At 33.7% G+C, this 288358-nt stretch overlaps 11 protein-coding genes, 4 long non-coding RNA genes and 2 pseudogenes across 23 annotated transcripts in view; 5 read left to right on the plus strand and 12 right to left on the minus strand.

Moving 5' to 3' along the window:
• rapgef1b (Rap guanine nucleotide exchange factor (GEF) 1b) overlaps positions 1–13433 on the minus strand; it is a 41000-nt gene extending 27567 nt beyond the window's left edge. The window contains 3 exon segments of the mRNA XM_051093512.1: positions 757–843; positions 845–900; positions 12783–13433. Of these exon segments, the coding sequence (XP_050949469.1) occupies positions 757–843; positions 845–900; positions 12783–12858 (219 nt within the window). The 5' untranslated portion in view covers positions 12859–13433.
• A 63742-nt stretch (positions 13434–77175) lies between these two features.
• Positions 77176–147538, plus strand: ntng2b (netrin g2b). 3 transcript variants are annotated; one of them, XM_051093383.1, is made up of 8 exons: positions 77176–77507; positions 79397–80082; positions 96470–97113; positions 119140–119312; positions 121988–122023; positions 128189–128251; positions 129199–129369; positions 130487–130750. In XM_051093383.1, exons 2-8 carry the CDS (start codon positions 79861–79863, stop codon positions 130663–130665), a joined length of 1488 nt encoding a protein of 495 aa, XP_050949340.1. In that variant the 5' UTR covers positions 77176–77507; positions 79397–79860; the 3' UTR covers positions 130666–130750. The 3 variants fall into 3 exon arrangements, with proteins under 3 accessions (XP_050949340.1, XP_050949339.1, XP_050949338.1); XM_051093382.1 differs by lacking the exons at positions 128189–128251; positions 129199–129369; positions 130487–130750 and adding exons at positions 137628–137795; positions 141233–141367; positions 146104–147538 and having other exon boundaries at positions 77181–77507; XM_051093381.1 differs by lacking the exons at positions 77176–77507; positions 79397–80082; positions 96470–97113; ... (3 more) ...; positions 129199–129369; positions 130487–130750 and adding exons at positions 133005–133985; positions 134084–134176; positions 134500–134574; ... (1 more) ...; positions 141233–141367; positions 146104–147538.
• Positions 81642–88783, minus strand: LOC127152621 (uncharacterized). Its single transcript, XR_007825115.1, has 4 exons — positions 88689–88783; positions 88506–88557; positions 82095–82186; positions 81642–82011 (listed from the first exon to the last, which is right to left on the minus strand). It is a non-coding gene; the product is annotated as an uncharacterized LOC127152621 (long non-coding RNA).
• LOC127152623 (uncharacterized) lies at positions 101109–122094 on the minus strand. 2 transcript variants are annotated; one of them, XR_007825118.1, is made up of 3 exons: positions 121966–122094; positions 109085–109191; positions 101109–101150 (listed from the first exon to the last, which is right to left on the minus strand). It is a non-coding gene; the product is annotated as an uncharacterized LOC127152623 (long non-coding RNA). The 2 variants fall into 2 exon arrangements; XR_007825117.1 differs by lacking the exons at positions 101109–101150; positions 121966–122094 and adding exons at positions 108489–108722; positions 113504–113648.
• Positions 124652–145608, minus strand: LOC127152622 (uncharacterized). The gene is made up of 3 exons (XR_007825116.1): positions 144280–145608; positions 142309–142405; positions 124652–124807 (listed from the first exon to the last, which is right to left on the minus strand). It is a non-coding gene; the product is annotated as an uncharacterized LOC127152622 (long non-coding RNA).
• Positions 147539–149897: 2359 nt separating the features above from the next.
• On the minus strand, positions 149898–155145 carry LOC127152198 (uncharacterized; annotated as a pseudogene).
• Positions 155146–157979: 2834 nt separating this feature from the next.
• setx (senataxin) lies at positions 157980–185188 on the minus strand. Of its 5 annotated transcripts, none has more exons than XM_051093204.1 (26): positions 184988–185188; positions 178774–178977; positions 178187–178394; positions 175895–176004; positions 175595–175814; positions 175035–175145; positions 174787–174961; positions 173736–173829; positions 170145–173621; positions 169190–169286; positions 168907–169074; positions 168601–168824; positions 166963–167115; positions 166696–166852; positions 166513–166614; positions 166319–166431; positions 166155–166226; positions 165920–166069; positions 165535–165642; positions 164490–164665; positions 164276–164368; positions 162622–162714; positions 162353–162505; positions 159594–159689; positions 159425–159512; positions 157980–159335 (listed from the first exon to the last, which is right to left on the minus strand). In XM_051093204.1, exons 2-26 carry the CDS (start codon positions 178966–178968, stop codon positions 158835–158837), a joined length of 7134 nt encoding a protein of 2377 aa, XP_050949161.1. In that variant the 5' UTR covers positions 178969–178977; positions 184988–185188; the 3' UTR covers positions 157980–158834. The 5 variants fall into 5 exon arrangements, with proteins under 5 accessions (XP_050949161.1, XP_050949158.1, XP_050949162.1 ...); XM_051093201.1 differs by having other exon boundaries at positions 184984–185188; XM_051093205.1 differs by lacking the exon at positions 184988–185188 and adding an exon at positions 182539–182619.
• A 2294-nt stretch (positions 185189–187482) lies between these two features.
• On the minus strand, positions 187483–197563 carry dolpp1 (dolichyldiphosphatase 1). Its single transcript, XM_051093893.1, has 8 exons — positions 197423–197563; positions 193854–193954; positions 193684–193768; positions 191310–191409; positions 190978–191076; positions 190765–190893; positions 190576–190665; positions 187483–189022 (listed from the first exon to the last, which is right to left on the minus strand). Exons 1-8 carry the CDS (start codon positions 197496–197498, stop codon positions 188986–188988), a joined length of 717 nt encoding a protein of 238 aa, XP_050949850.1. The 5' UTR covers positions 197499–197563; the 3' UTR covers positions 187483–188985.
• A 3347-nt stretch (positions 197564–200910) lies between these two features.
• Positions 200911–216811, minus strand: miga2 (mitoguardin 2). Its single transcript, XM_051093582.1, has 16 exons — positions 216730–216811; positions 215909–216149; positions 214228–214435; positions 213601–213716; positions 213381–213501; positions 211641–211771; positions 211448–211565; positions 211265–211371; positions 211044–211156; positions 208238–208310; positions 208063–208149; positions 207364–207462; positions 206121–206255; positions 205660–205713; positions 205455–205571; positions 200911–203921 (listed from the first exon to the last, which is right to left on the minus strand). Exons 2-16 carry the CDS (start codon positions 216002–216004, stop codon positions 203697–203699), a joined length of 1800 nt encoding a protein of 599 aa, XP_050949539.1. The 5' UTR covers positions 216005–216149; positions 216730–216811; the 3' UTR covers positions 200911–203696.
• A 1394-nt stretch (positions 216812–218205) lies between these two features.
• Positions 218206–227249, plus strand: st6galnac4 (ST6 (alpha-N-acetyl-neuraminyl-2,3-beta-galactosyl-1,3)-N-acetylgalactosaminide alpha-2,6-sialyltransferase 4). Its single transcript, XM_051093863.1, has 6 exons — positions 218206–218240; positions 218571–218642; positions 222623–222763; positions 222883–223292; positions 223378–223485; positions 224662–227249. Exons 2-6 carry the CDS (start codon positions 218631–218633, stop codon positions 224864–224866), a joined length of 876 nt encoding a protein of 291 aa, XP_050949820.1. The 5' UTR covers positions 218206–218240; positions 218571–218630; the 3' UTR covers positions 224867–227249.
• Positions 227250–229202: 1953 nt separating this feature from the next.
• Positions 229203–237285, plus strand: st6galnac6 (ST6 (alpha-N-acetyl-neuraminyl-2,3-beta-galactosyl-1,3)-N-acetylgalactosaminide alpha-2,6-sialyltransferase 6). The gene is made up of 6 exons (XM_051093600.1): positions 229203–229320; positions 229939–230000; positions 230426–230623; positions 232310–232719; positions 234048–234155; positions 234252–237285. The coding sequence occupies exons 2-6, from the start codon at positions 229977–229979 to the stop codon at positions 234436–234438; spliced, it is 927 nt and encodes a 308-aa protein (XP_050949557.1). The 5' UTR covers positions 229203–229320; positions 229939–229976; the 3' UTR covers positions 234439–237285.
• spout1 (SPOUT domain containing methyltransferase 1) lies at positions 237285–245611 on the minus strand. Its single transcript, XM_051093599.1, has 12 exons — positions 245534–245611; positions 245325–245364; positions 244693–244821; positions 243449–243608; positions 243270–243359; positions 243137–243186; positions 241665–241795; positions 241515–241587; positions 241241–241339; positions 241054–241156; positions 240189–240336; positions 237285–239043 (listed from the first exon to the last, which is right to left on the minus strand). The coding sequence occupies exons 1-12, from the start codon at positions 245588–245590 to the stop codon at positions 238969–238971; spliced, it is 1155 nt and encodes a 384-aa protein (XP_050949556.1). The 5' UTR covers positions 245591–245611; the 3' UTR covers positions 237285–238968.
• Positions 245612–245843: 232 nt separating this feature from the next.
• Positions 245844–250886, plus strand: nsa2 (NSA2 ribosome biogenesis homolog (S. cerevisiae)). Its single transcript, XM_051093279.1, has 6 exons — positions 245844–245992; positions 247802–247989; positions 248079–248229; positions 248736–248915; positions 250077–250269; positions 250356–250886. The coding sequence occupies exons 1-6, from the start codon at positions 245990–245992 to the stop codon at positions 250421–250423; spliced, it is 783 nt and encodes a 260-aa protein (XP_050949236.1). The 5' UTR covers positions 245844–245989; the 3' UTR covers positions 250424–250886.
• tor1 (torsin family 1) lies at positions 250416–260558 on the minus strand. Of its 2 annotated transcripts, none has more exons than XM_051093276.1 (5): positions 260219–260558; positions 256033–256298; positions 255720–255895; positions 252513–252640; positions 250416–252424 (listed from the first exon to the last, which is right to left on the minus strand). In XM_051093276.1, the coding sequence occupies exons 1-5, from the start codon at positions 260415–260417 to the stop codon at positions 252180–252182; spliced, it is 1014 nt and encodes a 337-aa protein (XP_050949233.1). In that variant the 5' UTR covers positions 260418–260558; the 3' UTR covers positions 250416–252179. The 2 variants fall into 2 exon arrangements, with proteins under 2 accessions (XP_050949233.1, XP_050949234.1); XM_051093277.1 differs by lacking the exon at positions 260219–260558 and adding an exon at positions 257488–257797.
• Positions 260559–261602: 1044 nt separating this feature from the next.
• On the minus strand, positions 261603–263235 carry LOC127151937 (uncharacterized). The gene is made up of 4 exons (XR_007825002.1): positions 263127–263235; positions 262913–262962; positions 262631–262752; positions 261603–262329 (listed from the first exon to the last, which is right to left on the minus strand). It is a non-coding gene; the product is annotated as an uncharacterized LOC127151937 (long non-coding RNA).
• A 58-nt stretch (positions 263236–263293) lies between these two features.
• On the minus strand, positions 263294–273000 carry LOC127151936 (torsin-1A-like; annotated as a pseudogene).
• Positions 273001–275260: 2260 nt separating this feature from the next.
• The window catches only part of scamp1 (secretory carrier membrane protein 1), a 33578-nt gene continuing 20480 nt past the window's right edge, over positions 275261–288358 (plus strand). The window contains exon 1 of the mRNA XM_051093275.1: positions 275261–275425. Coding sequence (XP_050949232.1) covers positions 275369–275425 — 57 coding nt within the window. The 5' untranslated portion in view covers positions 275261–275368. The remainder of the gene's footprint in view (positions 275426–288358) is intronic.

A 288358-nucleotide genomic window follows, 5' to 3' on the forward strand; every position in this document is an offset into this window, starting at 1 on the left:
CTTTAAGTGCAAAGTTAATGTTTACAGACAGAGCGGCACTACAGTTGCCGTAAAGTTTAGAGGGTACATAATTAATGTGCACTGATGTAGAGGAGTAGTAGGGTTAATGTAGAGTTCTGAGGGTGTAAAGTTAATGTTTACTGTGGTAGAGCACCAGGAGATTTCCTGTAGATGGAAAGTTGCAGTTATAAAGCAGCAATAGAGTTACCGTAGAGTTGACCTAGAGCGGCAGATTTAACACAGAACTGAAAGAAGACATTTAATGTTCACTAACATAGAGCGACCGTACAGTTGAGAGGGTTGTGTGTAGAGTTTGGGTAGTGTTCTGTGGATGGAAAGTTAAAGTTCACCGTGGTAGAGCAGCAGAATTGAAAGTAAAGAGATAATATTCATTGATATAGAGCAACTATAGAGTTACTGTACAGTTGAAAGTTGTACATAGAATTACTGTAGAAGCAGGAGGCTGGAAAGTTAATGTTTACTATGCTAGAGCAGCACTAGATTTACTGCATAGTTGAGAGAACAGAATTAAAATTAATTGATATAGAGCAACCATAGAGTTACTGTAGAGTTCAGATGGTTGTGTTTGGAGTAACTAGAGGTAAGAGGGTGGAAAGTTTATGTTTACTGTGGTAGAGCAGCAGTTACTATAGAGATTACTATAGAGATTGAAAGGTGAAAATTTAATATTTACTAATGTGGAGTTACAGTAGAGTAACTATAAAACTCATAGGCAGAAGATATGAATGGCTCTACCTTGTTGACAGGTTTCTCTGGAGTCGTCACCGTAGGCTCTGGCTGGAGCTGTTTGCTTTTCTTAGATGGAGTTCGTTTAATCTTCGGGGGAATGAAATTTCATCAATTTCATCGTGAAAGAGGAGAGGTGAGACTTCTGGGATTCTGGAAAACAACAAAAACAAAGGATAAGTTTACAAAACAAACAAACAAAAGAAAATAAAGCTTCTCATCAACAAAAAAAACCTTTTGTCTGTCACAGACAAAAAACTCCAGACAATTCAGTAAATTTGTTCTGGCTTCATCTCCGACAAGCTCACAGCAGTGTTTTGGTTATCAGAGAGATGACAGATGCGTTTAGCGGGATGATATGTCACTGAAAGTGGAGGGTGGGATATTTACAACCTGCAATCAATGTAAAAATCAGAGTCATTTTATATAATCACCACAATTATACTATACAAATAAACATACACAAGCCTCAATGGCGATAAACATCACCAAACAAATGTGCTCCCACAGGCAATTACATAAACTGGAATGCCCGTCTGTGGGGTTTTATCATAATTGGAATTTTATGGGCCATAATTATAGAGAGAAAGAGAAAAAGACACTGCACACATAAGCAGCTGCTGTATTTCTTAATTTATCTCCCTTTTCAAAGAAAGATCTGGTGTTAAAAAATACCCTCATATGCTCATTTCCCATTCACATTACCACAAACTAAGCTGCACAGCTCATTCAGAAATCGTTATGATTATGACATCACAACAATAAGGTCATTAACATAAGACTGCCCACATTTACATAACAATTACTTAGTATTTAGGAACTTCACTTCGGAGTGTTTATCCAATCACAATAAAGGTCGAAATCTTAAAGGTACAGGTACAGTTTTTTACGCAAGAAACCTTGACTAACATTCTAAAAAAACTAAAGAAGGCTGCATTTTAAAAAGTGCGTTTAAGAAGTGTGGAGAGCCAGTAATCAAACAAATGTACGCACATTTGACCTCTGACCCCTCTTGAAAAAAAAAAAAACCACTAGACACAGCAGTGCGTGTAATTTTGGGGGGGCAAAACTGCAGGAAGTCACATGTCATGTGTGTGTTTTGGTGTGTATATTGACAGCCATTGTTGCAGAAAAGGGCTCTGCCTTTCCGTTCAGAGCGTGCTCAGAACAATGCCTTCTGGGTAAAACGGAAAAGTCGTATTGTAACTAACTTGGGTGGAGCCATTATGCTCTAATACACACACATACAACTCTTAATAACCCTCACACACAAACCCTCATGCATGGTGGGTGTATTAAAGCCTGTCGGCTGAAAGAAAAAGCAGTGGAGCGTGGGTAATGTAGTATTTTAACTGTAACCACCACTAAAATCTATAAAACAGATCCATATTACACCAGCACTCACCAGTGAATCTCTACAACACAATAATGAGAGTGTAAGTGGGTGTGTCACACAAAGTTAATGTGGTTATGACTCAGACCAATTATAGGGCAATTTAATAGATGATTTTACATGCAGTGATGACTAACAATCAGTATTATTTTAGTATCACTGATACATTATACAGTTTTTTCTGGTTTCTGTTGTTCTTCTATTTTTTTTGGTTAGTTATAGAATTAATTTTTGTATTTTCTTGTATTTGTATTATACTTTGAGAGACACTTATGTTAATCAGGATTTTGAAAGACTTGATTTGCTTGTTTTTATTGTTAACTAAAAAATATCAAAAGTAAATAAATGCATTTATTAGTACTAATATTAGAGTTTTTGTATTATTATTATTTATTTATTTATTTTTGTATTTGTATTATATTTTAAAAGATGATGACCTTTGTTTTGTAAGATGGAACCAAGCTAACTTACCTTTTTTTGTAAACACATTTTTTAGTTTTTAAAATTTTTAGTTTCTGTTATTTAAAATGTAAGTTTTAGTAATTTTATTGCACGATTAATTTTATTTATTTATTTATTCTAGAAATATAAATAGCATTTTTTCATTATTTAGTATTTTGCTTAACCTAAACTAAATGAAAATAAGAATCGATAGAGTAATAGTAGGGACAGTATATACTGGCAAACTGGAAAATGCAGTAAATGGCATTTAGAATAAGCAGAAAAATCATTACACAAAACAAATTCACATGCATTTTTATACACGTTATTTTGGCAGCAAGCAATACATTTACATTTTTGCTAGGGCTGCACAATTAATCAGATTTCTAATCGTGATTACAATTACAGATGCCACATATGTAATTGTTCAAAGGTGCAATTACAAAAAAAATAAATAAAATAAATCCACTTACATTATTCTGCTTGCTTAAGATGTGTGTGTGTGTGTATTTGTTTGTGAGTGTGTGTGTGTTTTTCCTACAGGTTATCTTATGTTGTTTTTTTTTTTTTTTTCATTGTTTTAATTTTTTAATTTTTTACTTTTTTATATTTAAAGAAGAAACTATATATAAAAAGGTGGCATGCATTTGCTTCAAAAATGAAAAAATAAATAAATAAATAAAACAGCTTTTCAAAACATCATTCAATGTAAACTGATAATCATAATTAATAATCGCAATTACAATTTCAATGTAAAAATCAACCATTATGATTTTTGTCATAATCATGCAGCCCTAATTTTTGCATTTTGCATCAACAAGACATGCAAAACACATCACTCTTTAACATGACAACAAATCACTGTACATTAAGTTAAAAGCACAATTTTTGGGGTTTAGTGCATATATTATTATCATTCAACACAGCTATTACTGTTGCAATTTGTTCGTTAATTACAACAGCTAGAACTGCTACTGTCTCAGCAACTGATTAATTGTCATCCAAATTTTTAAATTTCCTTTTTTGTTGATGACACTTGCAGTTATCTTGAGAAAAATCATAATTATTTCATTGCATGTTCCTTTAAGGCAAATACTGACAGGGATAGAATGACATGAATAATAATAGTTTACATATGCAAAGCGTCTAGCTTAAAGTGCACAATTATTCCAGCTCTCAAAAATACCTTTGATTAGCTTTGGAAAGATGCAAAAATGCTGGCCTGCCAATTGAAATGCATTATGGGTAACCGTGATGCTGTGCTTCAAGTCTGAGTAAAAGACTCTGTTAATTAAATTCAACTTAATGCAGAACATTTCAGCAGTCAGGCTAATGTATTACTCTAAGTTCAACTATAGTTCCCTCCAATGCTCTCTCTCGCTCCGCCGGAGGGAGTGTTTTCCCCATCTTTAATGGAATGCTGATAATATAGATCGACGGAAAAACAGAAAGGGAGGCATCAGATATTAGCTACGTCCTTCAAACCATGTCCATTACAGACTAATGAACACACGTGTCTGAACACATGGGAAGCCACTAGAAAAATGAATTCAGGAATAGGAAGCCCCGCCCAAATCCTGCATCACTTCCTGTTCAGCGACCCTGCATTCTCTGACCTCCGGTTCAAGGTCCGCTTAAACATGTAAGCATGAAAGTATGCGCATACAATCGCTCCTAACTCATGTCACCTGTAGGTCACAGCCACCACCTTCCTGCTTTGGCTTCAGACCTACCCATCAACTTCCCGTCTGGCTCCAGTGAACGGGAGCACTTCCTGTGCTGCCCATCCTCTTTACAACAAAGAGTGCTAACCTCTGGAACACTGAATCATGGATAAAACACACACACACTCATAACTTACATCATACATGATGAATTGGAGTGCTAATTTTTGTTCAAACCAAAAAATACAATTTAGATTGTAAATAAATGTACACTATTTTTTCACGTCACAATCAAAATGACTAGATATGCACTAATATAGAACAGCGTTACTATTTTAAATAGTAGTCATTTAGAGCTAATAATTTCAATAAAGGCCTAAATATAAGTCTTTAATATTAATAATAGTATTTAAGTTTGTTTCCTTTGAAGCTTCACAAGCTATTTAAAGGCTGATACAGATTCAACATAAATAATAAAAAATACAAAGAACAAAAAAACAAAAAACAAAAAAAAAACCCACAACAATACGTAAAATTCAAAATAGAAAATAAATAATATATTTACATAACTCTATAAAAGATTCCTTAACTGTACTTAAAAAATAAAATAAAATAAAAAATAAATAATAAAACAAAATAAAAAAGTAAGTATATCTTATAAAACAAATGCCTCACAGGTCATCTCTTGAAGTATAATACAAATACAATAAAATTACAATTACCCTAATATTAGTACTAGTTAAAGAAATTTTGAACCTTTCATATTTTTCGTTAGTTAACAATAAAAAAAAAAATAATCTTTCTCTGTTTATTACACAAAACAAACCTTTCAAAGTCTGTCCTGATAAAATAAAATAAAATAAAATAAAATAAAATAAAATAAAATAAAATAAAATAAAAATAATTTATCTTATTTTCTCTTAAAGTAAAAAAAAAAATACTATGCTAACTAACCAAAAAAACAAAAACAAAAAAAAAAAAACAGGATGACCAATAAAAATATTTTTAGGTTAAATAATCAATCATTTAGTAACACTTTAAGGCCTAATTTAATTTGTTAAATTTAGTTGCTTCAGCTAACATGAACTAACAATGAGCAAAATACATATATATATTTTTTTCAGTATTTATTAGTTTGTTTATGTTAGTTAATTAAAAAAATGGGTCAGTTTTACAAAAGTCCTTTACAGTCTGTACTAACAAAAATGGTTGTTTCTTAAGGTATAATAAACATACAAAACTAATACTATGAGAACTAACCAAAACATAAATAAATAAATAAATAAATAAAAATACAAAAACGTATATAAGATAACTAATAAAACGAACAAACAAAAGATTACTTAATTAATATCAATATGGTCACAAATATATGAAGAGTTTATTTGGAAAAACAGATAAATGTTTAAAAATCATGTTTTTTTATGTTATCATATTTTATTGTGTTTTATTGTGACAGCTGTGTTTTTTAGTTATTTTTACTTAACCAAAACAACCCAGCTGCAGTTTGATTGAGATTAACTAAAATGCACAATGAAAAAACATGATGCGTTATCCATTTCTGCAAATTAACTCTTCATATTGTGAATATCATTATATTTAAAAATATATAATAGAGGGTATAATGCAGATAATTAGTTAAAAAGGTATAAAGATACTGACAGGTAAGAATCAGAATTACTTGCATATGAATATAAATAAGATCTTGTTGACATGCTATTGTGAGAGTGAGCGTTTCAAACGTAGGCATGAATCTACCCACACAATACGACAGGAAATGCTATCAAGCGAGTCATAAATGAGCTGTGAAGACGACAGGAGGAGAAGTAGGAGGAGGTGAAGTGGGTTACTGGAGCAGACGTGATGCACAGAGACTTACTCAAGTGAAAAAAACACGAGTGTGCCGCCAGCCGAAGGACAGCAGACAGCGCTGAGATGACTTATCTGAACATGCTTACTAACCGGATCTGGAAATGTAAGTGTGAGTGTGTGTGTACAGGATTTAGATTCAGGAAAGACAGTCTGTTTTCACATGACAAATGCAAGCACATTCCCTAAATTAATCATCATCCTATACACAGACACACAGCAGAGCTTCAAAGTGAATACACATCAACTAAAATTTTCATTTCCATTTCACAGAGTTGTTAAGCCGCAAAAATGTTTCTACGTTCAATTCAAGTCCACAAACGTGTTTAAACAATCAATTCATGAATCAATTTTAAATGAATCTTGCGGCATCAGGTAGCACATTTCTAGCAATAGCCAACAATACATAGTATGGGTCAAAATTATCAATTTTTGTTTTATGCCAAAAATCATTAGGATATTAATTTAAGATCCTGCTCCATTAAGATATTTTGTACATTTCCTACCGTAAATGTAAAAATAAAATATAATTCAAAAATATTAACAAAAACTAAAACCTTAAAAACTTCATTAATTGAAATAAAATGGTAACTGAAATGAAAGAAAAAAAACGTAGACTTCTTTTATTTTAGTTTCCTGACAGACAATTTCTATTATTTTAACTTTACTAAAATAACTAAATCCATATATGCGTTTTTAAATGTGAAAAAAATATATATATATACATGAAACAAAAAAACCCCAACAAAATAGAGAAATCTTTAACTAAAATTGAAATGAAACTGAAATGATAAAATAAAATAAAATGTAATTCAAAATATTAACTAAAACTAAAACCATAAAAATTTCATTACTTGAAATAACTGAAATAAAAGAAAAAACTTTTAAGATAGTTTCCTGACGGAAAATTTCTATTATTTTAACTTTACGAAAAGAAAAAAAAACAAAATAAATAAATAAATAATTAATAACTAAAAAATAATAATATCTAAAGAAAACCATATATGCATATTTAAATGTTTAAAAAAAATACATAAAACAAAACCCCCCGAACAAAATAGAGAAATCTTTAACTAAAATGAAACTGAAATGATAAAAATAAAATTTAATTCAAAATATTAACAAAAACTAAAACCATAAAAACTTCATTACTTGAAATAAACTGGTAACAATTTTGGTAAAAATTCTTTTTTTACCCTAAACATTCTGAATTTACTTCATCAATGAGTGTTTGAAAATTAAAATTATGGAAACCAAGATACATTTAATTCAGAATTAGTTGATGTTCAGAAAGTTCAAAAAGAAAAGCATTTATTTGTCACTTTTGATTAATGTCTTCACTGAATTGTATGTTTTTATTATTAAGTTTATTCTAAACTTGCATATTGATATTTATACATGCATGCATGCATGCAAAAATGACCTTTTAAAATTATTTTCATCTGTATTTATCTATATGGCTCAGCCATAATTAAACACACGGGCGTCACCCTCTGACCTAGAGTTCCACATTCTGCCCTTCTGCTTTACGCAATATCACACACACACACTGACTCTGTTGCCACGGTGACATAAGCAAAATGACACATGTGATTGACGTGTGTCAGCTGAAATTAGCTCCTGTCTACACTCTGTGCAAGTGTCACTAATGTCTAAGACTCAAAACAAACACAAAACAAACTCTTAAAGGGACCACATTATACACATTAGAATCTGAATTCTTCTTCCACAACTTAAAATTCTACTCAAAATCAAAAAGTCAAAATTTAGTTTTCTATAAACAATTTAATGCCAAGTTGATGTACAATAAATACACTGTATGTAATTGTAAGCTGATTCATGTTAATGTACTAAAACCATAAAATGTAATGTAACTAATTCCTATGAAACAATGTGCAATGACATCAAATAACATCTGTGTCTCCGTTCATATTTTTCCCATAATGCAACCACACTTGCATTGTTTGTCATGATGTTTTGGCAATATCCAATAAAACTCTGAAGCTGATGGGAACAAAATAATTAAGGTGCTTTTGCAAATTCCACTTCAGCCTTCAGGGTTCCTGAGAGCGTTTGTGTCTTCGAGACAGTCAAAGTGTCAGGTAGGCAGACAGACTGTACGTCAGGACTGATGGAGTTTTAATAGTTCGTGTTTGGTAAACACAGCATTACATAGCCTGAGAGCCAATAACGGCGCAGCACGGGAGAAATGCATGGGGATTATCATTTCCGAATGCAAAACACTCGTTATCCTTCACTCGCTATCACACACACACACACACACACACACACACACACACACACTCACGACCTTCTCCAGAGAGCCTCATCCTGTTCTCAAACACTGTTCCGGCTCTAAACTCTCTCTGTCTGGCCTTGGATGATAGCTAATACAATTTCCGGAAGTATTTTTCCCATTCATTTTCTCCAAGAGCATTGAAAAAAAATCATAAAAATCAACTGTGTTGAACCAAAGCAACAGAGAATTCAAAATAATACTGTGCAGGTCAAAGACGAGACGTCCCAAAACAACAAAAGCTATTTTATATGCATAAAAAGCACATTAAATGCAAGTCAAATATACTTTAATTACTGCCATTCAAACGATTAATCATGATTAATCACAGCCTAAATAAAAGTTTTTGTGTAATATATGTTTGAAGAAAAATGTTTATATATTAAATATATTTATAAATTTTATATATATATATATATATATATATATATATATATATATTATTATTATTATTAAATTATATATATATATATATATATATATATATATATTATTATTATTATTAAATATATATATATATATATATATATATATTATTTTTTTAAGAATAAAAATATACATAAATACTGTAAATATTTTCAAAATATATACTGTATGTGTTTGTCTTTATATATACTTAATAAATATACACAGTACACATACACATATTATATAAACTAATTTTTTTATTTTAGATGCAATTAATCACAATTATTCGTTTGAACAGCACTAACCTTAATGTTTCAAATAACTTTTGTGAAAATAAAATGTCAAAATATGGATTCAATAATTTAGTGTAACAGATATACAGATAAATTTATGTAAAAATAAACAACATACTTAATCTGAGCTGTACTTATTAAAATATGTAAAATAAAACATTATTTTATGTTTTAAATGATTAACAAAGGGTAAAACCTATTGATTTAAACGATAGTGGCAAAGATTTAAAATGAAATTTAAAATTAATTAATTTTAGTCTTTTAATGTCATCTAATGACTCTTGTTCTAAATATAAATACGGTATACAAGCTATTGTTAAACTCAATATTTTTTTCAGGGTAAATCAGGGTAAAAATCTATTTTAGTCATTTTTTCCTCAGAAAAAAAATTAAACTAATACAAAAATAGGACACATTCTAATATGAAAAAATGGGGGGAAAAAATAAAGCTGTATTAAACGTATACTGATGCTTTCATCTTTGACCTATTTACTTACTCAAAAAGCACTGTGAAATCTTAAACACAAGTTTCTGGTCTTCATTAGTAAACATTATTTCAAATAAACACACTCCGTAATATTTTGTCAAAATGCTCAACCTTAAACAACTTTCCTTTTCTGATGACATCACCAAGTCCACCTATTTTAACCCCTCCCCCTCAACCTGACTCAATTCTGCAATGCCACGCCCACTTTTCTTAATCCAGTCAAAGGATAAAACAAAGTTCTTAAATTTTTGCCTGTTCCACCCAGAATTACACTAGATTACAGCTATAAAAACCAGATTACAGATGAATCGTCTTTTTGAGGGAATGAATTAACTACTAAATGCTAAGTGTAATCATATCAGTCAGTGTCAGTCATCTACTCCCATATTCTATTGCTAAAAAAACATTTCATATTTAGTTTTCATCATGAAATGTCTAAAAACCTGCACACTGAAACTACAGGGTAAAACGGACATTTTTATCCTCTAAATCTTAAACAGGACACATTCTAATATGAAAAAATGGGGGGGAAATAAAGCTGTATTAAACTTACTATACTGATGCTTTCATCTTTGACCCATTTATTTACTCAAAAAGCATTGTGAAATCAAAACTCACTTTAACACAAGTTTCTGGTCTTATTGTGAACAATTCATTAATAAACATCATTTCAAATAAACACACTCCGCAATGTTTTATCAACATGCTCAACCTTAAACAACTTTCCTGTTCTGATGACATCACCAAGTCCACCTATTTTAGCCCCTCCCCCTCAACCTGACTCAATTCTGCAATGCCACGCCCACTTTTCTTAATCCAGTCAAAGGATAAAACAAAGTTCTTTTTTTCGAATCAGTCAGTGTCAGTCATCTACTCCCATTCTATTGCTAAAAAACATTTCATATTTAGTTTTCACTTCAAGCGGAGAGCTCTATTTCAGCATGAAATGTCTCAAATCCAGCACGCTAAAACCACAGGGTAAAACGATTATTTATCCTCTAAATCTTAAACAGGACACATTCTAATATGAAAAAAATGAGGGGAAAACTAAAGCTGTATTATTACATTTTATTGAATTAATGCTTTCATCTTAGACGTTGAGGGGGAGGGGCTAAAATAGGTGGACTTGGTGATGTCATCAGAACAGGAAAGTTGTTTAAGGTTGAGCATTTTGATCAAACATTGCTGAGTGTGTTTATTTGAAATAATGTTTATCATGAGATCAAAATGGGCTCATTTTAACACGTTTCTGGTCTTACTGTGAACAATTCATTAATAAACATCATTTCAAATAAACACACTCCGCAATGTTTTATCAACATGCTCAACCTTAAACGACTTTCCTTTTCTGATGACATCATCAAGTCCACCTATTTTAACCCCTCCCCCTCAACCACCTGACTCAATTCTGCAATGCCACGCCCCCTTTTCTTAATCCAGTCAAAGGATAAAACCAAGTTCTTAAATTTTTGCCTGTTTCACCCGGAATTACACTAGATTACAGCTATAAAAACCGGATTACGGATTAATCGTCTTTTATGAGGGAATGAATTAACTACTAAATGTTACTTGCAATCAAATCAGTCAACGTCAGTCATTTTCTTATTTTTTCCAAATATTCTACTTCTATATTCTAAAGCTAAGAAAAACATTGCATATTTGGTTAACTTCTAGTGGAGAGCTCTACTTCATCATAAAATGTTTAAAAACCAGCACACTGAAACTACAGGGTAAAACGATCATTTATATCTTCTAAATCAGACGGGATGCTTCGATAGCACAATATGAACCCAGATGTTTGGCTTGAGTTACATAGAACTCGATTGCAGACGGTTTAATATGATCTGAGGTTCTGCCATCAGCAGTTCTCAATGTCCTATTTTGGACTTACGGGCCTCAAATAGACGCTGGCACAGCAACGGCCAAACATTCAAGTGCATGTTTCAATGATAAGTTAAATACAATGTTTCTGATACAGGTATCAGAACTATTTGTCCTGGAAAACCAACATTTTTTTCTCTTTAGAGAAACTCTCCTAAATCCACTAAACACGCTAAATAACCCAAACACATCAGTCAAAATAAGCATCTCATTCATCTCCCGCAGAACCTGAAAGACTTTCTCTGCATGCCTGTTTCTGGACGCACATCTTTGGGTTGGATCCACCCAGAGTTGGACTGGATGAAATGAGCACTTAGACAAAAGCCACACAACTGGAACGGGAAAGAATGTCCCTGGAATTTCACATCAGAAGCTTCTGTATTCCCAGAAATACTCTCTTTGTTGGAGACAAACTTGCTTGCACATTTTTTATTAAAGAGGGCGACTGATGTATTAATGTAACATTAATAAAAATGATGATTAGTATATACATATAACAATCAATCTCTTACCACAATATATCAAAATATCAGAAAATAACAGTCTAATCGCATAACATGTGACCCAAAACCAGTCATATGGGTACATTTTTGAAAGCTAAATAAATAAGCTTTCTGTTAATGTATGGTTTGTTAGGATAGGATAATATTCGGTCTATTTGAAAATCTGGAATCTGAGGGTGCAAAAAATCAAAATACTGAGAAAATTGCCTTTAAAGTTGTCCAAGTTTTTAGCAATGCATGTTACTAATCAAAAATTAGGTTTTGATATATTTACAGTAGGAAATTTACAAACTATCTTCATGGACCATGATCTTTACTTAATATCCTAATGATTTTTGGCATAGAAGAAAAATTGATAATTTGACCCATACAATGTATTTGACTATTGCTACAAACATACACTTGCTACTGAAGACTGGTTTTGTGGTCCAGGCTCACAAATATATAAAGACAAATCCGGATCTTTATAAAGATAAAAACAAACATTCAACCTTCAAGACAAGGAAACAGACTCCAAAGGAGACACTGATCAATCAAAACCAATAGTAAATGGTACAGAAATATGACATTTGTATCCCTCAAAGTCCAAAGCACACCTAAACTAGTTAGCAAACTGCAATAACAACTAGTAAAATCTCAGAAGAGCAAGCAGCCAAATACAAAGTCCATCCTGCTTTAACATTATATATTACACCTGTTACATCATAAAACAAAGTCCAAATGCCTACACATGAACTCTACAATGACCCAAATGAATTCAAATCCTTCCTGTATGGAATTCCAACCACATCCGTTCTCACCTGTATCTGCTTCTCCGGAATAAAAATAGTCCGTCTCCTCTAGAAGAGGTTGGGTTCTTCGACTGCTGTTCCCCATGTAGACGTTTTGGCTACTGAACTTAACTAGTTTAGGCTTTTTCCAGTCAAACAGGGATCTTTGGAGGTGATATTGGACATTTTCGTCAAGCCCCAAGTCATCAGCCTGCTGTCCATCTACGTCCAGAAATAAGCATCCAGGATCAGAGACATCGCTCAGGGTTTGCGGTTAGTCACCATCAGTCGAATCCCATGACCCAGCCTGACTCAGACATCAAACCGAGTGGGATCTAAAAATAAACTCAAATAGAACTGGAGAGAACTTCCAGAGTCCGTCGTCTCAGCGTTCCATGTGTGCCGGATGATGTCGGAATGCCAAAACATCCCGATTCCAAATGAAGCGATGATGGTTTAGATCCGCAGATGAAAAACTGCCTGACATGTGAGAAATGATCGATAAAGCCTACGGCGTGGAAAAACAGCACACACGCGAGCGAAATTACACCGATCCAGAAAAACACAATGGAAATCCGGTCAATACATTTTAAACCTCCATTACAGGAGGGAAAAAACAGATAATACAGCTCGAGCGGAGCGCTTGAAATTCTCAATCTCAAGTCTATCTGTTCCGTACTTTATTCCCACAAAGCCCTGCACGTCCTGCTTCTCTCAAACACACACACACAGTGCAAGTACCATCTAATTACTGAAGCTCAGGATAGTAAGAGCATGTTTTTCATTCTAGTAATCTACTGCACTCATTTCTCTAAAACCCCAAATTACAGTTTTGGGATGAAAAACAAGTGGCCAGAGACGACTTAAAATAATTCTGTACTTATTCTGGCCAATCAGAGGCCAAAATGCCCCCCAGCAACCAATCAGAATGCAGCACACTCAAGCAAAACCCATTCGGGAATTAGGAACTCCAGCCAAATAAAGCCCATCAAGTTGTTAGATTCATTTAAAAGCCATTTTATTTTAGATCAGCATGAGTGAAGATTGAATCTTCATATTGTTTTAATTTGCTATAAAAACCCACAAGGCGTTGGGGAATGTGATATCACAAAAACGATTTTATTTCACTAGATTTGTGGCTAAATGTTCCCATGAATGCATTTGTAAGTGATGATGCAATTAAAAAAAAACTAATTGACATTCCCAAATGAACAACTTCATTAAATCTTGGCTTAGACCAATTCACAAGTCAGTTTAGGGATGGTTTGCAAAACCACTTGAAATATTCACTTCAAGACTTTATTTACACTATAATAATGATTTTTTAAAAATGCAAATAATTCAAAGATTAAGAAAATACAATTTCATTGTTCCTACTTCAGCGTTTCTCAAACCATTGTTACTTGTCATTTCTTTGTCATTGCTTGTGAAATTTTCTAGAATTTTCTGATTCAATATTGTTTTAAAATCCAATTCAAACCCCCCAAAAACATAGCAACAATCACTTAATTTTATACAATAACTTAAAACTAATAAATATGTATTGCGAAAAAAGTGTTGCAAATAAATGTAATTTTACATTGCAAAATGTAGCTTAATTTTATATTGGCAAAAAAATCATAAATGTGTATTGTAAAAAGCACTCTGCAAATAAATTGACTTAATTTTATATTGTCATCAAAAGTATCATAAATATATATATACACAATTTCTCGTCCTGCCAAGACATGCACTAGTCTTAATCTGTTGTGTCTGAATTTCTCAGTAGTATGTTATGTCTCAGTTTACTGCTAGATTGCGTTTAAGACACAAGCATGTACATGTGAGCATTCACACACACTTTTGTTGTCTGGGATTTACATTGCAATGCAACTATTCATAAATAAACACACACGCACATACACTCGTCTGAATGCATTACACATCTTCATGCACTGATAAATATTTTTGTTGTCAGGGATTTGCATTGCGATGCAACTACTTATAAATACATCCAAAAACGCCCACCGAATACATGACACATTATTACAGTAGAGCTATTTAGAGAATGTCACAATCTCTCAACCGCATGAAAACACACACAGACGATTCCTCAGAACTGCCCAGATAAAAAAAGGGCGCGTTGCAACCACCATGACATAATTTCTACTGAAAACTTATTGTTTCTCACTAAGAAAAGGAGTCATTTTTGTAATGATGTTGCAAACCTGAAATACTTCTTTATCATCTGTGGAACATAAAGGGAAAAATGCTGAAATTATGTTCTTTTTCAAACAATATAAATATAGAAATGAACAGAAAAAAAAAACAGTTTGGCATCTTGCAGTTTACATCTCACAACTCTGACCTTTTTTTATTACATCATAGAAACTTTAACAATTGCAAGAAAGTCAGAATTGCGATTTCTTCCCTTTTTTCTCACAATTCCAAGTTTATTTCTTGCAATTCTGACTTCTTTTCTCACAGTTCTGACTTTTTCTGACTGATTTTCCTAACAATTCAGACTTTTTTCCTCCCAACTGTGAGTTTATTTCTTGCAATTCTGACTTTTTTTCCCTTCGCAATTCAGTTTATTTCTCGCATTTCTGACTTTCACATAATTCTAAGTCTTTTCTTGCAATTCTAATTTTCATAACAATTTTTTTTTTTCAATTGTGAATTTATTTCTTGCAATTCTAGCTTTTTTTTCCTCGCAATTGGGAGTATATTTCTTGCAATTCCAAATTAATTTCTTGCAATTCCAAACTTCCTAACAATTTAGACTTTTTTACTTGCAATTCCGAGTTTATTTCTCACAATTCCGAGTTTATGTCTCACAATTCCAAATTCATTTCTTGCAATTCTAATTTTCCTAACAATTCTGAGTTTATTTCTCGCAATTCCAAATTTTTTTTTTTTCCTCGCAATTGTGATTTTTTTCCTTGCAATTCCAAGTTTATTTCTCACAATTCTGAATTCATTTCTTGCAATTCTAATTGTCTTAACAAATCAAACTTTTTTCTCGCAAATGAGAGTTTATTTCTGGGAATTCTGACTTTTTTCCCCCCCTCGCAGTTCCCAGTTTATTTCTCACAATTCCGAATTCATTTGTTGCAATTTTAATGTTCCTAACAATTCAGACTTCATTTCTCGCGATTCTGACTTTCCTTGCAATTCCGAGTTTATTACTCACAATTCCGAATTAATTTCTTGCAATTCTAATTTTCCTAACAAATCAAACTTTTTCTCGCAATTGCAAGTTTATTTCGTGCAATACTGACTTCTTTTCTCACAAAGGGGGAAAAAAAAACTACTTTCTTACAATTGTGAGTTTATCTCACAATTTTGACTTTACAATATTTTAAGATATAAACTCACAATTCTGAGAAAAATAGAACTGTGAGATACAAACTTGTAGTTTTGAGAAAAAAAATCTGAAAAGCGAGTTTATATCTTGCAATTCTGTCATAATAAAGAGCAACATCATCTTGATATCAAGCAGTTCTAACTTTATAACACACAGCTGTGAGTTTATATCATGCTACTCAGAGAAAAAAAAAGTCTTTTTAAAATTTGAAGTAGGCAGAAACGGGCTTCCATAAGAAAGCCATACAAGTTTGTATCAACATTATGCAGAGAAAATGACAAAATCGTCATTTTCACTGAACTGCTCCTTTAAGATCTTCCATCCCGGTAAGACATGAGCGCACTATCTCAAGATTTCTCACACTCATTTTTCTCCCCAAAGTTCATTTTCTCACTGTCGTAAGGAAGTTGAGGGAGGTCAAATCAGCTTCCTGGTTTTGTTGAGCCCCACAGAGAAAGAGCGAGGCAGACAGAGGGAGTTTAGTTCATAGCAGGTGACCGGTTTTAATATTTCTGCATGAATGACAGCGCCGTTATGACATCAGGTCAGCGTATCCACGGCGACAGAGAAACATGTTGATGCCGAGAATTACGTCAGCACGCTCACACAGCCGGTCGGTCTGCACACTCTGCTCTAGTTGATTCGGGCCAGCTTTAGATTTATCCAAAACCGTCTATCGATTCCCCTGACCAACAGACATACTAAAGACAAACAGGCGACCCGGTAACCAAACACACATAAACCTCCAAAACAAACAAAGCGGGTGCATTTGAGCGCACGGGTGAGCGCGCACATACCCGTAGACTTCCTACAGGTCGCTACAAGACAGGACACAACGTGGACCTGAACAAAACATGCAAGGAATGCACCTTCACAAAACCTCCCAGACTCGAATAAAACAGCCAAATCACGTCTGTATATTGTTAAAATTGGGCTCATTCTGAAATGAGAAGAGCCCTAACATGGTGTATAAGGCTCAAAAACATTCAGCCCCACTAATATGTGCCTTTCAGGTGTGTCACAAAGGAATGTTAAGGTGAGTAACGCCTCGGGATACACATTCCTTACTTTCCCACGCGGAGATCGCTTCCATTTTAATATGAAGAAGTTAATAGTTATGGACTGAAACCAAATCTTTAATGGACATTTTTCAAGAGTTTGATACAAATGAATACTTTCAATCAGCAGGGATGCATTAAATTGATTGAAAGTGACAGTAAAGACATTTATAATGTTACAAAAGATTTCTGAGAAATATGCGTCACTGTTTCCACAAAAACATGAAGCGGCACAATGATTTCAATAGCTATTTGAGCAGCAAATTATCATATTACAATGATTTCTGAAGAATCATGTGACACTGATGGGAGTAATGATGCTGAAAATTCAGCTTTGATCACAGGAATAAATTACATTTTAACAGATATTCACACAGAAAGCAGCTATTTTAAGTTGTAATATTGTTTGTCAAATATTATATTTTTCCTGTAATTTTAAGTAAATAAATGTAGCCTTGATGAGCAGATAAGACTTATTTCAGAAACGTTAAATAATCTTACTGACTCCAAACTTCTGAAATGTAGTGTAATAATAAGACAAAAATATATTTAAATTTTATATAGCTACTATAAATGTAGCTTCTTCAGGAACTTGGAGTAAGAGCAAAATATTTTAATTAAAAATATTATATATTTATAGAATTTTGCCTGTTTTTACATACATGGGTTAAAATACATTGCATGCGTCAAAATGATCGATTTTTCTTTTATGCCAAAAATCACTAGGATTTTAAGTAAATATCATGTTCCATGAAGATATTTTGTAAATTCCCCACTGTAAATATATAAAAAAAAATTGATTAGTAATATGCATTGCTAAGAACTTCATTTGGACAACTTTAAAGGTGAATTAGATTTTTTTGCACCCACAGATTCAAGATTTTCAAACAGTTGTATCTCAGCCAAATATTGTCCTATCATGACAAACCATACGTCAACGGAAAGCTTATTTATATGATGCATCAGTTTTCAGATTATGTATAAATCTCAATTTCAAGAAATTGACCCTTATAACTGGTTTTGTAATCCAGGGTCACAAATGCCTCTGCCTCCAATGTCAACCCAACTGACAACCAATTGCATTGTTCATTTTCAGTAACAGTTATTAACCAAAATGAGCTTTTTATTACAGCAATATCCACCGAACAACAACAAAACTTCCCCTTGCAGCCTCACCCTAAACCCTGACCCGATCCGGGCGGTCAGGACAGCTGTTTAGGGTGAGGTGATCAGGCGGATTGGGTTTCCTTCCCACCGCCGAAAGCAACCTCCTGTCGCTTTCCGTTACTAGACTCACCATAACCAGATAGACACATCTAAAGAGACAGACAACACACATACACAGTCTCCAGTCTGTGTTGTCATATTCCTAAACTTAACATGCAACATGACAGCATCTAACTATGCCTAATGAGAACGACAAATTCAGCATATTTTATCTCTTTCAGCACATGCAACACAGATTTTCTCTCATGCCAAAAATCATTAGGACTTTAAGATTATGCTCCAGGAAGATATTTTGTAAATTTCTTACCGTAAATATATCAAAACATAATTCTTGATTAGTAAAATGCATTGCCAAGAACTTCATTTCAACAAACTTAAGGCCGATTTTCTTAATAGTTTGATTTTGTCCGATTCCAGATTTTCAAATAGTTGCATCTCGGCCAAACATTATCCTATCCTAACAAACCATACATCATTTATTCAGCTTGATATATCAATCTCAATTGTACAAAATGACCTTTATTGGTTGTGTGGTCCAGGGTCACATATTTGCATTTGCATTTGAATACATGCACCTAAAACATACTACCCACTTAAACAACATTTATATAACACATGCTGCTTTTATGAACTCATTTTACTACATAAAAACATTTAGGACTATTTAAGTGAATTGCAAATATAGAAATGTTACTAAAATGTTGAAAAACACCACATAACTTATACTTTGCATGTACATTTTAACTAGCACAGTAAGATGCTATTCGTCAACTGCTTTTTAAAGAATACAACAAATATAAAATGCACATATACAATCTGTGCAACCTAATGTAACTCAGTAAACAAGACTGAAATGCATGCAAATGAAATAAAACTGAGTGCATTACTCTTGACTTCACTTATTCCTGTCTCTGTAAAAATCAAGTCTGTCTGAGCATGAGATTGACAACAGCAGCAGGCTGGTGAGTCTCTACTGCTGCCGTAGTGTTTGCATGTGAGCAAGCATTGATAAATGCGTTTTAATTGCACAGACAAGCGGACGCAACTGCCTCTGCTCGTTTGCATGCGTCTCCCCGTAGAAAAGCACCGGGATGATCCCGTTTAAATGTCCCGTGCGGCAGCGCCAGCTCTGGGTCCCCAGCGGACGCTAGCGCGTGCTAACGGACACTGATTTATTCCACCCCTATTCCTGGGTCGAAATAAACATTAGAGACCCGTGGCTTTGGTGCATAAATAAAAAGAGCATTAAATGCATTGATTAAAGAGCGAGAAGCTGTTAAAGTGAGACCTAACGGGGCCTAGAGACCCAACGGGCCGGTTCGCGCTTACCGTGCTTGCTTTCTATTTTCCCCGACATGATCGCTGCGCTGGCCGGAGCAAATCCTCAGTTTGGACAGTCACTGGAGGACAAAATGGGGGATTTGGACCACAGTAATCCCGAGCTGTGTTCTTCAGCCACACATTTTGACGTACTGGGTCCGTATGGCCGTAGATCCCTGGGTAAAAAGGGCAAGAATCCGTTCACATGCACACGCTGGCGACAGACAGAGAACGCTACTGCTGATGTGTGTGTCTGTGTGTCGAGTCCCGTCCCAAGGATCCATTGGGATGCGAACACAGCGCCGCTCTCTGACTGGAATCACGAGCTACAGGGATGAAAACAGGCTTGTTTGACAGGAATAATTCCGCTGAACACGTATTGTGCTATTATTTAATCTCTTCCGTGTCCTACAAAACGATTTTAGCGCCTTTGTTCTGTAAAACACAAAATGAGATGTTTGTCAGAATGTTCACGCTGCTCTTTTCCATATAGTGAAAGTGGATGCGGAGCTATCAAACTTTAAAAAGGACAAATGTGACCCTGGACCACAAAAAAAGGGTCAATTTTTCAAAATTAAGATTAACACATCATCTGAAAGCTGAATAAATAAGCTTTCCATTGATGTACGGTTTGTTATGATAGGAAAATATTCGGCCGAGATACAATTATTTGAATATCTGGAATCTGAAGGTGCAAAAAAATCTAAATACTGAGAAAATCGCCTTTAAAGTTGTCCAAATAAAGTTTTTACCAATGCATATTACTATATCAAAAATTAAGTTTTGATAGATTTACAGTAGGAAATTTACAAAATATTTTCATGAAACATGATCTTTACTTAATTTCCTAATGATTTTTGGCATAAAATAAAAATCAGTCATTTTGACCCATACTATGTATTTTTGGCTGTTGCTACAAATATACCCCAGTGACTTAAGACTGGTTTCGTGGTTCAGGATCACAAATAAAAGATAGAATAAAAACAGTCCATACGACTTTTGCGCTACACTACCAGTGCAAAGCTTAATGTTTTTAAAGAAGTCTGCCTTTATTTGATTTAAAATACAGCAGTAATATTGTGAAATATTTTAAATATTTAAAATAACTACTTTCTGTTTGAATATATTTTAAAATGTAATTTATTCCTGTGATCAAAGATGAATTTTCAGCATCATTACTTTAGTCTTCAATGTCACATGATTCTTCAGGAATCATTCTAATATGCTGATTTGCTGTTTAAGAAATATTATTATTATCAGTATTTAAAACAGCTGAGTGCATTTTTTCAGGATTCTTTGATGAAAAGATCCAAAGATCAGCGTTTATCTGAAATAAAACGTTATTCAAAAGCTTGGTGTCAGTATAAAGGAAAAAAATGATAGAAATTAATACTTTTATTTAGCAAGCATGCTTTAAATTGATCAGAAGCGATGATAAAGACATTTATAATGTTACAAAGGATTTCTGTTTCGGATAAATGCGGTTCTTCTGAATTTTCAATTCATCAACGAATGCTGAAAAAATTCTACTCGGCTAATAATAATAATAATAAATGTTGTTTGAGCAGCAAATTACAATATTAGAATGATTTCTGAAGGATCGTGTGACTGGAGTAATGATGCTAAAAATTCAGCTTTGAAATCACAGGAATAAATGACATTTTAAAATATATTCAAATAGAAAACAGGTATTTTAAATAGTAAAAATATTTATTTTTTTGCTGTACTTTGGATCAAATCAGTGCAGACTTGGTGACTTCTTTAAGAAACATTAAAAATCTTACTGTTCAAAAACCTTTGACTGGTAGTATACATGATATATGCTAATTTAATGATAATAAGATATACACATACAAACTAAAATCTGTATTTAAAATATGTAAATACCATTTACTGGCTTGTTTGTTTTTTCTTATGTTAAAAATACTTCAGAGCATGAAGTAAAATAACACAAAATTATTTTAAAAATACCTACAGTAAATTAAATTACTTCCAAGACATTAAAATAATAAAATATCACAGAATGTTAAGTGTAGAACACTTTCTAGTGCACTTAGAATAACTCAGTGTGGCGATCTGCTGCCATCCAGTGGCTAAATTATGAAATCACAATATTTTTCCAAATTATCGTTTTATAATCTGGTTTAAAATCTCTCTTTGTGATATACCGTGAATAGCTGTCCAGACTTTTTTAATTAAACCTCCTAAATATCAACCAATGAAATGCTACAAACTAAATAATTTTTAGTGTGGTCAGTGATGTGTCTCCTTGTCATATTATTAATAATAATAATAATAAATAGACCTATAGTAAATTAGAGAGGGTCACTTTGGTTAGCATAGGCGAAAACCATTTTACACAAAACTTGTATGTGTTTATTATCAGAAAAGACACTAATGAGGCGATTTTGTGGCGCTGCAATAACATCGTTGGCCGCTAGATGGGGCGCTCGAACTCAATATACTACTAATTATTAATTTATATAATTTTGCTCTGACTGAAAAAAAAAACAACAACAGAAAATGTTAACAAAATTCAAAGAAGAAGATAAAAAACACAACAAGATAAGATGTGTATTTTCTTTTATTCTTATATGTAAATATCAGTTTGAAGCCTTTTGTTGTTCTGTATAATGTTCAACTGCATTAAGTCAAATGCAATGCGGCGTCTGTCAGTATGTTTGTCCATGCGGGGAGTTTGATCAGTTCATGTCAATATCTCAGCTGGAGCGTTTGCTCGGGTCGGTGGGAGATCAGAGCAATGCGGCGGGGATCGTTTGATCCACCTGACTGTCAGCGTGAAGCGTAGAGCCGAGCTTACAAATATCAAAATGTATGAGAGTCATAAAGATACGGACAGATGAAAATACTTCAGATGGAGGAATGTTTTGTCTTTCGACCTCCAGCATGATGACATATTGACTGATGCACACACACGTCCTCAAAAACACAAGCGGAGAGAGTGGAAAAGGTCAAAGGTCATCTTCTAACCTGCTCAATATTTTATATAGAAATAGAATGATCCGTCATCTGTGACACAAATACATACGTACATGACACACACAGATAAGGTCAAGAGGAGACTCTCACTTCACACATCACTTTTACACACTCGATTTCAACACAGAGCAACCCAGAGAAATTATTACATATACAAGTAAATTATTTTCTCAATTCTTTCACACATTATACTGTAGAAACATATATATTTGTTTATTGAACAGTGAATAATGAACTGAAAACCAACTAATAAAACTTAAAAAAAAAAAAAATTGTATTTTGTGTGTATAATATAATATAATATAATAATAATAATAATAAAAACACTCCACTGCATTTTATAATCAGGTGAAAAAGTAAAAAATGAACTGAAAACCAACTAATAAAATTAAAAAATATATATATATATTTTGTGTGTGTAATATAATATAATATAATATAATAATATTGCAAAAAAAAAAAACACATTTTAAATATTATAAAATACATAATATTATTTATATAATTAAATAATTAATTTTATACATTATATAAAATACATAAATTATTATAAATATATAATTGTTTATATGTGTTTATTGTAAAATAAATGAACAGCATTTAGACGTACATTTTTGTAATCAGGGTGCAAAAATTGCAAATATTTTATAAATTAAATTGTTTATTTATAATGTTTGTTTACTGTTAAAAAATGAACAACGAACTGAAAAATCAGTACAAAAATAAAACTGCATTTAAACATGCACAATATTTTGAAATTAGGTTGCAAAAAATGGCAAATATTATATAAAGTAAGCAGAAAATCAATGTTGTTATGCCTCTTTTTCACTGACACTTTGTTGAAAATTAATAAATAAATAAATATTTTATCAATTTTTTTTCTTTTAGTTTTTAAGGTCTATAAGGTCCTTTCATCTATAGACTGGGACATTCTTGACCTCTCTGTATGCTTTTAGGGGAGCATCACTGATGTGTGTGTGTGTGTGTGAATGTTTCATTCATGTGCCAGTTTCATCTATATGAATAGACAGTAAAAATATGGCATTAAACTTGAATAAAATGAAACTAAAAGACGAAACTCCTGCAGAGGCAAAACAGACAGAATGGCAGGAGTGAAGCATGAAGAGATGACATTTAGAGGAAAACAAAAACGAGTACAGAGAAACCCCAGGGGTGCAGGACAGGCCAAGGGAGAAGAAAGTGTGTTTTTAAGGGTGTATTTGGGTTGAGGTTTGGCTGGAGGACGGGCAAATATCAAGGTGTTGGACCTGCTGTGCTGGATGACACATTTATGACACACAGACACACAAATATCTTTCAAGGAACATTTAAGGTCTTTATAAGAGCCATTAAAATCTGAAGAAAACATCAATATAACACACTGCTGACATTCATATGCTGATGACAGTAATGAGTTTTTATAAAACAAAGATTAGTTTGGAATGAAAACTATCGAGCTGCTCACTGCACAGTTTATGTATCAAACAGTAGTATGATACACTGTTGACACATGACATATTTAATGTAGCAAGTGGTTGTTTGTTGTAGCAAGTGGGTATTTTTAATTCTTACAATCGAAAATGAATGGCTCTTTTCATTTGATCTGATTGTTTTTGCTAGTGAATCGATTGAACGGTCGAAGTCATGAGTTTGTATCAATCGGAGCGGGTCCAGCATAAATGACTCACTCATTGATTCGGTTCATCCGTTCCGCTTTTCGTGTCTCTAGCCGTGTTTACACGACACTGTCAGTTGTTTAGCTCGCTAGTTTTATAAGATTAACTAAAATAAGTGAAAAAGTAGGATGTTTTTTAAATTGCTGAATTTTGCTTGAAAAGATGTGCTTGTTAAAAAAAAAATTAAACACTTATTTCATAGACATGTTCTTTCAACAGACCTAATTCAAGTACCTTTCAGGTACCTCTTCAGGAATATTGCTATTTTTAAGGGTTTTCCAGACCTTAAATTTAAAAAAGTAAAATGAAAGTACTTCAAGCACTTTAAGCACCTTGTACAAACTCTGTTAAAATGTCTTTAAATAGCCCAGTCAAATAATAATAGTAATAATAATAATAATAATAATAATAATAATAATAATAATAATAGTGTAGTTTTTGTTCCAAACATTTTGCACAAAATTAACGAATCAATTATGTTTAATAATTAAAAGTTAAAATATAATGTAAATAAAATATTATTTATTTAAAAATGTAAATAAATAATCGTTTGTCTTCTCTAAAAAAGCAAACAATAAACAATTAAAAATTTTGATTTTAATATTTATATAGTCTGGGATTACAGTAAGTTTTTCACCAAGGCTGCATTTATTTATTTAAAAAAAAAAACTGTAATATTCTGAAATATTACTACATATTAAAATTTAAAAAAGTTTTCTGTTTTAACATACTTTATTATATTATTTATTCCTGTGATGCAAAGCTGAATTTTCAGCCTCATTACTGCAGTTAATAAGCTGTTATTTTTTTTTTTTAGAAGTTTTTGAAACAGACAACATATAGATATAATATTTGGCACACACACACACATATATATATATATATATATATATATATATAATATACATTTGTTTGTTTTTAAAATTGCAATAAACAAAAATATTTCTATATTTTATGATCTAATTTCAACTGCACTTATCTTAATTGTTTAAATAATGGTTTTTATATTAAGGAAAAACATTTGGCCAGAAGATAAATTATTGAGTTTGTTTTATTGAGTTTCTATTTTGAATAAATTCTGTCCTTTGTAACTTTTTATTCATCAAAGAATATTGAAAAAGTACCACAGGGACCAAAAAAAAAATTATTGAGCAGCAGAACTGATTCCAATATTGATAATAAATCAGCTTCTTAGAATGAAAAATCATGGGACTTTGATTAATTAATAGTTTATTAATTAAAAAATAAAAATGCAAATAAACCACTTTGGACAAATATACAAAGACATTTAATATAGACATCTATAATATCTATAGAATATCTATTTAAATAATAGATAATACACTGTATAGCCTATAACAATAACATTTTATTTATTTTATTAGTAAAATAAGCAATGCAAATAGGCAACTAGGCAAATAGGGCAAAATAAATAAATGAACCAGTATTGTATTCCAAATCTAGCCATGGAGTCAAAGGACAAATGTCAGTGGGATTTTGCTGCATGTTGGTTCCAGTGAGTGAGCCAGGGATCGAGTCCAGCGAACGGACACATCAGAGACACAAACACCACCACACAGGGGACGAGGACAAGCCTGCACTTTGATCCACACGCCTTAATGAGGAGAGAGAGAGAGAGAGAGAGAGAGAGAGAGAGAGAGAGAGATTCCCTTTATGCTGGATACACCAGCGGCGTGAATGACACAAACACACGAGCTGATTGGCATTTATGTGATGTATGTAACACCAATTCAAGGTGAAATCCATTATCGTGTCATTCTAAAAGTGCTCCAAGAAATGTTTCGTCACTGAAAAAACTGCGCACACACACACAGTGGCCATTATCCCAGAAATATCACAGAGGAAATCTCATTTAAAGAAGAAAACAGCATCCGTTAAGCTCATCCTGCACAACAAACACAAAGACTGTAATTCATTTTAAAACTCCCTCAAGTCAACACAACTAATACAGAGCTAGTTATGAATATAATAATCTTCCATCAGGGGCAGAAACTGAATTGTCTTTAGCCTCGTGAGTGTGTGAAGTCTTGCATGTGTGCTGCTATTTTAAATCGATGCAGCTCGAACCCAATCAAAAGGAATATTTAATGGGCCAGCGCTCGTTTGTATGCATGTGCTGCTGTGAGGTGTGAGCTTCAAACCCCCTCGCTCTCGCTCTAGTGTACTGCTTGGGTTTTAGTGTACTGAATACTAGTGTACTACTTGCTGGATAGTACACAGACTTAAAATAATAACAAAATCATAATTATTCATTTAACAGTTAAATATTGCTGAATATTATTAATAATAATTTCCAAACTAACCAAAATATTAAGTAGATGGAACAATGAAACAATACATAAGCATTCACCAGCTTAATTTATGAAGTCATTTTTTTCTTCAAGCTAAAAATATGTATTTGGACAACTAAGGATAAGCTAAAAAAAAAAAAAGATTTTAAAAACAAAAATAAACTAAATAAGAAATACGATTATTAAAGATAAAAAATTACAATTTTTAATCACATTTGATGGGAATAAATTAATAACAGCTTAAGAAATATAAATGCAAATAAGACACTTTGGATAAATATATAAAGACATGGTTAAAAATAGTTAAATTATTATTATTCATTATTAATAATTATATTATAATTTTTTTAATTAATAGATTAATTAATAAATTAGTGAAAAAAAGCTTATTAATTAAAAACTAAAGATTTTAATAAACCACTTTAGACAAATATACAGAGACACGTTTAAAATATTTTATTATTATTATTATTTTTTAATTATTTTATTGTATTTGTTTTATTCTTTTATTATTCAATCTGCCTATATAAGACATATTTTATATACATAATTTAAAATAAGACAAATTTAAAATGGTTTAATTAGGACAAATATATGAAGACACGTTTAAAATAGTTAAATTATTATTTTTTTTATTTTATTATGTTATTGTATTTTTTTTATATAAATGGATTCATTAATAAATTAAGGAACAAAACAGCTTATTACTTAAAAAATAAAAATTCAAATAAACCACTTTGGACAAATATACAGAGACACATTTAAAATAGTTTTTTTTTTCTTTCGTTTTATTATTTTATTGTATTTGTTTTATTCTTTTATTATTTAATCTGCCTATATAAGACATATTTTATATACATAATATAAAGACCTATTTAAAATTGTTTAATTAGGACAAATATTTGAAGACACGTTTAGAATAGTTAAATTATTATTATTTTTTATTTTATTATTTTATTGTATTTTTTAATTAATGGATTCATTAATAAATTAATGAAATTCATTAATAAATTAATAAAAAAATTAATGACAGCTTATTAATTAAAAAATAAAAATGCAAATAAACCACCTAAACAAAGACACATTTAATTTTTTTTTTTTTTCATTTTATTATTTTATAGTATTTTTTAAATTACTGGATTCATTAATAAATGAATGAAAATTAATTAACAGCTTATTAATTAAAAAATAAAAATGCAAATAACCCACTTTGGACAAATATATTAAGACACACTTTAATTTTTTTAATTATTTTATTGTATTTGTTTTATTCATTCTTTTATTATTCAATCTGCCTACTTAAGACATATTTTACGTACATAATATAAAAACATTTAAAATGGTTTAATTATTTAATTAATAAATTGTGTAATTATTATTAACTTATTTTATTAATGTATTATTTTATACGCATATATGGCAGGTGGACGGAATAATAAAATAATGAATAAATATTAAATCATTAATTGCACTTAAAAATCATTTAAAATGAATATTTGAACAATTATAAGATTTTATCATTAGGAAATAAACACTTTTATTTTATAAAAAATAAATGCAATACATAGGAAAAAAAATCTCAATTTAAAAAGTTAGTGATTTATTAAGGAATTAAAAACAAACTATATAAAATCTGCATACCTGCAATATTCATACTGCATATCACAGAAATAGTATGGGTAGTACATTATTATGCTGATCCAAACATTCCCTCTGTCTCTGCTGTATGGAGTCTATATGGTTACTATCAGCAGTGCAGCACATTTACATATCAAACACACACACACACACATACTGTACTTCTCCAATCCTGCCTCCGGTGTGACGTACAGGACTGTTGACAGGAAACAGATTAGTACTTAATGCAGACTGATGTATCGCCTCCATCACGCTCAACACACACTCATATTCAGTGTGTGTGTGTGTGTCACTGCAGCGTAGCGTCTCTGATCTTTAGCATTTTTTTAATAACGCACTTTGTTTCTTTTTCCAAGATTAAATTTTCTTTTCCATCGGAATGCTGTCAGATCAGGTCAGAGGGTCATTTTTTACAGAGTGGCGTTCCTAAAGAAAAACCTCACATTATTTTACAAGGAAATGTGATTAAGACCAAATACAAGCCATATAATAACCCTCCAAGAGCGTGGTAAATTACAAAATCTGAGAGAAATAGAAAAAGCAACTTATTCCAGGTTAAACATCCACTGCAAAAATGGAAAGACTCTAACAGAGGGAGAGAGACAGCTGCGCGCATGAGGGTCAGATCTGCACTTTCTCACGACCTCCTGATCTGAGCTCCAGCGTGAACGGCTGATTAAGCAGTTATTGATTAGACTGGCTTGTTAGCATCAGCACACACACACAGCAGAGGCTCAAACGAATTAACCAGATGAATATTTCCACCGCAGACAGGACAGCAGTCGACACACGTCATGACGACCAACGATCAATAAACCTCACGCCACAAACGCCATCATATCACACTCCACTTCCTAAGGAGCTTGCTCAACATTTTTCCTTGATCTTTGACAGTAAAAGAACGGAAACATACTGGAACTCCAACAGAACTTAAAGCTGCTCTATGTAACTGTACTAATACATAAAAACATCATATGTTTCCAGATATTTAAGATGAAAAACCACGATACAGTCAGTTATTCTACTTTGAAATGTCAGTTTTTGTCGGTGACTCCGCCCACTGCCAGTTTATCCAATAGTATTTCGTTACCTCGGGTTGCCAGTTAGTGGAAAACACAGCATATTTCAGCCATGGAATTCGGTAAACCAACAGGGTCAGAGATCACAGATTTTACCCGACCTAAAAAGCCTAGCTATCTTGTGCTATCAGTCTGGCAACCTGCGTGAGCACTGTGTCTGAAGACGAGGGGGCGGCAGAAATAATGGGCGTGTACATGTCTTAATGAAGACACGCCCCTTCAAACAGAGCGTTTGAAGACTAGAGACTCAAAAACAGTGTAGAAAAGGGTTGTTTATTTCTAAATTATGACTGCTTTTGACCTAAAAGCTTGATTAAAGATACATGCTAAGTTCTGTTTCTGTGAAAAAACAATGCTACAGTCAGTTATTCTACTTTGAAATGTGCGTTCCGTGACGAAATGTCATTTTTGTTTGGTTTGTGACTCCGTCCACTGTCAGTTTATCCAATAGTATTTCGACACCTCGGGTTGCCAGTTAGTGGAAAACAGTATATTTCAGCAATGGAAGCCAGTGAACTAACTGAGTCAGAGATCATAGATTTTACCCAACATTAAAAAACCGTGCCATCTCGTATCGTCAATCTGGCAACCTGCGTAAGCACTTTGCCTGAGGATGAGGGGGCGGGAGAAACAACGCTCTACAGTATTTTGAAATTGGACTGCAGTACTCATTTCAACCACTAGCTCTCAACATTGCATACTCACCTTTAATTGTGAAGAAGTACATGTCTTAATAAAGACACGCCCCTTCAAACAGAGAGTTTGAAGACTAGATACTCAAAAACAGTGTAGAACAGGGTTGTTTATTTTTAAATAATGACTACTTTTGATGTAAAAACAGTATTTAAGATACATGCTAAGTTTACAATCTTGTTTCTCCGAAAGACAACACTACAGTGAATTATTCTACTTTGAAATGTGCGTTCCGTGTCAAAATGTCTGATTGGTCTGTGTGACTCCGCCACTGATCTATATATAATGACTGGATCGCTCATTGCGTTCTAAACTGCCGTTAGGCAGTGAAGCCACCGGAAGTGTTCGATCCGCCATCTTACTATTCCCTACCGACAAAGAGCACCATTGACTCACAGCTAAACCGCTGACCTAAAATCACCCGATTTTAAGCGTATCAGTCACTAGTTACAGACTAATTTTTATAATATGTGTATGTAAATTAATTTTTACTTAAAATGTTATCTGCGATGTTTATCGTCTTTTCGGGCAGGATAACCGATGTTTTGAAATCGTTCAGGTGGGTTTGTCAGCTGCGCACTTACCGACACAGTTAACTGATCCAACACAAAATATATTTCTTTATGTAAGGAATTATGTAGGACATATTGAACATGAACTGACCTGATTTTGCCCAATTTCGTCAATGAAAATAGTCTGAAACAAAGCTGAGCCGCATCTCGATTCAAACACAGCTGTGTTTTGTTTATGAATGAACGTGCATTTTAAACGAAGCTGAGTCATTGATTCAGTGATAAAATTAGTGACTTATTACCGCCATCTGCTGACAGTTAGTTTAATTTTTAGTTTCATTTTCATTTTATCTTTTATTTTATTTAAATCACTTGATATTTCTATATTCAGAATGTTATATTTGACATTTTTGTATTATTAACGTTTATTAACATTTATCTCAACATGAATAGTATGTATGCTGAATTAACAAACGTTTAAATCATTACCTGCTTCAAAATGATGTTAACGAAATAATTGTTGAAACATGCATTTAGCCTGTACGAATAAAAACACTATAACAAAACAGCATAAACAGTGATTTAGTGTGAGGCATATTATATATATACACAGCATAAATGTTTATTCAGATTTCAGAATGAGCATTTTGTCATTTGTAAACATGGTGAACGTCCGATGTTTGTCATGTTCATGATGTTTGCTACTGTAATGTATATTTTTAATAAGCAGAGGGAATTCCGGACATTAAACAAATGAACGTTTACATGCGTATGACGTTTGCATTGTGAGAATGTACAGTGAGACGTCGGATATGAAAACGCTGACTTGTTAGGTGATGTTTTCTCATTAAAATCGTATAATTTCCTATTCATTCAATAGAATGTTTGCGAGTACTAGGGAATAGCAATATGGCGGCGCGGTGGCTTCACTTCTATGACGTCATGAGCTATCCAGTTCTCTATTATAGATCAGTGGACTGCGCCCACTTCTAATTTATCCAATAGTTTTCGACACCTCGGGTTGCCAGTTAGTGGAAAACACAGCATATTTCAGCCATGGACGCTGGTGAACCAACTGGGTCAGAGATCACAGATTTTACCCAACATTAAAAAACCTTGCCATCTCGTGTGGTCAATCTGGCAACCTGCGTAAGCACTTTGTCTGAGGATGAGGGGGCGGGAGAAACAACGCTCTACAGTATTTTGAAATTGGACTGCAGTACTCATTTCAACCACTAGCTCTCAATATTGCATACTCACCTTTAATTGTGAAGAAGCTATCAGAGATAGCAGATTCTACCCGACCTAAAAAGCCTTTCAGTCTAAGGCAAAAGGGATATTAACATGCGTATAAATCAACTCATCAACTTACCTTTTTACTGTCAACTGCTTTCCTGTTGCATGTCCTCAATCTGGCAACCTGTGTGAGCATTGCATCTGAGGAGGAAGGAGAGGGAGAAGCAACGCTTTCCAGTATTTTGAATTTTGACTGCAGTGCCCATTTCAACCACTAGCTGTCAATATTACATACTGCACCTTTAATTGTGCTTAATCTTTTGACATATAACTGGTCAATGTACATTCACATTTTTACAGTTCTACATGTAAAATGATTCTTTAATATGCAAAGATGTTACCCAATCACAACAATGGGCGTGTACATGTCTTAAAGGAGACACGCCCCTCAAACAGAGTTTAAAAATCAGAGACTCCAAAACAGTGTAAGGGTTGTTTATTTCTAAATTATGAGCGCTTTTGACATAAAAACAAAAATCTTACCAACATTATCAAATTAGGGTTAATATACAGTGTTTTGCTTTACATTAAAATGCATAATTATTTCAAATAAAACTACATGTCTAGGGGTAGTAAACGTTTGTGAGAGAGCGAGATCCTGATCTGTAAAATGCTATTTTCCAATTCTGGCGTTCTGGCATCAATATTTTATTGCTAATGTTTCTTTAATAACCAGGAAAACAAACACACACCACAGTACTGCCCTTGGATTTTCACAATAAACGTCCCATGAAAACTGCATGTGTCTCAAACCCTACAGAGCTGCTGACCTACACTGCGATTGGGCATCACAGGTGTTTTCAAACCATCAAGTGTTCCAACGTGACAGTGATGACTAACACTCCTGACAACTCATTAGGTTTTGAGACACAGACAAGCACACAAAAGGATATTAAGCATCAAATCTGTCTTAAAATTAGTCTTAATCTTTCATCAACTTACTCCACCTCAGAAAGGATTATATAGACACACACACCCACACACACCTACACTTGAATTTATATTTCACAATAGAATTTAAGAATTTTTTGAATGCAAACCCAGTTGACAATTACTAAAATTTGTGGCTTTATCAGGCCTTCAGGAGTTCACCTTTTTTGCATCATTAGTGATCTAAAGTAAAACCGTTTCTTAACCGGACTGGTTCTAGATCGGTGAGAATGTGGATCCAGCCGGTTCTAGATCGGTGCGTGTCTGGACGAGCAGATGGCCGTGTGTCTGGACGGTGAGCGTTGAACAGCGCTCTACTGACACGTCCCTCAAAACATTTCCAAAAAACACTCACGCAGCATTCCTGGCAACATCCAGAGCCGACACCATCTGTCTCCACATGCACTGAATAAATGTTATTGAGGGACACATGAATCACAGAGCCATGAATAACGTATCAGCAGATGACATCATCATCATCATCACAGCTCTTTCTGCTCCATTGTTTTTCCCCAACAGCAACATGATCACAGAGACCACACGAAGAAGCTGAAGTCTCCTGCGTTTCATCCCAATAATCTCAAATGTGTCTCTTCTAGAGTTTCAGAAGAGATCCAAACAATTTCTGTCCGATACAAGAATTCCAAGAAAAAAGTCAGAATTATGAGATGTAAAATGAAAATTCGGACAAAAAAGTCAAAACTGCACAATGTAGTTAAAAAAAAAAGTAGTTTAAAAAAACAAAAAACAAAAAAAAAGTCAAAATTGGACATTTATTGCAATTCTGAAGAAAAAGTAAAGAATATCTATTGTGGGAAAAAAATTTGAATTATGAGATAAGAAATCACAATTACCTTTTTATTTTATGTTTTTTTAATCTCTAGCGAAACAAAACAACTGCAAGATTCAGAATTCCAAGAAAAAAGTCAAAATTGTAACTTGTTAATAACTTGCAATTTTGAGGGACAGAGTTTGAGTTTCCCAGAGTTTGAGCAACTACCTTTTTCGCAACTACCTATCACTAGACGTAAATTTGCAAAATTAAAATTTGCAAAAGTAAACCTTGTTTTTAGTTAAAAACTTGCAATTCTGAGAAAAAAAAAAAGAATATCTAGATGTAAACTCACAGTTATGATTTTTTTGTGAGAACAAATTCTGAATTGTCAGATAAGTCGCAAACCTTTTTATTTACATTTTAAATCTCGAAACAAAACAACAACTGCAAGATTCTCAGAATTCCAAAAAAAGTCAAAATTGTAACTTGTTTATAACTTGCAATTTTGAGGAACAGAGTTTGAGTTTCCTTTGAGAAATATTAAATAAGAGTTACTTTTTTTAATACAAACACAATAAACAACAACAAAAAAATTATGTACAGTCTCAATTACGAGTTTATTGTGATAGAAAAGTATGAATTGTGAGATAAAAACTCACAATCGTAAGAAAAAGGTCAGAATTGTGAGATAAAAAGCCGCAACCTTTTTTCAGGGATCTCAATATGAACTATAATGTTTCTCATAACTCTTTTTCAAAAACAAATTTTCTCTGTGAATTACACATTGAGAGAGAGTTTTAGACGTGGAAGACCCAAATCCAGTTTCAGAAGAGATTTTAGACAATTTCTGTCTGATACAAGATATTTTTTAAACTGTGATGAAAACTCACAATTGCAAAAAAAAAAAAAGTAAAGTAAAAAACTACAAGATAAAAACTTGTCAAAAAATGTCAAAATCGCACACTTGCAATTGCAGAAAAAAATCTGAATTGTCAAAAATTCTAAAAAAGTCACAAACCTTTTTATTTTTTATGTTTTAAATCTCTACCGGAAACCTAAAGTTTCCTTTGAGAAAAAAATGAACTGAGAACACATTTTTATTACAAACATAATGAAAACAAAACAAAAAATACGTACACGAGTTGTGAGATAAAAAGTTGCAACTACCTTTTTTCAGAGATCTCAATATGAACTATAATGTTTCTCATAAATCTTTTTCAAAAACAAATACATGATATATATACAGCTTTTGGGTATCCAAACATTTTCTCTGTGAATTACACATTGAGAGACAGTATTAGATGTTGAGGACACAAATCCATAACACAAACACATTACATACTACATAAACTAATTAACAAAATTAAAAATACAAGCTTCAGGCACACATCTGTCTTTCTCTCACTTAACAAAATATTAATCTGGATAAATAAAAAACAAAACAGATCTCCTCCTGGGACAGTCACTGCTCTCTTCCTCTCTCATGAAAATATTACTCCATCTCTGAAAAATGGAGTTCACAGGCCAGATGTTCGAATCTGCATCTAAGCGATAATATATTTAACTTATGTTAGAGGCAGAACAGAGGATAATAACTAATGGGCCAAAGAAAACTGATTCATATATGCATGAACATCATATGCTAGAAAATAAAATACTAAAATAACAGTTACATTTAACCTAGCTATAAATATGTTGCACAAAACAATACACACATAACATATATGCATGTTGTATTGCATTGTAATGTTGATTTACATACTGTCAGTGCTTGCACTGTTAAGAGAGGAACTGTACTCTGGAAAGAAAATCTTATTTTAATTCCTAGAGAGTAAGAGATAAGTTTTATGTTTATGATGGAGACCCGGAGAAACCCCGGTCAGGGTCAGTCTGATCCTCCAGTACACACATTTACACCTCTGTCATGTTCTTATACTAACATGACTTCTTCATTCACACTCTGTCACCATAGCAATACTAGAATCCACCTATTTGTTCAGCTGTCAGTCATGTGAACTCATCTTTAACTAGCACAAACAAGTGGATTCCAGTGCTGTCACGGTGACACAGAATCTGAATCCGATTCCAATCTGATCCTGTCACCATGGCGATATTAGAATCCACCTGTTTGTCGAGCTGTCAGTCATGTGACATGATCTTTAACTGGTACAAACAGGTGGGTTATAGTGCTGTCACGGTGACACAGAATCCAAATCTGATTCCAATCTGACTCTGTCACCATGGCGACACAGTCAGAATCCAAATCCGATTCCAATCTGATTCTGTCACCATGGCGACACAGTCAGAATCCAAATCCAATTCCAATCTGATCCTGTCGCCATGTCAACATTAGAAACCACCTGTTTGTCCAGCTGTGCTGTCACAGTGACACAGAATCCAAATCTGATTCCAATCTCATTCTGTCACCATGGCGACACAGTCAAAATCCGATTGCAATCTGATTCTGTCACCATGGCGACACAGTCAGAATCCAAATCCAATACCAATCTGATTCTGTCACCATAGTGACAGTAACAACCACCTGTTTGTCGAGCTGTCAGTCACGTGACATGATCTTTAACTGGTAAAAACAGGTGGGGTCTAGTGTTGCCATGGTGACACAGTCAGAATCCGAATCCAATACCAATCTGATTCTATCACCATAGTGACACTAGAAACCACCTGTTTGTCGAGCTGTCAGTCATGTGACCTCTTCTTTAACTGGCATAAACAGGTGGGGTCTAGTGTTGCCATGGTGACACAGTCAGAATCCGAATCTGATTCCAATCTGATTCTGTCACCATGGCAACACACAAGAACACACCTGTTTGTTGAGCTGTCAGCAATGTGACATTGCCTTCAACTGGCACAAACACATGGGTTCTAGTGTTTCCACAGTGACAGTCAGAATCTGAATCTGATTCCAATCTAATTCTGTCACCATGGCGACACTAAAACCTGCTTGTTTGTCGAGCCGTCAGTCATGTGACATAACCTTTAACTGGCACATGCAGGTGGGTTCAACTGTTGCCATGGTGACAAAAGTCAGAATCCGAATCCGATTCCAATCTGATTCTGTCACCATGGCGACACTAGAAACCACCTGTTTGTTGAGCTGTCAGTCATGTGACTATTTTAATTGACACAAATCGTTAATATTTTGAATCAGACTTTATTATGTTGTGTTCCTGTTATTTTAATTATGTTTTAGTAATTTTTTTATTATTTACTTATTTATTTATTTTTTTAATTAGTATTTAGAAACAGAATAACTAGAACTACATGAAAGTGAGAAATGGGAATCTCTCTCTCTCTCTCTATATATATAGGGGGTGAAAATGTATGAAAACACAAATACAGTTTTATCAGGTTACCAGTTAGGTTAAGTGCAATGCACAAGTATGCACACTTTGGCTTTGTGACCAAAATGTAGCATGCATATGAATTCAAATATAATATATGCAACATGCTCCATCTTTCAATGCACCATGGAGTCCTTGGCCTAAAAACTGTAGGTGACCCCTGCTTTAGCCCGTATATATAATGCATTATGAACGTATTCTCAATGCATTATTAAAATCTTTAGGAGTATGACTAGCTGTTATCTGACAGGACTGATGGCGAAGTGTGCATTCTGAAGATGAACTGAATTATGCAGAACAAAAGAGTGATGGAACAAGCGTTTCATCGATACCGATGCTCATCTGAATTCTGCAGCTGTTCAGCCGAGGATAAAAGACTGAATATTTTTGTACTTCGTGACAAAACTTTAACAAAACGCTAAACAGAGAGAACGCAAGATCCAGCACCCAAGAGACTCAAGAGAAGTGTTGTGTGTGTGTGTGTGTGTGTGTGTGCACGCGGAGGGTGTTTGGGGTTGGCGGGGGTGTTAGATTAAAAATCTGTTCAAAGGATGAGAAAGAAAGGGGTGAAACAATGACAGAGAGAAAGGGGAAGTGTTTGTGCGTTAATATTTAATCTCAACGGGCGTCACTCCATAATGTCAATGTGTAAATGCACTTGTTTGATCGCTAATATCGTTCCTCATTAATTATGTGAACACATACCAACATTTCCTTGCTTCTGAGCTTCTGCGCAATGTTGTCTTGTGCATTTACTCTGAATATATTAATATATGTTTATGTAAATATAGTAGACATAGGAAGGTCTCATGTGAGTTCATACTGAATGACCTACAAAGATGTGTGTGGGGGTTTAGTTCACAATAATTAGGGAACAAAGTGAGCTAAATCTGACAAAAACTTCCTTTGGGGACATGCAAGGACGTCCTCAGTTGAAGAAAAACAACTCAAAAATAAAGTAAATCATTTTAAGTAAAAAAGTTCACTGTCATTCAAGACTTTTCTATGTGTTTTGTCACTTTTCATTTGTTTGTATAAGAAAAAAATGATTAATCAGCCTCTCAGTATAATATTTTTTTAATATAATTTTATATAATGTACTCTACTGCTGACATTTTTTTTATAAGAAATTAATACTTTTATTCAGCAAGGATGCATTAAACTGATAAAAAAAATACAGTGAAGACATTTATTATGGTTTTCTACAAAAATATTATTATTAATAATAATAATAATAATGTCTAACTGTAAGATATTATATTCCTGTTATTTCAATTATGTTTTTAGAATTTTTAAAATTTATATTTTTTATCTTTTTTATTTTTATTTATTAGTATTTTAAGTAGAACTAAATGAAAATGAGAAACTAGCTGGATTTGTCAACTAGCTGAAAATGTTTACTTTATTTCAAGTGTCAAAAAGTACTTTCAAATATTTTTTATGTTTTTGTAATAAAATCTTCAATAAAATAAAATAAGTATATATATACACATTTCAGATAATCTTTGTTTTATTTCAAGTAACAAAAAGTACTTGAAAGACGTAATCTTTTTTTACATTTTCGTTTTATTGTTTTAGTTTACAATAACTAAAAACTACATGAAAAAGAGCAACTAGCTGGATTTGGAAACTAGCTGAAAAAAATAAAATAAGATAAAAGTATATATATATATATATATATATATATATATACACACATATATACACACACACACATTTCACATAATCTTTATTTTATTTCAAGTAACAAAAAGTACTTTCATGCATTTTTTACATTTTTGTTTCACTGTTTTAGTTTACAATAACTAAAAACTACATGAAAAAGAGCAACTAGCTGGATTTGGCAATTAGCTGAATTGGAATAAAATATAATAAAAGCAATAAGTACATATATATATTTCAGTTAATCTATATTTTATTTCAAGTAACAAAAAGTATTTTCACGTCTTTGTTAAATTATATTGTTAAGGTTTTCTAGATAAATATTAAACAGCACTGTTTTGTCAAAATTTATAATCATAATAATAATAATAATGTCTAACTTTAAGATGTTAAATGCTTTTGAGTGAATAAAAAATAAATATATATTTTATACAATTTATATATTAAACATCTATATTTTTATGCAGCAAGAATGCATTAAATTGATCAAAAGTGACAGTAAAGACATTTATAATGTTAGTTTCTACAAAAAAATATGAAGCAGTACACCTATTTTCAACATAGATTATAATCATTTTTCTTGTAGAGCAAATCAGCATATTAAAATAATTTCTAAAAGATCATGTGACACTAAAGACAACAGTAATGATGCTGAAAATTCAGCTTTGATCACAGTAACAAATTACAGCTTACAGTGGATTCAAATAGAAATCAGTTATTTTCCATTTTCACAAAATGTCTGTTTTTACTGCATATTTAATCAAATAAACGCAGCCTTGGTGAGCAGAAGAGATTTCTTTCAGAAACATTACAAAAGTGTTTATTTTGTGGCTCACCCAATCCAATCTTAGAACTGAAACTATGTGTTTTATAAAAGTTATGCGCCGTATTATGAGTTTACAAATACTCAACATTGACTTTTGATGAATTTCTAACACATCTTCCTTCTATCACCATCTCAGCTGAAGCGTATACGTTTGTTTCAAAGGCAGTCGCATCTCGAAATGTTCCCTGAGCGTTTACTGCCAGCGCACACACACAAACAAGACGCGTTTCGACAAACACACGCACTAACAGTCACAGACACACAACCCACTCTCTCCGCTCCTCTTTAATTTTCCATCGCTCTCTCACTCTTAACTGGCATTCACAGTGCGGCGCTTTGAACTAGTGCAGTGCAGGATGGCAGATTACCCATGAGACCCCTGATCAGCTTTGAAGCCCTGCTTTGATTCCCCTCCACACATTGACACACTCCCACTCCATTTTCTCTCTCTTACACACACACATTCAGCCTGTGCGACCTCTGTCATTTGACTTCAGCTATTCACTTACTACCACAAACCCTAAAGACTCTAATAGCACAACAGCTAACCACAATGCAATTATAGTCCAGAACAGTCACTAAAGTGTGAAATTGTGAGGTACATTATTGAACTTTTTAAAAAGGAATTTCAAACTTTTATTCAGGAAGGATGCATTAAAGGAGAAGTCCACTTTCAAAACAAAGATTCACATATAATTTACTCACCCCCTTGTCATCCAAGATGTTCATGTCTTTCTTTCTTTAGTCGTAAAGAAATTATGTTTTTTGAGGAAAACATTTCAGGATTTTTCTCCATTTTCTCTTTTCGAAAAACTCCCTCAACTTCAAAAATAATTTCAAAATCATCCTACATCGCTGCAGAAGTACCGACACAGTCTTTGCAATGTGAACATGCAAAGAAGATCAAACACCCTTAAAGGAGAAGTCCACTTCCAGAACAACAATTAAAAAAATAATTTACTCACCCCCTTGTCATCCAAGATGTTCATGTCTTTCTGTGTTTAGTCGTAAAGAAATTATGGTTTTTGAGGAAAGCATTTCAGAATTTTTTTTCCATATAACGGACTTCATTGGTGCCCTGAATTTGAACTTTCAAAATGCTGTTTAATTGCAGCTTCAAAGGCTCTAAACGATCCCAGCCGAGGAAGAAGGGTCTTATCTAGCGAAACGACCGGTCATTGTTTCAAAAAATCTTTTTAAGCACAAAAGCTTGTGTAGCACAGGCTCTGGGATGCGCGTCCACAGGTCATTCTTGAACAATTCGTTAATTTTGAATGAATCTTTAATGTGACTCGGGAAGAAAGGAGTCGTCTCGGGAAGTGATTCGTTCAGTCACGCATGCGCAACATTCTATTAGGTTCTGTACTGGAATTAATTCACCTGTTTCAAGTCTTCGGGTTTTTCGAGTCGTTCGTTCATCTTATGGGGCTGTCACGTGATGCTGATTTTGCAAAAAAAACCCCGAAATGACTCAAAAAAAGATTCGTTCATTTTGCTGAACGAGACTCAAAGGTCCGATTTGGTAAAATGATCTGAACTTCCCATCACTACTACGAATCACGTCTTCGAATCACCACAAGTTCATCGTCTGTGTCCGGCTCAAAAAGGTAGAGTTTGTCAAAACACTCCAGCTTATTTTCTCCTACAACTTCAGAATCGTCCGACATCGTTGTACCTTGTTGTTTGTAAAAAGCGTTTGACTTACTTCCACTTTGTTAGTCTTTGAGCGTTCGCTTTGTAAACACTGGGTCTGTGGCTCCGCCTATGTTCCGCGTGACCTTTCAACGTGATTTAACGGATCCCAGAGCTATGCTACACAAGCTTTTGTGCTTTAAAAGTATACAAATGTTTATTTTCTGAAAAAAATGACCGACTGATTCGCTAGATAAGACCCTTCTTTCTCGGCTGGTATCATTTAGAGCCCTTTGACGCTGCATTTAAACTACATTTTGGAAGTTCAAATTTGGGGCACCAATCAAGTCCATTATATGGAGAAAAATCCTGAAATGTTTTCCTCAGAAAACACAATTTCTTCACGACTGAAGACAGAAAGACATGAACATCTTGGATGACAAGGGGGTGAGTAAATTATTTGTGAATTGTTGTTATGGAAGTGGACTTCTCCTTTAACAAAAAAAGGTAAAACAGCGATATAAGACGATTTTGAAATTGAGGGAGAGATGAGATGGGAGTTTTTCGACATACCCTAACTGTCATGAACCGGAAAAAACAGTCCAGGCAGAGTAAGACAAGACGAGCGTTTGGCATTAAAAAGTAAATAAACTGTATTATTTTTATGAAAATAACCGATCGTTTCGCTAGATAAGACCCTTCTTCTTCGGCTGGGATCATTTACAACCGCATTTGGGATCGTTTGAAGCCGCATTTAAACTGCGTTTTGAAAGTTCAAAATCGGGGCACCATATGTAGAAAAATGGTGAAATGTTTTCTTCAAAAAACAATTTCTTTACAACTGAAGACAGAAAGACATGAACATCTTGGATGACAAGGGGGCGAGTACATTATCTGTCAATTTTTGTTCTGGAAGCGGACTTTAAAAGTAACAGTAAAGACATTTAGAATGTTACAAAATATTTATGTCAAATAAATGCTGCTCTTTTGAACTTTCTATTCATCAGTAAATCCTGAAAAATAAAACGTATCACGGTTTCCACAAAAATATTGGGCAGCGCAACTGCTGAATGTTTCTTGAGCAGCAAATATTAGAATGATTTCTGATGGATCATGTGATGCACTAATGATGTTAAAAAATCAGCTTTGATCACAGGAATAAATTTTACTTTAATATATATGAAAGTATATATTAAACACACACAGACAGAGTTGAAATGACAGCTGAGATATGTGTGTGTGTTTGTCCTCAGGGTCAATAAGAGTCTCTGACCTTACAGCAGCTTTTAGCACATTCTCAAACAGAAACCTCGGTCAGTCTCACAGATCACACTCATCCCTCTTTCATCTGCAGTTCTGCAATGAATGGTGTGCGTGTGTAAAGTGGTAACTTTGTGCAAAGCAGCAGCTGAAACGGCTTGTCGATAGCTGATTGACTTTTAGCGCTCAATAAAATCTGTCAGCTAATTAGAAAGGCACGTGTTTAACGTGGACTAATCAATCACTTTTAACTCTTAGACAGACACATGCAAACACATTTACCAAATGACGTGAGGTTACACATTTGGATTAAGCGATTTGCGATCATACATGTACAAGTCTAGCATCAGTACGATTTAATGTTTTTTTTTTTTTTTTTAAAGAAGTCTCCTATGCTCACGAAGGCTGCATTTATTTAATAAAAAATACAGTAAAATTGTAAAACATCATTATAATTAAAAAAAAGCTGTTTTTTTATTTATCAAGGATGCATTAAATTGATTAAAAGTGACAGTAAAGTCATTTATAATGATAGTTTCTACAAAAATATGAAACAGGACATCTGTTTTCAACATTGATAATAATCAGAAATGTTTCTTGAGCAGCAAATCAGCATATTAGAATGATTTCTGAAGAATCATGTGACACTGAAGACTGGAGTAATGATGACGAAAATTCAGCTTTGATGATAGGAATAAATTACATTTTAACGTATATTTACATAGAAAACAGCTGTTTTGAAATATAATAATATTTTACAATTTTACTGTATTTTTAATCAAATAAATGCAGGCTTGGTGAGCAGAAGAGACCTGTTTATTAATGTGGCTCATCCAGTCCAATTGTTGGTTTTCATTATGGTTCTACAAAAATATTGGGCAGCGCAGCTGTTTTCCATCATTGATATTAATCAGAAATGTTTCTTGAGAAGCAAATCAGCATATTAGAATGATTTCTGAAAGATCATCTGCCACTGAAGACTGGAGTAATGATGCTGAAAATCCAGCTTTGATCACAGGAATAAATTATATATAATATTATATTACATATTAAACGTGTGTGTCCTCAGGGTCAATAACACTCACTTTTATCTCTCAGACAGACACATGCACACACACATTTACCAATATGACACTGTGATGTTACACATCTGGATTAAATGATTTGCGGCCATACATGTACAAGTGTGGCATCAGTAAGATTTAATGTTTTTTTTTATTTTTTATAAAGAGGTCTCCTTTGCTCACCAATGCTGTATTTATTTAATTAAAAATACAGTAAAATTGTAAAATATTTTTATAATTCAAAAAAGCTGGTTTCTATGTAAATATATGTTTAAATGTAATTTATTTCTGTGATGCAAAATGAATTTTCAGCATGATTACTCCAGTCTACAGTGTCACATGATTGTCACATGATCCTTCAGAAATCATTCTAATATGCTGACTTGCTGCTCAAGAAATATTTATGATTATTTATTATTACCCATTATTTATTGAAAACAGTTGTGCTGCTTCATTTTCTGTGGAAACAGTGATATATTTTCAGAATCATTTGATGAAAACAAAGCATTTATGTAAATTTTTTTGTAACATTATTAAATGCCTTTACTGTTACGTTTGATACATTTTATGCATCCTTGTTGAATAGAAGTATTAATTTTAAGTTATGTTGTACACTGTAAAAAAAAAAGTTGTTTCAACTTTAAAAAGTAAGTGTTTGTGCTGCCTTAAAATTTTAAGTTTAGTCAACACGAAATGTTAAGTTGTACTACACCAAAACGTGGATATTTGAGTTGAGTAAGCTTAAAATTTTAAGGCAGCAAAAACACTTTTTTAAGTTGAAACAACTTTTTTTACATTAACTACAGTGTGTGTAACTTCAGCTGTATGCAGTAGCCATGAGAAGATTAGATCATGTTACTGACTCGTTTTTGAATCTCGTTCAGCCAAATGAACTAATGTCCATTCAGATCATTTTATTCATTTGTTACAATGTTACGTTTTCAGTCACTAAATTCTCTAAACATGTCCATATATGCATCTTTGATCATATTCTAAATTAGAAAATAGTTATGCAGCCAGAGATAAGTTATGAGAAACATAAATTCCCTTGTCAGGTGACAGATGCAATGAACGATTCATTCACAAATCACCCATTACTAATAAATCGCACACTCCACCTTTAAATAAAAAGGGTGAAAGATACAAAATACTTTCCAGGTAATTGTAGCATCTACTAAAATTTGAGATGCACTTATTTTAATTTTGCACACTATTTAGGACAGACAGTATCTGATTTAGTGATGCAGGGAGAGAAAGACAAAAAAAAAAAAGACAATGAGAGTGAATCTGTGGAAAGAGTTAATTAACAGCGGGTCATTAAGATGGTGATGCCTCGTTAAATACATTATCTTGACCTTGACAAACACACACACACTATCTGAGGGCCCGAGGGCCTGTTCATGCTGAATATCCCAGTTCGTTTGAATCCTTCATTCTTCTGGTTAGAAATGCAGCGACAATTAACAAGAGAAAAAAAAAGTCTCTTTTATTGCTCAGGGGACCTAATGTTCTCATTAACGACTCATTTAAGTCTCAGCTTTGTTTCTGATGCTTCTCCTACAGTAAAAACACGCCCAAATAGTCAATAGTTGAAACACTGAATTTTATGACATACATAAAATGATAACAAAAAAAAAGAGTAAAGAGTCAATATCACCGTCGTTAACTGAAACTATATAAAAATATTTTTGTTAATTAAAATAAAGCTGAAAGAAAATATAACTATTAGATAAAAAAAACTTGAAAAATTATGAAAAATTATGCTTTGGCACCTATTGAAATATCTAATATTTAAGTACTAAAATTACTAACTGAAATAAAACTGATGTTGAAATTATTTATTTATTTTTTAAGATTTTTTTAAAGACCAAAAATAAACAAAAAATTACAAATGTGTGCAACACTACTACAATTTAACAAAACAAAAATCTGAAAATATAACAATTCTCATTTTAATTTTCAGTTAATCAGTTATTTTATATTCTTGGCTGAATCTATGCACCCAATTATATTTTCTTTTATATTTTTATATATTTTTTAATTAATTAGTGCAGAATTCTTTTATATTTTTTTAAAGTAGTAATTTAGTACTTTTAACATTTTTTTTTATTCATTTTATTTTTTATAATAAAAAATAAATTTATAATTTATTAATAAATGTATTATTATTAATTTTGCATGATTTATTATTATCAAATGTATTATTTATTACTACTTTTTATTGTAATTTATATAATTTTTATTATATATATATATATAAAATATAAAATAAAATAATTTATATATATATATTTATATTATATATATAATTTTTTTTATTATTATTTATACTACTTTAAAGTAAAATTGGCTCATATTGAGATCTCTGGCTTTGAAGTTTTTGTCATCCTGGCAAATCTGAGCGCAATTTGAGACATTATGAAACTCTAGAAGAGACATATGTGAGACTACTGTTGGCTTTTATTTGAGATTTCAGCAAATGCCTCAATTTTTGCTATCTAGAAGAAACAATTGATATTTTAAAGCTATGTTAGTGATATTCTCGTCCTAAAGATACACACTTACACTTCAAACAAACCCAGTGTGTGTGTGTGTGTGTGTGTGTGTGTTTTGATTCGTCAGTGTGTGGCATCTGTCAATGTGTCCGACCGGATGAGACTGTTACCGTGGAAACAAATCTGTCTTTGATTTATCAATGCTATCAATGACAGGGGTGAGTTTACTGCTGTCCTGATCAAACACATCAAACATCAAACACACACCATCAGCGTGAACCGTATGGATCTGTGTCAGCAGAAACACAAGACAGAGTGTCAGAGACACACACTTTCTCTGTGGGATGGAGGTCAGTTCCTCCAATAGGATATGCATGTGATACACTAATGCCAATCATTCACCATTCAGATCAGATCATGTGGTCATGTGATCCATCAGGACAAGGATTCTGATAGTAAAAGGCTTCATCTTGATAACAAAGTAACTTTGTCTGTATTTCATTTTAATTAAGTTTTTATTCTTAAGAGTTTAAATTTGCATTAGAAACCACAAGAGGGAGCCACAACTGGACTCTCCTGTTTGTTGAATAATGTCTATGATCTAAAATTATCATTTGTACAATTTATCAAACTTTCTTGGGAAAGAAATTACAGAGTGTACAATCTAATGGAAGAAAGTACTTTTTAAGTACTAATATATACCTTTAAGGTGCTAATACTGAATGCACAAGACTAATAATTTCTTTTTCTTTTCTTTTTTTTTTTGAGACAGAAACCAAAACTTCCTTGTTAGTCCAACAACAGATTTTACTGAAACCACCTGCCAAAATGACTAATTTTCTACTTATTATTATTTATATGCTTTTATAGTACTTAATAATATTTAGAATTTTTTATTTTTATGTTTCCAATGTTAATCATTTTTGTGATATGCTTTAGTCTTTTCTTATTTTTTAATGTTTCTATTTACTTTTATTTTTCTATTACTTTTATTTTATTATTTTATTTTAGTTTCAGTTTCAGTTATTTTAACTTTTTTTTTTTAGTTTTTTTTTTTTAAGTTTACATACTTTTCATCTAAGGTTTATATTTGTTATTATTTCAGAATTATTTCAATTACAGATTTAAAAAAATAGTTTAAGCTGCAAATAACACCACCATAAATGTTTCAGACAGTAGTTAAAATTTAAATTAAAAAAATATATATATATATACATATATATATATATATATATATATATATACACACACATTTCACAATGTAAAAAAATATATCAGATAAATACTTATAGTTACACTGACAAAATGCTTTTGTTTTTTAAATAGTAAATAAAACAATGATTGTGTTTTAGAAGAAAATTCTATTTCAGTTTTTCTACTTCAAAATTTCACATAATTCATTGTGTTATTTGTTGTTTATTTCTGATTTTTTGTGAAATGTACTAGCCATTTCTGAAAATGTAAAGTATTTTTGTTCAGTGTATTGTCTGTTTTAATCAAACTTTGTGGAAAAAATAAAATATCTTCAGTTTTGACCATTGAAATCAGCATCAGGTGGGATGTTTTTGTTTTAATGTTTCTATTTAATTTTATTTTTCTATTACTCTTATTTTTTTTTATTTTCAGTTTTAGTTATTTTAACTTATTTTATTAACTGTAGTTGCTAAGGCAACATTTCTTATTTTTTAATTTAATTTTTTTTATTTTACAATTTAAATGTAAATAAATGTAATTTTTTAAAGTTTACGTAAACCTTTTCATCTAAGGTTTATATTTGGTTTTATTTTAAAATTATTTCAATTACAGATTAAATTTTTTTTACAAATAGTTGTAGTTACAAATAACAACACCACAAATGTTTCAGACAGTAGTTATTCAGAAAAAAAAATAAAATAAATGTAAATATATATATATATATATATTTCACAATCTCAAAAAATATATAAAATAAATAAATAAATTAAAAAAAAAATATATATATATATATATTATTATTATTATTATTATTATTTTTTTTTTTTTTTAATTGTAAATAAAACAATGATTATTGGAGTATGTTTTAGAAGAAAATTCTATTTTAGGTTGTCTGCTTCAAAAGTTCACATAATTCAGTGTGTTATTTGTTTATTTCGGATTATTTGTAAAATTTACTAGCCATTTCTGAAAATTGGAAGTATTTGTGTTCAGTGTATTGTCTTGTTTTAATCAAACTTTGTGTGAAAAATAAAATAACTTAAGTTTTAACCATTGAGATCAGCGTCAAGTGAGAGTTAGTAGTAATATGGTAGTACAGCATTGGTCATGTGTGTGTTCATCTCTCATGATCACATGTTCAGCGCTGCATCGGGGTCACATTAATCCAGCGGTGCATAATCTCAGTCCTAATCCCCGTCTCTCACAGATCACACACACACGGCCTTTATATAAGAGAATGAAAGACTCAACAGCGGATGTAGACAAATAAAAGACAAATAAAAACCCAGTCAGATTGTTTAGAAACCTTTTCTAAGTTCGTCACAGAGCTTTCAAGCAGAGGGCATTTAATGGGGGTGACAGATGTGATGCTAGCATGACGCGTGTCGTGTCCGTGACGTGTTTGCCTGTAACCCTACAAACCTCCAGGTTGTTTCAGTTCAGTTTTATCAGACAGAACCAGACACAACGGATTGTCATATGTTTAAAAATATAAACTACAAGTGAAAAGTTTTTGAAAAGTAAGATTTTAAATGTTTAAAGTCTGCTTTTATTTGATCCAAAGTACAGAAAGAGCAGTAAATTTGTATATTTTTTACTGTTTAAAATAACTGTTTTCTATTTTAATATGTTAAAATGTAATTTATTCCTGTGATTTCAAAGCTGAATTTTCAGCATCATTACTCCAGTTATCAGTGTCACATGATCCTTCAGAAATCATTCTAATATTGTGATGCTGCTCAAAAAACATTTATTTATGTCTTCACCATCACTTTGACCAATTTAAAGCATCCATGTTAAATAAATGTAGTAATATCTACAATTTATTTCCCAAAATAATAATAAAAAAATGATACCGACTCCAAGCTTTTGAATGGTATAGTGTATAATGTTACATAAATGCTGATATTTGGATCTTTCTATTCATCAAAGAATCCTGAAAAAATGTACTCAACTGTTTTAAATATTGATAACTATATTAATAATAATAATAAATGTTTCTTGAACAGCAAATCAGAATATTAGAATGATTTCTGAAGAATCATGTGACACAGAAGGCTGGAGCAATGATGCTGAAAATTTAGATTTGATCAGAGCAATAAAATATATTCAAACAGAAAATAGTTATTTTAAATAGTAAAAAATTTCAATTTTTTTTGCTGTACTTCGGATCAAACAAATGCAAGCTTTGTGAGCAGAAGCAACTTCTTTAAAAAACATTAAAAATCTTAAAAACTTTTGAATGGTAGTGTATTCAGATTATTTCACCTAATAGTATTCATATATAATAGTATTCATATATAATAATATTATAACTCTTGATTATATATATGTATAATATTTAAAACATAATATAAAATCTAATAAAAAAATATATATAAACATATATTTTTCATTTCAGAGCAGAACAACAACAGTCTTATTCTTAAAGAAAAATTTCAGGTTATTAATGTGTTTCCAAGCAATATTTTTAACTTCAAAATTCCTTAAAAAAAACTTTAGGACATTAAACATAATGTGTTACATTATTTTCATATCAATTTTTTGTAATCCTTATTATTCTATTATCATTTAAGCCTCGTTACTATTATATAATTCAGTTATATTTTAATATAACATTAATCTATTTGTATAATATAAAATATATTTAATGTTTAACCATATTTTTTTTGTTTTATTTAAAAAAATTATATTTTATTATTATTATTATTATTTTATTTATATTATTTATTTTAAAACGCACTTAAAATTTTAAAAATGTAAAAATGTAAAAAAAAAAAAAATGTAAATCAACAACACACTGCAAACAACCTGTTATATGATTTAAAATGTGTGCTTGTATACTAATTTTATATATTATATATTATATTATATATATTAATATATTTATTAATTTATTAAAACCAAGCTTTCTACTACTTATTATTTATATACTACAGTATTATAGTATTTTTTACTCATTTTTATTACTTTATTACTATTTAGGTTTTGTTACAGTCAAGTTTCATTTATTATTATTTTTTATTTTTAATTTAATTTTTGATCTGACATTCATATTTTATTTGAACTAATTTGTATGTAATAGTTTAAGTTTAGGTTAATGATAATAACCCTGGATGGCCCATGGGAAAAGTTTGAGGAGTTATAGCAGATCCGGCCATCACGGAAGTTGCATGAGTGTTTTAGCGTGTTTTTTGCGTGCGCGCTGACGGGACGGACAGCTGAGTAAACCCAACAGACACACTGACATCATCACCACCTCGTTATCATCTCTCATGCTCGGCCTACCTGACAGTCAGGTGATCTCTCCTGACACACATGGGCACAAAGGATCGCCTGACTTCCTCTCAGATCAGAACCGTCCTGACACGCCACCCCCGGACCCGTCCTACAAGGACACACACACACACACACACACAGAGGGAGGGCATTCCCAGCAGGCCTGTCGGGATGACCTTGGTTATCACAGTGTGTCAGGAAACATGAACTCACACTCACACACGTGATGAATCTTCTGATGAAAGTCTCAGCACTTGGCCGTCGTCTGTGATTGAAACGAGAGCGCGTGTTTGTGCGTGTGCGCCTGCGGTGTTTGCTGTCAAAACCTCTGCCGTGGAGAATCTGATACTGTCTCTCCATCCTGATCAATCATCTCGTCTGCTGGAGAAAAAGACCAAAAAGAGAGAATGTGTGTTAGAGGGACAGACAGCGATTCCACTGCAGAAACTTCAAAAGATCACAATATGTTCTTACATGACAAAGAAAAACTTCATGAAGATCTGGGAAAAGTTAAAACATGGACTGAGGCTAAGAGAGGAATTTGATGGAAATAAGCACCGGAGCTTTTCTAGACCACAAACAATCATTGTTATAAAAATATATGAGGAAAGTATGTATGTACTTGTATATTTTGGACAAATGTATTAAATAAATAAAACATAAAGAACTGAACAAGTTAATAAATTAATTTAAACAAAGATATATTAAATATATTCAATAAAATAATATATTTTTAATAGAACTATTACATTTATATTTGTTATTTTAAAAAATATTTCAAATATTTCTTAATTTTATACCATACCATTTGAAAGTTTAGGGTTGGTATGATTTTTAAAATTATTTAAAAAAAAATCACTATTATAAAAAATTATTAATGAAATATTCTTAAGACAAATTACAATTAAAATGAAAAATATTAAAATGAAAATAAAAAGTCTTTAAATAAACAATCTTATATATTTCTTAATTTTTCAGACTATTTTATATATAATATTTATTTGTGAAATATTATCACAATTTTAAATGATTTTTTCTAAGGTAATTAAAATATATATATATATTAAAAAAATAAAAAGTATTTAAATAAAATACATTTTAATAGAACAATTATATTTTTATATTTTAATAAGCAATCTTATATATTTTTTAATTTTTCAGACTATTTTATATATAATAATTATTTGTGAAATATTATCACAATTTAAAATTACCTTTTTCTAAGTTAATATTTTTTAAAAATAAAATATTAAAAGGAAAAAAAAAGTATTGAAATAAAATACATTTTAATAGAACAATTATATTTTTGTATTTTTAAATAATCTTATATTTCTTAATTTTTCACACTATTTTATATATAATATTTATTTGTGAATATATTCACAATTTAAAATTACATTTTTCTAAGTTTTAAAACAATAATAATTTATTACTAATTCATTTTATGTCTAAAGCTACTGTATATAGCTGTGATAGTTTAATGTCTCTTGTACTAGTTTAAATTCTTTTTCTTCTCACAGTAAATTATAAACTGATTTCAACTAAAAGCACTATTTCAAGTCCATTCATTTATTTGGTAAGTATATAAATAAAATAATATGAAGCAAAACAGCAGAATGCAGTCTATGCAAGCTAAAATGTAATCTCTTTTGCACCAATTTAATGTTTTCTGAATGTTATCTAGGACAGATGTGGTCTGTCTTACTGTCGTTTCAATCTTGAGTTTCTCCCTTCATACTGTCACGAGGAAACTTTAATCATCAACATCTGATGTATTCATCACTTACATTCAGTTGCCTGAACACACTTACAGCAGAGTCACCTTGAACCGACATTAACCCCTCTATAAGTGCATGCACTCGCCTCCTCTATAACCACAGACGTGTGTGTGTTATACTGTAGAACATGCATCTTAATATGCTTTAATACTGTTCACAAAAAGACTGAAACTAACAATCAAACAACACTTGCAAAGAGACGGAGAGAAATTATTCCTAATGGTTAACATATTTTTTTTCATGCATTTAAAGTCCAGCATCTCAAAATAATATTGCATCTCATCCTCTTAGTAATGCATAAGTGGGTGTAGAGAGGGATGATGGGTATGGAAGCTTGTTTTCACCACGGGATAAAACAAAAAATGTAATTGCAACTTTTTAGCTTACAATTCAGACTGTTTCCCCTCACAATTTGGTCTTTTGCAATTCTGATGAAAAAAAAAAGAGTCTAAATTGCTAGATATAAAGCCAGAAATCTGAGGTATCAACTCAGAATTATGAGACAAACTCAAAATTGCAATTCTAAAAAAAAAAAAGGAATTGTGAGCAAAAAAGTTACCCTTTTCAAACTTTTATTCTGTAAAAAAAACGAAAAAAAAAAAACAATGTAAATTTGTGAGATGCAAACAGATTTTTGGGGGAAAAAGTCTGAATTATATCTTGCAATTCTGATTTTTTTCTCAGATTTGCATTAAAAAAACTCAACTGTGAAATAAAAGGTCACAATTTTCTATTATATATATATATGTTTTTTTTTTTTTTTATTCCATGGCAAAAACAGGCTTCCACAGAGGGGTTTATTGCAATTGAGTTAAGTTTAAAATGTCCCAGCTAACGAATTTGTTTTCTAATGTTCCCATTAAGTTCTAAAACCTTATTTATGAATGATCTCTGAACATTCGAAATATCCAGTTTTTTAAATATTTGAAAGACATTTTTGGAATGTTAATGGAACGTTTCAATGTATCATTTTGCAAACTTGGAATGTTACTTTTGAACGACCTCTGAACATTCCGAAACAAGTTTAAAAAAAGGTTTAACATTTTAAAAAATGCCAGCTAAAATGTTTAAGAAAACAACATTTCACAGACGATGTATAAATAATGTTGTGCTAATGATTTGAAATCATTATTAAAGACCAGACAACCTTGCCAGAACGCTGTGAGAACCTGTTAGCTGCAGTCTTTTAGGTGAGTTTCAAAGACACACACCTTCAGGGGATCTGAATACTGTACGTCCACGTGTGTCTCTCCGCAATTAAAAATCACTGCGACTAAACATTACTATGTGCGTATGAGATGAAAATCACAGAATGCCTAGCGAAAATCACCTCCCACATCAGTGTGTGTATCAGCAAATCGCTATACTGTATTGGTGTGTGTGCAGCTTGTTTTGTTGCGGAAAGTCTGTTTAAACCAAGGGAATGTTTGATCCCAGCCAATTTAGAGGCCTTTACGAAAGTTTGTGTGTGCGTGTTTGCCAACAGATGTAAAATATTCCTCCTCCTGCGCTAATTATCAGCCCTGAACTGCAAGCAGAGACAGACCATGTGTGTGTGTGGGTGTGTGTGTGATTCGCTTCTCTCCGCAGGCAGGGACGCCCTCTACATTACACAATCCTCTACACACACACACTATAACCCAGAATTTATTTAATTAACAGCAGCTCAGGCCCAAAACTAATGAGCTCTGTGTGTGCGCATATGTGTGTGTGTCAAAGCGAAGGAATCTAGCAGAGGAAACGCACTCTCTGAAATCTAAATGCTACAGCGAGTGAAATCATTAAACTCCAGAAGGAGTGACAGAAGAAAAAGATGAAATGATGAAGAGGATGGAAGGGAAGGATGAAAAGAAAAGGCAGTGTGTGTGTGTGTGTTTGAGAGATTATTTAAGGACAGGTTCTCTGGTGCAGTCATTCAGGGATGAGGCAACTATTTGAAACTGCTCCCAGATTTTAAATGAGCGAGAGACAGAGAGAGAAAGAGAGAGAGAGAGACAGGGATGTTAGTGATATTTATTCTAAAGCAAACAACATACTAAAGCTCACAGACATGAAACATAATGCAAAATATACAGGTAAAGCAAGTGTTTTGAGCTACACAAATAAACTGAATGAATGAAATTCATAACATATCGCAAGCATGTGTCACATTCTCAGTGTGGCCACTAGAGGCGCTATAACAGACTAGCTAGTCAAAGTAAGTTAAACATATTACCGCTCATATATATATATATATATATTTATATATACACATATATATATTTGAAAATCCATCTCAGGGTGCAAAAAAAAAAAAGTTTAAAGTTGCCTTTAAAGTTGTCCAAATGAAGTTCTTAGCAATGCGTATTACTAATGAAAAATTACGTTTTTATATATTTACGGTGGGAATTTTACAAAATATCTTCATGGAACATGATCTTTACTTAATATCCTAATGATTTTTGAAGCCATGAATGAAGCCATATATATGTGTGTGGCATAATATATGTGTGTGTACTGTGTGTAATTATTATGTATATATTTAAGAAATATTTACAAGTATATGTATTTATTATAATTTTTATATAATTTATATTATATAGAAATATTTTATACATAACATATTTCTCTTAAATATATTCATTCGTGTGTATTTATATATGCATAATAACTACACACAGTACACACACATTTACTAGACAAACTCAAACTTTTATTTTGTATGCGATTAATCAAGATTAATATTTTGACAGCCCTAAAAAAATAATAATAATAAATATATATATATATTTTAAAAGAAGCCTCTTTTGCTTATCAAGGCTGCTTTTATTTGATAAAAAATACAGTAAAAATGTGAAATATTTTTACAATATATTACAAAATGTAAATAATTTCTGTGATCAAAGCTGAATTTTCATCATCATTACTCCAGTCTTCAGTGTCACTTGATCCTTTAGAAATCATTCTAATATGCTGATTTGCTGCTTAAGAAACATTTCTGATTATTATCAATAGCTAAGTTTCCATTCAAAGTTGCGAATTTAACTTATGTGCAAAACTGCAATATCACATAAAACATTTGTGAATAAAGCACCGTTTTGAGTCAAAGAGAACTAAATCGTGATAAACTAGCACTAAAAATCACTAATAAAAGTGGGAGAAGTCACTGAATCTAATAATTTATATAATAAATTACTTGCGCCTCAGAAGGAGTAGACGAAACACAATAAATGCAGTCATTGTTTTCGGAGGTGGATGCCTGCTGTTTGGGAACGCAGTTGCGTAAGACAGTTCTGGGAGGCAATTATACAGAAATACATTGATGACAGATTTTGTTTAGGCATTGCAGAATGACCAAAACAACATCTGAGATACTGTGCAACGAGATCTGTTGGTCAAGTTATCCCGTCCCATCATGTAAAGTCACATAACTTGTTCAACGTGCATGGAGGAATTTATTCGGCAAATGTGTTTTCATCTTCGCATTCACATTAACTCTTTAAAACCTGAATAAAAGCATTCATTTCTTTAAAAACAAAAAATAATCTGACATAAACAATGCATGCTTGCATTGGGCATTTAATTCACTGCAATTTTGCTTGATTCTAAACTGACCTGTCTCTTTTCACACCCTCAAAACATGTGTTTGCATGTGCATATGGGCCTAAAAACATGCATTAATTTACAGAGTATTTTTGTGTGCATGTTTAAGTATGAAAGTGTACATATATGTAAAATACCGAGCACTTACTATGCATCACAGTGACACTGACAACATAATCACCACCTGAATCAATCTTCCTCTCTCTCAAACACACACACACTGAATTGGGCCGTTGAGTGCATAACACTCTTGTTTGTTCTGGTTCACGTCACATCAGTTCTTTCTTCTCCCAATAGACTAAAGCACACATACATACGTGGCTGTGTGCTGGAGGAATAATCCATCATTCTCAGGTGAGCGCGGGTTCAGCACTCTTTCTCTTACATACTTTATACATACAAGCTCCTGGACTGCATTAGCAGATCTGACTGAAACCTTCTGTCTAGGAAAGAGAAATCACAAACAAGGTCTTTATTGTCACGCTTCTTTCTCATAGATGGTGGAAATATTGTAAAACAATTTTTATACAGTACAATGAGAAAAAATACTTTTCACTGAAATTTCTAGCAAATTTCACAAATATTACAAAGAAACAGCAAATTAAATATGAACTTTAGGTAGAAAGACTGAAATAATATTTTTTTTGTAAAACATACTTCATTATCCTATGTTTGTTTTGAAAAAAAAAACCAAACAATTTTTTTTTGTGTATTATAATGATATATAAATACTGTACAATTTAAATAAAATACATACAAATTATTAAAATAATCTCTCTTTTGCTTCTTTTAAAATTTAAGGTTCTAAATAAGACTAATAAGGATTATTGGAGTACACTACCAGTCAAACGTTTTTGAACAGTAAGATTTTTTTAATTTAAATTTAAAAATTAATTAATTTAATTTTAATTTTTTTTAAAGAAGTCTCTTCTGCTCACCAAGCCTGCATTTATTTGATTCAAATCACAGCAAAAGTTGTAAATTAAAAAAAAAAAAAAACTATTTAAAACAACTTCTTTCTATTTGCATATATTTGAATATATAATGATTTCTATTTCAGATAAATGCTGATCTTCTGAACTTTCTATTCATCAAAGAAACCTGAAAAAAATTCTACTGAGCTGTTTTCAACATAATAATAATAATAATAATAAATGTTATTTGAGCAGCAAAATCAGAATATTAGAATAATTTTTGAAGGATCATGTGACTGGAGTAATGATGCTAAAAATTCAGCTTTAAAACCACAGAAATAAATGACATTTCAAAATACATTCAAATAGAAAACAGTTATTTTAAATAGTAAAATATTTCCAAATTTTACTGTTATCATTCAATTTTGGATTAAATAAATGCAGAGACTTCTTTGAAAAAACATTAAAAATCTTACTTTTCAAAAGCTTCTTGTTTTACAAGAAACTACCTTCAGTCTTTGTGCTTCATATTTTCACTTTTAATTTGGTGTATTACTTTTGTAATTTTTTCTGAAATTAACTAGCAATTTCTGAGTGATATCTGTTTTCCAGTGTATCTGGATTGTTTAAATTTAAAATTAGTGCTTAATTGACATGGATCTAATGTCATTATTCAAAACTCTTAATGGCCTTACAAGAGGCTTTGTTTCTCCATTCAAAAAAAACAATGTATTATTTCTATTCCAAACTCTTTTCTCTGTTTGTATGTCAACACTTTTCTCATTTCTGTCTATTTTTATCCCTTCCAAAGCCATTTAAAACACAGATGATACTTAAAAGCAGCAGATCTGAGAACTCTGAGTCTCTTGAGCTATGAAAGAGCAATGTCAGAGCAAGAAAATTTCTAATCACATCTAGTGAATGTGTTCTCTTAAAGCGAAACAAAACTGCTCCAGAACTGCTCAATCAAAGCATATCCATCAACCATTAGAGAGGCAGCTTCACAACACTCAAACTCCACTGATCTGTCACCGCTCCACAATGAGAGCAGCTCCAAACCGCAGAGAAGCTCTTTATGCCAATTCTGGATCAGATTTCTCTCTGAGTAACTAATGCACGATCCAGACTTTCTACCAGTGCTTTCAGAGCTACCCGCACAGAATTTGCTAAAGAGCTGGAAAACAAACAGTTCTTTACGGAGCTTAAAAAGGTTCTTCTCAAACGGTAACACCTGTTCAGGTTCTAACTGGAACCTTCATTTTTAGAATCTTCAGAGCGTCTTCTTTTTAGAATTCTCCTTTGAAGTTTTTCAGAATGTATCTGGGCTGAGATCGATTTGTGCTGCTGTACCTGTGAGCATGTTGTGTGGGTTGGGTTTCTCGGTGTAAAGAGACCAGCAAACATCTGGCTGACTGATTGAAAGAGCCCTGTGGACCGCTTTCACCACTAATGAGCGTTTACTGCCTGGAAAACAAACTCAGATACACTGCAAATACAGAGACACACAAATAGACAGACAAAAGGACAATGCACATACTGTACAGTATTAGGAAGACTAGTAGAGCTGGGGGTTTAGGAGAAATTTAGCATTGCATCACTTGCTCACCAATGGATACTCTGCAGTGAATGGGTGCCGTCAGAATGAGAGTCCAAACAGCTGATAAAAACATCACAATAATCCACAAGTAATCCACACCACTCCAGTTCAGCTGTGAAAATCTTCTAGAGTCAAAAGCTGTGTTTGTAAGAAAGAGATCCATCATAAAGGCATTTTTAACTTTAATACAAATGCTCTATCCATTATATTGCTTTCATATGAATCAGGAGAGAAATATGCAGTTTACAAGCATGTTTACAAACAAAAACAGTCCTAAACTCTTCTAAACAAATATGTGGGTGGATTTTGATGAGAGAGACAACAGGAGATGGACTTATTCATGGCACTGTAAAAAAAAAAAAAAAAAAAAAAAAAAAAAAGGAAAAAAAAACAACAACACAATTTGTATTGTCAACTTAAAATAATTTGTTACCCAGCTGCCTTAAAATTTGAAGTTCATCATCTTGAAATGTTAAGTTATACTAAGTGAAAACTTAGATATTTGAGTTGACTTAACAAAAATTTGGTTTGTTAAACTTAAAAGCTGGGTAAGTTACCTAGCCGCTTAAAATTTTAAGTTGAATCAACTCAGATATCTAAGTTGTCACTTAGAACAACTTAACATTTCAAGTTGACTAAACTTTTTTGAGTTGACTGAACTTAAAATTTTAGAAGCAACCAAAGTTCATAGTGGACTGGAGTGGTGTGGATTACTTGTGGATTATTGTGATGTTTTTATTAGCTGTTTGGACTCTCACTCTCACGGCACCCATTCACTCCAGAAGATCCATTGGTGAGCAAGTGATGCAATGCTACATTTTTCCAAATCTGATGAAGAAACAAACTCATCTTACATCTAGGATAAGGACATTTTCAGCAAATGTGCCTTTTTGTGTAAACTATACCTTTAGAAATAGACAATATTTGATTTAAAGTTCAGGATAATTGCTGTTGGTTTTCAGATTGCTGGATGCTGCTGTCTTACTGTAGATCAATGTCACAGGCAGTCACATCAACAGCCTTTCTTCACACCCACAGGAAACAGGATATACACGACAAACTTTTAAGTGATGAACTTCTCGCGGTAGTTTGGCATTCAGATCTGTTACAGATAAAAGAAAGCGTTAAGGAAAAATAGCAAAAGAACTTTTAAATCCCAAGTCATTTTTTGAAGCAGTGACACCATGACACTTATCAACACCTGCCACAAGCCAAAAATCACTCAAAGTCTTTGTTTAAGATCTCAGCGTGCGTGTGGAGGAAAGGATTGGAGAGGTTTTTAGCCGGAGAAAAGAAGCCAAAAAATAAATATGGTGAGTAATTACAGAAAACATGGACAAAAAACACTGTAGATTCCCTTTGGAATTCGATGAAAGATCAAACGTCTCCTTTGAACAATGTTAGACTGAACAGAAGCACTATTAATAATGTGCAAGCATATTTTGTAAAAACCAAAACAGAAAAATCACAGAATATCCACCCTTACACGAATGCTTAACAGATTTAGGCCATCACACATCAGAATTTGTCTCACTTTTGTTCGTCTTTGAAGGAATGTTCTGCTTCAATTAAACTGACGTTGATCACAAAAGAAAATAATTGACTTGTTTCTCAGTTTGTCAAAACAAACAAGATCACATTTACAGTAATGCACTTACAATGACAGAAGTTTTCAAAGCAGAAATGTGAAGCTTTTTGAAGTGTTTTTAAAATTAGATGATGTTCTTCCATAGAGAAATGTCATTTGAGCAACAAAGCATCTAAATTGTACTTTTACTAATGACACAACTCTTCTAAGTAAACAAATTTTATTTAAAGTAAAATTTAACACAGCTGTTATCCTGTTTATTAATGTGAAGCTGCTTTGAAAGAAAGAAAAAATGAATGAAAGAAAGAATGAATAAATATAAGCTGTATTTTGCACACACTGTTGTTGCATCCCTAAATATTGCAATGCATTGTACTTTAAATGTAATAAATGCTATTTTTATTACAAACTTATTTTGAAATGATTGCCTTTTGTAAACGTTAGCATGCATTTATTTTGTTTATATAAAAATGAAAGGCAGTACAAAATATACTACCATCATTATTTTATAATTTATTATAATTTATTTATTATTATTAATGCCTATTAAATTTGTATTCATTTTATTATTTTTTTTTTTTTTAGCTATTTTAGTGCATGAAGTTAATATAATAAGTAAAATAACATTTTAAAATAAAATAGAATAATATTGTCTATTGTCTAGCAAATAGCTAAAAAATAAAAATAATTTGCAAAAGTTTTTCATGGTTTTAGTTAACTAACCTTGAGACAAAGCTATTTTCGATATGAAATTATGACCATTATAAAATGAGACTGGAGAAAGAGGAAAAGATGTGGGTGTGTGAGAGAGAAAGAGCGCATGCATGTGTGTGTTTGGCACTAGAGCAGGTGCGCTGGGATCTCCTGTGTCTACAGGAACAGCCGGAGGGCTGAGTGTGATGTCTTGATACAGCGATCATGCACACACACTCACACACACACAGACACACACGCTGTGCTTAAACAGGTGCTTTAACAGCCTTAACTCTCCCCAAACGACGGCGTTAGAGCCCTGGGCTGTTACCAGTCACACTCACCATAAAGACTGATTGTTAATCGCTGTAAGCTGGAGCGTGGTAATGTGGGCTATGATGTCACACTCACAGTAAGTGACAGTGATGGAGTGTGTGTTGTGTCGGAACAGCAGGGAACATCATTGATAAAAGACTGGAGTAATGCAGATGACTCGACAGGGGTCCAACACACACAGAGAATGGATCCGCTCCAAAACCTGGTGAGCTGCCTTGATGTGTGTTCCCTACATAGGCAGCATCTTAACTACAGAAATGGTGACTGATTTGGAGCAGGCTACAAGATAAATAGAGCTTCAAGCTATGAATTACTCTCTAATAAGCAAGAAAATACACGACATACACAAATATCGCGTGCAGTGATTCATTTTAATAAGGTCAAACAAGTTTTTAGTCAATGTTTTTTCAACGTTTCTCTTCTTTTACCATGCTAGATGGATTTTACTGCTCTATTAAGGATAAATGCGATGCTGCCTTTGATTTTAGGAGGCTTGGTATCTTTAAAGTATAATTTCAGACTCGTTTGGAACAGTCTTCATGTCTGGAGCGCAGCTACAGCTCTGTATTCAGATGGGACGAGTTCTCCCAGGTTAGCTAGATTTGCATTTCACAGATGTACTTTGAGATTTTAATAATCTTTAATCCCAGATTTTTAAATCCTGTTTTTCTTATACTAACTCTGTCTATCTGTCCATCTATCTATCTATAGATCCATATTTCTATTCATCCATCAATTGTTTTATCTATCCATTCTTCCACCATTCTATGCATCCATCTATTCATCCATTATTCTAGCTATCTATCTATCTATCCATCCACCCCAGCATTCAATCTATTCATTGTTCTATCTATCCATCCATCTACCTATCATCCATTATTGCATCTATCCATCCATCATTCTATCCATCCACCATCCATCCTTCTATTGTTCTATCCATCCATCCAACATACTAGCTGTTCATCTATTTATCTATCTATTTATCTATCTTTCATTGTATCCATCATCCATCCATCCTCTATCATTCTATCCATTCAGTGTTCTATCATCCACCATCCATCCTTCTATTGTTCTATCCATCCATCCATTCATCCATCCAACATTCTATCTATCTTTCATTGTATCCATCATCCATCCATCCTCTATCATTCTATCCTTTCAGTGTTCTATCATCCACCATCCATCCTTCTATTGTTCTATCATCCATCCATGCATCCATCTATCTATCCATCTATCTATACACCCACCCATTGTTCTATCTATCTATCTATCTATCCTTCATTGTATCCATCATCCATCCATCCTCTATCATTCTATCCATTCAGTGTTCTATCCATCCATCATCCATCTTTCTATTGTTCTATCCATCCATTCGTCCATCCATCCAACATTCTATCTGTTCATATATCTATCATTCATCTATCAATCCATACACCCACTCATTATTCTATCATCTACCCATCTATTATTCTATCTATACATCCATTATTCTATCGATCCATCCATTAACTGTTCTCTCTATCCATCCTTCTATCATTCTATCCATCCATCTATTTATCCATTCATTCATCTTTCTATTAATTCACTCATCCATCATTCTATCTATCCACCCACCATCCATCCTACTATTGTTCTATCCATTCATCCATCTATCCATCTATCTATTCATCCATCCATCCATCCCCCAGCATTCTATCATCCACTGTTCTATCTATCCATCCACCATCCATCCTCCTATTCTATCCATTCATCCATCTATCCATCTATCTATCCACCATCCATCCCTCCATCTCCATCTGTTAAAACAATGGATGGATGGATGAATAGATTATCTATCCATTCACACACTATCTATCGATTCATCATTCTATCTATACATCATTCTATTGATCTGTCCATCTGTCGCTTACTCCCTCTGTCCATCCGTCCCTCCATTCATCCATCCATCCATCCCTACCTACAATAAGAAAATTAAATCAACAATAAATCAACAAGAACTGCTCAGAAAGGTTGACTTTAAATTGAAGCTAAAATAATAAATCCCATATAGTACTGTATATAAAACAAACAACAACAAAAAAAGAGTAATAATAGCAAGTATGAACAAAACAAAACTGAATGTTGAATGCTGAATGTTAAATTTGAAAGTTTGTTAAATAAATACAAAAATAAAGAAGAAACAGAGAACATCTTCCATTAAATAAACATTTAAAATATTTAGGTTGTTGTACACAGGTTTTTGATTCATGCATCCAGACAATGACAGATGCCCGGTGTAATGACTGTTACTCCAATGTTATTTACAGAACTAATCCCATCTTAATGCTTATGATGCCCTAAAATGCTGCCTACGTTGGCGGCTCACAGTTTGGAATAGAAAAAGAAAGAGAGAGAGTGAAATCTAGTGATCACACCGCTGTCCTGTCACACACTGTAATAATCAGACAGCTGTACACAAGACCCTTCCAGCAAGGGCAGAAGCTTGCGCGTGTGTTACTACTTATGCCGAATATGACACCAAACAGAAGAACAAGCTGATCGTGACAGATAGTGAGACGGGATAAGGGGGCCGAAGAGAGTGAGACAGGAGATGAATGGATAAGCTGTACTGATGGAGGCCTTCAGGGACGATTCTGCTCATCTGTCACATAAGGAAGGATAAAAAGAACAACTGTTCCAGAGAGAAAGTGTCACTTGGCTCCGACTCCCTCTCTGCGACGCACGGCTGCAGCAGCTGCTCTGATGTTCCCCGCACACAGATCAGATCCCTGCCAGGGGTCTTTGCGGGAAAACTCCGCCTCTCACCTCCAACGAGCACTTACGTGATCGGTGACCCAATGGAGGATTGGCACAAAAAGATCCCGAACTGAACTCTTAATTACTGACTATAGAATACCCAAGACCTGTCACTTGTAAAGTTTTATATGGGAGAAAATGCAACGCATATTATGGCCGCGAAGCCCCACCTTTGGAATAAATGAGCCAATCGCTAATTGGTAAAGTCAGCACGTCACTGCAGCTGCACATGCGCATTGACTGGTTTTGCCTGAAAAACAAGTTTTTTTAACGCTACTGGAGCATAAGGAACAGTATTTATGAGGCAGTTCTTGTCAGATTTCATTGGTGATTTCAAATATGAAATTTAATCATAAGCTTGGTAAACAGTTTTTAAAGATATGGGAGCTGCACTGGCCTGCCCGAGAGGCGTTCCAAAGATGGCCGCAGAGTAAAATGACTTGTCTTAAAGGGACTTTGCTATACTCTATTCATTCACCCATTCATCCATCGTTCTATCTACCCATCTATCTATTCATCATCCACCCATTGTTCTAATCATTTATCTGTCTATCCATTCCTCTATCTATCTATCCATCCATCTATCATTCTATCTATACATCCATCTATTGTACTATCTATCAGTCTACCTATCTATATTGTCTATCCATCCATCCACAATCATCTCTCTTTCATTCTATCCATCATCCATCCATCTTATTAATCATTTATCTGTCTATCCATCCATCCATCCATCCATCATTCTATCTATACATCGATCTTTCATTCTATCGATTAATCTATCCATCCACCATCCATCCATCTATCCATCCATCCATCATTCTTTCTATTAATCCATCCACAATTATCTTTCTATCCATCTATCTTTCCATTTATCCACAGTCCATCCCTCTAATTGTTCTATCCATCATCCATGCATCGTTCTATTCATTCATCTGTCTATCCATTCCTCAATCTATCATTTATCCATCCATCCATCCATCCACAATCCATCCCTGTCGTTCTATCCACCATCCATCCATCATTCTATTAATTTATCTGTCTATCCATTCATCCATTGTCTATCCATCCATCCATCATTCTATCTATACATCCATCTATCGTTCGATCTATCAATCTATCCATCCATCCATCCATCCACAATCATCCCTCTATCATTCTATCATACATCCATCATTCTAGCTATACATCCATCAATCATTCTATCCATCATCCATCCATCTTTCTAATCATACATCATTCTCTCTATATAACTATCAGTTAATCTATCCATCCACCATCCATCCATCTATCTATCGTTCTATCCACCTTCATCCATCCATCCATCCATCCATCCACAATCATCCCTTTATCGTTTCATCCATCCCTCATTCTTTCTATCAGTCCATCCACAATCATCCCTTTATCTTTCCATTTATCCACAATCCATCCCTCTAATTGTTCTATCCACCATCCATCCATCATTCTATTAATTCATCTGTCTATCCATTCCTCAATCTATCATCTATCTATCCATCCACAATCCATCCTTGTCGTTCTATCCACCATCCATCCATCATTCTATCTATACATCAACCATTGCTCTATCAATCTATCTATCCATCATTCTATCTATACATCCATTTATCGTTCGATCTATCAATCTATCCATCCATCCACAATCATCCATCTATCGTTCTATCATACATCCATCATTCTATTTATCAATCTATCATCCATCCTTTTATTTATCCATCTATCCATTCATCATTCTATCTATACATACATACATACATCATTCTGTTTATCCATTCGTCCATTGTTCTATCTATATTTCCATTTATTTTATTATTTTATTATATATATTTTATTTCACCATCCATCCATCCACAATCCATCCATGTCATTCCATCCACCATTCATCCATCCATCTTTCTATTCATTAATCTCTCTATACATTCATCCATCGTCTATCTATCCATTCTTCCATCCATCCATCATTCTATCTATCCATCATCCGTCACTCTATCTCAGTCTATCTATTCATCCACCATCCATCCCTCTATCGTTCTATCCATCCATCCATTATTCTATTCATTCATCTGTCTATCCAGTCATCCATCGTTTATGTATCCATCCATCCATCCATCCCTCTATCTTTCTATCCATCCATCTATATGTGATCGGTGGACCAACGGAGGATCGGCACAAAATCATGCTGTACTGCATGTGAACTCTTAAACACTGAAACATGGAGGAGGTGTTTCAGCACTGCAACTTTACTCTTCAAACAAGCAACAAATGTCATCCGACTAAACATTTGAAACATTTCCTCATTATAGAAAAAGATCTGTCATGAAGAGTAAACTTACAGTGATGCCGGTCACATTAATGAGAGATATGTTTGCTGTCTGTCATTAGTGGTGTGAAACAGAGCAAAAACTGTTTCATCTCGCTCTGTTGAAAGAAACGATAAACCAATTACTTGACTTATCACTGGCGGCCAAACAACATAAAACAGATAACATTACATAATGTGCATGTCTTGAAGATGGTTACTATGGTAACAACATCAGCTAGACCATAATGAGCTACGACCCACAGTTCATGACTTTAAGCCCCACCCACAGCTGATGTCATAATGTCTAATTAAATGCTAACATTTAAAAACGGGACAACGAGAACAGCTTATTCCACCATAAATGTTGATTTCAAAATGACCAGGGTAACAAATAAAAGTACTGAAAGTAATAAAAGTCATGAAATCAATGTTGTGACAATTGTCCCTTTAGAATAATTATAAAAATGTCATAAGTACATTTACAGTGATAAAATCCAGACATCTGCCATGTTTCAGTAGCAGTTAATCAGTGTGTGTTACTGATTATTCCTGAAGAACAAGCGTTCATACTGTAAGTCAAATAAGTTAATAACACAAACTTGCAGTAAAGATCTTTCTGAGAAAACAGGTGTGAGTTGGGGATCTGTGGTTAAAGGAAGCGTAAAATGGTCAGGGTCTGGGGAAAACTCAACCGATCAATCATACGAGGACAGGCACTGATCCATTTATATCTCTCTGAGTAAGCAAAAACCAGCACACGCGCAAACACAACCCTAGAGACACATAAACTAAACAAATACAAAGACCCTCTAAACAATGCAAACACATGCACATAATTAAACACAACACACACTCTCAAAACACTGGAGTTTCTGAAAGGCACCTCTAAATGTTCACATCGATTGGTGAAATGCAAGGTCGCCATGGCGATTACCTCAGCCAAATTCAGCCAAGTGGAAGAACCGGATGGTTAAAAAGAGAGAGAGAATAGTGGGTCATTTGCTACTCATCGACTGTCCAAGGTCCAAGTCGTCTGTAATGCTAAATATATCTAAATACGTCACTGTTAATTAACTTGGGTCAATAGGCAACCACCCAAAACACCCAAGCAACTGTAGAGGAACATGCATACGACTACTCAGACATTCTGGGGAACTTCATAACAATGCTTATATTTAGTTAAGACAAGACATTACATGCAAAATCATTGTTCTTTCATTCACTGGTCAGTCTTGAGATTTTGCTTTCATAACATGTCTTTTTTCTTCAAAACATTCAAAATACACATTTTAATGTTTATTTTATTAATTTATGTATTTCTGTGTGTAGATTTAAATTACAATACAAATCTTTAAAGTTTTTCCTCCACTTTAGCAGCATTTACATACACCAAATTTTACAGTTTTATTCCTATCTATATTCTGAAGGTTTTTATAGAAGGGTTTGTTCATATATCATACACACTGATTTATTTAACATTTTATTCCTAAAAACGTACATATAAAATAAAATAAATTAAATCTGAAATTACAGATGCAATCTTGGAAATTTTAAAATTATAGATGACTTGGACCTTGCACAGTCCATGAACAAAGACATGTATTGCAATTTAAATACACATGCAAGTGTTTATTTTATATTTTATATCTATATTTATATTTATATTACACTTTACCAATTTGTGCCTGTAGATTTAAATTACAATACAAATCTTTAAAAGTTTTTTTCTTCACTTCAGCAGCACTTTCATGCATCAGATTTTACAGTTTTATTCCTATCTATATTCTGAAGGTTTTTGTAGAGGGGTTTGTTCATATATCATACACACAGATTTATATAACATTTTACTCCTAAAAGCGGAATTATGAATAAAATAATAAAATACATCTTAAAGTACAGATGTAATCTTGGAATTCGACTTGGATCTTGCATAGTCCATGAATAAAGACATGTACTGTAATTTAAATACATATTAAAGTGTTTATTGTAATATTTTATATCTATATTATATTACACTTTATCTATTTGTGTCTGTAGATTTAAATTACAATACACATCTTTAAAGTTTTTCCTCCACTTTAGCAGCACTTACTTACATACACCAGATTTTACAGTTTTATTCCTGTCTATATTCTGAAGGTTTTAATAGAAGAGTTTGTTCATATATTATACACACTCATTTATATAACACTTTATTCCTAAAAACATACATATTAAATAAAATAAATCTGAAATTACAGATGCAATCTTGGAAATCTTAAAATTATAGATAACCTTGACTTTGCACAGTCCATGAACAAAGACATGTATTACAATTTCAATACATATTGAAGTGTTTATTTCATATTTTATATCTATATTTATATAACACTTTATCTATTTGTGTCTGTAGATTTAAATTACAATACATACCTTTAAAGTTTTTTCCACCACTTTAGCAGCATTTACATACACTAGATTTTACAGTTTTATTCCTGTCTATATTCTGAAGGTTTTCATAGAAGGGTTTGTTCATATACTGTACACACTCGTTTATATAACATTTTATTCCTAAAAACATACATATAAAATAAAATAAATCTGAAATTACAGATGCAATCTTGGAAATCTTAAAATTATAGATGAATTGGACCTTGCACAGACCATGAACAAAGACATGTCAGTACATATCTTTAAAGCTTTTTTTAACATCAACATACACCAAATTTTACAGTTTTGTTCCTGAAGGTTTTTATAGCATAACATGGCGAAAATTATTTTTCTGGCGGTTGATAGTATTTTCTGATTTATGTAGTGATAAAAAGAGATTTCCAAAATCCCTTCTGTAATAAACTTTACTTCTAATAAGTCAACAAAATAAGACTAAATAAGAAAAATTTTGAACCTTTTTTTTTATCCAATATGCATAATTAATTAAATAATTCCTCATTTGCATATTTAAACTTAACATTTCAGAAAACTTGTAGTCTGGTGGCATATATTAGGTAAAATCCCTGATAAAATTTCAGCCTGTTTACCAGTGGTGTCTTGCCCTAAACATGACTTACATTTTTATAAAATAATCTAAATTTCTAATCTAATACACAAAAATCTAGTTTATATTTTATAGCCGTTCTTCTCTGCCTCTTTCTTATTCTCTAGGCATTTCCCCAAACCTTTTGCCTTCCTCTCTCTCTTTTGCCCTCTGTCTGTTTTAGAAGAACAATGTATCCGTGGTGAATAAATTAGTTTTACTTTGCAGCCCCCAGGGCTCTACATCCCATAATTATAAGTCTTTTTAGCATGGTAACTACGGTGATGCCAACACTTCCCCTGGCTCTCTCTGATGTGCTCTATGACATAAGTGTGACAGTATTTTTAAGTCTTCTGCATCTATGAAATAATGTTGTGCATGAACAGATAAAAATTTAAGTTATTATTCCTTTCAAATTTTAAAAAGTAACCAAAATTTGTCATACATAATTTTCCCCACAAATATACATTTACCAGCGTTATTTTAGATAGATTAGATTACATTTTTATTAATATTTAGATTTTTTTTTTAATTTGTGTATTTACCATTTTACTTAGTTTTTTTTTTTTTTTTTTAATTTTTGTTGTTTTTATGTCTACATAGTTATTTATTCATTTTTAGACTGCCTACATCCGCTCACAAGAACATCCGTTCCTCAGCCTCCATGATAATAACCTCAGTAAAGATGTCAAATCATGGACAAAACAGCTCATATTTCAGTATTGACCCTTAGAAGTCTCTTGAGTTCACACGGGTCAGCAGCAAATCCTGACATCCCATTAAAACGAGACAAAACGCTCAGTAAGGATATTAGCAAAGCTCCATCACGCCTCATAAATATTGACATGAGAATTTGAAAACACAGTTATTGTGAACCAAAAGAGAGGAGGTCAGCTGCTTGGTTTGATGGTATCGTCCTTGTGGACTAAAATGTGCTTATGTAACAACACTGACTTTAATAACGTTCTTAAAGTTTTAAACATAAATAAAGGCTTCTTATTACTGCAGTGCTGATGTGTGTTTTTCAAATGATTGAGCAACAATCATTCTAAAATAAATAGACTAGGACTGCATGATTAGGGGGAAAAAAAAAATCAAACTTTGTAAATCCAGTTTTTTCAAATAAAAATTGTAATTGCAATATAAAATGCTAAAATGTTTTAAAAATGTTAATATTTTGACTTCGAATTCATTTTTGATATTTTCTACTTTAATGTTAATTTTATTTAAAGTTTTAGTAATTTTGTTTTGTTTTTTTAATTAATTTTTGTTGTTTTTAAATATATAGTCTTTTATATAGTTTTATTAATTTTTATTTCAGTTATTTTAGTACATCAAGTTCAACTAAATGAAAATGAGAAATGTTGCCTAAAAAGAACTGTTATATTGTGATTTTGGTTTTATTTGATTAATCGTGCAGCCCTAATATAGGCAAATAAATGGGCAAGTATACTACTATTGCTCAGATTTACGGTTAATATTATTATTAAACTGTTTTGCTACAGTCTTAAACCAGTCAGAACCTTCCAGAAACTGCATAACAACATACTGACAAGCACTCAGAGTAATTTAGCCACCGTAACGCAACGCACTGGCAACCACCTACAACATTCCAGCACTGCAACTGAAATGCACCAGTCACATTTTCTTTAGAAAAAGTAAAATCTCTTCCTTGTTCTCTTGTACAAACGCACTCAACACGCTGCAGTACGAGGCCAGAATGTCAATGTCGAAATGTTTGTATAATGCTGTGTCAATCCTGAGTCAACACTTCATCTGTGAATCTACATCTACAGTCCTGAACAAAAGAGCGTGTGTGTCTGGATTCTGTGTGTGTGTGTGTGCGTGTGTGTATTACATTATGTTTGAGTTCGGAGTCCCGGAAGTTCAGGCAAGCCATTGCAGGTCACGCACTAAAGCCCAAGGCTCTTACCTGCATAAAATACTGATTTTTTTATCCAGCATTCTACTTCTGCTGCATTAGAGTCTGATCTCTTGCTTTTTGTCAATCTTCTAATGTGTGTGTGTGAGAGAGATGAACAGAGTCAGGCCACAGTGGGGTGTGTTTGTGAAGGGTATACCTTTATGAAGGTCTGCCAAGCAGGCCACACACACACACAGCCAAACTTTCCACATTAATCATCAGCTTCCACTCTCTGCATTTAAGCAAAGCTAAATGAAATTGATTGTAGAAATACTTATTTTAGTCCAGCTAACAAATGCATAAACATGCAAAATACATAAATCTATCTATGACTTTGCTATGCATCTATCCATCTATGTATCTATCTATCTCTCTCTTCTCTATGAATCCATTTATCTCTCTCTTTCTTTGTCCATCCATCCATTTCTTTTTCTATCCATCTCTTTCTCCATCCATTGTCTCTCTTTTTCCATTCATTCATTCATCCATCCTCTTCTCTATGAATCAATCTATCAATCTATCTACCCATCTATCTCTTCTCCATCAATCTCTCTTTCTCTATCCATCCATCCTTTTCTCTATCTATCTATCTATCTATCTATCTATCTATCTATCTATCTATCTATCTATCTATCTATCTCTTCTCTATCCATCCATACCTTTCTTTATCTATCTCTTTCTCAGTCTATTATCCGTCTCTTCTCTATGAATCAATCTGTCAATCTATCCATCTATCTCTTCTCCATCAATCTACTTATCTATTTCTCTATCCATCCATCCATCCCTTTCTCCATTCATCCCTTTCTCTATCTATCTATCTATCTATCTATCTATCTATCTCTTTTCTCTATGAATCCATTTATCTATCTCTTTCTCTATCCATCCATCCCTTTCTTTATCTATCTATTTCTGTCTATCCATCCGTCTCTTCTTTATGAATCAATGTGTCAATCTATCATCTATGTATTCTTCCCTCCATCCATTTATCTATCTTATCTATCCATTCTCCATCAATCTACTTATCTATTTCTCTATCCATCCATCCATCCCTTTCTGTATCTATCTATCTATCTATCTATCTATGCTCTATGAATCCATTTATCTATCTCTTTCTCTATCCATCCATCCCTTTCTTTATCTATCTATTTCTGTCTATCCATCCGTCTCTTCTTTATGAATCAATGTGTCAATTTATCATCTATGTATCTCTTCTCCATCAATCTACTTATCTATTTCTCTATCCATCCATTCATCCCTTTCTGTATCTATCTATCTATCTATCTATCTATCTATCTATCTATCTATCTATCTATCGCTTTCTCAATCTATCCATCCATCTTTCTCTATCCATCTCTTTCTCAATCCATCGTCTCTCTTTTTCCATTCATTTATTCATCCATCCATCCCTTCTCTATGAATCTATCTATCTCTTTATGAATCCATTTATCTATCTCTTTCTCTATCCATCATCCCTTTCTCCATCCATCGTCTCTTTTTCCATTCATCTATCCATCCATCCATCCATCCCTCTCTTCTCTATGAATCAATCTATCAATCTATCTATCCATCTCTTTTCCATCAATCTATTTATCTATCTCTTTCTCTATCCCATCTATCTATCAGCCATCTCTCTTCTTCCATTCATTCATTCGTCCATCCATCTCTCTTTCACTCTATCTTTTTCCATCCATCCATCTCTTTTTCTATCTATCCATCTCTTTCTCTTCCATCCATCTCTCTTTTTCCATCCACCCATCTCTTCTCTATCAATCAATCTCTCTTTTTCCATTCATCCATCTCTTCTCTATGAATCAATCAACCTATCTATTCTCTATGAATCTACCTCTCTCTCTCTCACAATCAATCCAACCATTCATCTATCAACCCTCTCTTTTTCCATACATTCATCCATCCATCTCTCCACCTATCTCTCTCTCTATCCATCCATCCATCCATCCATCCATCCATCAGTATATTTGTCCCTCTCTCTCTCTCTCTCTTTCCATCACAATCATGCATAGATCCTCAGCAACCACCTAACAAACTCTTCCACCTTCTATCTACTGTATGTGTAACCTTACTTCTGTAACCTTCAAGACTGCAAACATCTCTTCAAACTGCTCAAGCACTCAAACTGAATACGACTGGAATTCAGTGCATCAAATAAGTCAAGTTTTTGTCTCCTCTTCACAAACTTTCTTCTAGCTGGACTTTAAATATACTGATGCCACTCTGGGTCACTCTAAAAACAGTCTCTCATACATGATGAGAATGCTAATTAATGGCAAAATCAGTGAATGTTTGGACCAGAATTAACACAACCGCATGACTGAAATGCCATTTCCTACTAAACTCATGATTATATGAATTAGCCTAGCGTGTTTTTTTTTTTGGGTCGAATGGATGAGTGAGTTGTGGGCGTGTGAATGACGCCAACCGTACGGCCTGAATCAGGCAGCGTCTGGCTGAACAGTGCATGTGTAAATGACTTCTGAAGCTTCCTACGCTCAACACACACAGACGCCAATGCAGAGGAGGATTTTCTTCTTTTGGTTCTCTTTTTGAGGCCTCCAAACTTTTAAAGACACAGTTCATCCAAAAAACCTGTCATCATTTACTCACCCTGATATCGTTCCAGAAGCACATGGCGTTTATCCTCCTGTGGAGCACAAAAGGGGAAGCAGAATGTCAAAGCTTTCCCAAGATTTTTAATAAACATTGCTTTATTGGATTTTACACATCCACCCAATTCAACCATCAGCATGCTGCTCATCATCATTGACTCGGTTTCTTGTTTTTAGGTCACAAGCAGTAAATGACCTATAAGTACGTCACGGGTTAGGAAGTTTCATAAGTCCTTGCCTGACTTCACTGATTACAATCCCTAATCTATGGCTTATTAAGACATGATATGTCAACATTGTGACAGGTGCCAGTGGATTACGCACTTCCTCTGATTCATCCAGCAGACGTGCCAAACAGACGGTCAACCCGAGCAAAGTTCGGCAGACCGTGACGTCATTACAGAGATGGGATAAGGGAGTCTCCTTTTGCCCGTTTAATTGAAGATGGATAATCCTGTTTGCGCGTTTCAGGTCAAACCATTCAGATGGAATCATTTATAAATGACATCGCTTTCGCTTTCTGAGCCATTAATGCCTTTTAATGTACAGTAGCATTTTTATAAATAGCTTTTTTTTTAGAGGTAACAGAGAGGCTGGGTTTGTGTCAAGAGGGGGAAAGTCAAGTCAGCTCTGAGAGAGCAAGAGCAAAAGAGAGAAAGAGAGAGATAGAGAGAGAGAGAGAGAGAGAGAGATGCGGAAATCTTTCCGTTGAGACACAGCAAGGACAAACTATCGATCTGATCCGCACTCCTGTCAACGCAGACCGTCCAGAGCACAGAATCACGCCAACTCTCTCTCTTTCTCTGTTCCGCTCTCTTTAACATCACACAAATTTTAAAAATTCTCACAAAAACACTAAAAGAATTCCACAGTATATCATTTTCCATAAAGAATTCTGCTCTGAGATATACAAAGGTGAATCTCTCAAAACCTGTCAAAGAAAATGTCCTGGTCAAACTTCACCCAAAAAAACAAAAGTGAGAATATAAAATTATAGTGCAATAAAAAAAACAAAAAAATAAAATAAATAAATACAAGCAAGAATAGATAGAAGCAGCTTATTGCTTATTTTAGGATCATTAAGATTTTTTGCATTATGACATCACTTCCCTGACACACACATGCAAAGAAACTAATAATAATAATAATGATAATTTTCAATTTCATTCTCTATTCAATAAAATAGAATGTTTATATTTTATATTTGTATTTCAGTATTTTTTTACAGCTATAATGAGAATTAATAGTTAAAATAATGGGAATTATGATTTAAAAACATACGAAAAGTTCATTTGCAAATATAAATAACTTTTTTAAAAATGTTTTTATTATGTTATCATGTTTTTACTGTGTTTTATTGTGTTAGTTAGCTGTATTTTTTAGTTACTTTTTACCTAATCAAACTCCGTTTTTAACAATTTTCAAAAATCATGTTTTTTCATTGTGATTTCCACTTAATCTTAATCAAACTGCATTTGGGTTATTTTGATCAGGTAAAAAATAACTAAAAAAATACAGCTAACTAACACAATAAAACAGTAAAACATGACAACAATAAAAAAACATGATTTTTAAATTGTAAAAAGTTATGTTTTTGCAAATAAACTCTTCATATATAAATGGGAATCTTTACACAATTCTTTACAATATGCAAAAAGGAAAATAAACCAATTTTTTTTTTTTTTTTTTGGTGTATTACAATTCATCACTGTCTGTTGGTTTGACTCAGATTGGCCCGGTTGTTGTGTTTTCTTTGAGGGGTTGAAAATGAACCGTCCCATTCTCCTTAAACCATTAATTTAAGTCTTTGCATTAACACTAGTATACGAAAAAACTGATGTAAATCAGTCGACCTATTGGCCCTAACGGAAATTCTGTCATACTGCATTTGCATATTAGAACACACAGTGGCCCGAAAATATTTTATGGACACTTAAGCCACATAGGGGCGCATATTAACAAAATTTCAAAGCAAGTGTCTGTGTGTGCGTGTCTAAATTGCTGCAGGATCTTTTTTGGGACTTCATTATTTTTGCTCAGTGCCTTGCAAACTGTTGTTTTGGTGGTTTTTAGTCAGTTCAAACAAGTAGAAGAACCACAGGTGTAGTACATAACATTAACTTACAAACAAACACAAATTGTCAGCACTTATTTCTTAATTTGACACATTATATATGTGACCCTGGACCACAAAACCAGTCTTAGGTCGCTGGGGTTTATTTGTAGCAATAGCCAAAAATACATGGTATGGGTCAAAATTATTGATTTTTCTTTTATGGCAAAAATCATTAGGAAATTAAGTAAAGATCATGTTCCATGAAGATATTTTGTAAAATTCCTACTGTAAATGTATGAAAACGTAATTTTTGATTAGTAATAAACATTGTTAAGAACATTGTTTGAAGAACTTTAAAGGCAATTTTCTCAATATTTTGATTTTTTTTGCACCCTCAGATTCCTGATATTTAAATAGTTGTATCTCGGTCAAATATTGTCCCATCCTAACAAACTATACATTAATGAAAAGCTTATTTATCCAGCTTTCATATGATGTATAAATCTCAATTTTGAAAAAAACAACCCTTATGACTGGTTTTGTGATCCAGGGTCACATATATGTATATAATACCCTGGACAACAAACCCAGTAATAAAGGTACATTTTAAAACTGAGATTTATATATCATCTGAAAACTGAATAAAAAAGCTAAGCTTTGTTAGGACAGAAAAATATTTGGCTGAGATACAACTATTTGAAAATCTAAAATCTGACAATGCAAAAAAAAAAAAAAAATTGAGAAAATATTGAGAAAATTGCCTTTAAAGTGGTCCAAATGAAGTTCTTAGCAATGCATATTACTAATCAATTAAGTTTTGATATATTTACAGTAGGAAATTTACAAAATACCTTCATGGAACATGATCTTTACTTAATATCCTAATGATTTTGGGCATAAAAGAAAAATCAATAATTTTGACCCATTGTTGGCTATTGCTACAAACATACCCGTGCTACTTAAGACTGGTTTTGTGGTTTATCATTTCAAAGTCAAAAAACTTTTTTATTTTGCTTGAAAATTGTGCATCTGATATCTTTAAAAAATGATCATAATACAAACCATTTAGTTAGATATTTTTATATCTAACGCAGTGACATTTTGCCATGTTTCCTAAGTGTACTTTTTGGGAAACTAACACAAAAACGAATTTTCTAAAGTGGTTCCTTGCAAAACATCAGCCATCAAAAGCTATTTGGCTGTAAAGTGATCTTATGATTCCTTGGAGGATTTAAACAAAAAGTTACAGTTGTGTAACCTACCAACCATGAGCCTTGAACAGCAAATATTGCACTGAGAGTTGCTTTATCAGCATCTCTGATGAATGAAAGTCCGAGGAAACTGAGCGAATCCATTCAATAAAAGAAGAAGAAAGCGAGCCGTCAGAGGCTTCCCCGAGCAGGGAGGTCCGGAGTGCGTAAAAATGCGGATTCCCTGGTGCCTCAGGAGTGGGACGGTTCAGTTTCAGCCCCTCCAAGAAGACAGTAGAACAGCCGGGCCAGCCTGACTCAAACCCGCAGATAGTGATTGAGAGTGATGGTTAAATGGATTAGAGAGAGAGGGAGGGAGAGGGAGAGAGAGGGGAGGGAGATTTGCCATGAAGCTTTCTGCCCTTGAACACACAGGGCAAATCTGATCCAGTAAAGTAGACAGGACGCGCACTACAAGTCCGTATTCTCACTTTTGGATACTTCGCACATACACACGCACCATCCTCCGGTAATTCAGCATCTCCTGCAGAAGTAGGGCACCGTCCTCCCCTGACAAACCGACGGAGTGTGCATTAAAAAAAAACTCTCCGGCAGGAAGAGATAAAGATAAAAAAACAAACACGGAAGAACCGCATCCTCGCTGCGGGAGGCGATGCCGTTTCCACACGGACCCAAGTCGAGCGCTCGGTGAGTCTACCTCAACTACTTCAGCGACCCGGATGAACGCAGCTCCCGTTTCCGAAACGACCCTGTCAAGGCGTCTCACTTTTGATTTATGTTTGAAACGCCAAAAAGTTGTTTCTGCTCGAGTTTAAACGTAAAATAAGCTCTCTTACCGGTAAACGCGAGTTGTGTGTTTTATCCGAGCTCCATCTGGCAGTTGCTCATCTTTAGTGGCGGGACGCGCGTGCGACACACCCCGCGCGTTTCCGCCCGCTCTGCAGAGGGAAGACCGTTTTCAAACTGTTTTCCGTTACTAAACTACCACTTTTCAACTTTAGTCTCGTTTTATGTCACATTACGGACGTTGGATTACCTCAAGGGTGTGTATGAGGAATATCGATGCTTGTTTGAGATGTTTTACAGTACAGTATGGACGAGTAGCCTGAGTGAACTTGTACGTTTTTTACGTGAGGCGAAACGAAAATGTACTATATAACAGTTTTTATTACTTTTTTTTATACCAAATTACATTTGAAATAAACGGGGTTGTCGTCAATGGAGGATTAAACCCATCCGGGATGAAATTTAGACGTTATGTAGACTAGTATATACACTGTTAAAAATTTGAGGTAAAACTGCTAGTTGTTTTTTCGACGATGATTATATTATAAACATTACGGTAAACTGCATGTCATTAAATCATATAATATACATTTAGCCTATATAAACTATTAAATTACTTAAAGTTGGCCTCTAAGACACTAAAATACATCTAAAAAACAACTGCTCAACATTAAATGTACTTAAAAGATAACAAAACTTAAAAAAAGTAATTTTTAAAACGACCATTTTACCATAGTTTAAATGTCTGTTCATACATTTTAGCTGTGAAATGCTAAAATAATTGTATGCAATATAGATTAGAATACATGCAAATTTATTTTCCACTTGGTCTGATTTAAAAATGTCTTAATGGTAAAGGTTGTTTCAGTTTTATTAAATATTTTTGACGTGATTAAAAGCAGTTTAGATCCTACCATGTGAAGCACATGGTTACGTTAGCTGATTTTTACAGGCATGCATTGCATTTGCATCTGCAGAAAGGGATGTCGTCGCTATGTGCGTATCTGCACATGTGAGACCATTCCTCACTCCTCCCATTTCCCAGTGGAAATGAAATGTGGTTCATTCAGGAAACTATACCGTGCAACGTTTTACATGTCAGTGTGCAATATTTGCATGATATATGTGACCCTGGACCACAAAACAAGTCATAAGGGTTAATTTTATGAAACTGAGATTTATGCATCATCTGAAAGCTGAATAAATAAGGATAGGACAATATTTGCTGAGATACAACTATTGGAATATCTGGAATCTGAGGGTGCAAAAAAATTAAAATATTGAGAAAATCGGCTTCAAAGTTGTTTAAATGAAATTCTTAGCAATGCATATTACTAATCAAAAATTTAGTTTTGATATATTTAGGGTGGGATATTTACTTAACATCCTAATGATTTTTGCCATTAAAGAAAATTTTGACCCATACAATGTATTTTTGGCTATTGCTACAAATATACCTGTGCTACTGAAGACTGGTTTTGTAGTCCAGGGTCACATATATATCCCATATGCCTTTTGCTACTCTTCCTAGAAGTGCTGCCTTACATAATTTGTGTCTGTGAAGTGTGTGTGTGCATGTACCACGCATGTTCCTCACTTCAGACTCGTGTTATATGCGAGATCAGCCATCTGTCCGGACTGGTGGCGGTTCACAGGATGACATCCAACGTCTGTTTAGGGGGGGTTTGGCAAATTAGACCATCAGCAGAAAGCAGCGCTAGAAAAAAAACAGGCTTGTGTACAAAAGAGCAGTGAAGTTAAACAGTAAATTGTGTGGTGTTTGATTTCAGGACCATGGACAGCAGCTGCTGAAGAGTGAAGGATGCGACCTGGCAGATATTTTTGAGTTTGGAAAAAGGGGAAACCCACTTCATGTGACCTTCGGGACATAAATATGCTCTGTGGTGACGCAGTCCAGAAGCTGCTATGGATGTAGGTCCAAGTAGAAGCATCAGCATCTCTGACCCGACATATAAGGACAGTGTCCAAACTCACAGAAGTAAGACACAAAACAATAAACTTGCTATACAAGAATTCCCCTCAACCTCATAACAACAAAATACGTTTATGCACATATATCTGACTTTTTCCCTTTTGGAATAAATGAAAGCATGATTGTGACGAAGTTATGGGATGTCTTAACCTGACTACCGGCGCTGATGTTCCATGTTAACACGTCCCACCTCTGAACCCACGGTGGTCCTTTCCCGTTTCTCCGGACCCTCGGAAATCCCTTTTCGTTTGCGTGCCTGCCATGCGTGCACGCGCGGGACTCCTCTACCTGCTGGTGCACGTGCTGGCGAGAGCAAGAGGCCAGTATGACCTGTGTAAGTCTCTCGTGAGCACGGACGAAGGCGCCGTGTGGGAGCATTACGCGTGCCAACCCAAAGCCCAGGCGATGAAGGAGTACATGCGCATCCGCGTCGAGCCTCCAGGCATCACCTGCGGGAACCCGCCGGAGAGATTCTGCACTCTGGTGAGTCCTCTAAAAGAAATGAACACTTTTACTCATCAAGGATGCGTTAAATTGATCAAAAGTGACAGTAGAAACATTTATAGTGTTAAAAAGTTAAAATGAGAAATGTTTCTTGAACAGCAAATCAGCATATTAGAATGATTTCTGAAGGAACATGTGACACTGAAGACTGGAGTAATTATGCTGAAAATTCAACTTGGCATCACAGGAATAAATTGCATTTTAACATATATTCACACAGAAAGCAGTTCATTTAAATTATACAGCTATTTCAAAATATTACTGTTTTTACTGTATTTCTGATCAAATAAATGCAGACCACAGGCTCTGTAAAATGTAGTAGTGTTAAAATCAATTTTAACCCCAAAAACATATCAAACACCCACTTTGAAAATCAACCAGAAATAGTACACCATCTGGGCAACTTTGGCCTGCTTTTGTCAACATGCTATGCTATGTATGATCCAGCGACATATTAATTCCAATCTTGCAAACTATTCAGGACAGGCAGTATGTGAAATAGGGAAGTAGGGTGTGATATAAATATACAGCATGCTAATTTCGGTTTCTCACAACAAGAAGTTCAAAGTTTGTGTATCACATGGTCAGCGGCCTTGACAGTGATGTGTTTCTTCCTGCATGCTTTTTCTGCTCATTAGCCTGACAAATACAATTAAGTGACGTAAGTTTTCCCAGTAGCTGGAACTCATTTGCCTATAAGCTGGTATGTGGGCGTTCATCAAATTAAAGCAATAGTTGAAAAAATGGATATTTGCTGATTGTTTACACTCCCTGAGGCCACCCAAGATGTAGATGAGTTTGTTTGTTGATAGGAAGAGATATGGATCACTTGCTCAGCAATGGATCCTCTGGAGTAAATGGGTACCGTCAGAATGAGAGTCCAAACATCTGATAAAAACATCACAATAATCCACAAGTAATCCACACCACTCCAGTCCATCAATTAACGTCTTGTGAAGTGAAAAGCTGCATGTTTGTAAGAAACAAATCCATCATTAAGATATTTAAAATTTTAAACCATTGTTTTCACCTAAAATCCACTATCTAATATTGCTTCCTCCAGTAAAAAAAAGTTTTTCTGTCTGAATTAGGAGAGAAATATGCACAGATCCAGCACCGTTTATTAGCAAAAACAGTCCAAAACAGTTCTAAACACAATTTGTCCATCAATTAACATGTTGAGATACCAAAAGATGTTTGTTTGTAAATCGTATTTTGATGTGAGAGACAACAGAAGATGGACATTTCCACTGGAGGAAGCGTTATTATGGATTATAGATTATGGTTTAAAGTTAAAATGCCTCAGTGATAGATTTGTTCCTTAAAAACAAACATCTTTTGGTATCTCAACATGTTAATTGATGGACTGGAGTGGTGTGGATTATTTATGAATTATTGTGAAGTTTTTATCAGCTGTTTGGACTCTCATTCTGACGGTACCCATTCACTGCAGAGGTGATGCAAAGCTACATTTCCATTACATGTATGGAATATAGAATGTGTCATATAGTACCTGGATGGGACTGACCTCAGGCAGATGTTTCTGGATGGCTCCACGATTAATAATTTTGACCACCAGCCACTGGCCAGTGCAAACTAAACAGGGCTCGCAGGATGGTGCCAAACTGCGCCCATCATGGGGGCGGATGTCTTGAAGCAGCGTTAATTTGAGCAGGATCTGCCGTGCAGGTCACCGACCACAGCAGAAAAAATGCAGCTGAGGTCAGCAGGCGTGGAGCGCAAAAGGCCGAGGTGTTGTTTACCCACATGGGTTTGTTGGCAGAGAGAGGCTCACAGGAACAGAAGACCGGGAGGATGTCAAATTTCGCCTCGCTAACAGCAGGGTCAGCAGGTTATTCTTAAGGGCAAGGAGGTCACGTGGTGTACCTTGGGGTTTATAAAGTGATACTGGTGGGGACAACATACAGAATCAAAAGATATTCAATCAGTCAATGAGTTTGGTAATAAAAGAAAATGGGATTGGTGCTTACCTGTGCAAAAGTTATGCAGCTGTACCACACCTCTGGGATGTTGTGGATGGTTGCTGAGGTGTTGCTATGGTGTTCTGAGTGGTTGCTAAGTTCTGGTTAAAAAACATAAAAAAAAAAAAAAAAAGACTGAACTTTAGATTGAGCTAGTTGCCAAGGAATAATTTCTTATTATAATTTAGTTTAATTTGATGTAACAACTACAAAAGAATAAAAAATGAAATCTACTGGTACATAGACACAAAAAAAAAAAAAAAATAAAATAAAAACTGAAACTTTACCAGTAAGAGTTTATACTTTAATTGTATTCCTTTATGCATGTTTTAAAATTATTTATTTGTTAAATTAATTTAATAAAAAAAATACATTAATTTAAAATTATCTTAATGATAGTAAAATAGATATGTACATATACATATATATATGGCTTGGGTCCAAATCTGTGACATTTTTTTCTGTGTAATACTTTAGTTTAATGCTTAAACTCGAGTATGAGCAACAATAACAGTGCTTGACTTTGCAGGGAAAAAAGAAGCAAAAGGTTGTGCAGGCTGGAGAGAACAAGAACATAAATAAATACTAGTATCAGGGGAAAAGAGGTAATACAACCCTGATTAAATTATCCAGACACTGCAATGTCGTGCACACATAAACTTAGTGCACTATGATTGTGCCTTGTCACAATGAAGCTTATGATGAGACGCTGCAGGAAAAAACATATACAGTTATTGGTCTCGTGTGAGAGCCGGAAATGGACGCAGCTCTCAAACACTTAACAGTTAATGATCTGTTTAATGTAAGGCTAAAGGAGACCCATTTTCTTACTTGCTCTTACTCTCTCAACTTAAAGGGATAGTTTGCCTTAAAATCAGAATTCTGTCTTGATTTACTTAGACTTCACTATGATGTGTTATGATGTTTAAATTATATGTATGACTAGTTTTTTGGTGCTTTTTAGATATTTTTTTAAAACTTGGTAGCATTTGTCCCTATTTACTTTCACTGCATGGAAAAAAACAGTGCGAACATTCTGCAAAACATTTGCTTTTGTGTTTTATGGTAAGTAAATCATAAAAAATTATCATTTTTGGGTAAACTATCCCTTTTAATTGTATTTGCGTAAATGTGTTAGAGTAACTTTGCAATGCACAATTCTGTCATCATTTAATTAGCATAAACATAATAAAACACCATAGGCAAAAAAACACCTTAAAAGTATGATAAAAGTAGTCATACATACAATTTAAGCATCATATTTGGAACAGCAAGAGGGTGAGTAAATAATGACAGAATTGTGATTTTTGGGTGAACTAGCCCTTTAAATGTGGGTGTGTTTTAGCTTTTCCAGTCATGGTTTAAGCATTTTTAGAGTATCTTTGCATGCCATAATATTCCAAAGAACACATTTAAGGGGGTAGTTCACCCAAAAATCACAATTTGTCATAATTTTCTTACCATAATGCCTTGCTTGGCTTAAAATATGTTGCTCAAATTGTATGTATCACTACTTTTATGGTCATTTTTTAAATCTTGACATGCAGCTTTTTTTCAACTTTTAATGCATGAAAAAGAACCATGTGAACATTCTGCAAAACATTTGCTTTTGTGTTTTATAGTAAGTAAATGATGACAGAATTGTCATTTCTGGGTGAACTATACCTTTTAATCATATTTACGTAAATATGTGTTAGAATTTTCAGAGTAACTTTGCAATGCAAAATTCTGTCATCATTTACTTATCATAAAACACAAAAGCAGATGTTTTACAGAATGTTCACACTGTTCTTTTCAATGCAGTGGAAGCAAATAGTGACAAATGCTGTAAAGATAAAAAAAAATAAGCATAAGCACCATAAAAGTATAATAAAAGTAGTCAAAAATCACAATTTGTCATAATTTTCTCACCATAATGCCTTAAATGACTTGAAATATGTTGCTCAAATTGTATGTATCACTACTTTTATGGTGCTTTTTGGTCATTTTTTAAAGCCTGACATGCAGCAATTGTCACTATATACTTTCAATGCATGCAAAAGAACAGTGTGAACATACTGCAAAACTTCTGCTTTTGTGGTTTATGGTAAGCAAATCATTACAGAAGTGACATTTTTTGTTGAACCGTCCCTACCAAATCCCTATCCCAATGGATTTGTTTGAATATTGTTGCATGCAAAGCTATTCTAAAATACTGATTCTTATTTAAACCAGGACTGAAAAAGCTAACACACTCTCACTCACACACAAACCCTTGAATTGTTGTGCCGGAGACGGCCGCTAATGGACTGGCCTTTGGAATGTTCCTCAGGTCGTCCCAAGCTCTTTAATATTGATGGGGCCCTTAATGGTCCCGCAAGCAGACATCCACAGCGAGCCCGAACGTTTTCCTTTTACATTCTAGACATGACGAGGTCGGGCAGGCTGGCACAGTCAGCACTTTACAACAGACGGGATCCTCCCTAGCATCTCTCTTTCCAAGAAAATGACAAATGCAGATGAGAGAAAAAAAAGCGGGGTGGAAACCGTCTACTGTTAACCGACAGCCAGGTTGAAATTACCAAGAATGTTAAAAATCACAGCATCTTTGCATACAGTTTCAGCACTCAGCAAGTCCTCGCCAGGTTAAATAGAGCGTCTATTAAAACCAAAATACAAAAATGTCTTGTTTTATGTGGACATGATTGTCCACGTTTACACTTTAGCAGCTGCTCTTTTTCTAGCCTGTGTGTGGTACTGTGTGCTGTGGTTGCATGTGTTTATGTGTGTGTGCCTGTCCCAGTTTGTGCATGTTTCTTCCCAGGGTCCAAAATTAACACTCACTGAACTGCATATGTGAGTAAAATGGTCTTTGCAGAGTTACTCCTCAGCTGAGTGGTAATTAAAAAAAACAATGCATGTAAATCAAACCGTCTACTAACATCTGCCACGACTCAAAACATGTTTACCACAGTATTAAATTTACCATATATATAAATCCTTTTTTTCTGTTAAATGGCATGTGGTGACACATATGTGCAAATTGTCTCACATTAAGCCACTAAAATTAAAATATGGAACATGTCTGTTCATGTCTGGCTTGTTTTGTATAGTATACAGTGCTGCAAATGAGACAATGACCTGCACTGTTTTTCACAATAATGCAAGGAAAACTGCTAAATAATTCCATCGTTAAACATTCTTAAAAATAAAAAAGTTAGTTTTTGGCATATATAATTCCATTAAAGAAATAATTCAACCAATAAGGAAATTTAGCTAAAATGTACTCACTCTTAGGTCATCCAAGATATAAATGAGTTTGTTTCTTTACCAGATTTGGGGAAATGTAGCATTGCATCACTTGCTCACCAATGGATCTTCTGGGGTGAATGGGTGCCGTCAGAATGAGAGTCCAAACAGCTGATAAAAACATCACAATAATCCACAAGTAATCCACACCACTTCAATTAATGTCTTGTGAAATGAAAAGCTGTGTGTTTGTAAGAAACAAATCCATCATTAAGATGTTTTAAGATGTTTAAACCATTGTTTTTGGCCAAAATGAGTCCATAATCCATAATAACACTTCCTCAGTTGAAAAAGTCCATCATCTTGTCTCTTACATCAAAATCCACCCACATTTTTGTTTAGAGCTGTTTTGGTTTGTAAATGGTGCTTGATCTGTGCAGATTTCTCTCCTGATTCAGACCAATATTATGGATGTAAGACTTTTTTTTGACCAGAAATGACGCTTTGAAGTTAAAAACACCTTAAAGATGGATTTGTTTCTTGCAAACACACAGCTTTAGGCTTCTCAAGATGTTAACTGATGGACTGGAGTGGTGTGGATTACTTGTAGATTATTGTTTTTATCAGCTATTTCGACTTCTGATGGCACCCATTCACTGCAGAGGATCCACTGGTGAGCAAGTAATGTAATGCTAAAGAAACAAACTAATGAGGGTGAGAACATTTTCAGCAAATGCTCCTTTTTGTATGAACTATTGCTTTAAGAACATGCATAAAATCTTTGCATTGCACAAAAGGTTCCTTTATAGTTCTTCACATTAAGAAAAAAACAAATGGTTCTCACTGAAAGGTTCTTTTGAGAACCCAAAATGATTCTTCTATTGCATTACTGTGAAAACCCTCCTTTTGAAAACCTTGTTTTTTAAAAATGGGGGTAAAATATGCATTTGTAATAAAAACAATGCAAACTGTTTCAAGGCCAGTAATATTTACAGCTAGTGAATTTTCTCAGTTCACCCACCACTAGCAGATGTGACAGAAGTTTAAATTTGGACCCTGTGGCATGGTTTGTTTTCAAGTGGTTGATTCTTAGTTGGCTCATGTTGACTTGGAAGAAAAAGCGTGAGAGAGAAAGAGAGAAAGACAGAGATCCCTAATGATGGGGAATCACAGCTTAGTTCAGCGGAAAAAGGGAGCAAACACACACACATACACACCAAATAAGCATGTGTTGTTCATGCACACACCTCTCTGAAAGCGCACAACCACAGTGCACATGAAACAGTACGATGTGTCAATGTGTGAACACGTGTGTATGAAAGTAAAAACCCCTCATGCTACACAACAGTGCTCTCTGATTTAGAGGCACAAATGAGCCAGTGCTATAAATAGAAATGAGAGAGAGAAGCGGGAAGTGAAGAAGAAAGAGGGGGAGGAAACAGGAAGAAGGGAGAAGAGATATGACAGAAGATAGAAAACAATGAGACTCTGCCAGGACAGAATACTAACATTATTTTACTGAACATACTGTATACTGCCTGCTTATTCAAAATAGAAAAGTAAAATAGTAGGATATATACCGTTTCACACAGTAGAATGCTTCACATGATCTCTATCCCTTGTAAAAAAAGAAGTGTGCTTAAATGCATTTAATGTGCACTTGTAGTATTCTTCAAAAAACATAAAAGAATATTTGATAAAAAATATATTTGCGGATAATATATTAATTAAATGCCACTCTAAAGAGATAACACGTTTATGTCTGTTTCTTAAGTACACCTTTAAAAAAATGCACTTTGTAATAATTAAAAATTAAAAATCCTTTTTAAAGAGCATTAAAAACTGTCAAAAATTATTAGTAATGCACTTACTTAGGTGTTGACATATAAATGCATACTAAAGCACATAGGAAGTATTTGATTCTAACTATTATCTGATATTACATTTTAAGTCGGCTAAATTGCAAAGGACATCTATTGTTGTATTAATAACAAAATTACATAGAAATATGCACTTTAGTCCTACTTAAGTGGGTAAAAAAGCACTCTTAGGTTCAACTACTTGCATACAGTAAATGCAAGCATGCAGAAACAATACAGGCAGGAAAATGCATGCCCACATCCACACAAGGATGCAACACCTAAACACACACATATAGATCAAATATACGTCAAGCACACATACATGCATAATAGCACATGCATGTACACTTGCATGCATGCTAATACATGCACAAGCACCCAAGTACACAGATGCAAATATACATGTAAGCATACTGTACAGGCAAACTCAAGCATGCAAAAACAACAATAGAAGCATGCAAATGCATGCACACACAAACACACGCATTGTCAATACACGCACACAAGCATGCAAACATTCAAACACACATAGATGAAATATACATGCAAGCACACATACATTTATGCATAAAAGTACAAAATGCACATTTTTTTTTAAACATCCTAATACATGCACACAAGCACCCAAGTACACCCACCCAACCACATGCATGCATATGGTACAGACACACTCAAGCATGCAAAAACAACATGTGGATGTCAATAGATGTCACAGAAACACCCAAACTCTCAAACAAACACATATAGAAGAAATATACATGCAAGCAGAAGTATACACATTTGCAAGCATGCTAACACATGCACACAAGCACAAAAGTACACACACACTCACAGATGAAAGTGCATGCATGTATATTAGACACATATACAGACACACGTAAGCATGCAAAAACAACAGTAGAAGCATGCCAATACATTTACATAAGCATGCAAACACCCATACACAAATATTATGTACTTCAAATATGTACTTCAGTCCTACTTAATGGGTAAAAAAAAGCACTCTTATGTTCAACTAATTGCATTTAATATAATTTTAAGATATAATATGTTGTCATTAAATTGTAAATATCATGCACTTAAATGTCAAAAAAAAATTAAGTTCACACTTAAGCATATTTTCTTACATTACTTACTTTTTAAAAGCATGCTAAAGTGTATTCTTTTTCACAAGGTATGTGCAGTACTTTTTTCTCCCATTAAATAATGCACAAAAGCCCTGGAAATTGAAGGTCAAGTTGAGTGCACTGCCTATACGGTTATATTGCACTGTGCATTTTGGTAAAAGTAGTCATTTGGGTATAATAGGACACACAGAAAATGTGCTTACCGTGCACAGTATACATACTATATACTGCAGAAAGCGAGCATGCTGATGTGATCTGAACAGAAACAAAGGGAAAGAACTGAGTGAAAACAGCTTGAGATGGACAAAGACAATAGACAGCTGGCGGCTAGAGTACTAGTTTAATAGGATGAATCTGTTGTTCTGCGTGTCTTGTCCTGATCTCACCGATGTCAGCGCTCAGCCAGAAAGTTTCAGCCAACACTTCTTCATTCCACAAACTAAACAAGAAAGCAGAGAAAACACTTTGAAGAGTTCTGGAGATCTAGAATAAAAGATTGAGATCATTACATGCTTTCCTGGAATGCTTGATACAGAAAATATGGAAAGGAGTTCTATGCAGTATTCTTTCCACAGAATTGTTGAACAATAGCTTGTACACCATTTTTATTTTTACTGTAAAGTGATTTTACCATGGTGTAGTTAGATGCAACACAATGTAGAGTTTCTAAAACCCCTTAACCATAGTACAAATCCATGCAGTACTATCTTAAGTGCCAAATGATACAAACCACCAGTGTACAATAACTAAAGCCATTAATAATAATCACAATAAACAAATTTTCCATTCATCGCTGAATTTATGATCGATCTCAAAATAGCCTTCTCTGAATAATATTAGCAATATGGCAACAGCAGAAATGTTCAGTCACATATTCGATCATCCCTGAATATCATCCATACGTATGAATAAATGATTGATTACATGTAAGGTTGTATGAGATTACTAGTACTGTGTTTTTTAATACCAAGAATACTTTTGTGAAGAACTTATAAAGAAAGTTTCCAAAGCTTTGACCTCAAAGTTTTTCATTTCGAAAAGACGAATGTGTTTGCAAGGCCTTTCCGACGTGCCAGAACTTTTATTAAAGAACAGCCTTTTTAGGTTTTGCCATCTTGTGGATTTTGTCATGAAATGTGGTTGCAGCGGATTTTCCTTTTGGCTATATTTGCACTTAATCACGACACACACCTGTACCGAAACACCAGGTGAGCGCCGCTGTTAGCACTTCTGTTCGCTTCTTCATTAGTTTTATTTATTGTTTGCTATGCTTTTTATTTTTAAGTTAAATCCAAAGATGCATTTCGTCAGTTCACATCCCGCACCCCATGCATATTTGTTTATTAAATGTTTTGTCTAATTTAATAATTTGATTATGCTTTCAGCCATCAATAAAACTGCAGTACTATCTGCTCCGTTTAACACATTTTATCTCCAAAAAGCACAGAAAATACAAAAAAAGTCTGCAGATTCCATCTGGGGCTGCCATGATCCAATTCAGTCAGGATGCTGCCTTAGAAGGAAGCTGCCTATGTTGACTATAGTCAGCAAGAACAGACCAAGCTTTGGAACAGACGCACACTTCCGAGTGTATTCCTCAGAGTGTTGTATTCTTAGTGATGTTCTCGTAAAGCGAATGGAGCTCACATTGTGTTCTCAGTTTCTTAAAGACCGCTATAATTCACTCACACACACACACACTTACAGTAAGAAGGTCTAAAGGTATATAAATCCACCGAGACGACAAAGAGAGACAGATTAACCGATTTTACGATACTGATGTTGTACTCTAAAAGACTGCATGGCATACGGATGGCACTAGATAAAAAGTTCCAGTTTAACGGTGATGTAATGTCCCAGTTGGTTGGTTTAACAGGCTGCTATATGGACGCTGTGACAGGGATCTAGCTCCATGCTGATTGTTGTCGCAGCGACGGGATTCCAACGTGGATAATTGCTCTAGGAGCTTAGTGATGTGGGCCACCTGCCGGAACAGTTGGCCGTGTACGTGTGTGTGTTTATATGGGGCAGGAGGATGGGATTGTCGGGAAAGCGTAGACATGCTAGTTTTGCATCTCTGTCACATGCATTATTGGGCCAAGGTCATGGAAAAGACACACGCATTGTCAAACACTTGAAAAATTAATTAGTGAGAAAAGCAGATCCTGTGTTATAATATTAAAACTCTGTCTCTTAAAAGCATCCCGACAGGAGAAACACATACATACATGCATGCATGCACAGATACACGTGTGAACATGCACACATGCAAGCACACACATCCCCACATGCACACTGAGGCATGCAAATACATGCACCCAACACACACACATAGATGCAAATATACATGCATGCACACAGTAAATGCAAGCATGCGCAAACAATACAGTCATGAAAACACATGCACACATCCACACAAGCATGCAACACCCAAACATATACACACACACACACACACATAGATCAAATATACATGCAAGCACACATCCTTGCATAATAGCACATGTATGCGCACTTGCAAGCATGCTAATACATGCACCCAAGTACACAGATGCAAATATAGATGCAAGCATACGGTACAGGTAAACTCAAGCATGCAAAAAACAATAATGAACAATAATAACAAGCATGCAAACATTCAAAGACGCATAGATAAAATAAACATGCAAGCACACATACATTTATGCATAAAAGTACACATATGCACATTTGCATGCATGCTAATATATGCACACAAGCACCCAAGTACACACACTCATGCATACATATAATACGGACATACTAAATCATGCAAAAACAACAATACATGCATGTCAACAGATGCACATAAGCACCCAAACACTCAAACAAAGCAATATACATGCAAGCAAAAGTATGCATATTTGCAAGCATGCTAATACATGCACACAAGCACCAAAGTACACACTCACAGATAAAAATGCATGCATGTATAGTGGACAGACACATGTAAGCATGCAAAAACAACAGTACAAACATGCTAATACATGTACACAAGCATGCAAACACCCAAACACACACATATAGATGAAATATACATGCAAGCACACATACATTCACGCATAAAAGCACATGTATGCACATTTGCAAGTATGCAAATACATGCACACAAGCACCCAAGTACACACACTAACAAATGGAAATACACATGTATTCAACCACATGCATATTGTACAATGCATGTATGTATATGCATGCATTTGCATACAAGCATGCAAATGCATGCATATACATACAAGGGTCACTAAAACACACAAATATAGATGAAATATACATGCAAGTACACATGCATGCAAGCACTGCAGTGGGAACTTATCATTGACTTTTATTGTTTATATAAAAATAGCACTGATATATGAGCTAATGGTATTTTTATACTGTACTCTACACCTAAGCCTTACAGAAAACCTTCTATGTTTTTACATTTTCATTATTTAGCATGTTAATTAAGGCCTTTTCCTCATAGGGGCCATTGGCAGCTCCTCAGGATGCATGTGATTTCAGGTTTTACTGTCATTCTGGGCACATTTGGTCCCTACAATATAAACAAAAGCTGACCCTCCCTCCCTTCCACCCCCCCACACACACATAGTGCTGTCAATCGCACACTGCACAATACACATCGTAAGCACGCTAACGCTCCACTAAGTGTGTCAGAGGGTTGGGTTTCAGTGGATTTGGGGGTTGAAGGTTTCTGTGTAACATTCTCCTCTTTAATCCAACTATAGTTGTAGCGTGTCAGGGGTCAGAATGAGTTTGTGTTCTTGAATGCATGTATACATGGATGTGTGCAGATGTTGCAGTCAGGTCAGATGATGGTGTCTGATCCTGTCTGTATGCACTAAAGAAACAGACAGCTAATAGTATAACAGAATGAGGTTTCTCCCTAATAACATTACAGAGAAAAGAGAAGGAGAGAGAAGAAACAACGGATTCAAAGAGAGAGAGAGGGGTGCATCTTGAGGAAATAGAATTATGTCAAGCAGAAATGAGTGGCAGTGCGGAGGCCTGTAGGAACTGAGCTGTAATGTGATCTTGTGGAAGAGGGTAACGTTAAACCCCTGTCCTGGAGGGAGCTAATAGAGTCAGACCATCAGACAGAACAGAATTAGTGTACTGTAGAATGTGTCTGAAAGGATCAAGATGTGCAGTTCACACTGTACAAATTCAAAGGAATAACTAGTCACTGAATATTCCAAACTGTGCAAGCTCTGTGGATTAAAAGCATCAGGTTTCTTAAAACAGGATAATGCAATATACAGTAGCTGACAGAACTGCAACCAGAACAAAGCATTGAACATTACATAACTGGAATTGTAGAAGCTGCTACACTGTTGAGGAGAACTCCAGGCTCATGCATTTGGATATAAAATATTAAAGACTGGCAAAAATCAACAGTTATGCGCACACCCAAATACACACATGTAGATTAAATATACATGCAAGCATGCACTCGTCCATGCATACAAGCATGCAAATGCATGCATGTACATACAAGGATCATCAAAACACACATATAGATGAAATATATATGCAAGTAAACATGCATGCAAGCACACTTACAGTAGGAACAGTTATTAGTTATCAGTATTAAAAGCTTTTGTGACATTATACACATATACATTTTTTTTTAAAGAAATGATAGAAATTAATGCTTTTATTTAGCGAGTATGCTTTAAATTGATCAAAAGTGATGATAAAGACATTTATAATGTTACCAAAAATTTGTATTTCAGTTAAATGCTATTCTATTCATCAAAGATAATCTACTCAGCTGTTTTCAACATAATAATAATAATAAATGTTTTTTGAGCAGCAAATCAGAATATTAGAATGATTTCTGAAGGATCATGTGACTGGAGTAATGATGCTAAAAATTCAGCTTTGAAATGACAGGAGTATATTACATTTTAAAATATATTCACATAGAAAAGAGTTATTTTAAATAGTAAAAATATTTGCTGTACTTTGGATCAAATGGATTTTTTCTGGTGAGCAGAAAAGACTTCTTTAAAAACTTTAAAAACGTTTGACTGGTAGTGTATTAAATAACTATGATTATAAATTATTTAAGTCATATTTGTGCAATGGCATTTTTTGTGATCTAGATCATACATTAATGAAAGTATGTCTAATCTCTAACTGAAATGAATGAATGGCTATTAAAAGTTGAGCAATTATCTGACTCACTTCGTGAATACTGTCATTCTGTGCTATTCTTTGAATGGTACCAATTATCTGTTAACTAAATGTTAAAGAGGTGAGAACAGCTGATAACAAAAAGTGTGAATAATGGCAGAAACATGAGCTGATTATCGGTCCATCTGTAGTTCTAGGTTATACAGATGAGAAAGTTGAGTTTGAGCTCAACTAGATTCCGAGCTTCAGGAGCCGAAACTGCTTTATCATTTTACGGCCCCTCTTTATTCCCTCTCTGTCATTCTCTTACATACACGCACTTTGTTTTATCTCCCCTTTAATTTATTTTTTATTCTCCGTGTGCCTGGCTTCATAAATCAGATGATGTATTTCCCAAGATGCACTGCGCTGTACAAGCTTCTCTTATGAGGCGTGTATGTGAGTGTGTGTACGTCTTTATTAAGCAGCATTTGTGTATGTCACCGGTCTTGTGAGACGGAGAACAAAAGGAGGCGAGTGTTTATTTCTCTGTCGAGGTGTGAATCTGATATATCGACACAGATACATGCTGAATAGACAGATTCAGCGCCGTCATACCTGAACGCATCCGTCTGAGCGTGAACTATAGTTAGATGATCATCATCTGCGTGATTTTATAAAGCGAGCTGATAGAATTGACCTAGATTTTTAATGATGTGTGTGTAGCAGGAGTTTGCGCTCTCAGATCAACACTCCCTGCAGTCTTTGCTTTTAATAAAAGCCCACAAGTTCTTCACTGTAGTTTTACCATGACAGTCACGCATGTGTGTGTGAGTTTACAATCTGTCTCGCTCATCTCCACTTTCTTTTGTGTGTCTGTGTATCACACACAAACACACACTTTCTACCTGCTTCTTTTGTTTGTCAATCAATCAGTCACTGTTTCTATCTCTATCACATCTCCTGTCAGAACACGTCTGCCTTTGTGAAAGAGAAGTGTGCTTAATTGTACTGAATACGCGATTGTACTGAACTTCAAATCTTAAGACACTATTCTGGCTTAAGTGCACTTTTAAGTGCCCTTTGTAATGATGACAAATTAAAAGTTTTCCTTTAAACTACATGGTTTTAATAATCTTTTGTCATGCTTGAAAGATGTACACATCTGATGTGTTGACTAACATACTAAAGCACATGTAAAGTACTTGATTATATAGGGCCCTATGATTTCTGCGATGTGGAAAGCGCAGACAGAATCACGAAATTCGGTCATAAAAATGGAATTTACTGTATAGCGCAGAATAGCGCGGAATTTGACAAGTTTAGGATGAATAAATCAAAAGTAGGTCAGTACACGTAAATCAAAAAATGTGATATAGGCTTGTGTCTGAATATTAAGCTGCATAATGTTCTGTGTGTCTGTGTGAATGAATGTTTACTACTCATACTGAAGTGAAACAGAAACTTAAAGGTCTTCCTAGCAACCCGTCAACATAAAAGTTTGACTTGAAGAAACGGTGACAGAAATATATATCTTATAATGTAATTCTACTATTACTAATAATACAGTTATTATTAAAATATTATTCTTAAGGAATATTTACCAGATTTTTTTTTTTTACCAGAATTTATTTACTAGAAAAATGTAAATACGCAAAAAAAAAAGGAAATTATATTACATTATAAAATTGATTAATTAGAGATGCTTTTGATTATTAAAATTTAGTGACCCATTAAAATTGAATCCAGAAAATTAATGGAACACATGCCTTTTAATATTTTTTAATTTAACCATTAAAACAGAGTGTAGAAAAATTAGAACTGAAAGAAAAAAAAAAGAATTTGGAGAGAAAAACTGATTTATAGGGAATTTATAGGGAATTATTTTAGAATTTTGTGCGTTTGTATCATATACAAACAGAAACTTAAAGGTCTCTCTTGCAACCTATCAACATAAAAGTTCGATTTAACTTGAAAAACTATGACAGAAATATTTACTTTAATTCTGGTACTACTACTAATAATAAAACTACTATTCATATATTACTTTTAGGTAATATTTACCAGAATTTATTTACCAGAAAAAATTTTAATATACACACACACACAAAATTAATTAAATAATAATAAACATTTTTTAAAAATAAAATCAATTAATTAGAAATGCTTTTGATTATTAACATTAAATGAAACCATTAAAATGAAATCCATAAAATTAATGGAATGAAAAGTAAAACTGAATTTGAGGACAAATAAAATGTTTTGAATAGGGACTATTTTTGTTAAACTTTTAATGAACTGCTGTTATATTGCATAGGTATCATGATTTCAATTAATTAGACATGCTTTTTGATTAATATTTTTTATTTAACCACTAAAACAGAGATTATAAAAATGAAAAAGGAAAAAAAACAGAGTAAAAAAAAAGCAGAAAAAAATTGAATTTGGAAGAAAAAATAATCAGAATTTAGGGGGAAATACCTAATTATAATTGTAACTGTGCTGTGTAATTCGATATTATATGTAAGGTTAATATATTTTAAGTTTTAATAGATATTAAATGTAAATGAATGAAAAATAACAAAAAAATTCAAAGGAAATAAAAAAAAACAGTCAAAATTGCAAGAAAAACACAGACTTATAAAGTCAAAATCATGAAGAAAAAAAGTCTAAATTGTGAGATTAAAAAGTTGCAATTATAATAGTATAGTAATTATAGTATATTTTAGTTTCCCATAAATGCTTATCAGTACATTCAACAGTACACTTTAACCATATTCTATTTGATTAGATTAAAGAAGAAGAAATTATGAAATTACATATAAAGATGTGGCTTAATTGACTCAAAAAAGCACTCCTAAGTTCACCTAACTGCATTTGTTATATTATTAAAACCATAATTCATTCCCATTCATTTGAAGGTAACATGCAATTAAGTATCCGAAAACAAGAGTTATTTCAATTTATGCTAAAAGTATGCTTCTGTTTCACAAGAGTGTCTCTGTTTGTCTCTCTCTCTGTCTGTCTGCAGGAGAATCCATACCTCTGCAGTGATGAATGTGACGCGTCTAACCCTGACCTGGCTCACCCGCCGCAGCTGATGCAGGATCGCGAGCGCAGCGGCCTCATCACCTACTGGCAGACGGTCACGTGGCGGCGCTATCCCGAGCCTCTTCAGGCCAACATCACCCTGACCTGGAACAAAACCCTCGAACTCACCGACGACATTCAGATCACCTTTGAATACGGCCGGCCCACCGTCATGGTGCTGGAGAAGTCGCTGAATTTCGGCCGCTCGTGGCAGCCCTACCAGTACTACGCCGACGACTGCGTGGACGCCTTCAACATGGCGCCGAGACGAGCTCGCGACCTGACCGCGGCCAACGTCACGCGCGTCATCTGCACGGAGCAGTACTCGCGCTGGGTCGGGTCCAAGAACGAGAAGGTGGTGCGCTTCGAGGTGCGTTCACGCTTCGCCATTTTCGCCGGGCCTAGGCTGCTGAACATGGAAGGCCTGTACTCGCGGATGGAGAGCATGAAGGGTTTGCGAGATTTCTTCACGTTTACGAATCTCAGGCTCCGCCTACTCAGGCCCGCTCTCGGAGGAACGTACGTCCAGAGAGACAACCTGCTGAAATACTTCTACGCCATTTCTAACGTGGAGGTGCTGGCCAGGTAAGAACACACAAACTACAGCAACAGAAGCACAACAACTCTGATTCAGCCTATGATGTGAAATTGGGGGCGGGACTATCTGTTTGACTGACTAATGCTAGATCGGTTGGAGCTGGGGATTTTCTTTTTAAAATTATACACTCCACCTTTAAATTAACATTACATATTCTAGCTCTTTTGCAGTGATTCAAGAATATGGATGAACATTCTGAATTTTATATCACTTGATATGAATGTAATTTTTTTTCCCCCAATTAATATTTAACTATTTGAAAATCTAAATATAATTAATATTACAAATTATATATATATAATTATATAGTATAATATATGTATAAAATAGTTTAATAATATCATTTATAATATTAATTATATTTACATTAATTTTATTAACATTATCAAATAATGAATATTAAATAAATAAGAATTTTAAAAATTATATCAGGTGATACAAAATTCTAAATGCTTCATAGATACAGTAAATAAACATTTTGAATGTCTATGTATAGATAGAAATATTTAGAATTTTGTGTAACTTTTAGTTTTTAATTTAATTTGTTTTGTTTAAAATGTATAATTATAAAAATGATATAGAGAGAAATATTTAGAATTTTGTATAATCATAATTTTTATAAATTGTATTTTTTAATTTACAAAATATACTTAATATTGTTCATATGATATATATATATATATATATATATATATATATATATATATATATATATACATATATATATGAAAAATATTACATATAATTTAAATATATATAGACTTTATTTAATTTCTAATGTTATTTAATTTGTTTTATGTTTAAAATGTATTATTTAAAAAAAAAGAGAAATATTTTTAATTTTGTATAACTTTAATATAAATATTATTTTTATGTATAAAATATACTTTATATTTTGCATAGTATATATATATATATATATAAACAAATATATATTTTTTAACAAATATTATTTTTCTGCTCATTTATATTTTATTTTTTGACAAAATATAATTTTTTACTTAATATTTATGTAAAACTATACATAAAACAAATAAACTATTTATATTAAAAATATACATTTTTAACAAGTATTATTTTTCTATTAATTTATATTTTATTTTTTAACAAATATTATTTATTATTATTATTTATTTAACAAATATTTACTTTTTTTTTTTAAAGCTACCCACTATCCCCAACACGTCCACACAGAAATGATTATTGTTTGTGCACTTACTCGGTATTAGATGATGACTAATCTACCCCATGCTATCATTGTGAGTTAAGCGACTCTACTGAGTCAGGCCAATTATTATCCATAAAGCATTTGGAGCAACTCATCTAATCAGATTGTGTTGTGTATTATTATAGAGGCAAACGGATGCTTGTTATCGCAGGGCATGGTATCATAACCAATAACTATTAAAACTATCAGGAGGCGAACAAATGATCTGCAATAATGCTGGAGTCATTACCCGTACAGATATTGACTGTCGTAATGGTATAAATGAGACACTGGGGTCCATCACAGGTCTGGGCTGTAATTGCAGTGACTGACAGCCTGTTAACAATAACCCAGTCTTACATATCCAACCCTGACATAATGGCTACTGTGTTAAAGGAATATTTTACATTAGAAAAAAAAAGAAAAAAAAAGCTTCTAATCATACAGATTTTGCCAATCAAAGTTTTGGAATAAAATAAAATAAAATAAAATAAAATAAAATAAAATCTTTAAAATGAATGCTATGAATGGGATAAACTGCAACAAAACTATAGAAATGCATCCTCTACATCTGATGTATGAAATGTGAAACCACATCACAGACAGACAACAGTGAACATTAATAAATGTAGAAATTGTGCGAACTGAGGCTTCACAAGAGAACATGAGTCAGATCACAGCACACAGAGCGATGCCTATGGGCCGCCCAGATCAAATCTCAAATCTTCTCCTGTTTCCTGCACTGATGTTGGGCTAAAAATCTGAGAAGTGGATTTAATTGTGCTAAAATGTTGGGAAAAAACATTTCCATGAAGAGAGCAGAACGGGACATCCTGCTGTACTTTTAAAACATGTATTTATATATATATATATATATATATATATATAATTACATTTAAAATGTAACATATATATAATTACATATACAATTAAAATATTAATATAATTGATATAACATAATCATAGTTATTATTATTATTAGGGTAACAAAGAGGCAGAAAATTTTACAGAAAAATCTAGTTATTATTATTACATAGAAATGCATACAAATTAATTACAAAAATGTGCAAAAATTATAAATCTTCAACTACAATTAAAATAAATAAATAAAAATAATATAATAATAAAAATACATAATATAATAATATAACTGATATTAATTAATCATAGTTGTTATATATTATTAGGGTTGCAAAGGGTTACAAATTTTCCAGGATTTCTTTGAAATTTTTGAAAGGTTTCGGGAAATTTACTGGAAATTTTCACCCCTTTTCAAGCCTACTTATTATCAAACTTATAATTAATGCTTATTATTTATAATTAATACAAATAATATAAATTAATATAAATAATAACAACTTATAATTAATGCTTATTATTTGCAAGCATTATTATCAACTCTGTTACCAAGTTGCAATTAGTAAATTTTAAAATTATTCATTACTATAATATTATATATTATTATAATATATAACATAAAAATAAATAACATTAAATAATAAGTTATATTATTGTTATTGTTATAATAACTATCTTACCCAAGTTATTGCATTACTAATTAACATAATATTAGTTCTTCGTATTTCATAGAAATGCATAAAATGAATAGATGAAGTAAAAAATGCTAATAAATAATTTTTTATTAATATAACTAATATGAATAATTCATAGTTATTATATATTATTACTAGGGTTGCAAAAAGGCAGAAAATTTCTGATAAATTTCAAAAACATTCTAGAAATTTTGGAAACTTTCCAGGATTTTTGGAAAGCTTCTGGAAATTTACTGGAAAATTTCCACCCCTTTGCAGGCTTAATTATTATTAGCATTATTAATAACCCTTTTACCAAGCGGCAATTAGTAAATAAATAAATAATTAAGGTCAGTAATGTTTCTTTTTAAAGAAAACTATTTTAATTTTTAAAAATTTAAATAACTAAAATTTAAAGGACTTTAGGCCAAAATTTGCACCTTGTTCATGTGCCAACTACCATCTTATTATATTGCGTATTCATATTAGCCAAAATATGTATTAAGTGAACATTTAAGAATCTGCGTGGGCCTGTCTATGGTGTTAGATCACACTCAGATCTACATTACAGTCTCAATATATATGATGAGCACATGAATACTGAGAGTACGTTTAGTGTAAGATTTATGGATTGTCATTTCCGTCCTCAGAGAGGATTTAGACATCTGTATTAAGATACACTTCACTGCACTTGACTTTCACTCATACTATCAAGCTCATCTTTTGCTGTGATGTACAGTATCTGTTTCTTTATGGACGGCTGCTGAGGTTGCAAACTGCTGTGATGAATCTGACATACGTGATACGTTTAGTTGCATTTAAAGACACACACGCACACACACTTTACACAGAGTATGAAGTATAATCCTGACATGTGCGGTTCTGAATGACAGTGAGTGATGACGTGTGCGTGGGTGTCATTGGTAAGATGTTTCCTGTAGTATTTAGTCATAAATAGAACCATTTAAACACACACACACACACACCCTTGGTAACACAATCCAATGATCAATAAGTTATTCTTAGGCTGAGACTGGGTAAGATACGGCTGACGGCTCTCGATCGATCACAACAAGTGTGTGTGTGTGTTTTCTGTTTTCTGAAGCAGACCGTCATGTGTGTGTGTGTGTGAGTGAGTGCATGTTATAGGAGCCAGAACTGTTTTTTTTTTCCTTAAGGTTCATTCAGATTCAAAGGAATAATTTACTGTACATAAAAAATGATAATTCTGTCATTTACTCACCCTCATGTCTTCGCAAACCCGTATGGACTTTCTCTCTTTCTTCTGTGTAACACAAAAGACAAATGTATGTAATAATTTATTTATAATAAAAAGAATGATAATAGGCAGCATATGTGTAAGACAAAATTATAATAAATATAATATAATAAGTATTATTAAGGAATAATTTTAAATGATAATAGTTATTATTAACCATCTTTCCCAAGTTATTGCATTACTAATTATTTAAATAAAATAATGTATATAAATGAATATGCATTAATAAAAATTAATAAAAACACTAATAAAAATGACAAAACTGTGCAAAAAATTCAAAATCTTTATCTAAAATGAAAGTGAACACAATATATAAAAATAAAATCTAATTCAAAACATAAACAAAAACTACAATAAAAACAAATAGCCAGTTTCTGTCTTGTGCCTCACTATATCTGAAGATGTTTATACATACCAGATAAATGTACAGTCAGCTGTTATTATCACAAATTTAACAAGATCAGGTATCTTGTATTGCCCTGAAGGGATTTCTTCTCCACTAATGAGCAGCTGACTGTACTTTATTCTGCTTGTTACACGGCTGCTCACTACCAAATAAACAGATAAATGCATATGAAATATTGATCTGAGCTGTAATTATTTTTTTATGCAAGACCAAAAAGCGTGTGGAACGATATAAGATGATAAGAAACTACCACAGCTATGTAGGAAATCAGTTTAGTTATACAGTTCAGCATCATTATACATAAATATTTAAAAGCAGAATGCTGCGATTGACCAATCAGAATCCAGTATTCCAGATCGTCATGTGATAAAATGCAGAATTTAGTGGTACACAGTTATTTTTCACACTGATCAGCACAAAGTGCGTTTGTACTGAGAGAATGTCAGAAAACATGTAGTATCAGTAATGAGGAGACCAGAGGAATTACATGAACCTGGAATGACCTTTAAGAATTTCTGATGTGATTCAAAGTGAATCAAAGAAAGCAAACATTATCTTAAAAGAGACATATCCTATACTTTCCACTGAAATACTGTGTCTTACACAGCATCTTTGTTCCTTAAAGTCTACTTACTGGATGTCACTCAAAGTGTTTTGCACAAGAAACACAACTGAGGTTATCATGACAGTTCACCTTTGCCCTTTAGAATTAAACAGGCTGTTTTTGCTACTGTACCTTTAAGATATTTATATGTAAATGACTGACCATCCTCTGCATACAGGTGTAGTTTACACAGCAGATCAAGAGCCTAAATGTACAATGTAAATGTGAGATGCTAATATGTTAATGAAGGAAGTTATACTGTTAGAATTATTTTTTTATAATTATTTTAATTACAAATTTACTTTTTTTTTTTATTTTAGAACAATTTTAGCTTAACTCATCTTGATCATTTTTTTATTTAGAATTTTTATTTAAAAAGAAAAAAAAATCAAATGGCACAAAAATACTGGTGATGCACAAAATTAATTTGTAACTAAAACATTAAAACTTTAGTAAAATTAAAGTCTTCCATTTACATAAAAACATTTATTTAATAATAAATAAATAAACATTGTTTAAATACTCAACACAAAAATAAAGCTTATTTAATAATGAATTAATCAAATTGTTTTATTTAATCAAGAGGGCAGGTTATAAATTATATATTAATACGTTGTTGAAATATAAACATTTAAATGGTGGCAGTAATAAAAACTTGTTTCATGACCAGACAGATTTTTAATTAAGACAACAGATTAAGCAAAAATATTTTTTACATTTTTATGTATTTTTTTTGTAATTTTTAAAAATGATTTTTTTGATAACTATATTAATAGATTTTTTTTTAATTTTCAAAAATAAATTTTATTTAATAATACATTAATTAAAATCGTTTAATACTTAACACAAAAATAACGTTTATTTAATAATGAATGAATCAAATTTGTTTAATCAACAGTAAAACAAAAACGTATATAAAATTTTAATACGCAGAAGGCAGGTTTTTAAATGTTTTAATTATATATTAAAATGTTGTTGAAATATAAACATTTAAAAGTGTCTGTAATAAAAACTTGTTTAATGACATTTATTCAACCGTAAATGAATTAAGAAAACAGATTAAGCAAACATATTTTTAAAATTTTTATATATACATTTTTTAAATTTTAAGTTGTAAATTAATTGTAATTAAATGGCATTATGTACTGCATATAACATTACATGACATTGTTTAAAACTAGTAAAAATTATTAATATAAAAAAATGCATAAATCTAACATGAAATGGCTAAGTAGCAGTAATACGGTAATTGAATAGCATTACATAATGAATAACATTAACATGTAAACATTGTTTACAAGCTGTTTTGTTCACGTCTCTCCGCTGTTGAAACTTGCCATCAGAGAAGTGCTAATTAAAAATCTGGTCATTGATTTCAGTCGAAACCGAAAATGTATTTTAAAAGCCGAACATTTTCAGTTTCCGAAATTTCGGTGCATCAGTGGGAACTGAATACAAAGAAAGTTCAAGATCTGTATTATTCCGTTTCTGTTTTAAGATAATAATTGTAATTTTTGAGTCAAAGGCACCAAAATATTTCCAGAGCCTGAACACCTGATGTAGTCGAACCTGCAACGTATATACATGTGTAAGAGCGGCTGTGACAGCTACAGGTCGCCAGTGAATAATCTGTGCTCTCAAAGCTCTGGAGGGCTGACTGGTGTCAGTACAGGAGAGATCTCACACACACACACACACACGCTGCAGCTGCTACAGGCGTAACGCGGTGTGACTTTGTGAAAAGCCAGAATGTCTGTCTCTGTGAGTTATAACTATAGCTGGGTGTCGTCCTCCCCCCGAAGGGCGTAAGAAGAACGAGCGTGTGGAGATTGTGTTAACTGTGTGCGGTCGACCCCTGGAGAGACTGCATTAAAGAATTCTCACAGGAAGTGCGGCGGCTAAAAGAGCGAGACCGCAGCACATTCCACAAGACAGGGATTGATAGAGTTGTGAAGGAACTCAGAAATCAGAACTTTACAAACACTGCAGCAAACATCCGGCAGACACACTACGGCAAGTCCACGTCACAGGAAACAAATAAGAAAACAGGCCTGTTTTTAATAATATTACAATTGCAACATTATTTTCATGATTAGTAAACTTTCCGGCCTAAAAGTAACTCGTTTGCCACTGCTGTAAGTCATACTGGAGGATGTATGTTATGTTAACAGCTTCATTTAGTAAGTCAAGTCAGTAAAAATATCAAAATATCAGCGCTACTACTTCATTTCATGAAACAGCAAAGTAAGCTCCCCTGAGCTGTGACTCCCCTGGGTCTCGTGATTTTATTGCATGCCTCCTAACATCTAACATTTAGCAGTCTGGAAGATTTTTTTTTTTGTTGATTGTGTTTATTTACTTCTGCTGCATTTGCAATGCAAAAATGACGTGAGCACATTTCAGATTTATAGAATTATACTGAATATAAAGCAGGGAAAAAGTTGCATATATCACAAAGTTACTTGAAATTAAAAAAAAAAGAAGAACGGAAATAAAATATTAAAAAATATATATATATATATATATATATATATATATATATATATATATATATATATATATATATATGCAGCTAGTTGGCAAGGAAACATTTGCTCATTTTCTTTAAGTTTAACATACATAAAATCGCTGAAACTAGAATTTAAATCAAATTAATAAAAATATATAGACAAATAATAATAATAAAAAAGTAAACAAGACAGAAAATTTAACAAATTACTAAAAATGGAACTAAAATAAATAGATGGACGAAATCCAAGTTTTTAGCTAAAAGTTTTCCTTTAACAGAAAATTTAAGTTAATTTCATAAAATAATCAACACAAAAACAACAAAAAATTATTTAATAATGAATTAATAAAATTTCAAGCAAAACCACACCAAATTACTAAAAACGTAACTAAAATAAAATTTAAAAAAATGGAAAACAGAAATAAAAACTAATTCAATCTATTAACAAAGAGGTTATTCGAAATAAAAAAACTGAAATTAAATATATATTTAAAAAAAACATTTTCTTATTTTCTTTTAGTTTAACATATATAAAATATCTGAAACCAAAACTGAAATTAAATGAATAAAAAATATATAAACAAATAATAATTGAAAATTACAGAAATGCAACAAATGACTAAATATTTAACTAAAATCAAACATGGAAAATATAGGAATAAATAAAACACATAAAACTACAACTACTAAACAAATAGCTCAAACTAAACCATAAAAATTAATGGACAAAATCCATTTGTAAATAAAACACTAAAACTTTAGTGTATTTAAAGTCTTCCTTTAATAGAAAACCAAAAATAAGGTTTATTTAAAAATGTATTTTCAATAATTTCAAGCAAAAATGCAATTACTAAACATGTAACTAAAATAAAATAAAAAAATGGAAAACATAGAAATAACAACTAATTTAAACTATTAACGAAGAAGTTACTTGAAATAAAACAAAAAAACTGAAATTAAATATATAAAAAAAAAACTATTTTATTGCAGCTAGTTGGCAAGTTTTCTTATTTTCTTTTGTTTAAAATACATAAATTAGCTGAAACTAAAATTGGAATCAAATGAATAAAAAATACAGAAATGCAACAAATTAAAAAGAAAATCAAATAAAAAATGGAAAATATACGCATAAACACTAATTCAAACTATTAACCAAAACATGTAAAGCTACAACTATGAATAAAAACAACAAAAACGACAATTTTTTTAACTAAAATAAAAACTTTAGTGAGTTTCCTTTAACAGAAAACCAAAAATAATGTTTATTTCAAAATAAATAAATTATATTTGTTTAATAATCAACACGAAAATAAAGTTTATTTAATAATAAATCAAATTTCAAACAAAAATGCAACAGATTACTAAAAATTTGACTAAATACAATACAAAATGGAAAATATATGAAGAAATTAACAAACTATTCAAACTAAAAACAGCTAAATCTACAACTATTAATAAAAATAGCTAAAACTAAACAATACAAATAAATAAAACTAAACTGAAAAAAAGTTTAAAAATGATATGGACAAAAAAACACAACTGACAATATAAAAATAAAAACTCAAGTGTCAACAAAAATAGCTAAACCTAAACTATTAATAAAAACAGCTACAACTAATGTTGTAAAAAAATACTTATTAAATACATAGAAATATAAACGAATTCAAACTATTATTAAAAAGTGTAATAGTATCACAATGATACTAAAGTAACATGAGACATACGCTGAAATCCTGCACTAGTTTTATACTCTCAGCCCATCACTGGACTACACTAGTTAACCGGTTACCAGCGTTAATGTCTGTTAACTTCAGAGAGCTTGTAGTATGCTTAAATCAGTAATAATTCAGAGAGAGCAGCACTTTCTCACGTCTTCAAAGTGCGAGCGAGAGGGAAAGGCGATGCAGGAGAGAGGTGTCAGTGCAGACGGAGTGATTTATGCTCCCACATCGGCAGCTGATTTGATAATCAGTGTATTCTGCCTCCGCCGCCTCCAAACTTACTGTCAGCACTTTTCTCAAATCTTTTCCTCATCTATTGCTTCTCCTCCCTGTGTCTCTTTTAATGCAGTTACTTTTCTGAGGAGAACTCCTTCAAATTTTAAATGAACAAACAAAGTAAAACAAACAAACGAGCTTCGAGTCCCATGTCTCTCGTTTTCCATCTCTGCATCTCCGTATGCCTCTTTTTCTTTAGCAATCCCCATATTTACTCTGTTTATTTCTCAAGAGTACCACTTACAGAGAGTGAGAGAAAGAGAGTGAGGGAAGGTGTGAGGATGTCCTTGGAAAGAGTCTGTTTTCACAGATGCTAAAACATTCGCATACTCAGAGCTTTCACACTGTTCAGCAGCAGATTTCTGAAGTGCTGCATTACACACACTGTTACTACAAACACTCACTCACTCAATCACTCTATACAGAACACGTGCAAAATTCACAATTAGAACAATTGGCTCACTTTCAGTTTACGAGTGTGAACTTGAACTGAATTGGTAACACCACACAGGAAACTCTAATATATAGATATATTTTTTAAAAATCAGCAGGTAATACATTCTGGATAAATACACATAAATAAAATATAAAAACATACAATTTATACACTGAATACAAATTACTATTGATATTTAAACTAACATCAATCTATGTATCTTTTTTCATTGTTTCATCCATCCATCCATCATTCTATACATCCTTTTAAACCATTATTTCATCCATGCATCTATCTATCTGTCCATCTATCCATCCATCCATCATTCTGTGGATCCCTTTATCCATTGTTTCATCCATCTATCCATCCATCTATTGTTGTATGCGTTTTTTTAAAAATCGTTTTAGTCATCCATCCATCTATCATCCATCCATCATTCTATACATCTTTTTAAACCATTATTTCATCCATCCATATATCTATCCATCATTCTATTGTTTTATGAGTCCTTTTAAAAATCGTTTTATTCATCCATTCGTCCATTTATCCATCCATCATTTTATGCATCATTTTATCAATCGTTTTATCCATCCATCTGTCCATTCATCCATTGACCCTTTTATCCATTGTTTCATTCCATTCGTTTTATGCATCCATCCATCCTTCTATGCATCCTTTTATCCATCGTTTCATCCATCTGTTCCTTCATCCATCATTCTATACATCCTTTTATCCATTGTCTCATCCATCCATTCATCCATTGTTTTATGCATCCTTTTATCAATCGTTTCATCCATCCATCCATCGTTTTATGCATTCATCCATCTTTCTATGCATCCTTTTATCCATTGTTTCATCCATCTATTCCTTCATCCATCATTCTATACATCCTTTTATCCATTGTCTCATCCATCCATCCATCCATCATTTTATGCATCCTTTTATCGTTTCATCCATCCGTCCATCTATCCATCGTTCTATGCATCCTTTTATCCATTGTTTATTCATCCATTTCTCCATCCATCATTCTTTACATCCTTTCATCCATTGTTTTTTAATCCATCCATCCATCATCCATCATTATAGGCATCCTTTTATCCGTTGTTTCATCCATCCGTCCATCTATCCATCCATCGTTCTATGCATCCTTTTATCCATTGTTTCATCCATCCATCCATCTGTCTATCCATCCATCCATCCTTTTATCCATTGTTTAATCTGTCCATCCATCATTCTATGTATCTTTTTATCCACTGCTTTACCCATCCATCCATGAGGTCCTTCTCAGGACTTTCAAACCAGGCTTTTTATCAAGCCAACATTCAAAGTTTGTTTTGACAAACCTGCTTTTCTACGAAAAAACTCATTGTATTCAATACATAATTACTAAACACTGTAGATATACAGTACAGTATATTATATACATTAATCTATATTTCCCACTAGAGTGTAAGAATCTCATGTAGCAAGACAAAACAATAAATATTAGCAAACAGAAAGCGGATGATGAGTTAGATGTAAGAACTGAAGATTGAATTATTAGGTCTCTTCTTCCGCAGTAATGTTCAAGTGTGTGTGTTGTTTTCCTCCTTCCTGAATGTATGAGGCCTTTTTTAAATGCAACGACTGGGAAAGAGACATAGTGAGGAGGAGTCCAGAATTTAATAATCTTTTATTGCATGTGTATGCACTATTAAAAAAGCAGTAAACAGTGTTTATGTGTGAAAGAAAATGAGAGAGCTATTAAAACTGTGCCAAGACCTTCATCTTCATCATATCTGTCTATCTGTCTATCAATCTATCAATCTATCTATCTATTCTTTTACAGCTCACAATTCTATTGAATATTACATATTGCAGTCATTAAATATTTGATTGATTCTCTCTAAAGCTCACTTGAATTTGTATTAGATCATTAGATGTGATGTTATGGTTCCTTAGAAAGCAAGTTCACTCCACAAATAAAGATACTGTCATCATTTACTCACCATAATGATGTTCTGATCTGGTATTACTTCATTCTTCCTTGAAACACTGAAGATTTGGGCAGAATGTCCAAGCTGCTCTTTTCCATTTAGTGAAAGTGGACGATGACCTTCACAGAGGACAAAAACAAAAAAAATCACTAACAGCAAATGACATTGTTTTTTTGTTTTTTTTTTAAATATCATGTGACTAGTTCATCAAAATGTGACTTTGAATGAGATTTTTTTCAAGAATTCTTTCATGAGGTACTATTGCGTACAAGTTGTGTAGGCGACTTTTACAATGTTTTCTGATATGGAAAACAAAAATACACTTTCTGGTACAGAAAAAACACACATAATCCAACATTGTTTCATGGAAGAAAGAAAATAGTGATGAGAGAAAATGATCAGATTTTCATTTGAGCGAACACTTCTAAGGCAGCGGATGGCCAAAAATACTGACGAAAACCTCACTTACTAAACTTGCTGCATTTCTCCCCTTCACCTCCCTCTCTGTCTTTGCGTGCTGAAGAAGCTTTGAGAAGACATTCTGTGAGTGTGTGTACATACAAGGCAGTGCTTTCTCTGTTTGTAATCTATTTTCCCCTACACGCACTTAAAACCCTAGTTTCTGCACTGAATCTAGCCTAGATCTCTGGCGTACACAAACTCACACGAGTTCACGTTTTCTGCTGCAGTCTATGTAAATTATTCACTTTCTGCTGTGCAGTGAGACACCCCACTGAAACCACACGCTGCGACACGCAGAACACATGCAGAAAATACAACCTGCTGTAGTATTCACAAAAACACACACATGCAGCCAATACAACAGTACCTGTTACAGGTAGAAGATTAAAAAAAAGGAAAACACTGTTAACCTTTAACACACACACGCACACTCAGTTGTATTGGGTTGAAGGTCATCTCTAAAAGCTCTGTCTGAACTCCTCTGGGGTCTGAGCATGACCAGTGACCCCGTGACCTTATGCTTTTACCAGACTGCATTATGGGTAATGACTGGGGTGAGTTTGTGAAGTCTCACGCTTACATACATATAATGTAGTCAAACGGAAACTCTCAGGACTAGTCAGGTAGTAGGTAAAATACAGTCAAGGCAGCTTTTAAAAATAGTTACAGTTGCAGATAATTAAAGTTAACCTGAAATCTATTTACAGCCCACTTTTGACATATTTGGGAGTAAAAAGGGATATTTTGAGAGTGAAATTTAGGAGAGACTCAATAATAGATCAGATAGTGAAAAGTAGTGAGATGTGAGCTGAAAAAGAAGAAAAATTGAGAGTAAGAAAATCATTAATTTTTAATGACAGGTTAAAGAAACATTTTTCCCCTTTGCAATAACGCAGACCAATAAATTGTTCATGATGAAATCACAAACGCTTGCGTAGAAAGTGTTTTTTAAATTTATAACTACAAGATCAAGATTTTTTTTTTTGAAAGAAATAAATAATTTTATTAACCAAGGATGCATTGAATTTGTCAAAAGTGACTGCAAAGACATTTATAATGTTACAAAAGATTTCTGTTTCAACAAAACACTGATAATAAAAGTTTCGTGAGCAGCAAATCAGCATATTAGAATGATTTCTGAAAGATCGTGTGACACTGTAGACTGGTGTAATGATGCTGAAAATTCAGTTTTGATCACAGAAATATATTACATTTTAACATATATTCACATAGAAAACACTTATTTGAAATTGTAATAATATTTACTATTTTTACTGTATTTTTGATCAAATAAATGCAGCCTTGGTAAGCAGAAGAGACTTCTGGAAAACTCTGGAACAGTAGTGCATGTATATGCAGTATTTTGTTATTCCAGAAACGCTATGCAAGTATCTGAATGCAAATGCTACACATGCTCAATTTTGTGCGTTGTTGCTTTCTGAAACACAACAAAAGCACTGCATAAGCATTTGCATAAACTGTCTTCGGCTTTCAGTTTCTCTTTCACTTCAACTACTGACACTGCAGAGCAACAATTCGAGCTGAATCCACAATTAGTTACAGTCAACATGTTCACAGCAGTTACCTGAATAACAACAAAAAACAAAAGCTTTATAACAGGAAGCTCTATCGGCCCGCGAGCACTGAGATGTGGCACCGTCACACTAACATAACAACACATGTCATGCAGAGTACTAAAAAATGTAGTTAAGCTAGTAACTGGCCTAAATGGGAAAATTGTGTGGATAGACCGATGAAAAGATGGGAATGAGGGTGGCTGGAAGAAGAGAGGAATGAACCCGAGTTTGAATGAGTGGGAGTTGGAAGGAATCGCGGAGGGAATACCGCTCTCACTGAAGCGTGACTGAGAAGCAAACCAGACAGAGAGAGAAAGAGAGAGAGAGAGAGAGAGAGAGATGGAGAAAGTTTAGAGTGTGAAAAGCAGCGGCAACACTAAAAATGTAGTATTGATTTTTTTTTTTTTTTTTGGAAGTGGAATGAAACAAAAGTAACAGCTGAATCAAAACATTGTGATTATGATGATTGAGATAATAAAAGATCAATCTGTTTCTGAACTAGTGTTGTTATTGCCAAGTGAAACTATAAAAATGTTTTCTGTTATTGAAATAAAGCTGAAATAAAATACAAATATGTTACCCTGGACCACAAAACCAGTCAGAAGTAGTACATATTTGTAGCTATAGCCAACAATACATTGCATGGGTCAAAATGATCAATTTTTTTTTTATGCCAAAAATCATTAGGATATTAAGTAAAGATCATGTTCCATGAAAATATTTTGTACATTTCATTCCGTAAATATATCAAAACTTAATTTCTGATTAGTAATATGCATTGCTAAGAACTTCATTTGGACAACTTTAAAGATGATTTTCTCAATATTTTTTTTTATTATCCAGATTATTACAGAAAGCTTATTTATTCAGCTTTCAGATGATGTATAAATCTCAATTTGACCCTTATGACTGGTTTTGTGGTCCAGGGTCACATAGTAGGTGAAAAACGTATTAGAAATATCTGACTTGCAACAAACTGAATTAAACAAGATGAAGTAAAAATTGTTTTGGTCATTGAAATAACCTGAAATTAACCAAAACTCAAATTTTAAATGGACAAACCAAAAAAAAATTCAGTTAGTTACCAAGGCAATTTTTCAATTTTTTTACAATTGAAATATTAAGAAAACAAATAAAAACAACAAAGGCACATAATACAATTACTAAAACTGATATAAAAATTAATTATAAATTATTAAAAAAAAAACTAAATCTAATAAGAAGCACAAAACTTATCAAAGCTTATTAAAGCTTATTAAAAAATATTAATACTAGAAAAGAAGATTAATTATCCAATAAAGCAGAGAATGACTGTGTATTAAGTGCTGAGCTGAGCGCAGCAGGTACATCCATCACCCTCTTCAGACAAATAAATTTACAATGCACAAATTAAACTCTATCAAGTCCAATTACAAAACATCACACAGAATCAGACTCAGCCACACGCTCAGTGGAGATAAAAGGGGACATATCACAGAATATTATCTTAAAATAAAGCTAATTATAATTTATAGATGCACTGTAGACAAACCCTACTTCTAAAAGAAAACTTAAAGAACATTTACATGATTTATGAAGCCCTGCAAGATTTAAAGCTTAAACATTAACCAGTGGAGGGCAGAGCTTAGCAAAGGGTCAACTGAATCTGATTTACAGTAGCTTGTTACGAAGCTAAAATCAGAAGACATAAACAAATGTACTGTAAAATGATGCTTTTAATTAGACGGATCTGTTTTCTATCACAACAAAAGGGTCAGTTTCCTTCATTAGATTTCTCCAGCTGCTCTTTATGCACCTCCATCTCTCTCTGCTCTCAGAGGGAATTAATCGCTGGTAATAAGTTGCAGGAAATGTGTGCGAGTGAGAAATGGCTCTCTGTCATCTAATAAACTAAAGAGAAAAAGGGAGAGACAGAGAAACCAGACAGAGAAAATCAGAGAATGAGAGCGTTCCCGGCGTCTGCCGAGTCTCACTGTGGATTTATGTTTGTTTTGTTTGTTTGATTTGCTCATCGTGAAACCGCTCACATAATCCGTAACTCACTAAGAGACTGGGAGAAAGACATTGGGAATGACAGCGACGGTTCCAATTAGAACTCCGATTCCAAATAGATTCAAAAATAGTGTGATGTCATATCAGAAACTTTTAAATTCTACAAAGAACTTTTGATTCTCTGCTTCTTCGGAAAACCATTAAAGCATCCAAAATCCAAAAGAGCTGATAATAAAACACCATGAATTTATTATCCGATGAACCATATAGCAACTCAAAGTCTAAGCGGGCAAAATTCCTTTTTTAAAAAGAATAATGTATCTTTTAAAAAGTCAACATCACAATGCATTTTACCAAATTATAATTAGGAAAAATGTGCTTAAAAGTGAACATTACATACCAGAATACTAGAAGAGAGTCAGATCTGACTGCACGGGATTGTAGGGAGGATGAAAATGTTGTTCCGGGAATCAGGCCAGAATTATTTAACAGGGATCCCATTGTCATGGAAAACATGGAAATGCCGGGGAATTTTAACATTGTGATTTCCAGACCCGAAAAAAGAAAAATGATAAAATATTCAAAAGGCATGGGAATTTCTGTAGTGAATTTAAATGTTTATAAAATATTCAGTCAGCTAAAAATGGCTATTTGTGAGTGCAGTCTAAAATGATTTTTTCAAATCTAGTAATCGCAAAGAACAAAAAAACATGGAAAAGTAATGGAAATTCAAAGGAGTGGGAACTAGGAAGGTGAGCAGGATGTGAAGACTAATGGTGCGTTCAAGTCATGTCGGATAGATCGTATTTACGAGTTGACTGCACATGAACGCCACCACAAAGTCGTTATTACAAGTGGGAAACGAAATTTTCTTTAAGCCCAGAGTTTTCGAGTTGGGGGCGTGTCAGTGAAAAAACATATTGGGTGCAATGGACGCAGCCAAAGACAATAGATATGCAGAGTCTGTACTGATGGTAAATTTGTTGAAATGAATAAAATGACTATTTTTCGTAACTACATAAGCTACACTGCCCTCCAAAAGTTTGGAAACACCTCTGGCAAAGTGTGGTTTTGGACGATATCAGCATAAATCCTTATCATTTTTTGGTGCAAATACATTAAAGTAACTTGACATTATCATTGAAGACCAGCAATAATAATTTTCATTTTGATTACATAATGATGGTAATATATACATGTCAAAGTCAGAGATGCCCCTTTGCCAGCTGTGACGCCTGGTTACTGATTTAAACTTGGCCCAGGTTTTTAAAAGATTTTTGGGTCCGCACATCTTAATAGCTTCAACAATTGATTGCCAGTTAAGTTTAGAATACAATCAATTTAGGCCCAGATTATGCAGAGCTGTAATAGCTGCTAATGCTGGATATTTTGATGAATTGAAAATGTAAGTTTTTTCTATGTATAAACTGTTTTCGTAGTTTGTGTTGTCATGTATCAGTGCAAAATTATCACAAATTAAAAAGGCTTCATGCCAGTATTGTCCAAAACTCCACTTTTCTAGGGGGTTTCCAAACTTTTGGAGGACATTTACAAAATATTACATTATTGGATTATTACCATAGAATGTATAATGATGCAGTTTACATCGCCTTCATAAATTGAATAAAAACAAAAAACACAATGATGCACATTCTTTATTCATCATTTTGTAGATGCAGAATTTTAAAAAATCTTTGAATTTCACATAGAAAATGTAAATTGGCATCTTGAACGCACCTGACTTCATAATAATGACTTGTCAACTCGTAAGTACGAAAATCCCAGGAGGACTTGAACGCAGCATAAAAGTCAAGTTCATCCTCTAGAGTATCTGTACATACTGTATCCCAGTGGAAATTATCTATTTATATTTGCACTGTAAAATTCGTGTACTGTACTGTACTGTTAAGTTGATTTAACTTAAAATTTAAGGCTGCTGCTAAACCTAAGTTTTTAAGTTGAAACTGGTTAAAACATTTTACAGTGTGCTGTTATTGAAGTAACCTGTATTAAATTACTGCATTAATTAGTGGCAAGACTGTAGAAAGACGACATTAACTACAGGAGTAGATTAAAACGATCGCTATGAGCTATAAAATCTCTTAAAGGTTTAATCTCTCCTTGTTTTTGTTTTTTTTGTTTTTTTAAAGGTGGATGTTTATACAGTTACACAAAAAGACTTTTTAATTGCATATAGTGGATTGTGTCAACAGGTTTATCAGCAAAGTTTTGATCATATTGATCATTTAGAGGCTTAAGAAGATCAGATATTTTACAGTAGGCTTTAGAGTTAAGAGTGCACTGAATTGTGTTTTACATTATGAGCTGACATGAATATAATCGGAGAATGTAAGCGCAGCATTTGTAGACATACGTGAGAGGTGCGGGGCAGCAGATGGTGGGAGTGATTCTGCTGTCCCAGCTGCTCACAGGGCACTACTGAAGACCCTTATCCCAGCAGGACCTCTGCTCAGGGGAACGGGCCCTTAGAGGGACAAACACACTCATATTAATCCCAAAACAACTAGGGAAACACCTAGTTAGTTCAGAATCACTCTCTAGATGCTTAACAAGGTCATATCATGGACAACTGGATTGTTCTTGCTCTTTTGAAGTGCTTGATATTACGATTAACATTAAGATGATTTATTAAAACTAAAATGTAAAAATGACTCCGAAACCATTATGGCTGTGACATCAAACTACATTTATATGCCATATACATATTCATTTATCAGTGTTTTGTTTTTTGAGTTCTTTAAAGCACCAAGTTATTGTGGAAGCTTATTTTCTGCCACAGGATTTTAAAAAAATTATAATAATTGTGAATTTTTAGCTAACAGTTTTGACTTTTTTTCTCCCCATTCTAGAGAAAAAAAAAATTAAAAAAAAAAAAATTATACATATATATATATATATATATATACACACACACATTATATATACATACATATCAGTCAAAAGTTCTTTAAAGAATCTCTTTCTTACCTTTTTTTTAATCTGAAGAACCTTCTTTCGCCTTTTGTGAAACAGAAAGGTTCTTTGGATGTTAAAGGTTCTTTATGGAACCATTTCCCCAAAAAAGGTTCTTCTATGGCACCTTGAAGCACTTTATTTTTAAGAGTGTAAGATTTTTAAAGATGTTTTTTAAAGAAGCTTCTTCTGCTCACCAAGCCTGCATTTATTTAATCTAAGTACAACAAAAACAGTAAAATTTGGAAATATTTTTACTATTTAAAAGAACTATTTTCTATTTGAATATATTTTAAAATGTAATTTATTCCTGTGATTAAATTTGAATTTTCAGCATCATTACTCCAGTCTTCAGCAAATCGGAATATTAAAATGCTTTCTGAAGGATCATGTGACTGGAGTAATGATGCTAAAAATTCCGCTTTGAAATCACAGGACTAAATAAAATTTTAAAATATAATTAAATAAAAAGTCATAATTTATAATTGTAAAAATATTTCAAAATTATACTGTGTCTGCTGTACTTTGGATCAAATAAACGCAGGCTTGGTGAGCAGAGGAAACTTCTTTAAAAAAACATTAACAATCTTACATGACTGGTAGCATGTATATATTATACATGTACATTTATACATTTTATACATTAAAAAAATAGTAGCTCATTTTTTTAAGTTTCCAACTTGTCATTTTTTAGAATTAGTTATAATTAGTTCTAAACTCTTAGAATTGTGAATGTTCTAAGAAATGTAAATTCTAACACAAGTCCAAAATCTATATCTCGATTGTGAGAAAAAAAGTTGCAGTTACCTTTTTTTTTTGTTATTTGTTGGAAGAAATAAATTTCTATAGATCACAGCTGTTTTTCTAAACAACTAGAGAATAAAAAAGTTCGTTGTGAAGCTTTCAAAAGGTTTGAATGTATTGCATTGGACTGTAAATAGGAGCTTTTAAATTGGAGTTTTTTTTATAGTGCACATTGACACACAAGGTATAAATGATAAATCATAGACCACATCACACTACAGACTGCCAGACAGCTCAAGCTGGACCACTTTAGTACACACTAAACCACATCTCGGAAGAGCGATGGTGTCAGAGAACGAGGTTAAAGGAGATGGAGGGAAGGAGAAAGAGGGGGGGAAAATGTTCACAGGCAGTGGGAAAGAAAAAGCGAGAAAAAAAGAGTGTGTGAGAGAGATAGATGAGGGTTGGCTCAAGGTACAGGACGATGTTGTGAATATTTGATGCTGATGGATCCATGTTCACTCCAGCGGAACAAACTGGATTGAAGCTCGACAGTAACACACACACACACACACACACTGTGCTGCTCAGGTGGAAACGTCTCATTTAGGATCAGGGCCATTTCGTCTTACACAAACGCTCATTTCTGCTTTACTGGGCCCAATCTACAGCAGCACACCTGTGTTCATTGCTCTTGATGCATTTCCACCTGCCAACACACACTCACACCTGTAATTTATATCTCTGAAAACATCCGCCCTGCTTGAGTGCAACTTATACAGGAAATCTGAAATGCATCTACTGGTCTTCATACTGTATTCATTCATTTCTTAATGACAATGCCACATTAAATGATTAAAAATTAAAATGTCAAAACTGTCTAAATATTTCTGCCCTGCCCTTTTTCCTTGAAAGTAAAAAAAGCAAACAAAATTACTAAAAATGTACACTAAAATAGATTTAGGTAATTGAAATAGAGTTGTAATAAAATAAAATAAAATATAAATATTAGATGAAAAACTTGAACTAAAAAAATTAAATTAGAAATATTGTTTTGGCAACTAACTGGAACAAAATTAAACTTAAACTTAAAAAAATGGTTTTAGTTAATTGAAATAAAATATAAATATTAAATGACAAAAAAAAAAAAAATTGAAATGTTGAATGGTCAACTAACCAAAATAAAATAAGATAAAGTTGAAGTTCAAACTTTTAAACAGTAATAAATTAACGGCAAATTAAAATATAAAAAAAAACCTTACAAAGGCAAGTAACAAAATTACTAAAATGTCAACTAAATGGTGTTGAAATAAAATTTAAATGTAAATATAACATGAAAAACTTGAACTTAAAAAAAAAAAAAACCTAAATTAGAAATATTGCTTTGGCAACTAACCGAAATAAAATAAAATTCAAGTTTAAGGTAAAACTTAAACTAAAATAAAATAAAAAAGTTTTTAGTTAATTGAAATAAAATACAGTATGAATATTGAGTGACCAAAAAAATTCTAAGAAAAAAACTGAAATGTTGAATGGCCAACTAACCTAAATAAAATAAGATTAAAGTTGAAGTACGAACATAGTAAATTTTAAATAAAAATAAATGAATGCAAACTTGAAATATAAAAAAAAAAAAAATGCCTTACATAGGCACGTAACAAAATTACTAAAATGTAAACTAAATAGAGTTTAAATAAAATATAAATATTAGACTGAAAAACTTGAACTTAAAAAAAACTAAATTAGAAATACTGCTTTGGCAACTAACCGAAATAAAAAAAATTTAAAAGTAAAAAACTAAAATAAATGGTTTTAGTTAATTGAAATAAACTATGAATATTAGGTGACAAAAAACTGTAACAAAACAAACATTTGAAATGTTAAATGGCCAACTAACAAAATAATAAAATAAGATTAACGTTTAAAATGAATAAATCTGTAATAAAAAAGCTAAATAGAAATATAAATTTTAGAAAAACATAAAAAAAATAAAATCACATAAAATTACTAAACCTTAAAAATAGAAATAGAAATAGAAACCTTAGAAATAAGAAATAAAAAAAATTGACAAAAGCACTCAACAAAATGACAAAAAATTAAGCTAAAAACTAAAATGAATACAAACTGAAAACTAAAAACAAACAGTAATTTTAAATATTAATAATCACTGAAATAGCATATAAAAATACTAAAATAACACAGACATTAATATTTATATTAAAACTGATGTTCAAATTCACATTCAAAATCACTGTATTGGCAGGTCTGTATTGCAATACTGCTAAAAGTCTAATGTCTGTCCATCTTTCTGTGTTTCAGGTGTAAATGTAATCTCCACGCATCTCTGTGTTTGTACGTGGACGGAAACTTACAGTGTCAATGTGAACACAACACGACAGGACAGGACTGCCAGCGCTGCAAAAAAGGATTCAAAGCCAAGACCTGGAAATCAGGATCATATTCACCAACACCCAACGGATCCCCCAACACATGTGAGTCAAATACAATCGTCTAGAAGGAGAGAAAAATCCCTAATTGTAGGTATAAAACACTGGTATGAATGCAACTGCATTATAAAATCAATCGCACCAAGTCTCCAGTGTGCAAATATCAGGTCCTCATGAATCAAATCAGTCAATTTTATAATATTCTACTCCTCAATGAAACGGAATTAATTATCTCCGAAATCACCCCGCACTACAGGACTCTCACTGAAATCTCCTCATTATTTTCTGGGTTCAGAATTCCTCGACCGGAATTCCTCTGAGCTTCAGAGATCTTTACACTCCGACACACACTGAGAAAGCAGACGGACGCTTATCCACCAGCCTGGATCTGATTTATCCCTAAAAATGTGGACAAAACGATCAGGAGGGACTCGCTTGTGAGTCGAAATGAGAGATGAAACAAAAGCGAGACAAAGGGAGGGAAAAAAGGCAGATGAGGACAGAGATAGAAGGAGAGAAAGAGATGAAAATGAACATGACTTTCATTTTTCCTCCCTTCTGTACAGTATCCAAAGGGAGATCCTTTGGAACACAACATCCCTCCATTTTACCAGCAGCACTCATGATAAAATAATAATCTAGGGCAGCACACACACACACACACACACACACGGACGAATCCAGCAGACTGCAGATCTCAACTCACTTTACTTACACACCCGAGCGCTGCAGAGCCTTTTAGACTTCACAGACCTGTCAGCTCACAGTAAGATCAAGACTGCTGGTGTGGCGGCCCAATTCCCAGAGAACAGAGAGGAGAAGAGCGCAGACGCACACTGCCATACTGGCTTTCCAGCCTACAAAATGTTCCCAAACACACTCGCAGCGCTCCGCGAGAAACACACACACACACAGGTTCCTCTGTGGAGAAAACGGCCCAAATCTGCACTAATCACTCTCTGAACAAGAAACACTAGATCTGTTCCAAAACCTAGTGAGCTGCCTACCTAGACAGCATCTGAAGACTTCATTATGCTGCTTTCGTTTGGCCAGAAATACAGGAATACTTCAATGCGTTTCAACTGGCGCAGTATTTAATATTAGTAAATTCAAGATGAAATTAAAATAGACAATTCTTATTTTCAAGGAATATTGCAGTGTTTATTATAAATCAGTGGGATTTATGGTTTCTTAATTTATTGCCTTTATTTGCCAAATTATTTTGGCAAATTATTAAACTAATTAAGCTAAATATTTAAACCTTTTCATGTGTGCATATATTTCATATTTATGTAATATATACATATATTTATTTAATATGTGCTTATTAAAGTCAGCATTAAATTAAATCTGACAATTCTTATGTGTCATAGAACATTGTCATGTTTATTAAATAATGCATTTATTTTCGTAGAGCACTATTTTTTAATTACGCTGCCTTCATTTGGCCAAATCTTTGGCAAAAAAAAAAATAATAAATCAAAAATACCAAAATGCATTACAACAAGCACAGTGAAAAAAATCTCTTTGTTTATTATTTAAAATATTTGATAATTTAATATTACAATATGTAGTAATATTGTACTATTTAATATATAATATTTAAAATATCTAAACATTTTTAATTGTGCATATAGGTAATATATACATATATTTATTAGAAAGGCCAGAATATTTAAATGGGCTGTAACAAGCACAGTTAAAAATCTGGTTAAAATTGCTGTTTGATTATTTTTTATAATTCATTTCAATATATGCACATATTTATTTAATTATATGCTTATTAAAGCCAACATCAAAACTGATAATTCTTATTTTTATTGCAGTGTTTATTATAAATCAGTGGAATTTACGGTTTATTAATTTTACTGCTTTAATTTGGCCAAATTATTAAATAGCTAAATATTTCAACCTTACAATTTTTATTTTTCATAAAATGTTGTTGTGTTTATTAAATAATGCATTTAATTTGTAGAGCACTATTAATTGCTACCGTCATTTGGCCAATTTTTTGGAAAAAAATACCAGAATGCATTACAACGAGCGCAGTGAAAAAATCTGATTAAAATTGCTCTTTGATTATGTTTATGATTTAAAATATTTCATAATTTAATATTTAGCTATTTCATATATAATATTTAACATTTTTTATATGTGCATATATTTAATATTTATGTAATATATAAATATATTTATTTAATATATGCTTATTAAGTCAGCATTAAATGAAATCTGACAATTCTTATTTTTGATAGAATGTTGGAGTGTTTATTAAATAATGCATTTAAATTGTAGAGCACTACTTCTTTATTATGCTGCCTCATTTGGCCAAATTTTTAGCATAAAAGGCAGAATGCATTGCAACAAGTGCAGTGAAAAATCACTGTTCATATATATAATTTATTTAAAATATGTTAAAAATCATAAAAATCAAAATTGCCAATTGTTATTTTTGTATGGAATGTGCATTTTGGTGAAAGTTACTGCTGTGCCAAGCTGAAAGTTTTAATGAAAAGTTAAAATCTTGAATTATGTGTGCTTTTGCACTATGATATGGCATTCATAGGTTAGGCTTGGATGTTACATCTATGATATAGAATGTTCCAAATCCCTATTTCAGTAAGGATGCTCCCTTAGAAGGCAGCTCTCTATGTAGAAAGCACTCACTAGGTTTTGGAACAAAGCCATTGACACGTACTTTGTTTCTCTCTCTCTTTCAGGTTCTCAGGCGTTGGCTGGTTCTTCTTCTGGTTCCAGTAAGTACCGAACCCTCAACAAACGAGAGGACGGGTCTTTCATCCCCTCTGCTCTCTCTCTGATATGTCAGTCATCCCTCGCTCTCTCTTTCTTCATTGTCTCTGTGCTCCATCCCTCGTTATATCTTGTTCATTTTTCATGGGCCGCCCGTCCTGTGGCTTTCATCATCGTCAAACCGCCGAAACTAGCCGCAATTCAGCCTAACATCAGAGAGCAGGAGGAAGAAAGATAAAGGGAGATACAGAGGAAGGAACAGAGAGAAGCAGGAAAGATGACGTGATTCCTTGAGGGTTCAAACAGAATAAGAAAAACTAGAGATTGACTCTGAAGACACGCGTCTACAGCATCACATGCACTGAACACACATGCAGGCACGCAATATCAGCCCACATTTAAGAAGGGATTTCCCAGAAAACAACAGTACAGCTGGCGGGTCAATCTCAGACGCAGCCCTACAGAAATTCACCATGGTAACCAAAGTTCCAAATCGCCAAATTACCATAGTTACAGCAGTCACTGTTACAACAATAGAACTTTGGTAACTTGGTGTTATTGTTGAATAGAACCATTAAAAAATAAGAAATGTTGCCTTGGCAGCTAACTGGAATAAAGTAGTTTAAATTAATCTACTAAAATTACTAAATTTGGAGAAAGAGAAAAAAAAAAATCAAACCCTAAAATATAACAAAACTTAAAAATAAAATACAGAAAATATAAAACAAAAGCTAATTTGAAATAATAATAAATACCATTACTTAGAGATTTATCTTTCATTACTTAGCATCAACTTGATTTGAATGTTTTCCTGAATATTAATTATTTTCCATTGTGTGTCTAATGTTTGTATTTATAGTTATTTTAATAAATAATTATCATAGCTTAATTAATATATTTATTATTTATTTTAATAATTAAATGTTTAAATGTAATATTTTAATTTGAATAAAAATACTAAAATACCTTTTATTTATTGACTATTATTTTGATTATTTCTATTATTTTTTATTTAATTTAATAAAATAAATAATTGTATTTTTTTGTTCATTAAAATAAAATATTTTATGAAAAACTTAAACTTAAAAACAAACAAAAATGAGAAATGTTGCCTTGGCAACTAATTGAAATAAGTCTAAATTAATTTACTAAAATGACTAAAATCAAAATAATGAATTAAATATTAATGTAAAAAAAAATAATAATATAAATGACAAACATTTAATTTATACTATTAACAAAGTATTTAAAATAATTAAATGCATTTTATTTAATAATTATAATATATAATTAGTATATATTTTTTATTTAATTTAATAATTAAAACAATTTAAACAATTTTATTAAAACAATTAAAGTAAAATATATGAAAAACCTAAGCTTAAAAACTAACAAAAATTAGAAATGTATTAAAATAAAATTAAAATTAAAATGAATTAAATATTGATGTACAAATGATTTGAAATAAACACTAAAAATATAATAATAAAAATAAAAAATAATAAAAATGACAAATACATAACAAAATTACTTAAAAATTAAAGACTGAAATCATTACTCAGCATTAACTTGTTTTGAATGTTTTCCTAAATGTAAATTATTTTACACTGTGTGTGTAAGTTCTTTATATATATATATATATATATATAGTTATAATTTTTTATAAATAATTATCATCGCTTAATTATTATATTGATTAAATTTTAATAATGAAATATTTAAATGTAATATTTTAACTTACATTAAAATATGTAAATGCATTTATTGATTAGAATTTTGACTTAAATTATTTTTTATTTAATATAGTATATAGTATAGTAGTAAATAGTATTCTAATATATTCATTCCCATATTAATTTAGTGTTTTTACAGTAGTAACAGAAACTATAATAACTACATTTTCACAGGAAGTGCGTTTACTATGGTAAATGTTTCTAATAGACTCCTCTACAATTGATTTCCTCCAAGATGATGGTCAAGTGTTATTTGTAGCTACATAAAGGAAGAGGTAGGTCAAGGACATGTTTGTATGTGTGTGAAAGTATTTCAAACACAGATGTGAAGGATCTCAGAGCACTTAGAAATGCAGAACGGTTTACAAAACATGGGGTTTAACTCTGCCACAAAGTTTTCTCAAACTTGCTTGACTTTATGCGTTGTGGCGGAGCATGTTTCAAGAAATGCTGAGTAGATCCCTGCCCGTCCTGTCGCCGTAGTCACAGTCTAATTTTAAAACTGTCTGTGTTCCTGTGGAAAAGCACTTAGTGGAAGTGAAGCCCGGGACGCCGTGATGTCAGGACTTTAAGAGCATTTGTGTAACGTCGTAAAGCTTTAAACTGCCTTGCAGTGGCATGATGCTGATGCGTCTGATGCGTTCAGGAAAATTAGCACGATTCAATATGGGAATCAACAGGAAATTATGAGCCTCAGAGCCACATTAGAATTAAATTAAAAGTCAGCGTAGCAGACAAGAGTGTGTGTTTGTATATGAGTGTGTGTTATAAGTGAATAGTCCACCCAAAAATTAAAATTTGCTGAAAATATGATGAAAAATGTACTCATCCTCAGGCCATGCAAGATTTCTTCATCAGAACAGATTCTGAGAAATTTAGTATCACCTGCTCACAGAATGGATCCTCTGCAGTGAATGGGTGCCGTCAGAATGAGAGTCCAATCAGCTGATAAAAACATCATCCACAAGTAAACCCATCAATCCAGTCCATCAGTTAACATCTTGAGAAGTGAAAAGCAAATAAACAAATCCATGATATTGCTTTCAACAGTCGTTCCTGAATCAGGAGAGAAATATGCACAGATTAAGCACTGTTTACAAGCCAAAACAGTTCTAAACAAATACGTTAGTGGATTTTGACATGAGAGGACAATAGGAGATGGACTTTTTCACTGGAGGAAGCGTTATTATGGATTATGGACTCGAATTTTAGCCAGAAGCAATGGTTTGAAATTGACTTTACAAGATGTTAACTGATGGACTGGAGTTGTGTGAATTACTTATGGATGATGTTTTTATCAGCTGTTTGGACTCTCTGACGGCACCCATTCACTGCAGAGGATCCATTCGGTGAGCAAGTGATTTAATGCTACGTTTCTCCAAATTTGTTCTTTTGAAGAAACTCATGATCTTGGATGGCCTGGGGGTGAATCCATTTACAGCAAATTTTCACTTTTCAGTGAACTATTCCTTTAAGGCATCAACACATGGTTCTTTTTGGGTTGTGTGTGTGCATATGGCCTAGAGAAATCAAACTCATAGATCATGTCCATGTTTTCTCTCCCCTGTAGTCTAAGGGTCCAAGGGTCTCCCACACAGGGGGAACAACACACACACAAGCACATAACATGCACACACCACACTTACACAAACACACACATGCTCAAATGGCAAGAAGAGAGGGAGATGATATGTAGGCCAGTGTGTGTTTGTGTGTGTGTGTTCCTATTAATGTGTGCTGGATGAATGTCCTTCTGCACACACACGCACAGGGATTATACGGTCAGTGTGTGTGTTCAGACGGGGATTACGAGGTCAGAGCGGCGAGTCTGATCCTCTGGCTGCTGGTTGGTCAGTTGGGCAAACAGCCACAAGAAGTAGAACAAATCAGTACACACAAACACTACAGGAAGTGACATCACAGCAAGACACAGTCAGTGAATGATGAATTCACTTTCATTCAGAAAAATGATCATGATTCAGAGAAACATTCATTTTAGGTGAATGAGTAATATGAAACAGAATTGGTCCAAAAATCTGTATTTTTCAAAAAAAAAATTTTATAATATTCAAGGTATACTTTTCTAGTACTCATGCAGTTAATTCTCATATTGTATTTTCAGGAAGTTTTGGAATATTTGTCCTCTCCCCAAATTTGTCACTACTGAAACACAGTGATAATAATTTAATAAGAAGTGTTATATTGACCTATTAAGATTTTGCTTACATCCACATTTTAATTATATATATTATATATACATATAATTATATATATTATATATATTATATATATATCCACATTATATATATGTTGTTTTTTTTTGCTACTTTTTTTCAGAGGTAAATCAATAACAATTACATTTTTAACAATATTTAAAGTGTAATTTATGAGATTTGTTGTATTTTGAATAGAGTTTTTCTTTGTAAAAATTTAAATGCTCTTTATATTTGTTATATAGTACAGTCATCTGTGAGTATTTAAATGTTCTCAGGGATTTTTTCATTGATTGAAAAATTATACTTTTACATGCACACAAGAAACTTTTTTGACTCGAGAAGCTATTTACATGTGCATAGGAATTTTTTTGAATGCACATGCATGTTTTATGTTCCTTTGTGCATCACTATGAATAAAATAAGAGCATGGATGCACATGAATTAACAAAGATCTACTTGCTCAAAATGTGTCTTTTTTATCGTATAACCTTTAATATCAGGCATAATGTCCAATTTAACACATCCTTTGTGGCGGCGCAGAAACCATGACACAAAATGGGCTGATGACATAAAATTTTTATAGACCCAAGTTCAAGGGTCTATAAAAAAAACACTAGTACTGTAAAAAGTGTTTAAAATGTGGCTTCATTAGGACAAAATGTAGTATTTCGAGGCCTTAGGTTTCTTTAATGGATACTTTGTGGAGGCCAAGAAACCTGGGACTATAGGTGGCTCAGTGTACATTCTCCTATATGCTAAGTTTAACGGTTTCTTGTGCTATTTTTGCGATAAATGGGAGTTTTTGTGCAATTGACCCCAAGTCATAAACCTTGAATTTCCACAAACATCCCCGTTATCTATTTCTTAGACCAAACAATTCATGAAACCCCACAATCATGGAACTGAACAATAATGAAAATGCATAAGCAAGAAAAATAATAAGAAATATAAAAACATATAAATGAGTAATATATATGAATAATACATATGAATAAATGAATAAATGATAAATACTTAAATAATCAAATAAATAATTAAATATGAATTATGTGAATGACTAATGACTGTAAAATGATTATAGATAATTATGTAAATAAATGATTATAAATAAAATGGAAAACAAACATAAAATTAAAAACACAACACAATAATTTGCATGTAAGGATCTTAGGATCCTTCAACGTGTTTCCATTAGGCGTATTTTCAATTTGCAGTTTGAAGTGTAATGGAAATGCAACTGCTGATGACATGTTTCAGTCATGACTGTTTCAATAGTGACAATTTTATAGGATAACACCCAAAAAAACAGATGTCAAAAAAAAACGAAAAAAAAAAACAAAAAACGAAGCGCCACCAAATGTTTCGGTAGTGACTGTTTCAGTAGTGACAATTTTAGACACTTTTGAAGCTAGCTCAAAGATGCTAATCAGCACATGATTAGCTAGTACTGTTCTAAACAGTGGTACACACATAAGAACGTAATATTATGGAATAAATCGGTAGTGATGTTCCACACACATTTACCTCAAAATGATAAGGGGACACATAGTGTGAGTAGATAGGGGACACAGGAAGATTTCCTTTTTTATAAATGTATGGATGTAGTTAAAATTAATCCCAGCCAATTGACTAAAACACACTGTTTCAATAGTGACATGAAAAATGCTGGACACTTTTTTTTACATAAAGTTTTATAATTAACAAAGAAAATGCAAAATAAATATATTTTTTTAACTTCACTTTTTTACAAAATCAAAAAGGTATTTTTAAAAACAACAATGGAATAAAATGCAAAAATTATTTAAATATCATTTTCATAAGTTGACAGCCACCTCCCAATTGAAAATACCCAATAAATGATGATTTTATATATATTACACTTACTAATATTTTAAACGTTATTGTGGGATTCAATAGATTTGAATGCTTTTTAAATGTGTTTTTTTTTGGTTGTGGGACAGCACTAATTCTGTAGAATGGCCCATATATACAAAACACACATACACAAGATCTTTCCTCTTGACAATCGTACACATGCAGTGAGATTTTATCTCTTTATATGTTCTCCTATGAGCACAATAGGATCAGAAGAATAATCCGCATTTGACTTTAAATGGAGCACAGCATAAAATTAGACTCTCTGTCTTTGGACGTTTGCTGCTGTAGTTTCAGCTTCAGGGGTTGTTTTCAAATGCTTATTGTTCATCTTTAATCCCAACAGTGACTGACACATCAGATGAAGATTTCACTACAGATATAACAGAATCACCAACTTTGAACACAGGTGGGACAGTGTGACCCTTAAAGGCTCCCGTAGTTGTAGCGATAAGCAGTAACCTGGAATATAACGTGTAGAGTAATTTACTAGGCCATGTAAGGTACTATGCAAATTGCTGCCTTAGTGTACTAGCAGAGCTTAATGATGATGTAATATGCCTTAATCCAACAGAGTGCCATCTGCAACTACACGAGCGCACGCGCGCAAACACGCATGCATACTGACAATCTGCATTAAATCGCGGCTTCATAATCTAACAGCATCTCACTTAAGACCTCTGATATTACATATGTGCTCCGGTTAGATAAACTGATGACGCATTGGAGATGACTGAAATGACTGGCATCCTTTCTGCAATATGCACAAGCAATATCAACCAAATGTTTTTCTCGTCCTAGACTTAATAAAATGAAATGATAAAATATATATATAAATCACTGTATTTATGACAGTTAAACAGCATGCATTAATTTAATGGTTGTGCATCATTCAGAACTGATTAAAAAAATTATAATTCCAATTCCATTTTTGAATTTGAATTGAAGTGCAATTCAAATTTTCAAAAACAAACTTAGAATGTTTAAAAGTTTGAAAAATGTTCTAAAATCCTTTAAGCTTGAAGGCAGATAGATATTCAAATTTACACTCATGAATTGGAAAGGAGCCGATTATTCTGAATTTTGCACAAACCTGCACTGTAAGCAGTATGCTAGTAGCCCATTCTGAATATTTTAATACACAGATTGAACATGAAATGAATTCATAACTGCCTCCGCAGTGCAGAACGGGATTCCGGTTGACACTAGCGCCCCCCATGTGCTTAGAAATCCAAACTACAAGATTTAAAATGCAGTGCGGTTTTGTTAAGCTCAGCACTTTGTGTGTGTGTATTCCATGCTGACTCTGGTTTCTCTAACCCGTTTCTATTACACTCACCCCGCAAATCCCATTAGACACCCCATATGCACACCACGTCCCACCAGCTGAGATAGAGCCTGTGGCACTTTATACCACCATGGAAGCTTTATACCACCCGCCCCCTGCCACACCCCCTTATCGCATTCACAGCGAGGACACGCCCCACAAAGCCACACCCCTGGAGGAGGGGTATATGGAAAGCATAGGTAAGTTCCGGGCACTAGTTTGTGTGTGCTAGTGTTGTTAGTATGCTATAGAAGCATCTTTCAGACACTTGTTTTGGCAGTCAAAGCACTGTAGCCAAGCCAAGAGCTCAGCGACTCTGCCAGTAAGTCATCTACTCGAACGTACCCCTAGAGGATTGTGGGTAACGGCTCCAAAGCAGTGTGCGCAGTGGGAAATCAATGCTCAATTAGACAGTGTTTTCCCCTGTCAAAATATAGAGTGACTTTGCATCTTTCAGTGCAAAGCGGATTAGGGCGGCCTGCGAATATATATAAAACAAAGAACCACCACACACACGCGCACACACAGGCTCATTGATCGAAGCGCGCATATGCACCCGAGGAATGAATACTGCATGACGTTTAACGAGTGAATGAGAACTCCAGCTCGAGCTCAGATCAGAAACCGTCAAGCTGGCATGAAAAAAACGGAGGGGGGAATAAAGCACTCAGCTGAGACGCAAGACAGAGCAGCTCCTCAGATGGATTTAATAAAGGTGGAGATCTTTTAGATTCCCAACAGGGTACTGCGTACGTGTGTTGATAAAATTACGGCATGGTTGTTGTTTATACGCAGGAGTGTCTATGTAGCTCAAACAACACCAATCTGTCGTTTGAGATTAATTGCTGTTTGGTTTGTCTGTTTAACATCATATGCCACTTTTCATGTGTTTAGGTACTACATGCACAGTTGAAACCGCATAGCAGATCACTCAGAAGGGCAGTCGCTTTAGATTGAAACTAGATTCAAATTAAGAATCACATCAATAAAGCACTGACATAAATGAAACCAATAGTTGCACTTTAGCTACTTCCATTACACAGCTGATTCAACGAAATGCAAAGAAAACTAATTTCCCATAAATCTTATTTTCTAAACCTGGTCTGGCTGGTGATTGAAGGTGCTGCAGAAAGCAGAATTATTTAAGGAACTAGTAAAGATAACTGTTAACAAAGTAGACACGAGAAGAAGGTAATACGTCATTTAGATTTTTCATTGAGATGTGACTTCTTTTTGGTTCTTGTTGGTGTTGTTATTCTGACATAGCAAGATTTTTAAAGCCCTAAGTGACATTTCCTTCTTTTTGATAAACTACAGTCCCTCACAGATATAATCACCACCCCAAGCACCCAGGACAAAACATGATTCCTGTTGAAAAAGAGAGGACACACCATGGAGAAATTAAGAAACATCATGTTGAAGGTATTGTTAGGCCATTAAGAGTTTGGCAGACTTTTAGTATTGTGGTAGATGTGGTTTTGGTGACCTTTTCCTAACCTGTGGTTAACTATGAAAAGTGTAATTGAAACCACAGAGGACTTTGTGGTCGCTATAGATTGGGAGTATTGTGATTGAGTATTGCGTAAAACTCTTTTGATGATTGTACGGTTCATTATTTCTGGCTAGTCTGCTTGGTGTTCAATAGCTGTTTATAAAGCACAACATGTATGTGCTTGTGTGTACATACCAACTTTTTGATTATCTGAATAATTGTACCCAAGCATTCCATACACCACCCCCAGTAGAGGATTCTGGGAAGGGTGAGGAGATTTCTGGGAGGAAAGAGAAGTTTTCTGGGAAGAATGAAGTAACTAAAGAAGAGTCTATTGGGCCAGTGCCAAAATCAGCGGAGTCAACTCCAGAGTCCGTCAAGCCAAAATCAGAATTTCATGAGTCAATGCATACATATCGTGTTCACAAATCAATACCAGAATCGCATGAACCCATACAGAAATCTCATGAGCCAGTAGTAAAACTTTATGAGCCAATTCATAAACATCATGAGCTACTACCAGAATCTCATGAGCCAATGCATAAACCACTAGAGACTATAGTGAAACCTCATGAGTCAATCCATAAACCTCATGAGCCAATAGTAATTCCACATGAGCCAATAGTGAAACTTCATGAGCCAGTGCATAACACTCATGAGCCAGTAATACATCATCATGAGGCAGTGCATAAACATCATGATCCAATAGTGAAAACTCATGATCTAATAGTGAATCCTCACAAGCCAATAGTGAATCCTCATAAACAAGTAGTGAATCCTCATGGGCCAGTAGTACATCATCATGAGACAATGCATAAACCTCATGATCCATTAGTGAATCCTCATGAGCCAATTGCAAATTCTCATGGGCAAGTAGATCATCATGAGGCAATGCATAAACCTCATGATGCATTAGTGAAAACTCATGATCCAACAATGAATCCTCATAAGCCAATTGTGAACCCTCATGGGCCAGTAGTACATCATGAGGCAATGCATAATCCTCATGATCCAGTAGTGAAAACTCATGATCTAATAGTGAATCCTCACAAGCCAATAGTGATTCCTCATGAGCCAGTAGTGAATCCTCATGGGCCAGTAGTACATCATCATGAGGCAAAGCATAATCCTCATGATCAAGTAGTGAAAACTCATGATCCAATAGTGAATCCTCATGGGCCAGTAGTACATCATCATGAGAGAATGTATAAACCTCATGATCCATTAGTGAAAACTCATGATCCAACAATGAATCCTCATAAGCCAATTGTGAACCCTCATGGGCCAGTAGTACATCATGAGGTAATGCATAAATCTCATGATCCAGTAGTGAAAACTCATGATCTAACAGTGGATCCTCATGAGCCAATAGTGAAACCTCATGAGTCAGTTGTGAAGCCCCATGACCCAATAGTACATCACCACGAGGCAATGCATAAACCTCATGATCCAGTAGTGAAAACTCATGATCCAGTAGTGAATCTTCATGAGCCAATTGTAAATCCTCGTGGGCCAGTACTAGATCATCATGAGGCATTGCATAAACCTCATGATCCAGTAGTGAAAACTCATGATCTAATAGTGAATTCTCACAAGCCGATAGTGAATCCTCATGAGCAAGTAGTGAATTCTCATGGGCCAGTAGTACATCATCATGAGACAATGCATAATCCTCATGGGCCAGTAGTGAAAACTCATGATCCAATAGTGAATCCTCATGAGTCAGTTATGAAACCCCATGACCCGATAGTACATCACCACGAGGCAATGCATAAAACTCATGATGCAGTAGAAAACCTCAAGAGCCGATGCATAAACCTCATGAGCCAGTAGTACATCATCATGAGGCAATGCATAAACCTCATGATGCAGTAGTAAAACCTCAAGAGCCGATGCATAAACCTCATGAGGCAGTAGTACATCATCATGAGGCAATGCATAAACCTCATGAGCCGATAGTAGATCATCATGAGGCAATGCATAAACCTCATGAGCCAGTAGTGAAATCTAATGAGCTAATGCATAAACCTCATGAGCCAACAGAACATCATCATGAGGCAATGCATAAACCTCACGAGCCAATAGTACATCATCATGAGACAATGCATAATCCTCATGAGGCAGCAGTGAAACCTCATGAACCAATGCATAAACCTCACGAGCCAATAGTGCATCACCATGAGGCAATGCATAAACCTCACGAGCCAATAGTACATCATCACGAGACAATGCATAAACCTCATGAGGCAGCAGTGAAACCTCATGAACCAATGCATAAACCTCACGAGCCAATAGTGCATCACCATGAGACAATGCATAAACCCTCACCAATACAAAAACCTCACGAGCCAATAGTACATCATCATGAGACAATGCATAAACCTCATGAAGCAGCAGTGAAACCTCATGAACCAATGCATAAACCTCACGAGCCAATAGTGCATCACCATGAGGCAATGCATAAACCTCATGAGGCAGTAGTGAACCCTCATGAACCAATACAAAAACCTCATGAGCCAACAGTACATCATAATGAGGCAATACATAAACCTCATGAACAAGCAGTACATCATCATGAGGCAATGCATAAACCTCATGAGCCGACAGTACGTCATCATGAGGTAATGCATAACCCTCATGAGCCAGTAATGCAACCTCATGAGCAAATAGTACATCATGCTGAGGCAATGCATAAACCTCATGAGGCAGTAGTACATCATGAGGCAATGCATAAACCTCATGAACCAACAGTACGTCATCATGATGCAATTCATAAACCTCATGAGCCAGTAGTACATCATCATGAGGCAATGCATAAACCTCATGAACCAGCTGTACATCATCATGAGGCAATGCATAAACCTCATGAACCAACAGTACGTCATCATGATGCAATGCATAAACCTCATGAGACAGTAGTACATCATCATGAGGCAATGCATAAACCTCATGAACCAGCTGTACATCATCATGATGCAATGCATAACCCTCATGAGGCAGTAGTACATCATCATGAGGCAATGCATAAACCTCATGAACCAGCTGTACATCATCATGATGCAATCCATAACCCTCATGACCCAATAGTGAAACCTCATGGATCCATATTAGAATCTCATGAACACATACCAACACAGCCAAAAAGGGAGTCTCATGAACCAGCACCAGACACAATGCATGGATCTGTGCTGCCAAACATAGTGACAGTCTCATCAATACACATGCCACATGAATCCATACAAAAGCATCACATCTCAGGACCAAAACATGCGCATCCAAAGTCAGAAGAGGAGGAAGGGTCTCATAAACACACAGCTATTGAAGGTATGGCTTAGCTGATAGTTTCAAACAGCCTGTAGTACCGAATGTATGTAGTACTACTACAAACCTGTGGATTGCTCAGTTACTCTTTGCTCGTCTAGATCCACACAAACACTCAAACGAGCACGGTCAAGGAGAAGTTGACGTAAAGCCCATCCATAAATGGGAGAGAGAAGATGAAGAGAATAAAAAAGGTATCCATGGTGTGAGTTAGACTATAAGCACATTGTGGCTGGTCTATCACTGCGTATGCATAGAAGTCATTAGAATCCACATAACAAGAAGCTGCATTAGCTTTTGTAGTCTTCTACTTTAGGTTGTATATATTATAGTATACATGCTTGGTAGTGAGTTTTTGTATTTGCTAAATGTCTCAAACAATGATTCTGTTCCCCTCCCTTAAACATGTGGACGGATAGCTGGAGATTCGCTTGCCGTAGACTCGATTTGCTTTGCTTGTCGTAGTAGGTTTCTAGATGAACATACTGTATAAAATAAGACTTTTCATTCTTTGAAGCTCTTCTGAAGTTCTTACTATCTGGAGGGCAACAGACTGTACAGCTAAAAGGCATCATATATGACGACTTCAGAGGTGAGAAAGAAATGAAAATGAGATGAGAAAAGATCATCAGGAATGAAAACAAGGCTGTGAGGGATAGAAGTACAGTGTGTTCAATTGATTGTACTGTTGTTTAACAACATACCCATTGTCAGCTGACCAAACATTTTTCAAAAGACTTTCAGTAGTCGAAACTCCACAAAAAAGCTTTGAAAGGTCTGAGTTGTGAAAATTACTTGTGATCTAGGACCTTCATACAGTGCATGCACTCAAAGCCTTGTTTTCAGTATGCCGTCTAACCCGACTAGGGTCTATAATTGGGCTTTAGTTCAATAGAGGTGCAAGTAACAGTGAAGAGTTCTAGAACACGTTACAGTGGAGATGTGAATGAATGGCTAGCACTTTGTTTAGAAAGTTCTAGAACACGTGATGTTGAGAGTTCAAGAAGCGAAGACTCGCTGAGTTTGATGTCCCTCCCTGTCACCAGCGTTCTAACTCTCATTAATCCCTTCATCCCTGCTTCTCTCAATTATGTGTGATGTATAAGGTAAGTGTGTTGTGATCAGCTTGTGTGTGTGTAACTCTCATTTATATTTCATTGATTTGCCTGTTCCTATGTGCTGAGACAGGCTCTGTACTGAGTTCTCGCTCTCTAGCTTTTAAAGTGCACATAAATATTTTAAAGACACGTCTAAACTGATAAAAATTCAGAAACAGCTACGAGTTTATAAAACTGATTAAATGGTCTGGTTAATATGCATTTAAACATGCATTTGTGTAAGTTTACTTGTATACAGTGTGCGTACAGATTCTGTACAATCAAATTCTAGGACTTTTTTTTTGATTTTCAAGAACTTCAATCACAGATTGCATTTTAAAAAATATTCATAAGATGAAGCACATGCAAAATATGCAATGCTGTCAACTTAAAAAGAGAAAGAGAAATAAAGCACCTAACATTTAACAGCGTCTCTAATAAATTCGATGTCCTTGAAAATCATAAGCGATGTCAGGCTTTGGAAACGATAGTTTTCTCCTTAAATATGAAGAGATCAAACAACAGATTAATCGATTCAACCAAATTCCACAAAAGCTTATGTGTGTAATTATATGAATGTACAACCACGGTTAATTTTTAATAAAATTTGTATTTGTGTATACTTATTTTCTTTTTCCTATTTTTTTTACTGTACTGCTTTAATGGTTTGATGTTTTCTACTGTTTAACAAAAATAAAAAATAAGTCAGAAAAATAATTGCAAACCTGAAAGAACTGAAAGAAATGATTCGTGAACCTGCACCGAAGTCCCGTTCTGAATCAAATGATTTCCAATCCGCACTCCGAAATTCCGATCTGAAGCAAAAGATTGGTGAACCTCCTCCGAAATTCAGATCTAAATCAAATGATTCATGATCCGAGTTACGAAGTCCCGAACTGAATAATGATTCCGAAATTATTCACAAACCAATCTAGACCAAAGACCTAAACCGAATCTAAAAAAAATTATTCATGAAACGCTGTCCGAAGTCCCGAACTGAATCAAATGATTCATGAAACCACTCTGAATACTGGATCTAAGTCAAATAATTTGCAATATGCGATTTGAAGTCTCGATCTGAATCAAACGATTCGCCACACGTGATCTGATTGGAGCACTTCGAAACAGTTAGAGCAGTTTCACCCATCGTTGCATGCTTTTTAAAATAGTTACAAGCTTTGTTGAAATTCAAAAATAAACGGCTCTTTTTATTTGATCTGTTTTTTTTTTTTTTTTGGCTAGTGAATCGCTTGAAATGAATAAACAAAGTCACGAGTTTAAATCAGTTGGAGTGGTGCCAGTATAAATGACTCACTCAATTGAATCAGTTTGTCTGTTCCTCTTTTCTTGTTTATCTTTCATATGTTTTTACATAAAATATAAAAAAATATAAAAAATTAAACACTTATTTCACTTGAACAATTAAAGCACTTTTCAAGTACCTCTGCAGGAATACTGCTATTTTCAAGGGTTTTCCAGGCCTTAAATTTCTAAGAGTAAAATTCAAGCACTTTAAGCACCTTGTACCAACCCTGTGTATATTAAATACCATTAGATTACGGATGTGCCTTTATTAGTACTGACACATACTGCAATTGCAACATCAGGAACATTAGATTTAGCTATATTATCTTAACTATGTTTAAAATGGTTAACTGTGTGTAAAAACATTTATTTGAAATGGACATCTTTTGTAACTTTATGAACGTCTTTACTTTATTTTTATCAATCAGATGCATCCTTGCCCAACAAAAGTAGTAATTTCTTTCAAAAATGCTTACTATGTACACTTTCTAGAACCTTGTGGAGGTCAAAGTGCCATATAACGCTTGGCAGGCACTGGCTCAGATTCTCCAAAAGGGGCGATACTCAATGTGGTACTAGACACTGATTCACTGTGAGTGACAGAAGGAAACAGACTTGAGAGAAAGATACAGGACAGGTGTGAATGGGAACTGGGAGAAACCCAGCAGTTTGACAAAAAAGATCTGCTTCTGAAGACAGAGAAACAGCTGTTTTAGAAAAAAAAATATGTCATCAGATTTCCCAGCAGCCCTAAAGCACACATACACACACTTACAAACGGCACATACACACACGTGCACGAGGTGTGGGAAAGACTCCCGTAAGAGTGCGAGATATCGCTCTGTCAGCAACACACATACACACCCACCCACACATCTTCATTTCAGCCGTCAATACTTTGGGCGCAGCAGGAAAGACACAAAGTGAAGCAAAAAAACGAGTCAATAGCTCTTCATTGATTCGGCATTGAGATTGATGTAGTCTGAATGTCATACTACAAAACTTCCTAGTCCACCCACAGCATTTAAACCAAACTGCAAAAAATGGAATTTTTTAAATCAGTCATGGCGTTACCTCATTAACATATTCCTGCCCAAATTTACTTATCAACCTATTCCATTTTTGCATCTCATTCCATCTCATTATCTTAAAAACCATGAACTCCTATTATTACTCTTCTCTCACTTTTAACCCTTTTTACTTTAAAATAGTGTTTAAGATGATGTTTCTCTCTCATTCTCAGATTGTGAATGTAACGGACACTCGAATCGCTGCAGTTACATCGACTTCCTGAACATAGTCACGTGCGTGAGCTGCAAACACAACACGCGTGGTCAGAACTGCGAACACTGTCGCATGGGCTACTACAAAAACACCTCTGCAGAGCCAGATGACGAGAATGTGTGTATCGGTGAGTAACAGTGTGTTTTATATCTGAAATGTGCACAAATGTTGTGCAAAATAAATTCAATCACTGGCGAACAGTATGAATAGCATTAGCAAGGTCATGGGTTCTAACTCGTCAGTTTAACTTGAAGAAATTATGACAGATATATAGCACTACTTCGCAAAGTAATGATAACAGTATATTTTTGTTTTAATTTAAACAGTAAAACTCTTTTGTGTAGGTTTGTTTTTCAAAAATAAAAAGAATTGTTATTTTCATTTGATTACATTTTAAAAAAGTAAATTGTTTTTAAAAAATTAAATTACATTTTAAGCCTTGATATGATTAGGAAACATTTAAACAAAATTAAAAAAAAAAAAAAAAATACAGGCCTCCATTATTGTAAAAATAATTTAAAAAACTGTTAAAGTTTTATGAACTCAATTGATTAGGCATGATTTTAAATTTAGATTTTGATTAAACCATTAAAACAAAAATCATTATGAAAAACACTGATTTTAGGAAAATAAAAAAGGCCCAAAAATTTTTGTTTTGTTAAAATTTTATATGTAAACACTGTTTTATATATGAACTTGCATATAAGTTTCATGCTTTTAATCGATTATACATGCCTTTTGATTTTTAATGCCTTTTGAAGCCTTTTGAAAATTTAATGTAACCATTAAAACGGAATCCTAAAAAATGAAAGCAGATAAAATGCAATTTGTGAAAAAATAAAACTGATTATCACAGGGCCCTACTATAAGCTGTTTTATATGGCCTTAATATAACTGCAATGTTGCACTTATTCACTGAGAATTACTGCGGAGTGAGCCATATTTGATGAAATTACAATATTTACAATTACAATACACAAAATGACAATATTTAATGCATCTACTAAGGCTGTAAAACTGACCAGGGCAGTGTTATACAATGCACAGTCTTTGCTGGTTGATTCATTTTGTCAGTTTTAGACACTAAAAGCAATTCAGCAAAAAAAAATGACTCTTTATGAGCGTTAATCTTTAAAGAGCGCCTGTCCCGCCATTCAGCTAAAAGAGACAGGAAATCCTCTAATTAAAACAAAATGAGACATAGTTGGAGAAAAATACTAAGGAGAAAGTTATACACAGACAACTGAATAAAGGAAAAAAGAAAGAAAAAGTGCAAGATGAAACAAAACTGCACTGGACGCCACGGTCAGCAAAGTTAAACTGCAACATTATCATCCTGGGAGCGTCATATTAGAGATTCCCAGCGGTCCTCAAATAAACTTCCAGAAATAAACCCGGATGTGACAGCTCTTAAATCAGCGGCTGGGCTTCCAGCGCGACGCTGAGAGTACCAGGATGGAGAAGGGAGTCCATCTGCCGCATGAGGAGGCAGGGCGTGGGGTAAATGAAAGCGTGCTGTGAAGTCAGCACAAATGAACTCGCCCTCATCGTGTGTGTGCCAGGTTCCAACATGGCACAGGGTCAACACCAAGATCTCCACGAGGAGAACATTTACCGCATCCTGAGCTCACAATAGCACTGAGTTTACAGTGTCTATTTTCAGGAGTTCTCACTGAAGTGCGGTAATTCATTCTAATGCAGTTGGCTGCAGCCCAATGCAAAATACTGAAAATAATATTTCTAAAAATAATATTTCTAAAAATAATAAAACATCAAAATAATTAATTTACAGCTACCTTACATGATGAAAGTGATGCAATGCATTAGATTGTTGAAGGAGAAAAGTGTTTGTGAAGTCAGCATCGCCCTTGGGTCCCTCAACAGAAACTTATTGCAGAAAATAAGCTCTGCGACATAAAAACATCATTAAAATGTATTAGGTAAATTTAAGTTGTTATTAGGAACTTTATAAGATTAAATAAAGAAAATTTAAGGAATACATTAAAGGGAACTTTTTTTTGCAGCATATACAAAACTTAATTTTTTAAGACATTTTTAAGGCATTAGTTTGTGGAAGGGCACATTATGACCTTTGTAAATCCTTTTTTAAGATAAAACCCTGTCTTCACAAATTAAGACAACTTTTATGAAATTTGAAACCTAAATACAAATGGCAAAAGTAATAAACTAAACATAGGCAATCTTGAGTTTGTGTTGACCACAGAGCTTATTTCTACCATTTAACTAAAACTTGCAAAAACACTTGTTTCTGGGTTTCGGCCTACAATACGTCATCCCTTCAGCACTCTGTACCCAGTTATTTTGAGATAACTAAAGAGAATGATGGGAAATCATCAAAGAAAAATGTTCACCATCATTACTTCAGTCTTCAGTGTCACATGATGCTTCAGAAATCTTTCTAATATGCTTTTCTAATAAAAACATTTTCTATTATTATTATTATTATTATTATTATTTTTAATATTATCAAAACAGTTGTGTACATTTTTTAGGATTCTTTGATGAATAGAAAGATCCAAAGGCCAGTATTTAACTGAAGTAAAAAAGCTTTGTAACATTATACACTATACCATTCAAAAGCTTGGAGTCAGTTTTTTGGGGGGCAAGAAATTATAGAAATTACTACTTTTATTTAGCAAGGATGCTTTAAATTGTCCAGAAGTAAAGATAAAGACATTTATAATGTTACAAAAGATGTCTATTTTGTATAAATGCTGTTCTTCTGAACTTTCTATTCATCAAAGAAACCCGAAAAAAAAATCTACTCAGCTGTTTTCAACATCATAATAATAATAAATGTTTTTCGAGCAGCAAATTAGAATTTTAGAATGATTTCTGAAGGATCATGTGACTGGATTAATGATTCAGCTTTCAAATCACAGGAATAAAATTACATTTTAAAATATATTCAAATAGAAAACAGTTATTTTAAATAGTAAAAAATATTTCACAATTTTACTGTTTTTGCTGTACTTTAGATCAAATAAATGCAGGCTTGGTGAGCAAAAGAGACTTCTGTTAACAACATTAAAAATCTTACTGTTCAAAAACTTTTGACTGGTAGTGTATATTGGCCGATATATATTTTTTTTTTTTAATTATCGGCATTGAAACTTTTATTTTGACAGTGCTGGAATGCCAGCACCTGAAAGCACCTATTCTCCATCTTCATTAGTTTATCGGCATATTGTTCATTTGCCATCCTGCTCTCTTAAGATATCGGCATTGGCTATCAAAAAATCCATATTGGTCGACCACTTCTCAATATAAACAAATTGCATTTTTATTCTTTCTAACCACAAAAAGAATCTACACAATGCAAACAAAGCTTAAGTATGCATTAAGATGACATTTTCATGAATAAATATAATGGACCTCAAGTGCATGCAAGAAAACTCCATGTCATGTGTGCATAGCAATATTAATGCATGCAGAATTGCCAACCGTAAAGTTCAAAATCAAACAACGAGCCTTTCTGGCACACATATTTTTTTAAAAGTTCAACTCTTCGCTCTCTAACTAATTTTCTCTCTTTGTTTTCAGAGTGCAACTGTAATACGATGGGCTCGTTGCACGACCGCTGTAATGGTACCGGCTTCTGTCAGTGTAAAGAGGGCACCACCGGAGTCAAATGTGATGAATGTCTGCCCGGTTACTACTGGAAACAGGGTTGTTTCCGTAAGTACCTCCCAGATTCATTAACCACTTACTAATCAGACTTCATTCAACTCTACAATCTAATTAACAAATCAATGTCAAAGTATGCAATCGCCTCTCCATTCTCCTCAGCCAATTTCAAGTTTAAATTAGATATTAATTGGCTCAGTCCTTTACAAGGCTTTTGTTTCCAAAAGCCATTTGAAATAAGTTACAGTATAAATAATATAATTACTAGCTTTAGCTTGCAGCTATAAGTTTTTACACAGTGGAATTAAAGCAGTGTTAATTATACTTCCGAATGGCTTTAAAGGTGTAGCTTACCCAAAAATTAAAATTTGCAAATATTCAGGCCATCAAAGATACAGATGAGTTTGTTTCTTCATGGGAATTTAGAGAAATTGAGCATTGCATCACTTGCTCACCAATGGATCCTATGGAGTGAATGGGTGCCGTCAGAATGAGAGTCCAAACAGCTGATAAAAACATCACAATATTTCACAAGTAATCCACTCCACTCCAATCCATCAGTTAACATCTTGCGAAGCCAAAAGCTGCATGTTTGTAAGAAACAAATCCATCATTAAGATGTTTTTTTTTTAACTGAAAACCACTGGTTCTAGCTAAAATAATGCTTTTTCTATTGAAAAAGTCACCTTGTCTGAATCAGGAGAGAAATATGCACAGATCAAGCACCATTTACAAGCCAAAACAAATTGCACAGCTTATGAATCAAACACAGGGGTGTGGTCTCATAATGAAGAGGGCGGGGTTTATTTGATTTGACAGCAGTCTGACCCCTTACCACAATGCATTAGATATTTACCGCACATCAGAACAGCATATTACCGGAGTCTAATGGGTTTGGCTATTTGCGTATTCAAATGACGTGCTGCTGTGCAGATTCTAAGCAGCCGCTGTTCATTGGAAACTGGTTTGTGGGGTAATGATCACATTTGTACCTGGATTCCCATGGTGATTTTAGAAGCCCTGTGCACAGCGTTTTCCCCGTGATCCATCTTTAAGATGAAACAGGCCCATGGCCAAAAACCGCTAGGTCTGTGAGCAGAGAGAAAACAGAGGAGAATCCATTAGGGACACACTTCCGGAGCTGGATTAGTCACTTTCTTCAAATAGATTTGTTTTGTTCTTGGGTTAAGTGGATCTGCATGCAGCGAGTATTTACTGGCTCTAGTAAATGCAGACGGTGAACTGTCTGGTTGATGGAGTAAGTTTTTACATAGTTTGGGCAAGACTGTTAGAACGTTTTGTATTGCAATCACGACCTTTTTAGTTTTGCAAAATAAAATTGACCAATTAACCCTTCACATACAGTCTTTTTATAGGTTATGTTCAGAATGACATACTTAAAGCTTAATTAAGTACATTTGAGGTCAAACGTTTACATCCCCCTTTCAGAATCTGCAAAATAATAATTTTACCAGAATAAAAGGGATTATACAAAATGCATGTTGTTGTTTATTTAGTACTGACCTGAATAAGATATTTTCCATTTAAGGTGTTTATATATAGTCCACAAGCGAAATAATAGTTGAATTTATTAAAATGACCCTGTTCAAAAGTTTACATCCCCTTGTTTTTTTTGTTTAGTGATAGTTGTTCATGAGTCTCTTGTTTGTCCTGGACAGTTAAACTGCCTGCTGTTCTTCAGAAAAATCCTTCAGGTCCCACAAATTCTTTGGTTTTCCAATTTTTGTGTATTTGAACCCTTTCCAACAATGACTGTATGATTTTGAGATCTATCTTTTCAAACTGAGGGACGCATATGCAATTATTACAGAGGGGTCAAACTCTCACTGATGCTCCAGAAGGAAAAACCATGCATTAAGAGCCAGGGGGTGAAAACTTTTGAACAGAATGGAGACGTGTACATTTTTCTTATTTAAATAAATATCATATTTTTTTTCCATTTAGTACTGCCTTTCAGAAGCTACAGAATATACTTACATGTTTCCCAGAAGACAAAATAAGTTACATTTAACCTGATCTTCAAATTCCAAAAGTTTTCACCCCCAAGCTCTTAATGCATGGTTTTTCCGTTGCATATGAGTCCCTCAGCTGTCCTCAGTGTGAAAATTTGGATCTCAAAATCTTACAGTTGGTAAGGGTTCAAATACACAAAAATGCTGGAAAACCAAAGAATTTGTGGGACCTGAAGGATTTTACTGAAGAACAGCAGCAGTTTAACTGTTTAGGACAAACAAGGGACTCATTAACAATTATCACTAAACAAAAAAAAAAAAAAAAAAAAAAAAAAAAAACAGCTGTGGATCATTCAGGTAAAAACATAAGATAAAAATTCAAGGGGATGTAAACTTTTGAACAGGGTCATTTTTTTTTATAAATTCAACTATCATTTTCTCATCTTTTATGTGAAAAATCTTATTGCGATCAGTGTGAAATAAACAAACATACATTTTGTATGATCCTTCTTATTTTAAATAATGAACATTTTGCAGTTTCTGAACAGGGGGTGTAAACATTTGACTTAAACTGTATCTGATATGATCATTTTATGAAAGTCGATGGGCGCTAAGTATTATTTTTGCACAAGTTGCTTATTGCAATTCTTTGACTGGTGGAGATTTAATTGCAGAATCATGGGTCATGTAGTTTTTCACTATAGGAATCCCGCCATTAAACAGTTATTTAAAAAATAAGTTGAAATAATGCAGCTAATGGCTTTGACAAAATCATATATCATTGATTAACAACTCTGAAGCTCACAGTAGTATGAAGAAAATTAACAGACGTTTTACTTCAGGAACCCGATTACTGCCCTCTATAAGCTACAATGTTGTTGTTGTCACAAACATGTTTAATTCAATACCATCTTCATTATTTTGTATTTTCAGCCTAATTCTATGTAAAATGAGACAAAAAAGATAAATACTGTGACTGATGTTACGTACCATTAAATTTGTCACTGAAAATTGAAGGTCAAGTTGAGCATGTTGCATTGTGGGATACAGTGCTCAGTGCAGTGTGATGTAGTGGTAGGTCATCCAGGTATTCTATGCACAGTGTACACTGCAGAAACAGAAAAAAGCATATGGTAGTATGGTATTCTGAACATAGTCATCCTCCTCTTTATCATTTTCTGGCCTTTCTCTCACACACACACTCATTGTTCACTGCTGAGACAGTTTGGGGTCAGGTGTGCAGCACCTGGTCTCATTAGTACCCAGACTCCTGCGACCCATTGTGGCTTTTTAATGACACCAGACGCCCATGTTAAATATGACACAGATACAAGCCACTAAGCAAATGATCACAGCTCTGTGTGCGTGTGTGAGAGAGAGAGGCAGTACACAACCAGCCAGAAGTTTGGAATAATTTAGAAGTTTTTGAAAGAAGTCTCTTTTGGTCATAAAGGTAAAAATATTATAGATAGAAATTGTTAAATATTTTTACAACTTATAAAAACTGTTTTCTGTTTAAATACATTTTAAAATGTAATTTATTTCTGTGAACAAAACTGAATTTTCAGCATCATTACTCCAGTCTTTAGTGTCACATGACAGTAGCCAATAATACACTCATACATATGGGTCAAAATAATAAATTTTTCTTTTATGCCAACAATAATTGGGATGTTAAGTAAAGATAATGTTCCATTAAGATATTTTGTACATTTACTACTGTAAATATATCAAAATGTAAATTTTGATTAGTAATATGCATGCTAAGAACTTAATTTTGACAATTTTAAAGTTTTCTCAATATTTAGATTTTTTTGCACCCTCAGATTCCAGATTTTCAAACAGTGGTATCTCGCCCATATTGTTCTGTCCTAACAAACCATACATCAATAGAAAGCTTATTTATTTAGCTTTCAGATGATATACAAATTTAAATAAGAAAAAATTGACCCTTATGACTTTTGGTCACTGGTCACATATGCTTATTTGCTGCTCAAGAAACATTTCTCATTATTATCACTGTTGAAAAAAAGTTGTGCTGCTTCATATTTTTGTGGAAACTTTGATAAATAGAAAGTATAAAAAGAACAACATTTATTTGAAATAGAAATCTTTTATAAGATTATAAATGTCTTTATTGTGACTTTTAATCAGTTTAATGCATTCTCTGAATTTTTTTCTTGAGCAGCAAATCAGCATATTAGGATGATTTCTGAATATCATGCAGTGCTTAAGTCTAACAATTATAAATTATGTTTTAAAAAATATACAAATAGAAAAAAGTTATTTTAAATTGTAATAATATTTCACAATATGCAACCCTGGACCACAAAACCAGTCATAAGGGTCCTTTTTTTTTTTAATTGAGATTTGTACATCATCAAGCTGAATAAACAAGCTTTCCATCGATGTGTGGTTTGTTAGGAAAGGACAATATTTGGCCGAGATCCAACTATTTGAAAATCTGAAATCTGGGGGTGCAAAAAAGAACTAAATATTAGGGAAAATTGCCTTTTGATATAAGTTTTGATATATTTACAGTACGACATTTTACAAAATATCTCAATAGATCATGATCTTTACTTAATATCCTAATAATTCTGACCCATACAATGTATTTTTGGCTATTGTTAAAAATATAGCCATGCTACTTAGGACTAGTTTTGTGGTCCAGGGTCACATATCCCTGTGTTTTTGATCAAATAACTTACAAAAAAACAGACTTAATTATTTCAAACTAGTCTAGGAAAAACAGTGTATTTGCTTGAATATAACATAACTTGTACATAACTTTTTTTCTTATGTTCCCCACAGCGAACGTGTGTGACGATGAGTTACTCTTGTGCCAGAACGGGGGGACGTGCGTTCAGAATCAGCGCTGTAGCTGTCCGCCGGACTTTAAGGGTGTTTTGTGCCAACAGTCGCGCTGCGACGGAGGCAAAAAGTGCAATGGTGCCAGCGCGCTCACGTGGAGCCTGGCACTTCTGCTCTGCCCGCTCCTCGCCACCCTGCTGGGCTCCGCCGCCTCCTGAGAGACCCCTGCTTCACCACCAGCAGGCACCAAGAGGGCCAGATGCTCAGCATCGCCCTCTACAGGGTGCAGAACGCCCTGCAGGACATCAAGAATGAGACAAAAAGACTCTCTTAGAGCTGGAAATCAATGGAACTCAAAATGTGCGCCTCACATATACGCTGAGGACGGATAATACCAAAAACACACACACACTACACACAAAATCAACAAGAAGTGAGCTTCTTGTGCAATAGCTGCGAAATGTAATACAAACCGCACTTCCTTCACTCTGATTGGTCAGTGAGTGGGGTGTGTCCTCACAGTGATCGGAGACTATACAATGTTTTTCAGGAAAGGTCCGGCTTCACCTTTTTTTTTTTTTTACAGTCCCTCGCTGCAGTTTTTACCATTCAGATGTATGTAACGAGCGCTCACTGTTATTCGCTAAAAAGCAAAGAGTATGATATTATTGTGATATTTGTTATATCATGACTATTAAGATTTTAGGCACTGTACCGCTGGTTGTTATAGGAATGTTTGTTGCCACAGTTAGAGATTGTTGATATTTACAAAGTATTCGGGACACGAACACGCTATCCAACTCGCAAGAAGAGATATCTAATCAAATGGAATTATTATAAACCCACATTATTTGACTATTTTTGGTAGAGAATATTTTTGTTTTGAATCTACATAAGAGACAGATGGTTTATTACACTGTAAACTTTACAGCACACAAGCTACTATAGTATGAGAATCTATAATGTAGAGTTTACACTGTCAGGTATTACCGAAGATGAATTTACGCACTAAATGTACCAAGAAGAATTTATTAGATGGCAAACTCTATTGAAATGTACGGGATGGGGTTTATTACACTTTATGGTTAACAGATTTACAAAGTAAAAGAACTGAATGAAATTTTATGACACTGTAAACATTACAGTAAATGTGACTGTTACTTGGCCACGTTTGAAATGTTTCTGTGTGGATCATTTCTTTAGCACTACATAAAATCACATTTCATAACAGTAACTTATTTTTCCTAACAATAACTTTAAAAACAGCATAATCCACTTTATATGAATTGTAAAACTCAGTCCTTTTGAACTTATACAAATATGTTTGTGTTGTAGTTTAAAGAAATACTACTATAAAAGGGAATAAAGGACTTTCAGAAAAACACAAACTTAAAATGATTTACAGGAATGGCAAAAAAAAGAGAACAAGGTGGAAATAAAGAACATAACTTACAAGAAGTCTGTTCTTTTTTCTATTAATTCATTTTATTTAATGTTTTGATATTGTCCTACAAATTTCAGTGATTTCATCAAACAGTGTTTTTAAGTGAGACAAACCAGCTAATAATACCACAAAACACCAAAGAATTTGACAAATCCATTGTTTAACTTACTGGTGTTTGTGCTGTTGTTTTCCCTCCAAAATGACATCACTTCCTGTAGGATGATGCCATTAAGGAAATTAACAGCTTTTGAAAAGTTAATTTAAAAGTTTAAAAATTTAAAAGTGTTTTATAAAAGACTAAAAGTACAGAAAATAATGAGAAAACAGTATAAACCTATAACCGATTACAAATTTGTTCATAAAGGGAAATAATAAATTAAAATAAAACAATTATAAGAAACATTTAGAATATTTGTTTATTATTTTCCAAATTAGTGCAACACATGACAAAAATTGCAAAATGCACTTAAAATTCACTTAATTTTATTTTTGTACTGACTGCAGCTAACTAATATGATTTTCGTCTTTAAAAACTGTTTGTTTATTATTTTATCCAGTCTATTAAAATGCATTTTAGGAGTGACCCAGTCAAATCTTCAATATAAATAATAAAATAAATAAGCTTTCCATCAACGTATGGTTTGTTAGGATAGGACAATATTTGGCTGAGATATAACTATTTGAAAATCTGGAATCTGAGGGTGCAAAAAAAACAAACTACTGAGAAAATTGCCTTTAAAACTGCCCAAATGAAGTTCTAAGTGATGCATATTACTAATCAAAAATTTAGTTTTAATATATTTCCGGTAGAAAATTTATAAAATATCTTCATGGAACATTATCTTTACTTAATATCCTAATGATTTTTGGCATAAAAGAAAAATTGACCATTTTGACCCATGGCTATTGCTACAAATATACCTGTGCTACTTAAGACTGGTTTTGTAGTCCAGAGTCACATATGCCACAACAAAACCTGCAACATGTACTTAAACCAACAAATAAAATGGTCTAAAATTCATTTCATTATAAAACTGTGAGCTACGTGACATGACTTCTATTTTTAAAATTTCATCCACTATATTAAAAGAGTGGGGTACGAGTGACCCAATCAAATCTTCTACTGCCTTTTATATAACAGTCGTAGAGGAACCCAGAGAGAGTTTTATATTTACTTTGGTCTGTCCGGTCACCGGCTTTATGAAATATCTGAAAATGACACCCGAGCCAGTGAGACAACAAACAGGATGCTGCTCCAATAATGTAAAATTACAACAAAAGCAAGATTCCAGGCCTTTGCTGACCCGGCATCTTTCTGACGAGAGAAAAATGCTGTGTCACGTCACAGCCGCAGAGTGTCCTGCACCTGAGAGGATCAAGCTTTTACCTTAGTCAGCGGGCATTGATTAGCTTCCTCAGAATATCAATAGCGCACACAGGGAGGATACGTCAAGATGGGTCTTTATGAATCCAAAGCGGCATTCTCACCACCTTCAGACAGAAACAAGATTATAACTATGACGCACATACAAACAGGTCATAATTGGAAATGAGGTTGGCTCAAGTAAGTAGAGGTTTATGTTTCCTGAAATCTTTGCAGTGTAACATTATATATGATCTTATTAAACACAAACAACTTTAAACAACAGAAAATAAATAACAGCATACACCATGTAAAGTCAAATTTGTTTCTATGTAGGTAAATTTACACCAGAAAGCCTTCTAGCAACACAAATACAACCACATATCACTAGATAATAAGACTGAACCAAATTGAACTACTGAGTTTGAGTTGTAAAGGTTGGGTAAATTTTCTGCGTAAATCTGTAAAGCATTCATGTGAGGTTTTTGGCCACACATTATGTAGACCTGCATAGTCCTGTTTTAGGGAGTATACAGTTGCTTGGCCCTAAAACTGGGGCAAGGCAAACTGGTGTAAACCTAGAAGCATTGCACCCCCTAGTGGAGAAACAGACACTGCACATTTTACTATTACTACCTTCAGTGTTCTTAAGTCCCTCCCTCTTCTTAAGTTGTCTTTATTGTTCCACAGGAACAAATCAAATCTGTGCAGGTGAGAAATATAAGTTAGGAAAATGTAAAACAAACTGTCTATAAAAATAAAGGACATCTCGCTTAGGAGAAAAACAGCCAAATCTGGGGTTGTCTGTATATGGAGTTATACAGAATGACCACAATGAAGTCACGTGATCCAACCAACAAACAAAAATATATAGAAAATATAGCAAAAATATGAAGATAAGCATGATGTACTTACCATAAAAGAGATATACCTTTTTATTCATATTACCTTTATTTTTGCTTTATCTGTTTCCATGTGGACTTAATATTCTTAATAAGAACTGATGCTCATGTTATCCAGCATTTTGAAAACGTCACAAAAATTAATAATAAAATATATATATTTTTTATTTGAAATTTCAGTTCAGGGTTGGGGAATGGGGTTGTGCTGAATATTTCCATCAGGGTACATTTCTGTGAATTTCTATGGGCTCGAAGCAGCGCTGGATGTCATGCTGTAAACCAGTTGTGGAGACCGAGTTTCTCCAGGTCAATCCGCTGCTTTGGGTCAAGCTGCAGACAGTGACTAATAACATCGCAGCATTCTGTGCAAAAAGAAGCGAAAGATGTATGATTATTACCTTAGATTTACATTTAGGTTCTATTTTGTATGATTCAGATTTATAATTGTCTATTGCTAAAGTGAAGATCTAACCTTTTGACAAGCCATCTTTGGCCCAGGTGTTACTGTTAATCCTTTCCAGGTCTTCAATCTTTGGGAAATCGCCACACAGCAGTGCAAACAAGAGGACCCCAAGTGACCACACAGTTGCTGGTTCTCCGTGGTACTTGCCGGTCAACAGATACTCAGGAGGGCAGTACTCTCTTGTGCCTGGAGAAGAGATTTTGTTTGCATTAACACAGGATTTCAATTAGATATTCATTATCATGCAAGAAATAATTTAAAGCTATCTGATTCACAACAGTGTATGATTCACTCATACATTTGATGGATCATACATACCAGCAAAGGACGTGTAACCTTCGTCAGTGAGGAAGTCGCCACACCCAAAGTCAATCAATTGGACTTCGAGTGTGTCCGGGTTGATAAGAAGGTTTTCCATCTTAATATCCCGGTGCAATACTCCACGCCGGCAGCATGTTTGAGCTGCGAATGTTGCTTGGCGCATGATGACCCGCGCCACTTCCTCTTCAAGGGTCACTACTTGCCGCAGGAGAAACCAGTTCAGTTCCTCACAAGGCATGGGTCGCTCCAGGACCAAAACGTAGTGGTCAGTCTCCACACGCCAGTCCAGAAGCCGGACGATTTCCTGAACCCTGGGGCCTTCGTTTGCCAGAATTAACAGTGCAACCTCAAGTGGAAGAGGCTTGGAACAACCGTCCTATAAGAAAGACAGTTGTATTATTTACAGTCTGTGATTAATCTTAATATGAAACTGAAAACAGTGACAGGAAAAAGAGAGAGAGCACAGTCTACTTACAATGCTGATGAATTTTCTGAGATGTGTTGGAGACAAATTTGATCGCCACCTAATCAACGAAACATAAAATGGATTTGTGTAAGAATTACATACAGTTATTAAGTTCAGACTTCACATCATTTCAATCAATAACCTTGAACGGACATGTGCATTTTCATTAATTTAAATTCTAAGCATGTAGAGCATGTCTAAACAAGTCAAATGCTCTAAATAGTGAATATAAGATAAACTAAGAGTGTTTGCATTTGTCAGATAAGCATAATACAAAACAAAAAGTATTATTTAAATATTGTAAGTAATGAAAACTGATACCTGTAGGCCGTCCTCCAAACGAGTTGCTGCATAAATGGTTCCACAGCCTCCTTTACCCAGCTGACTGCTGATTTCATAACGGCATGAATTGATGTCTGTTAAAACGTGTTGACATAAACATCAATCAGTGCAAGTTAAACCAGTCAACAAGTTAAACTCTAAAAGTGCATACTGAAGTCAGTGTAAAGCATAAACCACTGAACTGCTGATTAAAGACTGTGTGTGTGTTGTATGTTAGGCTTATGATACCAAACTAACCCATTATTGTGCCGTTGTTGTTCTCCTTGTCTGCGATCTGAAAGAAAAAGAGAAATCAGTCATAATACATAATAATACATAATACAGTACACAAACTGCATAGAAAACAAATGCACAAACATAAGCTACATTCTTTGGATGTATAAGAACAGGTAAAATCATTTCAGAAGGTCTAAACATACAGTGCTGCAACTTGTGTGAGGATTGACTATATGACAGTTACAGCATGTACTGAAAGCTAGTGTAAGAAAGTCTACAGTCTGATAATTAAACCATTCAAATCAAAACTATTTCAAAATCAAAAACGTATTTACCATGAACCAGTCGTGGAGACTGAGTTTCTCCAGTTCAAGCCGGTGTTTTGGGTCGATCTGCAGACAGCATCGAATGAAATCGCAGCATTCTGTGCAGAAAGAAGAGAGAGACAGACATCGTGATTATTACCTTGAACTTCACACCTGATGTCTTTGATCAAGTCAAATGGTCCAAATGACCATACATAATTAAGCCACTTGCTTCAGGTGTCCATTATGCTAAACTTTAAAGATTTGAAATGAGAATTTTTGCTGAATTGAAGATCTTACCTTTTGACAAACCAGTTTTGGTCCAGTTTTGATCATTGATCTCGCAAGCAGATCTCGTTTATTTGGAAATTTCCAAAAAGCATCACATACAAGAGGATACCAAGTGACCACACTGTCGCTGGTTCCCGTGGTACTTGCCGCTCATATGATACTCAGGAGGGCAGTACTCTCTTGTGCCTGGAGGAAAGAGATTTAATTTCCATTAACACAGCATTTTAACTAGATATTCATTATCATGAAAGAAATGATTTCATTCCTTTTGATTCACAAGTTTGAGACCCACTTTACAGCTTTGAGGGATCATACATACCTGCAAAGGATGTGTAACCTGCATCAGTGAGGAAGTCACCACAGCCAAAGTCAATTAATTTGACTTCGAGTGTGTCCGGGTTAATCAGAAGGTTTTCCAGCTTGATATCCCGGTGCAACACTCCACGTAGGCAGCACGTTTGAGCTGCAAATATCACCTGGTGCATTATAACTCGCACCACGTCCTCTTCAATAGTGCCCTTGTAGCACCTCAAATAGTCATACAAGGACTGACAGGGAATGGGCCGCTCCAGGACCATGAAGTAGTAGTCAGGCTCCACACGCCAGTCCAAAAGCTGGATGATTTCCTGAACCCTGGGGCCTTGGTTTGCAAGAATTAATAAAGCAACCTCCAGTGGAAGAGGTTGGAAATAACCGTCCTAGAAAAAAGACAGTTGTCAGATGACTGTAAGACTTAATTCCTAAACAAAGTCAGATGCCGACTGAAAAATCAGTCTAAGATCAATGTTAATATGAGATGTTTGAAATTGAAAACAGTGACTGAGAGGAAAAACAGAGAGCACAGCCTACTTACAATGCTGATGAACTTTGTGTTCCTGTTGGAGACGCATTTTATCGCCACCTGATCAACAAAACACAAAGGAAATGTAAGATTTGCAATTCATTTGTGAGCAGATTTTACATCATTTCAATCATTAACCCTGAACAGACATCAACAAGTTCAATTCTAAGCATGCAGAGCATGTGTAAACAGGACTTTAAATAGTTAATATATGGTACACCAAGAGTGCTTGATAAGGAGAGTGAGACAAGAATAATAGGACAAAAATGATTATGTAATGCAGATTAATACCTGCAGGCCATCATCCAAATGAGTCGCCGCATAAACGGTTCCAAAGCCTCCTCCACCTAGCTGAGCGCCGATCTCATAACGGCGTGAGTTGATGTCTGTTAAAAGATAAATAAGAGATATTGACACAAAATGTCAATCAGTGACTGCATTTTTCTAAAAAGTTTTCTAATTTATATATCAATAAAGATGCTACACTGAATAGTTGTCCCCTCATACACAAATATAAATTTAAATTAAATCTTGTTGAATGTTAAAAAAGTTAGTTAGTCATCAGCTACCATTAAACAAAGTGCATATTAAAGTCAGTTTAAACATAAACCCATGAACTGCTGATTAAAGAGTGCATATGTGTTGGAATATGTTATGGTTACGGTAGCAAACTGACCAATAATTGTTCCATCCTGCAACTGGCTTGACTGAGGTGGCACAGTTGCCTCTGTCTGACAGACTGTAGCTTTAGGAGCATCAACACTACAATCAGACATGTCAGAGCAAGTTGAAGGGACACCTTCACTACCGTCAGACATGGCAGAGAGTGTAGTTTGAAGGACGTCATCACTACAGCTGGACATGGTAGAGACTGTAGTTGGGAGGACATCATCACTACTTTCAGCCATGGGAGAGACTGTAGTTTGAACAATGTCATCACTACTGTCAGACATGGGAGAGACTGCAGTTTGAAGGACGTCGTCATTATAACTGGACATGGGAGAGATTGTATCTTGAAGGATGTCCTCACTACTGTCGGATGTGACACACAAAAAATCTTCAGGGATGCCGTCACTACAGCTAGCTTGGAGGACGTCATCACTACTGTCCGATGTGGCACACAAAAAATCTTCAGGGATGCCATCACTACAGCTGGACGTGGCACAAACTGTAGCTTGTGGGACGTCATCGCTACAGCTGGACGTGGCGCAGACTGTAGCTGGTGGGACGTCATCGCTACAGCTGGACGTGGCGCAGACCGTAGCTGGTGGGACGTCATCGCTACAGCTGGACGTGGCGCAGACTGTAGCTGGTGGGACGTCTTCACTAGAGTCAGATGTGGCACAGACTGTAGCTTGGAGGTCATCATCACTACAGTCAGGTGCAACTGGAGTTTGGACGGAGTCGAAATTAACACTGTCGAGAGCATGGAGGACATCGGCACTCCATTCGGACAAATCACCAACTAATTCTTGAAAGTAGTCATCGCTCCAGTCATCATCATCGACTTGAGAGCAGCTGGTGTTTGATTCTTCGCTCCGGACATTATCGACTTCAAGGAAACCACCGATAGGTTCCTCCAGCGATAAATCTTTACTCCAGTCATGATCGACTTGTCGATCTAAAAGAAGGAATAATGCGAACCAAATGAACCACATATTAATGGATACTCTAACTTAAGATCAGTTTAAAGATCTGACCTTAGTTTGGAGTTTGTAGAGTTAAAGCTCTAGCAAGACATACAGTCAACACATTTAGTCTGAGAAACAGTATTTGGCTTTCTCAAGCCAACTTAATTAGGTGTTGTTACATTGATTTAAACCTTCAGTGAATTCAATCCGGGTAATGCATTTCATTGTTTGTGTAAATGCATGAAAACATGATCTTGAGACAACTGCTTAGTTTCCATGTACTTCTGTGTTGCATATTCCCATAACATGAACATTTATATAATTTACCATCACAACTCTTCACAGGTGGTACATCACTCTGGCCTGGATTTTCTTCTTGGCCTGAGTGGGTACTGTTGACTTTTTTCCTCTCTCTCTGGAGTAAAGCAATTACTCCGAGTAAAGAAAAAAGTACCATTTTTAAATCGTAAGTAGCGTTGGCTGCAAAAAAGTGAAAAACACTAAAGTGCAACGAACAACAAACCGACTAGCGTTGGCTGCAAAATTTGCAAAGCGTAAACAATGCAACTAGCAACGAACCGCGAGTGATTCTGTTGTGATTTATCGAATAGAATCTTTTTAATCGGCAGTGTGACGGACATTCCAAAGTTGCTAGGAGACTGATTTTGCGTTGTGGTCGGGGGTTCTGCATTGCCGCGAGATAACCTGTAGCTTGTGTAGTTTAATGTACTTTATGGAAGCGGAATAAAATAGATTTATTTAGGAAATCATCATATCAGTGCTTTCTTATTAATCGGTGCCGATTTAAGTCATTTATAGGTAACAATTATAGATAAAACACGCAAATTGGTGATCGCAAGCACTTGTATTTTCATTAAAACGCCAGAAATGACCACATAATCCATTTACACTGCAATTACAATTGTTTAAATAATGTTTTAAATGATCATTTTTAATATAAAAATGTGAAATGCTGAGGTAAACGAAATTATCCTGTTATATATAAAACTGAAACTCCAGTAGATGTCGACTTGTGCTTATTAATGAATCGTAGAATCATTAAACCAATTCGTTCAAACCATCTGAGTCACTCATGAATGAAGCAAGTAGACACTTTTATGAATGGATTATTGAATTATTATTAATACGATTTTGATTGACTGTTCTTGCATTTTCGTTGGTCAAATGCGGCAAAAAGAATCAAAATGTACAATGCTGTGTCTACTGACAGTACAGTCAGTAGACAGGGACAGTTCACATCTTGGATTTTGGGGGCATTTCAAACCTAGCAGGTTTAAGTTATGCCAATGCCAGACTAGCTTGCTTGTTGTTAAGCATAATAAAGGACTAAGTTAGGCTGGCTGACTGTTTTGAAACGTTTAAATAGTGGTTGTATTTCACAACAGAGACAAACTGTGCCAAAATTTAGCGCAAACTTCTTCGTTACCTGGTTGTCACCAACGAGTCAGGTCAAGGAGCCATTCATTTCGCTCCGGAGGGCGGGAGATTTGCGCGCGTTAACTGTGGCGCTGTGAAAGAGCGGGAGAGGCTAGCGCGGGCAAGACGCCATATTGAATTTTACGTGGATGAAAACGATCAAGTGAGTGGTAGATTTTAAAGTCTTTTCAATGACACACACAGTAAGAAGATCCTAAATCATGTGATTATTTGCCAAATCACAGCTTTCACAACTGTTTTATGGAGTTTTTGTCCACTGAACGTTTTTTCAGCAATCGTGTGTTGTTAAACATAATCCATTGAACGCTCAGTGTTTAACATTACTCAATACTAAGACATGTTGCCATTGCATTAAGATGTTACAGGAGCCAATACTCCTTAAATCTATAAAAGCACATCTGTGAACCTGAACCACAAAACCAATCATACGGGTTAACTGTTTTTAACTGAGATTTATACATAATTTGAAAGCTGAACAAGCTTCCCATTGATGTATGGCTTATTAGGACAATATTTGGTTGAGATACAAGTATTTAAAAATCAGCAAGGTGCAAAAAATCTAAATATTGAGAAAAATGCCTTTAAAGTTGTCCAAATGAAGTTCTTAGCAATGCATATTATTAATCAAAATTAGGTTTTAATATATTTACGGTAGGAAATTTACAAAATATCTTCATGGAACATGATCTTTACTTTATACCCTAATGATTTTTGGCATAAAGGAAAAATTAATAATTTTAACCCATACAATTTTTTTTTTTTTTTTTTTTTTTTTTAAATCTATTGCTACAAATATTACTGTGCTACTTAAGACTGGTTTTGTAGGCCGGGGTCACATTTTATTAAAAGCATGATTTACTTATTTTTTGTAATAAATTGATTGGAAGTAAATAAATAACTGGCAGGATTATTGGTGAAAAGAAAAAGGAGGAAACCACCTGCAATGAGATCACTGATTAAGAACTGTATGAAAATAAGTGTTAGCACTTGGCAGTGTGTTTTGTTGTTGTGGAAAAAAAAAAAGTCTTCTCTGTCTTGCAGAATAATTCTCAGGAGGTAGAGTGCTATAAGTCAAAAGTCAAGATGCCTGCAGAACATCTGAATCTGTCTCGACAGTCATTTCATTACAATTTCAGTACAATTTCAGTTCAATTTCATTATGAGTGCACAGATCATTTTTTGATATGTACTTTTCACAGTTGTTTATTAGTTCTCATAATACTTGCTTTAATGTAGAAAACCACCTGCTAGTCTGTTTTTTAAAAGAAAACTTCCCATATCTACCACTTTCTAGGTGTCCAAGGTTGTAAAGCATGTACATTATGTACATTTTAGGATTTTAATAGGTTTTACACACGTTAGCTATTGTGCATCCTGTGGAATTTCCCACCTCTGGTACTTCCTTCTGTATTTTCATTTGTGCAGTCACAGCCTACACAGTCAGTCGGTTTGGCCTTGTTCACAGTTCACATACGAGGCAACTAACTCACAAACATGCAAAGTATCCTCCTCAACTGTTTTCTATTGAAGATGAATAAAACATTGCATCACTGTTCTGCAGGCATCTCAGTTTTTTTGTTTTTTTTTTGTCTCAAGCAGTGAAGTCTAATTTTTGGCACCTGGAGATTTTTTGAAAGAGATGATTTTATACAACAATCACTCCATGTCTATATTACGTAGCAGAACAACTGTTACTTGACATCCATATACCATAGTATTGACCCATTTCATGTACTTAGTACACAGACTACCATGATATGATTTAGTGGGTCACTCACATCACTAACATACGCAAAATCAATTTGACAAATTATTAAAAAAAAAGCCAAAATCTAAATAAAAAAAAAAGAAACTCTTTTTTTTAATTTCCTGTCTACAAAAAGTGCATCTGTACAAAACAATGTCCTCTTCATACACTTTTGTAAAACTTGTCGCACAAAAGATAAAACTCAAGAGAAAAAAAAGCCACAGTAGCAGGTCGATCTCTCAGTCTCCAGGTCTGTGGCTTGTATACTTCAACTGTACACTTTCAAACTTAACTCCCATTCACAACTCGAACACAACATGACATTTTAGATTTGAAATTAAAATGTTAAGCAACACTGGTTCTGTTTTTGGCCTTCTTTAACTCCAGAATAAGTGACTATAATCAGTTACCAAAAAAAAAAATTCTAACAGTCGGCTCAATCAAAAATAATCCAGAATGTTAAAAGTTAGTATAAAACAACCAGTGAAACACAAACGGCACTGCATTCATGCACAACACATTTACACACCGAATCATCCCTGAAAAAACCTTTAAATCAATGTTACATTCAAATAAGTGACAAACTCTACATACTCAACACCAAAAAAATGGTTATTTCTGAGCAAGTCCGACTGCTTAAGAAAGTGCAGTTATTGCATTAATATATATACACATTTACAAGCACAAGGTCCAAAAATCCAAAACCTGTTCATGCATAAAATAGTTCTTCATTTAGCAACAAAAGACGATTAGAAAGAGTCCAAGATTAGAACTAATTCGTCAAGCTAATTGTTAAGCCACTGCCAGAGAAAGAGACGTTTAACGACCTTTGTGCATAGTGGGCTTTCAAAACATGGAGAAGAGGACATGAGGAAGAAAAACCTCTCTCTTAATGCATTTCCGTCAAGCTTTAATGACAAATAAAAACAGGGATAATTCATTTATCTCCTGTGCCGTCTCGGCGGTGAAGAACCGCGGTGTTTGGAATAGTATCTGGAGGAATGGCCAGTACTTCTAGAGTCGGCTTCGTACGAATTAGCTCGGTTTGTCGAGCGGTGGGACTCTGGCAAGCCCCGCCCATCTCTGTCTGGTCTCTGCTCTCTGATTGGCCGTCGGTTTGCAAACCGCGGGTCTGTGGGCCTGTCACTCATCCGTGGGTTATTAGGGCAATCCAGAGGTATTAGCCGTGGCACAGGTGCGTTGCTCGCGTCGCGGTGGGGGCGTGGAAAGGGGGCGGGGCCTGTTTCCGCAGGTGTGTGTGTAACAGGTGAGGTTACAGTGCTTGGTTTCTCTACTGGCGGATAAGAGAGACTGCGAGTCAGCGGCTCTCGTTCTGGTTTGAGAATCTTCCTGACGTCGCTTTCGAAATCTTTTTGCATTGTTTGGATTATGGCTTCACGGCTCCTTGCGTCCTCAATCAATGCTCCCCAATCACTTTGTTCCTGCAGCAATGAATTAAAACGTCATTAAAAGCTCGTAGAAGTACACACAGCACCTCGTAATGAACGAATGTTATAAATGTGTACGTTACCCTGAGTGTGCGTAGATGTCCCAGTATGAAGAGACTAAATTTGGCTCTGGTGATGGTTACATTCATTCGCTGACGATTTCCAACAAACCTTAACGTACGAAGGATTGCAATGTTTGAACCAGAAATATGAGCATTTAAGTTGAATGATATATAGGCTGTGCACGCTTACCCAATGGAACCATTTTCATTGCTGGCTCTCACACAAGACACAATGATGCAGTCCATTTCTTTGCCCTGAAAGCCATCGACAGTATCGACATCCACCCTAAAACACAATTATGCATGTTATTTAAAGGAGAGGTCCGGTGTGATATTGACCTAAAGTGTATTGAATCATGATACCGAGTGTGAACTAACCTTGCATATCTCATCTCGGCTTGTCCACTCCAGTCCGAAATCTGGGGTCAGTTAGCCGATGCTAACAACAGGTTGTCGATGAGAGTAAATGGGGCATCGGGCTAGCCATGTAAATAAATCACTGTTTTACACCATTTACGAGGCACAAAGTAGCTCCACACTTCATTGGTAGACTTCCAAGGGCCCTGGCATTTAAAACGAGACATTGAGAACTCAGAATAACCACCGGTAGTTTATTTACAAGAAGACTTATACAAACAGTACCTGCAAGAAAATGACGGGCCGCCGCCATCTTCAATGTAGTCACGATAAGTTGAGTGTCGAGCAGGAACGAAACTACAACCTGATAAGTCACGTGAGTCCTCGCGTTTGTTTTGGACTGGAGTTAGTGCAGACAGTTGGCAATTGCAAGGATGTCGGACGATGAAGCTACTGAGTTTTATGAAGACGAGGATGAAACATTTGAGTTATCAGGTTGTAGTTTCGTTCCTGCTCGACACTCAACTTATCGTGACTACATTGAAGATGGCGGCGGCCCGTCATTTTCTTGCAGGTACTGTTTGTATAAGTCTTCTTGTAAATAAACTACCGGTGGTTATTCTGAGTTCTCAATGTCTCGTTTTAAATGCCAGGGCCCTTGGAAGTCTACCAATGAAGTGTGGAGCTACTTTGTGCCTCGTAAATGGTGTAAAACAGTGATTTATTTACATGGCTAGCCCGATGCCCCATTTACTCTCATCGACAACCTGTTGTTAGCATCGGCTAACTGACCCCAGATTTCGGACTGGAGTGGACAAGCCGAGATGAGATATGCAAGGTTAGTTCACACTCGGTATCATGATTCAATACACTTTAGGTCAATATCACACCGGACCTCTCCTTTAACTGTACATACACAAAGTGTATATGCACTACCAGTCAAAAAGGTTTGGAATATTAGGATTATGTAATTTAAAAAAAAAAAAAAAAAAAAAAATTAATAATAATAATAATAATAATAATAATAATAATAATAATAATAATAATAATAATAAAAAAAAATAAATAATAATAATAAAAAAAAGTTATTCATTATAAAATACTATACAATAATACCAATTTACTATATAATACTATACTAAAATACTATATAATATTAGTATTACTATTTTCTATGTAAATATATTCTAAAATGTAATTTATTCCTTTGATCAAAGCTGAATTTTCAGCTTCATTACTTTTATTTCTGAAAACTATTCTAATATGCTGTTTGCTACTCATTTATTAAAAATAAATAATCATAATAATCTTATGCATTTTGCAAAAATAATAAAATGTTAACTGCATGTTAATATTAGGTTTAATATACTCTTCAAAAAACGTTGGACTGGTAGTGTAAGATTTTTAATGTTTTTTTTTTTTTAAGTCTCTTCTACTCACCAAGCCTACATTTTAAAATGTAATTAATTAGGAATAAATAAATAAATAAATAAATAAATAAATAAATAAAACAATTAATTCCTGTGATTTCAAATCTGAATTTTTAGCATCATTACTCCAGTCACATGATTCTTCAGAAATCATTCTAATATTCTGATTTGCTGCTCAAAAAAAAAAAAAAAAAAAAAAAAAAAAAAAAAAAAAAACAGCCGAGTAGAATTTTTTCAGGTTTCTTTGCTCAACAGAAAGTTCAGAACAGAACAGTTAACTGAAATAGAAATCTATAGACAATAAATAAAAACTATTGCTAAATAAAAACTATTAATTTCCATAATCCCCCCCCGCCAAAAAAACAAAATATTATTATTATTAATAATAATAATAATAATTATTATTATTATTATTCTGAACTTTTGAATGGTATATTATATAATGTTACAAAAAGCTTTTCATTTTACGATAAATGCTGATCTTTGGATCTTTCTATTCATCAAAGAATCCTGCAAATAACGTGCTCAACTGTTTTAAATATTGATAATAATAAAAAATATTTTTTGAGCAGCAAATCAGCATAATAGAATAATTTCTGAAGGATCATGTGACACTGAAGACTAGAATAATGATGCTGAAAATTCAGCTTTGAAAAATCACAGGAATAAATTACATTTCAAAATATCTTCAAAGAAAAAGCTGATATTTTAAATAGTAAAAACATTTAAAAATTTTACTGTTTTTGGTGTACAAATAAATGCAGGCTTGGTGAGCAGAAGAGACTTCTTACTGTTAAAAACTGGATTGGATTCAGCTCTGTGTCACAACAATAAATTCCAAAAAGTCAAAACGGTAGTATTTGAAAATATTACTTTTTTTTTTTTTTTTTTTTTTTTTTTAAAATCAAATGCAGGCTTGGCAAGGACTTAAGGGCTTCTTTCAAAACAAAAAAAATAATAATTCTTTATTACTCTAAATGTTTGACAGGTAGTGTATTATCAGTAGATTTTTCTAAATAGAAATTAAACATTTAAATACAACCATAGATACAAAGGTGCAATGCTAATCATTCATTGTGGCAAGCTGCAGAAAAGTTCAAAATTCCATTTTTGATAAAAGATAAATTATTTTCCTAAGTAAAGCTGCACAATGAACACTCACTGAAGTTGGATGCCTGAACCCCTGATGGCTTCCGTTATGCGTTGTTTCTGGGCGTTGTAGGGCGTGATGACCCCCACTCGCACTGATTGCTTCTCCCCCAGCATCTTCAACAGCAGCAAGACTAACTTGACCTCTTTGTGGTTGGAAAATGAACTGACCAGTGGAGAGACAAAATAAGTTCAGGGCTCAGACACAAGTAGTAAAGTAGTACTATTACTAACTAGTACTAGTAAAGTCTACTATCCCATCCACATTCATCCATTTCTTACTCTCTCTCCTTCTTCTCTGCTCCATCTGTCACGTCAAACACTTTGTAGGGCCTGAAGGGCCAGCTGTTGGAACAGCGCTTCTGAGCGGTCTCACTGAGGGGCAAAAAGACAGAAATCAGAAGTGCATATCTCTACTTGATGCAAATTTAAACAAAAATTGCGCCACACCTCTTAATGCAAATTACTAGCTAAAAAAATAAATAAAATAAAATAAAATAAAATAAAATTATTACAGCTAGTCATTTACTTAAATATATAAATTTTTCCTGATAAATGGCACTGAGACATTTATTATTTAGCACAATTAAACTGTCCTTTTGCAACTGTTAATAGAGCAAGACTGTATTAACTATATTAACACTGAAGCCACAGACAAAACATATAAAGGAAAAAAAAAGCATTAGCATGAAGTTACTTTACATCACAGAATGCAGTGTTAAGATTCAATGCCTAGTCACACCAAGAGAGAATATTTGCTCTGTAAATTTTCCTGCAAACCAGTTCTTCTTTTTTTTTTAAATTACATTTTTTCGATTTTTACATTTCTAAATTAATTTGTTGTACATTTTTGTGTGTCTATATAGTATTTTTTATTTTTATTTTTAATTAGTAATTCTTTTTTCGTACTTCAACCCAGTGTTATTTTAGTAATCACTTATATACTATTTTAGTTTTTTTTAATTAGATTTAAAAAATTTTTTTATATATACACATTTTCTGGTTTCACTTCAACTTTAGTTCATTTTAAATTTTGTTGTGCATTTTAGTCATGCGTTTGGTTTGTCTGTATAGTATTTATTTTATATTTGTTAATTTATTTTGTGTTTAATTATTTTCAAACTAGTGTTATCACTGATATACCATTTTAGTTTGTTAATTTTTAAATTAAATGTAATTTTTCATTAATTCATTTTTATTTTAGTTAATTTCTAAATCATTTTGTTGTGCATGTCATGCATTTAGTTGTTTTTTTTGTCAATTTGTTATATTTGAAATTTTTAAATTTTTTTTTTTTTTTTTTTTAAACTTCAAACCAGTGTCATTTTAGCATCACTGATATACTATTAGTTTGGTATTTTTTTAAATTAGATTAAAATGAAAACAAAACAATTATGTTAATTTTAATTATTTTGTTGTGCATTTTTTTATCTATTTATCCATCGAATGTTTTTAATTTATTTTAGTTTTAATTATTTCAGTATTTCAATTCAACTTGTTTAGCTTTTCTTTTTTTCCTTTTTTTGTTAGATACGATAATCCTGCTGCAAACAAGATAAAAAGCACACCTCTATTATTGCCATATTGTTCACCTGAATATTCGGCTGGGTTTTCACCAAATACTTCACAGGTTGCAACACATTATCACAACTGGATCGAGACTGAAACTGTACTAGACATTTCCAGCATGTTCGCAAGACTACACACTACACCTTTCTTGAAGCGTGTGAATAACTGGGGAGCTTTTTCATGTTGCTTGTTAAATGCACCTCTCATTTGTGACTTATGTTGCAGTTTCATTTTATTCTCGGTATGAATAGACCTTCAAAGCCAAGTGAGAGTCAATCAATCAATCAGTGTCAGTGGAAGATGTTTCTTGAGATCTACAGACCATGGTTTAGTTTGCAGTTAGAAGCTCACTGTGTGGAGCACTCACCACACACACGGTCCTCTCAGTGACCTGGGGAGTCTTAATTCAGACTCTGTCACAGTCGTCTTCTCCTGATCATACTGTCTGCACTGCCCCTGCCTACACATCATAAACATGACGAAGCGTCTAATTGCAGAACATTCTCTTGTCTCTCCCTCCCTCTCTACACATGCCACAAGTAATAACGTTATAAAACAAACAACTATGTGTGTGCGCGTACCAGTCGTCTATAAGAGCGCTGTTGTAGATGTACTTGGAGGGGAATGCGCAGATCTCCGGGTGCATGCGGTACTGCATGCTGAGCAGGAGGATGGGAGAAGGTTGTGGGTTTGACTGACAAAGGTTTTTGCATAATCTTGCCATAAGAGACTGGTCGTAGCCAAACTCCTTTGCTTTCTGTTAAAACAAACAAACATAAATGCATGCACAAAATGCAAAGACAAAAAATGCATTATTTTCTGCAGCTTTACTTTACTGTCACTTATATTTAGCCCTTATGCTATTCTGAAAACCCTTGAACTAATTTGGTGTGGTGTCAAAAAGTGATCAGTCTACAAAAAAAAATAAATAAATAAAAAGGGACATAAATCCCTTCGTATGCTAAACTACCAAATACTGGATAAAATTTTATATCAAGTTGTTTCATTTCAGTTAGTTCAGTTTTGTATTAGTTTAACACAGACTGATAAAAGGGCCTTATTATCGGAGCTCATGCACCTCAGTTTTTCAGTGCCAAAACTATCCACAAGTAATTTCTATTTATATAATAACTATATTAATTATAATAACTCAACATTATGTGTGTATGCCAGCCATTTTTAACCAAGAAATCAAGGATCACGCTCATAATCAGATCAAGGATTATTATATTATATTATATTACATTACATTGTTATATGCGATCCTGGACCACTACAGTTAATGCATCAAAACTTAATTTTTGATTAGTAATTTGCATTGCTAAGAAACTAATTTGGAAAATTTTAAAGGCAATTTTCTCAATATTTAGATTTTTTGCACCCTCAGATTCCAGATTTTCAAATAGTTGCATCTCGAACAAATATTGTCTATCCTAACAAACCATACATCACTGCAAAGCTTATTTATTCAGCTTTCAGATTACGTATAAATCTCAATTTTGAATTTTTACCCTATTTGAATTTTACAAAAATTACCCTAATGAATTCTGTGGTCGTGGGTCACATTATATATATTGTGTGTGCGTGTAGGCCATCCATTTTTGCCCGAGAATCATGGTGGTTTACCTGGGAAACAACCGTTGGTGGAAGCTGGTTGGGATCACCAACAAGGATTACAGCAGGACTTCGGTACACCATAGGAATCAGAGTCTCGGTTTCTTTAGCCTGACTAGCCTACAAAAAGGCACAAAGACAAACAAAGCGACTTTGAAATATAGTCGTTAGTCGTATCAGCGCATTTATGATATGGACCTTATATTCTTTAAATAAACACTGAGAAGTGTGCACATCGTGACAACAGGCATTATGTAGTCTTCATTGTGTTTTCTTAACTTATGCACGAGCAGTAATAAGAGATTCAGCTCACTGAAAATGTCAACCGACGATAACCTCTGTATTCAATCAAATAAAAACTCATTTCATGTAACCAAAAACTATGAGATTTCAGTACCTCATCGATGATGACACAGCTGAAAGGTTCATGCCCAAGACGACGGAAGGCATTCTCGAGGACAGTACTTCCACTGGTGCTGAGCGTGCAGCAGATGACATGAGCGTTTTGCAGCACATGAGCTTGACTTTCCTGTCGCCTGCTGCGACACTAAGGAAGAGACAAGAGGAACGTTTGTTTGTGTTGGTATGATAAGTATTGTGAAACACCAATGTGAACAAATCTGACCGTTTACCTCTTTAATCTGCCGACTCAGTCTTTCTCTCTCTTTCAGAAGCTGCAACTTCTGCTCCGTCAACTTCTTGAACTGTCACCCAAACCATGAAAAGACCGCATTAAAACAAAACTGTGATATCTATATTGTCTGTCTTTTAGAAACACGTGTGAATGACGCATTACATCAGGAGAATCCTTCTTGGTCTTCGCACATCGCTGGGAGAGATTTTCAATACTTTGGTCCAGTTGCTCCTTCCGCCTGTATATGTCAGCTTCTGCAGTTTGCTGGGTTCGCTCTATATACACAAACACCTTATACATTACACCACATGCATATGCATTAACTCTTAAATTACAAACGCATGAATTTATCTCACGTGCTCTAGCTTTAGTCTGATGGTCGAGGCTGAAAGGCTTCAGTGACTTTGAGATGGTCCTTTCACTTCCCAGTCGCACCAGGTTTATGTCACCGCAATTGCCTGTATACAAAAGTATTGCGTGAAACATGCTGTAATGTGACCGTATAGGATCATTCATGCAAATATGCGCAAGCTCAAAACCTTGAGGTGCGTTGATGTTTCGGCATTTCTCTTTAAAGATCAAAATGACTTTCTTCATCAGACTGTCGATGGCAGCGTTTGAGGGCGCACAGAGAAGAACACGTGTCCGTCGAGACTTGTTGTGTTGGTTCCCAGCAGGAGCAGCACTGTTTATACCCTGACCAGATAACCACACACAAGACATTCAGGAAACAAAAAAGTATCTTGAAAGTTGCAGATTAAGAGCATGCAAGGCAAAAGAAAAGCATTCAGACTAAAAACAAATACCGAAGATAGTAGTTTGTACAACAGGCCACCAATGGTTTTACTCTTCCCGGTTCCTGGAGGACCATGAATAAGGAGAAATTTTGGGGTCTTCTGCGGTCTCCTTATCATGGCAAGGCCACAATCTATTGCTCTAGCCTGGTCCCTGTTGAACTCCTGAAGTGCAGAAAGAGCAAGCAAACAAACAAACAAAACAAACATGTTGGATCAAAATAAGGTTCACTTATTGGACTTATACATGCATCCCACAATAGATTCTCAAACATGAATAAGAACAGGTGTGTAGGGTTGTATTAAGTGAATCAACAATTTCAGTACACTAACCAAAGTTAAACCACGGTATTTGTAGTAAAACTGTGGTTATACAAAAACATGGTGAATACACTTTTACTGTTATAAAACCAGAGCTAATAAAGGGATTTGTTGTTTTTGTACTTTCTTTCCTTTCTTTGTTTTTTCTTTCTTTGTAATTTAAATAAATAAATAAATAAATAAATAAATAAATTCAGAAAAAAAAAAAAAAAGATTCCTGAACCCACCCGAAATCCTGATCTGAAACAAATGATTCGTGAACCATTTCAGATCAGGACTCGTTGCACGGATCGCCAATCATTCAATTCACTAAATGATTCACAAACCTGCTCTGAAGTCTTGATCTAAATCGAATGAGTCACAATATGTAATTTGAGATCCCAATCTGAATCAAATGATTCATAAAGTTCTGATCTAAATCAAATGATTCGCGAACCCACTCTGATCTAAATCATATGATTCCCAAACCTGCTCCGAAGTCCTGATCCAAATCGAATGATTTGCGATACACGATTTGAAGTCCCGATCTGAATCAAATGATTCACAACGTTCCGATCTAAATGAAATGATTCGCGAACCCACTCCGAAATCCTGATCTAAACCGAAAGCGCGCGATTTGAAATCCCGCTCTGAATCAAATGATTTGCGAAGTCCCATTCTAAGTCTAATGATACGCAAACCTACTCCAAAGTACGGAACTAATTCCAATGAGTCACGAACCCGCACTAAAGTCCCAATCTAAACCAAATGATTCACGATATGCGATATGAAGTCCCAATCTCAATCAAATGATTGACTTGCCGACTGGAGAATTAGTGAATCATTTTGCAATGGTTTAACGGATTCAGTGTTTCGAAAAGGTCCGTTTCACCAATCACTAAGTGCTTTATAAAATCATTACAAGTGATGTCGAAATTTGAAAATGAATGGTTCTTTTACTTGGTTTTTGCTAGTGAATCCCTTGAAAGGAATGATCGAAGTCACGAGTCGGAGTCATTTATGCTGGAATCGCTCCGATTGATACACTCAATTGATTCGGTTCATCCATTCCTCGTTTCGCGTTTTCAGCCATGTTTACACGTCAGTACTACTACTGGCTTAGCTCACTAGTTTTATGACATTAACTGAAATAAGGGATGATGTTTTCTGAATTTTGCGTGAAAAAAAAAAAAAAAACACTTTCCATAGATACATTCTTTCAATACTTCAAGTACCTCTTCAGGAAAATTGACATTTTCAACGGTTTTCTAGGCCTTATGTTGTAAAAAGTCAAATTCAAGTACTTCAAGCGCTTTAAGGACCTTGTCAAACCCTGCAACCCAAACTTACCGGTGAACCCAGGTCCGTTGGGCTATCCAGAGTGTGCGTGAAATAAGACGCATGTGGAGCAAGAAGAGGACGCAACATTGGTCCACTCCGCAGGGAACACAGCGCACGGAACTCCCGGAATATGCTGATCAGCGATCCAATGACTTCACAGCACACCGGTTGGGAATTCACTGAAGATACATTACCACGTGTCTGAATTGTCAAGTTCAGGATTGACCTGGAACCTGGGGAGGGACAGAGTAATGAGACGGTGGACATAAACATACATAACCCTAATTAATGACACCACAAGTCACACAGCTGTACCTCTGTTGGACACATTGGACCGAGAGACATAACCGAAATGAGGATGTGGTTCATGGAAATTAGGCTCATTGCGGGCATATGCCCCAGTGTTGTCCGGCAACCAAAGTAGCACAAGGTCCTCTTCTTTTGGGTACAGCTGTCTAGCATCAGTCTCCGGAGAAATGCTTGCTACAAAAAGTAGTAAAACTTGGTTGATACTTGAAAGAATATAGCCCCTGGCTTGTTTCAGAATACACTTTATGGAAAAATCAGAAGATGAATTGCCCAAAATGGCTGGACTTACCCGTGAAGCTGGCACTAGCTGTGCGATTGCTGTATTCTATTCCCTGGACTGTTAGGTTAATCTTGACTCTGTCCTCTTTGAGCCATTCATTTGCCATCTATTGAAAATGGAATTGATTAACACTTGTACAAAGTCCAATTCTTAAAAATTCAAGGTATAGTTTACCCAAAAATGGAAATTATTGGAAATGGAATATTCTTGATGAAACCTGAGAGCTTATTAAACCTGCATAGACAGCAATGCAACCAACATGTTCAAGGCCCAGAAAAGTAGTAGGGACATGATTAAAATAGTCCTTATGACACAAGTGGTTCAACCATTATTATATGAAGTAATTAATTAAAAAATTAATTTTTTTTGTGTGACAACGTATTGTCAAGTATGGTGACCCATTCTCGAATTTGGTCCTCTGCATTTAACCCATCACGAGTGCACACACACAGCAGTGAGACTTGAACACACACCCGGAGCAGTGGGCAGCCATTGCTCCAGTGCCCGGGGAGCAATTGGGGGTTCGGTGCCTTGCTCAAGGACACTTCAATCATGGTACTGTGGAAAAATCACAGTTATTCAAATTGGTTCATTCAAACCAATTCCCCACAGTCCCCACCTTCAATTCCTGCCGGTGCGGGAATCGAACCCGACTCTCTAACCACCAAGCCCCATTAAACCACTGATGTCACATTTACAATTTTAACAAAGCCCTTACTGCCTTTCTGGGCCATGAATGTGTCAGTTGCGTTGCAGTCTACGCAGGGTCAAAAAGTTCTCAGATTTCATCGTAAATACCTTAATTTGTCTTTCATAGATGAACGAAGGTCTTACGGGTTTGAAACGACACGAGGGTAAGTATTGACAAATTTCTCATTTTTGGGTAAACTAACCCTTTAACTGTATAAGACCTAGTCCTATTTACATTCAAATGTTTAGGCATTACAGAAATAAGATGTCCCACCTCTTCAAACGCGTTAATTAGCAACAGGGGGTACAAGGTGTTGAAGTACTCCAGGTAGGTAGGAAAGTGAACCGGCACTCTCTTTAGTGGTAGTTGGCACAGATCATTTGGACTCCCAAATGCTTTGTAATTTTCAAGCATCCTATATTCCCATTTAAGGATTGCTTGGGTCAAGACTGAAAGGTCAAACTTCGGACTTTGATCCATCGGGGGTGCTGGTCTGTTAACTGGAGCATTAACTGGAGCCTCAGGTCTTTGGTATACCTTGTAAGATGGTGGCTCTGAGGTAGAGCTTATTTTAGAACTAGTGACCAACTTAGGAGCATAAGGAGTATGTTGTAAAGGAAGTGGCTTCGGGAGTTGTTGAGGAGGGCGGGATTGTAAAGGAAGTGGCTTCGGGAGTTGTGGAGGAGGAAGGGGTTGTAAAGGAAGTGGCTTTGGTTGTAAAGTAGGGAGAGGTTGAAAGGTTTTTGGAGGTGGCATTGGTGGGGGTCGTGGAATCTTCGCTTTCGCAACATTAGCAGCAGGAGGAGGCTTCGCTCCTTTCTCCATTTCAAGGACAAGCGAGGCACTGCGGGAGCTGGGGGTGTATATTTTTGTGGTTGAAGGTTTGGCTTTTTTCTGAGACACAGGTGACATGCCAGGCTTCAAGAACAAATGATCATCATTTCCACCAGGAGGAGCTGGAATAGGTTTAGGCGCCAACACTGGTTGGCCTGGGGTATCGGACTCACTATCCGTATCAATGTCCATGTCAACGGGATCTCTCTGGGTAAGAAAGAGTTCTTCATCATTTTCCTCCTCAAACTGCTCCATTTGAGAGCACAGTTCCATGTCAGTGGGTTCCATCTGAGTGAGGAACATCCATTCTTCATCATCCTCATCTTTTGATCCCAGAGTAGGTGGTGGTTCCTCCTCCATGTTGACATCAGCAGTGTCGCTTGCCTGGAAGTACTTGGATTCCAGTTTTGTATCATTTCCAACCCCATCACCTCTAGAACTGGTTTCTGATGCAGGCTTTTCATTATCCTGCTGATGGTCAGGATCTGGTTGAGGAGAGGGTAAGAAATCACCACTCTCGCTGCTTGCAACTGTAGGTTTCGGCATGCGAGTTTCACTTGGCTGTTTGGTCTTCGCTGGTTTGGGAGCTAATGTTGTTGCTGGCCTCTGATTCTTCTCACGACTTTGCCTGAAAAACTGAATATCTTGCGATCCCATAAGTTTCTTGTTGCCTTTTACAATACGCTTCTGTGGAGTGGTCTTAGCGGCTCGACACACTCGCTTCGTCTTCCGTTGTGGGTCCACCTGCACTTTCTGGCCATGGCACCTCAGTTTGGCAACGCAATCCAGGGAGCGCTGAGAAAGTTCAAAGGCTTTCCGTTCCTTCTTTTTTAAACCCAAACGCTCTGCTGTTGATTCTGGCTCAACAACTTTACGCACCTTCTTTGGAGGAACAATGGCAGGGGTGCCACGTGATGTGGAGGCAGAAAAATATGGAGAGGAAACGCAGCTGGAGGATGGAGAGGAGGATGATACAGCAGGAGGAGTAGTTGAAGACGAAGGTTCCTCTATGTCCTGAGATGTGGAGCCGCGTTTCCAGGGGTGGCGCCTGATTTTTTGAGCAAGGGCATCAATTATCAATGGCTTTTTAGGCTGTTTCTTAGCAGATGGAGTTGTTTTGGGGGTTTTAAGTGGCAGAGGTTTTGGTTTGACAAATTTATCCCAGTTTTCTGCACTACTGGATGGTTTAGCCAGTGAAGATGCACATGAATCTGCTGGCTCTTGTGGCTGCTGCTGTTCTCTGATCTTATCTTCTGCTTGCTGACAAGCCCTCTCAATGTCTTCATCTGGAATTGGTTCAGTCTCTGAACTTGATGGAGATGCTTCATGAGGAGGTTCTTTCAACAGTGGTTTGAGTAGTAGGTCTGATTGGGGCTTCTTTGGCAAGACTGATGCATCAAAATCTGAATCGTCCCAGGCAGATGCCACATATTGCTGGGTCTCAAACTCAAAGACTTGTGACTCACTGAGATCATCATAATCACGACCCGGGCTCTCAGGCAAGACCCGATCTTCCGGAGACCTCAGGATGGCATTTGGCCTTTCATCATTATCAGAATCATCATCATCAGAGATGACAATAGTACTGGACTCCACATTTTCTTTTGAGGTGTGCATAGACCTGTTAGGAGTTTTCCCAACAGCACTACTATCAACTTCAGAGTCACTAGATTCAACCTTGTGGACAGATTTTATCAGACAGTTCCATCTGACATTAAGGGGTTCATCGTCATCCTCCTCCTCCTCCTCAACAGCTCCAAAACCACATTCCTCTTTAGCCAATACAGGTTTTAAGGACTCACCAGGCTTTTGTTTGGCAATGGCTTTGATCTTTGACAAATTCTGGTTATCATTTAATCTGGACCGAATTTCCTGCACTCTACCCAGATCTGGTTTAATGCATTCCAACTCAACAGCTGGTCTCCGCTTTGAAATTGACACTGGGTCAGGGGGTTCCTTCTTAGCCTTAATGATGTCCTGAAGACCTCTGCAGATTTCCTCATCTAAGACGCAATTGTCATCCAAACAATTCCAAAATGGCTCCTCTTTGATAAAAGCAGATACATCTGCTACTCTGCTCGGACCTGCCTCCTGGTCCTCATGTTGTTGCCGATTTAGGGATGGCACTGAATTTCTGGAAACAACAGTGTTTGTAGCTGCCTCGACTGATGGGGCACATGGGGGTGGAACAACAGGGAGCGGAGAAGCAGGTCTTTCTGGCATCGACCGGACAACTCTTAACAAACACTTCTGAAGCTCGTCAGATTCAGAACGTGTTAGATTCCATCGCTTTGTCGTAACTCTGCGCAACTGCTTGTTAAGCAAGTTCAGAAAGTGGGTTGCGGATGGGACGGATCTCCTTATCCCTTCTTTCAGCAGAAGTCGAATCAGTTTCATGCAGCCAAGAATTATGGCACCAATGCCTTCTCCAGATGCATGCTGTCTTCCAACTACCCCAAGGTTGTATGAGGTTGAACTGACCCCATGAACCCCACTCATCCTGTCTGGTGTTTCTTCTGACAGGACGATGCACAAAACAATCTCTTCCACCCACTTGTGGGCACAGCGGGAAAGTATTCCCATTCGTCCTTCAGTAGAGTGTAGCTCAACAATTTGAATAAGTATACGAGTAAAGAACTCGGACACTTTATCACACACGCTTGTCTGTCCGGTTAGCATGTGTCGATTTTCTCGTATCTTATCACAAAGATAGTGGATGACTTCACTAATATAGGAAGCGTTGAGCTCTGGAAGTTCCATTATGGAACGGACAAATGGAATGAACCACAGAAAAGTGCTGCCGTATACGCGCATGCTCTGGCCCATTTCAGAATCAAGCACGGTGACCAGGGATTGCATGTCCTCATAGATCATATAGTTGCTGGAAATACCACTGTTGGATGACGAACTAGATGCCTACATGATGAACAGAAGGAAAAACAGAGTATTCAGCTTTTTCCTAACAAAGACTACCAAGAGTGCAGTAAACATTTGTTTCATAAAGTGGATGCAGTATCAAAACAGTCTTACTTGGTTAGATTTTTCTGAGGCATAACAGTCATACACCATCTGACTGCAGGTCACCATATTGTCATCATATTCAGGTTCCACTTTAACCATCCCCCTGTGCATTCAAAAATGGATTAAATAACTTCACAAAACCCTACATTAAAGACCAAAACTTCCAACAGACACGTGCTGTCTAAAAAGGCACCTCTTAAACCATTTGCCTTGTCAATTAATGGGCAGGTTCACTGAAGCAGAAATTAAAAATTTTTAATGGTTTCTGATGATCTTGCCTGTTAATTCATCTTATATACACACAGAATCTAAGGTCTTCACAGCAACCAGTCATAATAAAAGTTTGGTTTAACTTGAACAAATTGTGACAGAAATACAGTTCTGTACAGTAGAATGTACACCTAGATGATTAAAATTATATTACATTATATTTTATTTTAATTTTATACATGTGACCCTAGACCACAAAACCAGTCTCAAGTAGCATGGTTATGTTTGTAACAATAGCCAAAAATACACTGTATGGGTCAAAATGATCGATTTTTCTTTTATGCCAGAAATCATTAGGATATAGTAAAGAATGTTCCATGAAGATATTTTGTAAATTTCCTACTGTGAATATATCAAAACTTCATTTTTCAATAGTAATATGCATTGCTAAAAACTTAATTTGGACAACTTTAAAGCCGATTTTCTCAATATTTAGATTTTTTCTATATATATATATATATATATATATACATATACATACATATACACACACACACACACATTATATTAAATATAATATAATATTATTTTATATTATATTATATTATATTATATTATATTATATAGTACTCTTTAAATTAACTTATTAAATTGTGTGTCTTGATTTCAACATGCTTTTTGATTACTAAAATTTAGTATTTTTTTTATGATTGCCTTTTGATGAGTCACGATTACAGCAGACACATAATGAGATGCAGTGCCATAAGTGTATTGCATTTAACATTGTTCCTATGCAATGACTGCATTTCAGCATTGCATCAATTCTCTTCAGTAAATCAGACTTTCTTACCTCATGGTTTTTTTCCGAATGTTTCTTATTTCCGCAACATAACTTGCTGCACCCGTGATAGTCTGGAAAGCCGTATTAGGGTCAACCTGACCCCAGATCTTAGAACCAAGTCGGTCCAGAATTACCATAAAACAGTGAAGGGCTGGCCAGAATGGGTCAGAAGCTGGATTGTCCTCTGAAAAACAATGAAACTTTAAGTTTCAAGTACTGTATCCCCAAGACATCATGAAACGCTCAGCATGACATACCATTTTTCAGCCCATCCATTGTATTGAGAATGCAAAGGGGGATGTTAAACTGTCCCATGAACAAAGAGTCCATTGCCTCCGCGCTGAGCTGCGTTAGTAACATACAGATACCTGGAGGGCACAAAAGAGCCTAACTTCAAAAAGGTGACATCAAACTCATCAAGAGATGAATATATATATATATATATATAAAAAAAAAAAAAAAAAAAAAAAAAAAAAAAAAAAAAAAAAAAAAACAACTTATTCTACTATAGAATACTAAAAGTTATTCTACTATTATAGTTATTTATTTAACCGTATATGCTCAAATATGATGAGCTGCAATTAACAGAAAACATGTGACAAGATGAACTGAGACCTCTTTGTGTTGCTATTATGCAATCATGTGGAGATATGGGGTCAAAGGTTAATAAGCAATGCAAAGACAGAGTCTGGCATCAAAACCTCAAGACTTAAAAGTGATTTCTCACAGAAGCCACAAGACAAACCAAAACATCTCAAATTGTACAAGTTTAGTAGCAAAAGAAATGGCGATTTGGCGAATATTCTAGAAAACAGACCTAGCCAGTAGTTCTTCTTGTTTTGCGAATCATAGAGGTGAGAGGGCAGCATTTGTATGACGCCCCCTGCATAAGACTCTTGATTCAAATCTGGCAAGTCCAAAGATATTCCAAGCTCAATGACATAAAACATGCAGGAGAAAATCTCCTGAAGGTCATAGTAGGCATCCCGGTCCACACTCTTCATGGTCTTTGCTGTATCGATTGCCCAGCGGCGCACCTGGAGTACAAAGGTGGAGTTAGAACAAGATTACCAAAAGAGGACCAGCCCAACACGATACGGCTTTTCGGCTGAATTACCTGTTCATTGGGATGAACGAGAAGCAGATATGTTCCTTGATACTTCTCAAACACAGTCAAAGACTGCTTCATGTCCTGCAACTTGCACAAAGCCTTTACCACCAAATCACCTGTAGAGAAAGAAAAGATGAAGAAAAGCACACTTACATCAAAAAAGACAAAGCCATAAAACAGACAAATAATCGACATAATCGTCAGTGTCCTAAACCAGACAATTAATCAACATAACCGCAATCATTTCTTAGACAATTAATCGTCAGCCAAATTTCATATTTGTGACAGCCCTACTTCTACCCCCCTACAATGTACACATTTTACTCAGGAAACAGATGTTCATAATAGCAGAATGACTTAATTACTCTCCTACAGGCCTCCTTACATACATTGTCATAATGGTAGAACAACTTGATTACACATTGAGGAAGATTTTATTAACCAAAATATAAAGGAATCAAGTACAAACTGGCCTCCTTACATACAAGAGACACATGATTGTAGTAGTAGATTACATACATGGCTATATTCACATTGAATATACTTAATTCGTAGTTTGATTAATAAAATATATCTTCTACATTATAACCTTTGGTTCTGATTGTTCAGTTGTGGCAGATTCGGCATTATGATTGGTCAGATCGCCTGTCAATCAAGTGGTTTCTGAAGGGTTAATTACTTTAAGCCAAATTTTTAAACTGCTGCCAATAACAATAAACTGTATCTAAATTATACATGTAAAAATCAGAAGCTCACAGAGCTGCAATATTATGACAAAAATCATTATTGTAGATCATTGCTCTTTATATTGTAATAACGATTATTATGGTTATCGTTTTGGGCACGTCACATTCTGGCTTCACAGACACACATGTCAGTCCATTACATTAGCCAAGTCAAGCACAAGATATAGAGATACTTCCGTTATATGAAGCTGCAAAATTAATATATATTAATTTTTTCAGCGGTGACCAATCTAAACACTTCTGATTGACTAACGCATTCCTAAGTTCAACAGAAATGCGTTTGATTGGTTTTAAGGCTCAACGCTGCACAAAACAGTGCGCAAATAAAATCTGATGCAAGCGAGCGAATCTAAATGCAATTCTGCAAATTGACCATTTTAATTCATTTTAATTACAACAGCCTTAATGTTGTTTAATTGTGCATGCCATTTTTTGCCCCTTTGTTTTAAATTAATGGGGCATTTTGTTCATTTTGGTGGCATTTTTGCCATTAGCCCTTATGAATTTTTTCTGACCCTGCTCCATAGTTAACTAACATTTAAGTTTGTGCTATTTTAAATTAATAAATTAAAACTAAATAGATGACACTAAATAAAAAAAATATATATTATTAAATTTAATAAAAAAAGAAAATTATAAAAAAAGAAATAAAAATAAATAAATAATAAGAAAATAATAATAATAATAATAATAATAATACTAATACTAATACTAATACTAATAATAATAATAATAATAATGCCATATAATGGTGCCATGAACTGGGACGATCCATTGTAAGCACCACAACATCCAGTGAAAAAAAAATTAAAAGTCTTCCCAATCTTGCAAGAAGAAAAAAATAAAATAAAATAAAATAAAATAAATATATATATTCAGAGGAAGAGTTTCAGAAGTCAACAAAGCAGAGATACCAGCTGACCATCTTAACTTATGGGTCACTCTTGTTTATGTTACTCCCTGCTTTCCACAATTATTTATTAGCTCTCATGGTTCTTGCTTAATTGTGGGACTTGATCCACGGGTCTGTTTTTAAAAGACAACTTTTCTTATTTAATCCTTTCAAGGTGTCCAGAGGTCCCAGAGGCATATGCATATATATATATATATATATATATATATATATATAACACATGAGCTGTCAAGACTTTAATCTCAGGCCTGGTTTCACAGACAGGGCTTAGACTAAACCAGGATTAGGCCAGAGTTGAATTACATTTAAGTAATTTTTATAAATGTGCCAGAGAGGGGAAAAAATATATTAAAAAAATAAATAAAAAGACAACATTACTGGTGTGCATCTTGCGACAAAGGCACTGATATATTTTAAGATGAGTCTCGAACTAGGCTTAAGCCTCGGCTATGATACCAGAGGTTAGTGTGCAATGTACACATTACTCATTTTACTCACATAGGCCACAAGGCATTTAAATGCATCCGACTACAAATACTTTAAATGCAATTTCTACAATTGTCTTCTACTGAATGGATAAAATATTTTAGCATTCGCTACACCACACAGAATGATGTTGCATATGAGAACGTGACTTACACAGATCACGGCAGCAAAGCAAGTATGGATACTTCAGGACTTCAAACAGCAGGAAACGGAGATTGTCATGGAATTCTGCAGGAGAGATTTTCGACACAGGCTTCTCATGATCATCTTCAATAATAAAGATATCATCCTCTTCCAGCTCCTTGTCCAGAGTGGTTCCCAACAAATTCATGAGTCGAGCCTTCTCCATTTCCCACAAACGCTGCAAAAAAAAAAAAGCAAGATTTAGTGCCTGAACATGTGCAAGCTCGAAAAACACAATTACATTTATGCATTTAGCAGATGCTTTTATCCAAAATTAATTATAAGAGAGGACTAAAAGCAAGTAGTCAAAGAGCCAACAATCTCCACAATAAACAATGTCAGTTTAATTAGAAAACTAGATTAGGAAGAGACTCCCTCGGTTATTCTTATGGTTCACATGGCTTTCAAAATATTCTTTAGATTTAAAAAAAAAAAAAACACAAGGCAAATACACAATGTGCAACTGCATTTATGCCACCTCTAAAACACATTAAACAGTCTGTGTACAGACAGCTAAGTGTGACTTTGGAAGACTTTTGCTTGCTGTGTTTGTGTACCTTGTGCAGATCAGGGACCCCGTCTCTGGCTCGATGGTATTCCACCACACACTCCAGACAGCAGCTGAGGTCTTCATTCAGAGAGTTCCTCTCCCTCTCGGACAGCCGTCCTGAGCAGTAGCGACGCAACATGGCGACTATCGCCGCGTCACCCTCCACCTCAAGGGCGGTGGTGCACCACAGACACTTCTCCATCACGATCACCTGTGCACAAACAGATACGGACAACTTAATATAACACATCCTTGAAATGTTGTTGTGGTTTCCCCTCTTCCCCGTCAAAGAATTACTCTTGAGTCTTGGGTTTTGATGCCAAAAGACAGACTTTATTGCCGAAACAATCAAGCCGAGTTGTCTATAGAGAACTGATCCTACTTGGTCAGAGACAGCTTTTTATACTGGTCTTCTCATGCAAACATGTCAACCGGAGTTATTGGGGGTCTCCGGAGTAACTACGATCATGGGAAACAGATGGTTTTCTATACCATGGTCTCACTAGTGGGCCCCCTAACAATAACAGTATGTTGACCTTTTCCATACTGTGGCCTCACCAGCGGCCCCTACAACAACATAGGATGTGCTTGCCCAGCGAAATATAGGGTAGAACTGTAAAACTAGTAGTAAAATAATTTGGATATGATTCCTTTATATTTTAGTTAATAAAATCTTCCTCAATATCAAGGAATCTTCTCCATGCATTTCTACAGCATTCCTCTTCTCATTCTCAAACACCTTCATACATCTCTTTTAGCAGTCAAATACATTCTTGATCATAGATTTAAAAAAAAAAAATAGTGGATTAAAGAAACAGCTCACCCAAAAATAAAAATTCTGTCATCATTTATTCACCATCAACTTGTTCCAAACCTGTATGAGTTTCTTTCTTCTGATGAACACAAAAGACGATACAAGCAAAAAGTAGCTGGTAGCCATTGACTTCCGTAGTATGGATACTTGTGATTCTTCAAAATATCTTTATCCTCCACATAAAAAAAAAAAAAAAAAAAAAAAAAAAAAAACCCTCACATGTTTGAAACAACTTAAGGGTGAGCAAATGACATTTATAAGGTGAACTATCCCTTTAAGAACAGCCTTTGTGATAATGACTGTGCACACAAACCATGATAAGACTTCAGCAAAGAAGAATAGTGGGCAAAAACTGAAAGTAAATGATAGGGAGTGTCAAACCCTAAGGAGGATTGTTTCCAAACTACAGAACTACTGCAACCTCAATATTCACCTTAAAAGACCTTGTTTCTATGGTTTAATTGTAAGAAGATGCAGTAACACACTTAAGAGAACAGGTGTACTCTGCAGTCCCATTCAAGACAGTTAGAATGTGTTGAAAAACTAGCAAAATCTTTTTTTTTTTTCTTTTTAAAGGGGTCATCGGATGCCCATTTTCCACAAGTTGATATGATTCTTTAGGGTCTTAATGAACAGTCTCTAATATACTTTGATCAAAAATTCTCAATGGTTTTGTAAAACAACACCCTTTTTACCTTGCCAAAATCAGCTCTGCAAAAATCACCCCTCTCCCCACCCCTCTCTTCTCTCTGTGGAAAGACGGTCTTGTTTACATTAGCCGCGTTTAGCTGTTAAACTTCCCAACTACCACGTTATAAGGAAAGGCAATCGCAAAGATTCATAAAAAACGCTTATACTCACTTCTGCTGTAAGTGAAGCTGGATCATGAATGATTTGCGCGAACATTGACGGATTTATATAGATCGGGAGGCGCATTCCCTTCACAAACAAACGTAATCTACTGCATCTTCAGCGGCTCAGATGTCGGGAGTAAATGACAACCACTATGTTCATTATTACATCCAGCAACACAACACCTCAGTCGCTCAATCTGAGATATTCTTGTCTAACTTACATCCCTGCTCTGGCATCAAAACATGGAAAAGTTACTGGACTGTTACAGCTGGTCTAAGGTAAGAGCTCATGTCAATCAACTATTGTGGGAGCGGCCTCTGTGGGTGTGACGGCACAACGACAGGCATCTGAGAACGGCTTGATTTGAAAAAGGGGATATTGTTTTTACAGATTAATCAAAAACCACTGCATGGACTTTTATCATTATAGGGTAGATTTGTACATGCACTGCCAACACACATTAATGTTCAAACAACATGAAAGAGTGAACTTAGCATCCGATGACCCCTTTAAGAAAATAACCAATTGTTTTGCTAGATAATGAGCTTCATCCTCGGCTGGGATTGTTTAGAGCCCTTTGAAGCTGCATTTAAACTGCATTTTGGAAGTTCAAACTCAGGGCACCATATCAGGTGAACATTCCTAAAAGGTTTTCCTCAAAAAACAATTTCTTTACGACTAAAGAAAGAAAGACACAAACATCTTGGATAACAAGGGGGTGAGTAAATTATCTGTACATATTTGTTCTGGAAGTGAACTTCTCCTTTAACATCCATCCATGAAAGAGCTGCAATTGTTAAAACATTAAAAATCACTGACGCCACTGCTAAAATGCTAAAAAGATGGCATCATGGTCACAAAACATGGATAATTGGAGCACAAAGATGAACTTTAACATCTGCCCTGACCAAACGAATCACCCGACTTTAATGTTATCAAAGCACTGTGGACAATTTTAGGGAGTGAGCAGAAGAAGACTCCCATCCTCAAGGCCTTCAGAAGCACCTGGCACATGTTTTGATAAAAATTAACATTCAACAATTAACAAAAATTAAAATTAACATTAACATTCAACTGGAGAAATCCAAAAGTTGCATGACTCTATTCGAAGGTGTTTTGAAGCTGTATTAAAGGAAAATATTGCTCATTTCCCAGGTGTTGATATTACTATGTCCATCTCCTGTAGAAACCTTCTTATTGACTATTTGTCTATTGTTGACTATATATAATATTAATCCAATAGATACTGTCAAAATCAAAAATATAGTTGAGCACTTAAGCAAGGCACCAAACCCCAAAATGCTCTCCAGGCACTATAGCATATGCCCAGTGCTCCAGGTGTGTGTTCACAGTGCATGTGTGCACTTGGAGTATGGGATACCATATTCCAAACAATGTGCATCAAGTGTGAACAAACACAACAGCCAGAAAATAAGAAATGTGCTACCACACAGTGGAAATTTGTCTAATAAGTATACAAATCAAGGTCATGAATACACCCTATTCTGCAGCCTCCACTGTATGTTTGTACAAAGATTATATTATGCATGCAGTGTGTAAATAATCAGTGTTCAGCTGCAGAAACATGTTATTTCCTGCATGAACATGACTGAAAAACTGTATTTCTGATAGGCCAGATCAGGGGATATGAATGCCTTTTGGTTGCTTTATCTGAAAAACACGAACAGAAGAGGAGAAACGAAACTTATCTCTAACGTTTCCTCACCTGAATTACGTAACTCATTCACAAACTAAATTATAGCCACCACAGTCAAGAGTTGAAAGCCAACACGCACTCCCTGACAAAGCATAACATAAAATAATAGTCTCATTTGATTTACACAAATGCTTCCACTATCCACAACATCAAGAAAGTGTAAGCTGAATTAACATTAGTTACCTCAGAGTGCAGCCTAAAACAAAAAGACGTCACTCAGACAAAACAGAACGTTTACTTTTTACCTTAAGGCCTCACAAAGCCACAAAACACTGAGGTCCCTGCAGGAGGAAGAGTGAACTTCATCTGCACACTATAAAATCAAATGTAAACACGCGTAAAATGCACTCAAAAGCAAGCGAAAAAACAACAAATGAGTTACCCACAAAGCTGCAACGGAGGAAGCCTTGAGTCTGTCAGGTCTGTTTCATCTCATTCCCACACTGACACGGTTGTAAATTCCTTATGGCCACTCACAAACGTGTTTTACATGGACTCTTTCTCTCTGTCTTGCACTCGATTCGCATTTGATGACCCTCATTTAAAGAGAATAACATTCTGAAGTGTTAAGAAGTATAGGCTTTATAGACCGATAAATTGAGAGTGACTCTTGAAGGACCAGCACCACATCCTCTTGTACTTCTGATTCAAGAATTTGTCTTCCAGAATCTAGCAGTACATGTTGGGAGTTCATGTTTATTCTCCTACCCTGAAAAGTCTGACTTGCAGAGACGGACCAAAATGAACTCCCAAAACTTCCTGCCAGATTTTGGAAAATAAATTCTTGAAAGAGTGGTACAAGAGGATTTGATGCTGGTCCTTCAAAAGTCACTCTCAACTTATCCGTTTATAAAGCCTATAGAAAACAGTCTTCATGTATTTCACAACACTTCAGAGTGTTATTCTCCTTAAATGAGGGTCATTTTTTAGGATTTTTCACCCAAGAAAAGTCTCTGAGAACCTGACACATTGAACTTCTGAAGACTCCAGGTAGGTTGCAGCTCTGGAAAATGGTGGCGCTGGAGACTAAACGGTTCCTGATGGTTTCACAGCTAACTCTTCACTTTAATTCTTAATTCTTTTGCAGTTAACGTGTCTTTTCTTCTTCACCGTTTTTTTTTTTTCTCACCATGCTGACCCAACGAGCATTTCTCTGTCCAATGGTCATGCCTTAACTTCGCAAATTCTAGTATTGCATTAGTTTTGCATCGTTCTCTTGGGCATTTAATAATTTCAGTCTGGGTTCGATCTCTTTTTTGGCTTATTTATATGTAAAAGAAAACGTGCCTAATAATTATGCACACCTGAATACAAGAAGTTTTTCACTTCCAGCCTTCATGGACAAATATACACTACCGTTCAAAAGTTTGGGGTCAGTAAGACTTGTAATAGTCTTTAAAGAAGTCTCTTATGCTCATCAAGGCTGCATTTATTTGATTAAAAATATAGAAAAAAAACAGTAATATTGCAAAATGTTTTTACAATATAAAATAATGTTTTTTATTTTAACACTTTAAAATAGAATTTATTCCGGTGATGAAAAGCTGAATTTTTAATCAGCTGTTACTCCAGTCTTAATGATCCTTCAGAAATCATTCTAATATGCGGATTTATAATTAGAATGATCAATGTTGGATAAAATCAATAGTTGTGCTGCCAAATATTTTTTGGAACCTGTGATTTTTTTTTTTTTTTTTTTTTTTTTTTCAGGATTCTTTCATGAACAACAAGTTTAAAAAGTACAGTGTTTATTCAAAATATAAATATTTTATAACAATATAAATTATTTATTATTAACTTTTAATAAACTTTTAATTATTAACTTAATACATCCTTGGTGAATAAAAGTATTAATTTCTTTAAAAAAAAAACAAAAAAAAGGAAACAATAAAAATGTACTGACCCCAAACTTTTGAACGGTAGTGTATATCACGTATAAATGATTAAATACAAAATTAATAGTAGTTATTAAGATTTATGTGGTTTGGAATTGGTAAAACGTGCTTGGTAAAAAAATATGACCAGAATATCAACGTGCCTAATAATTATGCACACAGTGTATGCCCAGTGCTCCAGGTGTGTGTTCACAGTGCATGTGTGCACTTGGAGTATGGGATACCATATTCCAAACAACGTGCATCAAGTGTGAACAAACACAACAGCCAGAAAATAAGAAATGTGCTACCACACAGTGGAAATTTGTCTAATAACTATACAAATCAAGGTCATGAATACACCCTGTTCTGCAGCCTTCACTGTATGTTTGTACAAAGATTATATTATGCATGCAGTGTGTAAATAATCATAGTGTTCAGCTGCAGAAACATGTTATTTTCTACATGAAAATGACTGAAACGTATTTCTGATAGGCCAGATCAGGTAATATAAATGCCCTTTGGTTGCTTTATCTGAAAAACACGAACAGAAGAGGAGAAACGAAACTTATCTCTAACGTTTCCTCATCTGAATTACGTAACTCATTCACAAACTAAATTATAGCCACCACAGTCAAGAGGTGAAAGCCAACACGCACTCCCTGACAAAGCATAACATAAAATAGTAGTCTCATTTGATTTACACAAATGCTTCCATTATCCACATCAAGAAATTGTCAGCTGAATTAACATTAGTTACCTCAGAGTGCAGCCTAAAACAAAAAGACGTCACTCAGACAAAACAGAACGTTTACCTTTTACCTTAAGGCCTCACAAAGCCACAAAACACTGAGGTCCCTGCAGGAGGAAGAGTGAACTTCATCTGCACACTATAAAATCAAATGTAAACGCGTAAAATGCACTGAAAAGCAAGCGAAAAAATAACAAATGAGTTACCCACAAAGCTGCAACGGAGGAAGCCTTGAGTCTGTCAGGTCTGTTTCATCTCATTCCCACACTGACACGGTTGTAAATTCCTTATGTCCACTCACAAACGTGTTTTACATCGTCTCTTTCTCTCTGTCTTGAGCTCGATTCTGCTCTCCACAGAAAACACGCCTGCCGCCGAGTCGCGCTGCGGTGACGCAAAGAAGTGGGCGGGTCTGTCCATTGCGCCTGCGCAGCATCACAGCGCGGGTTTGGCGGAATATAAAGGGCTTGTGTTATTGAAATGGCCTTCTGGACAATTAGGAAAATGCGTGATTAAAGCGTGCAGGAGGAAAATATTTATACAGTCAAGGAGCAGCTTATTTGGAAATAATAGTTTTTAAATTATAAGAAGTTGATTAAGTGTTTTCCTCAAAAAAAACTCTAATAAAATTAATATAATTGTACTAATTAATAATTAAATTACATTTTTTTGTACTTTAATAATTTAAAATAATATTTAAACATTAAATTCGTGTACACTATCAGACAAGAGTTTTTTAAACAGTAAGAATTATCTTCTGCTCACCAAGCCTGAATTTATTTAATCTAAAATACAGCAAAAACAGTATATTTTTACTATTTAAAGTAACTGTTTTCTATTTGAATATATTTTAAAATGTAATTTACTTCTGTGATCAAAGCTGAATTTTTAGCATAATCACTCCAGTCACATGATCTTTCAGAAATCATTTTAATATTCTGATTTGCTGTTCAAAAAACATTTATTATTACTATGTTTATCTTTAATGAATAGAAAGTTCAGAAAAACAGCATTTATCTGTAATAGAAATCTTTTTGTAACATTATAAATGTCTTTATCATCACTTTTGATCAATTTAAAGCATCCTTGCGAAATAAAACTATTCATTTCTATTAACAAAATTAAACAGAGTCCAAATTGTTGAATGGTATAATGTATAATGTTACAAATGCTTATTATTTCAGTTTAATGCTGATCTTTGGATATTTCCATTCATCAAGGAATCCTGAAAAAATGTACTCAACTGTTTTAAATATTGATAATAATAGTTATAGCAGTAATAAATGTTTCTTGAACAGCAAATCAGCATATTAGAATGATTTCTGAATGAGTGTTGATGCTGAAAATTCAGCTTTGATCAAAGGAATAAATTACCAAATATATTCAAATAGAAAGCAGCTATTTTAAATAGTAAAAATATTTCATAATATTACTGTTTTCGCTAATATAATGCAGGCTTGATGAGCAGAAGAGACTTAAAAAATGTAAAATCTTACAGTTCAAAAACTTTTGACCAGTGTTGTATCTGTTAAATAAATGTGAAATTACAAAAGAGAAATAATACCATTTTTAAATAAATTAATTTTGCTACAACACAAGAAATCAACATTTACATTTGCTCAGACCGACACAAAGAACGGCGACATTCATACATAAACATATTTTGTTTTTTATTCAGCCTGATATGAATTACACATGATAAAAGAGAGGATCATCATCGAATTATGCAATAACCTCCCTTCCCTTTATATAAACACCTCGTCACAGACAGATTCTACATCATCCTAAAAGAACAGAGGCCTCGGTACATGCTAGAGTTCACCTGAGGTTTGGGTTCTGATTATTTTTTGTCCTTTTCATATTTCCGTTTGTCACGTAATCATGTTGTAGCAGTTGCAAAGGCGTCCTTAAATACTCAAAAGTGGAATTATGGGAAAATCAGAGCAGGGATGTCAAACATCCTGCCCACATCAAAAACAAATGGGTCAGAAATAGAAAAAAAATGCAATAAATGTTAACATAAAAAGCGGAGGGTTATTTTTCCTGTCCTGTCAGAACTGCATCCAAAAGGAATGATGTTTCAATTATTATTTTTGCATGTCATCTGCACATCGAAAAGGCCCAGTAAATCTGAAAAAGTTGTTATTAGATCACAAGTCTAACACAGCATAATGCAAATGGGGTTGAAACAAAAGTACTACATCATTTTGACTAAAAACAGGCACTAAATTTGTTCCCATGACCTAATTTTGTTCCCAGCACCACTTGAGACAAACAAATCTGGATCTATTTGAAACAACACCATGTTCTGCAATGCCTTTTTGCTCAAGACATTCAAATGCAACAATTCTGCTTGGGGGAAACAGTCTGTCGGTGGACAAACTTTACAACAAAAAGGGAAAGCAAAGAGCAGAAACAATTAATTATTAAAAAAAAAAAAAAAATAGTGTTAATATGATTTGTTTAAAAGTCAAATTCACAAAGTGCAAATTCTTTTAGTTTACATTACAATTTTTAACAGGAATAACCCTGTCAAGAGAATCTCAGGGTCACAATTCTACAGAAGCCCGTTTCCGCCAAAGAATAAAAAAATAAAATAAAACAGGTATTTCAAACTTTTTTCTTGCAATTCTTTTGTCTTATTTCAAATTCCTTGCAAAACTCAGAACTGCAAGAAAAGTCAAAGATGCAAGAAAAGAGTGAGAATTGTTTGATATAAACTCAGAATGGTGAGATATAACTTGCAATTCTTAGAGTCAAAATTGCAATATATAAACAAAAAATGTGTATAGTGTCAAAATTAAATTGCTATATGTATATATATATATATATAGTGACATATAATTTAAAAAAAAAAGTCAGAATTCCAAGATTTCAGGTGTCGAAACTGCAATATATAAACATTTTTTTTTTTTTGCATTTTTTTGTTTCAATATTTACATTTTGACACTAGGAAATCTTGGATTTCTTATTTGCTAAATTTCAAGTGTTGAAAGTTAAATATATAAATTAAAAGTTGCAAAAAGAAAGGCAGGATTGTGAGATATAAACTAAGAATTGCAAAATATACACAATAGATTTTATTCATTTGCTTAAAAAAAAAAAAAGAGGGTCAAAATTGTGACATATAAATAAAAAAAAAAGCCAGAATTCCAAGATTTCAAGTGTTGAAATTGTAATATCTAAACAAAATAAAAGAAAACAAAAAAATATAAATATATTAACAAATAATCAGAATTGTGAGATATAAACTCAGAATTTAATCATTTGTACAAAAAAGGGCAAAACTGTGAGATATAATTTTTAGAAAAAGAAGTCAGAACTGTGAGATAAAAAGTTTTTTTTAATTCCATGGCAGAATCGGCTTCCATATGTTTCACCTCAAAATTGAAAAATAAATATTTATTTTGCCAAAAGAAAATGAAACCATTAAGAGTTTTTACATGGCAGCAATTTTCATAATATTCAAAAATATGGAGAATTAAAAAAATGTCTGGACACATGTTAAATATGCTTCGCCCCTTATGAAAATGTCACAAATGCAAACAAAAATGCCCTTAAAAATAGGCTTGAATTTCTTTTTTATTATTTTGGGGTGAAATGTGACCTGGACATATTTTGTGATGAGTATTCATGTCTTTTAAGATACACAAACGAGCAAAAGCAATTTTCGTCCCCCCACCCTCATCCATGTTTGCATTTGTTTCTGCATTCCTCTTCCCCTCCTCCTCCTCCTCTCCTGTGTTTATTACCCAGCATTCCTGTCCCTGCTCCTTTAACGCATCGTTTAAATAAAAGTAATGCCATGCTGATAAGTTTGTCGCGTCGTAAAACTTTTTCGTTCACTTCCACCTCTTCCCACCTTCTGCGTGTGTTCCCTGTGAACGGTAATGAATAAAATATATATTACATTTGTCATTAAATAGTTTTTTGTCTCTTGCACGGTCCGCATGCATTAGGAACGCAGGGGCAGCCTAAGGACGGGGGAGGAGAAGGCCATGTTGTCGTGCGAACGGTTGGGTCGTGTGATAACGGTCACGTCTGCGATACGAACTCGCTCCTTTGGTCCACAAGTACACTGTTCTGCGCGTTCACATCAACCAGAACAGTCCAGACTATGAAACTCCAGTGTGTTTGTATTTGTGTGTGTGTGTGTGTGTGTGTGTGTGTGGTCCTTTCTGTCAGTTTGCACTGGGTTGCGCAAAAATTTACTGAAGCTTCGTTCCCAGCTTTCGTTGTCTGTTTCTGTATGGGAAGATGACAAAAGAAAAGTGTAAGTCAGAGGTTTACAGAGTGTTTTTAAAGTCATGTTAAACTATTACATAAACTATAATCTAACAAGTTGCTTATAGTTAACTTAGTATTTTAAATACCAGAATGTTTGTAAACGGTTCATGCAAACCTGTCATGGCAAGATTTTCCCACTAAAAATATGAAACTTTCCATTAAAATTGTGACACACCGGAAGTGAAATCACTATGAAATGATTTGTCTTGCTTTCATATCTTTCTACAGTGTGGTGGGTTCTCATTTTTTTTTATTTACACACATTGTCATACTAACTGCATTCATCAAGCTTAACCTGTAAAGTTATTTTGCAAAAAAAAATTATAAAATATTTCTCTTTAATTTATGGAAGCTTACAAAGTTAACCTCACATTAATAGTTAGGTAATTAGTTAATTAATTCATTATTTCATTAATATATATATCATATATATATTTTCCTACAAAACAAATGAAAATCAAACAAGCTCATATAACATTTATTTTAATACATAAGCCATGTTTATATATATATATATATATATATATAAATATAAAAATTACAAACCCAATATATTACACCCAAGGTATATTATTCCCAAAAATTAGATATTTTATATGAACGAATTAATGCATTTATTAATTTATATTTATTTTAATTAATTAATATTTCTTTTCAAATAAATAAATAAAAATAAAAAAATATTATATTTATTTTACAGTTACAATTGGTTGTGTTCGTAACTTTTGTTTATAACTACAAAACAATGAAATAGCTGTTTTAGACATATCCCAAATTAGTCCCAAGAATTGCAAACAAAATATAAAAAAAAATATAAAATAACAGAAAATAAATGAATTGCAATTAATTCCATCTTTCGCATGAACAAGGCTTTCAAGTCTTATTTTGTACACTATAAAATAGAATATAAAACAATAAATACATAAAAAAAATTATATTTTATATATATATATATATATATATATACACACACACACACACACACACACATAAGTTATTTTTTATTTATATATATATATATATATAGTTAGGATTTTGTTGTTGTTTATAATTTTTGTGTTTATAGGTAGAAAACAATGAAATAACTGCTGTTATTTACATATTTTGTATATACAATATACATATTTTGTTAATACAGAATAACTGAAAACTATTTCTAGAATAATAACATTTAAATAAATAAATAAGAGCTCATAAAACATTTACTTTCACCTTTTGCACAACAACATTTGTGTGGGTGGCGCATACCTTCTGTCAATAGCTTCATTTTAAGATTTTATTTTGTACTCTTTTTGAAAAATGTCAGAAATATCTGACGGCAACTCAAAAGTCTGTGCCTTGAATGCAATGAATAAGGCTTTGGATAAAAGACTCTGGCAAATGCTTAAAATGTGTACTAGGGCTGTTGAGTTACAAAAGGGAATACAAAATGACTATAAAAATAATCAAGACGACTCATATGAAATACCCTCGACCTGAAATGTAGCAGTAGATGCTGTAAGTAAGCTTACCTGGCTTCTGATCTGGTTACTGTGTATTCAAACCACAGGATGTTGGGAATGAGACTCGTATCTCTCACCAGAAAAAACTCTGAGATCGGCCTGAGACGAGAAAGAGAAACACAGGTCATTAAAACAGAGCTCTGTGTATGTGTAAGTGACTTTATATGTGAACATCTGTGCATGTGCTTGCATCATTACCAGGCTGCTATCTTGGGAAAGAGTGGCGTTAGAACCTCTTGGGTGATAAAAAACCAAACCACTCCCATCACCACCCCGGCCACACCCCCATATATCACCTGACTCCAGGTGTGGTACAGGAGGTAGACTCTATGAGGACAAACATGAGCAATGCATCAATAAAACAGCAAGACTAACTACTGCACTCGGTTAAAGAAAAAACAAACAATTTACCTGCTGTATGAAACGGACAGAGCCACAGCCAGTAGAATGATGGACAGTATATGTCGCCATAACAGTTCAACACACCTGGCATTGTTCGTCTGATGCATTCTGGAGAAAAAGACAAAAGTCAATAAAAAATATATATTTATATCAGAAATGTTTCTTGAGGTGCAAATCAGCATATGAGAATGATTTCTGAAAGATCATGTGACACTGAAGACTGGAGCAATGATGCTGAAAATTACATTTGACAAAATATTCAAATAGAAAGCAGTTATTTTAAAGTGTAATAATTTTTCACAATTCTGCTTTTTTATTGTATTTTTAAGAGAAAGTCTTACCTTAAATAAAGAAAAAGAAAAAAGTATACAACAAAAAACCAGATGAACTGAGAGTGACTGGAAGGCATCCCGTACTCTGTCGTGACTGAGCTGTGACCTCCTGTTAACAGCAAATTCACAAAATATTAGAGATGTGCACAGTGTTATCGACTAGTCAGGTAATAGTTACGAATCAGCTTGTGAAGTAATAAAGAGTTATACCAAACTAAGATCTGATAAAATTTACCAAAAATAAATAAATAAATAAATAAATAAAAAAATTAAAAAAAAAAAAAAAGTTCAGTTTTCAAATTTCAAAAGTTTCAAAAGTTCAAATTTAAATCAAAGTATTACTTGTTGTTTCTTGCAAATGTTTCCACACCATACAGTTGAGGTCAAAAGTTTACTCACACCTTGCAGACTCTGCAAAATGTTTATTATTTTACCAAAATAAAAGGGATTATACAAAAAGCATGTTAATTTTTATTTACTACTGACCTGAATAAGATATTTCACATTAAAGACATTTAGTCCACAAGAGAAAATAGTAGTTGAATTTATAAAAATGAACCTGTGCAAAAGTTTACATACACATACACTTGATTCTTAATACTGTATTGTTACCTGAATGATCCACAGCTGTGGGTTTTTTGGTTTAGTAATAGTTGTTTATGAGTCTCTTGTTTGTCCTGAACAGTTAAACTGCCTGCTGTTCTTCAGAAAAATCCTTCCTTCCACAAATTATTTGGTTTTTCAGCATTTTTGTGAATTTGAACCCTTTTCTGAATGACTGTATGATTTTGAGATCCATCTTTTCACACTGAGGACAACTGAGAGACTCAAACGCAACTATTACGGAAGGTTCAAACACTCACTGATGCTCCAGAAAGAAAAGCCAGGCATTAAGAGCCGGGGGTGAAAACTTTTGGAATTTAAAGATCAGGGTAAATTTAACCATCTTGTACTCTGGGACACATGTAAGTATCTTCTGTAGCTTCTGAAGGGCAGTACTAAATGAAACAAAAATATGATATTTAGGCAAAATATGAAAAATGTACACATCTTCATTTTGTTCAAAAGTTTTCACCCCCCGGCTCTTAACGCATGGTTTGTCCTTCTGAAACATCAGTGAGTGTTTAAACCTTCTGTAATAGTTGCATATGAGTCCCTCAGTTGTCCTCAGTGTGAAAACATGGATCTCAAAATCATACAGTAATTCAGGAAAGGGTTCAAATACACAAAAATGCTGAAAACCCAAAAAATTTGTGGGACCTGAAAAATTTTCCTGAAGAACAGCAGGCAGTTTAACTGTTCCGGACAAACAACAGACTCATGAACAACTATCACTAAACAAAAAAACACAGCTGTGGATCATTCAGGTAAAAATACAGTGTTAAGAATCAAGCGTATGTAAACTTTTTATAAATTCAACTATTATATGCTCTTGTAGACTATATGTAAACATCTTTTATGTAAAAATATCTTATTCAGGTCAGTACTAAATAAACAATAACATGAATTTTGTACGATCCCTTTTATTTTGGTAAAATAATTAACCATTTTGCAGATTCTGCAAGGTGTATGTAAACTTTTGACATCAACTGTACTGAATGAAAATTGCCAAGACAGCATTTTTAATTTTCATTCAGTTTAACTTGAAGTACTAACACATATCTAAAACTAAAACTACAACTAATAAATTAAATTTAATAAAACTATACAGACACTAAAAAAGAAAAACTAATAAAAATGCCAAAAACACAACAAAAAATGACTAAAAAGTAAAAACAGCAAATGTAAATATAAAATTTATTTCACAATATAAGCAAGAAATACAATAGTATATCAATGATACTAAAACAACATTGTATTAATATTGCTAAGCTAAATTAACAATGTGTTTGAATGTGTTCTTTGAACAAAACCAAGCATGTACTACTAATTGTGTTATTTTCGCATGTCTTCCATTAGCAAGAACAAGTTGTTTTTAACAGATTGCAGGTGCTTTTTGTTTTTCGACTCCCAAAATACAAACTAGGTCGACTGCACTCGGCTGATCTCATTAAACCTCACTAAAGGTTAACGATTTGTGCTGGTAACTGACAGGTTGCAGGTCAAGCCCCAGGGTTAGTTCACAAACTACCCATTGTGTTTCTGAGCACGTTCTTGCCAGTATTGTCTCTATTGGTATAAAGTCTGGTCCAGTTTTGCAGACTATCCTGGCCAAGAAAAACGCCTACACAGACCGTCTGGCCGACACGTAAATCAATAAAGCACAGTTTGTTTTGTAGCGGAAAAACTCACATGGCAGTCACACCGCCTCTAAACTCCAATTCTCCTGTAATGATGTATGACAATTCATTTAAACAAACAAGCTGACATTGACATGACTAACCTCCACACGGCCGAGGCTCCTGTAGAATGTGTTTGAGCAGCCAGTTTAGCCCCTCGTTCATGATCAAACCCCCAAAAAAAGAGATCTGGGAGAGAGAACGCACATTAGGGATGAAAAGCGGTTCGGGATTTGATCCTATACCCTGCTGGTGTGCGCATCATGTGGCTCACCGTATGTAGCTCTCGCTTGAAGACGATCAGAGTGACGAATCCGACGAGGATCGCGATGGGTAACAGGCTCATGCAGGCCAATACCTGCCCCGTCAGATCACCTGGACAAACAAACAGGGTAAGATTTAGCAAATTGGAGTCCTTCTTTTTTGCACTCGGAGCCTGTCAAAACAAACTAAGGCTCTGTTCAGAACAGCTACTCTGCGGTTTGCAATTGACTTATTAAAGAAAACTGCCAAAAAGTCAGATATATTTATACAAACTTGGATTAAAATATAAAAATTGTTTATTTATAAGATAAGATGATAAATGGACACTAATTGAATTAAACGGTGCATTCACACTATGTCAACCCAGGATATTCAACTATTCAAGTTATGAAGGATATTCATAACTTTTTAAATATAAAGCAGGATAAAATCCAAAATAAAAAAATATAAAATAAAAGGTTTACTGTATTTCTGATATAATTTTTTTTTTTTTTTATAATTTTACCAACATCTTAAATATAAAGCAGGATAAAATCCAGAATAAAAAACATAAAAGAAAATATTCACTGTATTTCTGTTCAAATAAATTCAGATAAATAGATTTCTTATGACTTTCCCAGCTTTTTAAAGCAGGATAAAATCCAGAATAAAAAAATAATAATAATAAAACGTTTACTGCATTTCTGATCAAACAAGTTCAGATAATTTTTTTTTTTTTTTGATTTTCTCAACTTTTTAAATATAAAGCAGGATCAAAAATGTAAAATAAAATGTTCACTCACTGTATTTCTAATCAAATACATTCAGATTAATAGATTTTATGATTTCCCCAACTTTTTAAATATAAAGCAGGATAAAATCCAGAATATAAAAAACAAAAAATGTTCACTGCATTTCTGATCAAATGAATTCAGATAAACATTTTTTATGATTTAACCAACCTTTTAAATATAAAACAGGATAAAATCCAGAATGAAAAACACAAAATAAAATGTTCACTGTATTTCTGATCAAATAAATTCAGATAAATAGTTTTAATGATTTTCCAACATTTTAAATATAAAGCAGAATAAAATCCAGAATAAAAAAAACATAAAAGACAAGGTTCACTGCATTTCTGTTCAAATCAATTCAGATAAATAGATTTTTATGACTTTCCCAGCTTTTTAAAGCAGGATAAAATCGAGAATAAAAAATATAAAATAAAATGTTCACTCACTGTATTTCTAATCAGATACATTCAGATTAATAGATTTTATGATTTCCCCAACTTTTTAAATATAAAGCAGGGTAAAATCAAGAATAAATATAAAGCAAGATAAAATCCAATTAAAAAAAAAAAAAAAAAAAAAAAAAAAAAAAAAAAAAATCTAAAATAAAATGTTCACTGTATTTCTGATCAAATACATTCAGATAATTTTATATGACTTTCCCAACTTTTTAAATATAAAGCAGAAGAAAATCCATAATAAAAAATATGAAATAAAATGTTATTGTATTTCTGATCAAATAAATTCAGATTAATAGATTTTTGTATGATTTTCCCAACTTTTTAAATATAAAGCAGGATAAAATCCAGAATAAAAAACAAAAAATGTTCACTGTATTTCTGATCAAATGAATTCAGATAAACATTTTTTATGATTTACCCAACCTTTTAAATATAAAACAGGATAAAATCCAGAATAAAAAACACAAAATAAAACGTTGACTGTATTTCTGATCAAATACATTCAGACAATTTTATATGACTTTCCCAACTTTTTAAATATAAAGCAGAAGAAAATCCAGAATAAAAAATATATAATAAAATGTTGACTGTATTTCTGATCAAATAAAGTCAGATAAATAGTTTTAATGATTCTCCAACATTTTAAATATAAAGCAGAATAAAATCCAGAATAAAAAAATAAAATGTTCACTGTAGTTCTGATCAAATAAATTCAGATAAATGGATTTTCCCCAACTTTTTAAAACAAATATATTTTGAGTAATCAGTAGACATAATCACAATACAGTTACCGCATAAAACAGTAAGTCATTATGCAAATGTATTCATAAATATGTTGGTAAGTTATTAGGTTATTTTATTTCATTATTTTAAATATTAAAAATATTACCTGCTTAATTACATTTTATAGCGGTTAGATTGTACAAGTGTGAAAACAGATCAAACAAATTCAGACAAATAGATTTTTTTACGATTTTTATAAACTTTTTAAATATACAGCAGGATAAAATTCAAAATAAAATAAAATGTTAACCGTATTTCTGATCCAGTAAATTCATATTATTTTTTTTATGCTTTTTCCAACATTTTAAATATAAAGTAGGATAAAATCCAGAATAAAACATATAAAATAAAATGTTCACTGTACTTCTGATTAAACAAATTCAGGTAAATAGGTACAAAAATTAGATTTCCTTCAAAAACATTTTAAAAACCTTGCTGACGCAACACTGTTAAAAGGCACTTTATGAAAGTTTTTGTAGTAATGTTTCACATAATTAGTAAAAACCCAGTTTCCTCTCTTTGCTTGTCAATCCTGTGATTTTAATAAAACACTATAAATAAAAATGAGAAAATATTTCTTTAAATAGCGGGGGAAAAGCATAATAAAAATACAAAAAACGAGGTCATGAATTGCAAAACAGCTAATTCAAACTATAATCAGAGAAAGTGCAGGAATTACTAATTAACTATCCTAAAGATTAGTCCATGCATGGCAGAGAATTCCAGAAGAACTGTCACGGATTGTATTTAAAACCTTCCCCTGAGCATAAAGTACTAAATGTGGGCCATTTCACAACCAATAGAGTAGCATTTCTATTATATGCATAAATATAAAGACTGGTTGCATTTGCCAAATTGCACATACAGGCTTGCTTTAACTCATGCATACCTATACAGGCACGTTTTACCATCTAATGCACCATGCATGACTATTTTAGATGCAAACGCAGTTTAAACACGGAAGATGTTCTTGGTTTTCTTCGTATCCCGTAGCGTTTCTGTGTTTGCCATTAGCGCAGTACATTTTTGACTAGCTTTGACGTGTTCCAGGGTTTTGGGGTCAGTTTATGAACTTGCAAATCCAGGGAGACCCTCAAGAACGACAGGACCCAGAAAGGGTGTGATGCAACCGGGAATGAACTGGATTAACCCACCAAAGCCACGAGTCTTGCCTGAAACTTACAGGAGCAGTTGGGTCTCACGTGCTTGATTTAGACGCAACCACCTGCATCTAATGCTACTATTGGTCAAAGGCTTGTTGATTCAAGCTTAAATCAGATGCATGTTTTAACAATAAGCCATGAATACTCAAAGAAACTGAATAAGGGTCTCCCGGTGTAGTGAACTAGGGAGCGTACAGGACCATCGCGCATGCGCAATACACAAGCGCACTATTTGGCAGCGGGCAGAACGCGCTGTGTAACGCGAGCGCACTATTTGGCAACCCAGCCCTGGCCGTGTCCATTCAGCTGCGCGATGTTCCACAGAAGCCACGGCGGGAATAAACCGTCGTATGATGATGCGAACGGCTTTGCGGGGAAAACAACGATTTAAGATGCTCTTACCAGCCGGATACTCTACGTGGGTTAAGGATATCGACCGCCATCGAGGTGGTGCCGAGCACTGCTCTTCCGACGCCATCTTACCCGGACACCGGGCATCGGTCGTCAACCAATCAGAATGAAACGCCCCGACGCGTTCGACCAATCACATTCACCGGACGCTGCTACGACGCGCGGCCATTCACCAAGCGCATTGTCAAAGGAAAAAAATCTGCACGGGAACAGTCGGCCAATCAGAGGCGTGTGGCTAAGGGGATGGACCAATCAGAGAACGTTTGGCTGGACATATGAAAATTGGATTTATTCAAATGAAAGAAGAAAAATTAAGTGAATGGGGAGATCCTCTTCAATTGATATCAACTACGTGAAGGCAACCAGCGCCACACACACAGTGTGGTCCATTATTACATACTTTTTGATAAACTTTTACATGTAATAAAAAAAAGTAAATAATTTAATTATAATATATAAAATATCTATAAATTATATTTATAATTCATTTATAAAACGAATTCAAAAACTTTTTTTTAACCTGAAAATAAATCAAATTTATTCAAGCCATTGATTTTTAAAATAAAGGTTTTAGATATGAATAAAATAAGGTCTGTGGTCAAAACCTTAAACTTTATCCAATGGTTGCGTGAGGTAAAACTCTTATACAAATCTTTAAAATTGGTTAAAAACAAGAAAGCATGTAGGTTGTCCTTTCTCTTGGATTTGTATAATTTAATTTTTGTTGTATTTTATTTTTGATGCATCTTATTTATTAAGTAGGTTTGAGAAAGCCAACTTACTGATCTACTATTTAAGAATATTATTATTCTTCTTCTGAGCCAAATTTCGGTATCTGTCTCCTCCTAGAGTTTTCAAGCTAGAACCACCAAACTCGGCCCAGACCTTCAGACTGGTCTGACTCGGTGTGCTGTATCTTTTCAGATTGATCCGGTTTATGGTTTTCGTAAACCAGACTATCAAAACCACCAAAAATCCCATAGACTTACATTGACGGAATGTTCAAATGAGCCAACACTCTTCAAACTCCCAGAATCCCTTGAGGCTCAATCAAGCTTCCCTTCTATGTACTATTTCTAATCCATTTAGACTCATTTAAGCTTCCACTCTAACGGTGTGTTCACACGGGGCGTCAGCGTCAACGCTTGACGGAAGGCGTGGCTGAAGTTTGGCACTGACGCCATGGTCATAGCAGCGTCAGCCAATGAAATTAGATAGGAACTCAACAACAAAAACTCGGATACAGCTTCATTGTCATTCAACATAAATATATCATAAAGGACCGGGTGATTGCCCACCGCAATAATTAGTTTCTCCTCCATTTTAAAATTTATCCTCGGTTTGCTGCTCTTGAACAGGATGAACGTGATTGGCTGCCGCCTGGCTACTGTATTTGCATAGAGCGATCCTGATTGGCCGACGGATCCACAATTCTTTTCGGCAACGCTTGACGTCACCCATTCAAAGTCAATGGGAAGCGTTGACGCTGACGCCCCGTGTGAACACACCGTAATATTTCTAATATTTCTAATCTGTCTAGCTATCTAAATCATGCTAACAACATGCTAGTAACATGCTAATCATGCTAGCAGTGTGCTAGTAACATGCTAATCGTGTTAACAACATGCTAATCGTGTTAGAAACATGCTAACAACATGCTAATCATGCTAACAACATGCTACCAACATGCTAATCATGCTAACAACATGCTAGTAACATGCTAATCATGTTAGCAAACATGCTAATCATGTTAAAAACATGCTAACAACATGCTAATCATGCTAACAACATGTTAGCAACATGCTAATCATGCTAACAACATGCTAGTAACATGCTAATCATGTTAGCAACATGCTAATCATGTTAAAAACATGTTAACAAAATTCTAGTAATATGCTAATCATGCTAACAACATGCTAATCATGCTAGAAACGTGCTAGCCAATCATGCTAGAAACATGCTAGCCAATCATGCTAGAAACATGCTAGCAACTTGTTAATCATGCCAGAAACATGCTAACGACATGCTATTCATTCTAGAAACATGTTAACAACTTTGCTAATCATGCTAGAAACATGCTAGCAATATGCTAATCATGTTAGAAACATGCTAGTAACTTGCCAACCATGCTAACAACATGCTAATCATGCTAACAACATGCTATTACATTGGTAATCATGCTAGCAACATGTTAGTAACATGGTAATCGTGATAACAACATGCTAGTTACATGCTTATCATGTTAAAAACATGCTAGCAACTTGCTAATCCTGCTAGAAATATGTTAGCAGCTTTGCTAATCATGCTAAAAACATGCTAGCAACTTGCTAATTATGCCAGAAACATGTTAGCGACATGCTAATCATTCTAGAAACATGCTAACAACTTTGCTTATCATGCTAGCAACGTTGCTAATCATGCTAGAAACATGTTAGCAGCTTTGCTAATCATGCTAGAAACATGCTAGTAACTTGCTAATCATGCCAGAAACATGTTAGCGACATGCTAATCATTCTAGAAACATGTTAACAACTTTGCTAATAATGCTAGAAACATGCTAGCAATATGCTAATCATGTTAGAAACATGCTAGTAACCTGCTAACCATGCTAGCAACATGCTTGTAACATGCTAATCATGCTAACAACATGCTATTACCTTGGTAATCATGCTAGCAACATGTTAGTAACATGGTAACCGTGATAACAACATGCTAATTACATGCTAATCATGTTAAAAACATACTAGCAACATGCTAATCATGCTAAAACATGTTAACAATATGTTAAATCATGTAAGCAATGTGTTAAATCATGCTAGCTGCTTCTGCACTTTTACAACTGCTTCAAACTTTCAGGCTAGGCTTTCTCAAGCCAACTTAAAGTTTGTTCTCAAACTTTACTCATCTAGTTTGATATGACGTCTTATTTTTGGTTATGTTCAACCAAGGCTGAATAATATTGGTTATATTTTGGAATGTAATTGTGTTCCTTGTTTGGTTGTGAAGTTGATGCAATTAAAAAAAAAAGAAAAAAAAAGGTATGTGGCTATAATTACTTGAAGAGTTTTATTTTGCGTCATTAAGTCACTTACCCTACATATTAAAAACTACTACGATCACATAGAATTTATGATGGATAGTAATGCACACTGGGATGCAGGCTTAGTCATAACCCACGCATGACTTTTAATTTGCTAAATAAGGAATACAACTACCTACTTTCAAACTGGAAAAAGTTGTAGTCCACATATTGCTATCATGGTTGATTAAAAATGTTAAGATTGTAAAGGTACAGTTTGCTTTTAAATCCACTGAGCTTCAAAGAAACTTCAGAAGTGTGAGGGTCCTTTAACCATTTCAGCCTGAAATAAATGTGTGCCTACATTTAAAATGCTTTGGGTCAAAGGTCATATTCTGATGGTTTTTCCATTGTTCGTGAAAAGTCTGAGACGCAAATGATAATAAAGACACATTTTAAAGACAGATAGAAAAAAAGAAAGACTTTATGTTGGCTAGGGAAGGCAAAACGACAATACAGTTTTCAATAATAAACTAAAACAATGAAGAGAACAACATTAATTTGTAAGAACATTCAAGGGGGGAAAAAAAAGCACACACACACACAAAGGCAAGTGAAGAACAAACACACGAAGCAAATATTTCAACGAAAAAGACTTGATTTGCTTTCCACCCTCTTTGGCCATCGTTAATAGACACCCAATTCTAGCTAAAACATTTTAAACATAAACCATTGTGTTATTTAAGTGAATTATCCGGGTGCAAAATAACAAACCCCTTCAATGAAAACATCCCATACAATTCCATATTTACCTCACCTTCATTTCTCTTCAATTTGGTGCTTTGTTATGAAACAGTCATTACATGAGAAACAGCACATCTATCAGAAATTGTACCATAACTTAATATAAAAATCAGAGTATCTGTTACTATCAGTCAGTAACTCTTTTAGCACACTGGTGATTCTTTAATAATCACATCAAATATCAATGATCTTCAGATGGACCAATGCGATTCAAAGATGGGACACGGACACAATGAGTGACTGTTTCAGAGCTTTAACAGCTAAAAAGTACAGGGATGTAGCAGCACAGGTCAAAACATTATTTCATGATGTCTTCACCCAAGCTCATGCAGATTAAACAGCGTTTTGGGAATTTTAAATCAATGGAATGATATGAAATCAATCAAATATTTCCATCTCACTTATACCTTCAGACTGGTGTTGCACTAATGCATGCTTATCTACATTAGACATTTCTACAAATTCACATTTGAACACTGAAAAATAGGAAAAACCCATTTATGATGATGAAATTGGAAGTGCACAATTTTGGTTATCCAATTAATGATAATTCATAGCAATCAGGCCAATAAATGTGTGTTTATTAAGAATTATATCTTTGCATCCAAGTTGGTGCAGCTAGTTTTGGGTCACAATTATGATTTTAATTGAAGCGGCGGTGTGCGCTTGTGTATTCGAAGCACATTTAATAAAGGCAAAAAATATACTGATAACAACAGAGGCACAACCAATCACTCATAACCTCTTAATGTCTACATACTTCAAACAATGTCTTTTTTCACTTTCCTCAACATTTGCACCTTAATATTTTAAATACCTTTACATTTGTTTTCATATAAAATTACATATCTGTCCAACACAATTAAATTGAATGACAAAACAGAACAAAAAATACAAATGCACTACATATATGCTAGTTAACAACTCTATATTTTGATAAAAATAGAGAAAATGAACATCTGTATATTTCTTTTTTTAACAAATAAAGTGCAAGACACCCAACACTGGTGAAACCAGTTTTAAATAGTATACATGAGGAGGAAAGAAGCACTATAATGATCCTAACACCTAATTTGCACAGTTAAGGAACATGGTCAAGTTTTGTAAAGGCTCAGCAATTTGGAAGATTGTTGTAGGCATTTCATGCATATTCAGTTTAAAATGACTAAGATTTGCCTTCTTTTCTAAAATTATTAGTGCTTTTATCAGCTCATTTTGCTTGCTAATGTATGTTTTTGCAAGTAAAATTCATTGACTGTACATTTGACCAATCAAAAGACCTGAAAGATGCTGTTTGGTTGCTTGTTTTGACTTTTTCCTCACGGGTTGAATACAACTATCAATGGCATCTGTGCCACTGCCATAGTAAAAATGCATACTATATTAATTATAATATTTTATAGAGTAAAAATCCACTTCAGTTGAACCTTGAGGTAATTTTCCCAACAGTTTGCATCATGTTTTTATTTGTTTTTACAGAATCAACTCAACGAAATAATCAAAATGGCACAGATGTTGTTGATAGAGGTTCACAAACTCAGCTCGAAGTTAAAGCATTGATGATTTCTACTCGCCTAATTGTGCTCTACAACTGTGACCTATTTGACCCTGCTGTACTGAATTTATAATACATAATGAATATCTGCAGACAAACAGTGACTCCATGAGGAAGCCTGAATATGGATGATAGACAAACACAAGTTGTATAAATCATGAAAAATATATCATCTTAAATATCGCTCTGATGAACACTGTGACTAATATTGTGAGGTGAGAGTAAATGCAGTGTCTCTTAAAATTAACAGAACAAACCACAAAGGTTGCAGCAGCTCTCAAAGGACACAAATGAGCTCATCTAATGCGACCCGGACCACTACATCCTGTTTTACTCTTGAATGATGCACTTCCTGTGTGAGTCTCTCTTCGAAACGCTCTCAAACTGCTGAGAGATTTATACTAAAGTTCATAAATCTATCTCGATTCTCTCTTCATTGTGTTCAGTGCTACCCAAGATTCAGTGCAAGACTTTTTTTGGCCACTGGCACAAAGATAAACGCTCAACGACACGTTCACACACAAAAAAAAAAAATCTGCAAAGCGACCCATAAAACCTATAGTTTAGACATGAGGCATTGGTTGGTTGGGGGTTTGATTCAGAAGAGCTCCAAGTTTGGCTAAAAGATGGTTTTATTCAGTCATAAGCATCCGGGTTTTTAAAACGAAAGTGTCTAAAAAGCAGCGACGGACATTTGATGGCAAATTTGCTGAAGCTGATCAAAAAAAGGCCTCGGTTGAGTCAGTAGTGGTAATCGATCATTTAAATGACTGCAGGTCTGTGAAGACTTTATAGTCCTGTTGATTGGTCGACGATGACGAATAGCTAATTAGACGTATATTCTGGTCTCTTTCAGAACTAACAGGTCTAGATTAGGATTGTGCACCTCAGTCCTGCTGTCCGCTGGCGTCCGGATGCTCGCTGTTGGCTTGGCTGGGGCTCTTGGGTAAAGCTCCATTAGTCTCAGGTAGACTGTCAATGCCCAGGTATCCCACTAGGATATCCGCCCGTCTGTGGGACAGACTGAGGATGTCTTCAGCCAGAGACGGGACGGACGTGAAACGCACCTTATCGTGGTCAAACATGTCCTTCAGATACTGAACAATCTGTTGCTGTGGAGATCAAAGGAGAATGTGATATTAATTCTGGGTTGTTTTGATTATGATATACAATATAACTTAACATTTTGTAAGTGTAAATGCGGTTGAATCAATTGTTGTTTTGTTTAAAGTCAGACACGGATGCATTGAATTAATCAAAAGTGACAGTAAAGACATTTATAATGTTACAAATGATTCTATTTCACATAAATGTTCTTTTGAACTTTCTATTCAAAGAATTTTGAAATATAAAATGTATCACAGTTTCCACAAACATAGGAAGCAGCACAACTGTTTTCAACATTGATAATAATTAGAAATGTTTCTTAAACAGCAAATCAACATATTAGAATGATTTCTGAAGGATCATGTGACACAAGACTGAAGTAATGATGCAGAAAATTCAACTTTGATCACAAGAATAAATTACATTTTATAATATATTCAAATAGAAAACAGTTTTTAAAAAATGTAATAATATTTTATATTTTTTTAGCAATTACATTTTTTTACTTTGATCAAATAAATGTACCTTTTGAAGAACATTTTTGATTGTTTTAGCATCTCAAACCAAACAAACCTTATCTTTCTTTTCAATATATGATACTTTTTTATGTTTCCTAAATGTCACTTAAAAATAAATAAATAAATAAATAAAATTAAATTAAATACATATACATATATATATATATATATATATATATATATGAATTATATATGAATTATATATATATATATATATATATATATATATATATATATATATATATATGTGTGTGTGTATATATATATATATATATATATATATATATACACAAAAAACACATTTTATATATATATATATATATATATATATATATATATATATATATAAGAACAAGTAAAGCAAATTTAAGTAATACATTTAAAATAAAATAATTTATGAGAAATTCATCAAAATTAATTGAGTTTATGATTAAAACGAGAACAAAGATCTGTTTATATCTTCATTTACCATATTTTTTAAAGATGTACATATTTGTACTGGACAATAAAACAAAAATACTTATTCTTCAACATTTAATTTACAATTACATTCATTCATTTAGCAGATGCTTTTATCTAAAGTGGCTTACAACTGAGGAAACTCAACAATTGATTCATCATAAACAGGCAAATAAACACAGGAAGTGCTTGCAATACGGTTTCAGGCACTGTTCAGATTAGTACAAGACAGAGAGGGAGGGATTAAGGAAAGAGAAAGCAAAGTTTATGTATTTATTTATTTTTAATGCCATGGCTTTATAAGTTTAAGATTTCCTGCTCCCATTTCAGACCTTTTTAGACCTTAATTTGTGGTAGTGTGAATTTTAAGACCTTTTTAAGATGTGTAGAAACCCTGCATCTATTCTCTAGTTCACAATTTGATCGCAGGCATCAGTGTGTCACAGAGATCAGATTAGCACCCGATTATGTGCTGATCTGGATTACAGGTGTTTCTGGATTACCGGGAAGGTTAGCTCAGGTTATGAAGGTGGAGTGTGGAGAACACTGAGAGCGTCTTACCTTGAATATGGTGCACACCTCACTGAGGTGCTGTCGGGGGCCTAGAAACCCAAAAGCCAGAACTGGACTCACGTGTTCAGAGATGGCATAGAAATGGGCGATAAAACCATCGGGAACCTGAGCAACAGACACAAAACAAGATGTGTGATCTGATTCTAATCAAGGTTTTAGAGATATAATGTCATGTTTTGTTTTTCACACTTACCATTAACAACCTCCTTTTGGCTTTTAGCACAGACCAACAGGCTGTAGCCAATGCCTTATATAAATAGAGAGATGCAGAACAGAAATAAGAAATACAGAGACAGCTCAAGACAGAAATGATAGACTTTAAAAAACACACATACATCAATATTTACCAGTATTTGATTTTCAAAATAAATGCTCCTCATTGCTTATCAATTTCTGCAAATAACCCACGTCCTATCAAGAACCAGTGTTTGACTTTTTAGGGTTGCTATATGACTCTTTACTGAAAAGCATTTTTATAGGTTCTTCAGATAAGCATTTAGATTTTTAGAACATAGATGGTTTCTAAAAAAGTGGAGAATAAAAATTCTTGTGCCACTTAAACAATCTTATTCTCCTTTTTGATTCTAAACACTTTGATTCTCTCAGTTGTGTAGATGCGTTTGGATTTGATTCTGAGCTCTAATGTTGGCGTACCGTCTCTTTGAAACTGTCCGACAGCCATCGGTTCCTTAGAACAGCGACCACTGAAGACGGAGGACTTTCCAGATCTTCAAACGCATCCATGAGGATAAAGTCCAGCACAATGTCAAAGAAGTTCATACAGACCACCTACAGCAAAATCAAAAGTCAAACCTCTATAAGTCAAGAACTATCAGTGTTATTATTTAATAATATAAATTAGCTTTTATTTTTATCTTTTTAATTTTTTCTTTTCTTTTTTTAAATAATTGTTTTCTTTAAAATATAAAATTTATTTAAAATATTTTTTTAAATATAATTTTTTCTTTAAAATATAATATCTTTTTTAAAGAAAATATCTTTAATTTCTTTCTATTTACTTTTTGTTATAAAATTATAGAATGTTTACATTTTTCATCAAATATTTATATTTTACTTTTTAAACTTTATTTAAATTAATTTCAGTAAGTTTTAGTTCACACTAATGACAGTGGAATAGTTAAAAAAATACCAGCTTGCAATCGTTTTTTAATGCACAGAATTTCATTTAGCCAATGGAAATGAATGATAAAAGAAGGAATGACAGACAGACAGACAGACAGACAATCTAAAAATCAACAGACAAATAAAATCACTGGATTTATATTTATCTAGTCTTATTGTGCAATTTTAATAATTTATCAATGCATGTTGCATTATGAAAAAAAACTAAATGTTACAGAAATTACAGACAAATATCTGAAATTAGGATTTTTAGTATTTAATAGTCTCTTCTGCATTTATTTGAAGAAAAAAAAAAAAAACAGTAAAACAGTAATCTTTTGAAATATTGTTACAAGTTTTTTTATTTGAATATATTTTAAAATGTAATTAATTTTGTTTTTTGTTTTTTTTAATAATTTTTTCCTTAAAATATAACATTCGTTTAAAATATTTTTTTAAAAAATATAATTAAAACTATATATATCATGAATTTAAAAAACAAATCTAATATAAATTAAAAAATTATTTACTTTTTGTTGTAGAAATTCTTTTAACTTAACTGTATTTTAAATTTATTTTAAGTTTACACGTTTCATCTAATATTTATATTTTATTCTTTAAACTTCATTTAAATTAATTTCAGTAAGTTTTAGTTCACAATAACAACAGTGGAACAGTCGAGAATACCATCTTGCAATCATTTTTAATGCACAGAATGTAATTTCCAATGGAAATGGATGAAAAAAAGAAGGAATGACAGATAAACAAAACAAACCCCTCGTCCTTCCAGCTCCATCTTGGTGACGGGCCACGTCTCTTCTCTCTGTGTGTACTGCAGCATGTCTTCATAACTCTCCAGAAACGCCTTTGGACTCTAAACATTCAAACACATGCCAAAGAAGAGGATACATCTATAATTTCAATCTAAAGATCACCAGCAAATAAAAATGATGATTTTTACTTTCTAAATTACTGTTTTTTTTACTGTTTTATTGTAAAGAAAAAAAAAAGTTACAGAAATTAGTCAAAAGTTTGAAATAATTAAGATTTTTAAGATTTAATAGTCTCTTCTGCTGCATTTATTTAAAGAAAAAAGGTAAAACAGTAATTTTTTAGAATATTGTTACAAGTTTTCTATTTGAACACATATTTTACATTTAAAAAAAATCTTTGCTGCACATTTTTTTCAACACTGATGTTTTTTGAGCAGCAAATCATCATATTAAAATGATTTCTGAAGGATCATGTGACACTTTAGACTGGAATAATGATGCTGAAAATTCAGCTTTGATCACAAGAATAAATGACATTTTACAATATATTCACATAGAAAACAGCTACTTCAAATTGTAATAATATTTCACTATTTTTGCAGCATTTTTGATCAACAAACGCACCCTTGGTGAGCACAAGACACCTTTTCAAATCTAAAAACATTTTAATTCCATTAAAATTCCATTCATTTGTGAAGCACCTTGTTGGCTTTGGCCAGAAGTCCCGATATCATCTGCTTCCCTGTATCCATGAAAAACATCCTGTGTGTCTCATCAAGCAGCAGCACCTACAGATACAACAAACACACACAGATTTCACCAACAGCAACATTCCCATGTGTGTATATGTGTAATCGTGTGTGAGAGTGTGCTGACCTGGAAGGCCTGGCGAACGCAGTGCAGTTTGGCGAGGAAGTCCTGGTCGCTGTAGCACTCCAGAAGTTCAGTTCTGTAACAGAGGCACAATAAGTGTGTTTTCCCCATCAGTCCTTGCTCCCTGAGCTACAACGGAAATCTTTCAATCCCAGAGGAGAATGTGTAGAGGACATCTGTATTGTATGTGCAGTAGTACACTGGGTCGTGTCTCACTTTTTGTTAAAGGATTAGTTCGGTTTATACACTTTTTAAGCACAAATGCTCATCGTTTTACATGTTGTTTGAACATTAATGTGTGTTGGCAGTGCATGTACAAATCTACCCTATAATGATAAAAATCCATGCAGTGGTTTTTAATTAATCTGTAAAAATAATATCCCTTTTTTCAAACCGAGCCATTCACAGATGCCTGTCAGTGTGGCGTCACACCAACAGAGGCCGCTCCCACGATAGTTGATTGACATGAGCGTTTTACCTCAGATCAGCTTTAACAGTCCGACCTCTTCGTTTCGATGCCGGAGCAGGGATGTAAGTTAAACAAGAATATCTCCGATTGAGCGATTGAGGTGTTGTGTTGCTGGATGTAATAATGAACATAGTGGTGGTCATTTACTCCCGACATCTGAGTCGCTGAAGATGCAGTGGATTACGTTTGTTTGTGAAGGGAATGCGCCTCCCGATCTACATATATCGTCTATGTTCACGCGAATCATTCATGATCCAGCTTCACTTACAGCAGAAGTGACTATAAGGGTTTTTTTATTAATCTTTGCGATCGCCTTTCCTAATAACGTGCTAGTTAGCAAATTCAGCGGCTAAATGCAGAGGTGGGTAGTAACGAATTACATTTACTTCGTTACATTTACTTGAGTAAATTTTTGGGGTAACTAGTACTTTTAGAGTATATTTAAAGATAGGTACTTTTACTCTTACTCAAGTAAATTTTTAGTGAAAAAAACTTTACTTTTACTTCGCTACATTTGATAGCGTTCCTCCGTTACTGACAAAATTGTAATAAATATTAGATATCTAAAATAATTTGTTTATGTGATTTGATCTCAAGTCTCGCGAGACGTTTGAGAGGCTGCTTCGCGAGAGTCTGCTACGCATCTCCCACTTAAGTCAAAGAAGTTCAGCGCGCCTTTAGAAAGATGATGGCTGAAGCAGAGGATGACGTGTGTGAGTTATCGGGGGCAGATCACCCGTGGCCTCAAATCGAGTCTATGTTTTCACTTCAAGATGTCAAAAAGAATAGTTTCATAATGCGATGCAGGCTGTGTGCACCAAAACAAAGTCACATCGCAGCGCACAAAAATTCCAGCGGTAGCGGTAAGTGTCAATATGATGCCTATTTGAACCCTATTAATGGTAATTTGGTAAATATGGGCACTTTGACCTTATAATACCATATTTCACACACTGTCCGAATGTTTTTCCTCATATGCGCGCTTGTGCAAGCAATGACAAATATTTTCTGAACCTTACAAACAACACACGTTTGTAAAAAAACGTTCATTCTAAACGTCTGCATGTTTTCATATCCATTTTCCACAAGTCTAAATAAATTGAAGTGCATACTGTGACGTTATACACAAATTCGTACAATTAACTAAAGGTTTTTTTTGTGACACCTCACCTAACGTTAAGTGCAGAACATGTACAAAATAAAAACGGCATTGCATTTTAATTTATTCCCATCTAATGAATGCATGTACTTGCATGCATGTAAATTGCATGTAAATGCAAGAATAAAGTAAATAAAAGTTTTAAAGGAAAAGAAAGAGCTGCTTAGCCCAGCACATTATTCATTCGCACCATTAATCACACAATATATACATATTATCAGTTCATACGCAAACATAATAACAAACACATACTTTGCACACACACTTTCTCTGTTGTTCTCTGTTAGCTTGTTTAAATGCAGATGCTGACAAATTTTGTGTTGTGAATGTGAAAATAAAGACAGAGTTAACAGTTAGAAAAACGTCTGGGTGTGTTTTATTGAAAATGACAGTTTATGTGATGTTAATGTGCCCATCACAGGACTGAGATAGGCTACTTTACTTCAGCGTATGTTTTATATACGCAGAACAAAGAGACTTTCAAGGAGAGGTGTGTGGAAGCTTTCCAAATAGTTTCCAAACAGGGTTTTTGCTTCATATCAGTCAGATCAGAAGTAACTAGTAACTAGCTATTTGAGTAGTTTTTCCAGCGGATACTTTTTTACTCTTACTCAAGTAACTATTAAGATTGTTACTTTACTCTTACTTGAGTAAATATTTCCATAAGTACTTGTACTTTTACTTGAGTACAGATTTTGGGTACTCTACCCACCTCTGGCTAAATGCGGCTAAAGTAAACAGGCTCGTCTCTCCACAAAGAGAAGAGAGGGGCGGGGCGAGCAGAGCTCATTTGCATTTAAAGCAGCCTCGACCAGAAAGAGATGATTTTTGCAGAGCTGATTTTGGCAAGGTAAAAAGGTTTGTACCTCACCTTCAGCATTATAATTGTTTTACCCGCGCTGAAACGAGATTGAGAAGGTGCCGCTGAACGTCGTACTAAACCATGGCAGGTGCATCATCAGCTTTAGATCGGTTTATGAGATCGGCCGATCAAACATTCCCAAGCAATTATCAGCCAATAATCAGAGCAACCCTAGTAAATTATCTGTACTTTTTGTTCTGGAAGTGAACTAATCCTTTAAAGTTATTATATGGAACGTTAAAAATACTACAAAAGTGATAGTGGTAGTTGTAGTAGTATGTAGTGTGCAGCATTTATTTAGGGTGTCAGTATGCAGTACCTCAGTGATCTGCAGGCCACGCTTCCATCTTTCACCAAACTCAGGGCTTCCTCATACAACGCTGCCGGCTTGAGCGAATGATATGTGTCCTCTAGAGAGAATGTCTCAAACAGCTACAGAAACAAAGAGGGAAGTGACATCATATACATGCAGGAGAAGACACACATGATGACAGCCATCTGCGTGTATGAGTGTGTGTGTGTGTGTGTGTGTGTTCTGACCTCAGCAGCAGAGAAAAATGAGTCATCCGACGTGACTGTCATGGCATCGTCATCTTGGATGGGATGGGAACTCCCTATTGTGGGCAGGATCAGCGTCGCTTCACTCTCTGCACACAAACAGCTTCATTTAGGAAGCTAAACACACTCACAGCTGATGTCAGAATGTATTTATGTGCTTCTTACCTAGGTCAGCGAGGAGGCTTTCAGGCGGTATGGTGCTGCCGAAGTCTTCCTGTAGATGATAGGCTCGGTGCAGGAGAGTCTCAAGCTTCTCCGCAAACTGATGATTGTGAAGCTCAGGCTGAAAATCAAATGGTGTGTTTTTATTTAGCAGCTCTTGCCGTTCTTCCGATGTTTATGAATAAGAGACATTTACCGAATGACGCTCCACGAGTTCTGATCCTTGCGCGGCGAGACTGTTTGATCCAGATGCATGGGAATGAGCTCTGTGCCTGATGTTTAAAGCAAGTTCCCATTTGCGCAGGGCTTCCTCAAACAGCTCCATCCCTGCACGAGAAAGAGACGAAAGAAGACCAACATCAGCTGCACATATTACAGTACACTTATGAAGGCTATATTGTGCTGTATGCTGTCAATTAAAAATTTAAATGTATTTTTTTTTTAAATGTAAATGTAATATTTTAAAATGTATTTTAATATTTTATTATTGTTTATATAACAGGATTATAATATATATATATATATATTTTTTATTTTTTTTTTTTAATTATTGTTTATATATTAGGATTTTAATATTTTATTTTATTTTTATATTTAATAAGTCTCTTATGCTCACCAAGGCTTCATTTATTAATTAAAAAATACAGTAAAATCAGCAATATTGCTAAAAAATATTAAATGTTATTACATTTTTTAAAAACTGTTTTCTATTTGAATATATTGTAAAATGCAATTTATTCCTGTGATTAAAGCTGAATTTTCAGCATCATTATTCCAGTCTTCAGTGTCACATGATCCTTCAGAAATCATTCTAATATGCTGATATGCGTTTTTTTAATATATTATTGTAATTATTATTAATTATTATAATTATTAATAATTATTAATATTATCAATGTTGAAAACATTTGAACTAATTCATATTTTTGTGGAAAACATACCTTTTTTTTATTAAAATGTAATATTTCATATTTTAAAATTTTAAGATTTTAAAATTAAAATTAAAATTTTGTTCAAAAGCTTAGGCTCAGTAAGATTTTTTTAATGTTTAATAAGTCTCTTATGCTCACCAAGGCTTCATTTATTAATTAAAAAATACAGTAAAATCAGCAATATTGCTAAAAAATATTAAATGTTATTACATTTTTTAAAAACTGTTTTCTGTTTGAATATATTGTAAAATGCAATTTATTCCTGTGATTAAAGCTGAATTTTCAGCATCATTATTCCAGTCTTCAGTGTCACATGATCCTTCAGAAATCATTCTAATATGCCGATATGCTTTTATTAATATTACTATAAATTTTGAAAACAGCTGTACTAATTCATATTTTTGTGGAAACCGTGATTCATTTCTTTATTTGAATGTAATATTTAATATTTTAATTTATTTTAATATTTAAAAATTAAAATGTTAAAAGACACTACTGTTCAAATGCTTAGGGTCAGTAAGATTTTTTAACATTTTAATAAGTCTCTTATGCACACCAAGGCTTCATTTATTTAATTTAAAAAAATACAGTAAAATCAACAATATTGCTAAAAAATATTAAATATTATAAACTGTCTTCTATTTTAATATATTGTAAAATGTAATTTATTCCTGTGATGCAAAGCTGATTTACAGGCATCATTACTTCAGTTTTCAGAAATCATTCTAATATGCTGATTTGATGCTCAAGAAGCATTTTCTAATATTATCAATGTTGAAACTAGTTGCACTGGTTCATATTTTTGCACAAACCATGATACTTTTTTTCAAACGAAAGTTCAAAAGAACAGCATTTATGTGAAATAAAAGTCTTTTGAATCTTTAATGTCACTTTTGATCAATTTAATGCATCCTTGCTGTTAATTTCTTTCCAAAAATAAAGCATATGAAAAAGTATGCAGCGTGCATGACAATGCAATAGATCGCAATAGTAAACTACATTACCCATGAGATAGAGATTCTCAGCATTGGCATCCTCTCCGACTCCCGGCTCCTCTGCCACTGGCTCCGCCTCCCACGCCATCCCAGTGTTCACCGATTGGTTGGGAGAGGAGGGGACTCGCATCTGACGCAGATTCAAACGACATGGTTAAAAAAAACTGTCAGCTGAGAGGTATTAAAAAAAAAATTGAAGACAGCATGTGTAGCTCTGAGATTCACGTACAGAGGCGATGCTGTGTGAAGAGCTCGAGTGTTTGCTCTGAGCGAGAGATGAGACGCCACTGAGAGTGTCATTACTGCGGGTGCTGGGGCTCATCATCTGACGCCCTGGAACCGGACCTGAAAACAGACAAATGAACAAGTGAAAACAAAAATAATTGTATATAGCAATTTATAGGTGACAAATCAATAGATTTTAATTTTTTATTTTAATAAATGTAAGATTGGTGTAGTATACAGACATATTCTCGAAGCACCATAATTAATCTCATAAATATAAAATTTGGACGTTAAATTTAAGACATTTATTTTATATTTATAAAATATTAATTTAATATTGTATATCACAATATAACATTTTGGACATTAAATAATTATAATACTGTCACATTTGCTCAAAATAAACTGATTAATTCCATGAAAATGGTCACAAAAAACTAATTTATGACTGTTTTTGGTGTAATAAACCTTGACTAAAATTATATTTTTATATGATTTAATTTATATAAAACTTCTAAATGTACTTGTATATCATAATATTTTATTTTCAATTAAATTAAAAATGTAAAATACTACAAAATTACTATAAAAACACGGCCTCTTTAAAAGCAAAATACAAGCATCTGCTCACCTCTCTTGAGCGAGGCTGGCCGGCTAGTTCGGAGCAGCTGTTCTGGGATGCCCACAGGTTTCTGCGCTTCTTTACTGACTGCCTGCTTCCTCTTCCTGCCCCGTCTCTTTAACTGATGTGCGGTCAGTGCCAGAGCGACGCTGCCCAGAGCCGTGGCAAACAGCACCTTCTTTAGACTAGGGCTCAACTTCAGCTGAGAGAATATAGACTGAGAGAAAGATGGATGTGATGGAGAAAAGAGGATATCAGGAGAGAGGAAAACAGGAATCAATTATTGGCTGTATTTATTATTTAAAAAATAGAAACACTTTATAGCGGAAAGGGAATGAAATGACAATGACTGCATAGAATAACTGCAAGAATAATTGCAAAAATAAATACATAATTTATGGGTAAAAACGTGTTAAACTAAAACCACTAAAAATGGTTTGTGAAATAAAAATAACTGAAATAAAGCATAAATAAATAAGCTAAAACCTAAAACTCACTAAAATTAGGACTAAAATTTCTAAAACTAAACTAAAAATAATTTAAAATCCAAACATAAATATAAAAACAAATATTTCAATTTATTTAAAACATTTATTTTTTAATTAAAATTAAATCTGAAAAGATTACATTAAAAGTTCATTTTTATTTTAAAGCTAATTTTTCATTAGAATTTTTAATTGTAATAATTATTTCCTGAAAATGGTCAACTAACTAATTTAACACTGAAATTACAATTCTATGCCATTTGTTGTTTTTTTTTTATTATAATTTAAAATTATAATATTTATATTGAAAATTATGATATTAATACTGAAATACTTGCACATTCACTCAAAGTATTATATTGTATATTACCTCATATTTCTACAACTATACAAATATAATTTTTATATTTTTATTACAATAAAAATATTGTTATATATATTATATTTTATTCTATTTGTTGTATTTTTATATTATAATTTGAATTTTTAACTTTTATAACATAAAATTGTGAGCATTGAAAAAATGTAAATACTTGCACATTCACTCAGAGTATGATATTTTGTATTACTTCATATTTCTACAATTCTAATTTAAAATGATAATATTTTAATATTACAATATAACATTATGGACAATAAATTGGCTCTAGCCTGATTATTTTTAATAAAAAAATTATCACAAAATTGTAAAAACATGTTAAATCCTGTTTTATTATTGTAAACTGAAACTAGCAAACAAAATAAAAGAAAATCGCTAACTAAAATAAAACATAAATAATATAAAATATAAATATTAAAGGAAGACTTAAACATTAAAAAGGGTAATTTGCTGTAATAGATATTTTTTTATTTTAAATAATTTTAATAATTTAATAAAAATCAGTTAAAGCTAAAAATAAAAATATATATTTGCTACAAAGAAAAATGATAAACAGACATAAATAAAAATTTATTTATTTATTTATTATTTATTTATTTATTTTGAATAAAGCATTGTTACAGTGATGCTAGGGTGTTATAGGTGGTATTAATAGTGTTAAATAGACCCGCGAACATAAACCTTCACTTTAATTCGACAGCTGACAGTATAAAGTCCAAGACCTGTGCGGTATCAGCATTTTTCCACGTTTCTTTTTGTTTGTGTGTAAGGAGCAGCTGCGAGGTGTGTGATCATATAAACAGAGGTGTGTTATTGTGTTCTGTACCTGTCCAAAGGTGGAATACAGGAACACAGGTATCTCAGCCACTGTCATGGCTAAGGCCTGCATGATGGACATGCCCTCCGCACTTCTGATTGACATCTCAGCTCCGCCCCTCCCACCTGCAGATGCCTTCACATCCGAGTCACTCCAAACAGATTCTGGAAGTTCAGTTCTGTCCTCTGGTCTGGAGATCAGCAGGACTCATCCAGAAACACAGCATTGACATGTTGTTCATTTTTGTTGCCTTGGAGACAATGAAAACACGTTTTATATTGTTCAAGTGGTTTAGATTAGAAGCTTTGCTTATATACACAGACTGAAAGACATCATATGCAAAACATCTGTCAATATTGGCAATTTAGAAAAGACATTTAGCACCTCTGGCATTTACATACAACAATAAAAACTTCATTTGACCATGTTTTTTCTCAGAAATCTAAAGGTTTATGTTGAGAACTCAATATACTGTATGTGATACAGTACACAACAACCTGCAACTACAACATACATGAATATCAGAAGTCACTGACTGATTGTGAACGAGCAGAATCTGTTTATTTTACGTAATTAATCAAATTATTATTTGTTTATTTTGTTATTTATGCTCATTCATAAATCAACTTGCCCCTCTGTGTACATGTCCTTAAACAGCAGCAGCACATTAGCTTAGCTAAACACATACACACACACACCAGGCTCTTTTAAGACAGTTTCCAGTCACAAAAGCATTTATATATACATAAAGCGGAGTTAAGATCAGACACATTATAGCAGCCTTACATGCAATACTAAAAGTGAAATAATGAAAAGCAGCCCACACTCACTTTCTCCTGGTTTGGAAGGACATTTTCATTCCGCATTGCACACACTAACCTGTGATTTCCTGGTGGGCGGGGCAGAGTTTTGAGCTACAGCGGAAACTACCTATAACAGCTTTAGATGGTTCAGCGGTAACCAATCGGGTAAGAGGAGGGAAAGACGCAACGCGTTGGATATCCAATGACATCAACAGTCGCGACGCGACTCTTGCCTCTACATAAACTGACATCTGACCGAGCTCATTTTATTATTATTAATAATAATAATAATTTGTAAAGTATTAATAACATTACGATACAATATACATTAGCCCACAGTCATCAAAAGTGGAAATAACACAAAATAACAAAACGATATTTTATTAATTTAATTTCACAGTAGTAACAGTCCCTGTTGTAATGTATTATTTTAGCAGTTACCATGATAAAAGGAAAAATGCTGATGAAAAATTATATTTTTTATTTTGTTTATTCTAAAACCTGTGAAATTTTAGTTAGATCCCGAGTTATTTACATTCTATCAACGTCTCGTTTAAATAATTAAATAAATGTTTTTATTTATTTAATATACTTACTATTAATATTATTACTTATGTAATAATTCCTCATATTTTCCAAGAAATATCGAATTGAAATAATCTATGTTATTATTATTATTATTATTATTATTATTTTATCTGAATGCAACGAGCACATTTTAATAATAATAATAATAATTATTATTATTATTATTATTAGCATTATTATTATAATTTGTAAAATATAAAACATTACAATTATACGTAATATACACTGTATGATAAAATATTTATCACAGTCATTGAAAGTGGAAATAACACAAAATAACAAATATTATTATGATATTTAAATATTAATGATATTTTATTTTATTATATTTTTTACAGTAGTAACAGTATCTATTCAGTTAAGGGAAAATGCTGATGATAAAGTATGATACATTTTTTTACCCTTTTTTTAAACATAATAATCCAAATTTTTTTCATATTCCCATATTTTCCAAATTATACAGAATTTGAGCAATCTATGCTTATTATTATTATTATTATTAGATCTGACTGCACCGAGCACATTTTAATTTGTAAAATATAAATAACATTACGATTATATGCAATATACATTGTAAGATAAAATATGCAATATTCATCACAGTCATTGAAAATGGAAATTTTGGAAACATGATATTTTGTTATTTTTACAGTAGTAACAATACCTGTTGTAATGTGTTATTTTACCAGTCACCAAGATAAAAGGGAAAATGCTGATAATAAGGTATGATATATTTTTTATTTTGTTTATTCAAAAACCTGTGATATTTTAGTTAGACGCCGAGTTATTTACGTTCTATTAATGTTTAAATACTTAAATCTAAGCTTTTATTATTATTATCATTATTATTAGTAATATTATTATTCCCCCAGCGTCGGACTCAGAGGCGGAACTAAAATCGCAGCAGGGTTTACAGTCGGAACGTAAATATCTGCGTGTCAAGGAAAAATGTGAGAAGGCTAATCTTACAGCTAATTATGTTGTTACCTATTGTTTTCGTGCTCTCTATGTGCAAATGTGCGGTTACAGTTAGGGCACATAAAAACATAATGAATGGCTGTATAATGATTTCATAATGTGTGTTGCGATAAAAAAGTTTCGTTTTGTCAGCAGGTTTCATTCTGTAATCAAGAGCCACAGTAGTCAAGATATTTACGTTCTGTTATTCCTACAGTGGATATTAACAAATTGTTATTATTTTTACAGTACTGTACACGCGTATACATTAACATATGTGTGTTTAATCAGTTAACGTGATACGTTTTTCGTATTTTCTCAAGGAAAGTGAGGGTTTCTTCCCCAGTTGAGCGCCTGGGTTGGAGCTTCAGCCTCAAAAGGACATGAAATCCCTGGTACCTGTTTCATATTCTATAGTATAACTGGAAATGTGCAATAAATATATTGTATTATTATGAATTAAACTCCAGTGGGGGTTTAATCATCAGCTGGCTGGCAATATGCCTCAACACGTTTCAGCAACAGATTTTTGGCAGATTTTGTGTTTTGTGCTTACTTTCTTATTGTGAACCTGTTCATTTCTTTACTTTTAGCGCGATTAAACTGGCAGCGTATTGTCGCCTTCCATTGGCAGCTCAGACAGACGCGAGAGCGCTCCGAGTGTAACGCGTTCTCTACCACTCTTGCTACAAGGAATTATATTATTTCATGATCATTAATATCTTCTTATGGGTCTAGTCTTTTAATTTGCCGACGTTTTATGGAGTTTTATTATAAACTAGATAAAAAAGTTTGTCAAGACAAACTTTAAGTTGGCTTGAGAAAGCCGGAACAGAAAGTTTTAAAGAGTTTGAAAAGTTTATAAAGCTTAAAAAGCTCAAGAAGTTTTAAAAAGTTTTAAGTTTGGTTTTCAGTCTGAAATAGTTTGAATTCTAAAGTAGTTTTAAAAGGTTAACGTTTGGATGTTTTGAAGGCAATAGAATGTTGTTAGCATGTTATTAACATGATTAACATGTGACTAGCATGATGTTATAATGATTAGCAAGGTACTAGCATGTTGTTAGCATGCTTATAGGATTATTAGCAAATTACTAGCATTTTACTAGCATGGTGCTAACATAATTAGCAAGTTACTAGCATTTTGGTAGCATGATTAGCAAGTTAGTAGCATGTTGCTAGCATGATTGTAGCATGATTAGCATGTCTTTAGCATGTTATTAGCATGATTACCAAGTTACTAGCATGATTAGCATGTCGTTACCATGTTATTAGCATGATTAGCAAGTTACTAGCATGTTGCTAGCATGTTTCTAGCATGACTAGCAAGTTACTAGCATGTTGTTAGTATGGTTAACAAGTTACTAACATGCTGCTAGCATGATTAGCAAGTTACTAGCATGTTGGTAGCATGATTAGCAAGTTACTAGCATATTACTAGCATGTTACTAGCATGATTAGCAAGTTACTAGCATGTTTCTAGCATGACTAGCAAGTTACTAGCATGTTGTTAGTATGGTTAACAAGTTACTAGCATGTTGGTAGCATGATTAGCAAGTTACTAACATGTTGCTAGCATTTTTCTAGCATAACTAGCAAGTTACTAGCATGTTGTTAGTATGATTAACAAGTTACTAGCATGTTTCTAGCATGATTAGCAAGTTACTAGCATGTTGGTAGCATGATTAGCAAGTTACTAGCATGTTGCTAGCATGTTTCTAACATGACTAGCAAGTTACTAGCATGTTACTAGCATGATTAGCAAGTTACTAACATGTTGCTAGCATGTTTCTAGCATGACTAGCAAGTTGCTAGCATGTTGTTAGTATGATTAACAAGTTACTAGCATGTTTCTAGCATGATTAGCAAGTTACTAACATGATAAGCAAGTTGCTAGTATGTTTCTAGCATGATTAGCAAGTTTGTAGCATGTTGCTACCATGATTGTAGCATGATTAGCATGTCGTTAGCATGTTATTAGCATGATTACCAAGTTACTAGCATGATTGTAGCATGATTAGCATGTCATTAGCATGTTATTAGCATGATTAGCAAGTTACTAGCATGTTGTTAACATGATTAACACGTTACTAGCATGTTTCTAGCATGATTAACAAGTTACTAGCATTTTGCTAGCATGATTAGCAAATTACTAGCATGATTCTGGTTGCTAGGCATAGATAGATAGATAGATGAGTTTGAATGAGTTTAAATGGATTAGAAATACAGTACATAGAAGGGAAGTTTGATTGAGTCTCAAAGGATTCTGGGAGTTTTGACAGTTGGAATTTGAAAAGTGTTGCTCATTTGAACATTCCGTCAATGTAAGTCTATGGGATTTTTCCCAATTTTAATCGCCATTTTTAGGAAAACCGTAAGTCCGATCAGTTAAAAAAGATACAGCAACTAACTTCAGATCAGTCTGAAGATCTGGGCTGCGTTTGGAGTTTGTAGAGTTAAAGCTCTAGGACGAGTTAGTGTCGACAGATTTAGTCTCAGAAGAAAATAGCAAATCAGTAAGTTGGCTTTCTCAAGCCAGCTTAATAAAGTGTTTAAATGGCCGTGATTTCAACTGGCAGCTTATTGTAGCTTCCACTTGTAGTTCAGACAGCCGCGAAAGCGCTCCGAATGTAACGCGTTCTCTACCACTCTTGCTACAAGGAATTATATTATTTCATGATCATTAATATCTTCTTATGGGTCTAGTCTTTTAATTTGCCGATGTTTTATGGAGTTTTATTATGAACTAGATGAGTAAAGTTTAAGAACAAACTTTAAGTTGTCTTGAGAAAGCCTAGCTGAAAGTCTGAAGCAGTTGTACAAGTATGAAAGCAGCTAGCATGATTTAACACATCACTTACATGATTTAACATGTTGTTAACATGTTTTAGCATGATTAGCTTGTTGCTTGTATTTTTATAGGCTGATTACAATGTTGTTAGCATAATTAACATGTTGTTAACATAATAGCAATGATTAGCATGTTACTAGCATGTTTTCTAACATGGCTAACATGTTACTAGCTTGTTGTTAATATGTTTCTAGCATGATTAGCATATCACTAGCATGTTATTAACATGATTGGCATGTTGTTAGCATGATTAGCATGTTACTAGCATGTTGCTAGCATGATTAGCAAGTTACTAGTATGTTGCTAGCATGATTAGCAAGTTACTAGCATGTTATTAACATGATTGGCATTTTGTTAGCATGATTAGCATGTTGCTAGCATGATTAGCAAGTTACTAGTATGTTGCTAACATGTTTTTCTAACATGGTTAGCATGTTACTAGCATGTTGCTAGCACGATTAGCATTATACTAGCATGTTGTTAGCATGTTTCTAACATGGTTAGCATGCTGCTAGCATAATTAGCAAGTTACTAGCATGTTGCTAGCATGATTAGCATGTTACTAGCATGTTGTTAGCATGTTTCTAGTATGATTAGCATGTAACTAGCACGTTGCTAGCATGATTACCAAGTTACTAGCATGTTGTCAGCATGATTAGCATGTTACTAGCACGTTGCTAGCATTTTTCTATCATGATTAGCATGTTACTAGCATGTTGCTAGCATGATTAGCAAGTTACTAGCATGTTGCTAGCATGATTAGCATGTTGCTAGCATGTTGTTAGCATGATTAGCATGTTATTAGCATGTTGTTAGCATGGTTCCAGTATGATTAGCATGTTACTAGCATGTTGCTAGCATGATTAGCACGTTACTAGCATGTTGCTAGCATGATTAGCAACCTACTAGCATGTTTCTAACATGATTAGCATGTTACTAGCATGATTAGCAAGTTACTAGCATTTTGCTAGCATGATTAGCATGTTATTAGCATTTTGTTAGCATGGTTCCAATATGATTAGCATGTAACTAACATGTTGCTAGCATTATTACCAAGTTACTAGCATGCTCAGCATGTTACTAGCATGTTGCTAGCATGATTAGCATGTTGTTAGTATGTTTCTAACATGATTAGCATGTTACTAGTATGATTTAGATAGCTCGATAGATTAGAAATATTAGAAATATTAGAGCGGAAGCTTAAATGAGTCTAAATGGATTAGAAATAGTACATAGAAGGGAAGCTTGATTGAGCCTCAAGGGATTCTGGGAGTTTGAAGAGTGTTGGCTCATTTGAACATTCCGTCAATGTAAGTCTATGGGATTTTTGGTGGCTTTGATAGTCTGGTTTCAGCGAGAGCGACAGAGAACGCGTTATACTCGCAGAGCGGGTTGTGCGGTTGATACTGCCAGCCACCAGCCCGCCACTGGCAGGTCACATGACCTGCAAGAGGAAGACTGGCTCCTGCCAGCCAGCTGAAGATTGAACCCCCTCTCTTAAACTCTTTAATGCCCTTCATCCCTCAGCGGATTCTCTGGATCTGCCTCCTCCTCCTCGCTGTGTGTCTGCTAATATGGTACAATCTTGTGATGAGGTCTAGACTTGCCATCAGAACAGGCCTGCGTGGTTACGTGAGGGTTCATCCCAACACTCGCTCAATGCCATACGTAAGCAGCGTTCCATCTTTGACCTTTTGTACAAGTTTTAGAATAGCTCACCCAGAAGTTATCAAACATGAGTGTTGTTTTTGACCAGATAAGAGTGATGGCATGTAATGTGTTTTCAGTTCCTGGACTTCCGCTGTGGCCGCTGTGCCGTGGTGTCCAGTTCCGGGCACGTGCTGAGCAGTGGACGGGGTCAGGAGATCGACCGACAGGACTGTGTGATCCGGATGAACGTGGCGCCCACGCTCGGGTACGAGGTCGATGTGGGGAACAGGACCAGTTTGCGTGTGGTCTCTCACACCAGCGTGCCACACCTGGTACGGCAGCAGGGCCATTTCTTCGGGCGAGAGGCGGAAACTAGATACGTCATTTGGGGCCCTGAGAAAAACATGAGACAGGATGGAAAGGGGAAAACCTTCAATGCACTAGTGATGCTGGCTAGGAAGTATCAACGTACACACATCTACACCGCCACCAGAGACAAGGTTCAGCACTGTGACAACGTCTTTCAAAACGAGACGGGCAAAAACAGGCAAGTCGTCCTTTATTCTATCATCTTTATTTTGTAAAAAAAAATAATTGTAAATGTAGTAAATGAATCCCTTTATCTCTGGCAGGATGAAATCGGGGGCATTTCTCAGTACAGGGTTTTTTACAATGATTTTGGCTCTGGAGATGTGTGACAGTATTTTGGTTTATGGAATGACAGATGGCTCTTACTGCAGGTGAGTTCAGTTGTTTGAGTTTAGTTTAAAAAAATAAAAAATAAAATACAATAGAAAATATACATATATAAATAAAATAAAAAAAAAAATATAATAATTTTCATATACACACATACTGCTGATTAATGTTTTTAAATAGGTTTTTCTGCTCATCAAGGCTGCGTTTATTTTATTTAAAAATACAGAAAAAAATATAATATTGTGAAATATTATTGCAATTAAAAATAGTGGTTTTCTACTTTAATATACTTTAAAATAGAATTGATTCCTGTGATCCAAAGCTGAATTTTCAGCATCGGTTTTCCAGTCTTCAGTGTGACATGATCCTTCAGAAAGTATATGCTGATATTTTTGGAACCTGTGATACTTTTTTCAGGATTCTTTGATGAATAAAACATTAAAAAGAACTGCATTTACTTAAAATAGAAATCTTGTGTTATAATATACACTACTGGTAAAAGTTTGGGTTCAGGACATTTTTTCTTTCTATCTTTCTTTGAAAGAAATTAATACTTTTATTCAACAAGGATGTGTTAAATTGATAAAAGTGATAATAAAGACTTATATTGTTAGAAAAGATTTGTATTTTGAATGATTTGAATGATTTCTGAAGGATCATGTGAAAGTAATGGCTGATGAAAATTCAGCTTTGCATCACAGAAATAAAATATATTTTAAAGTATATTAAAATAGAAAACTTTTATAAAATTTCATATCATTACATTTTGTCTGTGTCTTAATATAATACACATAATATATATATATATATATATGATATAAATTTTAATTAATTATGTATGTTTCGTCACAAATCTTTTCACCTTATAGACATACATTTACAGAAATACGCTGTAGAATGTATGTATAGACATGTTTATGTTTATAAACATTATAATTAATAATTTAATTAGAATATATTAATATAATTGTTACAATCATTCTCATGTGTGCAGAAAATAATTTATAAAATTACTAGATGTGGCTCAATATATTATGTAATGGACAGATTCATATTTTGAAGTGAATATTAATTAATTTATTAATATAAAAATATATTTATATATGAATTTAACATCCTGTGGGTTTACATTTGACTATGTATATTTGTGTATAGGATGCCTTTATGCATTTTTGCTTTTCTAAAATGATATTTCCTGTGTTTTGTCTTGATTACAGTAACGCCAACCACTCGTTTGTGCCGTACCACTACTACGAGCCGTCCCGTCTGGATGAGTGCCGCATGTACCGCGCTCACGAACACGCCAAGAGGGGCGGCCATCGCTTCATCACAGAGAAACTCATTTACAGCCGTTGGGCGTCTCAGGGGAAGCTGCAGTTTGTTTACCCATCCTGGTCAGCGCAGGAACATCAGCAAGACTAGTTTCAACCAGGTTCGACTTTGTGTGAAGATGTCGGTCAGGCTTCAGCAAACATTTTTCCTCGTGATGTCAGTTTCTGTTCATATCAAAAACCACTGCGGTTCTTTTATTGTGTGCATTTACTCATCAGTTGCTGCTTTGCCTTTGCTTATTCGGTAGAGGTTTATTCCTTCAGTCTTAAACATAATTCTGCAAAGTATTCTTCATAACGAGCCTTCTGCATTATTGTATTACTGACAAAGACATGACATGCTAATTTGTCTAGTTGCTGGTTTACTAGCACTTTCCATGGTCAACTACTGAAATACTAAACTCATCTGTGTGAGAAGACCTGAATTCAGAGCTCAAATGACATTTCAATACATTAATGTCAGATAATACCTCTTAAATAATCAGTTTATTCATAGCGATGATCATATGTTTTAACCACTATAAACTAATTGTGTGCAGTAAACTCAAGCTTAGTTAGCAGTAATTAGAGATAACTAACAAACAGGATAACTTGCTAGGGTGTTGCAGTTCATTTAGCAGATGTTACATTAAAATATTTGTACAGGGTTGTGCAACTTTCTATCCCTTCTCTTAAATTATTCATTTTTTACATGTAGTATTATCTTAGCTGTATAAATATAACATATAATATAATTATATAATTAATGATATAAATGCTCAAAACGTATAATACTACATGTAATTGCTCCGTTATGCAGTGTTAGATGTGGTCATTTTTCGTTATACATTTATCAGTATTTTCTATATTATTATTAATAAGTAATATTAAAGCAGCTATTTATTAGTTGACACTGATGATTTTATTATTAACACTGTGATTTCCTAACATTTCTTAGAAAAATGACATTTTTTTTAAAGGGGTCATCGGATGCCCATTTTCCACAAGTTGATATGATTCTTTAGGGTGTTAATGAAAAGTCTCTAATATACTTTGGTTAAAAATTCTCAATGGTTGTGTAAAACAACACCCTTTTTACCTTGTCAAAATCAGCTCTGCAAAAATCATCTAATTCTGGTCGAGGCTGCTTTAAATGCAAATGAGCTCTGATCGCCCCACCCCTCTCTGCTCTCTGTGGAGTGACGAGCCTGTTTACTTTAGCCGCGTTTAGCCGCTAAACTTGCTAACTAGCACATTATTAGGAAAGACGATCGCAAAGATTCATAAAAAAACCTTTATACTCACTTCTGCTGTAAGTAAAGCTGGATCAGGAATGATTCGCGCGAACATAGACGGATATATGTAGATCGGGAGGCGCATTCTCTACACAAACAAACGTAATCTACTGCATCTTCAGCGACTTAGATGTCGGGAGTAAATGACGACCACTGTGTTCATTATTACATCCAGCAACACAACACCTCAATCGCTCAGTTCTTGTCTAACTTACATCCCTGCTCCGGCATCAAAACATGGAGGTCGGACTGTTACAACTGATCTTAGGTAAGACGCTCATGTCAATCAACTATCGTGGGAGTGGCCTCTGTGCGTGTGACACAACAACGTCAGGCATCTAAGAGTGGCTCGATTTGAAAAAGGGGATATTATTTTTACAGATTAATTAAAAACCACTGCATGGATTTTTATCATTACAGGGTAGATGTGTACATACACTGCCAACACACATTAATGTTCAAACAACATGTAAAAGTGAACTTAGCGTCCGATGACCCCTTTAAGCATTTAACATTCTCATTTCATCAACAAAACTATGTGCATGTTTTTCCAAGAAAGTTTTTCCCTTTTTACCTTTTGCTTTGATTGCACTTTTTATTTTGTTTTTTTATGTGTGTGTGTTTATAGAGAATTTTGTCATTCGCCATCTAACCTAAGAGGGTTAATTTCTATTTTTACTTAAAGGTTTTCTGTAAGGATGAGAGAAAAGGTACTGTGCTTTTATGATTATATACATTTATTTTTGTATTTATTTCAAGGTGCAAAATGTTACTGTGGAACAAAACTGTTATTTTCGATATTTTAATATTGTATGCATGTGTTTGCATAAAATGGTTTTTGGTGCTTGTTTTGTCTTAGTATTAATATATAATGAGGTCACATTATGAATTAATATCATGAAATGATATTAAATTTAATGTGTATTTTATTTTATTTTTTTTACATTGGATTATGTCATATTTTCAACTACTCTGTATTTGATGCATAGGCTAATATGAGTTTCCAGTGAAAATTACTTTGTAATAAAACTAATGTTTTATTTCTTTTTACTTTAAAATTAAAAAGTAAGAGATCCTTACACACATCATTTGATGAAATTACTGTGTAATTCTTTAATGATGGTTTGACCTGTGATGACTCTTGCTCTGTATCTCAAATTAAAATCACCAGTTAATAAACTAAGCATTATTTTAATTTAATATGTATTTGTTTTGTATTACATATTTTGTTGTTGTTGTTGTTGTTGTTAATTATATACCATTAATATAACATTTTGAATGTTTTTTTAAAGAAGTCTCTTCTACTATTTGCTCAGTACAGCAAAAACAGTACAATTCTGAAATATTTTTCATATTTAAAATAAATCTTTTCTACTTAAGTATATTTTAAAATTTTATTTATTTCTGTGATTTCAAATCTGAATTTTTAGCATCATTACTCCAGTCACATGATCCTTCAGAAATCATTCTAATATTCTGATTTGCTGCTCAAAAAAAAACATTTTTTATTATTATGTTGAAAACAGCTGAGTATCATTTTTTCAGGTTTCTTTGATGAATTAATTTCTATGATTTCTTTCCCCAAAAAATAAATAGCTTTTGAATGGTATAATGTATAATGTTACAAAAGCTTTTTATTTTAGATAAATGCTGATCTTTGCATCTTTTTTTAATATATATATTATTTTATTTTATTTTTTTGTTAATTATATACCATTTATATAACATTTTTAATGTTTTTTTAAAGAAGTCTCTTCTACTATTTGCTCAGTACAGCAAAAACAGTACAATTCTGAAATATTGTTAATATTAAAAATAAATGTTTTCAACTTAAGTATATTCTAAAATTTAATTTATTTCTGTGATTTCAAATCTGAATTTTTAGCATCATTAATCCAGTCACATGATCTTTCAGAAATCATTCTAATGTTCTGATTTGCTGCTCAAAAAAAAAAAAACATTTTTTATTATTATGTTGAAAACAGCTGAGTATAATTTTTTCAGGTTTCTTTGATGAATAGAACATTATAAATGTCTTTATCATCCATTTTGATCCATTTAAAGCAGCCTTGCTAAATAAAAGTATTAATTTCTATGATTTCTTTCCCCAAAAAATAAAAAGCTTTTGAATGGTATAGTGTATAATGTTACAAAAGCTTTTTATTTTAGATAAATGCTGATCTTTGCATCTTTCTATTGAACAAAGAATACTAAAAAAAATGTACTCAATATTTAAATATTGCTAATAATAATAAATGTTTCTTGAACAGCAAATCAGCATATTAGAATGATTTCTGAAGGATCGTGTGATGCTGAAAATGTACCTTTGATCACAGGAATAAATTACATTTTAAAATATATTCAAATAGAAAACAGTTATTTTAAATAGTAAAAATATTTCAGAAATTAACTGTACTTTGAATCAAATAAATGCAGGCTTGGTGAGCAGAAGAGACTTAAAAAAATACTGTTCAAAAACTTTTGACTGGTAGTGTGTATATCAAATTGCGTTTATTTCATATTCAGTATATTTTTACAATTTTTAATAACTGTTTTTTAAAATGTTATTTATTACACCATTTGTCCACATGATCCTTCAGAAATCATTCTAATATTCTGATTTTCTGCTCAAAAAAAAACCCGTTTTTTATTATTATGTTGAAAACAGCTGAGTATAATTTTTTCAGGTTTCTTTGATAAATAGAACACTATAAATGTCTTTATCATCCATTTTGAAAATGTACCTTTGATCACAGGAATACATTACATTTTAAAATATATTCAAATAGAAAACAGTTATTTTAAATAGTAAATATATTTCAGAAATTAACTGTACTTTGAATCAATTAAATGCAGGCTTGGTGAGCAGAAGAGACTTAAAAAAAAATACTGTTCATAAACTTCTGACGTAGTGTGTATATCAAATATGCGTTTATTTCATATTCAGTGTATTTTTACAATTTTAAATAACTGTTTAAAATGTTATTTATTACACCATTTATCCGCTTGATCCTTCAGAAATCATTCTGATTACCTATGTTGACAACGCTTTAATTGTCGTCGCGTCCACAGCGTGTGGGAGCGTTTTGATTGGTCGCTTCGCTGCTGGCGTCAGGAGCGTTCCGTTGTGAGCGTGTCGCGTTTGCTGCGCATGCGCAAACGCTCCTCCGGCGGAGATTTATTATGAGACGGCGAAAGGATTGATGTTAGTGATGATGATGATAACGCTGCGCGGATTCAGCAACATCCAGAATAAAGCCCTGACGCATCGGTAAGAATCGTCGTCCGGTTGTTTATATTCGCTCAGATGTGACGAGCCGTCAATCGGTTTATTCTGCAGATCAGACGCTGCTTTATCCTGATGATCGCAGCAGCTTACATGGGCAGCATCACACACAGATGCTTTACGATGTGTTTTTTCTTCAACGCATGTCTATAATGTGTGTGAGAACAGCATTTTGATTGATAACACCGTAATTATCTACATAAATGTGTTTATTTCAGGCAAATGGCCTGTATGGGTTCACAAAGGCCCTGGAGGTATGACTTATGATAGGTTTTAATATTTTTAAGACATTGCATTAAAAAAAAAAACACTAAACATTAGGTATTTTATCGTATTTTAGCTTTATAACCTTATTCAAATATATTTAAACTAAGAGATGTTAGGTTTTAAAGTTTTAAAGGTGTCTGATATATAATATTCTGTGTGTTTGTCTCCTGTCAGAATAAAGTCTGATGTTTTTTTGTTTTTTTTAATCACTAATTTAAATAATAAATCATTATGGCTTGTGTAAATCTGTAAATTCTATATAGAATTGGTGTATAACTTACACAAAGTGTTTTTTTTGGCACAGAAAGATGGTGCAATTTCTCTTTTTTTCTCTAGGCATGAGCATTGAAACCTGATAGAAGTGTAGCAGGAGAATGAGACTGCGGTTTGTAGATAAAGTGAGTAGAAAAACCCTTAAAATATATATTTTTAAGTTATATACACTATAGTCAAAAGTTAATTATTAGTAATTATATTTTGATTAATTTTTAATGCATTTAAAATGTCATCACAAGAATAAATTGCAATTCAAAATATTTTAAAATAGAAAACAATTGTTTGAAATAGTTCTTTAAACTGTGTGGTTTTCAGCAATCAATAATCAATATAAAATACCTGCTGCTATTTTTGCAGTTTATCATTTTTTAATATATTCTGATAAAACAGAAAATCATACAGATAATTATCAGATTATGTGGAGCTTGAAAGTTGCTTTTGTATGTCACAATGCTAATCTGATTTCTAGTAGTTTTCTCAAGTGTTTATGTATAATATGACTTTGTCTTTGGTAAGTAAGATGATGAGCTCATGTGTGTTTCCTCAGCAATGGCAGCAGGGGCAGCGGATGGTGATTTATGGGGCGGTCTTCCTCATCATGACCCTCCTCATCCTCTACAGCTCCAACAGCTCAGCTGATCTTTACAGCTCCTTTAAAGTCACAGAGTTTCACCACGCCATCAAACACACCAACCTTAAGAAATGGGCCGGGAAGGAGGGATATGTTCCTGTTTATGGCAACAAGGTGATCCTGAAATTTTTACAAATAATATTTCCAACCCATCCTGTAAAAAAAAAAAGAAAAAAAAAAAAGAAAAGCTTTTTTCTGGTCAAATATATGCATATTTAAATATTATTAAATATTAATAAATATTAAATATAAATAAATATATAGCCATGCATATATATTGGCTAGAATTTTAAATTCTTAAAAATTTAATTCAAAATGTATTTAAAAAAATGACTTTTTATTTTGCACAATATATGTATGTTTACTTTGAAAATTAATGAAAATGGATAGATAAAAAAGTAAATAAATACAATATGCAAAAAATTTAAGTTAACTGTATAATTAATTATATTAATTAACAATAAAATAATTAATTAAACTTAATTAAAAACAATGACATTTCTAAAAAAAACAATTATTTTAGAATAATTATATTAATTAAATATATAAATATATTTTAACATCTATATTAGCATTTTTATTAACCTTTTTTTGTATATTTTGAAATATTTGTCTGAATATTATTATTTGCTGTATGGGAAAAAACACACTAGTATTCTTAAATAAATTATCGATTAATAATTAATTATATAATTAACGATAAGAATTAATAATACCATTAAATAATTAATAAACATTAATTTTAATTTTAATTTTAATAATCATTTAAAATCTATGTTAGCATTATATTGTTGACCTTTGTTTTTGTATATTTTGAAATATATGGAAAAAAAGACTCTTAATTCTTAAAATAAATGGTAATTATACAAGTTTTAAAAAATATTATTATAATGAATTAAATATCTAAATATATTTTAACATCTATATTAGCATAATACTTTTTGGCCATTTTTGTATATTTTAAAATAAATTTAAAAATATGTCTGAAAATATATATTATTTGCTGTATGGAAAGAAACACACTAGACTTATTTATTAAATTATGGATTGATATCTAATTAATTATACAATTAATAATAAAATAAAATAATTAATAAAAAATAATTTAAAATAATAAATCAAAAAATAGAATAAATATATTTTAATATCTATAGAAGATTATTAGACTATTTTTTGTATATTTTGAAATATATTTTAAAACATTTGCAGTATGTAGAAATATAAACTAATTCGTAATAAAATAAATTATGAATTATTCAAGTTTTTAAAAAATTATAATAATTAATTAAATATATAAATATATTTTAACATGTATATTAGCATTGTAATTTTTGGCCATTTTTGTGTATTTTAAAATACATTTAAAAATATGTCTGAAAATATATATTATTTGCTGTATGGAAAGAAACACACTAGACTTATTTATTAAATTATGGATTAATATCTACTTAAGTATACAATTAATAATAAAATAAAATAATTAATAAAAAAAAAAAAAGAACTATTTAAAAATGGTAATTAATTAATTAAAATATAAATCTCTTTTAATATCTATAGTAGAATGATATTTTTGACTATTTTCTGTATATTTTGAAATATATTTAAACACAATTGCAGTATGGAAAAAAATAATCTCTTAATTCGTAATAAAATAAATAATGACTTTGAAGTAAAAAAAAAAATATAACAATTAAATATATAAATATATTTTAACATCTATATTAGCAATATATATTTGTATATTTTGAAATACCTTTAAAAATCTGAAAATGTATATTATTTGCTGAATTGTTATTTCAGAGCATGAACCTGCACTGCCGTCAGTGTGCATTAGTGACCAGCTCTAGTCACGTGTTGGGGACTCACGCCGGAGACGAGATCGACCGTACGGAGTGCATCATCCGCATGAACGATGCCCCGACCACTGGCTACGAATCGGACGTGGGGAACCGGACCAGCGTGCGCGTTGTGGCTCATTCCAGCGTATTCCGGGTGGTTCGCAAACCTGCCGAGTTCCTTAATCGCACAGAGAGCCCTGCCATCATATTCTGGGGCCCGTCGACGAAGATCGGCCGTGACGCAAAGGGAACGCTGTACCGGCTGATCCAGAGAGTCAGTATGACCTACAGTAACCTGTCCTTCTTCTTCATTCCACCCGGCAAAATGCAAAAGTTTGACACGCTGTTTCAGAAAGAGACCGGCCGAGACAGGTAAACACCTTCACTTCATATACTTTCATTTGTTTTCAGTGTTGTTTTGATTGTTACATTTGTAATATTTGTTCTAGCAGGGCTGAGCGATAAAGACAGAATATGATTTTTCCATATCATTAGATAGTGAAATGTATTTGAATATTAATTTTAATATTATAATATCGAAATGCACCTCACATGTTTCTTAGACCTCAAAAATGAATGTACACATAACTTGTTTGTTTACAGGTATGCTGCCTTTTAATTTAGGGCATGAAATTGGTCATGAAATTGTATTTATTTATTTATTTATTTAAAAATTCTGTGTTTTATGATTTAATACAAAGTTATCATCAAAAATAGTGTCTAATGAAAGTAATTTATTAAAACTTAAACAATTGTATCAATCTTTAAAAATGTAATCAAAATGATAATATAACAGGTCATTTATGACAAACATTGCATTTTTATTTTTTGTTACAACAACAGTTACATTTATGTACTATTATAGTTTTTGTTCATATTTTTAATTACATTGTAATTTTCTGTTTTTATTTTTAGAGTTTTAGTAATTTTCTGCCATCATTTTTTAATGTCTATTTTTATTATGTTTTAATTGTTTGTTTATTTAGTTTAATGACAATAATAAATGCTATCTTAGTTTGTTTTTCTTTTTAGTTTTATTTATTGATAATAAAACCTACAACATGGTTAAAATATCTTGGTTGTATGCTATTTATTAATAATAATAATAATAATAATCATAATAATAATAATGTCAATATTGTAAAAATTGTTTTTAATTTTGCAAATGTATTTATATATTTATTTTTATAAATAATATTGATTTATCACTCAGCCCTAATTAGTTTTTTTTTATTGTATTGAAATACAAATAAAAATATATGGCGAAATTAGGTAAACTTAAGTAAAAAATTAATTGTAATAATAAGATAAAATAATTTCAATTATTTAAAAAATAATACATTTAATAATAATAATAATGTCAATATTGTGAAGTTGTATTTAATTGTGCGGATGTTTGTTTTATTATTATTTTTTTTACTCAATATTAATTTATCACTCAGCCCTAATTTGTTTTTATTGTATTGTAATATAAATAAAATATATATGAAAAAATAAAGTAAACTTAAGTATATAATTAATCATAATTATGAATAAAATAATTTCAATTATTTTAAAAAATACTACATTTAATAATAATATATTTAAATATATGAATATATATCAGCATCTATACACAAAGAGCACTAATTAGTTCTTTATTGTATTGTTTGAACATTGTTAAATTGCTGTATTTTTCAGTGTTTGTTATTGTTTCACAGAAAAAAGTCTCAGTCCTGGTTAAGCACGGGCTGGTTTACCATGGTCATTGCAATAGAGATGTGTGACAACATAAAGGTTTACGGGATGGTGCCGCCAAACCATTGTGGGTAAGAGAAAATAATTCAACCTTCAAAAGGTGGAGTTTTTAAAAATGAGCTGATGTTGTCCCTGAAATATCATTTCCTGAATTGTGTTTCCTGCAGGAAGCATCCTCAGCCCAAACGGCTGCCCTACCACTATTACAAACCCAGAGGTCCAGACGAGTGTGTGACGTACCTCCAGAACGAAAGAGGGCGCCGTGGATCACACCACCGCTTCATCACTGAGAAACAGGTATTTGCGCGCTGGGCCAAGCAGTACAACATCAGCTACAGCCACCCAACGTGGTGAGAAACACATCGGACACGATCCAAAACAATCCATCTGCCCGGTGAGTTGGAGCCAACATGGCGGCTTTCTGTACCTCTGTGACCTTTTGATCTAGAATGGCTGCTGGTTTCTCTTTGATCTGGATTAGTGACTGAGCCAAAATGGAGGCCATGCAGGATCCAAGAACAAGCCAAGTGTGGATAATCTTAGTTGATTGAACAGATGACGGAACGTTTATTGTCTTAAGCATGATGACATTATCAAAAACATCTACACGTTACTGCCGTAAAGTTTTCCTACGCCTTCTCTTACAGTTTTTCACCCATAATCGGTTGTTTCTCACAGAACGAAGGCCTTTTAGATAAGAATGAAAGAGAAATCCTTTATGTCAGTTGCCAAATGGAAGATTCACTTACATCCTGTGGTACAATCAACACATTTGAATGTTAGTCGTGTAAAACTACCAGAGAATAGGAATGAGAATTTAACAACTTTACAAGATTAAGAGTATGTTTTATTGTGTAAATAAAAAGTATGTAAATTGATATTCAAACAAATATTTTTACAAGTTTATATGGTTTTAAAATGCCCTAAAAAAGACAGTATTACAATAAACTATTTAAAAAACACACCTTTTTAAATGACCAGGTAAATGGCCATTTTTAATCATCATATTTAAATAACATTTTGTGTACTTTTTGGGAAGACTTTATACCTTTATGAATATGAAATCTGATCAGATGTCAGTCAGAGTTCTGGAACATTCTATAATTCCATTTAATATGGAATTTTATTCACTACAAGAACATGTCCGGGTCATTTTTTTGCCACAAAATTAGAAGAAAAATAAAGAAAACAAGGCCTGTGTAGGACCATTAATACGTTTTGTATTTTGACATTATTTCCATTTCATTTTAACACATTTCACAGCCATTTTTCATTACTGAAATTGAAATTTATTTAAATTGTACAGTATATGTAGATTATGTAAAGTATACTTTATTGTAATATTTGTTGCATTGAATGCAATATATGCTCATTTTAAAAAAAATGTCAGTGTATTGTGATTTTTATTACTGTATTATCTCATAATACTGAAGTGTTGTTATTGTTTACTAATACTATAACTACATTTTTACTTGAAATTAATCTGAAATAAAATAAAACAAAAATCAAGATGAAAAACTATTTTTATTTAAAACACTTAATGACATTTTGAAAAATTTAACCTTTTAATTTTTAATGCTACATTTTAAAAAAAAATACTAAAATAAAATTTGAATTTAAAATTATTAAAATTAAAATTCTATTTTCTGTTTATGTTAAAATAAAAAATAGAAATAATTCTAATTATCTAACAGACGAAAATACAAAACAAAGTTAATAAAACTTAAACCAAAATTAAAAGGAAAACTGATTCAAACATTAACTAATAAAATATTAAAGAAAATCTTAGAAATGTACTAAAATGACTAAAATAAAAAAAAAATAAATTGAAAACTAAAAATATAAAAATAAAAAAGCTTTTTAAAATAATCAATAAATACTGTAATAATTATGCCGTAATGTGATTTTTTTTTCCTGCAATGTAAATCGCATAATTCAATTATATAATTGGAATTTGCAAAACATCTTACTGGACCTAAAATAGGCATTTTAGAAAACAGTTACGTAGCAAGGTTTCACAAAATAAAACAGAGCAAATAAAGTGTAATGATATTAATAAAAACATTATTCTTCCGCCTTCCTTAGTAACGGTTGTGGTTGCAACAAAGTTGTTGCCGGGCAACATACAAATGTAATGTTTGTGGAGTAATTTACAACAGCTTAGAACAAGACTCAACCAATCAGAATCAAGGACCGGAACTATCCGTTTTATAATAAAGCAATAACCGTGAAGCCGTGGTTTATAACATTTATAACAGCTAAGGGTGTTTTCTCAGCTTTGCGTCATGTCTAACAATGCCCTTTAGCTGTTATAAACTCACTATAAACCATGGCTTCACAGGGGTTATTGCTTTTATTAAACGGCTATTCCATATACATAGCAAGGTTTCACAAAATAAAACAGAGCAAATAAAGTGTAATGATATTAATAAAAACATTATTCTTCCGCCAAACAATGTAGTTCCTTAGTAACGGTTGTGGTTGGAAGAAAGTGGTTGCCGAGCAACACACAAATGTAAACAAAGGTGTATGTTTGTGGAGTAATTTACAACAGCTTTGAACGTGGCTCAACCAATCAGAATCAAGGACCGGAACTATTCGTTTTATAATAAAGTAACAAACCCCAAGAAGCCATGGTTTACAGTGGATTTATAACAGCTAAGGGGCATTGTTCGGCACGATGCAAAGCAGAGAAAACCCCCTTAGCCGTTATAAATTCACTGTAATCAATGGCTTCACAGGGGTTATTGCTTTTATAAAACAGTTATTCCATATACGTAGTAAGGTTTCACAAAATAAAACAGAGCAAATAAAGTGTAATAATATTAGTAAAAACATTATTCTTCTGCCAAACAATGTAATTCTTCAGAAACGGTTGTGGTTGCAACAAAGTGGTTGTCGAGCAACATACAAATGTAAACAAAGGTGTATGTTTGTAGAGTAATTTACAACAGCTTCGAACGGGGCTCAACCAATCAGAATCAAGAACCGTAACTATCCGTTTTATAATAAAGCAATAACCCCCATGAAGTGAATTTACAGTGAATTTATAACAGCTAAGGGGGTTTTCTGAGCTGTATGTCATGCCTAACAATGCCCCTTAGCTGTTATAAATTCACTATTCACTATTCACTTTATAAAACAGCTATTCCATATACATAGTAAGGTTTCACAAAATAAAACAGAGCAAATAAAGTGTAATGATATTACTAAAAACACTATTCTTCCGCTAAACAATGTAGTTCCTTAGTAACGGTTGTAGTTGCAACAAAGTGGTTGCTGAGCAACGCACAGACGTAAACAAAGGTGTATGTTTGTAGATTAATTTACAACCGCTTAAAACATGGCTCAACCAATCAGAATCAAGGACCGGAACTATCCACTTTATAATATAATTTTTATTTCTTTTCTTTTAATTGTGGGCTGAAATATGACCTGGACGTATCATATAACCCAAGAAGTAAACAAAATATACTATATTCATACTCAACACCAACAATCACAAACATACTGTGTCGCCGGGTAAAGTGTGTCAGCGGTGTATAGAGGCCTTTCAATTTATTCAGACTTTTTACCAAGTAGTTGTAATGTTATTGATCAGTTGTACGACTTGAATTTCTCTGGCTACAGCTGTTAGTGTATAAACACACATTAGCTATTACACTAGAACTCGCTTCTGTTTCCAAATGAGTATTTCATTATGACTGTTGTAAATGCTCTGCTCTCATTGGATGCTGTTTCTGGCACTGTGCTTTCATTGGAGAACTCAAGTTGTCGTTGGTGATGGGTAGTGGTAGTCTGGGTAACGTACGTGCTGCTTTGAATGTCTTGCCTTCGAGTTGTACAAAAAACCCATAAATACAACCGCTCTGATTAATTTGCATTAAAGGGGTAGTACACACAAATTAAAATTTGCTGGAAATGTCCTCATCCTCAGGCCATCGAAGATGTAGTTTGTTTCTCAGATTTGGAGAAATGTAGCATTTCATCACTTGCTCACCAATTGATCCTCTGCAGTGAATGGGTGCCGTCAGAATGAGAGTCCAAACAGCTGATAAAAGCATCATAGTAATGCCTATTGTGCATATTTCTCTCCCGATTCAGACAAGATGACTTTTTTCACTGGAGGAAGGGTTATTATAGATTATGGATTTGTGGATTATTGTGATGCTTTTATCAGCCATTTGGACTCTTACTCTGACAGCACCCATTCACTGCAAGTGTATAAATGATACTATATTTTTCCAAACCTGATGAAGAAACAACTCATCTGTATCTTGAATGGTCTGAAGCTAAGCATATTTTAATTTTGGGGTGAACTATTCTTTTGAGTTGAATATGCATCAACATATGATGCTTCTGTTGCCTCTATTCATCCAGTGTCAAAAAAATCAACAAGCATGAGAAGCAGCATTTTCTTCGTTCATTTTCAAGTCCTGCTTGATAATAATTTTAATTATCACCCATAACAGAGAATGTGTCTTCATTTCATTATTTAAAACCGACCATCTGCCCGAGCACCAGAGCAGAGGGATTGTGGGTAATAACCATCTGGGGCATTTGTATTATTTCTGCACAGGGTTGCAGGCTGAAATCAGTATGTATTGTGATGATGATGATTATTACTCATGACTGCAGTGATATGAGCTGATTGTTTTGCTCGTTTCTCATTATGAATGTTCTTGACATGCCTGTCTTAAAAAAATAAATGTATACATTTGAAAACAGACTTGAGTTTCATGGTTTGTTTAAGGTTATAAACAATATTCATGACAGTTCACTGATACAAATTGATATTTCAATACAAAATGATTCACAAACATGTACACTGATAAGGTCTTGACAGCTGTATTTCCTATGGTCCAATAAATGTACTTCCTGTGGTCATCCTTTGGATTGGTCAGGAAATACAGCTGCGATTTTCTGCCTGAGTCCTGATAAACTGATCAATATGGCCTCCTGTATGAAAGATAATAACATGAACTTAACTTCAACAGAAAAGAACGATAACTATAGAAATATCTATATAATGCAATTTCAAGTTGCCTGCCACTTTAAATGCTCAAGCTCTTTAAAATCTGGTGGATTCTGATTGGCTGTCAATGTTTTTATTACTCATCAGCTGGGAACAAAAAATTTTTCTGAAAGTGATATTTTTCATCTGTGACATTATTGTTACAGTAAAATGTATGATACATGTACATTATGTAAAGTATACCTCATAGTACTATTTGTTGAATTGACTGTTATATATGCTGATCTGAAAAAAAGTGAGTTTGAATATATATATATTGTGATTTTATATAAATTACTTTTTCAATACTGTATTATCTCATGCTGGAGCGTTGTTACTCAACTAAATTAAACTTTAAAAAAATAATAATCCATTATTTTCATTTCATTAAAATACAATTTAGAATATATTGCATTAAAAAAAAAAAAAAAAGTTGAATTAATATAATGATTAAAATAGCTGAAATAAAAATATAAAAATAAAAGTAAAAAAAAAAAAATTAACTAATATAATATTAGAATTATAATACAATTATAATACAAATTATAAATGCACATGACAAAATTACAAAGTAACAAAGTTGTATTAAAATGAAAACTGAAAATTTAAAAATAATAATAATAAAAAAAACTTTTTACAATATTAATAAATACTGTAATAATACAGAAATAATACTAAACACTTTAATGTCATAATGGGATTTTTCTCCAATGTAAATCCCAAAATTCAATGATGTAATTATAATTTGCAAAACATCTTACTGGACCTAAAATATTTTTTTAGTTCATTTGTGAAAACTAAAATAAATAAATTTATATAAAAAAATAATTTTCATTAATTAAAGCTGAAATAAAATAAATATTATTAGAAAAACTAAATGTGAAAATTACATTAAAAATAAACTAAAAAAAATGTTTTATATATATATATATATATATATATATACACACACACACACACACACACACACACACACACACACATATCTATATCTTTATAGTTATAATTATCATCTTTGATGTGCACAGGCCTTTAAACAAGAAACAGAACCTGAAATACATGCTTTACAGACAAACATTTTCTGTCTCACCTCTGTGCGGATGGTGCGACTGCCCTGCCCAGGACATGTGTTGAGGTAAAGGTTAAAGAGCAGGCTGGGGTCAGTGATGTTCAGATTCTCATCACCATCGACACTCGCTTCCAAACCCTGAAGACCACCGAACACCACCAACATGTGCCTGACAGACAACAACACTGAGTTTTCTTTCTCACAGCATAATTAAAGAAATAGTTCACCTAGAAGTAAACTTTTGCTAATATGTTCTAACCCTCAGGCCATCCAAGATGTAGATTTTTTGTTTTTTCATCAGATTTGGATAAGTGCAGCATCATTTGCTCACCAATGGATCCCATTGCAGTGAATGGGTGCCGTCAGAATGACAGTCCAAACAGCTGATTAAAACATCACAATAATCCAGAAGTAATCCACACCACTCCAGTCCATCAATTAACATCTTGTGAAGCCCAAAGGTGCATGTTTGTAGAAAACAAAAGCATCTATAAGATGTTTTTAACTGCAAACAATTGCTTCTGGCTAAAACACCTCTATCCATAATATTGGTTTGTCCAGTGAAAAAGTCCTCAAGGGGTTTCTCAAGGAGTTAACTGATGGACTGCAGTGGTATAGATTATTTGTGGATTATTGTGATGTTTTTTCAGCCGTTTGGACTCTTGTTCTGACGGCACCCATTCACTGCAGAGGATCCAATGGTGAGCAAGTGACGGAATACTACATTTCTCCAAATCTGTGAAGAAACAAACTCATCTACATCTTGGATAGCCTGAGGTTAAGGACATTTTCAGCAAGTTTTCATTGTTGGATGATCTATTGCTTTACCTAAACACATTTATCAGCACTAAAATAAGACATGGACAGAAATCCGTGTAAAACTCACTTGAACGGAGAAAGAGTGACGTGATCTGCGTTGCTTCCTCTCTCTGATGTACCAATGGTCAGATCATATCCGTCTTTATACGGACACTCTGTAAACACAGCACCTACACAAACACGGAGAGAGATTTTTAGTTTTACTAGTTGATGGAAAATAAAGAATGAATCGATTGAATACGGGTAGAACTCACTGAGACAGGAAGCTAGACGGACACTGTAGCCCCAGTACAGCCCACCCTCTGTCCTTGGGACGTGAGGAGCCACAACAACACCTTTACACTGTTTCCCCTCTGAAACACACAGGGTTCAGATAAACATCACATAAACATCTGAACAACAGGTCTGAAATCAGTTTTAGCTCTATAGTGTAATATATCTGTAAATATATCATTATTAACTAAAGCAAAAAAAAAAAAGTTTGAACCCCTAAAAAATTATGACAACTCATGCGGGGTGTGTGTGTACCTTTGTTTTGGTTCTTGTTGAGCTGTACAGTCACTCTCAGTCCAGGTTGTAACTGTTTATCAATCTGAACGTCCTGTAGATAGAATAGACAGACTGAGATAATGTCCTGTTCAATGAAAGATCAGACACTGTGCAGCTTCAAACACACACCTTCCTCATCCCACAATTGACGAAGGACCCTTTTCCCGATTTGCTCGGCTTATCGAGCACCACCCCTTCTCGAAACTCCGCCTCCTCGTCGATTCGCATGTGATGTGGGCTGTCCAGAGGATTTAACACACCTTAAAGGAACAGTTCAGCCAAAAATTTAAATTTACTAAAAATAACTCTTTGCTCAGCAATGGCTCCTCTGTAGTGAATGGGTGCCGTCAGAATGACAGTCCATACCGCTGATAAAAACATCACAATAATCCGCAAGTAATACAAAGTACTCCAGTGCATCAATTAACATCTTGAGAAGCCAAAACCTGTGTGTTTGTAAGAAACAAATGCATCAATTAAAACGTTTTAACTTCAAACCATCACTTCTGGACAAAGTCCATAATCCATAATAATGATGACTCGTCTGAATCAGGAGAGAAATTGGCACGGATCAAGCACCGTTTACAAGCCAAAACAATCTAAAAAAGCTCCAAACAAATACGTGGGTGGATTTTGATTTGAGAGACAACAGGAGATGGACTTTTTCACATTATTATGGACTTATATTTTGACCAGAAGCGACATTTTAAAGTTGAAATTGCTCTAAAATTATGGATTTCTTTCTTACAATCATGCAGCTTTTGGCTTCACAAGATGTTAATTGATGGACTGGAGTGGTGTAGATTACTTGTGGATTATTGTGATGTTTTTATCAGCTGTTTGGACTCTCATTCTGACGGCACCCATTCACTGCAGAGGATCCACTGGTGAGCAAGTGATGCTACATTTCTCCAAATCTGATGAAGAAACAAACTCATCTACATCATCACAGTAATTCACACCACTCCAGTCCATCACTTAACATCTTGAGAAACCAAAAGCTGTGTTTGTAAGAAACAAACCCATCATTAAGACATTTTTAACTTAAAATCTTCACTTCATGGCCAAACTACAAGCCCATAATCCATAATAGCACTTCCTCCAGTGAAAAAGTCCAACTCCTGTTGTCCTCTCACATCAAAATCCACCCCCATATGTGTTTACACCTGTTTTTGCTTGTAAACTCTGCTTGATCTGTGCATATTTCTCTCCTGATTCAGACCGGATGGACTTTTCACTGGAGGAAGTGTTAATATGGATCCACAGACTCATCTTAATGATGGATTTGTTTCAGCTTTTGGCTTCTCAAGATGTTAACTGATGGACTGGAGTGGTGTGGATTACTTGTGGATTATTGTGATGTTTTTATCAGCTGTTTTTTTTAAATCAGCTCTCATTCTGATGGCACCCATTCACTGCAGAGGATCCATTGGTGAACAAGTGGTACTACATTTCTCCAAATCTGATGAAGAAACAAACTCATCTACATCTTGGATGGCCTGAGAGTGAGTGAATTTTTAATAAATGTTCCTTTTTATATGAACTATTCCTTTAAACACTCATTATGCAAAATTAAATCAATATTAGAATCTCACACTCACCGGCAAACTGCAGGTCTTTATGCTTCGGGAAGAAAGATTTCCGCAGATACCTGCGCACAGCACAGATACAATGCTCAATCTGTTGTTTAAATGCACACTGGTATGACTTAAATGTGATTGCAACAGCACTCACTGTGGACACTCGATGTATTGCAAGATGCGTGCGAGCTGAACACAGGCCTGGCCTTTCTTACCAACGCCTTTGAACTCTCCCTCAACGCTCCTGACATGTGAAGACAATGTGAGTTCCTGACAATTTCAACAGCTGGCACATGATAATCAATGACAAAAACTATAAAATAATCAACTTACTTTGCGTCCTCCCCCCGCTCATCGAATATGACCACCTCATCCACACAGAACACACCACAGGCCCGGGCGATCTGACCCGCCAGGTACGTACGCAGCTCTGGTGACTGAGCATTATCCAACACTGAACCGGGCAAAGCCACGGTCAACGTATATGAACGACCTGATAAAACAAAACAAATAAGGAAGGTATAGTACTCTGGTATAGTATTGTAGTAGACATCACAGTTACAGTTTAGACGTCAGAATTGGAATGCAAATAATTTTTATATAATACTGTTGTCAAAAATGCCATTTGTAGCTAAACGCAGATGTTTAAATGGACAGTTTATGGATGAAATCTACTATGATAACCCTACCTTTAAAGCATACATTTGATTTGTCTGCATAATATTCATATATGCAGTTCATATGGGAACATATTGTATTACACTTGCAGCATGAAATGCTATTTAAACATACCATTTTTACATAACATTTAAGTCACAATTCTGACTTTTTTTTTCTCCGCAAATGCAAATTTATATCTCCTAGTTCAGACTTTATAACTTGATTTAATACAACAATAGCAAGTTTGTCAATTTGGAGAAAAAAAACTGAGAAGAACTCAGAAGTGTGGGCTATAAACTCATTAGTTAGTTTCCCTTAGCCGGGGGAAAACGAGAGAATTATGAGTTGATTTTTCTTATCAGAATAAATCAGAATAAAGTCTGAATTTTTAAATATAAACTCAAATTAAATTTATTTGTTATTCGTCAGATAAGCTCTATTATTTAATTATATTATATATTATTATATTTATTATATTAATTTATTATATTAATATAGTATTATTTTTTATTTAAATTTTAGTTAAAGCTTTAGTAATTTTGTTGAGTGTTTTTGCCTTTTTTAGTTTTTTTTTTAATACGCACACATACATACATACATGCATTAATCTTTTATTTAATTTATTTAATATTTTTTTATATTTTACTTTAATTCAGTTAACATTTATTTTATTTCAACTAACAATTTTTTATGGTTTTAGTTTTGGCACCCTGTTTTTTTTTATACATGAAACTATAGTTGCCTTTTAAATTTTAGGATGAGTGTTCCCCACACAAGGACCATTTGTTTTTATGGCATCTAAAAATGTAAAACATCTAGTATTAAATACTGTATAGTGGGATGTACACAATCTAGTACACATATTGCATGATCGTATGCGAATATACCAAAGCTCTGAGCTCTGCAGTGCTGCTCACCTTTACTTTCCTTCTCTTCCTGTTCAACCTGCTGCTCAATTTCCTCCTCTTCTTTCTTCTGCTTCAGCTTCTGTTTCTCCAGCTGTTGGAGGAGTTTGTGCTCTTTCCATTGTCTCTTTTCTTCTTTCTCTAGGGAAGAAAATGTAGACAGCAGCAAAGATTTCAATATTACAATATTATATTTGATATAATACACACTTTTACCTTCAGCCCGTAGATCATTACTGTTTTTGCTGTGAAATGTTTACTTATTTTTATTGAGAAGTAAACATAAGAATAACTTTTATATTGTTAATAATATTTCAAGATGAACACAGACTGGAATTAAGCTGATAATCCATCACATTTTAGAAAAATCATGTTGATGTGAGTATTAAATATGATTATTAGGCTTTTGAGAAACGTTTATTGGTTAACCTCTTACTGTATATTGCATCGCAATATATGTTTTGATCGTAAAATAAGCATTTAAATATTATTACACATACTACTAATACATATTATTGTGAAATATAGAGTGACAGCTAATATTTACATGCGTTTTACGTAAGTTATACTATAATTCATTGATTTAAATCACAAGCGATCATATTTTAAAATATAAATATATAAAATGTAATATTGTCACTTACTTTGTTCTTTCCATTTCCTCCAGTCTATTCTCTCTTCGCTCTACAAATAGAAATATTATAAACACGTGATATTAAACTGGCATAAACTGGCTTTTTAACAGTTTTAGACCGTAAATGTGACCCAAGACAGCCTGCCAATAAAGTTCATTTTTATAATTTTAAATGTATAACGAATACAGTGTTATGAAAAGCACAAAGTAAGTTCAAACCTTTTTATCTGAGGGTGTATTTGGTTTATTTTTCTTCACTGGAGGTTCATCAGCCATGCTGCTCTATGTGTGTCACAGATACAATGATCCTCGAGAGAACAAAAGCTCGACATATTTAGTTCCTAACTTCTTTGCAAACACTGAATTATTTTTTATTTAGCAAAACGTGGATTATTTTTAACATTAATAAATGTATATGTCATATATTCATTTTAAAAATAGAAATAATGAATTAAAGCTCAAAACAGGCGAAGTTTTGCGGACATTGCTGCGGATGAGAGTGTTGTGACGGGCGGATTTCACAGACGCACTTCCTCTACAGAACAGGCTCTGAGTAAAGAACATCGCGAACTCGAGCCTCAAATAAAACCATCAAAATATCAGAGCTGAACACCCAATAGCGGATTAAACAACTCTTAACAACTTTATAAATACCTCAACACCACACATCACATCATGGTAAGAAGAAAATGCCGCCAGTGTCGTGTGAAAGTGTTTGTTTAGTGTGAGTCTGGATGACATGTGGCTGTGTCTGTTTATGTTTGGCCTAAATAATATGTGCGTAATATTTTTAACATATATATTTTATGCGTAACTATATCTGTGGTATTTGTTATGAAAAATCTGTAAACATTCCTAATTTTCTCTGTATGTAAATAAACAAATATTAATACGATTACACACACACACACACACACATATACATTTTATTTTTTAAATATTTTTAATGTTTTTTTTTTAAGATTTCTCTTCTGCTGTTGTTCTGAACTTTTTATCAAAGAAACCTGATTAAAAAAGTCTACTTTTTTTTTTTTTTTTTTTTTTTTTTTTAAACATAATAATAATAATTTTTGAACAGCAAATCAGAATATTAGAATGATTCCTGAAGGATCATGTGACTGGAGTAATGATGCTAAAATTCAGCTGTGCAATCAGGAATAAATTACATTTTAAAATATATACAAATAGAAAACAGTTATTTTAAATAGTAAAAATATTTTTGCTGTACTTTGGATCAAATAAATGCAGGCTTGGGGAGCAGAAGAGAATTCTTTAAAAACATTAAAAATCTTACTGTTCTAACTGGCAGTATATATTATATCTATAATATTTTATATTCAATATAATCATGGCAATATAGTAATATATATAATATATTTATTATAATGTACAATAAAATAATAATAATATAAATCAATACACATGTATATAATTTTTAATAATTTTATTTTAGTTTAAAATAAATATGTTGTATGTTTTTTAACTTTTTTAAACAATTTATGCCTATTAAAATTAAATATTATGTCTTTGTAGTTTTTATATTTTTTTTTTTAACTTCAATTTTATTTTTAGTTAGAATATCTAACTAAATTAGACTAAATTTTATTCAGATTAAACTAAATAAAAATGAGAGAAGTTGCCTTGACAGCTAGATAAAATAAAATATCAACCAAAAAAAATTGTATATTTTATTTCAGTTAATATTCATTTTATTAAAATTGGTGTTTAGTTTTAGTAAACTATAACTAAAGCTATATTTGATATATGTGACCCTGGACCACAAAACCAGTCATAAGTGTAAATTTCTCAAAACTGAGATCTTCAGATACATCAGCTTTCCATTGATGTATGGTTTGTTAGGATAGGACAATATTTGGCTATTTGATACTATTTGAAAATCTGGAATCTGATGGTGCGAAAAAATAAATTGCCTTTTAAGTTGTCCGAATGAAGTTCATAGCAATGCATATTACTAATCTAAATTTTGACCTTTACTTAATATCCTAATGATTTTTGGCATAAAAGAAAAATCGATAAATTTGATCCATCCAGTGTATTTGTGGCTATTGCTACAAACATACCGTGCAACATAAGACTGGTTTTGTGGTCCAGGGTCACATATATTTATTATATTATATACTTATCTTAGTTTAATTATGCAAGGACTATATTGGACTATATGATTGTTTTTCATCTGATGTTGTCATTACAAACCCTAGTGAGTCACATTGGCATGTTATCTTTACACCTATTTGTTTGCACTTTGACTTGTTGCATATTATATAGTCATATTTCCCATGACTACCTCTGTATTCAGTATAGCTGGAGGAAGGTGGACTCACTTATTTTACTTCTGATCATACTAGTGTAGTTTCATATTGGGAAAAACAATTATTTGTCTATTACAATTAAGTTTCATTTGAGAATATCAGCATTGCGTTTCATGTGGTTGAACTAGTTTTCAAATGATCCTGTGTCTGTCTACAGCCGCAGAACGAGCACATTGAGTTACACCGCAAGCGTCATGGCTACCGTCTGGACCACCACGAGAGGAAGAGGAAGAAGGAGAGCCGTGAGGCGCACGAGCGGTCGCACAAAGCCAAAAAGATGATCGGCCTCAAAGCCAAACTCTACCACAAACAGAGACACGCTGAGAAGATCCAGATGAAGAAGACGTAAGCGTGATTTACTTCGGTAAAAACAAAATATATAGGCAAAAATGATCTAGGATTTGTTAAACTATTGTGTGTTCATTTGTTTTCAGCATTAAGATGCACGAGCAGAGGAAGAGCAAACAGAAGGACGATGACAAGACACCAGAAGGAGCCGTGCCAGCTTACCTGCTGGACAGAGAGGGACAATCACGCGCCAAAGTGCTGTCCAACATGATCAAACAGAAGAGGAAAGAGAAAGCTGTAAGTGTCCAATCAGATCTGAGATTTACGCTATTATATTAGTGTTTTTTAATGAAAAAAAGTCTCATGTGCTCACCAAGGCTGCCGTTGTTTGATCAAACTCAGAGTAAAATATCAGTGAAATATTAATACAATTAACTATTTTCTATTAGAATGATTTCTGAACGATCATGTGACTCTGAAGACTGGAGTAATGATGTTGAAAATTCAGATTTGCATCACAGGAATAAATTATATTTTCCAATATGTTCAACTAGAAATCACTTATTTTAGATTGTAATAATATTTCACAATATTACAGTTTTTTTCAATTTTTTTTTTATCAAATAAATGCAACCTTGATGAGCAAAAAATCTTTTAAAACTGTTAAAAAAATCTCTACAGCCCTGCATTTTTTTCTCCTTAAATATCCTGTTTCCTGTTTACAAATACCAATGTCATATTGCTTTTTCTGTCCGTGTGTTTTTAATATTTAAGTATGAGGTTTGATTTATGCGTCTCTTTAGGGAAAGTGGGAGGTTCCTTTACCAAAAGTTCGAGCCCAGGGTGAAACCGAGGTTCTGAAGGTCATCCGCACAGGAAAGAGACAGAAAAAGGCCTGGAAGAGAATGGTGACCAAAGTCTGCTTCGTAGGAGACGGATTCACACGCAAACCACCTAAATATGAGCGCTTCATCAGACCTATGGTAAAATATCACACTTGTGCACTCGGGCTGGGCAATACGGATTAAAAATAATACCTTGAATGAGTTAGAAAGACAATAAAAAGACCAAAAGTGCATTTATGTTATTGTTTATTTTTTTATAAATTAAAAAAAAAAAAGATTACTAATTATTTTTAGAAAAATTATAACATTTTTAGTAATTAAAAATAATTGGGTATTATTATAATATTATTATATAACTTTATTTTTTTTTCCTTATTAATTTGTTTTTTTATTTGTTTTAATTAATGCATTTTTCCATTGTGGTTCTGATATACGTTTGTCAATAAGTAAATATTTAAAAACAAATAAATAAATAAAAATACATGTAAAATGCTACATGCAACAAATATGTAAATATGTGGTAACACTTCACAATAAGGTTCCATTAGTTGCCTTTAGGTAATGCATTAACTAAAACTAACAGGGAGCAGTACATCTGTTATGGTATTTGTTCGTTTTTGTTAATAAAAGTTAAAACAAATGTGACCCTGGACCACAAAACCAGTCGTAAGGGTCTTTTTTTTATGAAATTGAGATTTATACATCATTGTTAGGAAAGGACAATTTTTAGCTGAGATACAACTATTTAAAAATCTGGAATATGAGGGTGCAAAAAAATCAAAATATTGAGAAAAGTTGTCCAAATGAAGTTCTTAGCAATGCATATTACTAATCAAAAATTAAGTTTTGATGTATTAGCAGTAGGAAATGTACAAAATATCTTCATGGAACATGATCTTTACTTAATATCCTAACGGTTTTTGGCATTAAATAATATATATTTTGACCCATGCAATGTATTTTTGGCTATTGCTACAAATATACCCGCGCTACTTAAGACTGGTTTTGTGGTCCAGGGTCACAAATGCAAAATTGTTGATTGTTACAACTTTACAACAAATATATTAGTAAATGTTGAAATGATCAAACTAAGTTTTACAATAATTATTCATGGTTAGATCATGTTAAATAATGCAGTTATTATGTATAATAATGCAGCTAATGTTAACAAATGGAACCTAATTGTTAAGTAAACACATCTTTTAAAATAGTAAAATACATACATATACTTTATTTTCAAACACACGTTACTATATTTGATGTAAATATGAATGAAGTTCTGATTTTTAATGTCTTTAGGGTCTGAGGTTTAAAAAGGCACACGTCACTCATCCTGAACTGAAGGCCACGTTTTGTTTACCCATCTTGGGCGTCAAGAAGAACCCGTCCTCCACCCTCTACACCACTCTAGGGGTCATCACCAAGGGAACAGTCATCGAGGTCAACGTCAGTGAGCTCGGATTGGTCACACAGGGTGGAAAGGTCATCTGGGGTGAGTGGCTGTTTACTTTTCATCAATGCAGTGCTTAAAGATATGTTTTGCAGAATAGAAGACTGAGATTTGATTTTGTGTTTCAGGTAAATACGCCCAGGTGACGAATAACCCAGAAAATGATGGTTGCATCAACGCAGTGTTGCTTGTATAATGGAAACCTGAAACAATTGATACAGAACTGTGCCTCCGAGTGCAGCCGGGAGCGGTGCTTATGTGGAATACTGTTATCGTCGGAATCATCTTGGAAGTCATAAGATGGTTTGAAAACAGTCAGTGGAGTTTCATTGTCACATCTGGACCCAAAGCTCACAAGAACAAGTGGATCAGAAATAAAGTGCTGTTTAATTTCAGATAAAATGTTCAAGTGTTTCTCTATGCATTTGTTATTATTCATGAATGGTTCTGTGTTAGGAAAGCAGCTGAAACGGCTGTATTTGCACAGTATCCTGGGATACATCACACCTGCTATTTAGATAATTCAGATGCCATAAAAAAGTAATCATTTACTAAAAGTAATGACATTTAAAATAGGCCTCAAATGTTTCTGTCACATTGTGTGCTACTTAATCTTTGGAATCTTATAAAATTGGGAATAAAAATTTTTCTTGTGCTCATTTGTTCTTGGTTAACCTAGAAAGATCAGGGAATTTTAAAATTGTGATTTCTAGACATTGCTAGAAAGATTTCTATTTTGAATAAATGCTGTTCTTTTGAACTTTTTATTCAAAGAATCTGGAAAAAAGTATCACCCATTTAAAAAAAAAAATAGGTTTCAACATATTAGAATGATTTCTGAAGGATCATGTGACACTGAAAACTGGAGTAATGATACTGAAAATTTGGTTTTGAATCACAGAAATAAATACAATTTTAAATTATATTAAAATAGAAAACTGTTTTTTTTTTTATTGCAATAATATTTCATAACATTACTCTTTTTTCTGTATTTTATAACTAATAAATCAAACTTTGATGAGCACAAAAAACATTTAAAAAAAAAAATCATACTGATCCCAAACTTTTGAACAGCCATGTAAACATTTTTATACTATTTCTAGGATGATCTAATGATTTTAGAATTCCTTATCTGGTTATCCTGGATAACTCAATGAAAAAGAAATAGAAACAGAAATGAATTTGTGTATAAAATTCTCAAGATCGAGTCTGTTTACATAATAAACCTTTATCAGAATTAACACAGAGATTAAATCCTTCAAGTATTTTTGCTGGTGCTCGGCGCATCTCAAAAATAAAAAGTTTCATGAATGTCTCATGTGAAATTATGTTTAAACCAAGTTTTTTTTTTTTCTGACAAGATAAACAGGCACTTTGATTTACTTAACCTTCTATCAGAACCAGTGGCACATATTGACAACACAAAATGAATCCTAACAGTGATGCATTAAAAAAAAAAATAAAGATCTTTAAGTTTCACTGGTCAAAATGAGATTCCCGTTGTCTTCTGGATCCTTCTTGCATCCTCAACTTTCCATGACATTTAAAAAAGGCACAAACAAACATGTCTGTGATATTTAAGATAAAAGCAAATTAATGCTTTTCTCTTCACGATAATTAATACAGATCATTATAAAATCGCTGACAGCCAGTGTTTTTACGAGCTCCACAATGTGCAAAGTCATTTAAATAAAAGGTTTCCTCTGCAACTTCATCATCTTAAACAGAAACACCATTGAGATCAAGGACTTCAGCAGCCGATCAGACATTAATAAAACAGTCTCTGTTAGTGTATAAAACACATCTGATTGAGTAAAAACATCTCCTGCTTCAAATAACTCAGTCTGAGAAGGAATTCTGTAAATCCTTCTACTGCAGAAGTAGTTCTGTGAAAAAAAGCACACAGAGGATAACCAGTTTGCTGTCTCTGAGTCTTTGTTTTTTCCTCTCTATCAAATATAGAAGTCCAATCTGGCAGGAATGATCTTGCAGCCCTGCATGGAGAAGACGCGCTCCTCTTTAGGGAAGTAGTTCAGGTCGCGGGCCATCATTTCAACCACTTCTTTATCAGGGGCGCGACCCTTGGAGACCATCTCAGCCAAACCGCACTGAATGACGTGCTTGTACTCCAGAGGGAGAAACGGCACGAAGAAATCCACCAGGTTCTTATCGATTAAACTAGTGTGCCAGAAACCACCTAAGGAAAGACAATGCAAAAGTTATTTTAATGCATAACATTTTTCTGTTCCACATATTAGCAAATGTGAAAGAGAAACGTGACGTACTGTTTCTGTTGTTGAAGACGGACAGTGAAAGTGCCGTCTCTAGATCCTTCAGCTGGATCTCTTCTCGTTCTCTACCATCCTTCCAGAAATTCAGAGCCACCTCAACGATCTTCTCACCCCCGGCGTTGCTATAAAAACAAAAATAAGTATGGCACATTTGGTTTTCAACTATTGAACATGAAGCCACATTGAGATCCTCATATCTGTGGGATTGATCCTTACTGGGCCTTTAAAATTCTTTACGACTGAAGAAAGAAAGACATGAACATCTTGGATGACAAGGGGGCGAGTACATTATATGTGAATCTTTGTTTTGGAAGTGGACTTCTCCTTTAACTATGCACACAGTGATTGGCTGATAGGGAGGGGTCTCTGTCAGAGATTTGTGACCCTGGACCACAGAACCAGTCTTAAGTCGCTGGGGTATATTTATAGCAATAGCCAAAAACACATTTTTCTTTTATGCCAAAAATCATTAGGAAATTAAGTAAAGATCATGTTCCATTAAGATATTTTGTAAATTTCCTACTCTAAATATATCAAACCTCAATTTTTGATTAGTAATATGCATTGCAAATAACTTTATTGGGACAACTTTAAAGGCGATTTTCTCAATATTTTGATTTTTTTGCACCCTCAGATTCCATATACTGAAATAGTTGTATCTCTGCCAAATATTGTTCTATCCTAACAAACCATACATCGATGGAAAGCTTATTTATTCGGCTTTCAGATGATGTATAAAGCTCCATTTCAAAAAATTGACACTTATGACGTTATGGTTTTGTGGTCCATGGTCACATTTATTCATAGAAATATTACAGAGCAGGATATTATGTTGCCATATTCAAATAAAGGTTTAAAAATAAAATGTTGCCACAACCAAATAAAAAAAAAAAAAAAAAGTAAAATGCAAGCAGGGCTCCACGCTTACTTTTCTCTTTTCAAAAATTTAGGAGCACAGTCAAAATTTCAGGAGCACCTTCTAATCAATAATTAAAAAATCTGGTCCAAAAATTAGCCTTCCCTTTACAAGGTGATGTTTGACTCCTTAAAGTGATTTACAGGGAAATTTTGTTTTTACCTTTGTAATGACATTTTTCTACCTTTATTAAAAGTATGTCATCTTTCATGTCAAATTTTTAAAAAATTATATTGTTTAAGCTTTTAAAAAAAGTCCAATTAAAACAACAGAATAAGAACATGTTCCATTGTTATGCTGATGATACTCAACTATATATCTCAACAAGACCAGATGAAACTTCTGAATTATTGAAGTTAACAGAGTGTGTTAAAAATGTAAAAGACTGGATGACCAATAATTTTCTGCTATTAAATTCAGATAAGACAGAGATATTACTTATTAGACCAAAAAACAATACACAGAATCTTTTGACTTACAATTTACAACTAGACGGATGTACTGTTACTTCCACTACAGTCAAAAGTCTGGGTGTTATATTAGACAGCAACTTGTCTTTTGACAATCATATTTCTCATGTTACAAAAACAGCATTCTTCCATCTTAGAAACATTGCCAAGCTGCGAAACATGTGACCTGTTTCTGATGCAGAAAAGTTAGTTCACGCATTCATGACCTCTAGACTGGACTATTGTAATGCACTACTAGATGTTTGTCCTGCATCTTCAATAAACAAGCTACAGAAAGTCCAAAATGCAGCTGCTAGAGTCCTTACCAGGTCAAGAAAATATGATCATATTACCCCAGTTTTAAAGTCTCTGCACTGGCTACCTATTAAATAGTGCTGCTATAAAATAGTACTTCTTACCTATAAGGCACTTAACGGTTTAGCTCCTGTGTACCTAACTAGTCTTCTACCACGCTACAATCCATCACGCTCCCTAAGGTCACAAAACTCTGGACTGTTGGTAGTACCTAGGATAGCAAAGTCCACTAAAGGAGGTAGAGCTTTTTCACATTTGGCACCCAAACTCTGGAACAGCCTTCCGGATAATGTTCGGGGTTCAGACACACTCTCTCTGTTTAAATCTAGATTAAAGACACATCTTTTTAGCCAAGCATTCAAATAATGCATCTCATAAACTTTTCCTGCAGCTATATCTGATCAAATGCTCATTATTAATCTTTTAGCTCTGGTTTAACAAATCTTTCTTTTCTTAGTTTGAACTGCAGCTATGCTAATTACGTTCCTATTTGTTCTGGTAACTACGAATTCACAAGCTCCAGTGTGGATTCAGAACACTTAAGAAGAGATGATGCCAACCCCTCAGAGGACTTCAGATGATGCCAACCCTGAAACAACATACAGCACTACCGAATTCATTGAACATGTAAAATAAGAATAAGTTACCAATCCAAAGAAATCAGTATTAACAAAATTAATTTGTACTACAGAGGAGGCACAGAAGAACACAGAAGTGGCTTGTAGGTTTAATGAGGCTCAGAGGTGACAATCAAGTTCATAAATTCATACTGAGATTACTGTTTTAAATATAGCTTTTAGAAATATTTCAGAAATATTAAATGTTTTAAAAACCTTAAAGATACTTTAAAAATGAAACTAAAACTGCCAGTAGGTGGCGGCAAGTCACTGATTTAATTATTGAATCATTCATTTGATTCGTTCGAATGGCTGATTCATTCAGGAATAAAGCAAGTGACTGTGAATGGGAAATTGAATCACTGACTTGATCCGTTTAAAAATGCACGTTCATTTATAAACTAAACACCGCGGTGTTTGAATAAAGATGCGCAGCTGCTCAGTTGTGACTTGTTTCAGACTATTTTATGACGAAATAGAGCAAAATCAGGCAATAGTGTTATAGCCAGACAATGCAAGTCATATAATATTAACTTCTTGTTTATTGACCTGTTATATTAAATCAATCTCTCATTTACAAACTTCCTTAAAAATCACTAAAGCTGTCACTCATCTTAGTTCATCGTGATCTCACAAAGTTCCATTATAATCAATGAAGCTCTCTACACTGCACAATCAATCTCTTATTTACACTCTGTTTATGAAAGGACTGGTGAGATATGTCTATGATACATTACTCAATACTGCAAAAACACATGGAAGCTCCCCGCAGCGCAAATGCAAATATGCTGATCGGGTCACTCACAGATGGTGCTCCTAAATATTTTTTCAGTCGCAAATGGATTTCATTTTTGGGTGAACTATCTCTTTAATTACAGACTTACAGAAGCACAATGGCACTGACCTGAGGAAGATGAAGATGGCTTGTCTGTAGGACACTCCATTCAGGTTTTCATAGAAGTCTAGATAAGGTTTAATACTGTCGATCAGCCCGGGATGCATTTTATCCATTTCATCGAAGATGAACATTGAACGCGGGCAGATGGAAACATTCCCTCGTATCCACTCCTGTAAATGGGTCTAAACACATACAAACATACATTTTGTACACGCATGACTTTAAAGCATTTGTTTTAAATCTCCATACTGGATGCTTTGTGATGGTGCAATGAAATAGATAATGTCATTTCCATGTATTTGCATATATAACCCATTACCTTGTACTTGTCAATGTGAGTCTCGTGAGGAAAGTGTGCTGTCGCTGTAAACAGATGAACGAAGCTGCTCGTCATCCCTTTCTGGTAAATGTTTTCCGCTATAAGCTGGCTCACGAAGTTCTTCCCGGTCCCAGTCCAGCCGTGGAGGGACAGAACCAGTGGTTTCTTTGGGTTTACATTGTTCATGAAGCCCGTGACGGCTTTCAGGATGACCTGAGCAGCGACGTGCTGCCCGTACAGCTTTGTGTCGAGGTCATACTTCAGTCCTGTGGATGAGAAGAGAGATTTACAGCAGCCATATGACTTATATGTACACCTGCACTTAAAATTAGAGCTACAAAATTATTAGTCGCAATTAATCGATTCAAAATAAATGTTTATGTTTGCATACTATATGTGTGTGCACTGTGTATATTTATTATGCTTATATAAATACACACATACATATGAATAAATATGTTAGATTTATATGTAAATCATTTATATTTTTATACAAGTATTTGCATATACATACAATTTTATTTTATTTTATTTTGAATCGATTAATCGTGACTAATTGTTTTGCTGCTCTACTTAAAATAAATAAATTAAGCACTGGACAATAAAACATGCTTAGTTGTTTACAACAAGGTTATTATAAGAGGTAGTCCAGACTAAAGACAAATAAAAATATAACACATTTTTTATATAATATATTCCAAACATTTTGCTCAAAATAAAGAAGAATAAAGAATAGATATATAAATAAATAAATAAAGAACTTTATCAGTTTAATAATTAAAAAATATACATAAACCACTTTTTAAAATCAATATTTAAACAAAAAAGATAAAATTTGAACTAATAATTAATAAATTAACCTATAAAATAACAGATTTTATAAAAATAAAACTTTAAATGAAATACAATAAAATACACAAACTTAAAATTACTTTAGCCAAGGCAAGATTTCTCATTTTCATTTAATTTAACCTTTCCTTTAGTTTACAATAAAATTAATAAAAACTATACAGGCATATTTAAAAGAAAAACGACAAAAACACAAAAATATTCAAATTTTAACTAAAAATAAAATATAAAATAAAAACTAATAACTCAATTATGCAAAAATTACACTGACTTGAAATAAAAAAAAATTAAGTTCACAATCTGATCAAATCAAATGGATTCTGAATGAACAAATCATTAAGAAACTGACACAAGCTGCTTTTTTTTACAATGATAATTTAAAAATAAACAATTTGACTGCAATATTTTAAAAATAATAACTAAAAATGAATACAAGACAAGGCCTTGTATTAAAAAGTCATTATAAAAATCAGCAGAATAATAACAAAAGACAGAGAGAAACAAACAAATGTGATCAAAACGTGGTTTTTGACAGACTTAATACACAAAAGCATCACCCACAGCATCAACGATGAATTATAATACACTTATTGATCAAACGTTCACCTGTTGCATTAAACTTGAGCCAGTTGTTATCACACGTTTCATATAAATAGCGATAGAGTTTCCTGCCCAGCACTGCAGCTCCTGTTCCCAGCAGCAGTGAGGTGGACACGGGCTCTATGGCCTCCACGATCAACCCTGATACCAGGAGGCAGTGCAACACGATAGTCCATGTGCGAGACGGCCGAACTTTCATTTTAATAAATAATTCATCGATTTTTTAAATTGGAAACTGAAAGAAAAAAACAACAGCGCAGGATCCAACTCACAGCGCCACCACTTCCTATTTGGGAAGAGTGACGTCGTTCGCGTGCGACGCATGACGCATGCGCGTAGCGTTCCGTTCAGTAGCGCATATTGTTTTTTTTTTTGTTTTTTAAAGTAGTGCGTGATGATATATTTGGTCAGTGGGTCAAACATTGTATATGTAAATATTTTATAAATCATATATATGCAGATAAAGACAGGAGGACTAATATTTAAGTTGGCTTGAGAAAACCAACTTACTGATCTACTATTTAAGATTCTTCTTCTTCTTCTTCTGAGCCAAATTTCGGTATCTGTCTCCTCCTAGAGCTTTCAAGCTAGAACCACCAAACTCGACCCAGACCTTCAGACTGGTCTGACTCGGTGTGCTGTATCTTTTCTAACTGATCCGGCTTACGGTTTTTGTAAACCAGACTATCAAAGCCACCAAAAATCCCATAGACTTACATTGATGGACTGTTCAAATGAGCAACACTCTTCAAACTCCCAGAATCCCTTGAGGCTCAATCAAGCTTCCCTTCTATGTGCTATTTCTAATCCATTTAGACTCATTTAAGCTTCCACTCTAATATTTCTAATATTTCTAATCTGTCTAGCTATCTAAATCATGCTAGAAACATGCTAGTAACTTGTTAATCATGCTAACAACATGCTAGCAACATGCTAGTAACATGCTAATCATGTTAACAACATGCTAGTAACATGCTAATCACGCTAACAACATGTTAACAACATGCTAGTAACATGCTAATCATGTTAGCAACATGTGAGTAACATGCTAATCATGTTAGCAACATGCGAGTAACATGCTAATCATGCTAGCAACATGCTACTAACATGCTAATCATGATAGAAAAATGCTAACAACATGCTAGTAACATGCTAATCATGCTAACAACATGCTAGTAACTTGGTAATCATGCTAGCAACGTGCTAGTTACATGCTAATCATACTATAAACATGCTAACAACATGCTAGTAACGTGCTAATCATGCTAGCAACGTGCTAGTTACATGCTAATCATACTAGAAACATGCTAACAACATGTTAGTAACTTGTTAATCATGTTAAAAACATGCTAGCAACATGCTAGTAACATGTTAATCATGCTAACAACATGCTAACAACATGCTAGTAACATGCTAATCATGCTAACAACATGCTAGCAACATGCTAGTAACATGCTAATCATGTGAACAACATGCTAGTAACATGCTAATCACGCTAACAACATGGTAGTAAAATGCTAATCATGTTAGAAACATGCTAACAAAATTCTAGTAACATGCTAATCATGTTAACAACATGCTAATAACACGCTAATCATGATAGAAACATGCTAGCAACGTGCTAGTAACATGCTAATCATGCTAATTATGTTAAAACATGCTAACAACATGCTAATCAGCTTGCAGCATGCTAGTAACTTGCTAATCATGTTAGCAACATGCTAGTAACATGCTAATCATGATAGAAAAATGCTAACAACGTGCTAGTAACATGCTAATCATGCTAACAACATGCTAGTAAGTTGGTAATCATGCTAGCAACGTGCTAGTTACATGCTAATCATACTATAAACATGCTAACAACATGCTAGTAACGTGCTAATCATGCTAGCAACGTGCTAGTTACATGCTAATCATACTAGAAACATGCTAACAACATGTTAGTAACTTGTTAATCATGTTAAAAACATGCTAGCAACATGCTAGTAACATGCTAATCATGCCAGAAACATGTTAACAACAAGCTAGTAACATGCTAGCCATGTTAGAAACATGCTAGTAACAAATGCTAATCAGGCTAATCATGCTAACAACATTCTAGTAGTTTGCAAATTATGATAACAACATGCTAATCATGCTAACAACATTGTAATCAGCCTATAAAAATACAAGCAATAAGCTAATCATGCTAAAACATGTTAACAACATGTTAAATCATGTAAGCAATGTGTTAAATCACGCTAGCTGCTTCTATTACAACTGCTTCAAACTTTCAGGCTAGGCTTTCTCAAGCCAACTTAAAGTTTGTTCTCAAACATTACTCATCTAGTTTTTAAATGTCACGTTAAATAAAAGTATTGTTAAATTAGTGCTTGCCTTATAAATCATTTTGAAATATTATTGGTTGAGTGATGATTTTTGACTGACTGTTATTATATAGCATTAACATTAATTTCTAAGTAATAAGCAGCATCAATGCATATATCAGATAATGTATGATATGTATAATATATATGATATTAAGTGTCAGGTGCATTAAACTTATACACACCATCAGTCTTTTAAATTCTGCACGTGACTGCCTATTAGTATGACATTTAAATGCAAGCATCAGTATGGAATTTATTCGATTTAGCATAAATATTCATTTTAATAAGGAAAATGTGGATTTATAAGTTACCATATGACAGACTAAACACTGTAAACGACAAATTAAGATAAAGCAGCTGTTGCAAACCTGTTTTGTTGAATGAAATCCACTCTGGTCTGCAACATTCCTGAAAGTAATAGAGCACGTTCTGATAACGGGCCAGGAATCCGGTGAGCGCCGCGGCCATACCGACAGCGATGCTCGTGCTGATCGGCTCTATCGCCGCCGTGATCGACAAGCTCCACAAAACACAACCAGCGAACAGCAGGAGACATGTCACCCGCATTGTGCAGTCTGACACCGAGGAGCGAAACCGATTCTAATCCGGTTTTAGTAAATAATGATGAGCTACTTCCGTAAACCGAATCAAAAGCGTCCGTTCAGAATCAAACACGAGCTGGGAGAAGTTCCACGACGGTGACGTCATGCAGATCAATAGCTTTGAAATGCTACTGTGGTTTCACATGACTAAAAACTGAATGGAAATGAAATTGTAAAAACCTAAAAGAGATCTTCCTCTTTTATCTAATGCGGAAGGGTATTTGTCTATTTGTTAATCAAAGCTACAAAGGAAGTGCATAAAATAGTTGTAATCTTCAAATGCAAATTTGCTCATTTTCATAAACAAAAATTGTTTGTCTGTTGTTACAAATAAGTCAGCCTTTTTCCTTAACTGTGAGTGTATTCTCAGAATATTATGCTTATATTTGATGATTCTGATAACTTAATTTTAATGGGTTGGAATATAATACCTTGATAAAAGCAGTGTTGGGAAGGTTACTTTGTAAATGTAACAGGTTACAGATTACAAGTTACTTGATTTAAAATGTAATAAGTAGTGTAACTTTTCAATTACTTTATTAAAGTAATGTAACATTACTTTTAATTACTTTTTGATTACTTTTCTAAATTTCTAATATTTTCAACTGTTAATCATTCTGAAACATTTAAACCAGGCAGAGTTACCTTACAGTAGCACTTAGCACTGATTACTGTCAAACTTTATCCTTTATCACTTGAATTAAGATGATAATAAGTAAGAGATAACATACATCTTTATTTTGCGATAACAACTGGCTGAATGTACATTATCCCACTTATTACACAGCTGCTTGATAGATTATTTAGATGTTTTTATCAACACTGATCTGAGTTGAAATATTTGAACGCAAAGCTTCCATGAAGAAATCAGTTGCTAGCAAACAGCAAGTTCAAACTAGACATTTTAGGGATACACACTGTAAAAAAAAAAAATCTGTAAAAAAACTGAAAAAGTACTGGCAGCTCATTACCTGGACTTTGTACCGTAAATTTACAGTCTGTTAATTTACAGTCTGCCACCGGTTAAAAAACAGGACTTTTTCTGTTTTAATGGTGTATTTATATATTTATATATATACAAAGCAAATAAATCCAGCACAATATACAAATTGAACATGGTTTATTTTTACTTCATGTAAACATTCTTAAAAGTGCATTCAATGGCTTTTGTTTGCCTTAAGTGGGTTAGGACTAAACAATATGAAATACTCAATTAATTTAACAATGTGTCAACTCAGGCAAAATGCCTGTATCGTAAAAGACAGCTTAGCTTTAAACAGTAACAGACAAAATTAAAAAAAAAAAAGAAAACATGAGCATCTGTACAATACAGGTGTTGTACTAAAAAGTGGTCACAAAATTTAAACTTCAAACTGTAAAACAGTCAAGAATCAAAACTTTTTTTTCTTATGAGAGACAACAATATTGTTTGGAGGGATAGTTCACACAAAAATGTTAATTCAGTCAGTTACTCAGCCTCATACCATTCCAAACCCATAAGACTCACATTCACTTTTAGAACAGAAATTAAGAGTATTTTTAGTTAAATCTGGGTACTTTCTGTCCCTCTATTGATTGTCTATGCAACTACCATTTTCAAGGTCCAGAAAAGTATAAAGTATGTGACTCCAGTGGCTTGACAACAGAATTTTGAAGTTCATTGTAACAGAAATATCATTGAAGTGGTGCAATTCATTATAGGGGATGGATTATTTCCCATTTTACTACTGTTTAATGCAAGTGCCATTTCTTTCAATTTAAAAACTCAAATATTACATGGATTTTCAAAATTGTTCATGCAAGAGTCTTGGAGGAATGCATAGCCACTTGGTTGCCTTTATTTCAAACCACGTTCAGGATTTCTTCACAGGAAAGTTCTAAAAGAAATGGATATAACAAAAAATGAAATGAATTAAACTGAACTACAGAGTAATATGCAGGTTGGAGTGGAAAAGTAGTCATACAGTATTTTAAGTTCATTGAATCAACTGCAATCCATAATACTTTCCAATTGTTTACACATTGCTTAACTTACATTTTCAATAGTCTCCATTTGCATCGGTCATATGAGCTTGTCAGATCAACTATGTCCTAAAATATACTTAATTATATTCAACTAAATAAACAGCAACACGACCAAATGCTTTATACACTTTTTATAACATACGTATTGCTTACTTCTGTATGAACTCCAGAGTAAGTGCCACCTGCTCTGGGTATTTTGTACCTCACAACCGCAACAGGAAAGAAGATTTGTTCATTAACTTCTCAAACGACAGCAATCTTGAACTGCCCATCACCTTAAACAAAAAGACATTACAAAATGACCATATACATAACGACAAGCATCTTTGAACACCTTTGAAGGCGTGTTCAGCAAACAACTTCACATTGTTGTAAAAGTCAACAATTTTTTCAATATTGAACACTAATGCTAAATGAAACAGAATACAAACCCACCTGGTTGCCTTCATCTCAACCCTCATTTAGGATTTCTTCACAGGAAAACTCTAAAAGAAATGGATAATGATAAAAATGAAATGAATGAAACTGAACTACAGAGTAACATGCAGGTTAGAGATGGAAAATCAATCATACAGTATTTTAAGTTCATTAAATTAACTGCTAACCCTAATACCAATTAAAATATTTATTTATAAACTGCTTAACTTACATTTCCAATAATCTCCATTTACATCTGTCGTACGAGCTTGTCAGATCATCTGTGTCTTACAATATACTTCATTATTTTCAATTAAATAAACAGATAGACATTTAATAACATACGTGTTGCTTACTTCTGTATGAATTCCAATGTAAGTGCCGCCTCTTCTGGGTATTTGTAGCTCACAACCACAACAGTGGTCATTAACTTCTTGAACGACAGCAATCTTGAACTGCCCATCACCTTAAACACAAAAGACATTACAAAATTACCATATACATAATGACAAGCAGTTTGAACACTCCTTATACACACCAGGATGATAACATGCACAGGTAATCAATCCAATCACTTTGGTAACGTTAGCACGTTGTCTGTGACGTGGCTTCCCAACAAGCAATTTTTGGTCTAAATAACGTATATTAGTCGTTGAAACACAGCCTAGACGTCTAGGCTAAAATAAGGTTGTCATTGGGCTGTCAGTGAAAATTTAATAGACGTCTAAACATAGCCCTAGAATAGACTATAAATATATATATATATATATATATATGTAAAAATATATAAAATATAGAAATAAAACCAAACACCTTGTAAACGCTGTTGACTTTGCTTACATGATGAAATATCATATATCTCACAAGTATTTTGCCAAAAAATGACATGTAACTAAATTCAAGATTATTTGGTCTAGAAGTGGGTTACAAATAGCCGGACTATATCGGGTCTATAGTTAAACTAGACGTTGAAATGACGACTATTGCTTGCTGGGTTCCGACGCATCAGACAGCAAACAACTTCAAATTGTTGTTAAAGTCAACAAAATAAATTACTCAACTATTTTCTTTCTGATACTTAACACTAATGTTAAATAAAACTGTTAATAAAACAGAATACAAACCCAGGATAAGAATGCAGGTGCGCTTGAGATTCACAGTACAGCAGCAATCACGTCCTGTCATTAAAAAAGAAAACGAAAGAAACACAACGGTCATTTTGACATAATGTCGTGTGCATTTGTCCATTAGACTGCGACAGATAACTCGAGGAGCTGACGTTACCGGACCGCTGACCTGAAGCGGCTACCGCGCGTCGGACGCCTCTGTTTACACAGTCGCTTCACAGACAGCTTGCTAGTAACGTTACCGAATTAGTTTCTGTTTTGCATTTTATCTTCCGTGTGTCTGTAAAACAGACAATAAAAGGTCAAAACTTACCTCATTTGGCAGAAAACTCCACGAGGAAGATGTCTGACGATATGCAGAGAAATGTTAAGTGCGACGTTCATTTGCCAAACAAGCCAGACAGCAACTAACTTAACTTTACGTAAACAATTTATGTGACATTTAACTCGTTTACCACGAAGAGTATATGAAAAACATGTTTCCCAAATTCGAAAACCGACATTAAAACGAAACTTTGACCGAGAAACTCTCCGCGTCTTCTCTTCACTGTTTTCGCGCCGATGTAAGCCACCAACGTTCTTGTTCCCACAATGCAAAGTGTAATTCAAAAATACGGAAAAACACCTGTAAAATGTCCTTTAATTATTAGGGTATATTGTACTGTATTTTTACGGATTTTTTTTTACAGTGCAGTGCAGTCATACCAGTTTTCTTACACAACATTTCACCACATAAATAATTAAGTAGTGGTACTAGTTTGTTAGTTATCTTATAATCCATTACAATGTACAAAAAAAAAAAAAAAAAAAAAAAAAATGGCAGCAGCTGCGTTTGTATGAAACAATAGAGCGAGTCCACGATACCAGCATGACAGAATTAAGAAACTGTCCACATAATATTGAATTAAGTTTTAATATTTTATAAGCAAACCAAACGCAAAGTTTCCGCCAAGAAAAATTATCAAGCATATAGCACTGACTTAAGTTACCCCGAATTAGTCTGAGCTGTGTAGTAATTTAATTTAAAGCACAGCCACCACAAATTCAGACTTTTTTTGTTTTGTTTTTTTAACTTATATTTTTGGGCTTTTTATGCCTTTTATTGTGATAGGACAGTAGAAAGATGACAGGAAAGAGCTGCGAGGAGAGAGTGTAGTGGGATCGGCAAAGGACCTCAAGACGGGAATCGAACTCGGGTCACCGTGAGCGCAGTTGCACTATATGTCATAACAAGATCATAACATAAATAACATCATAAGAAAAAGTTTAATAGCTATGATACTGGGTTTGAAATCAAATGTTTGCATAGTTATGACAGAAAACATTAGCATCTAACAATGCCTTGGAACAAACAAGTTTATGCATAAACCCAAATAGGAAATAAAACAGTTATCGAATAACCATGTGTCCTAAACTCCTGAAACATTGGTGTTTCATTTTAGAGCAGTCAATGCAATTTAAGTCATTTAAGTCAATGAAATCTGTAAGTGGGGGTGGATGTGTGAAAAAAATTCAGATGTAATCCCCTTTGTAATCACTGGCATTTTTCAAAAGTAACTGTAATTTAATTACATATTTTTTCTCAGTAACTGTAATTAATTACAATTACATTTATTTTGTAATTAAATTACGTAATTCCGTTACATGTAACTAGTTACTCCCCAACACTGGATAAAAGCAATACCAGTTTGTTTAGTTTAACTAACTAAAAGTCACCCAGTGTTTAGTGAGGAGAACATTATGCATTCTGCGTTTCTTTTAGGTGGCATTGATCTACACTCTCAGAAAAAAAGATACAAAAACTGTCTTAAAGTAGCCTAATCAAAGTACTGTACTTAAAGTGTACATATTAGAACCTAATATGTACAAAAGTGTATATTTTATAGGAAATACAAAAAGAAACATAGCCCAATCGCCATGTTTTTTTCTAAGGTTACAGCAAGAAATAAATTCTACTGGGTTTACTTTTAAATCCTTCATAAAATCTACCCTATTAATTCTTCCATTTCTGAATATCCTGATATGTTTATTTTGTGGTATTTTATAAGAAACAGCCACCCATACATCTTTATTAATTGTAATATAACCAATGCATGAGCTGATTTAAGTTCTTCTATTTTTACCCCTACAAAAGTAAACACTTCTTTTGTTCTCAATTTTTGTATTATTCGTTTTTAATATAAATTTTAATGACCTTTTATTAAATAATATATATTTTTTATTAATAATATAATATTATATTAATATTATTTTATTATTTATCTCTTGAATATGTTGGCAACTGTTGTATTATACATTTTTCATCCATAAACAAAGATGGTTTAAATCTCCATTGTCTTCCTTTTTTTCTTTAATTCAACTGTATGTGTATCCATGTGTTTACTTTGTTCTTATGTTGTAGTTATTATTTATTCCCTGTTCATGTTCTGCAGTAAATGCTAAATATGATTACAATTGTCATTATGTAATTACTTTCTACAACAAGACTCACCTACCAGTTTAATTAAAAATCTTTTCAAAGAGTCTCTTAGATTGTAGCCATTATAAAAATAAATGAATAAATAAATAAAGGGTTTTTTCAGGCAGTTGTCTCCTGAATCTTTACTGTAAAGTTTTACATTAAAACATTGTCATCAAAGGCGTCATGTTTTGTTTATAGCATCCTGCTCGAAGTGGAGGCTTGTACCTCGTTTCATGTGATTTCATGCACATCTCTGATACATTAACAAATAGTTCAGCAGTGCATCCATTACTGATATTTCTATCCACAGCAGAAATTCATTTATGGAACTTAGGGAAAATTATTTTTATGCTTGTTAGTGGTAAACATTCTTTTTACTTCATCACTTCCATAACACTAATAAAACAGTGCACGCAGACTGTGTAGACTGTTTATATGAATCCACATGAGTGGCAAGGTAAGCCTATCAGGTCCCTGATGTTCCAGTCAGCACATACGTGTTTTGTGTTACATATATAAATGAAATCATGAAGATTTAACTCTCATTCGATCAAATATAGAAGTCCAGTCTGCTGGAAATGATCTTGCAGCCCTGCATGGAGAAGATGCGCATGTATCCTTTAAGGAAGTAGTTTAGGTCACGGGCCATCCTTACAACTACATTTTTATTTGGGAAATGACCCTTTCTGGCCATCTCAGCCAAACCACAATGAATGACATGCCTGTACTCCAGAGGAAGGAATGGCACAAAGTAATCCACCAGATTCTTATCGATTAAACTAGTGTGCCACAAACCACCTGTGGAAAGAGAGAAGAATGTGCAACAATAAAAGTAATTATAATATAAAGGTAATTCAAATGTTGTGGAATTTTCAACTCTCTATGCAACACTTCAGAAAACGGATATGGTCTGATCAAAGTCCCTTTAAGCAAGTCATTTCACTTGGCCGCCATCTTTGAAACGCCTCTTGGGCAGATAAGTGCAGCTCCTATCTATTTGAATGGAGAAACATCAGATTCTCCAAAAATGTTCAGCAAGCTTACGATTAAATTTTATATTTGAAATCACCAATGAAATCTGTCAACAAACTGCCACATAAATATCGTTCCTTGTGCTCCATAAGCGTTAAAAAAAGCTTATTTTCAGGCGAGATCAGCCAGTGCGTATGCGCAGTACTAAGCGCACGTCACAGAACACTAACTGTTTCTATAGCAACCAGGATTTCTAACGGCAGCTGCAGTGACGCGCTGACTTTACTAGTCAACGATTGGCTCTTTGATTAAGAAGGCGGGGCTTCGCGGCCATAATGAGCGGGGGTGGGGGCTGTAAAAAGAATGTGGGTACAACTTCCGGTGAGGCGGCAGACGTAGTATACCAACGGTATTTTGTGTGCTAAGTAGCGAAGAGGCTAAGTGTTTTTTAGACTATTGTTGACTTTGTAAAGATGCACACCTTTATGAGAGATGTCATTACGTTCTTAAGGACAGCATATGCTTTTCGAATTTGTGTTCCCACATCATTAGCAAGTTTGGATCGCTAAATATTGAACGACTGTCAACTAGTGAAATGATATTTGATCCGAGACATCAGAGCTTGTTAAAGGGTATGCCAGATGAAGCCTCGATTCGAGGCTTGTTAACGTAGAAATCCCTTTCGTAGAAGCCTCACTTTCTGTCCAGTCATGTGCGTGATTCACTTTGCGTGTCCTAATGTTCGACCCCCAGATCTTACTTTGCGAGTAAATTTTCATTGGGACCTATTTAATAATTACATTTTTAAACACCCAGTCATACAAGTAATATAAAGAATACAAATTATTTTAGGAATATTAAATATATGCCATACGCAATTGGTATATGTGTACATTATTCTTCTATTACATCATATTGATATTCGTACTGGCATTTAATGGCACTATTCAATGGGTAAATTAATTTATCAGAGTCAGAAATTCAACAAACAAACACACACACGGTTAGGCTTTTATTTGTGCATATAACATGGATCGATCTATGGAAATTGTGGTGAATGCTTCTTCCGACGGAGCTTCACAGGCTTTTGGCTGCTTTATTTTGTATATCATCACGTCCCGCTTGTTTACTTTGAGGCGGAAGACGCTCCCACTTTTGACGCAAGGCCTCATGGGTGTAGGAAACTTGTGAATAGGAGTGACAGCTCTTGGGTATTCTATAGTCTTTGGTCTGATTGAATGAGCCACACCTATAACTACAGTCATGTGACCAGTGCAGAGGTGTAAAGTATTTGAATAAGTACTTCAGTATCTTTTTGGATTTTTGGTTTCACTGAGTATCAAAAATATTAACAATATTTACTCTCTACTTCACAACATTTTTGAACGAGTATCTGCAGCAGTTTATTTCTGCTACAGAAGACATGATATTGTCAACTACAGGGCACTGAAAGTACTATATCTTGTGCATTTTGCTCTCACTCATTCAAACTTGTCAACAATACTACCTTATTTGAATGTGAGCTCCTTAGCAAGTAGTTATGAATCATAGGTGGTTTTTGTTTTGGACTTTTATGTCACTTCCTGTCACCCATGGTGTTTGTAGTCAGTTTGTAGTCCGAATTGTCATTGGTTCCCCTTGATTAGTCTAATCAGGTGTGTCTTGTTATCTTGTTAAGCTTGTTAGCCCCCCTGTGTATATATAGCTCTACTGTTTCTATAGTTCCTTGTGAGTTGTTGAATGTAATGTTTGTCTTTTTGCCTGTCATTATGTTCTTTGTTCCCTTTGGTTATGGTTTATAGTTGTTCTAGTTTTTCCATTAAATACCTGCACATAGTTCCTTGCCTCTGCCTTGAATTGGTTACTTGTAACTTGTAGTGGAGTAATTTTCACTGTAAGATATCTGTACTTCTACTTAAGTATGGTTTTCAGGTAATCTTTACATCTCTAGACCAATATGCTAATAATTTATTTATATAATGACCTTTGTTATGTCGCCTGGCCAACAACAGTGGGTCTAACGAATAACATCACTTAAACAAAAAATGTTTAATGTTAAATCAATTTATAATATAAAAATTGTTGCATCATATTGCTACTGTTGACATTATTGTATCATATTGCTCTGCTCCACAGATGAGAAAAGAGATACATGTGACATACTGTTTTTGTTGTTGAAGACAGACAGTGAAAGTGCCATCTCTATATCCTTCAACTGGATCTCCCTTCGATCTCTACCGAGCTCCCAGAAATGCAGAGCCACTTGAACGATACTTTCACCACCAGCGTTGCTATAAAAACAAGAACAACTGGCTTAACAGAGGCTGTTTGGTTTGAAATGAGTATGTCAAAAGTTTACTGTGCCTATGATACTGACCTGAGGAAGATGAAGATGGACTGTCTGTATGAGACTCCGTCCAGGTTATTGTAAAAGTCCAGATAAGGTTTAATACTGTTGATCAGCTCGGGATGCATTTTATCCATTTCATCGAAGATGAACATTGAACGTGGGCAAATGGAAACATTCCCTCGTATCCACTTATGTAACTGGGTCTAAGCACATACAAACATACATTTTGTTCAGATATGACAGTGAAGAGCCACAAGAGATAAATGTATTTATTTTGGTGATATACTGTATAAACTCATTACCTTGTATTCGTTAATGTGAGACTCGTGAGGAAAGTGTGATGTCGCTGTAAACAGATGAACGAAGCTGCTCGTCATCCCTTTCTTGTAAATATTTTCCGCTATAATCTGGCTCACAAAGTTCTTCCCGGTCCCAGTCCAGCCGTGGAGGGACAGAACCAGTGGTTTCTTTGGGTTTTTACTCTCCATGAAGCCTGTGACAGCTTTCAGGATGACCTTAGCAGCAATGTGCTGCCCAAAAAAGCTTTTTTTTTAGGTCATGCTTCAGTCCTATGGATGAGAGGACAGTAAACGGTGAAACTGTTTGCACTACAAACCAGTGTGCTCATAATTAAGACAATCCATTAAAATTATATGGTAAAACCAGTGGTGTAGTGCAGGGTATACACAGGTATAAAGCATATACCCACTTCTTTATCAGTCAGCTTTGCGTATATATTAGCCAAAATCATGACAGTCCACCACATGAACAGCTAATTCAGTTGCATGTGAATAAATTCAAATATTCCCTGAAAACACTCCAGCGTTTTTATTTCATTTTATATTTCCGTATTTTTGATGATTGCGCCTGATGCGCCTCTGTCCCCCCCACCCCAGATGCTGCCCGTTCATACTCATACGGGAAAGCATGTCAGGAGATGTGCGAGCGGTAAAATAATTATTATTATCAAGCAGCAAAACAAACTGTTTTGTACAGCTAAAAATAGCTGTTCGCAGATTAGAATTAGAATACGTCATAAGACCAATAAAAAAAAACATTTTTAGTGAATTGTTGGCCTTCTGGAAAGAATGACTTCATGTTGCTTCTTTGGCAATGAATGTTTGTGGCTTACCCTCCTTGTAAAGGGTGTCAATGATTGTCTTCTGGACAACTGTCAGATCAGCAGTCTTCTCCATGATTGTGTAGCCTAGTGAACCAAACTGAGAGACCATTTTGGAGGCTCAGGAAACCTTTGTAAACCTAAACAAACAAAAACCTAAACTAGTGGGCGTGGCAACGCTGCTTTCCACGTTAATCAGCCAATAGGGGTAAAGACAGGGCTGGAAAGGGGGTGGGGGCGTGGGGAGGTGGAGTCCAGGCCTAAAGGGTGAATTTTGAGGGGGGACGGCGTTTCACTTCCAACTGGTTAGGCGTTTTTGGAAATTAAAGTGATTTCTATATTCACCTATTCAAAAGACTACAAAAGCAATCCCAGTTCTGCACATAAACGTAGCACAATGTAGACTAAAAACACAGCTGGATATTTGTGTTTATGGTTCGCTGGGCAATGCAGTCTTTTGCTATAATACCTGCAGATTGCAGCCAATGGAAATGCTTCTCGTCAATGCGTGTCCTGCTCCTCACAGCACAGATTGTAAAGGCTGACTGCAGTTTTTGTCATTTATTACAACAAAGTGTAGAAACAATGTAAGATTCAGTGTGCAGTGTAGAGAGCTTAATTAATTAAAATGGAAGTTTGTGAGATCGTGATGAACTAAGGAGAGTGACATATTTTTAGGAACACTGTTGTCTGATTGTGTTCTATTTCGTCAACAAAAATAGTTCCAAACAAAGCCACAGCTGAGCCACCCCACATGTATAATCTTTGACACAGTGCTGTTTCGTTTATGAATGAGTCTGCGCTTTTGAACAAATTGAGTCACTGATTCAGTGACCCATTTATAAAGAGAGTCACTTGCTTTGTTCCTAAATGAATCAGCTGTTTGAACCAATCGACTGAATTAATTATTCAGTTATAATATTCAGTCACTTTGCCTTGCTGCCACCTACTGGCGGTTTCAGTTTCATTTTTTAAAGTTTAAATTGAGTCATTTAGCAAAACTTTATATTTAAAACATTAATCTCATAACATTGTTATTAGGAAATGCATTAATGCCACCTCTGAGTCATGTCAAAAATTCTGCAAATATTACTTAATGCAAAGATGACTTGTTGATGCTGATTTCTTTTGACTGGCAACTTATTCTTTTAAGTTACTTATTATTTTAATTGAATTTATGGTTTAATTACATTTTTTTTAAATGGCTTTACAAATGTAAAAAACAAACAAACTAAGGGGTCAGATATACCTTATAATGGGAAGGTTCATTTCTGTCACTGTTCCTAGTTTTTTTTTTTTTTTTTTAATTAGGAGCACTAAAGAAATGTAAGCATAGAGTCTTTAAGAATGTAATGTCACCTTTTAAAATCTAACTTCAAACGTTTTTGCAAAGTGTAAACTATTTAATATAATGTACAAATCAAGCAATACCAGTAAATAAGAAGTGTTTTGAGGGCTTAGCTAAACAGGACAACTAGAGACCATAATCATTCTATTTTTATTACATTATGCTTTCATTTTTTTATTTTTTCAGCTTGAGTTCCCCTAGTGAATTTTGGTCATTTCCAACACTTGGTAAATGGATCATCTCATCATTAAAGGAAATGTAAATTGATAAATAAATAAATAACTGGCCTAAATAATAGAAGAAAAAGTGTAATAAATTGTTATTTCTATTTTAATTTAAATAAATACATTTTTTTTAAAAAATAAAAAAAAAAAAAAATTGATACATTTCTGACTAAATTGCATGAAAATGTATTTGTTCTTACCTTCGTGCAGTATCATTTACATTTCCTCATTTATGTATTTATTTTGTTTACTAATGTTGCAGGTTTCGTTCTGCATATCACAAAACTGTAATCTAATCAAATCCACATTAACTTTCTCTTTTACCGGTTTTATTGAAGTTAATCCAGTTCGCATTACAGACTTCCTTCTTCCAGTAGAAATGCCAGTATGTTGCACCCAGAGCAGCAAATCCTGCACCCACAAGTAATAGGGTGACCTGAGGGGGCATCCGGGCTGTCATTTTAATAAATAAATTGTCGATACAAAAGCAGGCTCTAGCTTAGCATCTACTTCCTAGTTAAAGTTACATGATCTTCCTGAAGTTCTTTACAGGATATTGTGGAGATCTTTGAGATTGAGTTGACCAATGAAATGAGCTGCAGGGCGGGTTTGCACTATATACACACTTGCCATCACAAAAGCAATAACAATATCCTAAAGTATCCTGCACTTAAAACAATTAAAACAGTAAAACTTAGAACAGTAAAACGGAGACTCAGTGTCCTAGTAATGCAAGCGAAACCGCAAAAATGCAACAAGACTCAAGGACTTAATTTGCATTTCAGTAAATTAATGGTTTATTAACAATAAAGACATGCACTGTGCATAAACAGTACTATTTATTCTGGAGAAATAATCAAAAATGGATCGATAAATAATCTGCTTGCGTTGTAATTACTACCTCTAGTACTCTAGGTGGCCTCAGTGTCCACATTTTCTGTTATGAACGTTTTCTGTTCTGTACTTTAACTATCCGAGAGTGTGAAAAAAGAAATTTGAAGATATAGGTATGTAACACAATGAAAGTAACAATTAACTAGATAAAAAAGTTTGTCAAGACAAACTTTAAGTTGGCTTGAGAAAGCCGGAACAGAAAGTTTGAAAAAGTTTGAAATGTTTATAAAGTTTATAAAGTTTAATGTTTATGTATAAATGTATAAATGTTTATAAAGAAGTTTTAAAAAGTTTTAAGTTTGATGGTTTTCAGTCTGAAGTAGTTTGAATTCAAAAGTAGTTTTAAAAGGTTAACGTTTGGATGTTTTGAAGGCAATACAGTCTGTCAGAGATAGATAGATAGATAGATATAATATAGATAGATAGATATAGATAGAATGTTGTTAGCATGTTATTAACATGATTAACATGTGACTAGCATGATGTTATAATGATTTGCAAGCTACTAGCATGTTGTTAGGATGATTAGCAAGTTACTAGCATGTTGGTAGCATGTTTCTAGCATGAGTAACAAGTTACTAGCATGTTGTTAGCATAATTAGCAAGTTACTAGCATTTTACTAGCAAGGTGCTAACATAATTTGCAAGCTACTAGCACGCTGTTAACATGATTAGCAAGTTACTAGCATGATTAGCCAATTGCTAGCATGTTTCTAGCAAGATTAGCAAGTTAGTAGCATGTTGCTAGCATGATTGTAGCATGATTAGCATGTCGTTAGCATGTTATTAGCATGATTAACAAGATACTAGCATGATTAACAAGTTACTAGCATGTTGCTAGCATGTTTCTAGCATGACTAGCAAGTTACTAACATGTTGTTAACATGATTAACAAGTTACTAGCATGTTTCTAGCATGATTAACAAGTTACTAGCATGTTGTTTGCATGATTAACAAGTTACTAGTACATTTCTAGCATGATTAACAAGTTACTAGCATTATTAACAAGTTACTAGCATTTTACTAGCATGGTGCTAACATAATTTGCAAGCTACTAGCATGTTGTTAGCATGATTAGCAAGTTACTAGCATGTTGGTAGCATGTTTCTAGCATGAGTAACAAGTTACTAGCATTTTACTAGCAAGGTGCTAACATAATTTACAAGCTACTAACATGTTGTTAACATGATTAGCAAGTTACTAGCATGATTAGCAAGTTGCTAGCATGTTTCTAGCAAGATTAGCAAGTTAGTAGCATGTTGCTAGCATGATTGTAGCATGATTAGCATGTCGTTAGCATGTTATTAGCATGATTAACATGAGTTTGAATGAGTTTAAATGGATTAGAAATACAGTACATAGTAGGGAAGTTTGATTGAGGCTCAAAGGATTCTGGGAGTTTTGACAGTTGGAATTTGAAAAGTGTTGCTCATTTGAACATTCCGTCAATGTAAGTCTATGGGATTTTTCCCAATTTTAATCGCCATTTTTAGGAAAACCGTAAGTCCGATCAGTTAGAAAAGATATAGCAACTAACTTCAGATCAGTCTGAAGATCTGGGCTGAGTTTGGAGTTTGTAGAGTTAAAGCTCTAGGACGAGTTAGTGTCGACAGATTTAGTCTCAGAAGAAAATAGCAAATCAGTAAGTTGGCTTTCTTAAGCCAACTTAATTAATCAGTAAATAATAACAACAACAACACCAATAAAAATAAACATATTACAAGTAACCAGTATGACATAAAAGTAAATGTTACGATGTAACTAGAAGTATAATACAATAAAACGATCGTTAAAAAAAATCTGGAACACATTCAATGATAAGAATGTAGTCATTGAGTTTTAAGACGTGCAGCTGACGCATGACGTCATTTCCGGTTCTGCCATTTTGCGGTTGCGGATCAGTCCTGAGCTGCTGGTGCGTTTCTTACCGAATACCGATAATATAGTCCTAACATTAAAGCCCAGTTAAACCGGTAAAATGTCAGATTTTGACAGCAACCCCTTCGCGGACCCGGACTTCAGCAACCCGTTTCAGGTAATGTCATTTCAGTGCTGTTTTTATGATAGTGATTCGACATAACGTTACCGCTTTATGTATGTGTTTGTTTTTTTTTTTTTTACAGATAAAGTCAATACGTTTTCTAGTCATTTCGATTACGTCCATATACAATAAAGTAACTTAATTCTAATATCTATACCCCCAGCCTGTTTAACCAGTCAGCTATGTGTGCATATGTCATTATGGTGTCTTTGGTTTCGTTTATGAGCATTTTTGTTATTATTATTGGGTTTCTGAATCGGATTATGTGCCCAGTTTAATGTTTAGTCGGTCCAGTGCACTATCAATATTACATCTGACTTGTAATAATGCCTTTATTATATTTAATAAAACAAAGGAGGCTTTAATTCTGTGTTTGGGCTATGTTTGGCATTAATATTATATTTCTAGTGTGTCTTATTTAGTGAATTATCTGCTGTTATTGAAGCTGAAATGAATTTGATCCCTTTACAGTCAGTGTCCACGTTTACACAAGGTTGAATGATGATGTTTAGGAGCAGTAAAGGATGATGTGTGTGTGTTTTGCTGCTGTGATGGATGGATGGATGTAGGCCGCCCTGTTTTGATCAGTGATATGACTGTGTGTTTGCAGCTCCGGTCAGCTGAGGGAATTAGATCCCCGTCAGCCTGTTTTATTTTTTATTTTGTGCAGCTACATCGAGCCAAACGTGGAAGCGTTTGTCCTCCGTGCACCTTAATGCACCAAAGCTACAGATTTGGTGAAATAACACTGTTTTGTAAATAATTTAATCTTATAAATTTACTGTGCCATATGTAATATGAATTTTTAGGCCTTCAAAACAATCAAAACTTGGCTGAAAACCTGTTGCACCCAATCTAATACAAACAATCTAGCAAATAGTAGGCCTTTTAGTCTATAAATATCAGCATCTGCACCAAATAAACTTTCATGTTCTCACTATATCATCCTAAATGAGCCATAAAAACCTTTAGTATCACATATTATTCTTAACATAAGAATAATGACAGGCTTCCCAGGTTAATACACCATGGCTGTCTGCCTTGAGTTTCCCTTCCTTTGTTTTCCTCTCTCCTTTAGTCTCTGGGGAGAGTCTGTACATTTGACATTACAGGTGTTGTAGACTCACAGGTGGGATCGGACCCGTCTTGGAGGTGCGGGGAGACAAATGCAAATCGTGCACGGCAGATTGTGGCCTTTGTTCGGCCAGATAAGACATGATCATTTAGACCTTTTACAGAAAGAACCTTTGCTTTTGGTCACCCGGGTCTCTCTTTTCCTCTTTTCCAATATCGAACCACCCACGTTTGCGCACGCACGCATCATTATAATCATCACCAGCAGCAGTTTTCCTTCTCAGAAGTGTTTCTATTAAAGCATACCTCTTAAGCCGTCATTAAACTCAGCTGGTCAGACGAGGTATTTCGTTAAGTGATCAGCAGTAATGGTATGCGGTCCGTCACGGAGTTGCCGTGGTAACTCAACACTGTAGCCGACCGACTGTAGCGGCACGTCTCAATAATTAATGCAGCCTCCTGATTGCATTGTGTTTCTGACTCACGTCTTCAGTGTATATATGCCGTCTTGAGCTTGTAGATTCTTATTGTCTTGATTAATCTTCTGGTTTTGCTTCCAGACCTCAAAATAAACCCAATCTCAGCAAATATCTGACATTCCGAGGTTTGGTGTTTTCTCCATCATTTAGTAGATCAGCATCTCGGTTGAATCCTGTAATGCTTATGCTGCTGTTATGATACTAGATGTTGGTGGAATTAGTTTAGATTGTTTAAAACGATATGTTTGGTTTGTTATAGCCTTTACATAGTGACTGACTATTATATGAACTTTCTGAACTTGATGTGTAGGTGTATTGGCTAATTTACAAAGGCTTTGAACTTGGGTTATCTAGATTTTAGAGTTGGAATAATTCATTTTAAACCTGATATTTGCATTTGCGTCGTTATTTTGTTTTTATAATGTAGTAACTGTGGTGGCTGTAATATATAGTATAGCCTCTCGTACCTTGTTGTGTATAGTTGGGGTAAATTTAAAATTCAGTCTTGTATGTTTTTGATCTTATTGTGATTCTTGTTTTGTTTATTTTACATTTTTTTGACCTTTTAATTTTTAATCATCAGATATTATAACTTTGGTGAATTGTCACTCGAGTCGATTCATCATTTAAGTACTCGATTTAAAAACAACAACAAAAAAAAATCAAGATTGCATTTTGCCCGTGACGAGAACCGGCAATATACCGGAAGTGCCGCGTTCCATCGACTAAAATCCAAGAAATGCATTATTAGACCATTTTCCAAGGCTGGATGATATATTAAACCCATTTATTCACAATCTCTGAGATTCAATTAAATGTATGTGATGCAAGTTCAATATAAGCTTTTAAGTTCGGTTCAATTTGAAGACGTTCTGCCAGAAACATATTAGTATTATTAGGTAAAATGTACATACTACTACTACTAAAATTTTATTTTTTGAGGAATAATCACACAATATTTTTTAATAGTATCACCTTTGTTTGCCAAAAAATAAAGTTTGTTTAATTTTCAACAATTAAAAGATAAATTAAATTAATGTCTAATGCCTTCATTTGATAACCAGAAAAATTTAAATACACAATACAGAACAATACAAAACGATACAGAATTTTTGAGGGAAAAACATTTCATTAGGCTGTTTCAAGAATAAATTTGAGTAAATTAAGTTGTTTTTATGCATTAAAATAATTAGACATGCTAAAACACATAATTTGGTAACAATAAAACATATGGTGAAAAAAAATAAAACTTTTTATAGGGTCATAAACATGTTGTTTTTGTTAAACTTTTAATAAATTGATGTGAATTTGTGTACGTTTAGACATGCTTTTTGATTAATTTAATTTAATTTAACCATTAAAAAGTCCAGAAAAATAAAATGGGGGAAAAAAAGTTATCTAGAAAAATTAAAACGGAAGAAATTGAATTTGGGGGGAAAAACAAAATTTGAATAAAAACATTCGATTCATTGCGATTTCAAACCATCACTTTACGTGAGTAAAGTGAGTTTACGTGGTTTTGATGTCCACATATTCAAGAAATTATAGTGGGTGTAGCATTTCTGTCATAAAGAAATTGGCAAGTATTAAAGATCAAGTAGACATTTGAATTAAATGTTGTTTGGTCAATATTAAACAAGGATTACATTGTACAGTAATGTGTAAAAACAATTGTTGCCATTTTTTAAAAATAATACATAATGCACAGTTCTAATGTAGTTCTGTTGTTTATATTACTTTATGTATTTTCACACTTTTGTTCAGTGAAACCATATGATTACTTGCTTTTGATGCTTTATTTAAACTAGTTATAATTGCCTCATTGCTATTATATATGTATTTTAAGTCATGTTAAAGGCTGTTGTTATCTTAGGTCTGTTTTATTACCTTCAAAACATTAATTAGAATTATCAGATTACTCAATTAATCATCAGAATAATTGACGAGTACTCAACCACTAAAATAATCAATAATGAGAGCCCTAATCACAACTTAAATTTAATAATAAACATCAGATTTCCATGAACTACAAACTATTGTCATAATCATAATCAGTCATGTTTTAATAGATTTAGTTAAAGTAGATTTATTTGAGGAATAATTCAGCCAGAAATGAAAATGTTATCCTTATTTACTTGACTTTAAGTCATCCAAGCTCATATGACTTTCTGTCGCCTGTGGAGAACAAAACTAAACACTTTGAAGAATTTTACTACTGTTTTTTTTTCTTTTTAAATACCATTGCTTCCTTTTACAGTCTTCATTTATGCGTTTGGCAGACACTGTTATCAAAAGTGACCTTAAATTGCATTTAAGGCAGTTCATGCATTGGGGCTTTTAAGCTTTAAAATGGATGCACAAGCACCATAAAATCATAAATGTCATATCAGATAATGAGTAATATATGTAACAGCACTGTAAAAAAATAATAACAAATGATTTTTTTGTCAACGTCCTCAGAAAAGACAAATGCTTTGAGTTTGGAGGATGAGTCATTCCTCAACAGAGCTTGGTAATCCTTGTTAAACATATCAGACTCTACAAAGGCAGTTTGTAAATGAAACCACAAAGCAAATAGTCTTTATCCTGGATGAGATCCTGGTAGAAACGAGTCTCACGTTGTGCTGAAACAGCCTGAGATGATGCAGCCTCATCAACAAGTAGGCGTGCTGCAGGATGTTGCAGAACCGCTGCACGGGTGTGTGTGTAACTGTACGCACGCATGCTTATGACTCTGACTTCGCACATTTTACCATATTACAGGCATTTCATAATGCGGAAGCTGTCAGATTCATAAAACTAGTCAGCTGTGTGTGTGCGATGTCACAGCGGTAAGAAAGTAGGCTGTCTAAATGAGGTCCGTCTGATTCTGTCCGTCACTCTGCGATCGTAATGAGAACACGAGAAGAGAGAGAGCGAACTGTAATGATCTGATTAGATGGATGTTTCTGGAGACGTAGCCGCTCTGCAGATGCAGGGGAACCTATTACAGTGAGCCGCTGTCACCGCGTGTGTGTTTGCCTTCATTCACGCTGTTTGTTGAGGGAGCGGTGACTAAGAACAGAGTGGTTTTATTTTAGTTTCTGTCTGAGTCACTCTCGTCATCGCCGGTGGAACTTTATTGTCACGGGACCCAGAGACGGTTTCACTGAATGAGCGTTTCGTCAGTGGAGCTTCCGTTCAGATCTTCTGATTTCTCAGAATGTCCGGCTGTGTTTGAGCGACACTTTAGCTCTGTTCCAAAACCTAGTCAGCTGTATTCTAAGGCAGCATCTGCAGTGAGTTGTATCTGAAGCTTCAAAAGTGACTGATTTGGAATGCATTAGGCAGCAAACATAAATAGGATTGATAAGGAAAAAACAACGTTAATTCAAAATGATTAAAACATAAGTGATTAAGAAGTGATCATAAAATGTACGTAAGAAATGAAAAAAAAAATATTAAAAAATAAAATAAAAATATCTATCTGTCTGTCCACACACACTTAAAACAGTGATTAGTCATGAAATATACATAAGAAATAGAAATTCTAAAAATACTTTAAATATAAAATAAGCAAGAAATAAAATACACAGTAATTAATTAATATTAAAAATACTATTAAAAATGTACATAGCAATTAAATATTAAATTAAATATAATTCAATATTGCAATTAAATATTTTAAAAAATGTATGTATAATTTAATAAATAAATAATAAAAAATTATGTATAATTATGTATAATTTTTTTTAATATTTAATTCTGTGTTGTGTGTGTATATATACATACACATACGAAATTAAATATTAAATCTAAAAAAATTATATCAAATATTAAATAAAATATTGCAATTTTATTTTATATATATATATATATATATATACATACACACTGTTTATATATTAAATATTGCAATTACATTTCGTTAAATATTATAATTAAATATTACAAAATTGTTGCAACACTGTTTATATAATGCTAAAATGAAAAAAAAGTAAAAAAATTCTGTATCTATATTTTGCAAGTATTAAATATTGCAATTAAATATTTAAAAAATATGTTTCTGTCTCTCTCTCTCTCTCTCTCTCTCTCTCTCTATCTATCTATAGAAATATGTAATATTAAATATTACATTAAATATGGCAATTAAATATGAAAAAAAAAAAAATACAACACTCGTTATATAAATTTAAATTTCAATTCAGGTAGGGAGCTCACTAGATATTGAACCACAGCTGTGGTGTCTCAGAGTGTCTCTGCATCATTTTTTTGTCACTTTCTTGTCGGAAAGAGTGGGTGGATGGATTTTTTTTTTCTGCATTTTGCTTTCAGTGATACTTGGACACAGATATTCCTGAAATATATTTTTACCTGCGAGATAGACAGGGGAACACTGAAGCTGCATACTAATCTGCATACTATCGTCCCAAATGCCATGGATTCTGTTTTATTCTCATATATTCTTTTTACTTAGCTTATCTTTGTTTGTTCATTTCGTAATAGTCATTTGGTCTTAATATTAATTTTTACTTTGAATTTTTTATGCTACTGTTTATATTGTATGTTCACTGTTTTAAAATGCACTTTACTTTTGTCACTTACTTGCGGTCTTGTAGGTTTCACTTGCATATCTTTAAGGTGACATTTTAGCTTCCATTTGTCTTCTAGCCCACACAAACCTGCATTCTTCTGTCTGTCCCTTTTCAAAACCACATTTGACCTTAAATGTGAGCATTCACACACTCAGTGTTCAAACAGCCTCTACAAGACAAATAAACCTGTGTTTAGACAATCTTCTCTGCATTAACCACAGATGCATCGCGTCAGCTTAACACTTTGAGTTTGTTTTGCATGTGCTGAGGAAAGTTTGCAGCAGTTATGTTTGCGTTGATCTGATTTTCACCGTTTTCATCTCAGCTGCATTCAACGCTAATCTTGTTACTGTCTAAAATAAGCTTTTATTAGGTGAATACTCGAGCACTGTGCTTGTCAAGCCTCTGCGTATATCATGAAATCATCTTTAGTCCTGAAAAAACGCAGTGCTGAAGGAGGTCAAACCCAAACGCGCTGCTGGGGTTGAGTTTCCCGCTTTAGAATCAGGTCACTCAATGCAAGCAGCCACTATAGAGTGATTTACAAGGACATAAGTGGTGTAAATCTTTGTTTCTGTACTTTATCTTCACAGTTTGGGTTGCATGTTACAGTACATCATGTTTTTATCAGCTGTTTGGACTCCCATTCTGACGGCACCCATTCACTGCAGAGGATCCAGTGGTGAGCAAGTGATAAAATGCTACAGAAAAAGTTCACCCAGAAATGAAACGTTGCTGAAAATGTGCTCTCAGGCCATCCAAGATGTAAGTGAGCTTAACAGATTTGGAGAAATGCAGCATTTTATCACTTGCTCACCAATGGATTATCTGCAGTGAATGGGTGCCGTCAGAATGAGAGTCCAAAGAGCTGATTAAAAACATCACTATAATCCACAAGTAATCCACACCACTCCAGTCCATCAATTAACATCTTGTGAAACCAAAAGCTGTGTGTTTGTGAGAAAAAATCATTTTTAGGGCATTTTTAACTTTAAATTTGTCACATCTGGACAAAATGTAATCCCATAATCCATAATCATGCTTCCTCTAGTGGAAAAAGTCCACCCACATATTTATTTAGAGCTGTTTTGGCTTGTAAACAATGCTTGATCTGTGCAGATTTCTCTCCTGATTCAGACCGGATGACGTTTTCACTGACAGAAACAGTATTATGAATAGAGGACTTTTAGGCCATCCAAAATGTAGATGAACTTGTTTCTTCATGGAAACAGATTTGGAGAAATGCAGCAGTTTATCACTTGCTCATCAGTGGATCCTCTGCAGCGAATTGGTGCCGTCAGAAAGAGAGTCCAAACAGCTGAAAAAAACATCACAGTAACCCACAAGTAATCCGGACCACTCCAGTCATTCTGATGGCACCCATTCACTGCAGAGCATCCATTGGTGATTAAGTGATAAAATGCTACAGGAATAGTCTACCCAGAAATTAAACTTTGCTGAAAATGTGCTCTTAGCCCATCCAAGATGTAGATCAGCTTGTTTCCTTATGGGACCAGATTTGGAAAAATGTAACATTTTATCACTTGCTCGCCAATGGATCCTCTGTAGTGAATGGGTGCCGTCAGAATGAGAGTCCAAACAGCTGATAAAAACATCACAATAATCCACTCCAGTCAATCAATTAACATCTTGTGAAGCCAAAAGCTGTGTGTTTGTGAGAAACAAATTCATTTTTAGGACATTTTTAACTTTAAATTTGTCACATCTGGACAAAGTATAATCCCATAATCCATAATAATGCTTCCTCTAGTGGAAAAGTCCACCCGCATATTTATTTAGAGCTGTTTTGGACTGTTTCGGCTTGTGAACAGTGCTTGATCTGTGCAGATTTCTCTCCTGATTCAGACCAGATGACGTTTTCACTGGCAGAAACTATATTATGAATAGAGGACTCATATTTTAGCTACAAGCAACAGATTTCTTACAAACATGCTTTTTTTTACTTCTCAAGATGCTAATTGATTGACTGGATTGGTGTGGATTACTTGTAGATTATTGTGATGTTTTTATCAGCTTTTTGGACTCTCATTCTGACGGCACCCATTCACTGCAGAGCATCCATTGGTGAGCAAGTGATAAAACGATACAGAAATAGTTTACCCAGAAATAAAACTGCGCTGAAAATGTGCTATTAAGCCATTCAAGATGTAGATGAGGTTGTTTCTTCATGGGAACAGATTTGGAGAAATGTAGCACTTTATCACTTGCTCACCAATGGATCCTCTGCAGCGAATGGGTGCCGTCAGAATGAGAGTCCACACAGCTGATAAAAACATCACAATAATCCACAAGTAATCCAGTACAGTCAATCAATGAACATCTTGTGAAGCCAAAAGATGTGTGTTTGTAAGAAACAAAACTTTCTTAAACGTCAAATCATCATATCTGTACAAAATTTAAATCCATAATTCATAATAATGCTTCCTCCAGTGAAAAAGTCTACCCACATATTTGTTTAGAGCTGTTTTGGCTTGTAAACGGTGCTTGATCTGTGCAGATTTCTCTCCTGATTCAGACAAGACAACGTTTTCACTGGCAGAAACAATATTATGAATAGAGGACACATATTTTTGCTGGAATCAGCAGATTGTTTCTTACAAACATGCAGTTTTTCACTTTTTAAGTTGTTAATTGATGGACTGGAGTGGTGTGGATTACTTGTGGATTATTGCAAAGTTTTTATCAGCTCTTTGGACTGTCATTCCGACGGCACCCATTCATCCATTATTCATCCATGGACTGAGGGTGAGTAAATTTCCAGCATATTTGGATTTTTTTGGTAAACTATGCAAATTGAGATAAAATGTTAGTGTGCTGCTTACCTACAGTACATAGCAGTTTGGTCTGCGTCTGAATGTTTAGATGCACTTATATTGCCTAAAAATGCTTTCTAGGTAGGCTGTTCACTAGGATTAAAGATATGTCAGGTGGTCAAAGTGTGTGGGATCAAACATCACTGTCTCACGGTGTGTATATGATAACAGTACTGAAGACATAGTGTCTTCCTGCTACTACAAATGTGTATGTGTGTGTGTGTGATTATCCCATGAAACATTCATTGTTATACAGAATGAAATATTCATGGCTCTTGAGTCCTGACAGTTCGCCAGCCGTATGAAACGGATCCGCCTCAGGACCTGAACGCTGCATACTGGGGCTGCTATGGAAACAAGGGACGGTTTTAGTGTGTGTGTGTGTCTTGTAGTTAACGTTCTTTGGACCTTGTGTGTTAAATGAATCTTTGGTTTAGTCAGTGAGGGAATAGTCAACTATCTTTATCCAGAAACACAGGAGTTTAATAAAGCGTCTTCCCTGCTGTGTGTTTGGAATTAATGCTCGTGTATTTCATACTGCACAGAACTGATGTGAAAAATAGCATTTGAAACAATAAATGTTTGTAACAGTAGTAAGTCTGAATGAATATAGTAAGAGAAATCCATTTTTATTCCAATGATGACTTAACATTTTCTGGACAGAGGACCGTGTCAGAAGGAGATTCCGGTTCATTCGTCACACTGAAGTCGGGTCAAGTCGGGTGCAGTGGATTGTGTGATACAGTATTTCACATTGTGTGTGTATACTGGCAAAACCTGGCAAATAATTTTTAATTATAATAATAACAATGCATATCTTTTTATTGTTGCAGAAATAAAACAATGTGTATTCTGTATATTGATTTATATGCAGACTATGCAGAAATATTGCTATATTATTATTATTATTATTATTATTATTATTATGATTATTAATAATAATCATAATAATTATTGTTATTATTATTAAAGATGATGATGATAATTTGCTTTATAAAAAGCATTTTATTAAGTATTGCTTTTTTATTTTTTGTTGATAATATAATAATATAGATAATAATACTTATTAAACTATTTTTATTTATATATGTATTATGGCATTGTTTTATTATTTATTATTTTATGATTTATAACAATTGCAACAGCAGCAATAATAATAATTTATCATTTTCATTTATATATGTATTATTATTCATGTTGCTGTTGATATTATTATTATTATTATTATTATTATTATTTATAAACAAAATAATAATAATTAGTATTAATATTATTTTTTCAGGTAATAATTTGGACAATTGTTGTAATTATTTTAGATTTATTATTGTTAAGCAGTATGCAGAATTTAAAGTATTGCTTTATTTTGTTAGTAGTAATATAGATAATAACAATTATTTAAAATATTTTTATGTATGTATTATGGCATTGATTTGTAATTTATTTTATTATTTATAACAACAGCAACAACAACAACAATAATAATAATAATAGAATTTAGTATTTTAATAATAATAATAATATAATATAATAATAATAATATAATAACGTATTTTAAAATATGCATTTTCCTGAATAATATAAATGGTTATTATTATTATTATTATTATTATTATTATTTCTATTTATATATGTGTTATTATTAGTGTTGCTGTCAATATTGATATTATTATTATTATTATTATTATTATAGATAATAATTTCCAGAATTGTTTTAATTATTTTAGTTATTATTGTTAGGCAATAAGCAGAATTTAAAGTTTTTATTTTGTGTAATAATGTAATAATATGAATTATAATAATTATTATTAAAAAACAGTTATTTATAGATATGTTATGGCATTGTTCTGATTTAATAATAATAATAATAATAATAATAATAATAATTTCCCAAGGAAACATTTTTTTTATTCAAATGTGTTATTATTAGTGTTGCTGTTGTTATTATTATTATTATTATTATAGATTATAATTTGCAGAATTGTTTTAATTATTGTATATTTATTTTTGTTAAGCAGTATGCAGAATTTAAAGTATTGCTTTATTATTATTTGTTAATATAATAACTGATAATAATAATAATAATTATTATTAAAATTATTTTTTATATATTATGTGTTTTATGTATTATTTTATTAATAATAACAGAAAAATAATAATGTAATAATGTAATATTTTAGTGTTATCAGACATATTATTATGTCTGATAACCAGTATGCAGAACTTAAAATATTGCTTTAATAATTAGAAATTATAATTGGTATGGTATTGGTCCTAAAGAGGCCATATTAGTTGTAATCTTTACTCTGAACCCAGGGTTGATCTCTCCCCCTCATCTATTTATAGCTTTTGCTCTGTGTAAATTACTGGAATCAGGCAGGAGAAAATTACAGCTTCTGTCTGATATTCCTGATGTTCTGGGCTGTGGAAGTGGAGGACAGAATGTGTAGTATTTCCTCTGTGAAGCGTGACATAATGTGTGTTTGCGTTCTCTGTTGTTCTGTGCTTTAATCTGATGCCGACTCAGCATTGGGCGTCAGGATTAGTTTGGCTCGCTCCGGAGTTCTCCGAGTTCTCCGACATCTGTGTGACATTAGTCATGATAATCGTGCCCTTATCAGCAGCACGTGAGAGGAAAGTGTGAGTTTGTTCAAGTTTATGGTTGTTTTACAACAGCAGTTAAGCTGTTTGTTGTCAAACCATGTTGCAGTCAGAGTCATGTGTTGTGATGTAATAATCATAATGATTTCTGAATGACTTGTTCGTGCAAGTTTAGTTTCAGCATGTGTGTAAGTAAGACGAGGTCGGGCGTCAGGAGTTTGACACGCATACCAAACTGTACAGTTACCATGGAAATAAAAGTATTTTATCTACTGTATACATGGTTTAGTTTTATAAAGTCAAGACAAACATTAGAATGAGCTTTATTTGCTAAGTGCTCTCTCTCTCTCTCTCTCTCTCTCTCACACACACACAGGAGCACGGAACACTTGAATAAATATGCAAGAAGATACATAACAAGTAGATCCGTCTCTTCTAGACTCAGACAGCAAATCCACCCACAGTCTGCACACTAAACGTCTGAAGCATTTTGCATAAAATTAATATTGCTATCGTAGTCTAATATGCGCTGCACTTATTGGCTTTGCTCACCAAAATCAGAAGAAATAAATGAGAAATTATTTTTTTTGTATTAGGAAAAAAACTGTGTTTTTGTTGTTGTTGTTCATTTTGTGACATAATTTTCTGAGTTGTCATGAAAATTTAGCTCTAAAATTCTCTTTAATATAGTGCATTAACATCAGGATCTTGTCCATGTCATATTAATCCCCAAAATCAAAAGAAATAAATGAGAAATTATATTTTAAGAAATTATTATTTTATATTTTATATTTATATTTTTATTCATTCATTTTTTGTGACATAATGTTTATGACAATTACAAAAATTATTATAATGTAATATAGTGCATTAACGCCAGGCTCTTGTCCATGTTATATTACTCCCCAAAATCAGAAGAAATAAATTAGAAATTTTATTTTATTTATTTATTCATTTATTTTGACATAATTTTTATAACAATTACAAAAAAAGACCCAAAATTCTCCTTACTATAATGCATTAAAATAAGGGTCTTTTTCCATGTCATATTACTCCCCAAAATCAGAAGAAATAAATGGGAAATTATTATTTTATTTTATTTTGTTTTGTTTTGTTTTGTTTTGTTTTATTTTATTTTATTTTATTTTATTTTATTTTATTTTATTTTGTTTTAGTTTTTATTTTATTTTATTTTATTTTATTTTATTTTATTTTATTTGTTTGAAATATTGTTTTATCACAGTTAAGAAAATGTTGCCCCAAAATATCTGCTTACTATAATGCATTAAAATCAGGGTCTTCTCCAAGTCATATTACTCCCCAGAATCAGAAGAAATAAATAGGAAAATTATTTTATTTTGTTTTATT

Source organism: Labeo rohita, chromosome 21 (genome assembly GCF_022985175.1).
Source record: "Labeo rohita strain BAU-BD-2019 chromosome 21, IGBB_LRoh.1.0, whole genome shotgun sequence".
NCBI classification, from domain to species: domain Eukaryota; kingdom Metazoa; phylum Chordata; class Actinopteri; order Cypriniformes; family Cyprinidae; genus Labeo; species Labeo rohita.

Coding starts and splice junctions, on each gene's coding strand:
- st6galnac6 (XM_051093600.1), top strand. CDS start 229,977: ATGAGACTGCGGTTTGTAGATAAA. Junction 230,001..230,425: donor GACTGCGGTTTGTAGATAAA/GTGAGTAGAAAA, acceptor GTGTTTCCTCAG/CAATGGCAGCAGGGGCAGCG. Junction 230,624..232,309: donor TTCCTGTTTATGGCAACAAG/GTGATCCTGAAA, acceptor TTGTTATTTCAG/AGCATGAACCTGCACTGCCG.
- tor1 (XM_051093276.1), bottom strand. CDS start 260,417: ATGCGGGTGACATGTCTCCTGCTGTTCGCTGGTTGTGTTTTGTGGAGC. Junction 256,299..260,218: donor GATTTCATTCAACAAAACAG/GTTTGCAACAGC, acceptor TCTCATCCACAG/GACTGAAGTATGACCTCGAC. Junction 255,896..256,032: donor CTCACATTGACAAGTACAAG/GTAATGGGTTAT, acceptor GTATGTGTTTAG/ACCCATTTACAGGAGTGGAT.
- spout1 (XM_051093599.1), bottom strand. CDS start 245,590: ATGGCTGATGAACCTCCAGTGAAGAAAAATAAACCAAATACACCCTCA. Junction 244,822..245,324: donor GAGGAAATGGAAAGAACAAA/GTAAGTGACAAT, acceptor TTTCTTCCCTAG/AGAAAGAAGAAAAGAGACAA. Junction 241,340..241,514: donor CAACAAGAACCAAAACAAAG/GTACACACACAC, acceptor TGTGTGTTTCAG/AGGGGAAACAGTGTAAAGGT.
- miga2 (XM_051093582.1), bottom strand. CDS start 216,004: ATGTCAATCAGAAGTGCGGAGGGCATGTCCATCATGCAGGCCTTAGCC. Junction 211,157..211,264: donor CATTTTTCTCTGCTGCTGAG/GTCAGAACACAC, acceptor TTGTTTCTGTAG/CTGTTTGAGACATTCTCTCT. Junction 203,922..205,454: donor AGGTGTGCACCATATTCAAG/GTAAGACGCTCT, acceptor TGATCTCCACAG/CAACAGATTGTTCAGTATCT.
- dolpp1 (XM_051093893.1), bottom strand. CDS start 197,498: ATGGCGTCGGAAGAGCAGTGCTCGGCACCACCTCGATGGCGGTCGATA. Junction 191,077..191,309: donor TTTCTTTTTCTTTATTTAAG/GTAAGACTTTCT, acceptor CTTTTTCTCCAG/AATGCATCAGACGAACAATG. Junction 190,666..190,764: donor TTTCCCAAGATAGCAGCCTG/GTAATGATGCAA, acceptor TTCTCGTCTCAG/GCCGATCTCAGAGTTTTTTC.
- st6galnac4 (XM_051093863.1), top strand. Junction 222,764..222,882: donor ACACTCGCTCAATGCCATAC/GTAAGCAGCGTT, acceptor ATGTGTTTTCAG/TTCCTGGACTTCCGCTGTGG. Junction 223,293..223,377: donor AACGAGACGGGCAAAAACAG/GCAAGTCGTCCT, acceptor TATCTCTGGCAG/GATGAAATCGGGGGCATTTC.
- ntng2b (XM_051093381.1), top strand. CDS start 133,034: ATGCATAAACCTCATGAAGCAGCAGTGAAACCTCATGAACCAATGCAT. Junction 134,177..134,499: donor AGATGAAGAGAATAAAAAAG/GTATCCATGGTG, acceptor CATTCTTTGAAG/CTCTTCTGAAGTTCTTACTA. Junction 141,368..146,103: donor CTGGAAACAGGGTTGTTTCC/GTAAGTACCTCC, acceptor TGTTCCCCACAG/CGAACGTGTGTGACGATGAG.
- nsa2 (XM_051093279.1), top strand. Junction 247,990..248,078: donor AAGATCCAGATGAAGAAGAC/GTAAGCGTGATT, acceptor ATTTGTTTTCAG/CATTAAGATGCACGAGCAGA. Junction 248,916..250,076: donor AGCGCTTCATCAGACCTATG/GTAAAATATCAC, acceptor TAATGTCTTTAG/GGTCTGAGGTTTAAAAAGGC.
- setx (XM_051093204.1), bottom strand. CDS start 178,968: ATGGAGAAGTGTCTGTGGTGCACCACCGCCCTTGAGGTGGAGGGTGAC. Junction 159,690..162,352: donor GGTTCAGGCATCCAACTTCA/GTGAGTGTTCAT, acceptor ATTGTGTTTTAG/GGTGGATGTCGATACTGTCG. Junction 159,513..159,593: donor AATGAAAATGGTTCCATTGG/GTAAGCGTGCAC, acceptor TCGTACGTTAAG/GTTTGTTGGAAATCGTCAGC.